Source organism: Electrophorus electricus, chromosome 25 (assembly GCF_013358815.1).
Source record: "Electrophorus electricus isolate fEleEle1 chromosome 25, fEleEle1.pri, whole genome shotgun sequence".
Lineage (NCBI taxonomy): Eukaryota > Metazoa > Chordata > Actinopteri > Gymnotiformes > Gymnotidae > Electrophorus > Electrophorus electricus.
In genome coordinates this window covers 1265001-1495000 of record NC_049559.1, presented here as the reverse complement: position 1 = coordinate 1495000, position 230000 = coordinate 1265001, and the positions used below count along the sequence as shown (strand labels likewise).

The window sequence follows — 230000 nt, the reverse complement described above, 5'->3', positions numbered from 1 at the left end:
TGTGAGTGTGTGTGTGTGGGGGGGGGGGGACATAGGTCTCATGTTCTTCCCCAGTGAAGCTTCTGGGCTCACTTCCAGGGAGGCTGTAGTGACTGCAGCTTCTGAGATGGGAAGAGAAACTGGGAGATGAGATTCTGAGATTTCAAACAGGCCTACTGACATATTCCCACACTGATCCACCCTGGACATGGATAGAAATGTTTACACAGAGAGAGAGAGGAGAGAGAGAGAGAGAGAGAGAGAGGAGAGAGAGAGAGAGAGAGAGAGAGAGAGAGAGAGAGAGAGAGAGAGAGAGAGAGAGAGAGGCCCAAATGGAGGTTTTAAAAGGTCTTTTGGGGAGAGTTTGAGTGGAAACACTGTCTAAGCCCTTTTGCAGGAACGTGGCCTACAATGTAGATTTTTACAGAGCCTCTCAAAAAGTTGCTGAAAGGTCTCGCATCCATTCCACTTTAACAGCGTTAAAACCCATCTGAGACAAATAATACCAGCCAATCTGCTCTGACTTGCTCGTTAAACGCAGGTGTATTGCAGGGCCCGGAGCTTTAGGAATCCGGCAGCCGTTAAAGGGAACCAGGGTTCTTCCTTCCTCATTGTCCATGTGCCCCTCTGCCATCAGCCGTACGGGCTAGGTATACGCTGGCACTCTACCTCTGAAATGCAGCAGCGTTTAGGTATACCTATACCAGGCATACCTATATTCATACATATGATTTAAAATCTACTCTTTTAAATGTGAACTGGTTTCAGTGGGTAGAACTTCAGAAGCACATAGCTTGCATGTGTGACCAGTGGGTGGTCACATCTCGTTTTTTCCTCACCAGAGGCCTGGGAGTTGGAGGGTGTGGCCTGTGTGGTTGGATGTGCAGCCTGAGATTTGGAGGGTATGGCCTGAGATTTGGAGAGTGTGCCCTTTGTGATTGGAGGGTGTGGCCTGAGAGTTGAAGTGTTTTCTGTGTGTGTGTGTGTGTGTGTGTGTGTAATCAGGTTTGACCTGCTGCTGCAGTTTCAGTGCATCTGTGCACTATGCAACACTGTGTGTGTGTGTGTGTGTGTGTGTGTGTGTGTGTGTGTGTGTGTGTGTCCAGAGAGGTCTTCATAAAAAGCTCTAGTCCTGGAGCAGCTGCCAACATACGGCCCTTTGTAAGAGGTAGCAACTGTATCTCTCCTTCCATTTACATGCATTTACATATATTTACATACATTTGCATGTAAGTACTCATCCCAAGACTCCTCATTCCATGGCAGTGCCTTCCTCCCAGCACAGGTGAAGGGAGTGTGTGAAGAGGCCAGCCCATCAGACAGGGGCGGAGCCATGTGTCTGTATGGATTCGATAAGGCTTCTATATTTCTTTCTCTAAACAGATGTAGGCAGAGCTTGGCTGGATTCAAAACAAGATCAATCATCATCAGATCCCAGAGGATGCCGTGGATGGGGAGGCGGGGCCGGAGGAGAGGCGGGGCTGAGGGGGTGGGGTTCTAGGGTGGAGAGGGGAGGGGTGGAGCATACATCTGTGGTGCCACCTCGGGCGACGGTGGCGGGGAGGGTGTAGGAGTGTCATCTGGGTGACACGTCTCTCCTGCTTAACTGATGGCTGGTGTGTGTCGTCGTGTCTGCGGCGAGGAGGCGCAGAGGCACGGCGTGCATGGTGGACGCAATGGCGGTGGACAGCAGCTGTGGTTCTATTTATTGAGCTGTCAGGTGGAAAAACTTATTTTACTTTCATCTCGCTGCTCTACCTGTGTGTGTGTGTGTGTGTGTGTGTGTGTGCATGTGTGTGTGTGTGTGTGTGCGTGTGTGTGTGTGCATGTGTGTGCATGTGTGTGTGTGTGTGTGTGTGTGTGCGTGTGTGTGTGTGCGTGTGTGCGCGTGTGTGCGCGTGTGTGTGCGCGCGCGCGTGTGCGCGTGCGTGTGTGTGCGTGTGCGAGTGCGCGTGCGCGTGTGTGTGTGCGTGCACGTGTGTGTGTGTGTGTGTGTGTGCGTGTGTGCGTGTGCGAGTGCGCATGCGCGCGCGTGTGTGTGTGTGCGTGCGCGCGCGTGTGTGTATGTGTGTGTGCGCGCGCGTGTGTGCGTGCGCGTGTGTGTGCGTGCACGTGTGTGTGTGTGTGTGTGTGTGTGTGCATGTGTGTGTGTGTGTGCGAGTGCGCATGCGCGTGTGTGTGTGTGTGTGTGTGTGTATGTGTGTGTGCGTGTGTGTGTGTACGCAGAGTGAATTCTAGATACTCGTCCAGGATTGATCTCTGTGTAAAACCCTTTCATAAGACCTGAGAACAGCCTTGAGAGAGAATAGTGTACCTTAAGGGACGGTCATGTACGACGGACTGATGACGTGCTGCGCTTTCACTGATGTTATCTGCCGAGCTACCTTCTCATCTAGAATGGAAAATAATTATACCTCCAAAAATACCTCTAGAAATAATATATCAGAAATCTATGTAAATAATAAATAATAATACCTAATTTCTGGTTTAACTGTCAGGGTCCCTGCCTAGAGTGTAAGGCAGAAGACTGCACTGGATTTCTCGCCAGTTCCTTCCCTCTGTGTCTTTCCTTCTGATGTAAGGGAAGTGAGGAGAAGACATGGAGGGATTAGGAGGCCCCTAATCTCTAATCTCCCCTAATCTCTAATCTCCCCTAATCTCTAATATCCCCTAATCTCTAATCTCCCCTAATCTCTAATCTCCCCTAATCTCTCTTCCATCTCATCCCTGTTAGTAAAAAGAGAGTGAAGGCTGGGTTCTGGAGTCGATATTAATTTTCATATCATTACATGCATTCCGTGTGAGATACCCAAGCCTATAGTGTGTGTGTGCTTGTGTGTGTCTGTGTCTCTGTTTGTGAATGTGTGTGTGTGTGTGTGGAGGCTACTACCAGTCCCACATCAACCCTGTCATCATCCCTCACACAGTCCATCTACCTGCCCCACAGGGTGATTCACAGAGCCATTACCCACAGTTACTGCCCCTCCGGACAGGAGACGGCTGGGCGGGGGATTTGTAAGAGCATTGGAGGCTTTGTTCCTGCCTTCTTAAAGCCCCGGGTGAACCCTGTGACCTCTGACCCCCAGCTCCATGCACTGTCAGCCCCTGCAGGACCAATGCGCGGCCCCGGAAACCACGCGGGTGTTCCTCGTGCAGTTTCACCACCTTCACCGGTGACGTTCCATAACGTCCGTGCGCTCCGAGGGCCGTCCTGGCTGGAGGAAACGACATCAGTGGGAATCGTGTTAAAGGGTTCTCATAGTGACCGTGGACGTGAATAGTGAATGGGAAACATGAATGACACTCGGGTCATGTGACAGGAACGAACGTCATCCACTCTGGAGGAATGTGCAGAGGTCACACACACACACACACACACTCACACACACACACACAAGAAAACAATGACTAGTACAGAAAAGAACGGTGTGGCTTGTTCTGTGTGGGCCGTTACGAGACATACGGGGGTGGTGCCCCCCCTCTGAGATCTCTGAGAACATAATATTCTGCTATCAGTTTATTTCCTTTATCTTTCTATCTCGCTGTGTCTTTTAACGAACATTAAAGCCCTCCAGATTCGCTGTTCCAGCCTTTAGTGCCAGATTCCTCTTGTGCTGAATGTCTGTGTGAGTGTGTGGAACAGAGCAGCAGAAGAACACATACAGTGGAAGAGTTAAGAGGTTAAAGTTCCCTGTATCCCTGCCGTGTATGTTGCGTGATGGTGAGCAGTCAGTGGCACGGAGCGTTGCACCCAACGGAGGAGACGCAACACTCCCCACCTGCTAGGAGCCACAGACCACGTCTCTTCGATGCCAGCATTCCTCCCCCGGGTTCTGACGGGGGAGAGAGAGGGAGAGAGAGAGGGAGAGAGAGGGAGAGAGAGAGAGGGAGAGAGAGAGGGAGGGAGAGAGAGAGAGAGAGAGAGAGCGGGAGAGAGAGAGGGAGAGGGAGAGAGAGAGAGAGAGAGAGAGAGAGAGAGAGAGAGAGGGAGGTGGGTTTAAACCTGTGTTTCTCTCCCATTCTCTCCCACCACCATCCATTACCAAGCACAGCTCAGTCTGACCCCACGGTGACCTTCTACATTGTCACCTAACGCACTGTCTTCCCTTGCAGATCAACCAGATCCTGTCAGCTCTCAGCATGGAAAGCCGACGCATCACTCACTTTATGGCCACGCGTTTCACCCTGTGGGGGCGTGGCTTCTCTCTCCCAGGACCGAGACGAGCGTGTGACTGACAGCTCCGGGATGAGCGGGCGACTGTAGCCACAGCTTTGCTGCAGTCAGCAGGGGCGTGGCCATACGCCCCCCACCTCGCCGTGCGCGCACTTATATTACCCCCATAAAGCGCCTGCTCCAACTCTCCCGGGATGTTGCTCACAGCTCTGTGCAGTTAATCTCTTTTCCATGTTTTAATTCCGGCTGTTTTTTCGGGCCGTTTCAGTCGGGGCTCACAGGCGTGGGGGAGGGGAAAGCGTAAGAGGCAGGTGGAAGAATCCGACCGAGTCTCTGTGTTAGAAATAACACCACGCCTCTACACTTTTGGATTCCAGTGCTATTACTGAATTGCTACTAGATTTACACGGTCATATGTTTTTGGGTTTTGTTTTGTTTTTTTTAATACGTTGTTCTGCGGAATCAGTCTGGGCGGGCCAGGAAGTCAGCACCAAAAACGGTCCGCGGGCAGAAACGGAAGAGTAAATAAAAAAAACAAGCGCATCCCGCAGAAAGATGCGGCGGCACAGTCAGAGCTCGGCGAGGTTGTTCCGGATCTGCAGCGGCTGTCTTCGGCATCAGCAGGCCAGCGGGTCCAACTGGGCCGCTTGCCGACAGGATGGAGGCGGGGCCATCGAGGTAGAAGGGGGGGCGGTGACCGAGCGAGAGTTGGCATGTCTCCGCCCCACTGACTCACACGCCCAGCGGCCCGGCGCCTCCGAGCTGGATGGCAGGTACTCTTTGTCAGCAGGAAGTGGTAATGCGCCATATCTGTCCGGCCTGTCAGGCCTGACCCTGTTGCCAACCCATGCCAGGAGCTTGGATTGCACACTCTGACTCTCATTACTCATCGCTGCCCTCATCTCTTCTGCTATTATTAATCCAGTCCCTGAGGTTCCTTTCACGGGCGACAGAGGAGGCAGACAGTAGGCGTTTCGCATTGAAACCCTCTCGGACTGATTTATGGACTGAACACGGAGGCTTCCTCTTAACCGCGCACGGGTCATGTGCGCTCGCTCCTGTGTTTGGCGCTCGCGTGGGGTCTCCTTGTCTGAGCCGAGGCGGGTCCACGTCTGTTGGCTTAAAGAGGAGTGAGAGGATCGACCTCGAGCTGACCTTGGTGCCACACAGGTCACAGTCCAAACAGACAGAAGCAAAAGACACACCTCCGAGGCAGCGCGGCCTCGACACGCCTGTGTGCGTCTGCGTAATGCGTTACTTGCCTGAAAGGACGCGCTCTCGTCAGCGGTTTCGTTTTAAGCACGCCAGTCAGTCGCCGTTCGCTGCAACACGCATAATTAGCCCAAATTAGTACCCTGATTCTGTGATTAGAGTCAAGTGTGCCTAGAGCTCTGGGATAATAAAGAAACGGAAGCAGAAATCATCCTCCGTGTTCCTTGGGTAGACGTTTACACGTCCAACAAGGTCTGTGGAGTTGACTCCTCTCAAACAAGGGTGAGGAACAGATGTGTTTCTCCTGACCGCGCAGGGGTGCAGTGTATGAAGATGTTTGCTGCTTTCTGATGGATTAATATATGATGTTGTTTTCTGACTAATGTCACACAGAGAGGATTTTACATGCTGTTGTCTTGATCTTGGAGTCTGACCTCGGAAGCCTCCTTTCCCGAGCTGTCCACACTGCAGCACTACAGCTTCACAAGCCCAAAGACCAGCACACACACACACACACACACACACACACAGACACACGCACGCACACGCGGGCACACGCGCGCACACACGCACACACACACACACAGACACACACACACACACACACACACGGACACACACACGCGCGTGCGTGCGCACACACAGACACACACACACGGACACACACACGCGCGCGAGCACACACGGACACACACACACACACACACACGAATACAAAAACACACACAATCTGACATTCATACAGACCCAACTTATAGGCACACATATCCACTTAGTAAAATACACACAAGCATATAACACAAACACACACACAAACCTCATACACTTATACGCACACATATAACAACCTCACAAAACTCATGTCCATTCTCAGTAAATAAAATGATACACAAACAAAGTCCACTCAGATAGCTAAGATGCTATATATTTTGTATTACTCCTTGGGAAACGTTTATCAACAATTTCCCATGTAAACACAAGAGTCCCCCATATGTGACATGACACACCGCAAACACGCCTATGGATATTATCTGTAAGTTATGAATAATACCACATGGCATGGACAGATGAGAAGCAGCATGCTGTTTTTGTTTGTTTTTTTGGTTTCCCCCACTCTTACTGCAGTAGTTCGCAATATGTCGACCTGTGCATCTGCTTCCCTGACCCTGTCGACCTTGAGCAGAGTCGACCTGACGTATATATTAATGAATTCACCAGCCCCATAATTAAAAACAACTGCATTGTCATAAAAGGAGCCAATTCGACGTCAGCCAATCCAGGCTGATAATCGGTGGACAGTGTCCAGGCACGTGAAACATGAACTGCCTTGGGTCAGTGTTTCTTTTACCATTAATGTCAGTCAGGGTTAGGAATCAATACGTACTGTAAGCACGACTGTTCATGCCCCCCGCTGTGCTTCCCACAGTGAACTGGACATCAGCCTTGATGTATAGCTTAACAACAGACTTTGACAGGGTCATTATTTCATCAAGGTTGTCTGTAATCTTTGGGGGGGGTTTCAATGCAAGTCTCTTTTATTCAGTATAGACTGACCATGTCTAAAAATATGCTTGCTATGCCTCATTAGAAAGTATATTGCAGGTGCACAGCACATCTAAATAGCACTCAATAGTGCTTAATGACTTTTAGGTGTAATCTTAAAACTGTAAAACATTGCCACTTGAACATTATCTCAGTTTATTTCCTCTGTGCATTTGAAACTCATCCTAATCTACCATGCAAATATACATAGAATATAACAGTTATGTCCAGCTAGCAGTTCCCGGCTGAGACTTCCAAATGTCGCGCGGAATCTCTCGGATAACAGTTCCGGCGGAGGCTCGTGCTAATCGCCTTGTTCAGGCCATCTCACGGACAGACATCACGTCTGCAGATGCACCTGCTAAAGCTCGTCCGGCCTCTGAGGTCATCCCTGTGCATGCCTGTAGCTGCTGCCGTATTGGATTTGTCTCTCTGGCTCAATTTGACCCGCGATTAGAAATAATGGCCCTTTAGCCTGCTAATAAATTGCGTGACTATACCCCTGACTCGAGCACTGGGAGGGACGTCAGAAGAGCCGGTTTCTGTGAGCCACGTGCGCTCCCTAGACCCGCCCCACCCCGTCGCACACCTGCTCTTAGAGCAAATGTATCTTTCTGCAGTGCGCCGCTCGCAAATGCGGTTCGGCCCCGCGCACTGCAATTTGCCATTCTGTTGCCATTTAGCTCGGGGTCAGAGGTCGGGCAGGGCGACAGAGATGGAGGACTAAAGAGATGTTGAGCTCAGTGTGTGCTCACGCAGTACTAAACAGAACACGAGCTCACCAGGTAGCATCGAATACAGAACACTAGATTAGCAAACATATTTCAAACCGGACGCTGGGCTACCGTGTAACTGGAAACATTTTCAATACCTCCTGCACCGCTAGAGCCCCGCTGTTAAGTTCTCACCTACATTCTTTATGTATGTCCAGCTGGGCCCAAACGAAGACTGTAAGAATTCAGCACCCCAGGTGTCAAACCAGTACTGTGGATTTGATGTGCACCTGTATTGTGTGTTTTCTGGCCCATTTTATATCTGGAAAAAGAGTGGAGGTTTGAGAAAGGGTGCAGCTGACGAGATCTGAAAGGCCAGAGTCATTATACACGTGACGGTCTGACCGACGCCTGGACTGCCACACACCCCGCAACGGCAGGTCACCGTGACAAGCTCATGCTCCTCCTCTGTGACAGAGGTACTCAAATCACAGTCTTACAGATGGTCACCGTACCTTTACAGGTGTAATGACAAACCAGTAACATCGACCACCAGAGATCTCAAAGTCCAGAACGTTATCTTCATTGATGTCATTTGCTGCGTTTGCTGTCCTGAGTCTAGAGGGCTTTTGGACTACAGATCAGGTGTCGTTCTGTGCACGGCCCAACAGACGTCCGTGTCTCTGAGACAGAACTTGTGGACATGGCGATTACTAAATGTGAAGCGTTACCACGCTGTTCCCCCGAGTGCACACGCAACCGCTGATATTAACCGGGTTAATTTAGCATGTAGCAGTATACGGAAAGAGGAAGTAGATTACAATTTCGGATAACGGCGGTTTCTGTGAAACATGAGTGGAATCAGAGGCAGTAAAGACAAACATGCAGGGCCAGTATTCAAGTCCACTAGATATGCTTCCCCACCAACAGCACAGCTTGCCAGTAGAGGTTACTACGGCTTTGTCTTTCCGTGTGTGTGTGTGTGTGTGTGTGCTTGACACATTTCAGAGCCATCGCAGGCTGTCTTTAATGAGTATTCACACAAATAAGACATTGGCATTTCTGCTTACGTTAAATTTACTGCACTATGGGGAGGAGAGAATGTGTCCAGTCAGATTAATTATCCTCAGCAGAAACATCCATAAAAGATGCTGTTGGTTTGTGTGTGTGTGTGAGAGTGAGTGAGAATATGTCCCAATAAATACTAATTAAGCCAAGATGCCATTTGAACTATCGGTTGTGTTTCTGACACGAACAGATCGAGGGTCTGTGCTGAACTCGTGCTTTCTCTCCTGTGGTTTCCCTTTAGCTGCAGATCTGTGAGACGCTGCTGTTTTATAAAGATGATGGAGGACTCGACCCAGGGAGAGTCTGCACATCCCACCAGATGTTCGAGGATGGATGTTTGACGGAGGACGGAAGTGCCGGGGCTCGTGGAGCTTCTGTTTCTGCTCCCTGTTTTAGGACCCGTGTGGACGGGAAAATGCCTGATCAAAACAACGTCTACACGATCTGATGGGAGCAGGAGTAATAAAAAGTCAGCCTTTGATGTTTTGAAGATTTCTATCAGACCTACCTAAATGAACAGAGGGTGTGTTTAACGTGAGGGTGTGCCGTGGAGACAGCAGAACAACAGTCAGGAGATGCATGCCATTACATTCCCTCTTAGGCCATCCAGAATTCTCTCCCTCTCTTTCCAGAGTTGTGTGTGTGTACGTGAAGTGGACTATTCCTCTGGGCTGTTTACTCTCACGTCTCGGTTAGAGGTCAGGGGTCAGGGGTCATCAGCGTTGTCTCCAGATACACCCGTTGACCTCTTCTCTGATCCTCCTGTGACAGGACAGCAGGCCAGTATGGGAACTTAGCTAAGGCCCATAACTCAGAGCCCAGCATGCTCCTTCTACTGCCCCCTATAGCACAGCCCTGGAGCTGCACCTTTACCTTCACTCACACACACACACACACACACACACACACACACACACACACACACACACACACACATATAACTGAAAAGACGTAAGGATAAAGAATGAGTGCATGTCTCTGTAGTGTGTGTTTGCTTTCACGGGTGCGATATTTAGCCGATTGTTTGATCTGTGTCCTGCCTTGACCCAGGGCTTGATAATTAGATGGTGGCTGAGCGATCAAGGTCAAAAAACTAACCGCCAAACAACGGAGAAGCTTTGGTACCTCAGATGGTTATTAGTGGTAAAACACGGAGTATTTACAGAATTAGGCAAGGCTCATTTAACACTACGACTTTGTGATGCTGTTGAAATCTCTGCTCTCTTGAGAAATACATTTTTTGAATTGAGAAATGAGAAGAAATGTTTATTTTTTATCCAGCACACTGTGACTGCTTCCACACAGACTTTGAACCACACAGTTCATCTGTCTCTCTGTGATTTTTCCAACATTCATTGCTCGTGTGTGTGTGTGTGTGTGTGTGTGTGTGTGTGTGTGTGTGGGTGTGTGTGTGTGTGCATGACTGCATGTATTAAGTTCTTTGTGAGAACCAAATGTGCCCAGGAAACGGAAACATCAAAAACAGATATTTTGCGGATATTTGCGTAATCCCCAAGTGCGTGTGTGTGTGTGTGGTCATTCGCTCAAAAGAGTCCTCAACCATCTGATGGTAGTAGCACAACAGGAAGTGTATAAAGCCTTTTTCATCAGGCAGCAGACACAGAGCCTCAGGACCTGCTGCTTCGAGACCGGTGGCCGCGAGCGCACACACTCCCACCACCGAGCCCCACGCAAGTGCGAGCACACAAACGAGTCACCGAGCAGAGCCGAGAAGCATGTGGCGGAAGGCTGTGCGCGATCAGCAGGAGGAGGGGGGGGCGGAGCAGGGCAGGCTGGCGGTGGGGTGGCACCGAGCTAGGCGGAACACAAAAAGCACCGCCCACCTGCTGCCCACACACTTCTTCCTTCTCCCTTCCTCCCACGCACACGCTGTTGCCGTGACGTCCACCCCCCCCACGCACCGGCGCAGTTCAGCCGAAGAACTCCTCCGTGCTCCCGCACCGTGCCTACGGCCACCGGCTCGCCACGCGACTCACTTCCTGTCCGATCGCTCGGAAACAGTGGGTGTGGGTGGGGTTGCAGCTCAGGGCAGGGCTGGGCAGAGCCGACTGTGGTCATTTTTAAGTGTGGACGGGGGGAAAGGATTCTGGGATGGAAGGTCTTTTCCCAGGTCCTTTATGTCCTAATGTTACCTCCAGTGAAAACCAGTCAGCTGATGTGCAGGGATTATTTCTATTGGCCGACATCCAGGAGTAACAGCATTTTCCGACGCTCACTCCTAATCCTATCAAAACACAAATCATGTTTTCCATGGAGACCAACATATTTTCAGGAAAACATACCTCCTGTGGCATTGATATTGATGCCAGCCTCTTTTTAACCGATTACCCAGCACTAGACTTGTAACTTGACTTGGTAATTGTAGGTACTTTCCGGAAAGTTCCCTGTAGATTCCTAATGCATGAGTACACTTTCTACCCAACACTGCTTAAGCGCCCCTAATTAGGTTAGGTTGCACCTCTGGTGTTTTGTCTGTTACTGGCAAAACCCCCCTTTTCAACACAAACACTAAGAAAAAGTGCAGGAAAAGGCACTCCATGTTTCACATGTTCATATCTGCAGGCACACGTTTGTGTAAACGTGTAAGCATAAACACACATCTAGACGACAGGCGTGTGATGTTTGACTGGCCACAACAAACGTGAAATCTTTTTTGTGTTGGTCTTAAAGAGTTTCTTCCATCTCCTTTAAGCAGGCGGAGCTGCTGTTCCTCCTGTCCTGAGGCTCGTCTCAAGGTGAAGGCGACCATAAATCGTTCTGTCACTCCACTGCTCTTACTAACATGCGTTTCTGACCTCACAGTTGGATCAAATGCGACTAAACAGATTAGCGGCGGCATCAGAGACGGATGAAGCCAAGGGCGTGACCGGGGTAGGCCTTCCATGCTGAGTCTGAGATGTTTGGCTGGAGTTCCTCATTTTTAAAGATGTAGCCGTTCACTGTTCTGACTTTATTTGCCACTCTGGTGGGTCTGGTGTAGACGTGGGTCTGTTAGGGTGGTGTAGACGTGGGTGTGGTGTAGACGTAGGTGTGGTAGGGTGGTGTACATGTGGGTCTGGTAGGGTGGTGTAGATGTAGGTCCCTGACACGGGGCTGTCATCGAGATTCTTTTTGGCTTGTGCTCATGTAGGCTGACTCACCACTGCTGGAGTACAGACTGAGTAGGCCATGCCTTTTTCTCGGTTCACCTTCTCACACAGACACACACACACACACACACACACACACACACACACACACACACACACTACCCATAGTGAAAATACGTCAGAAGTATCTGTCCTGTTTGTCCTTAGTTAACCTCACTTAACACAGTTGTTCAAAGATCACCAGGGAGTTTTTTTGTTTTTTTCTAAATCAATAAATTATTTCATTATTGAATAAATGACAGCTGTCACAAGTGATTATACATGGACTGAATGGATAATCCCCCCACCATTTGCTCCCCAGTCTCTTCTTACCACCATTCATAGGTGAGACAGTGTGTTACTGTTTTGATCTGGGTGGGTGATTATCTAACCTTCATGAGGTTCTTTATTAGGTACTGCTGAGCTATAAGGCATGTGACACTGTACACCTGGTCCAGTGTGCGTATGTGTGAGTGTGTCTGTGTGTGTGGCGAAACTATACCTTCCCTGTATTCATGTCCCACCTTGCTTCTCCATGGAGAAATAACAAACAGGAAGTTTGTTTGTATTCTCACGCTCACTCTGAGCACTAAGCCATGACATACAGGCGCAGACCTTCAGATCACACCGACGGGACTTCGTGTGCTTTCACCAGTCACCTTTACCAAAACGTGAGGAGGGTTTGAGTGTGAAATCAGCATCATAACACGTGATGTTTTTGACTCAGGGCTCAAAATAAACCCTCAGAAATGCAACCCCTAAAAGGTTAATTGACTCTGTGGCTGAGATTTCGTGACTTTGTGATTTGATCCAGCGAATAGCGGGTGAGGCTAGGTGTGTTACGTGTAAGGGCTTGATATAACCTGGTCCATGTGCTCTGGCATAGGTTCGGATACACTGTGTACTGAACCTCGTGATTTGATTCCGCTTCATTCAGTTTCATTTGCTGGACATTATTTGTGGACTAACAGAGAACTTAAAGACTGACCAGCTGAGTTTCTGATATTTCTATACGTGATGTTTACTTCTCTGAATATTGGCAAATATCGCAAACGTAGGTGCTTGTTTACAGCATGAAAAATATCCAGCCTAAGTCATCACGCAAGTCTGCATGTGTGTTTGCGTTTCTTTTTCTATCTTGTGTGTTTCTATTTGGGAATTTAAAGTGGCATAAACTGCAACTGGCCATGAGTTGTCACATGCATGCATTTACACACACACACACACACTCACACACATTTCCATGCTATTTGTTTTTTCTGACACCAGCAAACTCCCAAGTGCCAAATCAGCACCTTCTGTTCATTCATATCTGTTTGGGCCTGACTGCAGTCAATGACCCTTCCCCACTGCAGTGGTTTGTTCAGTGCTGGAGTTCTCACTCACTGTGTGGGTAGCTGAGCAACTTCTCAGAAACACTGTCCAGAGGGAAACCACACACCAAAATACATACTTTACTGATTTACTGTGGTGAAAACCCAATAACAGTCCTACTGGTTCCAGTTTTGATCATTCCTAGAAACCAGGTATGGTTATTGTCTTTGTAAGGTTTCTTTCGTCAGGATGTCAAAGATGGACCAGGCTAATGCCGTGTTTGGTTATTTCCAAATACTTGCAAATTTGGGTGTTTTTTTCTTTTGCTTTGTTTGTCTAATAATAAAAATAATGTGGTGAAATGATTTATGTATGTCAGTGCTTTCTAAACATTCTCGGCATATTTGAACAATACTACGATAACATCGAAAAGTAATTTTGGCCATGGATATCACGACAAGATTCTTCTGCTGAATACTGGGTGTGGTGCCACTTGTGTTGACACACTCTGAGTGTGGTGTATTTGAACCTGTTACCTGTGGTGTGTGTGTTTGGTGCTTGCTCATCATGTCACTGTGGAGGCTAGATGGCAGACACCCAGCCAAGTCTGGAGTGCTGGCTGTCTGCAGGGTGTGACCCAGCCTGGAACGGGACGTTCTGAATTCTGCAATGCATCCTGGGATCTTGCCATGGCACCATGTTGGGAATCAGATCAGCCCCAGCGCTAGCAAAGATGAACTCGAACGCAATCAAGGGCTCTACAGAGACCTGACTACGTTCTGTGTGCATGTGTGTGTGTGTGTGTGTGTGTGTGTATGATTCATACTGAAGACTGAAGAGAGAATTATAGCCAAACACACTGCAATTTACAACAAAATAGAGAGGGCACTTTTCAGTACATTTCAGCATACAAAACAGAGTGTACTTTCAAAGCTAGCATGTGGACATCAGGATGAAGACATCAGTATGAGGACTTCAGTATGAGGACTTCAGGATGAGGACATCAGGATGAGAACTTCCGGATGTGGACTTCAGGACATGGACCTCAGGACGTGGACCACAGGATGGGGACCACAGGATGAGGACCTCAGGATGTGGACCTCAGGACATGGATCTCAGGATGTGGACCACAGGATGGGGACCACAGGATGAGGACCTCAAGATGAGGACCTCAGGACAAGGACCTCAGGACAAGGACCTCAGGACAAGGACTTGTAGGAGATCCAGAATTCAAGCCACATAAAGCACAGTGTGAAACCCAGTGTGAAGCAACGTGAGGGACAGCTGGTCTCAAACAAACGTGAACTCTGATGTTTGGACTTAAGAAGCCTTATCTGTCAAGTCCCCGTTGTAGCTAAAATAGCAAAAAGAAGGAAAAAGAACTTTTGTATACATAACAAACACCAGGCTGCGGTTCACAAGACTCGAGAGTTGTGAGCGACTTGAATTTCAGTGCAAGGACTGTGGCCAAGCGTTAATGTTACAAACTTTAATGAGAAGCACGGTGACTAGTTGTAAGGGGTTTGTTTACTGAAGAGGCCTTGGCCTTGTGCTAGTGTGGAGGGCAGTCTCGCAGAGATGCCCATGGGATCCAGCAGGTGTGATTTCAGAGGAGTGACATTTCCCCATGTTTGGTGTTTCCCGTCGTCATAAACCCCTTGTTTCAGGGTGTGTGTGTGTGTAAAGTTGCCTTCAGTGCTCAGATATCTTCTTCTTGCCAGCAGCAGTAGGATTAGGCAGGACTCTCTGACACAAGGTGTGTGTTCCAACAGGCCTGGTGAATTGAGGTGGGGTGGGGCTCGATAGGGTTGACGGGAGGCATCTTTCAGCATTAGAGCAGTACACCTGTGGTACTGACCAGAGCCATCCACACACGCCACACATACGAGGTGCGTGTTCTGTGCTAATTCACAAAGATGTTTGGTTAATCAGCACTTCTGCACAGGCACTGCTCTGGTTCCAGAGAGGAAGGGAAGCCAGTAACATGTTTTGGGGGTTAAACTCCTTTGCTGAGGGGCAGTAGACAGGAAGGGCACTAGAAGCCCCAGCCATGTGGTTCTAAGCCTACCCAGATACCCTCCTGACACACGCAGCCTCTCCTAACAAATCAGGCGCTGCCAACATGCTCTGGAAGACCTGGAAGTGTTCTTACTTCAGAGACCAAAGACCCTTATAAGAGATTGTATTAACTGGCAGGCCAGTTTTTAACATGGATTTTGGTGTATGTATGTTTGCAATACTTAGACCTGAACAGATGCCGGAGCTCCTTTCTGAAAACTCCTGACTCGACATTTAAAGTATTTACAGAGAGGACTATGGATGTTTAAGCATTACTGAGAGGACTATGAATGTTAAAGTATTTACAGTGAGGCTTTATTGGGGTCTATCCAAAAACTGCACTACACTGGAGCTCATCAAAGTTGTTTGGTGAATCCGTACATCACCCTGGGATTGGTCCGTTATGAACGCATCACCCTGGGATTGGTCTGTTATGAACGCATCACCCTGGGATTGGTCCGTTATGAACGCATCACCCTGGGACTGGTCCGTTATGAACGCATCACCCTGGGACTGGTCCGTTATGAACGCATCACCCTGGGACTGGTCCGTTATGAACGCATCACCCTGGGACTGGTCCGTTATGAACGCATCACCCTGGGACTGGTCCGTTATGAACGCATCACCCTGGGATTGGTCCGTTATGAACGCATCACCCTGGGATTGGTCCGTTATGAACGCATCACCCTGGGATTGGTCCGTTATGAACGCATCACCTTGGGATTGGTCCGTTATGAACGCATCACCTTGGGATTGGTCCGTTATGAACGCATAACCCTGGGATTGGTCCGTTATGAACGCATCACCCTGGGCGAGACCTCAGACGATGCTCATGTGGAACCAGCAGGCCCTTTCCAGCACTTACTGAGCTATTCTGACATTCTAGGCCCAGGACACCACCGCAATAAAAAACAACAAACAACAAAAACAACACACTATTAACGGAGAGAACAGCAAGTTGATGGACTATAACCTTCAGCATATGTGCAAAGTGATGTCTGCGTCCCAGTGGAACACACATATGCAAACACACACTTGAAAACACAGACACACACACGCTCCAATTCTCCCATCTGTAATAGTGCTCAGATCACACGGTCAGAGTGTCCTGGCAGAATACATCACTCAGTGAGGGTGAATTAATATCTTCAGTGAGCTGTAGCGTCAAAGCTCAGTACTGCCGTCACCAAAGCAGAGTACCATCGTATGAGCCAAACACAACACCAACGCTACCAACCCCCATAAATAAGAGAGGAACTGGTGGGGCTGTAAATAATCAGCCCCACCTAATAATCACACACACACACACACACACACACCATGGTAAAATAAAAATCTGGGATCTGGTATATCTGTGTTTGCATTTGTGCATGTGTGTACGTGAGTGTCTGTGTTTGCGGCTTTACCAGACAGGTGCCCTAAGGCGGTGTCATCCTGGGATGAATAACGTTGTTTTTCAGTGGATGCGCGTTGGCAGGTGCACTCAGCCCCCAGGTGAAACTGGCCAATGGCCACAGGGCCGCGAGGAAGCCCAGCCCGGGGGAACAGGCGAAGGCAAGCAACGTGGGGTGTCCGGCGCTGAGCACTAGAATCGGCTCCTTTGTTCAGCCATCGCCTGGCACCGCGAGGGGTTGAAGGCCGAAGGAGACGACACGAAACACGAGAGGCAAAAGCGACCCAAGGCACTGATCTGAGACCAGTCCCTGCTGTGCTTCTGGCAACGGGACACGTGGAGCCCAATCTCGCAATGCTTCTAAATCTCCACCAAGCAGCTCAAACGGTTTGTGATGTTTGTGAGGATACGCAGCAGTAGGAGAATAACTGCTGGGTCCATTAAAACTACGCCCCCTCCTCCCTAGATGTCTGCCTCCATGCGCCAACATGTCCTGCGAGGTTGGCTGGAGTGAGTCTGATTACAGCAGCTTATAACTCTAATGCAGCTCTAACCATGTTTAATGGTCATCAGAAGAACTGTGGGGACTAGTAGGTCACTGGCAGAAACACAGCCCACAGTAGAAACAAAAAACAGTTCCTACAGGTATATTGTAAGAAAATTCAGGTATATTGCAAGAAAATTCAGGCAAGTCCAAATGTTGCTGTAGATTCTCTAATGCAGGAGACTTATGAGAAAGAAGAGATGAATGCATGGCACACAAGCAAAAACACACATGCGCAAACAGACATGCACAGACACATATACACAAACACACCAGCACCAACACACATAGAGACACACCAGCACCAACACACGTGCACAGACACACATGCACAGACACACCAGCACCAACACACGTGGCAGACACACATGCAGACACACATGCAAACACACATGCACAGACACACATGCACAGACACACCAGCACCAACACACATGCAGACACACATGCACAGACACACATGCACAGACACACCAGCACCAACACACGTGGCAGACACACATGCACAGACACACATGCAGACACACATGCAGACACACATGCACAGACACACCAGCACAAACGCAGACACACATGCACAAACACACCAGCACCAACACACATACAGACACACCAGCACCAACACACGTGCACAGACACACATGCACAGACACACCAGCACCAACACACATGCAGACACACATGCACAGACACACATGCAGACACACATGCACAGACACACCAGCACAAACGCAGACACACATGCACAGACACACATGCACAAACGCAGACACACATGCACAAACACACCAGCACCAACACACATGCAGACACACGTGCAGACACACCAGCACCAACACACTTTTGTAATGCCCTAACAGCTCGGCAGTAAAGTGCACATAGTTATGGTGTATTCCATAGAGGCATTTCCCTGAATGACCTTGAACCATGCACTCACAAATGTTTACCCATGCTATCATGCCTTGGTCATGTGACCACATTCATTCAGCTGATTGGTTGACAAAGCGTGTTTGTTCAACTTTCTTCTTTTTGGTGCGTGACAGAATGTTTCCGCAGGTGTAGATCTCCTGTTACTGTGGCTGTTGATAGTTCTCTGCATCGCTGCAGTGTTGAATGTTTTCTCTTGTATAACATTCTTCTTTTTCTTGATAAGATAAGGCACAATAAGACAGGGGAAACACTAAATTGTGCACAATTCTGGCTCTCTTAGACTCCCATTGTTAGTAATACAAAAAGGAGACAGTGAGGGTGCTGTGATGGCAATATCAGTGCACAGAAATGATAGCAAAGACACCTCACTCAGCTGAGACTCCTCCCCCTCACCCAGCTGACACTCCTCCCCCTCACCCAGCTGACACTCCTCCCCCTCACCCAGCTGAGACTCCTCCCCCGCACCCAGCTGAGACTCCTCCCTCTCACCCCGCTGAGACTCCTCCCCCTCACTCAGCTGACACTCCTCCCCCTCATGCAGCTGAGACTCCTCCCTCTCACCCAGCTGAGACTCCTCCCTCTCACCCAGCTGACACTCCTCCCCCTCACCCAGCTGAGACTCCTCCCCCTCACCCAGCTGAGACTCCTCCCTCTCACCCAGCTGAGACTCCTCCCTCTCACCCAGCTGAGACTCCTCCCCCTCACTCAGCTGACACTCCTCCCCCTCACTCAGCTGAGACTCCTCCCCCTCACCCAGCTGACACTCCTCCCCCTCACCCAGCTGACACTCCTCCCCCTCACCCAGCTGAGACTCCTCCCCCTCACCCAGCTGAGACTCCTCCCTCTCACCCAGCTGAGACTCCTCCCTCTCACCCAGCAGAGATTCCTTCCCCTCACCCAGCTGAGACTCCTCCACCTCACCCAGATCTCCAACCTGTGACCTCGTCTCCTCCTGTCTGGAGGGTCTCCATTGGCCGCCAGAGTTTCATAACCTCGTTCAGCTGCTTCGTTGACCCCCATAACGGCCCCCACTCACGGCTCAGTCCGGCTTAAACATACTGCTCCGCAAAGTCACACATTCAAAGAACAACATAACAAAGCTGCCAACAAGGTCACCGGTCTGAGGGAAACTTCAGAACGAATGTCGGCTCTGGCTTTATGGTTTTGACAAATACTCAGAATGCTTTAATACCACAGCACTTCAGGGATGCTCCTTTGTGTCCTTTTTAAAAACACCAATTTATGTATTTAAACTATAGAGTGAACCTGGATATCCATAGCACTCTTTATTTAGTGAACATTTCACAAGTCATTTTAATTTTAGGCAGACTAGAAATCCTGTTTTCACATTTGGCTCTGTGCTTTGCATTTTATGTGTGTGTGCTTGCATGTGTGTGTGTGTGAGTGAGTGTCTGTGTCTCTGTGCGTTTACCCACACACACACTTAGGGACATCCACATGATCAGAGACTGTTCATTCACAGAAAAAGAACAGAAGAAAGACATTGATGTTCCTGCATTTACCCAGAAGCTCTATTGAGTACTGAGTCAAAGTTCATTCATTCATTCATGCGGTTTTGCCAGCAGACCGTACCTCGCTGGGTGAAAGGTCATGTTTGCCCTTCAGGCAAGCAGAGTGAGAAAGCCTGGGACCTGCTCCCAGGAACGATGCAGGCATCAAAGGCCTGGGGCATCTCTTCTCTAGAGCAATCGATCTGTGTGGCTCCCACACATACACACACATACACACACACACACACACACACACACACACACGAGTTGCAAAGTGCATTCATGTAAGCATACACACACACAAAGTTACAAAGGGTATTCATGTAAGCACACACACACAAATACTGCATGCATTCACATACACAAACATACTCATGCAGGCAGTTCAAACCCCGGCATGAATTATCAGCATTTTAACCACAATAGTTTATGGCAGAAAATGAAGGAATTCTCCAGCGCTTGAAGGCTTGTGGTGGTTTGTAAACACATGCTGAAGCCATGAAACTGTGGACTTCCCATACTTACACCTGGAAATCCCAGGATCTTCTCATAGAGACACACTGTCCCTGCGTTACACAGAACCATGTTAACGTGTATGTGCGTCTCACAGGGACAGAGTGTCCTTTGATGAGCAAAGGGAGCTTTTACCACATCAAATTTCCTCACTGTTGATCTCCACTCCAACTAAAGAGCAGAAGAATGTGTGGACACCCAAAGCCTCCTTTGGTGATACGCGTTGGAGCACTGAGACCACGGGATGTCGAAACCTCTCCGGTAAAGCTCCAGGTGAAGTGGAAGCTCCTGAAAGTTGTTTGTTTGTTTTGTCTGTGAGTGAAATGTGAGAAGAGCAGAATCGATGAAAGGCAGTCTCCCGTGACTCGGTCATGTCGTGACCCTCCAACACCTCTCCCACAGGACGCACGCAGTCTCCCTGAGAGAGGACGACAGCAGCACCAATCACAGCTCTTTCAGGAGTTCCCAGAAGGCCTTGTCTAAACAGACGTGAGCGTTCTGAGCTGATTGGAACACGCGTGGCCGTATTGCAGCTCTCTGTAGGAGTAATACGCTTGGAGTAATACGATATGTGTCACTTCCTGTGCGCGTGTGCAGGGATGCAAGCGATGCTTAGTAAGGTAGAATCAGAGCGCCCTCCACAGGCCAGTGTCTGAAAATGCCATCAGCAAAACAAATTGGGGCTACATTACCTGGCAATATAATGTAATATATTTCCCTGCATTTTAACAGATCAGAATGTGTTCACAAAGTTTACCATAAAATGGTTTGATGTTTTTGGCTTAAAAACAAAGTAAACAGAGGGTGTTGTTCTTTGGTCCGGTGGTCAGGGTACATGCGCGGCCTCTGCGCACAAAGCTCATTCCCTTCCTGATACAACCAGTGCCTTCGATCAAATTACACAGCACAGACGTATACAAACAATTTTATTGTATGACTTCGGTACAGAAGAGGGGAGAGACGCAAAGCCAGCTAAATGAAACTCGGATTATTTTTTTTAAAAAAAGGACTCAAAACTGTGCTTGAAAAATCCCACTTAATCTCCACCGTCTTCTACGAATCTCACTTCTGAAGTGCTCTTAATTCTGCACATGCACATCCACTGGGAGGTCAACCAGTGGCAACTGGCCGCCGACACTCGGCTGAGTAGTGAGGTCAGTAAAGAGTACAACCGGATGATGTAGGATAATGACAGCACTGGTGGCCGGGGCAGGGCTTCTAGAGCACTTCCTCTCCAGACAGGAAGGTGCTCAGATGCTTTCATTTGTCACAGGCTCAAATTATTTCCAGGCACTCTTGGTATACATAAATATCCCTAATTATTAGACTGTACAAGACACAGTGGTGGTGGTGGAGAATTTCCTGAAAACACACACACACAAAAATCCTTTGTTTTGTGGACTTTATATACAAGGGGACTCAGAAAGGTCAAGTATGTTCAGTGTAATAAAACTGTGTGTGCACGTTCTTTGGTCTAGGGCTGGAAAAGCAAGCAGAGAGAGCATGAGCCAACCGCACGGCCGGCACCGGGAGACAGCACGGCCGTGCGGATGCTTCTGGGAAGACGCCCCAGCGTACGCTGGGAGACTTAAAAGCCTTCAGTGTGTCAGGCGTGTGAAGTCCGTTGGTCGACGGGTCAGTTCAAGTCAAGCCTCACTGAGCTTGTGGCGGAACACATGACAGGAACACTTTGTCTTAACTGCATGCTTAGGTTGAGAATATGCATAAAAAATAACTATTCAGTTAGAACCGTGTGTGTGTGTGTGTGTGTGTGTGTGTGTGTGTGTGTGTGTTTTAAGCCCTGCTGAGGTGTATCCTTGGCAAACATCCTCTTAGAATGAGCAGTGTGATAAGAGTGTTAAAGAGTGATGTAAAACACACAAACACACACATACAATGCACTCTAACACACTAAAACTGCTTGTGGATGTAAACATGGCCCACTACTCGCAGATGGCAGCACCCCCTAGCTGCAGACGTACACCTACAACAGCCGGCAGTGATGAATATTCGGTCCTAACAGGCTGTAGCAAAAAAGAGTGAACACAGCCGTGTGTGGACGGCGCCCTTGGTCTCTCTGTACTCAACTCTCATAGTTCCCAGAAATATGCAAAAAAAATTAATGTATTTAACCTGAAGAGATTATGGTGGAAATGTGTTAAGTACTAAACAAAAGCTGGATATTTACATCGGCCCTCAAATCTATGTGCCCTAGCTGAGGTGTGAACGAACGGAACTTATGGTGTAATATTACAAACAAAACAAAAAGAAAACAACAAAGTTAGTAAATGATAATGAAGAAATACAGACAGGATACTTACATTAGGTGCTGTTTCGTAGCATGAGCCACAAAAAAAATAAAATAATAAGCAACCCTATAAAAAATGAGCAATAACAGAAGTACAATAGTTGTATTCAATAGCACCTGATCCACAAAACCGTGTGTTTTCAGAACATAGACATCTGCTTACTAATAGATGTGCTCAGTGCAATTGTAAACAGGCGTCACTTCTTAAAGGGACACAATGAGGACGTTAGTGGCATTCAGACGCCGTGTGATCTGGGTCAGCTCGGACCTGCCTGCGTGTTTTCCGGAACATTCTTCAGTCTGTTCACACTGGGTCAGTCCAACGCTTCCCCCTGAAGTAGCACCATGCTGGGGGGTGGGCGGGGGGGGATCTTTGATTCTTAACATTAGAACACCTTTGCCCGTTGCAGAGGAAGGCACGTGATTGGCTAAGTCCTCTTCATGCACACCTGGCACCTGCTGATGTGAGTCCGCAGGTTCCCAGCCTTTAGTGTAGTGGGGACGGGTTTCCTGGAACGGGAATTAACAGTCAGCAATGTCAAATTGATCAGTACGCGTCTTAAGGTGTGAAATTCTCAATATGGGAAGGATATCACAGGGAACCTAATAACCTCTTGAATTAGAATATATTATACGAAATATAAGAGTGCACAAGAGGTGGCCAAGAAACTGTAAATTGCAGAGAAACGGCAAGAAATAGGACCTTAGCTCTGAATAATTCACAGTTCCAGAGGGTGATTCAAATATAGGTCATATTTGCAGTATAGAGTTATGCTGCCCCCTAGTGATTAAAATAGTGACGCTGTCCCCTAGTGACTACGTTTATTCCAAACCCGGAGACAAAATACCAGCTCATTTTGATTAAGACTCTGGTTTGCATGAGATATTGGGACCAATGACGTACATATTTTGTGTGAGTTTTGTCTCCGAATATCAGTAAAAGGTAAATATAATAAACAACGTTGCACGCATAAACAAAAGGAAAATGTACGAGACGTGTGAACGTAAAGAAGTGCAAAGAATCTCCCACGTCCACTTCTAAAACAGGCCGGTACTGCACTGCGGCTCACCCTGAGCTAACCGAGCTCAGACTCATTATCTGTCTACCACGCGCCTTCACGAGCAGAGTCAGAGTCTCAGCTGGAAACAGAGAGTGGCTACGCAGACCTGAACATGTCCTCGTCCTCGATGGTGGCCAGCCAGAAGCTATATGAGTTGGCGTAGTAGTTGCAGGTGCCTCGGCCGTGACACTCGATGAAGGGCGCGGAGCGGAACTCCTCCAGACAGGAGCCGGGGGAGGCCAGAGCCTGACCCGATCCTTCCGCTCCGGCACTGGTGTGCTGAGAGCAGTCGAGGGAGAGAGAGAGGAAGAGAGAGAGCACGCAGGAGACAGACAGAAAGAGAGAGAGAGAGAGCATGCAGGAGATAGACAGAGAGAGAGAGAAAGCGAGGGAGAGAGCACGAGAGAGAGAGAGAGAGACAGAGAGGGAGAGAGCATGAGAGAGAGAGAGAGAGGAAGAAAGGGAGAGAGCGAGAGAGAGAGCATGCAGGAGAGACAGAGAGAGAAAGAGAGGGAGAGAGCACGAGAGAGAGAGAGAGAGAGACAGAGAGGGAGAGAGCACGAGAGAGAGAGAGAGAGACAGAGAGGGAGAGAGCGAGAGAGAGAGCATGCAGGAGATAGACAGAGAGAGAGAGCGAGAGGAAGAGAGGGAGAGAGCGAGAGAGAGAGAGAGCATGCAGGAGATAGACAGAGAGAGAGAAAGAGAGGGAGAGAGCACGAGAGAGAGAGCACGCAGGAGAAAGACAGAGAGAGGGAGAGAGAGAGCATGCAGGAGACAGACAGAAAGAGAGAGAGAGAGTGCAAGAGAGAGAGAGAGAGAGTGTGCAAGAGAGAGAGAGAGAGAGCATGCAGGAGATAGACAGACAGAGAGAGGGAGAGAGAGAGAGAGAGAGAGAGAGAGAGAGAGAGAGGTGACACCAATTTCCCTTCAGTCAAAATTCTGCAGGATCCCATTAACAGACACTCTATGGTGTGTTCACAGTCTCACCATGACGAAGGAGTAACCGATCCAGAGAGAGATCCACCCGTGAGGACAGGGTGGGATCATGATGGTCTGGCTGTGCACGGCGATCACCATGGCAGGAGCCTCACACACTGCACATCTGCAGTAGGATACACACACAACAGGTTCAGCATCAACAGAAAGATATAGAGGGGAGACGGTGCGCTCCCAGACCCAGAGCCCCCGGCACACTGACCTGCTAATGAAAGGCTTGATGCTGTCGCCCGTGACAGGGGCCATACTCATGGGCATGGGCTCAGGGGACGTGAGCCAGTAGGAGTAATCGTTACGGGAGGCAAAGTTACACACATTGTTGATGTTGCAGAAGAGGAAAGGCATGGGGCTAAACTTCCGTAGACAGCTGCCAGCCGTTCCTAACGGATGAAAGACCAGCAAACATTTACACCATTCAGCAGAGAGTTTTATCCAAGGCCACTTGCAATCATGACTGAATACAGCTTGAGTAATTGAGGGTTGAAGGTCTTGCTCAGGGACCCAACAGTGGCAGCTTGGCAGCGTGTGCATTTCCCCGGCGCCTTGTAGGCGCATTCATGCAGGACTGACCCAGGTCCTGGCCATGTGACCGCTCGTTGCCCTGCACGTAGAGGAGGGAGTATCCATCGTAGATCAGAGTGGTGCCCGCAGGGCACACAGGCACCTCCACGGACTGACTGTGGCGCGTCACCAGGAAGCCATGGTCCATGGAGGAGGGTCCAGGGGGGCCAATGTGGCCTGGGATCCCATCAGGGCCTGGAGGGCCGGGGTACCCTCTGGGTCCTAAAAAGAGCAGGGTGATGCACAAAGATTGTGCGAGGGTGTTACGAGATAACAGCATACGACACGCAGTGCATGTTTTGGCAAGCGAGCGCCATGTACCAGTAGGTCCGGAGGTGCCAGGTTCTCCTTTAGTGCCAGGAACGCCATTGTAGCCAGGTGCACCATCCTCTCCCTTAATACCTTTGGGACCCATTATTCCTGAAGGAAGAAGGGAGTAGGGGGTGGTAGAGAGAAAGAGGAGAGGGAGAAGAAGAGAGACAAAGAGATGGAGAAAGAGAGAGACAGTAAATATTTTTGGTTACGCTTGCTAACTAACTGAAGTATGATGGAAAATGCTTGGGTTTCCTGAGGCCTTGGTTTCTGCCTGCCTCGAGGGTTTGCTTGTAAGACGGAGCGTTTGGAACACTACCTTGTTGTCCTTTCAGTCCAGGATGTCCCTGAGGTCCAGGAAGACCTGGAGAACCCTGTAGTCCTGGGAAGCCGATGTCCCCTTTTACAAAGGTATGTGGCCCAGGAGGTCCCGGGGGGCCTTCACTACCTACATGGACGGTGTCGGAAATGAAGTTAGTAATTTGCCACATAAAACAGGCATAAAAACAGCACCTGAATTGTCTTAATAATAATAATAATAATAATAATAATAATAATAACAACAATCTTCCAGTTACCTTTTGGTCCAGGAAATCCTCGGTCACCCAGCTCACCCTTAAAACCTTGAACCCCAGTCTCACCCTTCGTACCTGAGGAGACGGAGATGGTTTAGAGGACAAAAAAGTAAAAGAAATGCAATTACATTTGTTGGTCAGCTGAGTGATTACACATTTGGTGAATTAACAAGCAGAGTCACATTTAGTTAGTATATTTGAATATGTACCATTTCCTATCCAATTCATTCACGTCTGATTGGATACGAATGTCTCACCTGGGAAGCCTGGAACTCCTTGAATTCCCATCTCGCCCTTTGGTCCGTCAACGCCCGGTAAGCCTGGCTGACCCTGAACAGCACAAGGGGACTCATGATGAACATTCTTTTTCACGTGTATGATGCGTGATGGGTGTTGGGTGCTTCTAACTTACAGGAAACCCAGTTATGCCTTTTTCTCCTTTCCCGCCCTGAGCGCCGTGTGGGCCTGGGAAACCTCTCTCCCCCACCTCGCCTTTCTCTCCAGGAATTCCTGGAACGCCTGCAGGCCCGGGAGCGCCAGTCTGCCCTGCAAATGTAACATTGGGAAACATCTTTTTAGAATGAGTGACACCTAGAAGATCAAACTCGTTTAGGAACGGTAACAACCGCTGTGTTAGAGAACCTGAAGTCCTTAAAGGCAATAACACATCATAAAGTGTCCTTCAGGTACAGTAAAGTGTTAAAGATGGACCTGGTTCTCCTGGCTCTCCCTCAGGTCCTTGTTTGCCTTTGGGGCCCTCCATGGGTGTCCCCGGTAGTCCTCTTTCTCCAGGTCTGCCCTGGCTGCCTTGGAAGCCTGGCACGCCTCTGTCTCCTTTGGCTCCAGGAATACCTGGGCTCCCAGAAAGTCCCGGAAGACCTGGGGCGCCTCTATCACCTGAGAGTGGAAGAGCAAAGTCACCTCAGCAGACTGTTAATTTTCCTCCCAAAATGTTCCTCTCTGTACAAGCCCTGTGTATTCATCAGGGTCGAACACTGACAGACTCCTGGGATTCTCTGTTACGCTGCTAATGACTATGGTAGCGACAGCTTTGGATGCTCTGGATGGACGCTGTTTACATCTTTCCGGGTTTCAGTAACCAGACTGGTTCTGTCTAGAGGGCATATAGTATAGAAGGCTTTTTCATGCTTCTGGAAAATCGGCTCGATGCAGGAATTTGAAAATGGCACACTTTGTATATGAAGGCGAATCCCGTCACTACAAAATCCCAAACACGATCCATGAAAATAAAAGAGGTGTTGGACAGTAAGCAGTAGACACTAGTCTATATCTCGTGCTTGCATCCAAACCCATGCAGATCCATGCATGCATTCAGGAAACAGCTCATCACTGCAAACATAATCATGTCATGTTTTAAGGGATATAACCCAAAGCATTATTAATGCCTGGTCAAATGGTGCTGTTAATTAGTCGGACTGTCCCAATGAACAGAACATTGAAGGTGCCAAGAAAATAGACATGTAATTCATTGTAGAATTTGTCCATATGAAGTTAGTGCAATGACCCTGCATTGGGTGCCACTTTTCTGCCATTATTAAACCCTGTATTATCATTAGAAAGGTAAAAACTGAACAAGAATCTGCATATTATCTTTAAAACATATTATGATTTGTTTGTGTAGACGTTAGGGAAGTCTGACCTTTAATGCCGGCCTGTCCTGGGGTCCCAGGGAAGCCTGTTCCAGGTAAACCTAAAGAACATATGAAAAGATCTCACATCAAAAGATGTCACATTTCTTTCTAATGCATGTGGAACTGGAATAGCTCAAAAAGACATTAAAGTGGCCTTTCAGATATAGCTCTGGGGAATCTTTAAATATCAAGAGTCAGGTTAGCAAGGTCATATTCTACTATTCCACTATGTTTTCCTTAATTATTCAAATAATTATACCGTTATTTGATATTTCATTACATTGCTTGTAAATATGAATTTTAAAAATTTATTTATATATATAAAGAGAGAGAGAGAGAGTGTTGGATCATTATACCTGGATCCCCCCTCTCGCCCGAAGATCCAGGAATTCCATCTTTTCCGGGCTGGCCTTTATCTCCCGGTGATCCTGGAGGGCCCTGAAGACCAGGTTCACCTATATCCAGGCAAAACATCCCATCCAACAAGAGGATATGGCCAATAGTTTTTAGAAAATGCATTATTTAAATTTTTCTTAATATTTTCAGGAAGACTCTGCATTCCAATAAGTGCTAAAATTATTATCATCCTAGAAGAACATTATTTACACATGGTTATCATTGTTACCCACCCGGCCGTCCCTGATGTCCTGGCTGTCCTGGTAACCCAGGCAACCCTGATACACCCTTCTCTCCTGGTACTCCAGGACTGCCTGCTCAGAAAACAAATAGTTGTGTGAGTAAGGACCTTAAGCCGTGTGTATTCAATACATAAGGGGTTCACTGAGTGCAAATGTAAAGGGCCATACTAATGAGCCAGACAGTGGACTAAATCACAGGGCTCTTTTGTAATGTTCTTTAAGTGGTATTTAGAAATGGTTACTATTCCAGTAACTTTCTGAGATACAAACACAAATTTACAGATACAAATTTTTTTTGAAAAAAAAAAAAACTTGCCTGGGAAGCCAACGTGCCCCTCGTCTCCTTTCGGCCCATTACTTCCAGGGATTCCTGGGACACCCATGGCACCTTTCACGCCCTTTTGGCCAGACTCACCAGGGAAACCAGGCATGCCTATTTGACCCTGTGTACCACAGTCATGTGGGAAGAAAAAATTTGAATCAGTTGTCAGATTTATTTACTACATTTCTAACTTTAACTTCAATGTTCAATCCTTTTGATGCTAACAAACACACCTACACAGTCGATAATTACTGCAATAAATAAATATTGTAAATATGAAAAATAAATAAATCACCTTCTCGCCAGGGAGACCAGGGAGTCCTATTCCCGGAAGACCTGAGTCTCCTTTTTGACCTTTATGTCCTTGTTCTCCTTTAAACCCAGGATGTCCTGGTGTCCCAACCAGTCCTTTAGAGCCTTTTGATCCCACCACTCCTGTAGGCCCAAATATCAAAAAGGTCATTAACCCAAAAAGTCAAAAGGATTTTGCTAACTAAGAAGACAACAGTTACTTATTATCATATGTATTTAGCTACCTCTATTTATACCTATAACACCAATATTCATCATGTTGACTGTTAACATCTTGCTCTTTACTGGATAGCTGGTGTTGTTTCATGATTTACATTTTTTTTACATGATTTACATCCAAAGCAACTTACAATAATGACTGAAATCAACTTGAACAATTGAGGATTAAGGGTCTTGCTCAGGGGCCCAACAGTGGCAACCTGGCAGTGGTGGGACTTGAACCGGCAACCTTCAGATTACAAGTACCTTAACCACTGAGCTAATGTCACCAATAGTACTACTAACTATATCAATGCCTATATCAATATCTAAGTCTATTAAGATAATGGAACACCACTGATAAACCGCTACTGATTAAGTAAGATGAGATCATAAAGTATCATATTTGCTGTTACTTAGTTCAAGTTTATCACTGGACTAAGTAACATATAGTAATATGTGTAGTACTGGTGAACTGGTTAGATCTTTACAGTGATAGAGGTTTTTCCCATTGTACCTGGCATTCCCATTTCTCCAACACTGCCTTTAGTGCCAGGAAATCCAGGACGTCCAGGTTCTCCAGGGACTCCTGTGTCACCTTTGGCACCTAAGGTGGACAAGAGGATAGGATTAATTTTCATGCCTCTTATAGGTAATAGCGAAGGCACTGGAGGAGTTTATCAGTGCTTGTTCAATGTATTTACACCACTGGAAGCAACTTTACCCGGATGTCCCGGTGAACCGGGCATTCCATCCTTTCCAGCCATTCCAGGGTCTCCAGGCATACCTTGATACCCTTTCTCCCCTGTCGGGCCAGGGACACCTGTGAGAAGAGTTCGCGAGTTTAGGTTTGAGTCTTATCTTGCGCCGATCTGCACTATGGCCCAAGGATTTTGTCTCATACCTATGTCACCAGTGTCTCCCTTTTCTCCTTTCATATTTTCCATTCCCTGTGCCATTGTCAGATTTCCAGGTGGTCCCATTTGTCCTCTGTCTCCTTTGAGACCCTTTGGTCCGAGGTCACCTTTTGGCCCACTGAAACCAGGGTCGCCTGCCAGGTTCAGAATCATAAGTAAGCAAACAGGCATAAGAAATGTCCATAGGGAAGAAAGGTCTCAAATACATCCTAAACGCTCCACCTCTTTGTCCAGTTTCTCCTGGGATTCCCCTGATGCCTTTAAATCCAGGAGACCCTGGCATTCCCATCAATCCCATTTCTCCTTTGGAACCTGGGACCAATTTCCACACACATAAGCAAGAGTCAACTACTGACAAATATTTACCAGCACAGCATGTCACTTCACAAAGAGGCCATTTCCAAAGTGCAGAACATCATGGACACCTCACCTCTTTCCCCAGGAAATCCGTCATTTCCAGGAACCCCTGGATCTCCTGGAAGCCCTTTGGGCCCAGGTGATCCAGGAAAACCAGGGATGCCCTTCTCGCCCTGAGGACCGGGCATTGCTGGACCGGGAATACCTGGCAGACCTCGCTCTCCTTTTTCACCAATATGGCCTGCAATATCACAGAGAAATGCATCAAATGAACATTAGCCACCTAAGAGTTCATGCCCTCCCATTTGCACATATTCTAAAAGTTGCCTATCCAGTTGCTCTTCAAAGAGGAACTCACCAAAGGGACCAGGTTTTCCAGGAGGTCCCACTGTTCCAGGTGCCCCTGGCTCGCCAATTCCTGCGGGTCCAGGTGGTCCTGCAAATCCATGAGCCCCAGGAGGTCCTACCTCACCTGGAGGAGAGAAAGAGCACTGAATTACAGACATGCAGTTCCTGGTGGGAAAAGGGTGTTCTTTTTTCCTGCCTGCTAATGTGGCATGTTAATCAAAAGCAAGCCTTAACTAACCCTGTGATTCCTGATTTTTTTTCTGCTCAAATTACATTTGGATTCTATTACTGTACCTTTCACACCCTGAGAACCAGATGGGCCAGTCTGTCCCTCAATTCCAGGGATTCCTGGCATTCCTACACTACCCTTCTGGCCTGGAAATCCAGGTACTCCTGGTTGCCCTATAGAGCCCTTGGGTCCTGGAAGGCCGATGCCTGGTTCACCCTATAGGATATAACACCGCTCGCAATGAACCAGGGCTACTTACAGGATGCTGCACATAAAACATTTATCACCAATACACCATCAAAATACCATCATACTTTTTGCCCTGGTTGTCCTACATGCCCAGGAAAACCATCATAGCCTGGGGGACCAGGCTCTCCAGGGATTCCTGGAGCACCGGGTATACCAGAGAACCCTGAAGAGAATGACAGAATGATTTCAGAAAATAATACAGCTAGTTCTGTTATGTCCTATTGTCATTATACCAGACTTAATGCATTGCTTTTAAAGTTCACCATTTCATATATGATACTACACCAGACTTAGTGCATTGCTTTTAAAAGCAATGCATTAAGTCTGGTGTAATTACTTTACTGTAATAATTGTAACTTACCTTTTGGCCCTGGTGGTCCAGGAGGTCCAGTTCCTGGAAGGCCATTATCACCTTTCAGCCCAGGGAATCCTGGCAATCCTTGATCACCCGGGGGACCCATTTCACCTTGAGAGTTAAAATGAAACTTACCATTACACAGATAAATGCGATACACAATGTATACTGCACATGTGCTGGAATTCACTGTACCCATGTTTGAGCGGAAATGGTTGTTATCTAATATGCTTATCTATATTCACAGTTTAAGGCACTAGAATAAGGAATCTTTTTGTTAACAGCTGAATAGAAGTTACCTGGAATACCAGGTCTTCCAGACTCTCCACGAGGTCCTGGTGCACCCTGAGGTCCTGGTGAACTCACACCTTTTCCAGGTTCACCTTTAAGTCCTACAAGAAGGACAGTATAACTAATTAAAATATGACCAACTTTGGATTATCAACATTCTTGTTTTCAGTATATTTCCAAGTAATATTCTGCATATTTAGAGAACAAGTAAATATTAAATGTACAAATTAATTTAAAAAATGAATACTGACCTGGTATTCCTGGACTTCCTGGTACACCAGGTGACCCTGAACTTCCCTTCTCGCCGGGATCTCCTGGTAAACCAGTTCCTGGAATACCTGGGGGTCCTCTCTCTCCAGGAGACCCCGGAGGTCCTCTTTCTCCATCCAGACCACGATCACCTTTAATACCTTCTCTGGCCTTAAAAGAAAAAAAAAAGACTTGTATGTTACAATATGCATTAGATAACAGAACCTACATCCAGCTAAGATGATCTGATAAGTCATATAATGTAAATAATAAGGAACAAAACAATTGGAAATAAACATTTTGTATGTTTGGTTTTTTTTTTAGAGATAATCCCTCACCGGTTCTCCTTTGAGTCCAGGAATACCTGGATATCCATCCTTTCCAGGAATTCCATCTTTCCCTGGAAATCCCCTTGCACCAGGAAGGCCAGGGGAGCCCTTATCTCCCTTCAGCCCTGGTGCTGCATAGATATCACCAGGCTCACCTACTGCTCCTGGATTGCCCCTTAAACCTGGGGAACCTGGGGAACCCTGAATCCAGGAAAAAAAACCCACCTTTTTGTTTTTTTTGTTTTTGACTGTGCTTAAAGCATAAGATGTGCATGTACCAGAGTGATAAACAGGAGGGCATTTAACGGGCAAACACTGTTAATGTTAAACTAATTTCCATCGACAAGTTGGCAAATACTAGTGAATCTGTGATGCCAGTATGTAGCGGAACTTCAGTGGCTGTCGAGGGTGTTGTGCAACCATAGCCAAGCATGCAGACAAGCCTCCAGAAAGCGGTAAATTATTTGTAAAACCATAACTTATAATTTTACATTTAATAAATAAGTTATACACAATGCCTGGTCATTTTCATTTTGATTTTTGCTTATTAGAAGCACAGACAGCTGCTAAAGTGCTAATCCCAAAATTGTACCATTCAGACAGGCTGTTTCTACGGGCTCTGGCCCAGACCAGGCTGAAGTCCATAAGAACTCTAGAAATGGTTTCTGGACCTGTGTGGACACTGTAGCATTAAGGTGAGGGTCAGGTCGACAGTGACAGACCTATTCGCTCTGTATGAAATCTCCAGGGGACATAGCATTGGGTATGTAATAGCTTTAAAGTGTTCTAGGACCAGACCTATAGAGACTTTCGTGACATTTAGTCATTTAGTCCAGTAAACTTAATCTCTTTGAGAACTGGGATGGTGGTCGAAGACTGAAAGCTTGTGGAAATGCAGCAGAGCTCCTGTGACCTGTCGAAGATGTCTGTAAAAACCAGCGCTGCTCATTCACGGCAGTTTTTTAGGGGTGGACGGCGAGACGTTTCTGTCGTGCGCAACGTGTTGATATCCTGATGGCAGGAAGATGATGGGACACAGGTGAGAAAGACCATTTGGAGATTAAAGCAGGAGATCATTCCTGCATCCGCAGCAGCAAATCTGCAGTAAAACTCACTCGCATCGGTCATTAAGCAGAAGGAGAGATCTTCTCCTCTTGTAGGTTGCAACCTCCTAGTGGACTTTCCAAACAAAGTTGGGTTGTCAGCAGCAATGCAGCTTTTCCCACCAACCCTGTTGCTGCAATCCTTTTAGCTAGCTTGCATTTTCCCTCTTTATGAAGAATCCTGCTCGCACCCCTGAAGGCCATCTTCCTTTCTGTCCAAGTCTGGCTGGGAACGAGGTTCTCACTGCTGTGTCTCACCCAAGGTTTAGCTGGAGTGAAACTGATGAGCTAATGTAGGACATCACATTGTCCAGTTTGTGGGCTCAATGTCTCCATACATCCACTTACAGTTTTTGCCTGTGTTTTGGTATGGGGTGAATGAGACTTCTCAGATAATCAGCACATCTGCGTCTCCTTCACCTCCTCGTCAGGTTGATCAACACACCTGCCTCTCCTTCACCTTCTCGTCAGTTCGATCACGTTCAGGTTACTTGTGAGAATTTTCCTCAAAATCTGATGCTTTCTGAGCAAATTCCAGAATCATGCCGGGTGGAATGTTATCCCTCTGGGCAAGTAAGGATTTTTGTGATTAAGTGATCACCAGGAGTCATTTGGGATGTCTCTCAGGTGTGTTTCACATATGCTTTTAGCCTGAATGGAGGACCTAAACACTCCAAGAAATAAATTCAGTAGGTAAATACAAAACTGGCCGTAATGGGGATTTAGAGGGAATTTGGGGAAATGTCTGCACATACCGGGATCCCAGGATCTCCGTTAAGACCAGGCTCACCCTTGTCTCCTTTCCTGCCTGCTGGTCCAGGGTAACCTAACAAAGATATATTTATCCCAGTGAATAATGTGCATAAAACGAGATTAATCGCTGAGTTAATTGAAGAATAGTGTACAAGCACACTAAGATCATGTCAGGGTACAGGCACCAGTAAGCAGAGCTACCTCCCTCACGCCAGATGAACACAGATCTGAGGTAGTAGGTCAATATGCATGGAAATGGACAGCGACGTCGTTTTAATGGTTACTTCTATATTTGAGCACAGCGAACGTCCAAATGATCCAAATATACTGCCCATTTATTATTCTTTTTTATTTCTTATAATTATTAAAAGAAGCGGGACCATAGAATTACAAATCAGAACTTACTCGAGGTCGCTTAAAAATGCTTAACTAGTCCTAACTGATTCACAGCATGTCATGAAAATCCACAAAGGCCCTTTGTTTACTGCTGCACTTTACCTTGCTTTCCTTGGGGTCCTACAGGACCAGGTAAACCTGGAGGTCCAAATGCTGAACAGTCTGTACAAGGCTCTCCTCGGTCACCTGAAGGAGCAGACAACAAAACAAACTCAGACATTCACTGCTATTCACAATGCAAATTTAAGCAAGGGGTGTGTCCTGGTGGGTGGGACTTCGGGCCCTTGATTGGATGGTTATTGGGAGTGAAGCCGCTGGGCCATTGGGCAAGGCTCAGGTCACCGTATACGGTAAGTTCAGGTAACAGTCCAAATTTTAATTTGTTTCACTTTTTCTTTTTTTTTTTGCCTTAAGCTCAAACCTCATCTGAGAAAATTTAAGAGCTATCAAGTGTACTTTATTCTGCCAGACAGCACACAATGTAACATGTTTAATCAATTCAATTTTAAATTAAAAGTTCTCAAATTAATCCATTAGAGAAATCAATGAAATGTGTATATAGTAAAGTAATTGTACTGCATGTAAAATGCTTACTTTACTTCTGTAAGTTGGTCTTAACTCTATGTGCTGAACTACACTAGTACAAATGCACCACTAACTTAACTAATAACAATGTACTGTATTGTGGCGGAAATCCTTTCAGTGCAATGGGTATTGGCAGTATGACAAAAATGAATATATGGGAATAATTCCACGTTTTCTTATTCCCTGTGTAAGAAGCAGGAGACGGCAGGTGTGTAAATGCCCCCAGCCTCACCTTTCTGCCCCACCTCTCCCTGCAACCCAGCAGGTCCCGGGGGCCCCGCAGTTCCACGGTCACATTCCCCACCTACACGTATAATAAAACGGAAAAGCTGGATTTGGATTTGCTTCCAGTAGAGGGCTTGACTCAAAATACTACACATAGCTGAACCCACTGGATTCGCCCCGAGGTCCAGGTATTCCGGGGGGTCCGTCAGCACCAGGAAGTCCTCTGAGGGACTCTCCGTCAGGACCTCTCTCTCCTTTTTGGCCATTTTCTCCGGGGAAGCCGTCCTTTCCAGGTGGACCTTCGAAATTCCTGCCTACATCCGCCCAGGTGCGCATGGGACATGGACAACGGAGTGAGACCCAGGGATCCCGCGGGATGAGTAAACTCACGGAAGACGATTTCAGATCAATATTTCTTTTAGTTTCACTTTACGTTTTAAGTTTGAAGGACATTTTAGATTTTAGACTTTAAGTTACAGATGTCAATATCGTCCCCTTACCTGGGACTCCAGGATCTCCAACAGGCCCTGGGAATCCTGTGAAAAAAGATCGTGGGTCAGTCCAGGGGTAAATTCATACTGAATTATCAATTTCAAATCAAGTGTATATTTTCAGACAAAGAACTCAGTGATTATGTCTGAACATTACTCCAAAAACTGATCATTAATATAAGCACTCTTGCATGAAAAACCTCATATAATCCTAAAAAAACATGAAAAGGTGTAAATGTCATCATTTGTGTTTTGGTTTGTCTCGTTGGATTATCATCTGGTTGGTTAAGGGAGGCTCTGAGTTTACCTACTTTTGTCTTAGATTCTGGGAAATTCAAGGCTTGTTGTCTAAACCTAGTTGTTAGTTGACCTTCTGTATTTTGTACTTCTAGGTATCAGCATTCATTCCTGTATTCTACAGTATTCTAGTTCACTGGTATGTTTAATTCTAACCTACTGTACTGTACTTGGATATATTCTGAGTAAATGACAAAGCACTTTTGTAAGTCACTCTGGATAAGAGCGTGTGCTAAATGCCGTAAATGTAAATGTAAATGTGTTGGTTTCTCACATACCCTGCTCTCCTCTTGGTCCAGGTGGACCTCGAGGTCCGGGGTCACCTGGTGGTCCTTCACCCTTTAACAAGAAAATGTGTGGCTACTGAGAATGACCCTAACCAGTGGCAACCACTGCATCAGAGCAGGAGCACATCACAACCAACAGGGAATATCTCTCCTTCACCAGGGAATGTCTGTCTACATCCAGGGAATGTCTGCTTATAACCAGGGAATGACTGCTTATAACCAGGGAATGTCTGTCCTTCACTAGGGAATGTCTGTCCTTCACCAAGAAATGTCTGTCCATCACCAGGAAATGTCTGTCCTTCACTAGAGAATGTTTGTCCATCACCAGGAAATGTCTGTCCATCACCAGGAAATGTCTGTTCTTCACTAGGGAATGTCTGTCCTTCACTAGAGAATGTCTGTCCTTCACCAGGGAATGTCTGTCCTTCACCAGGAAATGTCTGTCCTTCACTAGGGAATGTTTGTCCATCACCAGGAAATGTCTGTCTATCACCAGGAAATGTCTGTCCTTCACTAGGGAATGTCTGTCCTTCACCAGGGAATGTCTGTCCTTCACTAGGGAATGTCTGTCCTTCACCAGGGAATGTCTGTCCTTCACCAGGGAATGTCTGTCCACTTACATAACCCGGAGGTCCTTTCTCGCCTTTTTCCCCCTATTTAGAAAAGATCCAAATAACGAGACACGTCAAAACCCCAAAAAGATGAAGAAAACATCTTAAATAATCCGTTCTTACTTTAATAATAAAAGTGCCTCACCTTCATGCCACTATATCCAGGAATACCAGGGTCACCTTTTTCACCCTGTAAGAGAGAAAAGGTACTCAAAAATATCTCTCTATCTAATTACATATTAGAAAATATTCTAGAAATACTACATTCTACTTTTCATATATTTGAAAAATTATATTATATGCGCACAATATTCACACACATTATTTATATTGTTTTTTTATAAAGAAGAATCAAACACATCCAACCTTTGCACCATCACTTCCTTCCTTTCCTGGTTTTCCCTAACAGGAAAAGAAAATTGATTACAGCTTTCCACTCACTATACTCAGCCCCTATTTATGTTGGTTAAGGCTTTGTGTCATTCAGCGCGTGAACTAGGTGTGAATGCCATGTTATACTGAGAGAACAAAAGTCAGTGTGTCTCACTCACTTTCTGTCCCGGTGGTCCATGTTCACCTTTGATACCCGCTTGATGTGGTGAGCAAATACCCTAAAAACACGATAGCAAACACCCCCATGACATCAAACCGTACTGATCTTTTTGTATGTGTTCAGTCTACATATGTGTCAGTCTTTCTAAAAACATGCTGTCGTGTTCAGCAGTCAACTAGCTTACTGGATTACAGAAAAAAAACACGCTGAATCCTCACCCTCTGAATCCTCACCCTCTCTGGGCGAAGTGTTTCACTATCGACAAACACGAGTTCCCACACATGCGTGCGTCACGGTTGGCCCCGCCTAGATGTCCATTTCCATGGTTTCCCTGCCTCGCGTCTGCGTTGTGTCATTTTCTCTGTTCCTGTTCTGCTCCCTGTTTTGGTCTTCACTGTCTCATTAGCGTCACATGCGTCTTGCACCCATCTAGTTAGTCGTCGCCACCCTCACCACACTGCGTCTCCGCAGTCTGGCCGCTGGTCACTGCTCTAGCCTCCGTGTGCTCACCCTGCCTGTGGTCTGTTTTCTCTCGTGTCTCTCGGTTTGCCTGTTTGCATTATGCTCTGTGCTTACTGTAAAAACATCCATATCTGTGCATTTAAGACTACTTACAGGTTCCCCTGGGCTTCCTTTGGCACCTTGTTCCCCCTACAAACCAGGAACGGACATTAACCACTTCATCACCATCAGACTGCTATGCCGTATACTGTAGCGCTCTTGACGATATTAAATACTGAGAGGTTTGTGTGTTTAAACACTTCCACTGCATTATGTGCATCATATACAGTGTACTCTGTAAACTGCATTATACAAGTTAAAAAAATTAACATTAACTAAGAATGAGCAGAAATACAATCTTGAGCAGTCATTCCTACCACTGGTCCGGCTACATAAATCGTAGTGGTGCCCTCCACCCCCACGGGGGCTCCTGGCGGTCCTTGGAGACCTTTGGGTCCTTGCTCACCCTGGTAGGAGGTATGAAGTTCATATTCTAAATACATAGTCGATGGACATTTCATCGCCCATTTCATCGTGGTGAAAAAGTGATCTTTTTCCACCTCTACCAACATCGGTTTAACGTGTCAGCATTAAAAAGCAGTACAGTTCCTCAGATGCAGTGTGCTGTGTGATCTACCAGGCATTATGTGCACAGAGCACTCAGAAATCTGATGAACCAGCGTGTCAGAAGGTACAGTGAGAAGAACCTCTGAGAAAAAGTCTCATGTGCAAGCATGTTGTGTCAAATAAGGAAGACATTTGTATCCATGGTAACTTTACATGAAGATCATATTTGTATCCATGGTAACATTAGATGAGGATTACATTTGTATCCATGGTAATATTACATGATGTTTACATTTGTATCTATGGTAACATTAAATGAGGATTACATTTGTATCCATGGTAACTTTAGATGAGGATTACATTTGTATCCATGGTAACTGAGTGTTGGATGAGCAGAGATCAGAACACACAGGGCTAACATGGCTGGCCAACAGAAAATTAGACGACGTAGATAGAATGACCATTTTCTGAGACCACAGAGAGACCATACGGAGAGCACAGCTCTCCGTCACAACTTAAATGACTAACTAGCTAGCTAAGATACTGAAATAGAGTTTTCTGTTGAGGACAGATTGTTGAGTTGAAATTAAGGTCATTTAAACCATAGTTACAACAATCCTCTTTTGGAATGTTGTAATGTCCCTCTACAACGGTCTGTTTCAATGTGGTTTTTCTATGATTTGATATGTTTCACAAAGGGACTTTGGCAGTGTACTATAGATTCTCCAGCATGTCACGGCCCCTTCCCACGATAGGATCGCTAGAAATACACACTTGATGAACTTTTAGAAGACCATCTTTTACAGGAAAAGGGATGAGCTCATGGACATTTCTGTCCCAGGGGGCATCTGGACTTTACCAAATCAAAACAAACAAGCAAGCCTGTCCATTTGCAACTGAGACATTTTCACATCCGTTCATGTCGTCTTCGTCAGAGAAGTTCGTCTCTGGTAGTGGACTCATACGGTCCAACTCACCTTGTCACCCTTTTGCCCAACGAAAGTGAGTCGCTCGCCCTGCAATACAAATCAGACAATCCGAGTTTACGGATTACCAACACATGGCACATTAACGGGCAAACTGGGAGAGCAATCCTAGCTGATCTGGGTACGTACAGGAGGACCAGGTTCGCCAGGTGCTCCTCGCTCTCCCTGCAAGGAAAGGTGGAAGGAAAAAAGCTCATTAACAGCCATGTGACTTAGATGGACGATTTCAAAGCATGATGGGAGCACCACCCATGTGGTGTGCCTCTACCGCGCTGCATTCTGGCAAAATGAAACGTCCAAGTGTTCATCTGTGTTCGCTGGAGATACCTGGTCCCGTCGACTGTGACCTGGTCACTCACCTGGGGTCCCGCTGGACCAGGGGGACCGACTGGTCCATGATGACCGAGGATTCCAGGCAATCCCTTAGAAAGACGAATCATATGTCAATTCTGTTCCACTGCCCTTCCTCACTCGGTGGTCACTTAACGGTGAGGGCCAGACTTACTGCTGTTCCTTTCTGTCCTGGGAACCCTCTGTCTCCTTTCTGAGGAATGAATCCTTCAATAATACCACCCGGATCACCCTGGGAGAGGGAAATATCATCCGGTTAATGGCCAACGCGTGTATTGCTCTGGAATGAATGCTTCCCTCTAACGGAGACCCCGTATTGGCACAAGTGGGTGTGTTATTTCAACTGAAAATATCTTCTGGTTTAGGTGATCATTAGAAATGTGAGGATGCGTGATACCTAGGCAGATGCAAACACTGAGCGAGAAGAGTGAGATTTATTAGGAGAAAATCCAAAATCAGGGTCAGTAGAACAGTCCAGAGTCATAGAAACAACACGTACAGGCCCAGGAGACATGTTAAACAAAAAGAAAAACACTCAATAACAGAAAAGGTTAAGGAAACACAACGCAAAAACAAACAAACAAAAAAAAACCACGCACACAAAACAACATGGAACACAGACAGAATAAACACAAAACAAGGCTAAAGTAGAACACACACACCACAGACTGCGTACACAAAAGCGCTTGTGCAAACAGAGGCTTTGTAACAGCAAACGGTGAATACACCACACGATGAGACTAGGAACGAGGAACAGGTGAAAACATTTACAGGCTAGGAAAACCAAACGAGGGGCGGAGCTAACAGAATCAGGAAATAAAGCAAAAAAGAAAAGACACGAGACAGGGTTGCTAGGGAGATCGCGATGCTAGCAGAGAGGAATCGTGCCAACAAATCATCATCAGATTGGATTAAGGCGTCACAGTTTTCCTACCTTCATTCCTGGAATACCTGGAATACCCTGTAACAATAAGAAAGACGTGCCTTAAATTAACTGCATTTAAAGGCAACCGGTTGTAACAGTATCTTAGAGGCTATTGTATGCCCCAGGAGTTGGTATTTGCAACAAGATCAGTTGATTTTCATAGCTTTTCCTTACTGGTGGTCCCATTATTCCTGGTATTCCTGGTAATCCATCTATACCTCGCTCGCCCTGCAACACACAAACACTTCCTTCAGCTACATGTGGACTGCAGGTTATTTTCTGAAGGGCTAAGGAACATGGACTAAAGCAAAGTCTGAATGAAGAAAACTCCAAAACATGCAACATGGGTCCCATAGACATTTTGCAAGGTTATGATGCAAGACTAGGACCATTTACACCGTGGCAATGCACACATACATCCATTGTCCGTACTTCACACATGGATACTGTGTGCACGTAAGACAAACTTTAAGATAATTAGAAAGCAATTACAAAATCATGTGTATATATTGGCCCACTCGAGTTCAGAGTTCTGCTTACAGGACTAGTGCCCCAGATTTTACTGAGTAACAGAGATATGATTACCTTTGTCCCATTGCACCCTGGGATACCTGGTGGTCCTGGTGGGCCATCTTGACCTGGTAACCCCTAGAGTGGGAAGGGCACACATGGAACCAGATTAAGTTACAATCTGTAGGCTAATCCACATTATTTTACGTCCTACCTTCAAGAACATGTTAAAACAATATATATTTAAAAAACAAGTTAAATTCACATTAGTAGAAATACTATCACATTACAGAGGTGATAAAACGAAGTTCAGATTTTTTAATAATAATAACTGCTGTCCATTGAAATCCATTATTAATTACTGTTTTGCTACTATTGTACTGAACATGCATGTTATACTGATGCATTTAGCGCTGCCCTCTTGAAATCAGGTATTCAAAGTAGCTAAGCAGCTAAATTGAGGTTACTTGCTAGATTTGGGAGTGTAAACTTTATTATGTGTTACAGGATAGTGAGTTTTACTTAAAATTTAAATAAAAAAAAAACCCCTGTAAACTTCAACAGTTAATTATGGACATACTTTCACAGTACTGACTGCACAGCACAATACAGCTGTGAATAATTGTTGGTGTGGATGCGCTGTTTGATACAACTGTCTGAGGAGGAAAAGATATTTCAAAGCAGATTTAAATTCTAGGACTTACCGGCAGGCCAGGGTTTCCTGGGAATCCAGGTGAGCCAGGAAGACCCTATAAGAACAAAGACTTCACGCTTTGGCATCACACGTAGACATAATAGTTGAACTTCAGAAATCAGTTTTCAGATGATGGCTTCCACCTCTTCGGGTACCTCTTAAAGGTGGACTAACAGTAATTCGATCTATGCTGTGGTCAGGTATAAAGACCAGCAAGACCAATGCATCACAAAAATGTTTTCACAATTTTATGAAAATTGATTAGAATTACAGCAACTTAAGCCACCGTCTGATAACCGTGCCCCAAACAGACAGTGTTTCTGATCTTCCGATGAATTCCTTTTGTGTCACAGTGAAAAACCAGATCTTGAGGAAAAAGTTCATTACTTACACGTGTGCCTTTCATCCCGGGGGCCCCTGGCTCTCCAGAGTCTCCCTACAGGAATGCAGATTAACAGAGTTATGGTAGAAGTGCACTCTCCTGTCCCACCAAGGACTAAAGAACAGTACAACTCTGGAGCAGGAAGTCTTACGTTCAACGAATTACATTAAACGTGCAAAAGAACTATTAGATAAGTCACCTGAACATGCAGGTGAGGTAAACAGCATGCTTCACGGTGATTGTTTGTGCAAAGGACTGTGAGATTGGCTTGTGTGGATGAGGTCTGGTTATGGAATATCGTTGGCAGTAGTATGGATGAAGTGAGGTTTGATTATGGAATACCATCGGCAGTAGTGTGGATGAAGTGAGGTTTGGTTATGGAATACTGCTGGCAGTAGTATGCATGAAGTGAGGTTTGGTTCTGGAATACCGCCGGCGGTAGTATGGCTGAAGTGAGGTTTGGTTCGGAACACCATCGGCAGTAGTATGAATGAAGTGAGGTTTGGTTCGGAATACCATCAGCAGTGGTATGGATGAAGTGAGGTTTGATTCAGAATACCGTTGGCAGTAGTATGAATGAAGTGAGGTTTGGTTTGGAATACCATCCGCAGTAGTATGAATGAAGTGAGGTTTGGTTTGGAATACCATCCGCAGTAGTATGGATGAAGAGAGGTTTGGTTCAGAATACCTTTGGGCCCATTGGGCCGGGAGGGCCCTCGTGACCTTGCATACCAGGAAATCCCATGTTGCCTTGCAAGCCTGGGAACCCCCTCTCCCCCTGCAAGCAAGGTGAAACGTGAGCATGTGCTGCACTAGAGGTCACTGGGAAGTTGTGATCTTACAATTAACAACCTCCTAAAAGTCTCAGTCCCGTTGATCTATATTTTCGTGTTTTACTGACGGCCCTGTGCTTGCAAAATATTTCTGATGCGAAATGTAATCGTGAGCCCAACACCACTAGGTGGCGCAAAAGATCTTCTAGTGCCATTTATGATCTAGTCATGTGACCGTGAACAGGCGCGTTAGCTAAGATGCTGTATGTTCACACATTTGAGCATGACTTCTTACACAGGTCTTTAAAACAGATGCCAAAAATGCCCGAACTGCGTCATTTTAAAGCCATTTGCATATAATAACGTCATATATTAAACAAGCTTCACTTAAAATGATAACCGGAAGCCTCCAAAGCTCAGCATCGAGCACTCGGGTGACGCCACAGGTCACGTGACTATCTGGCGTGCATCATACTGAAAAGGAGGCGCACAAACCTTTGACCCTTTTACACCGCTGCAGTCACACTTTCCGCATGATGTTCCCGAACACCCCTGGAAAGAAAAAAAGAAAAGAAAAGAGAAGATGTATTAATTTGCACAGATAAAGAATAAAGACTGACAGAAGAGAAGAAAAAAAGAAATCGGTGTGATACTAATGCCGGCCACTAGGGGGCAGTAGAGTCACGTCTAAACTAACAAGCACATGCCTGCTTTCAAATCACAGACTTCGAGGGCTTGTCAGTAGCGTATTTTTACTTGGTAATATACTGCTTGGGCACATGGTCAACCTGGGTGCTGTGTGCTGTGAATGTTATGGCTTCATGTATCCCTACTCCAGAAAAAAAACCAAAAAACACTTAACTAAAAACCATTAATATCAGTATGGTTAACGCTCCACCCCTGGAAAAACAACAACAACAACTCAACAAGTGATCTGCAGACAGTTTGGTCTGGAGCAAAGCTCCACAGTCTGATTTACAGAGCCGCCAGAGTCATTTGACCAAAAAAAGCAACCCACGAACAAGCCAAAGTGATCAAAATGGCAGCCAAAAAGATTTTGAAGAGGCGTCCGAGCAGAGTCCGTGTTGTAGTCGCTGTGGTTCACACGGGTTAGAGGCGGGTTTTAGTGCTGCAGTTTGGGTGTGAACACCTTGTAAATGAGTTCTCCAGTCCAACAGCACTTGGCCAGCTGCACCAAATGTTCATCACTTCACCATGTCCTACAAACCCCCACCCCACTCCCTGCCCTGCAGGGCTCGCTGGAGGCGAGGCGTATGCCTCGGCCTGCTTCCTCCCCCGTCCCGCCTCTGTGGCTCGCAGCTTCTCCACTCACTTGGGAGGCGGTCATGCCAAAGCCTGGAGCCAGAGCGTAGCACCGGAGTTTAGGCCTGGGAGCACTCCCAGTCCTGCCCTAGCCTCCCCCAGTGTTTTCTGGGTAATCGAATCACCATGAGAACAACCGGAGCGGACCGGAGCAGACCAGCAGGGCCCCAGCAAGCCACGCCCAGCCTGAGCGCCAGGGGCTCCTACGCGACCTCGGGGTAAAGGCAAAGCAGCGTGGAAGAGAAGCCAATAGCAGGCGATAAAAACCGGAAGGCAAAAAAAAAAAAACAGACTTCAGCAGTCACCAGTGAAAAATCAACCCCTCCAGACATCATAGCCTATTAACATAACCCCACCCACTGCCCAGCGCACTCCCACCTCATTGCTGTCGTTGGTAGACACATCGTTCAGACGAGATCTGTGGGACATCAGACATACCAGCATGGAAATGGTTGGGTGCGTGCCCTCCTAATCTCCACGCACGTGCACGCATCTTTCATCTCCGCCCCCAGCGCGGTCATCTCGGGCCTGGATCTCAGAGGCAGAGGGGCCCGCTTCTGAAACCCATATCTTATTTTCCCCATCCAAGCCAAGTCGTGCGTCCCCGCAATCCCAAACAAGGCGTGCGGAGAACGAAGGCAGACAAGGCCTCTCGAAGAGGAAAATCAACTAAAGGATCTACAGGTGTAGGATGTGAAACTATACGCTGCATTATCTCGTCATTCTCACCACTGCAAAGCCGACGCGGGCTGATGGGAGTCAGAGAAAACGGCACGAAGCCAAGGATACGGAAATTGTTTTGTTGTTGTTATTGTTTTGTTGTTGTTTTTGTCTGGAGCTTCAGTGTGCTGCGCTCAGGGCAAACAAACCACAACTATGTGGGGTGGTGGTTGGAGGGGTGTGAACAGGGTGAGGGGGAAGAAAGGAGTCACACCCAACCCCCACCGAGTTAAATTGCTCCACCTCTCAGGTACTTTTATGTTTCGTGAGTTGGAATTTTTGAGGCACATAAACAACGGACCAAAATATTTTCTCCTCTCCTTCCTGAGGTAGAGGGCCTTTCAGAACTTGTGCTCGCACTACAACAGTTAAGATTTCCCTTTAGGCAGAACCTGTGTATGAGAAAGAAGCAAGCATACCATGCAAAGAAAGCACTTCACACTTCAGCAGTCTGAAAATACATACCAAATATGAGAAGCGGGTGGGGGGTGATTTCTGAAGAGTCTGGATGCTACACACGCACAGAGCTAGCGTGTTTGGTGTAAAACAAACCCAGACGAGATCTTAGATAAAGCAATGCACAGCGATTGACTCAGAGACAAGATGCCATGGTGGGCCACGTGAGGGTCTCCAGTCAGAAGACTCCTCCCTCTGACTCCTCCGGCACTTTAAGGACTGTGGTACTAAACAGTGAAGACACCAGGACGGAACTGCCTTGCAGTTCCAGGTTCATTCCCATAGCTCCTGGATAGAGGTGTGGTGTTTGAAGACTTAAACACTGACCTGGGGTCAGTATTTGAACGCCTTTATTCATACTGACAGTAGTAAACGATTGGATCAAACTGACTGCTTAGTAATGGTAGAAACAGCTTCACCCAATATGGGCATTGCTTATCCCTTGAATTACAAACAGCCCCCCATAGACTGTATTTTATCCTCTAGCCTGTGTTCTTGAGTAAATGATACCTGGTAATGAAACAGATCTTCTCTTTTTTAATTTAGACACTAAGACTTATTGGGAAAATGTAAGCGATTATTTGCAAATAATAATGTATTTGCTTAATGATTAGCATTAATTCCCTTATGACATCTGAGTGGCTCTAACACATCCCACAGGCCTGATCTTGGTGAACAACATCTGTGAAAGGTATTTTTTGTACTGTTTTTTAAGCATTTAAAGATTTGCAGCTGCTTAATTAGTGTCTAAAATTGTATCTAAAATTAAATTCTGACACAATGCATGATCCAAAACTGATATCTCCATTAACAGTGGGTGATTCATATGGGATGCATCAGTGTGTTACGGCAACATTTAGGTTGGACTGCCAGCCACAGTGTCTGTTTGATGGACCGTGCAATGAAATCGCCGCTCAGGAAAGCGTGACCGGAAAGAGCTATCACGCTCAAATGTGTTGAGATTTCCGGAAATTCTCAATGCCTCAATTAGTCAAGGCAATCAGCCATTGTTATCTGGTATTCCCAGAGCCTGCCAAACTGACCTCCACAACGCGGAGCAGACAGAGGCCAGACCACCCTGACTGCAGCGGTCATTGCGATAGGAAGCGATATTAGCCTCTTATATCACTGAAGGCTTTTCCGAGCCGAACCTGTTAGGCCGTCTCGCCGAAGGCGTCGTTCGCCGCCATAGTGGGCTTGCCTGGATTATCGCGTTCAGCTCGAATCTGGGATATTGCTCTTGTTTTTCTTTGCAAAAAGTTCAAACAAAACTCTTCCTATTGGTACATATCTGGTGCACGGTCTCATTCTCGTTCTGTCTCTCTGTCACTCTTCTCCGAGACCAAATCCCTCTACTACAGTATGGTACGGAGCTACGGCTCTGCACAGATTACTGTCTGGCTATGGCTGTGTCTGTCGCTGGGGTTTGTACTCACACTCTCTGTTCCTTCTAATTCAGAGTTAATCATTAAGACACTTTCACACCAGTAATATTTAAATACTGGAAATACTGGAGGGTTCATAGACTCTCATTAAAATCCCTCAAATGCACAGATCACCAGCCATTACGCCTACTCTCCGTGCTAATACCGTTGTACTGTTCAGTAGGAACCAGAGAGGAGTTGCCTGTTATTACAGAGCATTTATATGTCCTGGTGTCTTAGTGAGTGACACTAAACCATTTCACTAAACCAGTCGCCAGCTTCAATGGAAGCGAGGCACTGGCTTAGTACTGAAAGGGAAAAAGGGTAGTACTGAAAGGGAAAAAGGGTAATACTGAAAGGGAAAAAGGGAAAAACACCCCTTAAGCAAGGCATTTTCAGCATTTTCAGGCTAAATGTAGAATTCACACTCACGTATAAAAACTGTCAACTTGAGACAACAGGACACATAAATGTGCAGCAAAAGCCACCCGTGATTTGGCTGCGTTAAAACAGGCCGTCTACAGCACGACTGAGATGGCTGTGAGCTGGAGATGGAAAATGCCCGGCAAATATTTCATGCCATGAGTATAAGAGAGCCACTTTTCCACTCAAAAACAGGCGTCCATGAAATTCCCATTTAAGTCCATCCAGTTTAAGTGTGTACAGATAGTGCCATTGTGCTGGAGAAACGTTGCACTTTCAGAGGTAACAGAGAGCTGCTCTCCACTGCTCTGTGATGGGACGTCTGACATCCCTTCCACAGGAAGTGCAAGCTTCCTGTCCTTTTCCATTCATGAGTCGTTCCTGCAGCGGGTTTTAATAATGCCATTGTCTTGGTATTTGAGAAAAAGGGGACCTGGCTCGGAGCCGGCGAGGTGAAGCCAAACTCAGCGCAGCTAAGGAAAGAGTCGGTGTGGCTGGGAGAATAGGAGGAAGCCGGAAGGAAACGCAGACCACAGACGAGCCCATCCCTGTGGATCCATTATAACCACCATTGCCATGAATGCCGTAAAAACGGCAACGATGCACAGCTGGTCTCCGCGTTAAAGCGGCAGGTCCGAAGCTGACTTTTCTCACAGTCGTCTCCAGGGAGGTATGGAATCAGGCTGTTGTGGTGTCTTTCAATGTATACATTGAGACTGCCCTTGCAGTGGTGGTTTGGGGGGCATCTGAGGTCGTTAGCCATTCGACGCCCAAATGAATGTCCGTCCAGAAACCTACTGTCTGTTCCGCATAGAAAACCCGGAGCAAACTGCGCGCACGGCCGCGGCTGTACGCTCGCTCTTCGGTGCTGGTGGTGTTGCAGCATTAATCACCCTGGTCCGGCATACCTGATGTATCCACGAGTGTCCTTACTTAACCCTTAGCAAGGACCAGACAAGATTGAAGTCAAAAGCCGCGTTTGTCAGGTCTTCATCCACAGGTGTGAGGCAGTTCGTGAGTCATGTATACTACGTTTGGGGACTAGTGGTATCCTCATCTTCAGACCTCAGTTACCACAATCTCTCAGACTTCATGCTACAACACCCATGGCATTAGCTGTTTGTGGTCTTTGAGGAGAGGTGAAAACTGATCCTAAGTCAGCTCTAAACAATTATTACCAGCCATGCAGGAGAAAAGACAGAACGCTCCAGATGCATTAGTCACTAACTGTTTCCAAGCAACAGAAACATTTTCTTCCCTTTTTCTTTTTTTACGTCTTGTCTGGTCTGAAGTCTGGTCTGCCATACATGGTAGATGAGAGAGCGCAGGTCTCTGAACAGCACAGGCAAACTTGGCAGCGCGCACGCACACACACACCGCTGCTCATTTCAATACTCAGGCACACTCTGCCATGTTTTTGAATTTTACAAATAAATACATTACAATCCATTGTTGATCTTTAGCTTATCAGGCGGTTTTGTGTCACGGTGGAAAGTTTGCACCTTGCCAGATGTAACAAAGCAATTTGGCGTGAACTGCCAACTCTTGCACACAGAGCGGCATGTCCAAGATAGACCAAAACCAGCAGGCACTTATAAATACAGAAGACTCCAGGATTCTGTTAACTACATAACTACAGAAGACTTTCGGATCAGCAGTGCTCCTCGCCATACAGATAACAGGCCTAAGCGAGTGGAACAGCTTGGTCTGCCTTACCAAACCTTCCTTATCTGCTCAGGCTCTCATTCATCTTTCGAGACGTCTCTCGCCTGTCATGCAGACTCTGCAGCTCACGCAGGCAACTAGGGTTGCGTGGATGGCGCGGTTCACGCGGCCTGTGCTCTCAGGACTCACGTGTGCTGAGGGAGAAACACGCGCCTTCTCCTGCCTACCCCATCTGCTTGCAGCCTGGACGTATGGGCGTGGCCACCGTGTGCCCCACCTCCAACAAACATATGTTGGAGCATGTTTGTGACCAAAAGACTGGTGAATGATGAAGAAATAGGTGCATGGCTACGTTCATGTCTGAGAGTGTCTGTCTACAGAGCTCTTGTGATACCCAAAATCTCTGTTTTTGTAGGAATGAACAGTATGCTAAACCTCCCCTTAATCAGGATACATGGGGCTGTCAACATCAGGTAGATTTGCGTTCAACTGTATTCCTGATGCCAAGCAAGACCGCGCTTTACTGGCCAGGGCAGACATGTTTTTAGAGTTCGCCTGGCTCCTAAGCCGGCACACCACGAGGGAGGGAGATTTTGGTCCAAAACTTGGAAACTCACTCCAGCAGCCTGAGTCGCAAAGGTTCTCAGTGAAACACTGAAAGACTCTGAGTACTGAAAGTGCACGGAAATGCACTTTGAGTGTTTTCAGCTGTTCTCATGTGTGGTGAGGCAGGGCACAGCACGCGCTGAGTTGATCGCGAGAAGCGCAACGCCTTCTGCTGCAACTCAAAATAGAGCCGGCGTCCAGAACAAGGCGAGGGAGTTTGTGCATCTGTCCTGGGTCTCCTCTGAACAAACAGGGTATTGAGAGGCACAGAGGAGGGGGAGGAGGAGAACAATCGCGTTCTGATCATTCTCACTGCAGGGCCTCCAGCTCCCAGCATGCCTCTTGCAAAGCCTCACGTGAACCTGGGTGGTGCCAGGGAGTAAAGTTGTCGGGAGTGCCAAGACCTGTTTGTTATGTTTGCGGAGGAATGCAGACACGCCCACTTTGGTACAGCCCCAGATATCGTTTGTGTTATTTACACATACGTGCATGTCCGCTTGATTAAGTGCAACCCTGCAACTTTTAGTGTAACTGTACTTTCTTACGGTGTGAACACTCACAAGAATATCTGTTCAGCTCAAGAACCATCTGCTGAAAACAAACTCCCTCACTATCTTTCTCCTCCTCTCTTCCTCTCTCCTTCCTTCTCTGTCTCTCACTCTCTCCATCTCTCTCTCTCTCTCTCATGTTTCCATTTCTCTCTCATCGCTGGTACTGATGGGGCCCTGTGGAGACGTTTCTCGGAGACAGAAACCACAAAAGTGCACAAACCGAGTTGAAACAACGCACCAATCAGCTTTGACATTTGTTTAGGACATACATCACTCCGAGTTTAGACGTATCGCAGTCACAGGTCTGGCAGACAAAAATAAACTCGCACTGAGATCACCAAGAAAAGGCAATCTCTCGATGTCATCTGCTGTAGGCTAACAATAAAAACGCAAGCAAGAGGCTGGCTCACCCACAGCCAGGATGCCACAGCATGCAACCGGCCTAACGAGACACGCTCCAAGCTAGACGGAGCCTCCGATTTTCTTTTCTTTTTGGAAGTGACGCTATTTCTGAGCACTGCATTTCAAGCTGGCTATCAGACATGCCTGAGGCAGACGGTGTGGAAGAGTGTCCCTGTCTGGTTTCAGTCTGACATGAGTCTGGCTGAGAAAGCCTCCAGACCGGCACGTGATGACGGCCCTGAGCTCCAGGGCTGAGGTTCTCCTGGCAAAGGGGTGCAAAGGTAGCTTTTAGCTCTCTGCGAAGGACACAGCACAGCAGGGCTGGTGAAACGATGCCAGGCTGAATATACACTGGTACTGCCAGCTGGATCATGGGGGCTTCATTTGGACAGGGCACGACCAATATTTTAATAATGTTAACAGTCTGCAGTATATACAAAAAAAGGTCTACAAATTTCCACAAACCTCTTGTCTGACGCAAGGCTCTTCACAGCCACAACCGCTGTCTCAGTGGGACCAGTATCTGTCCACTAAAGATACCATCTCACTATCTGATGGTACTTTTGGGAATATGTTTGTGATGCTAGAGCTAGAATCGCAATTACATGTGTTGGGCCAACAGTGGGGGCTGGAGCTGGAGCACCATGGGAATAGGGAGCTGGAGCACCATGGGAATAGGGAGTGCTTCCGAGAGGGAAAACTAATTATTCTGGCACACACACACACACAAATACAAATACTCTTATCTGATTCCCCACTGCCACATCGATGGTGAGGAGAGATGAAAAATAAGACCAGTGGTCGAAGATTTAAAACCCACAAACACCTACTTGTGTGGTTCGCTGCTCTTAGCATCTGGTTTGAGGTTGGAAGTGCTGGCAGGAATTAGTCAAATTTGAATCTTGCTGCAGTGGAAAATGCCATAACATGAATTTATTTCGATCACATCTCTTTACAGCTGCGTCAACCCTGGCATGGGTGTCGGCCCGACATACCGCAGAAGAAACAAAAGACTGGAAGAACAGGCAGATGTGAGGGATATCAGTACCACTAGTACCGCCAAGCCCCAATGACGTCACAACAGGACCAGAAGCTGCGTAATCCATGTTGCTCTTAGTGTGGGAAAATGTTGACATCTGACTGAAACGGGATACCTCAGCGTGTCGGACTGCTCTAAAGGGCTCTTAGTGATAGGGGAGTTACTGCGTAGCGTCTTCAGCTAGCTTGGAAAGTAACACGTGAAACATGTGAGCTTACCGCAAAGAGCAGAAACACAACCAAAAACACCCCGCACGTGACATAATCCATGTTTTGTTTTGTTTTTTTTTGGGGGGGGGGTTGTGACCTGGAGCAGGAAGAGGAACTGTCTGTCTTTACCGCTCATCTTGAGAACGGTTACAGCCAGCTGCACAAACATGGCCTCAGCTCTTCAGAATTCATGCTGAGGGAGCCCGCATGCCTGGAAGCCTGAAGGAAAAGCTATTAAAGCGTGAGAAACCCCTTTTGCACCAGGAAGCCCCCTGAGAAGAAGCGCTGACGTGGATTATTCCTTCACGTGGGTTGACTCAGCACTCGCGCATCACCCAGCAGCATTAACGCAGCATTTCACTTGAGAACACCACAAGATAAAGTCATGTTCTCAAACATCTGAGTCATCCAAATGTCAACAAAGGGGTGACCCATCCTCCTCTGGCACAATAATAAATAATGAAAAAATAAGCAATTAATATCTAGTCCAACTGTCTAGAGGTCCTAGTCTTGTGCCGATGGTGTGCACGTGTCCGAGCCGCAACCCGCAAGAGAACGTCCATCAAGGGTGTTAATGTTCAATGTCACAGCGTATGCTGCAAAAATGGAACCCTTAATTGGAATTCCAATTTCAATTGGAAGTCTAGCAATTGAAATTGTAACCATGACAACATTAACTACAGCAGCTGGGTTTGTTTTAACAACAGGATTTGAGAGCTACTCTTTTTTTGTATATGCAGTGCATGAAAATATATGGCTCTCTAAATATCCATGTGGATCAAATAACATTGTAACTTTCTACAACACAGTTACCCCTTTTTCCTACTATATACAATAATCAAAACAATTTACTAAGCATACTAAAGAGTGTTTACTTTTAAGGAGCAGCCAGTAATTTTACCTGACACTTTTATCCAAAGCAACTTGCAATTATGACTGAATGAAGAGGTGGCAATGTTTGAACTGGCAACCTTCTGATTACTAGTCTCGTACCTTAACCACTGAGCCACCACTGCAACCCGTTTTAATGTTTAAGATATCATGTAATTCTCTCCATTTTCTGCTGCTGTCTTCCTTGGGGGCTTTGATTGACCGGGCAGATGGAACACTCCTGCAGGAAGTGGGCTGCTGAGAGTGAGACAGAACGATCCTCCATGGATATTCCACAGGTTCCACCCATCGTTCTGAGTCACACTGCTAAGACCCGGGGCCTGCCCACGCAACCCTGTACATCCCAACAGGAGCTGTCTGACAAACCTCCTGGTTTGAGACAGACTGGAATTATTACGGCTGTGATCACGGAGTTAGGCTTTGCAAAACTTACAAAAGTTCTTCTGCTGCATTTAAACATGCTCGAGTTACTGACTATATAAGAAATACAGCCTCTAGCAATCTATGGAGACTTTTGGTTTTCTGTAGTTAAAAGGGTATGCACATCAAATGAAAAAATAACCCTTCCAGGACATGGTCTGCTTTTAGGAATTCAGCAATGAATCCCACTATTTCAAGTATTTTTCTCAGTGGTAAACACACACCAGAAACCAGATGGGAAGATTGTTTTGGTCTAGCCATAACAAAACACTGTGGAACATGAAGAGTTCCCCGCTAACGGTACGCCACTTCGTGCTTGCCACCAACTCTACAGATAATGGACCGGCAGGTCAAGCACACCCGACATGAAGCAATTGCTCCCTAAGACCGCCCGGAACGTTTCCCGCCACCAGCTTCTACTCACAACGATGTGGAACAGGAAGGACGAGCTCAGAATGTCCAAACAGCGCGGCGGCAGTTATCCCAAACTCATCCGCCGTCAAAAGCTGTCAACACCCATATCTTCTCACATCTCCACTTAAGCAACTATGCTGGTCGGCACCAGCACACTCAGTCCGTCCCAGTTTGGCGAGCTAGTGGCTCTCCAGTTAATGACTTGTGTAGGGCTTCTACTATCTTAACTGGACCGTGGGTGGAGGTAAAATCTGGCTTCATCTTTTCAAAACAGCCACCCATAAAACAACTTTCAGCGCTATAAAAATTAACATATAAAGTCCAGGGCACCTTAACGAACTAGACACATTTTTTTTGGCCTGCAACGCTATCAGACCGAAAAAGGACCGAGCCCCATGCTCAGTGCCAGAAAACCAAAAGGAGGGAGTAAGGAGATGGGGAAATGACCAGAGAAACAGGAAGAGAGACAGGAGCACCGGCTGCTTCCCGCGCTGGGATCTTCTATCGTTCCCTCCCGGGGGACCGAGCAGCGCTGCCGGCCAGGAACATCAGCGTAGGAGAGTGGCGAAATTCATCAGGCATTTGTTCCTCACCATCTGTCCTCTTCTCCTGCTCCCTTTCACACGCTCCACTTTACACAGGTTTCCTACTAATAGGAAATAGGAATGCTAATAGGAGTGGAATTTTCTCCTGTTATTTTTTTTGCAAAGCTGGAAAAATCAGACAACATGAATATAAGATGTAGGAAGCCCCCCCCCCCCCTCCCGGTAATCTTCTGCGTTAATGGTCAGCAGATCCCCCTGCTGTCTGGTCTTATGTGTGAAAAGCGCAAAGGAAAATTAGGAAAATGGGTGTGTTGTAATCATGTTATCAGCTACTGTCAGAAAGTGTGTGTTTATACCCTTGTTTTCAAAAACACCTTTGAAGGCCCTGACCTAAAACAGTATGACATTTTAGGATGACAAAGTTACATTTTCACATAAAAAGGTTTGGTAACAGCTGTATGCAGTTACCACCACCGAGGATTTTAATAGGATTTTCTCCAGACATCGATGTTGTGAGTTACTCAACTGATTTTCACTCAGCAAAGCTGTCCCATATCTCTCATATCTCCACGGTGGAAGCTCTGCTTGCAGTACCCTCCATGTGAGTGAAAAGGGCCCTCAACCCCATTAATCGCAGGAAGTGAGCGTTGAGGCAGACCCGCTAATCTGATAGGAGCTGAACTAGCGAAATGCAAGCCAGTCCGGCCTTTTAGGTACCCAGAAGGATAAAAGGCCACAGTAATAATAAGTCTTCCAGAGTTTGGCCACCTCCCAGTTATCAAAACCACAGGAAGTTCACTTTAAAGGAAATCTACAAGAAGTTGATAACTAGATGAATTAAAAGCAGAACTAAGGCGCAAGGTTATTTTAAGACCATTTCTGTTTGAAACTTATCTGATCAGGTTTTAAGGAATGAGGATCAAACTTTTTGCATGACCAGATTTCCGTACATATTATGCATGGTTTATTTTACAATTCCATCTGGAAGATCAACAAATCTTTCTCAGACAGAAGCCAAGGCTGCTCCTGATCTCATTAAACTCACCTTCTCCTCCATGAGGAACCTCCCAAGCCCTGTTCTTGGAGACCAACGTCAAGAGACAAAGTTTTCTGGCATGAATCTTATCTGATTCAGATGTGGATCAGATATGTAATCCCATTCTTTTTGGTTTTACACGTAACTAAATGAACGCTATACTTGGGCAGATAAACCCATTTGACAATCATATGACATATCATGCATTCAAGCAATTTTTATCCCAATCACAAATGTGCAAAAATCTCCCTTGCATGACACCTGACAATAGTCAGCATGTGTTATTACAGGGCAGATCTGTGAACTGGGATATTATGACGGGCTCCCTTCAGGCAAACGAAGATGAACTTTCAATTGCGCTAACACCAGACAAAGACAAGCATCCCATATGGTCTCAGAGTCAGACACCACTGAAGGAAACAGGGCAAGGGACCGGGTCTGTGCTCAACATCAGCATGCACGTTCTGGCGACAGCCTGCAATCCCCTCCACCCCGTAAACCTCATTTGTGTTGCTCTGTCAGTCTTTTGAAAACAGATGTTCATGGCCTGATTGATGTGGCTATGGCCTGCGTGAAGCAGGTAAAGGCTAAAGTAATCCATTAAACATGAGATGAGATTTCTGAAATTTCTTTGAGCACAGTCCTGGAGTTAAGATGGGCCTGGTTTTGTTTATCATTTTTCCAGAATGTACTTTGCGAACACGCATAAAGACAGTTGTCCTCCCTGGTAGCTATCGGTGACCCTCCCTGTCCCGTCTGCCTCCGCCGGCCCGGCCCACCTGAGTGGGAGGAGCAACGCAGAAAGGACAGAAACCGCCACGCCTCACTACAACAGTACGCGGCGCAGGCTCCTGCAATGATGAACTCATAATGAACAGCAGTATTGAAAAGAATCAAACTGCAAGTTAAAAAGTCATTCCAGCAGTCACACATATTCCATAAGTTAGTGTAATAATGCACTATAATAATAATAATAATAATAATAATAATAATAATAATAATAATAATAATAATAATAATAATGCATAACAATTAGTGTAATAAGTTTGGGGTATACTGATGGGTGATTATCCTGTAGCCTAGGGAGCATAAAACTATAACATTTCCCAGGAGCATGTATTGTTCCCGAGCAGAGCTAAAGCGTTCAGAAGACAAAACGCTCTTCTGCTTTGCTCTTGGAATGTCTATACATTCTACACATTTTCACTGAAAAATAAGGGTTTAACTGTTAACAACTGTTCGAGGTCTCAACAGATGTTGCTGCTGTAAACCACGTTAGTGGCCTGACTGTGATTTATGTACCGCTTTTTTCCCCCCATACGATCAGATCATAACGCACTTTGCGCACGACGTGCGCCATTGTACCGCAAATCGTGATCGGTTTCCAATGTGAACATCACGAACTATAAAAGAGAGTTTTGTTGTTGTTGTTGTTGTTATCATTGAGATTGTGGTTATTATATAATAACGTACCTCAGTTCTGCTGTGGGGCACGCTGAGCAAAGTAGCCGCCAGGAGAAAGATCGCGCCTCTGCAGAAGCGCATGGCGCCAGAGCTCGCGGAGCACCGTGCCGTTCCAACTCTTCGCAATGTCCACGCGTTCGTCCTCTCGCTGGAAGCAAACGTCTAGTGTCCTACAGGAACCTAACCGACAGGTGTGCCTGCATCTTTGCCCTTAACGTTGTGCTGTGCTGCTCAAAGTAACGGCTTGTAGACGAGCCTTCCACACCCCCTTCAACGCCCACAGGCACAACCCCAACCCCGTGTACCAAAGCAACGCTTGCACTGTCCACGGAAACTTTCTCCAAAGTGTTAGAGATATAAGAACGGCGTTTTCTTCTAAAACACGCGGGGACCGTCCTATTTCAGCGTGCCTATTATCCAGCGCGTCTCGTCCTAACAGGAGCGTGATTGGATGCTTGGTGGTTACTTAGGTAGGTGCGTATACTTACTTAACAGAACTTGCTTTAAAGTCGGAGCTGCATTCAAATAGATGTACTGTTTACTGCGTTGGGTAACATTAGAACTCGGGGGAGAAGCATGGATCCACGTGAAACTTAGTTTAGGTACATTTGTCAATCAGAAGTAACGCAGGACGACTGTGCAACATGCACCGTTTCACGATTCGCTTTTCATTTTTCATTTTTTTTCACGTGTTGTTGGGAAAACACTTAAATGGGGTTTAGCCGGGATGCGGCTAAATGTCTGCAAGACATTTTTTCCAGGATGCGCGTGGGTGCCGTGCACTAACGGGAACACTGGACGGACGGATAGGTGAGAGAGAATGAAGTTTGAAGTACGGATGGAGGGACTGGCACTCCTACAGCGCCGGAGAATCATTAAGACTGTGAGGTAAACGCTTTCAAAAAGTTAGCATTGACTGATTTATACGTAATTTCATGTGCATAGTACGCAAGATACTGAACTGCAAAACATTCACTTCCGTTTCGTTTATATTGCAGGCTTCTGTTTATTTGCCTCACCGTGCTCATCCTAACATCAGAGGTTAACGCGGTGAGTGGCTTTTATTTCAATAATGTTGCGTACAGCCTTGGTGCAGCACTCGCCAATGTCGCACACCGTGCGCTACTGACGTGGTGTGTCCAGGGTGTGTGTCGGGGGGGGGGATTATCGTGGTCTTCACGACGTCACTGAGAGATCCCGGGGGGATCCTACATCGGAAAAAGCTACGTGCTGTGTGCTGTAGACCCAACCACTATCAATAATCCTCAGATATTTTAGAATTATCGTGTTTCTTTCTAGTTATGAAGACAACCACATTAAATGTGGGCTGCATATGTTCGGAGTATTAGGAGTAGTCCATATGATCCTTACAGGCTGTTGGCTTTAATCTTTAGATGTTGCTACATTCATTTCAGTCATTTGTACAGAATATTCACACCAACTTTCCACAGACAAAATGTGCGCTGACCTCTGATCAAGTTAATGAGCAGATAATTTTATTTGCGCTGTCTCTTTCCTTAAGAAGATTCCCTGTTTTTCTCCCAAGAGGTAGCATGTCGACACCTTCCTAAAATGTCATTTTTTCAGGTTTTTCAGGAAACACAAAAAACTGAACAAAATATAGAAAATAAGATATTTATTCATTCTTTCACTGAAATTGGTATAACAATGGATGACCTTTGACATACTTATAAGAATGTCTGTCAGTTGTGCAACATAAGGGAAATAAATAACTTGGGCAAATTCCTGAACATTCCTTTGTGACTTAAGCAATTTTAAACTTTCAACTTTGTGAACAATGAAGAGTAACTAACGAACTGACTAAGCATAATGCTGAGGAAACATGAGCATCTTATCACTTCTTCTTCAAGCTTTTCATTGCTGGGTTCTTGACTGATGCCTTTTAATGTGGCAAACTGTCAAAGAAGTGATGACACTTACTGGGCATTATGTGTTTCATTGCCTGGAGGTCCTGGAACTTTCTCTCCTTGATTGTAGAGCACATGGAAACATTCTAATCCATGCTATTGGCTCATTTGGTACCTGTATCCTCTGTGGCAGGTCTTCCCACATTTCTTCAGAGAAGGACATCTTAACCTTGCCTTCACTGCTAAATTGAAGATCCCGCAAATCATGCACAGTTGAATCTCCAGGTTTTTTTTGCCTGGTGTGATGCTAATAAAGTAAGATGCATTCAGTTTCAGGAACTCGTCATGTCTGAGCATTTTCACATGGTACGGTGATGGCCTGATTCTAGCAGTCTGGAGTATGATCAGGTAATCTCTCAGGGTGAAGATATCAGTAACTAGTTTGCGTTCAATAATACTATGCATGCTGTCACACTCCATTTGTGTGTGCCCTGCAACAAGGTATTTCTGTTATTACTACCCCACATTTCCTTGCAAGCTCACAGAATGTTTTGTGCTGCAGGCTGCTGGCTTGGGTCTTTGGACACAGCAGCATAGCTTGCAGGTCCTCCTTATTCGCAGAACCTTTGTCACGGGATTTCTCTTGCCTTGCTTCATCTTTCTGGGTCACATGGGTATCATAGTCAGTCATACTGATATTTCCACGCTTGAATGAAACACAAATATCACACTGATCTTTTCGTGGAATGGATACAGAATAATTCTCTTCATGGACCACATCTGTGAAATATCGTATTCCAATGGCTCTCACTCCAGCAGTTGCAGCTGTCTGTTGATGTTCCCGATGCAGTTGGGAGATGGTTGTGCCTGGGTGAAGGAACGTCTTGTGTTTGTAGGTCTCTGTGCTTCTGCAGTAGTGTGAATCAACAGTTGGCAGGTCCCTCAACCAGTCCTTGACATCAGTTTAAAGCTCTTCATGCTTGCCTCTCTGAGGTCCAGATTTAGATGGTGCTGCTGCTTGATCTTCATGTAGGATGGAGTGTTTGTTCAGCCAGTGTGTAATGGTTCTTTCAAGGAGACCAAGAGCAGAGGAAAACAGTGCCTAACACACTCTAATACTCCTTCCATCCTGGATCTTTAGTTGGTAGGACAATGAAGAACTGCGTCTGGATCCCTCAGCAACTTTCTTTTGCTTTGTGGTAACCTTTGTGACCATTCTTGTAACATATAATCAACGTTCTTCCCAGGTGTTCATTGTCCAAAACCTCTGAAACATGTACTGCCGCTGCTCTTCTCTAATGGCTTGGCAGTCTCGAGTTGAGGCTCGCTGACAGAATTTTGAGGTGCAGGGAGCTCCCAAAGTCTCGGCACTTATTTCTTTCCCACCTTTGCTCCTGTAAGACGTTCCTTTGAGGTGTTTCTCCTTGGATTCATTTTGCTTCCATGTTCCCAGACTAAGCCAATTATTTCTTTTCCTTTTGGCTGAATTTAAATCAACATTCTCCTGTTCTAGAGAAGTTGCCACCATGGTGAGGCGCAGAGGACTCAGCACAGCATGGGGTATAATCTGGATCCTGGATGGCGTCATCGTCATCAGATACGTCCTCTTCATGTTGTGGATTTGTCTGCTTGGTATTCTAAACCATATCAATAGCAGTCTTTAAGGCATTTTCTACTCCATCTGAAACAGACTCTTGGCCTGGTCCATGCTGCCTCATCCCTTCCATGACAGTCTCATCGTCATCTTCCATGGAAGAGGCATGATCAGTGTCCAGTAGTTCTCCTAAAAAAATTAATAAATAAAAATCATTTGCTGTTAAGCTATATCAAGAATATGCAAGCTGTAAAAACAGGTGTACTGTAATACTGCTCAAATTATTTGAGTAATTATTTATTTAGAATTACTAATACTTCGTTCAAGATTTATAAAATTTAATGTGGAAAGAAATATTATTACTGTGCATGAAATGCAGAAAAGAAAGTGTTAACAGAAAGCCTATCACGTGTCACAGCCACAGATTCTGGAGACTTTCTATTCTTTGCTAAATGCTTCATGGATTTATCTAGTTTACTAACTAAAATACTGGCTAAAGAGAATGAATAAAAGATTTATAATATTTAGAGTATTATTAATCTTATAGGAAACGTCATCACTTACCAATAGGGGATGAGTCCTGAGTCCTGGAAATAACTTCATGGGCTAGGTAGAGTTTTGTCCTTTTTAGAGCAGCTGCTAATTTGAAAAGCATCTAAAATTGCTTACGTCATATTGTCTTTTGACTTGGGCAAAATAAAATTTCCCAAGTCACACTCTTGACATAGGCTATTATATTACAGGGGTAGAATCACATGATCTGTTAAACTGAGGACCTAGGTGATTTTATCAGAGGTGGCCAGCATGGTGAGGAGGTGATCTAGGCAAAAAAATCATATTGGTCAAAAAATGACTTAGGCCATTATTTTAGGAATGTGACGATGTGTAACTCTTAACAATGCTTACTAAGATCCGAGCTGTAAACAGTTTCCTGGTCATTTGTTTTGCCTTCATCTTGACAGCCAGCCTGTATCCTGATCTGTCTGTAAATACTTGATTACCCAGAAGGGTCTTTAGCGTAGAGGTATGCACTGGCATCAGACATCTGACATCAGATTTGTCACACAATCCATTTGACAGACACTTCAGATTACATTTGCAGTGGCTTTTTAGTAGCAGTTGTATGGGAGTCAACACAGTATGAAGATTCATGAGAAATGAAGACCCTGAGGAACATTGAGTCACACTTTTCATAGATGTTTTCCAGATGAGGATGTGTGTTGTTCCTAATCCCCATTCATCTCTGTGTCTAATAACCTCACACTACCAGCAGCTAGTCAGCGGAGTCGAGAGTGCAGGGAAATAATTCCTTTTGCCAATGACTTGTGGTCTGTGGTCTGACTGTGGTCATCTTAGCATCCAAAACAGAAGCTGTAGAAGGTCATCAAAGACCTTCTGTTTTGATCTTAAGATCCATGAGTGTAGTAGAAGACTGTTTCTTTTACATTTTCATGCAGCTAGAGACGCAGCGTAAGGGAAGCCAATGTCGGCTCCCTCCAGTCCATGACAAGATAGTTGTCGCTTTAGAGGAGAAGTAATTGGACAGGTTTTATCTCAGCCTGAACCGCTCTGATGTCAGCCTCATGGCTGTGCTGCCATGACAACCGTGACAATGACAACCATCATTCCACAACACTGCACATCCTCATACGAGCAGCAGCTGCTATAAACAGAGCCTCTTCAGCACACCAAATATTTACGTGAACATGGTTAAACAGAATATCAAAGTTTAGTTTGCTTAATGAATTTGGTATTTATTTATGACATTAAGACTTTGTTTTACTGCAGATTTTCTTTTGGAGTATCCGTATAATCTCTGGTAGGAGGGTGGGACATGCAGACGTTGGTTGCATTAGTATAACACTAATTGTGAGTCCCAAATTGGTGTCCTCATATGAAAGAAGGATCTGGTGTAAATGACAAATATAAAGTCCATTTGTAATCCTAGTGCACTGTGGGATTTGTGCATTTTCTTAGTCTAATGGGGATTATGATGATCAGAGTAAGAAAATTCATCCCATGTTTTCACAGAATCATTTTCTGTGATTTCCCAGGGCATCACAAAAGTCTGTAACCCGTAACCGTGTGGTGGTAACTTTCAGTTCAGACACAAATTCTACCATGCATAAATGCAATGGAAGAAACAGCAGTCAAAAAGTCTGTTTTAATTCTATGATCAGGCCATTTCTCATCCAGCATGTGAGTCACACTAAAGAATTTTGTTTTGTTTTGTCAAGCTATTGAAAATCCCACTTAACTGTTGTCATTATTTTTTCTTAATACTTGACTGTTGAATTCTCAGATATCCATAACATCTCTAGTTGTGGCTTTGATCAAATAAGTAATTTATGATGATATGTGCTGATTGATCTTTTTGTGTAATGTTTTTGGGTATTTGGGTATTCTCTTTGGGCATTTGATTAATCTCTTTGGGTATTTGCTGTTATTAGAGTCCCCAAATTCTCACCCTCACTCTACACTAGCAGACAGTTCGTAAATGTTCTGTCCACTGTTAATATAAATACTTTTGGCCATGTATTTATGTTTATTTTTTTATTATATTTGTCCATTTACAGCATAAAGTATCTAAATTGTTGTACATTAAACCTTTGTTCAGACACAAGCTTATGCATAGTGCTAATAGCAATTAAGAATAGAAGTTTCTTTTAAGGCCTACCAAGTTAGCCAGCTGTTTTAGTCCTAACTGAATCAATCAAAACAAATCAAAATGTATTTCTATAGCGCTTTTTACAACAGATGATGTCACTTTACCAATGTCCACGTCCAAGCCCCCAGTGAGCGAGCCAGGGGCGACAGTGGCGAGGAAAAACTCCCTAGAGCACGAGGAAGAAACCTCGAGAGGAACCAAGACTCAAAGGGCGGGGCGCCATCCTCCTCTGAGTGACGACAGACACCACAATAATGACAATTTTGAGAGAAAAATACATTTAAAAAATGAAAAATTAAGTAATTATGTCTAGTCCAACTGTCTAGAGGTCCTAGTCTTGTCCTGACAGTGTGCACGTGTCCCGAGACGCAACCCACAAGAGAACGTCCATGAAGGGCAACGGAGACGTAGTTGGCTGGGGAGGAGGTGTGCTGGGCTACAGGAGGGACATCAGGGGGTGGTGGGAGTAGCCATGGCAACTGAGACGGCTCAAGGCTCAGTAACATCATCCTAATTAGTTAGGAATTGACCTTCTTAACACCAGGAAATTCCTTCATGAAATTACCGACTCCTCCATGACAAATTGAAATTCCAACAGACAACTAAGCATTTGTAACCACAGACAGCAGAATGAAACATTTTGGTCCAGTCGTGTTACATTAGCATAGCAAAAAAGAGAAGTGCCAGAAACAATAACTTGAGAGTTAACATTGGTCTGGGCTGGCTAAGTCAGCTAGGAGCGTGGAACCATTAGTCCTGCCGTAAACCTGCACGGCTGTGTTGCAGTATCAAAGCGGCGGATGGGATTAAATCCTTTCAATGGCCTTATCAGTGTATATGTGCCCTTTAGCCAACGTGCTGAATTCTGTTTCCTGTGTTTTTATGTGTATAACAGCTGGGTTTGGAATATAATGTGCTTTAAGTTAAACCACTTGTTGAATTACACCACGTCTGTGGCCGTGGTGCTGTTCCCAAATGTTTGTACATTTGGCATTATGGGAGACACATCGGACAGTTTGGAACTGTGAGGGAACTCAAGAAGCAGAATTCAAGATGGCCTTTTCCCGTGCTGGGGGCGGATTGTTGACTCCTCGTGAGGTCCTCGGATTAGAAACTCGGCGGAGGGGAAACCCAGGCAGACTGAACAATGGGACAAAGGCCTGGCCGTGGAAAGGGAGCACGCTTGCATGACGGTAGCGTCACGTTCTATCCCCTGGACGTGTGTTTTTAGCAAACGACAATCTCAAGTAGATCGCTATTAAAGAGTTTTAGTATGAGACCTGCGTGTGTGTGTGTTTGTGTGTGTGTCTGTGTGTGTATGTGTGTGTCTGTGTGTCTGTGTGTGTGCGTGTGTGTGTGTGTGTCTGTGCGCGTGTGTGTGTGTGCGTGTCTGTGTGTGTATGTGTGTGTCTGTGTGTGTGCGTGTGTGTCTGTGTGTGTGCGTGTGTGTGTGTGTGTGTCTGTCTGTGCGAGTGTGTGTGTGTGTGTGTGTGTGTGTGTGTGTGTGAGTGTGCGTGTGCGTGTGTGCGTGCGTGTGTGTGTGAGTGTGTGCATCATGCGTTAGATTCTGCTATGAGTGTGCATCCTCTGTGTAAAACCCCTCCAGTCTCTGCTGGGTGTGGTCAGGTGATCCCTGTACTTTTACGTAAGAGCGGGCGTGTGCCCCCCCCCCGCCGGATTAGTATGGCCGGAAAGGCGTTGATTGAAGGACAGAGATGTCTGTGTGTGATAAAGGCAGGAAAATGGCTGCCATACCGTGTGCCAAAATAATCCCCCTAATAGCACAATAGGGGGAAGATCCATTGTGTTGCACTGGAGGAAGTGGAGGAGGAAGTGAAGTCATTCAGGTGAGACGACCATGGCAGAGAAGCTCCTCGTTGCACTTTCATGTCTGATTGCCTGATTGTCAGTTATGTTTGTTTAATTGCCACTTTTTGCTTTAATGGGTTGGAGACGTGTACATGTATGCTCTTTTACTGAGTTCTGATCTCAGAACAGCTTCGTGGTGTTCAGCAAGTGTTGGATGTCCATGTCACATGTGACCCTGCAACCTCTGCATGACCCCTTGTTTGGTACGACGTGTCTGCCTGCCGGGGCAGAACACGTACACACACACACACGCACACACATACACATATGTCCTGTCAAACACACTCTCATCCTCATTCTCTCACACCCACATCCCTTTTTGGTTTGTTTGAGTTGAAACTGAAGTGTTTATATGATCTCATGTACCTGGTGTTACTTTGTCATTTTTGATATGACTAGGTCTTTTGATAATGGCACTTTGCTAACATTGTGGTATTGATTCTATAACAAATAAATGACAGTTGTTTATTGACATTTCACTGCGACATCTATCTATGCAGTTGTGGTGTCCCTTAGCTAAAGCAAAACATATGAAGGCAAAGTAGTGTAGATAAATAACTTTTCTTCAGAGGTTCTTGTAGCAGGTACTACACACTTACAGGAGAGAAGAGAACAATGAGTTTGGCACGTTTACATTCAGATCTTCCATCCTGAAATGAGCCGGATTATTTTTCTGACAGCTGGAAATTGGAGACACAAGCTCTAAATGAATGTTTAATCAATTAATTGTTTAAACAGAAGATTAATGCTTTGCATATTACTCAGTTTTGAATATTTACAGTCTTTTGTCCTTCTATTGCTTGTACCTGTCCCTGTCTTGCTTTCTCTCTCTCTCTCTCTCCTTCTTTCTTTGATCCTAACCATCCTTCTTTTATAATAGTAAACTAACGTGTTCACCAGATCACCTCATAGAAATACACAGGATCAGGAAACGGGGACAGACCAAAAGGGCCTTATCTTTAGGATCAGTTCCTTATATAAACCCCACACGTAGTGTTTTCCCTCAAATGTTCACTGGCCTTAAGTCAACATAATAAACAAGGCCGAAATAAACAAGGTGGATAAGAAACACGGCCTGCTTCAATCTACCTCCAGGCAATGCGTCAGTTTTTGATTTTTAACCAAATATATCTCAAGATTCAGAGACGTTTTCTAAAAAAACTCTATGCCAAAATTAGCATTAGACCCTGTGCTGTCATGGCATGACGAGTGATTTGATATGTCCACATGCCTACCACACACACCCCCTCAGTGATGTTAAACACACACACATGTCCAGCTCGCGTATGTGTGCTGGGGTTTCCACTCTCATGGGTGCCTGCTGATGTAATTAATATGCACTTACTTTCACCTCATAGGTCATAGCCGTTAAAGTGGGCGGGCTCAGCCCGGGTGCTGCCATCCAGTGCTGGACGTTGGCATACGTTAACCGCTGTCACCCCCACACACTCTCGCCACTGGGGGAGACACACTCTACCCCCGCACACTCTCGGTTCTTAGGGGAGCAGAACGGTAAAAGTGGACCAGTGGTTCTGACGGTCATCCTGTAACATTGTCCACAGTGGTTCGGCTCATATGTTGATGTGACACATAGTTTTGGTGCCAGCAACAAATTACTTTTAGTTGTTAGCTGTTGTTTGTCCATCAGTTTCACTGATTGCTTCCGTATGCTCTGGCTCCGAACTTTGGAAAAAGAGGCAAGCAAGCACAGGAACCCCAGTCCCAGGACATGGGGTTCCGAGAAGAGACGTCCCTGTTGTTTTCAACAAATAGCCGCACATCTACATCTTTCTACACCTTCTTTGTTTTGATCATATATTGTCGTTATTTCTATCTGTGACTGGATTTTCTCTCTCTCTCTCTCGCTCTCTCACTCACTTCATATTAGTGGATTGTAACTGTCACATTGTGATTATAGTTACAGGCAAAACTATATCAGATGTTCATGGTAGAATTTGTTTCAGTTTGTCTCTATTCCAAGGACCTCCAGGTGTATTTTATGACCAAAGCCATTCAAAGTTGTATCCAAAAGACATCGTCCCATATTTTGAATGCACAAACTGGATAATCTGTTTAAAGCTGAAGGTTTTCAGACTTTTAGGAACTCAGTTATATTGTATTGTCCTACGGTGTGTCCTCAGTATGCTGACTGCAGAGAGAATAAATTGGGATTAGACTGAGATGGAATACTCCCAACCTTAACCACATCTCAGGAAACGTTTTTTAAATCTGCAGATGTGGCTAATGCAGTTTACAGTAACGCACAGTTGTGATGTGAAGGAGTTTGCTCTTGTAAAGGGGTGTGAAGACTCCGCCCAGTTTCCAAGGCTGTGCCAACATCTCCCCGTTTGCTTGTACAGCTTGTTTCCTCGTCAGGTTTTGCTGAGGTCAGGGGTCCAGTTCTGTCTCTCTTTCTCTCTCTCTCTCTCTCTCTATCCTTCTCTTCATCTACAGCCATCTCCCCATGTGCAGTGTTGGTCCTACAGCCTGCTTGAAGTAGGAAGGTAGATCATGTCTTTTAGATGAGAGTCCACTGCTACACATACCAAGACTCAAGGGTCGTCTCTGTCTGCTCTGTGATGTTTTCCTAGTTGTCTTGGACACCAGATGCAGGGACAGACCACCTCCAAGTCAACATTCAACATTTAACCACTACTGAGCCTCACAGAAGCAACAGACTCTCACTCCATCATATACTGGTCTCTGTATACAACACTGGCAGAGATGTGTGTGTGTGTGTGTGTGTGGGTAGCGCATGGTCAGAGATGTGTGTGTGTGTGGGTGGAGAGTGGTCAGAGAGGTGTGTGTGTGTGTGTGTGTGTGTGGGTAGCGCATGGTCAGAGATGTGTGGGTGGGTGGAGAGTGGTCAGAGGTGTGTGTATGTGGGTGGAGAGTAGTCAGAGGTGTGTGTATGTGGATGGAGAGTGGTCAGAGATGTGTGGGTGGAGCGTGGTCAGAGGTGTGTGTATGTGGGTGGAGAGTGGTCAGAGGTGTGTGTATGTGGATGGAGAGTGGTCAGAGATGTGTGGGTGGAGAGTGGTCAGAGGTGTGTGTATGTGGGTGGAGAGTGGTCAGAGATGTGTGGGTGGAGAGTGGTCAGAGATGTGTGGGTGGAGAGTGGTCAGAGGTGTGTGTATGTGGGTGGAGAGTAGTCAGAGGTGTGTGTATGTGGGTGGAAAGTGGTCAGAGATGTGTGTGTGTGGGTGGAGAGTGGTCAGAGATGTGTGTGTATGTGTGTGTGGGTGGAGAGTGGTCAGAGATGTGTGTGTGTGTCTGGGTGGAGAGTGGTCAGAGATGTGTGTGTGTGTGTGTGGGTGGAGAGTGGTCAGAGATGTGTGTGTGTGTGTGGGTGGAGAGTGGTCAGAGATGTGTGTGTGTGTGTGTGTGGGTGGAGAGTGGTCAGAGATGTGTGTGTGTGTGTGGGTGGAGAGTGGTCAGAGATGTGTGTATGTGTGTGGGTGGAGAGTGGTCAGAGATGGGTGTGTGGAGATGTGTGGGTGGAGCATGGTCGGAGATGTGTGGGTGGAGAGTGGTCAGAGATGTGTGGGTGGAGCGTGGTCAGAGGTGTGTGTATGTGGGTGGAGAGTGGTCAGAGGTGTGTGTATGTGGATGGAGAGTGGTCAGAGATGTGTGGGTGGAGAGTGGTCAGAGGTGTGTGTATGTGGGTGGAGAGTGGTCAGAGATGTGTGGGTGGAGAGTGGTCAGAGGTGTGTGTATGTGGGTGGAGAGTGGTCAGAGGTGTGTGTATGTGGGTGGAAAGTGGTCAGAGATGTGTGTGTGTGGGTGGAGAGTGGTCAGAGATGGGTGTGTGGAGATGTGTGGGTGGAGCATGGTCGGAGATGTGTGGGTGGAGAGTGGTCAGAGATGTGTGGGTGGAGCGTGGTCTGTCACTCAGAGACCACGCCCACTGTGCAGTGACACTAATGATTAGAAGGTGACTATAATGAATAACCATGTGGGGAGTGTTTATCTCCACCACACGATCCTGAAGATGGTGTCAGACAGCAAATCAATATACAGGTGTTTATTTGGACCGCAGTCTTAGCTAAGATAGGGCGATGCATCATATACCCTACTTCTGCTGGGTCTGACTCTGAGGCGGGACTACTGGAGACAGATCAGGACACCACTATGTCAGCCTGATGGTTAAATAGAGGTCACCTGCACCTAAGCTGTTCCGCCCCGACTCTCCAAGCGAGTGAGTGCTCCACCCTAACGCCACCTGAGTGAGTGCCCCACCCTGACACCACCTGAGTGCCCCACTGTAGCTTGTTAGCTGCGTTCTCTAAACCTAACTGAGACATGACATAACAAATAACCAAATTCCATCACTGTAACACGACTCTTTCTCCACCAGGGCCCATAGCATCACAGTTATACCACTGCACACACACACACACACACACACACACACACACACACACACATGTATAGTCACGAGCTCCCAAGTCGCTCCCAGATTGCTGTTACATGAATATACCCTCATCTCACCGTAGACAGCGTCATCTCCTAAAGTTCTCACACCAGTTCATCATCTCCTAGAAGGAGAGGCTTGCGTAATTCATTACCCAGGTGACCGTGTATCAAAAACAGATTGCAGGAAAGACAGATGGAGGTAGTGGTGTTTTGGAATTTTTTTATGTCTAAGGAAGCAGGTAGTTCACTAGCATAAGGTCTCTTGGTTCATTTAGCAATGTCAAGAGCAGGAAGTGCTGATTACGACTGTGGACCTCTGGTAACTGTTTCTGTTGTGAGCTGGAGTTCAGTTTTTCTTGACTGAGAAGTGATTTAGTATGGAGAGGTGCAGCTGTGCATGGCTTCTCAGGGGGTTTGGGTCTGCGTTGTTGACATGGGACCGATTCCAGAACGTTAGTCTTGAACACGGCGCTTTCCTTCTCTGAGCTGCTCTGGTTCTGACTGTTGGAATGGGCTTTTTGTATGAGATTAGCTTCTGCCTTCATAGCAGAAGAGGTCCCTGTCTTAGTAAAGAACTCATCTCGTACTCCGCTAATATCCAGAATACTTTGTGCTGTCTGTGGACGGTGCGCTTCATGTTTGTGTGTAGCACACCCGTTTCTGCACTGTTTGTTCTTTCTTCATGGCCCACGCATGCATGCATGTGGCTTGGAGTGTTGCCATGCTTCTGACATTGGAAGGGGGAAGTTTTCCAGAATCTTCCCATGGGAACTGCGAATGAAAGCGGTACTTCCTGCATACTAACCTACAGCTGCACACAGGAAGGGGCTAAAAGAATATCCCTTCCTAAACACTTCTCTCTCTCTCTCTCTCTCTCTCTCTCTTGCTCTCTCTCTCTGTCTCTCTCTCCCCCTCCCTCCCTCACTCACTCTCTGGTCTGTCTACCCAGTCCATTTTGATTTTAGCCTGTGTAAAACATAAGAACTCTTCATTTTCCAGCTTCTCAGATCATCGCTGCATATGTACAGAGCCCAGACACAGGTACTGACAGACACAGGCACAGACGCAGGTACTGACAGACACAGGTGGACACAGGTACTGACAGACACAGGCACAGACACAGGTACTGACAGACACAGGTGGACACAGGTACTGACAGACACAGGTGGACACAGGTACTGACAGACACCGGTTGACACAGGTACTGACAGACACAGGCACAGACACAGGTACTGACAGACACAGGTGGACACAGGTACTGACAGACAGGCACAGACACAGGTACTGACAGACACAGGTGGACACAGGTACTGACAGACACAGGCACAGGTACTGACAGGCACAGGTGGACACAGGCACAGACACAGGTACTGACAGACACAGGTACTGACAGACACAGGTACTGACAGACACCGGTGGACACAGGTACTGACAGACACCGGTGGACACAGGTACTGACAGACACCGGTGGACACAGGTACTGACAGACACAGGCACAGGCACAGGTACTGACAGACACAGGTGGACACAGGTACTGACAGACACAGGCACAGGCACAGGTACTGACAGGCACAGGTGGACACAGGTACTGACAGACACAGGCACAGGTACTGACAGGCACAGGTGGACACAGGCACAGACACAGGTACTGACAGACACAGGTACTGACAGACACCGGTGGACACAGGTACTGACAGACACCGGTGGACACAGGTACTGACAGACACCGGTGGACACAGGTACTGACAGACACAGACCTGTGACACAGGTACTGACAGACACAGGCACAGACACAGGTACTGACAGACACAGGTGGACACAGGTACTGACAGACACAGGTGGACACAGGTACTGACAGACACAGGCACAGACACAGGTACTGACAGACACAGGTGGACACAGGTACTGACAGACACAGGTGGACACAGGTACTGACAGACACAGGCACAGGCACAGGTACTGACAGGCACAGGTGGACACAGGCACAGGCACAGGTACTGACAGGCACAGGTGGACACAGGCACAGACACAGGTACTGACAGACACAGGTACTGACAGACACCGGTTGACACAGGTACTGACAGACACCGGTGGACACAGGTACTGACAGACACAGGCACAGACACAGGTACTGACAGGCACAGGTGGACACAGGTACTGACAGACACAGGCACAGACACAGGTACTGACAGGCACAGGTGGACACAGGTACTGACAGGCACAGGTGGACACAGGTACTGACAGACACAGCTACTGACAGACACAGGTACTGTGGCAGCCCTGAAAGGGTGGTGGCGGCGGCTCAGTGGTTAGCTTACTTGAGTTGTAATCAGAAGGTTGTTGGTTCAAGCCCCCCTGCTGCCGAGTTGCCACTGTTGGGCCCCTGAGCAAGACCCTTAACCTCAATTACTCAAGTTGTACTTGCTGATAAATGTAAATAAATGAATGATGGACCCAGGACACTGTTGAATACATGGGCTCTAATGGACACACTGCAACAGCAGTCCCTTTAGGAATTTACCTTCTGTGTTCATTGCTGCTCTGGTCCTGGCACTGCTTAAACCGGATAAGAAATCCGGAAGTGAGTGGCAGTGTCACAGAAAGTGCAGGCTACCAAACAGCAGCTACAGTGGAGACGGCTGAGAAACTTGAATGAGAAATGAGAGACTGATACAGTTTCCAGGAGATGTTGGCAGAAAATGGCCCAGAGGAATTCACCTTATCTCAATAATGAGCCTGTTTAATGGAGGATATCTGCAGTTGTTACAAGAAAGGCTGAAATTGCACAACCACAGCCAAGAAAAATATTTTCAGTTGTGTGTGCACGTGTGTGTGTGTGTCTGCGTGCGCACACATATATCTGCTTCCCTATTGCATCATAATATGAATTGTATACCATGTAAATTTATGATGCTACTAACATGACACTAAGTCATGATAAAGTTTTTAACTAGTGCTATATTATGCAGTTTGCACTGTCAGAGAAACTGTGAATATGGCTGTCTTTAGATAAGCTGAGGGGCTTTACATAAACTAATAAATAATAAGATCTATTAAATTATATATCTAAAATACACGTCTAATAAAATCCAGTTTACTGGAGTTATGATGTTCCTAATATTATACATTAACCTAATATACATGTAATATTTATTTTATTAGATTTATTGTTTATTATTTTCTAAATATTATTGCAAATGAACTATACAGCACAGAAGTTTTGGGCCCCAGGGTAATAATGGTCGTTATTTTGTGTGCTAGCTGAGTGCCATCCAGCCTACTGGACAGGGCCGCTCAAAGTAAATATTTATTTTAAGCACTGAGGATGATGCGCGTGACGTCTGGACGGCGGTCTTGCAGGCACGCGCCCGCTCTTCAGGCTCCGCCCCCGGGGACGGAGATTAGCCCTGTGCCCTGCGCCTTTGTACTCAGGTACACGTGCCCTGGGCCCCCAGACCGCTGGGCCGCCTACATCTGTTTTTGTGCTCGAAGGCCCAGCAAAACCCACGGGCGCAGAAGGGCGTGCCAGCCATAACACGCACCCGCTGCCTCTGTCTCGTCCTCCCTGATTCAGGCCTGTGGTCCCTGAGACTCATGGGGGTCATTTAGACCCCCTTCTCCCTGAACAAGGACAACCATTCGCCCTTCGCTTCTCCTTATTGTCCACGCCCGTGCTCTCCTGGGGGGGGGCCTCCGAGCTCCCATAACAGATGTTTGATCTCCAGTGTGTGTTAACATTGTGGGTCTTAAGGAGGCTTTTCTGAATACATCACTTTTAAATCAGTAAGCGCCATCGTCTCAGATGTACTATAGGCAGAAGACTTTAAACAGGTGTTGACATTATATAGGAGTTTGGTGTTAAATTTCTTACTACAGCTTATATATCTAAGAATCTTATCACTCAAGAGTTGGCACTATATTTTTATAGTGTCCTCTTACCGTTTGGAAGCCTTTGGAATTATCTGGATTTATGCATGAACGGATCTTAAACGTGATCTGATCTTCATCTAAGTCACAGTGATAAAACGTGTTTCTAGGCAACACGCAAAACATTTAGCGTTTTCTCGTATTCAATCAGTCTATAATCAAGCAGACTGTTAAATGTGGAAGAATTTCAGCACAGCTCCACTACTGAGACAAACAGGTTCTCCTGCAGACACGGGAGAACGCCCCCAAATCCTCACGTACGTGACAAGGAACTCCAGACAGAGAACTTTCTGGTGAATGTAGACAGAGCATCATGCTTGAGGAAAACCTCGCTGCAGATGTGTAGCACACGGAGGGGGTTTAGCGGCAGGGGTCCGCTCAGACGCCCCAGTCCGAGGTCAGTTATTAGATCAGGAGACCCGAAGAGTGTCAGAGAATCTGCAGATCTGTGGGCTAAAACTAAAACAAGATTAGATCTCGCAACACAACACCGAGCGTATCAGCAGAAAGTCCTGAGCTCAGTTCCGTTGCAGTGCTGTGATCGGAAGCAGGTCGTTCTCGAAACAGCTGTGTCCAGAGGAACAGGCCAGAATAACAGCACTGCAGGAATGGGTGACCGCGAGACTTATACATAGACCAGACCTCATTTTAGGAGCCATTCGTGCAGACAACTGGATATTTCCTGTTTGATATCCGTTTAATCCTGCTGTTCAGATCTTTGTAAGATGTACCAGTGGAACTCTTTATTCCAGTTATTTCTGGCTCTGTGTGTAAAACAATGAAAGATTTGTAGTGTGTCTGGAATCCTCCATCACTCGGATCCAGAGTGTCTCACTGCTTTCACATGTTGAAGATTTTGATTTGGTGACAGTACAGTATGTAAATATATAATTATTTCTCTCCAGTGATTGATAATGGGGAAATTGATTACTTGCTAAGCACCCTCACAGGTGTGTGTGTGTGTGTGTGTGTGTGGGTGGGTGTAAAATGTGCTTGTGCTTAATTTAATTAGGCAACTGTTTACGCTCCTGCAATGAAGCTGCAGTAGAGTGTGTCACTGTTAGAGTGTGTCCAACACACACACACACACACACACTCACTCACTCACTCACACACATACACACACACACACACACACACACACATATACACACATATACACACACAGACACACACAGACACACACACACAGACACACACACACACACAGAAAGGTCACATTGCTCCCACATCCCTCCCATTAAAAGCTCAGTTAATAAGCAGGTGGTATGCCTCCATCCTCCCTGCAGGCGGGGTCCCCGTGCACCCCTGGCCTGGGCCAGCACCAGCACCAGCACCAGCACCGGGCAACAGAACAGGGGGCGCAGGCAGAGGAGAGAACAGGGCGGATGAAAGTCTCCATGAGGAGAGGAAGTTGGCACCAGCGGCAGGAAACGGGCGCTTGGTGTAGCTTTACCGTGGATAGCGTTTGCTGGTGCGCAGCCTTTATTTGCAGGGAGGAAATTATTTGTTTTGTTTGCGAGTTAAACGGCCGCCTCCTTCATGGTACTGAGCGGTCAGATTCTCGCCCGTGAGCTTTAAATACATATCGCGGAACATATGGACACTGTCGAACACAAACGCCTTTGCCTGCAGTATACCTACAATACACCGTCTAACAAGGTATAACAGCGGTTTATGTTTTAGAACAAAAAATTATTGCGTCCTATCAACTTCAGCTGTAGTTTATCAATATGAGTGATTTCCATTTGTACCTTTGATGTCAGATTTTGTCATTTACATTTGAACTAAAAAGCCAACAGTCACTCGGTAATGAAAGTCTCTTTGAAGTCGCGCATTTGGTAGAATCTCTGGGTCTTTGCAGTTTTGTACACGACGACAACTCTTGCCCTGCTGATCCTCTATCAGCGTTTACCCTTTGACCCTCGGCAGGGGTCAGCCCCTGGCCCAGATGGAATCACAGCCGAGGTCAGAGGGCAGACAGTCAAAGATCAAAAGGCTTAGAATGATCCAGGTCCTTTGACACCACAGCAACTTTATCATGATATAAAAGAATAAGACCCAGTTGTATGATTCATAAAAACACATCAAAGTAATCTTATCTCAAATTTTTATTTTTTGTGTATAACACTCAGAGGCAGATAAGTGTCAGTAAGGTAGTCCTGTCTTTCACCTCTCTGGGTTTATGTGCGTAAAGTTTAGGGTATTATAGCATTCTGTTGTTTGTTAGTTTTGTGGGCAGATTTACCTGAAACGGCTCAAATCTCAGAGAACAGAACCAGATGTCTTGATTGTTGTCGTGAGGGGACAAAATTCACGTCTGCACTTCGTGTCTGAAACTTAAAATTGCTTACAGTGTCTTGGATCTCAGAGGTTAGGGGTGACTACATGGTCTTCTGCTTTTGTCTGCCACGATTTCATGTTGTTTTTAGCGGACGGAGACACAAAGCAGCAGAGTACTCAAAATGTCAGAGTACAAGGAGAAAATCTTTGGTATGTGTGTCAAAATGTCAGAAACCAGTGGTGTGTCCGTGTTTGGTAGCCGTTAGTGACGTTCCGAATTCCTCAGGATGTCCCAATCTCCACCACGAAGTCATGAGCCAGCCAGCCAGCATTCTCAGTGCACAGCGCTCATGGTGAATAGGTAGACTGTCTGTAAAAAATCATTTTCTTCCCCCAGTGCTTTTTAAATCAACCTCCATTGTTTTAGCCTTTTGTTCGTCATTGGTGTTGGTGTTATGTCCTCCAGTTTTCTGAATCTTGTTTTAAATCGTGCTCCTCAGCCCACTGTGGTTTACGTTGTCTATAACCAGCTCATTCAGTTACACGGCCTACGGCTCAGGGCTTATCTGCTGGAATATCTTTCTGTTTTATCCCACGCCCTCGGATTAATCAAATATGTCAGTGCACACAGGGGCGGTGGTTTGTTTTTTTTTTTTTGCCAATATCTCACGCAGCATCCAGACTCCAGCGGTGGAAGGGGCCCGGCGTCGGGAAATCGGCCTGTGCCAGACACCTGTCATCTTGGCTTTGCTCTGGGAGCTGGGAAAACGGAATACAAGTGCTTGGATTCGTGAGTTGGTGGTTAGCCACATATAGTTATGACTAAAGCAGTATGCTGGGAAAGGCATATGATTCAAGTGTTTGGCCACAGGGACTCTCGCAGCGACACGTGCACATGCGCGTAGTGTCCTCTATCTGGAAGTTCCGATCTTTAACAGAACAGAGAACGTAAGATGTAGTGTCTCGCGGTGTGTGTGCCCCCCGAGCTATGTAAACATGCAGGCTTTGGAATCAGTCCTCTGAGTCTTTGCTGTGTCATAAAGCCACGTCAAGTAAACACAGTCCAAAGTCTCCAGCACTAAAGATACACCAGTCCATTAGTACGGAAAATAAGCACAATCCCAGGCCGTAAGATTTCCCTGTAGAGATCTCTGCACTCCGAGCACCCAGTGAGTCTGTAAGTTGTAATGCGTAGGTTATTAATTACCGCTCACTTGACACCGTATACCACCTGGTACATGTTTGCATTACGCTACCTGGCAACGTACTTTGATAACGCAGCTGAAATTGTTGGAGAATGGGACTGTGCCACGAAGTGCCAACCCACTCGGCCAGATCTGCCACATTTGCAGAGAGAACCGGCAGCTTCTCAGAAACACAGGCCGTCTGGGTGTGGAACCCACACTGGGAGGGCAGACAGCTGTGAAAGGGGATGTTTCCTACCATTGAGAGAGCCTGTGAATCACCTCTGTAAGCAGCGTTCTTCTCCAAGAGCACCACCGGGAGCTCAGCGCCTCTGACGGTGGTTTGGGTCACGTTTGGTCTGGGAGGATAGGGAAGAGGTGTGTGCCCCTCGCGGTCTCTCAGAACAGGCGGATGTGTCTCACTTGTCTTTCTGCCACTCTCCACTCGCCAAATAAGAGCGAGGCTTTCAGCTGCTCTTTAGTGTTCACTCACATCGCTGTGGGACTGAAGAAGCCTGAAGAAGACTCATCACGTCAATGTTAAAGGAGCTTTTTCATTTCTGATGTGGGCGAGTTATGTTACGGGAAACTTCAGTGCACTTTTCATGCGCCCGAATGCCAGCAGTTTCAGGATATCCATATGTGAGTTGTATAATGAAGCAAGGAATTCCCTCCCTCTAGTTCCCTCTAATTCTGTTGAAAGCCTCTACTGTTTGCTTAAAAAGAAACCAGTCCTGCCTCAGAGATACCAGTGTAAACCCTGCAAGGTCTTAGATCTCCAGAACCAGAGTTGGGCAGACATGGTGTACACCACGCATCAAAATGATTCGGTTCACATGATTATCTACTTAATGGCCTTCGGATTATGCCGTATGTAGTTCATTATGTTTTTGGTTTTTTCTGCCTAACAAATGCTGTTGATATTTCTGAAGGTTCAGGATGTCTTCCACAGACATTATATGCTCCACTCAGGTCTAAATCTTGTCAGCTTTCTTTATTTAGCAGGCCGAGTGACCGATGAAATTGGTTACTCCTCGTAACACTTGCCTGGCTGAATTATGTCCGATGCCACCTCGGAGCGAGAGCTCGGTTTACCAAAGACCTAAAAATGGCTGAAGCTAAAGACTTCGTCATTTATGAAGCGTCCTTGGACCATGAGCTGGGTCCCTTTTTTTTTAAATCGTTGAGGTTTTAAAGCCGCAACATTATTTACAGACCTGATCCTTTATCTCGCCATTATGCTCTTGTCTGATTTTTGTGGAATATCGGAGTCTAATAAACTGCAATGGCATTGTTGTTATTTTGTCTCCTCTTTTCCATTTGTCTGGTGGCGAATTCTGACCCGTGAGCTCCTGAGCGTCCTCACGGCAGGCCAGTCCATCTAAAGAGCCCTAAAGGTTTCAGGCCGGCCTTTCGGAGCGAGTCTCTGCTAGCTCACTCCGTCACGTGCTCGGAGAGCTACCCTGCGAGCTTTGCGTGCCGAAGAGCTTTGTCATTTTGTCCCGCTGCTCTTGGGATTTTCACACCTGACAATTGATCAGATATGAGAGTGCCTCTAAAGAGACGGTCCAAAATAGCGCCTCTGTTTGGTGAGGCAGGAAGATAACGACCAGTGGCCCATGAAAGGCAGCATTCTTGCGCTTACCTTAATGGTCACGCATGCCCTTGTTTTCCACAGCGGTCAGTAATGATTCATACTGAGCAGATGCTCATTGCTCAAGGCATGTGGAAAAGGTGATTCGGTGAGGTGGGTGGACTGCGACAGGATAGAACACAATACCGCCCGCATCATCTGCAGGAATCATCAACTGTTTGGCGATTGGACAAACCAGGCCCCTCCCTCTCTCATTGTTTTAGTGTGAGCCATCTCCCCCCCTTTATATCCCTCTGGAGTCCCCCACTCATATTTTTGCACATGCGCACTGACAGAATCCACACTATTCCGATGAGTGTGGATAACTCATCCCACAGAATGGGCTTGGCATGGGTTTTTGCATGTACTGCAAGTACAGCTGCCCTTCAGCAGGGAAAATACATCCGGGTCTGTCGAATTCTGTTTGAATTTCACAGTTCAGGGAGCACAAATGTTTGAAAGGAAGACATTGAGTTCTCCGCATTCCTTCGACATTTAAATATCTGTTTTGTGCTCCAGAGATAAAGAAGCATGAAAGGGTGTTTAAATGGAGCACTTTGTGGTGCAGGCCAGACGGCTCAATGTGGTCTTTGTGCATTTTATATCCAGAATCGAAGTGAAAAGACAGAATTCTCTCTGTTCGCATACGTCCATGGATACGGCCTGCCAGGATAAAGGCACCAGTTTTCTGCTTGTTCTCCACACCCAGAGACTTCATCAGACCAGCGTGTAGATCAGTGTGTAGGCGGAGTCGGTGGCATGTCATAGAATGTAGCTCACAAGAAACAGTACCTCTTACAAGGATGTAATTTCAGTCATATTAATTCAGTTCTGTTATAATTCATCTCTTATAATTATTCATTTTGCTCATTAATATTCATTGAGAAGCATTTAAGTGACCGAATCGGTTGGTGATTTAAGTCAGTGCGGATCTGGGTTTATGGTGGTGCTCACATAGTTTAGTGGAGACCAGTTGAAGTCAGCGTGTTCCACAGTGACTTGTGTCTAATGAAAAGTGTCCCCTCTAAAAGTGGCTTTGTTACAGAGTTTGTACCAAATAAAATATACAAGTTGTTTTACGCAGTAGATAGGAAAATCATCGTAAAGAAAATGTACTGAACCAACATTAGAGCAACCCCCTCCCACACACCCTCCACCTTCCAATTATGGGAATTGCTATGTTGCAAATGGAGTTGGGGTTCCCTCCTGGTTTGCCAGAGACATCATTTAAGTACGAACAGCTGCAAAGTAAACAGTGCTTATTAAGTGTTTAGCAAGAATTTAAATGCCGCAACAGCCTGACCTGTCCTGTCACAACTGTTACAGAGATGCTCTCAAATGCGCTCAGGGCAGGGGCTCGGGCAGGTTGGGGTGGGGTTCCGCCTCAGCGTCTCCATGGTGCAACACACCGTTCCGGACAACACACTTGGTTCGGTCGTATAAGCAATCCGTTAAGCTGAGAATGGAGAGAGCCAGTTTACTGTGCTGCTTACATCACGCACCAGATACGATCTGAAATGACGTTAAAAGAGTGGAACAGCCAGCTAATGACTGTGTGTTTGTCTTCTTTTCTTCCCCCAGGGCGGCAAGAAGTCCAGCGGGCCATGCGGGGGTCGAGACTGCAGCGGCGGGTGTCAGTGTTACCCTGAGAAGGGGGCCAGGGTAAGCGTCTCCGTCCTGGCGTCCCTCCGTCTCCGTGTCTGTCCTTCGTCCCTACGCGGACCTCCGCGCGTCCTCTGCCACAGCTTGTTGTTTCCCAGTATGAACGCTGGGAATGAAGACTGAGCCAAAGGAGAGGATGAGCACCCGTAAAGTCACAGTTACAGCACCACAAAACAAAAGAACGTGCCAAAAGCATATCGCCAAGAGTCAAACACCGGGTGGTTAAACTGTAACACGTGCTTGCCGGAATTTCTTGGCAAGCCTTTAACCTTAGAACCAGTTACAGCTTAGAACCATTTAAAGATCTCTGTCAGATCCCCCACGCGGACGTTGTAGCCATACAGGTCACAGATCAGTCATACGCAGTCGGTCTAGATCTCCATCTCGCACACCTGTTTTGGCTTGTTTCCATTTTCCAGCTGGTTCTGGCATGCCCCAGGTTCATTAGTTCAAATGAGAAGAAGATGGAGAGGAGTTTCAGAGGAGCTGGCGACGCGTTGCGAGAGCAAGCATATGAAAGCAGACTAAACACTGTGCCTTAATGAAATAATGGGGAAGGGCCCCCACTAACGAGCCCCCACTAATAGCCGCTAAGAGCTAGGAATCTGTCAGCGGAGGGTGTGCTGCCATGGTGAATTCGCTTTCAGCAGAGAGCAGCTGCACAGCCTCATAATGTCAATGGTATTTTCAACTTTGCACTCCAGAGCCATGCTGTGAAACACGTTCTGCCTTAAAGATATCGGGGCTTGATTCAAATTCTCGGTCTGGTCTCATTGATGAAGCCCAGCTAGGTTCAGCAGTGTCTTCATCCGGGGTGTGATTACGTGCTTCAGAGCCACAGTCGAATTAGTGAATGTCTATAACAAACTGCTCGAGATATAAGCACACAGTTTGCCGGATATATCTGGGACCTTTCGCCTGACGCGATGACAAGAAATTTCTTGTGTGCAGGCGGAAAGGGAGGAAACGCATTCCACAGTAAACATCAGGATACAGAGAGTCTCGTGAGCACGGGCCAAGTCTTCAGTGCTATCTGTCTTCTTGAACTGTATTGAAAAGGACAGGAAGGTCTGATTGATCGGTACCAAGGCCCAGAGGAATTTATTACAGCTACCATGAAATTTTGGGCATTGTCTATCTCAATACAGAATGTCCAGAGGACATGTTTCATCTAATGTCATTAAATGGGAAAATGTCGTGTATTTCCTCATGCTCTCTGGCTTACCGAGCGTCTCGCCTTAAAGAGGCGCTACGTGTGTAATCAGGTACGAAGCGATTGAAAGTATCTGCCCTTGATTCATTCACTGTTGCCTCCACATACGTCCAAAGTAGCAACAAAAGAATCCTGGGCATTTTTCTCTTCATGCTCCTGCTACGAGAAGGCCTTTCCCACGCAGACATGTGACTCACATGCTCAGTTTTCATTCCTTTTTTTTTTTAACTGAATACGTTTGAATAGTTTCCCTCTTGTGTGCAGTGTTTGTGTAAACCGTGCCTTGTGCATCTACCACTCTTGCGTAGTGTCTCTCGTCCTCCCGCCAAGGTCTACATCCTGTCCCTGGTGTTATGTGCCCGTCCATAAATATTGTCGTCAAGGAGAAACAGAGCCTCACAGATGTCTGCATGCATTTCATGTTCCCCCACCCCATTGGACCTCAGCTGTCTGGGCCTAACATGCACGAGAATGAGCAACTTTCAGTCATTACAGTGTCAGACTGGACAATCAAAGGGTGTGAGCTTTGTTTGCTGCCATATTGATCTCATATATAACAAATAGGTTTTAAAACACATTTACACATTTATGGCATGAAACAGGACAGCATGGTAAACTACAATAAATTCGATCAACGTGCAAGACTTGGGTGCGGGAGCACAACCACCCTTACCACAAGTTATGATTCATATTATTGGGGTGTTACAGGATATGTTTAATGCTGCCCTGCATTAAAAACTCTGTGGTTGTCCTGGCTGTGATACTGATTTAGTACATACCAATGATATCATTACAAGACAGGTAAATCCATGTGCTATAGGCATCAGATTCGATGTAGTGGCTCACGTGAATCACGTGGGGTTTCCTCTGCTCTGCAGCACGTCCCATAGCGCCAACAGCTGTTTGACATGCCTGATCAAATCTTGCATTTAAACGACTGTCATTCAACCGCAGAGGCTATTTACACATTCATCAGCTTTGCACTCACTAAAACCTCATCCAGTATTAAATGCAAAATCCAAAAGGCCTTGTTAACATGGCGATTGTGAAATGTTTACTGCAGACAAAGACAGAGGCAATATCGAAGAGTTTGGACCAAGCACGCCTGACTGTTTAGAAGAACTGTTAGTCCTGTGAGCTTGAGGTTATTCCCGGTGGGCAGCCAGTCATCTTGGGCTGGCCCGGGTTCACGCACCACCTCCTTTGGCTGTGATCCGTGCCGCGCGGACTGTGAAACGTGAGCATGGCTGGCAACGTCCACGCCATCCTGTGCAAATGAACAGCTGATCACCCAACCAAATAAACCTTAATGCCTTACAGTTAAAACAAATAGGCGGACATTTTCCAACATGTTTTGTTCGGCGTGCTGTTTAGTAAGGCTGAACGCGTAAAGCAACAATTTTTTTTTTCCTAGAGAAATGTTGTTTTTTCTCATGAGAAACTATTGGTGCGAGTAACTTCACTGTCCACCGAAGAGATGGGAGTCTGAGTTTGTGTTGCCAGGGAGATACAGCTCTCCAGAAGGCCACTAAGACACCGTAATGGCACATCAGTGCACATCCTCTCCACTCCAAATGTCTAAATGCAGATCAATAGTGGGCTTTGTGTTCTCTCAGACCCTTCCTGCTGTTCCTGAGAAAATGGGTGGGGCTCTCAGAACGGCGCTAAGGATAGAAGTTCTTTATTGGGCATTTTGGCCACCAGACAGTTCACAACATACTACGACATTTTAACACGAAACGCTTAGCGGATGAGAGGAAGACAGAGACCTGTTCTAACAGAGCAGACAGAACACGGTCGAGAAGAGGACAGATGTAGCAATTGAGTGCGTTTGTGTTTTGAAAAGGATAAATGTATGGCCTTATCTACCGTGGGAAAACTCTATAGTCCAGCTGGAACAGGAAATGACACACGAATGCACAGCACAATGAGCATTATCAGATCCCCGTTTGGCAAAATCACATACATGCCCTTCTTTCCATGCCCACAGACATGGCAAGAGATACTTGTATCCAAAGCTATTTCTGTGTTACAGGTCAATATGTTGAGTGTTCATTCCAAATCCCGACGCTATGGAATTCCACAAACATCTATGACTCTCAAGCAGAGGATGCAATGATTGACTGGAATGTTACTGTCTGGAGTCTCAAAGGAAAGATAAAGTGTACTTGCAGGCCTAACCCTGTCACCTTGTGGCTATGTTTACGTCAGCCTGGGTTCCTCTGTTTGGAAGCTGCTTTGCACTGTAACCGCTGGTCTGAGTGGAATATCCTCCAATTGTACCTGACATTTTCCAGACAGTTCTTTATGTTTACTGCCGCAGGGTTTTGACGTTAGATGTACTTTCAGATGTCAGACCTCAGTTAGTGGTTGAAAAGTCTGGCAAGTCTGTGTATCTCACACAGGAATTCTGTTCACAGTCCGCATGCCATGGTCTGCAGCTAGGGACCAGACCGGAACGGACAGCCCTGGGTATCAGTTAGCAGAGACAGGTTATGGAAAAGGCTGTCCAAACTTGTTATAGTCACTCAAATAGTAGATTGTGATTATAGGTTTCTGCAGACATTCCTTCCCTGGTGCTTAATTCTGTGTTGGGTTGGTGCGGGACGGAGATGTTTATGGAGAGTTTTGATCTTACCATTTTGTATGTTTTCACTTACACTGCATAAAGCTCAGATCTCTCAGTTCATCTAAATAGATGGAGGCTACATGGAGCTCAGACAGATCTGACACAAGAAGAGCATGCTTCTATGTGAGGTGCTTTTTTTTTTTTTTCCAAAACCAAAACCTCGTTAAACCTCATCAGAGGTCTTGCAAAGCAAGCTCATTAAACCTCCTCAAAGGACATACGAAATTCCTCATGTTGAATGCCTACATAGCTCCTTGCGAACCCTACAACATTCCTCATTCCCTTTCTCACTAGAGGAGACTAGCCTTTCTCAAACCATTACTGGATTTATCTAAGTAGGAAATTTCCCATCTGTGATCAGACTACATCACAGGTAAAGGACTGGGACATCCTTTATGGTCTTCTCTCAAACCATCTCCACACCGATCAGCTCAATTATAGGGATCGTAGGATGACATTTTCCAAATTAAACTTGGTGTCCGTTCTTTGGATGAGAGCAGCTCTCTATTCCTCGGCTGCACCACACCCCCCGGGTCTGCAGCTGGTTATAACCAGCTGTAGCATCTTTGAAGGTCCCTGCCAGACCCTTCAGAGCCTCTTTGGAGAACCGGCTGTGACGGGACAAGAGAGTCATTGTGTGCAGAAGATTACCGCGAGGCTACAACAAGCCGCAACTGGACATAAATAAGACCTCGAGAATCCCCCTCCACTCCCCCTCCAGAGACGGTTGTTTGTTTTTCAGTCTTGGGCAAATGACAGTTGACCTCAGATAGGAAGGACTTTTATCTTGTACGCTTAATGACTAGTTCAGGATGCAACATGTAAGCAGAAGAATTAAGTGTCAAAGGCCAGGGTTACTTCAGCGAGTTACTTCTAGCACACGTAACAACTCAGTTCCCTGGGTTGCTGAGTTACCGGTTATCTTATTATATATCAAAAAATAAAATGGTAACTTCATTTGAACGTGCTAATTTGAGACATTATTATCCCAACTTTTTCCAAGTAGCTTTTAAAATTCAGAGCGCTATTAAATATGTTGCTGCAATATGTACGTTTAGTCAGAGGTTTCCTCAAGTGCTAGAAGGTTGTGTGAGGTAACACACGGACACCTGGGGGCCTTCACAATGCTTCTTCACTCTGAGCTCACACTTCAGTTATGTGGTTTAAACAAACAAACAAAAAAAATACTACAATAGAATCTAAGAGGACATGAAGATTTGAGTCTTTTAGAGATGTTTTAAGGGAATTCATACTGTGATTCAGAGCATTTTGTGCCTGTAAAATCTGATTTTTATTATGAGAAAGGGTAATCAGATGAAGAAAGCTATCAGCTGAAACAACTAGAGCTCTCTCTGGATCACATTAATTCACAGAGGAGGGTACCTGCTGAGTGAGGAAGAGGTAGCCTCCTACTTAGCTCCTATGTCTTTCCCACATTGCCTGTTTTGATATGTTCCCCTTAGCCAGACCCCCAAAGCCCTTCTGGAGTCTCCAAACACATTTCTCCAACACGCCCATCTTCCGCACATGCTCTTACTCCTCATCTAAGGCAAATCTCATGCATACTTTGATGTCACTGGCAGTCTTATATGATGATTGGCTGCTCTTTAGTGGGCTTGGAACACTGGGATGGCTGTTCCTTAGCGTTTCCTAGAATAAGAGTCACAGTAATGATGCTTATAGTAATAACAGAGGTTCCATTTTCTGTTAATTCCACTTTGCTGTACCCGTGTTTTCACATTTGGCTTCACGCACTCTTTCACGTATCGGTGGACTGTATTTTATCACGATTCCTTCATCTACACTGACACTTTTGCTCGGTGGTGTTTCGCATATGTTGCGTCTTCCCACGGTGCCGACGTGTACTGCTGCAGGTCTCGGTTGCTGTGTTTCTTTGTATTTAACATAATTAGTGTTGTGTCTGTATAATGGGCACTCCAAGTGTTTCCTGCAGGTCTGTCAAATGGCCTTTCACATGTCCAGAGGCTCAGAGTGTTTGTGGGGAGCATGACCGCTACACCTGGTTCACCCACGTTATCCGTATGTTCCACGTCAAATTCTCTCAGGGGTCAAACCTAAACCTGTTACTCTCAAAATCACATTTATTCAGGCGCTGAATAACGGTGTGACAGGCACAGATCTTCACCAGGAAGAATTGATGAAACTAGCTAATCTGTTGCTGGTTCTGTGCGCTGCGCTCCTTAATCTGTAATTTGGTCAGAATAATGTTGGACAGAACCATCACTGATCTCCAGAGCTCCAGTGGCCAGCGTGGCCAGATCGGTCATTAATCCGCCCACGTTTGGACCTCTGCCCCGATTGGCTGGCTGACCTGCTAATGCGCAAAGACTTTGGCATGCCGGTCCCAGCTGGGCTAGGGTTAGGGTTTAGGTTAGTGTCATGGAAAGACACTTTTTCCATGAGAAAGAGGGGCCTTTCGCCTCGCTGACTGGACTGGACACAAGTATATTACTGGTATCATAGCGTGAGGTAATATTACTGCTTCCAGTATTAAATTATACTTTACCCACAGGTGCAGTTTGTATCGCATTACATGTGATTACTTGTTTCCATTAAGGAAATTAGATTTTTGACTATGACAGACGGTGTTAATCCTTGCGAGTTAGGATATAATGGTACAGTAAACGTCTTAATTAGTTGTTGAGTTCTCATGCTCATGTTATAGAGCTATCATCTTCATTGCCTAGACAGCTGTGCCATATCTGTTCTCAGCGCTGGACCTCAGACACTTCATTCCTGAATTCTGAGGCAACCACGCAGGTGTCTGGCTCCAAAGACCTCTGGGATACGGCAGGCACGCAGCCAGGCCTCCGCCACACACATGTTGATACGCGCACACACAAACACACACACACACACACATACAAAGCACACATGCATACACAGGTCAAGGGGATTTGTACACATAAATACAGACACATACCCAAACTCATGCACTCACACTCACACGTTCACACAGTTTCCTGGTACATCGGTGTGGGGTCAATATTCTTTTATGGGACATCTGTGATCCGTGTTTCTCCTTCCAACAGTTACACTTTGACTTGCTTCAACTTTATTTTCATGTCCTGCAGTCCTTCCCAGGCCCAAGCACCTTTGTCTGTGCCTGAGGCGTGTGTGTGCGCACGCGCACGCGCCTGTGTGCCGGGTGATAACACGCGAGTCTGGGCTAATACAGCCAAGCATAAATATATACAAACACAGCAGCATGAACACGGGCCTCGCAGTGGAACCAATGTGTCCCGAACAGAAAGACCCGCGCTGTGCTGCCAGACACAGGCATCTGTGCCTTCCACCTCCACAGTGCAGGTCCGAGACGTTCCCCCTGGCACAACCGTGCCCGGCCGCTCGGAGAAAGGCCAGTGTGACTCTGATGGCTTTTGTCCCAGATTTGCACGCTTGGGTTTTTTTTCGCCGTCCACACGAGTCCTGCTAAAGACACTGCGGGGTAGCCTGCATGCTGTCCGTCTGTCCCCTGGCAGTGGGATAGAGCCATTTCACTCTCTTCAGCTCTTCGGCGCTGATGCTCTTTGTCACTTGTCAGAAAAGAATCCGATAAATGTATTTTGCGTTGATCATATTTTTAACAACACCACCAACAAATCTAATTTGCATTGCCTTAGACATATATAAACAAACACAGATTCAAAGCGAACTGCAATAATAATGTGTTTTGTCTTTTTTGCAATTATGATTGTGCAGTAAGCAATAATGACTGTGTTTTGATGAGAAAATTTGAGAGATTTGAGAGATAATCCTAAAAAAAAAGAGAAACCCAAAGGCTGGGTCACGTTTTTGGAAAATACCAACAGTCCCATGAAATACCAACAGTCCCATGAGAATCAAATGCAGACTTTTCCAGAGCAGGCCAGTGTGATGCAGGAGGCATGTGCGTACCCAGCCTCCAGATGTTGGCGGTGTTGTTTTATTGTTGGGGATGTTGATCTGGCGCATATGTCCAGCTAGGTCCGCTGTGGGTCAAAGTCACGTCTGCCAGTCGCTCGGCCCCCTGGGCACGCTGCTCTCTGCAGATGTTGACCTAACAAAATTAGACATACGAAACCCGAGACACCGCTGTGCCACTTTACTGGCGTGTTTGAAGTTGAAATGGAGACGCAGACAGTGGTTTTTAGGTCAAAACAAGTACTACAGATGCTGTAAAATACACTGAATGAATGAATGAATTTAAAAAAAATATATATATATATATATAAAGTCTCCTTTCCGCAGAGACACTTCACTGATCTCCATAGTCTGCCATCCCTCACCCGTGCTGGTGGAATACATCACTGCTCACGTGATGTCATGTGCATACCTCACATATGAATATAGACACATCTCGCTCCTGTAACTGCTACAGTAATTCTATTCGCTCTTGAAATTTCATTTTGAGATGTCCTTCTATAACCACTGCCCCCAGACTGGGTTATTTTTCCCTGTCTCCCTGTGCAGTATGTGTGCCACTATGTCACAGCATCTTCGGGATCTTATCTAGCGCGTTGCAAAGCCAAGGATGCTTTATAGTCAATACAGAGATTTGGCATTCAGTCACACACCGGTGATCTCCTTTACAGGTTTAGATGTTTACCTGTCAGAAGGAACTTTTTTAAAAATGGAATATCTGCTGAGATTCCCTCAGCGGGAACAATTGCCAGAAGGAAGACACCCATGCAGCACCCCGTCATCCTTCCCTCGCTCATTGTTTTTTCCTTCATAGATTCCAGCCTTCCCAAATGAGAGATATCCATTGCTGAGTCAACATTCCCTTCCCTGTTCCTTCCGACTGCGCTGCTGCAGCATAAATACTATGTGGGAAGGAATCCCGAGCGTGGAAATCGCAGGACCGAGGGCCAGGGACATGTGCGGTGCCTCGGTGTGGGAAATCCCCCCCAGAGCTGCCCATGAGTTTGGACTGTCACATTTCACAAGGACCGGAAATATGCGACGACCAAACTGCACCGGCCAAACTGGAGCTCAGATTGGAAGCGAGTGTTAAATAGCCTTCCTCCTCCCAGCTGGGGTCCATGCTATAAACATGGCCCACATGGACGGAAGGGCCCTTCCACGTGATCCCACTTTACAAGGCTTGCGACAGGTGCGTCAGGCAGCTGTGCAACACCTTGACGGATGTTAAAGAATCTTAAAAAAATAAATAGACCCAAATAGATGATGTGGAAATTGAGGCGGGGGGTTCGCAGCCTCGAGTCAGCAAGGACGCGGTCTCACGGGGCTTGACGTCCGACCCCAACTGTCCGTCAAGAGTCCATTTGAATCAGAACCAGCAGATCTTTCCCATCGCCTGTATCAACACAGCCACGGGTTCAATGCCCAAGAATGTTAATCTGTTTGTTTATCTGCAGAGGTCATGTCTTTGCCATATTTCCCATAATTCCATAAAGTTATGGAACTTCTCTTTTAAACCTGCCCATGGGAGAAGCTTCGCCTATACTAGATTCGAGATTAATGCTGTGTTTTACATGGCAGACATGCTGTTTGTGCAAAGCCTTCTGTTTCAAAACACAGCCTACTGCAGTTCCAAAATAATTCTGTGGCCCTTTCAGTCTTAAGGGAAAAAAACATGCCACAAGAGCTGCTGTGTTGGTGTATGAGATGCGTTTGTAAGCTCCTGTCAGAGTGTGTTGCAGGGGTCTGCTGATAACTGTGAGAGCTGTCTGCTGTTTCGAGCTGCTTTTGAAAACTGCGTGGACTTGACCAGCGATGAATATGGCTGCATATATGTGACTGTATACAGGTCATGTATACAGAGGGTGTTGCCGTGTGGGTGGTGGTGTATATACAGGATCGAATATGGCTGTATTTGGGGTGTGTGTGTGTGTGTGTGTGTTTGACTGCCTGCCCATTTGTTAGCCTGGGCACGAACTGTCTCTTCACACACTCTCACACGTGCATCTCTGGACTTTGTCACACTCTATTTCTCCAACGCGCTCTCTTTTGCTCTCCATTTCTGGCGCATTTCTGTTTCTTGGCACCCGGCTCATCGCCTTAGCAGCCGTAGCTGGAGTTCTCCTTTTAAAGACAAAGCCGCGGAGCTGGACACAGCTCTCGCCATCATCTCAGCATCGACTCATCGCCGCGGCAGCTCTCGTTAAGGGCATGCGGAGGGCGGATGGCCGCATCCCTTCACACACGGTCACTTGTCTCACCAGGTCACACGCTCACCCAGCGTGACCCTGACGATGGGCTCTTTGAAGCTGTGAGCCGTTTCCTGGGAGTAAATTGTTGAATCGGTTGAAGTATTGAGCATTGGTTCTTACGCCTGAAGCAATCGAGATGTTTCTCCCTCTCTCTCTGTAGACACGTCCAATGGTTAAATAATGAAAATTGGCAAATTATAGAAATGGGCTGAAAGTTATAGCTTAGTTTACACATCCCCCATCTCACTGTGTGAATCAGGTGCGTCTGATATATACAGAGCCCATATAAAGAGAACATTATCACATACTGTTGGAATCACATTAAGGAGAAGTCTCGAAACATGATCTCTCTCTGTCTCCCTCTGTCTCCAAACATGCTCTCTCTCTGTCTCCCTCTGTTTGGAAGCATGCCCTCTCTCTGTCTCCCTCTGTTTGGAAGCATGCTCTCTCTCTGTCTCCAAACATGCTCTCTCTCTGTCTCCCTCTGTTTGGAAGCATGCGCTCTCTCTGTCTCCCTCTGTCTCGAAACATGCTCTCTCTCTGTCTCCCTCTGTCTCGAAACATGCTCTCTCTCTGTCTCCCTCTGTTTGGAAGCATGCCCTCTCTCTGTCTCCCTCTGTTTGGAAGCATGCTCTCTCTCTGTCTCAAACATGCTCTCTCTCTGTCTCCCTCTGTCTCGAACATGCTCTCTCTCTGTCTCCCTCTGTTGGAAGCATGCCCTCTCTCTGTCTCAATCTGTTTGGAAGCATGCCCTTACTCTCGGTCCCCTTCTGGTTCCCATTTTTGTCTTGCGACAGTGGTCTTTGTGCTCAGGACTGGAATGGGGGCGTGGTGACAAGCACGTAGATCTGCTCCGGTCTCAGCTCCACTGTTATGACTCCCAGCACCGCGGTTCGGAACTCCGCCCTGGAACAGAGCACTATACTGGAATGTTCACGGACTCTCGGCATGTAATTCAGCATGATTTGTCACATCTGTTGTAATCCGTTACAGGGTGATGTAGAAATATTCGAGGAGGATTAATCCTGCCTGAAGTCGATTGAACCAGATTTATCCAGCTTGTTCCAGTATAATGTAAAATAATTCTGCGCTCAGTGTTTTTTATATTTCCTCATATTTTATTCTTAAAATTCTAATCCTGTAAGTCCACCAGACGACTTAATGATATCATCAGGTGATGCGCTACTTGCCGGATCTGAAGCTCGAGGTCATCGCTGTGGCCGTTTTGTGTGTGTGTGTGTGTGTGTGTGCCCAGGTGCGGTTCGGTACCTCGATACAGTGGTGTAACTGGTGTGAAACATTATATCTGAGCCCCGTGTGCATCCTCCAGAGCTGATCCATAGAGGTTCCTGGTTGCAGCTGCACCAGCTGGTCGGGAATAAGAGAGAGCCACTGAAGCGCGTTCTTAATCTTTTTCCTTTTTTCCTCTTTGCCATAAATTCCTGGAGAGTGATGTAATGGAAGAAGAGCAGGAAGCTGCTGTCTGGCAACCCAGGGTGAGTGGGGTCGGGTTTAACCCCTCTGCCCGACAGGACGGCGGCCATGAGAGGAGCTCGGAAAAGTCGGCCCAGAAAGGACGGGCGCTGGACGTGAACAGGGAATGAGGGCGCGAGGCAAAAAAAAAAGAAAACAGGGGTGGATGAGGCGACAGGAGAGAGATCAGGAATGTGAGAGGAAACAGGAAATGGCCCGGCACTGCGGGCACCCCCGGGCTAAAGCACAGTGCCCTGTGAGGCCTCCTCCTCACGGTATTACACTCCCTCCTGCTTAGAGTGTTTCTCCAGCTGGGATTTGACTAATAACCTGTTTCCTCATCAGGATTCCGTTTGTACTTTTTCGAGGCGCTAAGTGCTCGAGCGAGCAGCCTTGGCTCCTTGGCTCCTTTGCTCTGGCGCGCAGAGTTGCCTGGTTCTCTGCCCTCCTGCTGACACCGGGGGTCATAGGGCACGCCTGTGTCCGCATCGCGCTTGCTGTGCATTCCTCCTCCATGTCCTCCCTTTCTCTCTCTCTCCGGCTTATCCTTCTCTTCGGCTGAGACTGGGGGAAGGCCTTGGTGTGCCTGCCAATCAGGAGCTGAGGTGTGACTCCAAGAGCGTAAACATGCTTCGTCTGTATCCCTTAAAAACAGCTCGCTGTTACGACCAGACGATACCCGATATCTTTCACATCAGCATTTGTATGAGGTCACGAGCGTCTGTGAAGTGGGGTCACACGCTAACAGATCAGCTCTGATCTCTAAACGGTGACTAGCGCCAGAAATATTTTCTCTCATGCACGTGCCTGTGTGTGTATGCGTGCATGCCTGTGTGTGCGCGTGCGTCTCACCCCGCGTAGATCTTATTAACCAACGTTCCTCAGAACTGTGCCGGCCCTGAAACGCAAACACCACGGTACGGTATACCAGCCCTGCCTGCATAAACACATCAGTGACCAGGCCTAAGCTTGCTGTGGCCGTGCGGGGACGCCGTTCTGCTGTGTGCAGGGGTGCCCCACCCACACGAGAACACACCGTCACTCCTCCGGTGAAACTACAGACTTCACACGAGAACACACACCATCACTCCATTGGCAGAACAGTACCGACTTGCGGAGTGTGGGCCCACTCAGCCGCGTTTGCCGACATCGACAGCCATGTGCCATCTGTTGTAAGGTATTCTGTGTTCGAGTTGGGCCTGATGGTGAATTGTTCTTCTCCCTCCCTCCGCTCTGTCGTTCTCTCCACCCTTTCACCCTCTTTTCTTGAGGTGTGCCAAAGGCCGAGGCAGGAGGTGTGTGAGGAAGCACCGAGTCATGACCCAGGGCACACCATCAATGGGCCGCTGGTCACTGACCTCCCAGCCAATGTCAATTCTCTGTCCCATGGTTAGCCTTTTGAGTTCTGAAAGACTTTAACGACACGCACACATTTATATATTTAGTTCACTCCATGCTAGGCTCACCCTGTGTCTGACTGTGTGGAACTGGCAAACACAAATTTAGCAGCTGTTTTGTATGGTAGCAAAAGGGGCCAGTGGTTGGACAACACACCTGCCTCGCCCCGCGTTGTGCTCAGCGGTATTACTCAAATATTACTCAAATACTTGTCAAACGTACAAGGTTGCGTCGCCATGGCTTTTAGGTTAAAGGTCACAGCACACATAATGAAAGTTTCCAAGAGAGGCAGATGTGTGTAAATGTGTGTTTGCAAACTCATTTCCCCAACCCTATTATAAACTCTAACTGTAGATGCCTTGAGGACCTTCTGGTGCCGTGCACAGATTGTTCCCCATCGTTCAGTCCTTCATCAGTGGTCATCTTCAGAACATGAGGTCGGGAGTGTTTGGCTGGCCGACTGTGCTCGATACAGCAGTGATACTGGCACGCAAAACCACAACAGTCCCACGTCAGCGTTAACGACACTATAATGCAGTCGTAATCCCTGAGATATGTGATGCCGCTGCCAAAAACTGTCCAGCGATGAATGGGTCAATGGTCACTGACAAACTGCGCGTGCTGACCAATCTGCTACAGTCCGTAACTGTTAACACACATTATATCACACGTTTAATATCACGTTAAAACAGCAAACAGTTGGAGAGAAGGTTTGCATTCTACGTGCCCAGTCTGCGACAGACCACCCAGGGTTGGCTCTGAGTTTTAAACCATGTTTGCATGCTTCCTCTGCGCATAAATATGTGATTCAGATTTAATATTAACTGGTTTCTACTAAAGCACCCTCTACATCTTGTAACCAAAGGCCACCAACTGTATGAGTAGTTTTGATGACATAAACATCTCCCTGGGAGTTATTGTAATTCATTTCCCTTTTTCTTGGGAAAAGCCTCACATATTTAGATCTGCATCTGGGTGTGACTGTAGTATCCGTAGGCTGTGCTGGCTGTAAGCCCACAGTGAACAGATGCAGGGTTTTTGCGCAAGACCCAGACCTGATCAGAACCAGAGCAGAGTCCTTTATCAGAGAAGAGGGTTCCATCACAAGTCCCAACACACATACCCCACCCCCATCTGTCTATACCCCACAGATATACCCCACGCCAGCCCTGAGGACAGCATGCTTGTTTACCAAGGATCTTTTCATTGGATGTCTGTTCTACTTAAGCTTCAGCACTGTGACTTTTGTGCCAGTCCTCGTCATTGGTTACTTCTCATCTGGCCATGACCTCCCAAACCGCTACGATCGCGTCTGCACCTTTACATCCAGAGTTCTCCCTGTCTCTCACCAGAGCCTTCAGTATCAACCCCTCATCCTCATTCCCATGATGCTCCTGCCCTGAGGCGAGTGACCCTCTCTGTCTAGCTGCAGAGGTACGCTCTCAGGCTGTGGGAGAGACGTGATTAGAAGCCTTTCAGAGCAGAGCTCACAGACGCGTGAACATCCCCCTGCTTTACTCTCGGGAGTCTTATTCTTATTTTATTATAATTATAAAGAGGCTGTCACGTCCTCCTGCGTCATTTAACACTCTCTTACGCTCTTGTACAAGCAGGGAGAGGCGCCTGCATTCTGATATACACTGTGCTCTAACCTGAGGAAGGAACGAGACAGAGAACGATGCAGGGGTGATGTGGAGCTGTTGAGGAGAGGAGAACACCTGTTTTGGTTTGAACAGGTCACCGTAGCAACCGTACGTTTTAAGGAAGTAAAGCCTGAGCAGGATTTCTTATCTTTTTTTAAATTTGAACTGAAAGCGTCCCACATTTCAGAAGAAACCAACAGCTCAGCAACAGCAGCTCTGAACATTGTGTGTGTGTGTGGGAGTATGGGTGTGTGTGTGTGTGGGGGGGGGGGGGGAGTATGGGTGTATCTGTGTGTGTGTGTGTGTGTGTGTGTGGTGTGTGGGGAGTATGGGTGTATCTGTGTGTGTGGGCAATGTGAGTGAGTGTTTGTGTGTGTGTGGGGGGGGGGAAGGTATGAGTGTGTGTGTGTGTGTGTGTGTGTGTGTGTGGGAGTATGGGTGTATCTGTGTGTGTGTGGGCAATGTGAGTGAGTGTTTGTGTGTGTGTGTGTGGGGGGGGAGGGTATGAGTGTGTGTGTGTGTGTGTGTGTGTGTGTGCGTGTGTGTGTGTGTGGGGGGGAGGGTGTGTGTGTGTGTGTGTGTGTGTGTGGTGTGTGTGTGTGCGTGTGTGTGTATGTGTGTGTGTGTAGGGGGGGGAGGGTATGAGTGTGTGTGTGGGGGGGGAGGGTATGAGTGTGTGTGTGTGTGTGTGTGTGTGTGTGTGTGTGTGTGTGTGAGTGTGAGTGTGTGTGTGTGTGTGTGTGGGGGAGGGTATGAGTGTGTGTGTGTGTGTGTGTGTGTGAGTGTGAGTGTGAGTGTGTGTGTGTGTGAGGGGTGTGTGTGAGTGTGTGTGTGTGTGTGTGTGTGTGTGTGTGTGTGTGTGTGTGTGGTGTGTGTGTGTGTGTGTGTGTAGAAGCAGATAGGAGACTGTTTGAAATGTGTATTTGTGATATCATAGTCCCAGGCTATCACAGCCCTTTATCAGAGAAGTGAGCTACTTCAGTTCCATCACACGGCCAAGTGCAATTCCCAACACACTTGGTCTTAAATCCACCAGATGGAAGCGTAGAGCATGAATAATGCATGTGGAGATGTTGCCATCTAGTGATCACATGTAGTCAATTTCATCCAGAGGGGAACCTTAGCTTAATGAAAATTGAATAGTCAGCATGTGATAAATGACACAATATAGAATGTGCTTCTTTTTTGTTGTGATGTATTTTCTACGAGGTCTGGATAAAGTCTTATAGGCCGTTTTAAACCCCTTTCTGCCCATAAGGTGAGTCCATATTCGCTGCATGTCACAGACGAAAATAATTCAGGTTCAGTAGGTAAAAATCCACCTCCAGATTTTGTTCAGGATCTGGTCACTTGCTCAAGCTGACACGGAACCATAGCAGGACTTTTATTTTATGAACCTGAGTTTTTACACTCCTGTCACCTACCACGCCATGCCGTGCTACGCCCTCTTAAAGCTCACGTTCAGCACACATACATGGTGTAATGTAGACATCGACCTCGGTGCCACATGCTTCTTTATCTCCATTACAGGGTCAGCCAGGTCCTCTTGGGCCCCAGGGCCACAGAGGGCCCCCAGGACGCCCAGGCGAACACGGCCTGCAAGGCCACATAGGACAGAAGGGAGACGCAGGCACGCCAGGGAACACAGGGCCTAAAGGATCTGTGGTAAGGAACCTCAACCTGTTTTGCCCTTTGATTGGGAATTCATGCTAAATCGTTCTAATTCACCAGTAACCAACACTAATGTAAAGCCTTGCTGGTTTTTTTTCCGACATCAATTTAAAAAATATGTATGCTGACTGTAACTGAGTGAAATGTAATGAATTGTAATGTTTAAAACATCAAATGTTTGGGGTTTTTTTCTGTTTTTTGAGCAATGATCTGAATGTCTCTGACTTTTCTATAGGGAATGACAGGAGTTCCAGGGTTTTCAGGAACAGACGGCATTCCAGTAAGTGGGAATTGGTTTGGTAATGGAAGTTTTAACCCACAAATGCATTCTCACATGCTCAAACTCTAGCCATTGAACAGGTGGCGCACTCCAAAGGTAAAAAGCTCCCCCTCTCTCTGTGGGTTAAGCTGTTCTCTGCAGCTTCTCTGAGCTAAACTCTCACACACAGGGACACCCGGGACAGCCAGGCTCTCGGGGAAAACCAGGTGCTGACGGCTGTAACGGAACCCATGGAGATCCTGGAACGCCGGGCCGCTACGGACACGACGGCAGACACGGAGTGGAGGTGTGCCGAGTACACACTGTAACCTTTCTCACAGGAAAACAACTGAGAACGAACTTCCCAAGTCATGAAGCTGCAACCCCAAACTCTCCTTTATATCACATTCACAGTGATGCTTCATGTTCTCTCTGTCTCTTTGGGACGGTTTCTGTATCTCTCTCTCTCTCTCTCTCTCTCTCTCTCTCTCTGTATGTCTCTACAGGGTGAACCAGGCAGGAAGGGTGAGAAGGGAGACAACCTGGACATTTCTGTCTACATGGAGAGATTTCGGGTGAGAAAGATTCGAATCAGACAGTCATGTGAGGCTGTATGCATGAACAGCCCAAAGTTGCCTCTTACGTTGGCCACGGTCCATAATAACAGAACAATACCGAAAGTTGCAAACTGCCATTGTTTTATGAGCTGTGCCCACTGCGAGAAGCTCAGTTCGGCCCCTTATGTAATGCGTTCTTCTGCTTCACCCTGCTGTCTGCATACAGGGAGATCCAGGACATCCAGGATTTCCAGGAGACCCTGTGAGTTCAGCAGTATCCTAATCCCCTCGGGCGTATTAAGGTTATGCTCAAAAGTGTCTGTTAAATATTGTGGGCTTTTTTTGTCCAACAAGGGCCCTCCTGGACAGCCAGGTTATCCAGGAAGGATTGGACTTCATGGTCCTAAAGTGAGTACTGTATGCTTACTCACCCTCTCATACACTCCACACGTCACACATCATCCTCAACTTATATTTTCCACTACAGGGATCAAAGGGACTTCCTGGACCCCAAGGACCAAAGGTAGAATCAGTACCATTAAACTAAACTATAGTTTCTTCAAAACTCCTTTTCTTTTCAATCTCATCGCTGTCTCCTCTTCGCAGGGCAGTCCCCCTCTGGTCTTGAAAGGAGAAAAAGGACAAACTGTAAGACAAATATCCCCCCCCCCCCCCCTTTATGTCTGTCAGCAAATTCTAGATCCGAATTTTACATGAAATGTCTTTCTTTCTGAACTCACCTCTGCTGCAATATTTGTTTTAACCACCAGGGGGAGAGTGGAGAACCAGGGCCACCAGGAAACTCTACTGAGCAATACCAAGGACCGCCTAAACCGGTCAGGTCACAGTTGGACACGTTTCTCTGTAGAGTTGAAATAAAATGAATATGTTTCGTGCATTTTGTATTTATTGCCTTAATGGATTGGCAAAAAAAATAAATAAATGAAGATTGCACAATTTTCCCCCTTATCCTGAATGTCGGATTAGGCTTAATAATGTAATGGCACTCTGTGCTTCCCGCCACAGGGTCAGAAGGGTCAGAAGGGCGTGAAGGGTGAAGCAGGAGTACAGGTATGTCGCCCCTGCCTGCTGTTGGTCACCTGCTCCTGTCTCGGCCCTCCGACTGCCGCGAAATTGTCATCATTGCTGTTATTGTATGCACCTTTCATACACAAAATGCAGCCGAGAGCGCTTGACATTAAATATAAATGTAAAGATATCTACGCTGAAATGATATTTCTGTATCACAATTAAGAGTTATATAAGAACTAAAAGAATCGGAACATTAGTGTAGGAGCAAAAGACGTTTTCCACGTTCTGCCAGGCAGTCAGAGATTCTTGGTCATATTTTATTTTAAAATAAGTCAAAGAGTTATAAAATATCAACCTTAATTTTCCCCAGTTCATTAAAGTAATGGTTTTTCCACCGTTGTCATGTTTCTCCCTTTACATCATTCATGTGTATATTTTTTTTGCAGGGGTATCTGTCCACCAAAGCAGAGGCAGGACTTCCAGGCTTTACAGGGGAACGGGTAAACATTAATAATTCCCTTTTAATTCTTTGGGGAAAATGTAAGTAATTCATAATAATTCTTTAAAGATTCACTTCAATAATCTCATTTTACTAATAGGGAAGCCCTGGACGAGACGGGAGAACAGGACCTAAGGTACGACGTTTATGTGGGGGGTAGGGGGATCTGATCCAGTACAAAGCTGGTGAGGTACCTAACCACTCTCTCTCTCCCTCCACCGCACCCCTGGCAGGGAGATGCGGGTTTGCCGGGTGTCCCAGCACCGCCGAGCCGTAAGGTACATGTCATCGTTGGGCACTCGCTCCACCGTGATGCCGTTATATGCGAGAACGTTTCAGAGAATCGGCGCTCGGCGAAACACTGACACGTGCTGATGTGTGAATAATTCCTTAGGGGGAGCCGGGAGAGCCGGGAGATCTGATCGATACGCCGCCGGGCTGGACTGGAGGTATTGGAATTAAATGGAATATTACCGTGTCTCTGCTGTCTTAGACTAGAAAGCAGTCTATCTGCATATGAAGGTTTTCTCGCGATAGTTTAACTTTCTGTTGTTTTCGTCACTCTTTGATTTCTGAAGCAGGTCCTCCAGGCCCTATAGGGGAACGTGGACTACCAGGGAGTTCTGGCCCCCTGGGGCCTAAAGGACCCCCAGGTCCCCCGGGGCCCAGTGCTAAGGAACAGCAATCAGGTGTGTGGAGGTTTTGCTGGCCTGACCTAACTCCCACCTAACCTCTCAACTGCCATACAAAACTATCCCATGTGTCTCAATGCACAGATTGGTTCGGACCTAAAGGATCTGATGGACTGAAGGGTCATAAGGGAGAAGTTGGGGAGCCTGGAATTCCAGCCATACATCCTGGGCCTCCTGGCTTCGATGGGCAACAAGGAATAATTGGACCTCCTGGACCCAAGGGAACATGTGAGAGCGCCTCTCCCTGGGCGGATGACAGCCTGGAGCAGCACTGATGCCACCGTGTGCTGTGGTGTGCGTGTACCTACCTGTGTCTCGTTATAACTGTGGCACTTTGTGCCCAATGTGGGTGTGTCTGGCCGCAGGTGATGAGCTCTGTGAAGGCCCTAAAGGAACACGCGGTCGACCGGGAAGCGCAGGTGCAAAAGGTCAGAAAGGTAAGGCCGACAGCACCGGCAAGCGTCATCCCCTTCTCCGATTCGCCACGGCCGATCGGCCGCCGAAGGCCTGACGCGTCCACGGCACCGGTCCCTGCAGAATCTGTCTTGATCCAACCACGTCTCTTCATCACGTTAAATGGACGCTGCTCCTTAGCCAAAAGCCATACTGCGTCCTCTTGCGGATTTAGCGGCCTTTCGTCACATGTCGTGCAGCTAACATCGAACGGTGGCGTGTTTCTCTCTGGCTAGGCGAGCACGGTCTGTGTGAATGCAGAGAGGTCCACTCCCCACCGGGACCCCCTGGTGAAGCAGGGCTTCCCGGGCAGCCCGGCATGGCGGGCGAGTGGGGTCAGCAAGGTGACCAGGGCGACCCAGGACACTCGGGCGTCACCGGGCTGCCGGTTAGTAACTAGCCGTATATTTCGGATAAAACATGGATCCCACAGATAAGTCAATACAGAAACGTATTTCCAACCATTTGACATGGGTGGTAAATCTAACCAAAACCTGTTTACGTAGGGTTTTCCAGGACCTGTGGGGAAGCCTGGAGATAAGGGTGCCAAAGGAGAAGGAAAGGAAGTTACAGAGAAAGGTGCCCTTTTTTCATGAAACGTTACGATTTTACTTACCGGAAAGGAAAGGAAAGTTATCTTATTCTCACCATGGGTTTTTGTGTGTGTGTGTGTGTGTGTGTGTGTGTGTGTGTTCAACAGGTACATCAGGGGTTCCAGGAGATCCAGGTTTTCGTGGGGGACAGGGCGACCAAGGCGGACCTGGGCTAAGCGGGGAAAACGGGATTCCTGGAGTTTCTGGGCTACCCGTAAGATCTTTATTTCCAGTTCCCGGGGTGAACGTGCACCAATAATAATGATGAACTTCATGATATCAGTGAAATTTGATTCATAATGAATTTAGATTTTTTAATATTTTTATTTAAACATGACAGTGTTTGTGTGAAAACAACAACACCAAAAAAGGAGCTTTCATCCTCAAAATGATACCATTTTGCACGCTCACTGTGTCGAGTGCTCAGTGAGTAGGTGAGGCATGGCATGGGCCGGCTGCTGTGCTCTGTTCTGTCACGCTGACGGGGTTTGTGCAGGGTGTGGGACCAGTTGGTGAGCCTGGGCAGAGGGGCTTCCCAGGCAGACGCGGCTTGCCAGGGTTGGTCGGACAGCGTGGAGAACCTGGCCGTGTGATCGCAGCGCTCAAAGGTGTAAAGGGCCTTCCTGGCGATCCAGGCATAAGCGGTTATGACGGAAATCCAGGCCTGCCGGGAATCCCAGGTACTGAGCTCCCTTTATTTAGTCCAACTGTTGGTGTCGTATTTAAGCTTTAAACTTTAAGGCAGGCTAAAGATACAGGTTTTCGTATTAATCGTGATCTTTGTTTGGTCAATCCAAAGTTAATTTTTAAAATCTCAAGATCGATCACTTCGAATATAAGCATTTTCTTAATTAATATGGGTACATTTTTGTAGTTAATATGGAGAAGTCTGTAGTTAATATCGGTATATTTGCATAGTTAATATGGGTACATTTGCATAGTTAATATGGGTACATTTGCATAGTTAATATGGGTACATTTAGGCTACATGCACCCCCACCCCACCTACCCCAATATGAACCATTTAAACATCAAACAATAATGTTCCATAAATTAGGTTCTAAATGAAGCGCTTTTAGAAAACCTAATCCTAAACAGAATCGATATCGAATCAAATCAGGACCTTGTAAATCAGATCAGGACCTTGTAAATCAGATCTGAGATGGTTGCCTATGCTCAGTTCTGTTTAATTACATTTGATCTTTACTTCTCTTGCTCATTTCTTCCTTTATTTCTTCATGTTTCTGTCTTGTCACTCTACATTAAAATGTTCTCATTACTTTAAAGAATCATGGCTTCTGCAAGCACTTCAGTTCTGTGACACTGTAAAGACAATTGGACTAAGCGCAGCCCTTAACCTTCAGAGCTGCGTTTTGCTTCAGGTTATGCACTAAATGAGCACTCCGTGAGAGGATAAGGAAGGCTTTCCCTAGTGCTTCCGTCTCCTTGGATACTCAGGACAGAACAGGCTAGTCATAAATACCACAAAACAGGGTGGTTTATACACAAATATTTAAAGTATAATTTTTAAATGCAAAATAGTTTACTAAGGGCCAGCTTGGCCCCTTTCCCATAGCTGAGTCTTTTGCCGTGTAACGGGTCCTTACCAGAGTCATGAGAGGATTACCACTCAGTTTTTGAGGAACGTGAACCAGGAGTTGATGACCAAATGATGGTTTTGCTTGAAACGGTCCTTTAATAAAAAGGCCTGAGCTGCTATTGCTTCTGTCTGTCTGTATCTGCTATATTATTATCTGTTTCTATCTGTCATCATATCTCGCTTGCCATTCCAAGGGGACTGTAACCCAAGAGAGGACGGAGACGATTGGCGTGGAGAAGGTAGCTGGATGGGTGACAAGCCAGACCTGCTTTTCCTTTCTAGTGCTTCATTGCATTGCCACCATTCTTTTGTTCACGGTCACGGTTAAAGAAGCTTTTGGCATTATTAACCTCTTTCCTTTGATTTGGTTATTTTTTTAACTATTCACAGACACAGTTTTGAGATGCGTTATGACTTTGTGTGTTTTGCTCCGCCACTGGGCAATGGGCCCGGTCTGATTTGAGCATGACGGAATGTGCTGATTGCTTTTTGCTTTGGTTGCTTTGTTCTGAATGCGAGTGTGTTTATGGTATTTGCAAAGCAGGCAATCCACAGGTCCACTGTGGCGTCTGTGTCCTTTGTCACACTGTTGGTTTCCTTAGCACTTTCCTTAGCTCTCGGCTCTGCTATTTCTCTAGGGGACTGTGAGGTAGTCCCTGGACCACCAGGAGAGAGGGGCCACCCTGGATCTGCTGGACTGGAAGGACTCCCAGGTAACTTCATATAACGTAATTACGTAATAGGAATGTCCTGAATCTGTTTTCTTTCTAGGGATATACATGTTGACAGTTTTCTTTGTTGATAAGCATTTGCTAATATTTATGGCCCCATTTAAATCAACATGAGAATGCCTGTGTATTTTAGGAGTTCCTGGTCCTAAGGGGGTCACAGGATCACACGGAGGGTTGGGGCTTAAAGGAGAGCAAGGAGACGTGGGTAGAGCAGGGTCACCAGGAGTAACAGGTGAGCTGCCACTATGGAGGTTTACCTATTCACAGCTGTATTGTATGCAAGCTTTTGTCAGTGGAGGAGGGTATCGGAGGGTTCTTCCTGTCTTACATTCATGTGGACCACCACCCAGGTTTTCCTGGACCTCGTGGCGACCTGGGCAGTCCTGGCATTAAAGGCTCCACGGGGGCTCATGGAGATCCAGGCTTGCCAGGGGTGCACGGGGAGCCGGGTCTTAAGGGTGCCAATGGCGATGCCCTTGGAGCGTCTCCTGGACCTCAAGGAGACCCAGGTTTGCCAGGTGCCCAAGGGTTAAAAGGTCTGTCTGGAGAGCCTGGACCGTTCGGCTACCCAGGTAGAGTCTCTCTGCAAGGCCTGCTTTCTGGGTCTAATTTTGTCACTTCAGATGATGACCTCACTTTTCCACGCTGAAGCAGCAGCTTTGCAGAATGGTGTCCAGGAAGCCACGCGGCGCGTAACCGTAGTCGGTGTACTCGGCAGGTGTGAGGGGGATGCCTGGGCTGATCGGGAGCAAAGGTGAAGTAGGACCTCCGGGCTTACAAGGAGAAACAGGAAGACCCGGACCTCCAGGAACATTGGGCTACCCTGGGGTGCCTGGTCATGAAGGACCCCTTGGACCCCCAGGAGAACCTGGGCTTCCAGGTAATACCGTTAATAAATAATACCCGTGAACACCTAATAAATGGCTGGTTAAGCGGCTGTCTTTTCTCACGATGGAGAAGGAAAGTGTGGGTGTACTTCAGTTCTGGGGGTGTCAAGATTTGACATCTTGCATGACTATCGCAGGTTATTCGCCAGATTATTTCTGCAGGCCTGCTCTCAGATGCCGAAGGCAAGGAGACACAGTTGAGCGGCGGTATCCTTGTACAAGAAAGTTTACGCTACGCTTATGATACGATTTTCCCTTTGGTACTTTGTACCTCTCACAAAGGGAAGGGGGGAGCTAGCATTGCGCTGTCCCCAAGCATTACAGGCTTGATTTTCCACGGTGAATAGTGTGCGAACATGAGCCATAGGTCTTTTATGCCCACAAAAATTACGTTTAAGAGTCATTCTAGTTGTGGATCTTCAGGTTGGCTGAAAGAGGAATACAAACAGTTGGAGGAGAAGGAAAAAGTGTTTCTACACATGTATGATTTCTTTTTGTACTGTGTGTCTGTCCGCTAGGCACCGTCAATTCTTATCAGATTTGGTGAATTTTCCGGGTTGCAATTAAACGTGAACAAAAAAATGAGCTTTTTCCTGTTACGGAGCAGCCAGTAACTGGCCATCGTCTGTGTCGCCATTTCAGATTGCTCAGGAGGTTTCATATAATTAGGAGTTAAGATTACTGACACTTTTATCAAAGTTATTACGTCTAATTTTCTTACCCTCTGTTGCCATGTTAGCACCGATTTTAAATGTTGAGCTCTTTTACCACTATCCCTAGCTGACCTTTGTTGTTAACCCTGAGTTCCATTTTTTTGTTCCAATGTCTTCCAGTTTTTATTCCTAAATCTTTCTTTAACAAGCTTAATACAGCCATCTCAGATTTTTTTTTTGTAATCTAGGCTAAGAGAGGTATAAGGTGTATATTGGATTTATTTAAGGATGGACATTTTGCCTCATTTCAACATCTTTCTGAGATGTTTAATCTCCCTAATTCTCATTTTTCAGATAACTTAAAGCACTTGATTTATGTAGAAAACTTTATACTGATTGTCCATATGCTCCGACCCAGTCTCCTACAGATGCTCCGTCATTCCAGATTTAAATGGACGGCTTCTTTTCTTAGCCTTGAAAAGATCAATGGTAGTATTCACAATTCTATCAGTAAACATTACAAAATATGACAACCTTTCTCATGTTATTTGGACACAGTAAGTCTAGACTAGGGTGAACGGTCTTTTCTCATACCACAGTAGTGTAGTGGCTTCTGAAGGTTGAGCTCTGTTACCAACACACACTCCCTTCTTTCCTTGGTTGGTAAGAAGGTTTGGGATTTTCTTGTTGTTTTGTTTTTCTGCTGCCTTTTTCCATTTTGGTTTTATGTCTTTCATGTCTCGTTTTATGTCACTATGTTTTTATATCCTCTATATAACAAGGCCTGGGAGTTCCATACATTTGGTGAAATGTCAGTAATAAATAAAACGAGGATAATTTTAGTTGTGGACCTGTCACTAATCTCAGGCTTAATCTCTTAATCTTAATATTAAAATGGAAAGTGGTATCTTGTTCTTTACCGTTTCCAGATCACAAATTCAAAACATGCCAAACAGCGCATCACCCATCATTACCTTCTGAGGAAATAACACTGTTCCTATGGGGTCCTTTACTGTTTCTCAACAGGTCCTAAGGGAAGAACAGGTGATCCGGGGAATCTTGGTCTCCCAGGGCCCATGGGCCTGAAGGGTGAGAGGGGAGGTCCTGGAAGCGATGCTGGCCCAGGAGACCTTGGACCCCGGGGAGATCCAGGAAAACCTGGACATATCGGGAGAACTGGTCTTACTGGACTTAAAGGTCAATCACTTTAACAATGTTACTTGGCAAAGAGCCAAAATTTATTAAATCTAATGTGTTATACAACAGAATGTTCTATGAGAACATTATGAATGCTTGTCATTCTTGTAGATTGCTCCTGGGTTTCAAATAGTAGCATTAAACAAGTGACAAAATGACAACATTCAAATATGTACAACATTTTACAAAATTAAGCCCAGTTGATTCTCCCTTCACTGTGTGTAGTTGCCCAGCTGCAGTTATAATTGGACAGCACTACCAATGGCTGTCTTCTAGGAGCATGTAGTTGTAGTGAGTGATGATGTTATGCTTAAAGTCTTAGCAATGCCATGTATGAACCATTAGAAATCATTCTCTATTATCATAATTATCATCAATTGGCTAGTAAGTATACTGACACCATTTATACATTATTTACCTGCTTGAATTAAGGCAATGAATTGACTTGCGTCATATTAGTGAATATTGCCAGATTTGAACAAACCATTGTTGTGCATTATTGCTGGGTGCTGTTACCAGCACAGAGACATGAGAGCCTTCAGTGTGCTACCGTACAACAGCACTGATAACCATGCTGCCGTGTATTCTAATATTCTTCTGTAGGACTCCGAGGCTCTCAGGGCATGACTGGCTTCCCAGGAATGTTAGGACACCGCGGTGTAGAGGGCCTTCCAGGGCAGAAAGGGCAGCAAGGTGTAGGAGGCCCAAAAGGAGAGAAAGGAGACCTGGGCACCCAAGGCCCAAAAGGTTAGACCACGCCCCCTCAACATTTGGCATTGTCCTGTAATGATCAACGTGAGGGCTTTCAGTGGTTTGACAAGTAACCTTAAGAATTCATGTTAAGATCGTTGGGGATTGGAGTTTTCACTTGTGGCCGACCTGTTTCTCAAGGTGACCGGGGGCTCATGGGCCCTGCAGGTGTGATTCCCATGGATGAAGTGAAATATATGATGACGGTCATGAAAGGAGCAAAGGGTAACCATGGAAACGAAGGACATCCAGGATTCCCTGGGGAACGAGGCAAGTGACCTTCCACTCATTCCCTGTGAGGTCACTCCTTGTGAGGTCACTTGCTAGCGATTCACTCCATCACAGTAGATTCAGGACTAACTCGGTGTACTGGAAATTGGCCTACAATTTCATTCTTTATAAATAATTAAATGTCTGCAGAACTGCAAGCTTTAGATAACTTAACAATTAATTTGATCATATGGAGTTGAAGTTTATTAAATCGAAGCAGAATATTTCTTCAGAACAAGTTCAGTACTGCTTAACACAGCAGTATTTGAAAGTATTTGATACATGTATTTGAAATATTTTTTGGATATTGTAACTAAAAGCTAAGATGTTTGTTCTCACAAAATGTTCAGATCTCTTCCATTGTTCCAAATTCAAGGAAAGTGAAGAATGTGCAGAAACTACAATGTTGTCATTTGTGGGGAAAAATAAGAAAAATCTTTATTACGTTTATTAGCTCTTCATTCTGCTCTCCAGGTTTGAAAGGTTACCCAGGGACTCCAGGACAAGAAGGGTTCCATGGTCTACCAGGAGCTCCAAGCTATGAAAAGGGTCAAAGAGGACTTCCTGGCGCTGAGGGATCTCTTGGGCACAAGGGAATGCCAGGCCCTACAGGACCTCCAGGAATTTCTGGCTTTCCGGGAATGGCTGGAACCACGGTGAGCGAGGCCAGGTCTCCACCATTATCACTGTCATAATATTATAGGCAAATACAGCACTGCATTAGCCCCTGTGGGTTCGTGATGTGTTTTTATTTTGTGAAATGCTTCCTATAAACTTCTGCTGCGAACATCGATATTATTTTGAATATTACAGGGAGAAAAGGGATCACCTGGTTCTTATGGAGCAACAGGAGGTACCGGATTTAAGGGAATCAAAGGTAATGTTGAGATTTAATATATGCCACAACAGTATATATGACCTTAGGTAGAAAGTGGCTGATACACAGTCAAAGTAGTTACCTCCCACAGCTGATGCTAACCAATCTACTTCAGGTGACTATGGGGACATTATAGACCTGCCTGGAGCCACAGGGCATAGAGGATCTCCTGGACTGCTTGGTCCTGCAGGTAAGGCACCTGTCTGTAGGTAAGACTTGTCTGGCAAAGAGCTGACCAAAGGCCTGAACGCTTCAGCAGTGGCTTGGGCTCATCCTGAGGCACTCATATACCGGCTTTCTGAACCTTCCTTTACAGGTACTAAAGGTTTACAAGGTGAGCCTGGAGACAGAGGGCCTGAGGGTTTTGATGGCATCGATGGAATGAAAGGGTCTCAAGGTGAACCTGGACAAAAGGGGGCAGTAGGTAAGTCTATTCAGTCAGACTCTCAGTGCACGCTGGTGAAAATCACGTCTCCTGGTTAATCTTATGGTCTGTTACCTACTTTCACACACAGAGCAATTGCAAACTGCTGGATCTCCTTCAATCTTTTGGCAGGTCCAGATGGACTACAGGGTCCCACAGGAGACCGGGGTCTTAAAGGTTGGTCTGGAGTGTCTGGAGAAGCCGGGTCCCATGGTAAACAAGGATATCTCGGACAAAAAGGTATGTAATACAGGAACACATTAAAATTCACCTCCAGGAATGGTGCTTTTTAAAAACGGATTTTTCAATCAAATTTGACTAAAGTTACAGAAATATACAAGTGTCACTTGTTTCCGTGTATGATAAATGTTCAGCGTATGAAGATTGGTGGCATATTTTTAGAAAACGTATTCTGGATTTAAACATGCAGTTTAAAAGATAATTGGAAGAATCACGATTTATTTCCAATTGGTGGTTTATCAAATAACTATAAAGTTCTAATTAGAAAAATTGCAGAATAACCCTTGGAAAAGGGAAAAGTATAAAGGGACTTCTAATATGTCTACTTACTTCCAGTACTTATTGTTATCATTTCTATTTAAAATGATTATTAAAATATTTAAAAGTCAAGTCAGTCATTTCAAACACATCATTACAGCGCTGGCATGACTAGCTGTGAGTGCACTGAATAAAATATACTATATATATATATATATATATATATATATATATATATATATATATATATGCAAGTTTATATTCAGTCAACTGTTAAACATAAAAGTTAAATAAAATATGGTGCTTGATTGGTTCACATAATTAATGTTTATTAAATAATATTAATTTTTCCTGTATAAAAAGCATTATTAAATTCCACACGTTTCTCTTAAAACTCTTTGCTCTACTACTCATTCTCCTTTTCAGGATTTGTTGGGCTCCCAGGGATTTTTGGACTGGATGGTCTTAAAGGCCAAAAAGGCCTCCCGGGTGTTCCAGGTACCCGATCATCATTGCTACTTATCCACAAGTAACTTCTAGAGAAACGTTTCGCAATTATTGCCTCATCATCAGTCTTGATGCGATCTAGCTGCAAGGTTTATTTTAGTTGCCAGTCTAATAAATTTCAGCTATATGGTCAATGATTTGGCGTGTCACGAGGATGTAAAAGTAGCTTATGCTTATAACTTGCATTTTTAGGTGCCGACACCTGGGGGTCACCAGGTGAACCCGGAGGAAAAGGTGAAAAAGGTGAGGATGGTATTCCCAGCACGGAAATTGGTGTCCCAGGATTTCATGGTCATAAGGGGTCAGCAGGAGATATAGGTGAGTAATCGAGTGTACAATTTCCAAATCTTTAACCTTTAGTAGTGGCTTTAAGAGCATCATAAAAACCAGACTTAAGAGCAAGGCTTTATAAGCTTACACCTTTATGGAAGCTTGGAGTGACAGAAGTGGCATACTCTCATTTACACAGGACAGGAGGGTGAACCAGGACCTCCAGGGCCTCCAGGGCCTCCAGGGGAAGAAGGGTTCCCAGGACTTCAGGGAGTACCTGGTGACCCAGGCCCACATGGCCAGAAAGGTCTCCCAGGTAATGCAGCAAAAAGGGACAAGCAGTCAAGCCAGGTTTCCCTCAGTAACAAAGCTCATAACATCCTCAAACATAATTTACCACAATTAAATGGTAAAAAAGACAGTGGAGTGGTCAAACATGGATTGCAACCAGGTTGAGCCATGTAATGAAGCAGGTAGAGCAAGGTCTCCAAGGAGCAAACACTGTGTGATGTATACTGATAAATATATGCAAGTCTCTCTGGATTAGCGTGTCTTCCAAATGCTATAACAAATACTAAATTAGTCTAATGTGATTGCCAGCCTTTCTAACGGGGTGTCCTGTGTTCCTTCAGGTTATCCTGGAGCCACTGGCCTTCCAGGTTTTCCATCTCAATCTGGAGCCAAAGGAGATCGAGGTATTCCAGGGGAAACTGGTATCAGAGGACCAAATGGGTTGCAGGGAGACATAGGAGAGAACGGTCCGGCTGGGCCTTCTGGGGTGTCGGCAAGAAAAGGTATAAAATTGTGCTGGGTGAAGAGCAACGTGCACACGCCTTCATCTGCTATTGACATGTACACAGATAAGCACGTGCTACTTTTAATGCACTTATAAAACCTGCTACTGTAATTACAGAATGTAGCAACATCAATGTTAGCCTAGTATACTTTCTGGCATAATGTGTAACCCCCTGAGCAGTGGCAAAGAAAATAAATGATTCCTCAAACACTCTAGCCATTTCGTCCAAGGCTAGGTTTCTGTCGTACGAGGGAACCAGTCCTCACAGGTTTAGCATACCCACTGCTTGAAGCTGATCTTTGCACAAATATGCTCTGCAGGTGCAAAAGGAGAGCAAGGAATGATGGGATATCCAGGAAGGGCTGGTTTCAAAGGTGAAATAGGCAATGTTGGATCTAAAGGAGACACTGGACCACCAGGTACTAAAATGTTTTTGTAACTTAACTGAGCTTTATTGTTGCCCTTCTGCTCCTGTCCATAGACCACAGAATTAATCCAGCAGTTTTTCTTATTTTACAGTACAGAATCACATTTCATCTTAAATGGGTTTACCCACTTGCTATTATGTCATAAGTAACGTGGTGTCCGTGTCTCATCTCCACCAGGTTTCCCTGGTGCCCCTGGCGCTAAGGGACTCCCACCAGTTCCTCTGCATATGGAAGGGGAAAAAGGCCCCCCTGGTCCTTATGGTATTCATGGACCACAAGGAGAGAAAGGGGTGGTGGGTCCAGTGGGTCACACTGGAGATCCAGGTATCTATTTTAAAAAGTTCTCAGAAAATACTTTCTTCACCATTTGGACATGAACCGCTATAATGTTATGATGACCTTTCTTCTTTTAGGGTACGTGGGACCCCAAGGAGACAAGGGTATGCCAGGGCTTCCTGGAACACCAGGTACCCCAGGTTTCCATGGAGATGTTGGGCCAATGGGTCACCCAGGAATCCAAGGATTAGAAGGTATGTTGGACTGAAATGAGGTAAGTGGTTAGAGCATGTTTGGGTGAACATGGTGAGATTAAGATTACAGGAATCAAGTAAAATAGATAAATCAAAGATGAGTCATTTCTTCCTGGGAGTAGATGGACTCCCAACAAGCACAGCTAGATATGAGCATTGCCCTTTCCTAGATTTTCAACGCAAAAGAGCTTGTACTTGGTTTTCCAGGTAGTCGTGGGCATCCTGGCACTCCCGGTCACCCTGGTATGCCTGGTCGTAGTGTCAGCGTTGGGTACCTGCTGGTGAAACACAGCCAGTCTGACCAGACCCCCATGTGTCCTGTGGGAATGTCAAAGCTGTGGGATGGCTACAGTCTGCTGTACTTTGAAGGGCAAGAAAAGGCTCATAACCAGGACCTGGGTGAGTAAAAAAAAAGCTTTGGCAGAATTACAGAGAATTAAACATCAACATTCGACCAAAACAAAAAGGGTTGCCATATTGTTTACGCTAAAGATGCACTAATGTCTACAAAATATATTATAAATATTTATTTATTCATTTTTAACACACGTCTTGTCTGTTATCCAGGTCTTGCAGGGTCCTGTCTTCCTCGATTCAACACCATGCCATTCCTATACTGCAATCCAGGTGACATATGCTACTATGCTAGCCGCAATGACAAATCCTATTGGCTCTCCACAACTGCCCCTATTCCCATGATGCCTGTGGAGGAGGCAGAAATCAAGCCATACATCAGCCGCTGTTCCGTGTGCGAGGCTCCGTCAGTGGCTATAGCTGTGCACAGTCAGGATATAACAATCCCACAGTGCCCTGCAGGTTGGAGAAGTCTTTGGATTGGCTACTCATTTCTCATGGTGAGCCTGTGGTTTTTTCTCTTCATTCATTTTTGTTCATCAAAATTTCTTTAACCTTCTTAACTGCAGAGTTAGTAGCAGGTGTGACATAAATGTTAACGTTAACAAAAGTAATGGGCACGAATATAAATTATGTAATATCTCAGACTTTCTAGATACCTGATTCGTAATCCTTATCCCATGAAGGACAGTTCCTGTAGATTTTTCCACACAGCCTTCCATTAGCCACGTGTGAAGACAGAGTGGCTAGTCATTTATTAACCTGAATGTTCAGAGACTCCAAAATCTTGGACTTGGATTTGAATTCATGGACCAGGATTCAATATCAGGGTTCTAGATGGACCATAACACCCCAGATTTATGGACATTACAAGTCTATTCAGCTCTCGCTCTCTTTCAAAAACTTAAACTTTGCGCTTCTACCACGCAGCATACGGCAGCTGGAGACGAGGGAGGCGGCCAGTCGCTGGTGTCTCCAGGCTCGTGTCTGGAGGATTTCCGCACAACTCCCTTCGTTGAGTGTAATGGGGCCAAGGGCACCTGTCACTACTTTGCCAATAAGCACAGTTTCTGGCTGACGTCCATTGACCAGTCCTTCCACACTCACCCTGAGGCGGAGACTCTCAAAGCTGGGCAACTCCTGTCACGCATCAGCCGCTGCCAAGTTTGCATGAAGAACCTGTGACCTGTCAACTATAACCTTTGACATGAGGGTGTGACCATTTTGACAATGTTATTGTGCAGTTTGGTTAATGAAATGTCAGGTTTTAGCAGTAGAAATTCAAAGACTTACAATCGTGGTATCTAGGAAGAAGGCAAGTCAGTCAAAGTTGTGAATGAACTACTGCAAACTACATAAAATATACACAGCATATATTTACACTGCCCAGAATGGTCAGTAGTGTCAGTCTTTCTTCCTATAACCCCATAACCACTATGTGCCTATGGACTGAAGACATGTAAATGTGTTGAAAAGACAGATGTCACAGGGCAACGAAGGCACAGATATGGCTGGTGTTTCTATTTACATATGTTACATTTGAAATGGTGCTTATTTTCCTCCCCCTCTAACTTATTACCTCAATGATCAACTCACTTCTGTGTAATTGATATTACCGAGAACATACAGCAGAACCAAAGATGTGCGCGTTAATGCACTGTTTCCCTTAGGTGTTGATACGGGACACTTCATGTGATACTGCCCCACAGCACACAGCGTCTCAGTACGGCTTTACAACAGCATGTTGATCTACGGGATTACCGTCACCCGTGTCCAGTATGCTATGCCTTGGCATCACCCTTATAACGATGCAATCATTTAAGCAGCACGCCACATAAAGTGTCACCTTACTCACCTTTCTTTCCTATTTTACTATCAGAACAATATCATTTTCCCAGTTCCACTAACACTGTTTTCACTGTATATTTTGTTTCTTTTGTGGTATTGTAAAGAACTTGAACTATCTGCACCTAAACCACAGTATGCTGCTCCAGTATTATGCCATAATTGTTCTGTGCATTCTCTGAGCGCTATGGACCGCTATGAACATGGTAAAACATTTGTTTTTCTGAGTTTTGCCTTTCTAAACAGAAAAACAATCATTGATCTTTTTTTTTTTATATTCACTCAGTTATAGAGATTGCACTGATTCCAGTGGTGTAATTTACAGCATTAAATCATAGACAGTTCCACCGCTTAGCTTACTTAGTAACTGGGTAGGTGTGAATGTTTTTCTTGTTCTGCAGATAAAGGCCTGCAGCGTTGGCTCAAGTAATCCAGGCATTCCTTCAGAGACTGAAGGGAAAGAAGTCTGAAGAATAGCTTTAAAAATCATCAACAGTGTATGTGAATTAGTGTGCTTGACCAGACCCGACTGGTCCTCAGTCATTCGTACCATGTACCGTGCCAACATGCATGTGCCTTACAACTTAAAACAAGAGAAATGACATTAAACAAAAAGGTCAGTTACGACCAGCTGTGACCATAAAAATACCTTTTTGAAATTTTGCCATTACCAAATAATACACCATTACCCATAACATTTTAATAATGTAATTATGTGGAAAATAATCTTTTGAACCGTGGAATGATTGTTATTGCTTTAATTGACAAACAACAAATTAAAGTGCTTCCGTTTCTTAAGTTTTCTGATGTGTGTCATTTCTTGGCATGTCATTATAGGAGTTAGTTGGTATTTTCGTCCATATGTGGAAGAAATTTGTTAAAGGTTACGCAAGAGAAACATACAGCAAACGTCTTTAGAGTCCTCTTGACACTGACAAAAATAATACAACAATGAAAGTACAATTTTGCAAGCAGCTTGGTCAGGATTTTGGTATTTTAAGGTTAAAATGTGAATTAACAGGATAATTTGAATGTCAACAATGCTGACACAACATTTATTTTTCCTAGTGTGTAAACTGAGTTTATAAAGATAATTTTGATTTGTACACAGAGATTGACAAAGGGCTTTACCTAAAAATGCCATTAATGGTAACACCTGAGCTCATAATGTATCTTATTATTAAATACCATTTGCTTCATCACAAAGCATCCGAAAATATGACCAGTTTGATTACAGACGGAAGGGGGAACTAATTATTCAAAATACTGTGGAACATGCGTCTAAATTTTCTTCATTTTATAGCTACACATTCCTGAGCCAATTCCTATTCTCATCTTAATCAAATTATGCCGTAATCATGCCGTAATCATTAAAGACGTTATGTTTACAGGTCTGCGCTCCCTCTTTCTCAGTGGTTCATGACGGGGCTTACCAACGCCTCCCAACGTTGACTGCACAGTATCCTTATCTCCTGTCTCTGCTTCTAGTCGCAGCAACCAGCTTTAGTCCTCCTATGTGTCCTGAGTGTGTTGAGGTCCACGGTGGAGTCCCTGCTATTGTTTCTCCTCTTCAGGATGGCAGGAAGCACCATGTCAAACAGTGACTCAAACAAGGCATCCACGTTATAGCCCGTCTTGGCACTGGTCTCGAAGCACATCCTGCCGGCGGGCAGACAAGCCTTCTCCTCTAGGTCTTTGTAACGCAGGACCCGTGCGTACAGCGCCATGGCGTCCTCCCTGTTCACCTGTTTGGGCACCTGCAGGGCGGCAGGAGGAGCAGGCCCTGTGGGTGGAGCCAGGGCCTTAGACCCGTCCCCCTGCCCGCCCTCGGGATCTGCGACGTGAGCATCCGAGTCGGTCAGGTCAGCTTTATTTCCTACGATGGCAAAGATGCAGTCGGGATTGGCCGTGTCGGTCAGCGACAGGAAGCGGTCCTCTAGCTCCGCGTAGCTTTGCCAGTTTGTGACATCATAGGTGAGGATGACTGCAGCAGCTCCGCGGCAGTACATGGAGCCGAGGCCATGGAACTGCTCTCGACCTACACACACACACATACACGCGCACGCACACATATACACACGCACACACACACGCACACGCACTGTAGTGAGTCTGAAGATCATTGTAGTGGGTCTGAAGATCAGTGCCTGTTCAGAGATGTAAGTGTGTGCTTTGTTCTTTATTCAGCAAATATGTACAGTATGTCGTATCGCTAAACTCTCTCAGCCAACACACTGCTCAGTATGACTCATTGTTTAAATGATTAACTCCAGTATAGGCATACATGTCATACCTTGGCTCTTATGGGTGACGGGATGCTCTCTGAATGCTATTAGTAAAATTACGAAGTAAATGACTGTACTAGACGAGTAAATACGGATCAGACTAGTAAGGGTTATCTTGCTGTTTAAACGTGGTTTCAAAACTGGCCGATAACAACTATAACTTTGAAGTCAAATGGTATTCCATGTCCGTCTTCCCCAACCCAACGCTTGCAATAGTTCTCTCCAGCCATTCAGTGAAAAGCCATGGGAATCTGTGACCTTCTAACAAGCATGTGATCTGTTTGCTGACAAGCTCACAAGCCCCTGACATTTGGCCCAATAAATGGACTAAAAACAGTAGCACATGTGTGTCACCAGCGAGGCTCACACACTTTGTCATCAGCCTCAGAAACAAAGCCCACAAGAGATAAAGCAGAAGAAAAGGAGCTTGACAAGTTAAGAGAGGAAGGGCGACATGTGGCTAGAACCCAGAAATGAACTGCTCCAGAACGGAAAAGAAAAACAACGACAAAAATCTATAAATGCTGAGCACATTCAGCATAAGCCATGCTGACAAATCTTTCAGCATTTCTGTACATTGCCATGGGGGAACCAAGAGGTCATGTGACGTCTCACTGGACATCCCATAAGGAGCGCACAATGACTCACGGGCTTTGCTCAACTGTGGACATGTGCATTCTTACCACACTGTAGTCTTGTCTACTAAAGACATTTTGTAGCCTGCGTCACACGACTTTGGGACCTTGAGCGCACGGGTCTGCTTTATTGCGTGGTAGATAAACAGGGAGCCTGTTCAATCATTTGCTGAAGCGTCGTGCTCAGGAGCGAATGACGCCCTCACCGCGACACACATGCCAGAGCCTTAGGCAAAGATCAACACCCACAGACCCACAGATTATCGGTGTTACATTGGGGTAGCACAAAAACAAATCAAAACAAAAAAAACACGTATATACATTTTTTCTTTATCCTTTTATCACTAAAAGAAATGACATTAGGTCTTTGGGGTTTGCATACTGAATCAAGACTTCACCAAAAAGGGACTGAGAAATTCAAAACACTGCTCTGATGACATAACGCTGAGCCTCACGTAGGTGAAGGAAAACTATTTAGTTGCAATGGGATCCTCAGTGTGTAAATCTCAAGATATTAAACTTTATTTACTTTAACTATTTTTTTTTAACTATCTGCACCATTATCAGGATATTTAGACACAGAATTTAGTTTTAGATGACAGTGAGTTGTGGTACTAATGAACGTAAGTGAGTCTAAGTGAAGACATCATTAGTGTAGAGGAACACACCAATAGCAGGTGTAGTCTGGCTGTTTTCTGTCCTGTGTCAAGTGGTTGCTTTGCTTGTAGAACACGACTCCATGACTCCACCTTCAGTGCAAGTCAGTGTGTTGTCTGTCTATTCTACACTCTGCCCCCACTGCAACTGTGTAGTCGTGAAGGAATTACCACTGTACAATGGGCTGGGGCAGGAACTAAACTATATTCCTCCTACTCTTTACAAGGTTTCCATTATACCATTAGTTTCAATAAAATAAGTTAGAGAATTTGTTTAAATACATGTCTAAAGTATATTTTTGAAGCATATGAATCTATACAATTTCGTACAACTGTACGAGCAGAAATGTATCTGTACAAAGACTAAGGCTTTGATGAACAGAACACAATACTGTCTTTAAGGGCAATCTGGTAGTAGACTGGGCTTAGACACTTTATTTCGAAGTACTTGACTTTTAAACTCTTTATTTCTAAAACTCCTACCTGCAGTGTCCCAAATGGATATATTGTACGGTCCCCACTGCTTCAAGAAGAACGCCCCTCCCACGGTGCTGATAGTGTCCTTGAATTTCCTCTCGGTATACCTGTGGAGCAAAGATGTTTTACCGACATTCATGTCACCCAGGATCACAATCTTCACGTCGGGTTTATTCATCTTCGTAGACTCGGGCATTTTAATGAATCACACTCCTCTTGGTCACCGTCAAGGGGAAAACAATAATGTTCATTGACAGTTAGCTTTCGGTTCAGCGAATTCTACAAATGCATAAAACGTAGAAATAGTCTGGCTTCTCTTCAGTCTTGCGAGGTACGACATGGTTCGTTTTCATTCTCTCCATGAAAAAAAAAAAAGGGGCGCTATCTTGGAGTCATCTGAGCGTCACGTTAGCTCAACGTAAAACGGCAAAAACAAACTTCCAGGTTTAGGAGCTCATTCGTGCGGAGTCAGGGAAGCTCAGCTCCACAGCTGACGACACTCGGGAACTTCTCAAGTGCAGGCGGAGCTACATGCATGACCTGCCGTGCAATAACCCTCGACCCTAAATGTCCGCTTTGCCTCGTCATTTATTCCGCGGGGTAGACGAGCGTGGCTGCTTTATGTGACACCGCCACCCGCCAAGGAAAGGCGAGTTTATTCGTATAGTGCCGAATCAACGCGGTAATCTGTGAACTTCTTCCTGTCTTTGGACTGGACATCCCAGCACCCATGCAGCCAGGGGCAGACCAGCGGACGTCTCCCTGCTGAACTCACGCTGAACTCCATGCTGCGGCTGAAACGTGCAGGCGTCGCGTTTGCAGGATCCCTGCACACTCGGTCGCTCGGTAAGATCGGACCTCCGTGTTACTTGACCTGAAGGAGGCTGCAGGAACTGGAGTGCATGGAGGAGAAGTGGCTCCTGTGTGTCATAGCCGTAGCCGTCTCTGTTGTGGTAGCCCTTCTGTACGATAAAGGTAATTTTTAAAAAGAGGCGATTCCCAAACTACTGCATGGGCTGTGTGAAGTTTTACAATTTTGGCAATGTGGCCTTTTTACTGTCTTACTGCTCGAAGTAAACCCGGAGACGAAGTCATGTTGTGAAGCGGCGCGTCAAACCTTTCAGTCATGTTGTTTTTATTTGTAAGGGCTGCAGATGAGCCATCAGAAGCATTTTAGAAAGTGTCGTCCATCAGTCACTATTAAAAATGGCTATACGTTGGGAATGTGATGTCACTGAGTTTGTGTTTTTTGGGCTTATTAGCTTTATTTTCGTCTTAAAACGATGAGTCCCTCTACATGACGCGGCGCGCAAGTTGTTGATGACGCGGCACGCACGTTGTTGATGACGCGCGTGTTGTTGTGCTACAGACGGAGATTTTGGGGAAGTTTTAAGCAGCTTCGCAAAAAACAGTTTCGAAATTCCCACAGTAACGTAACCAGGTCTTTTAATCACGATCGTTAAATGCGTGTGTACACATGACTGCCGTCCGACCACAAATGAAGATTGTGTTTCCTCAAAAAAAGGGCTTTCCCCCCCCCCGCCCCCCAACGGTCGACAGAAAGCTGGCTAGCTGGCTAGGCTAACGTTAGCTAATGTGCTATTCTAGCTAGCGCGGGCTGGATGTTTGGATGTTAAATATATTCGCTTCGCACGACTCGGTTCTGACACTGATTTAAACAAAAGTCGTCTGTTGCTATATCGGCACACGACCATGTTGGTAAACCCGACGCGGGGGTTTCACTGGTCAGACGCGGAGACGAGAGCGCTGCTGAACATCTGGGGCGAGCACGACGTCCAGACAGCACTGGACGGAAACTTTCGGAACAGCCACGTCTACCGCGACGTGGCGGCCCGTCTGGGAGACATGGGCTACGACCGCACCCCGGACCAGTGCCGAGTTCGGGTCAAGAGCCTGAAAAGACAGTATTACCAGGCGAAGAAGGCCTCCAAGAGAAACGGCCAGTATCACAAGACCTTCAAGTTCTACGAGGAGATGGAGAAGATACTGAGCAGCAGGTCGGCGGCGACGCTGGAGTCGCAGGACGCGGACGGGGTCGCTGTGGAAGGAGACGAGACGATGGACGGCACGGAGGAGGACGGGGACAGCATTGACCAGCCGCAGGACTCGGACATGGACGGGGCCGGGGAGTGCTCCAACGCGGACTACCCCGTGAAAGTCGAGTACCCGTCCTATCCCATCCCTGTGACGGTCGGCAGCAGCAGTAAGTGCTCATCTTGTAGGGAGCATTAGTATGCATTTTGTTCCATACATTTACAGTTTTGGCATTTGGCTGTCGCTTTTATGCAAAGTGACTTACAATTCTGACTGAACACAACTTGAGCAATTGAGGTTTGAGTTCATTTACAATTTTTCAAATTTTTTTTCCCCTTTTGTTTCTGCTTTCTTCTACGTTTCTGCACACATCGGTTCAGATGTTCCCGTGAAACAGAGCGGCATTCAGAACACCAGCATGGCGTCACCCTCGGCAGGCAAAACACGGCGGTACAAAAAGCGGTTTACAAACCTGTCGCTGGAAAAACTCATGGAGAAGTTTCTGGAGCAGAGCTTGGAAGCGGAAGAGGGCTTCTACAGGCTGGAGGAGCAGCGACTGCGAGCCGAGGACGTCCGCAGGGAGACGGAGCACACCAGAGAGCTCCACATGCTGCAGATGCTGGGGCAGATGTTGGCTGGCCTCGCCACGCCTGCGCCCTCGCCCACTCCGCAACCCGCGTGTAACTCGCAAATGACTCCCTCCGCAGGATCTTTTTTTGGCACCCATAGCCGTCAAGCTTCTCAGGCCGAGTATGCCAACCACGGCCAGCAGCGAGCCGCCCCAGGTCTGCCCAGGACTGAAAATGGCCTTCAGTGCTGATCTAGAATAATGTTCCTTTAACTGCATCCATGGTGGTTTCATTTAGCGCCTAGTTACCGATTGGTCTGTGATTGGCCAGTTCGCACCAGTGCCGCACAGCAGGTTCCTGTGCGGTGGCCTCCTTTCACACCCTCACTTTGACTGGCCTTAGAGTTGAAGAAGGAGCCACTCGGTTCACTTTTAACTAAAAAGGGCACATTCTGATTCGGCTAAAGTGCGAATCCTAAACGTTGCGTGGTTATCGGTTGAATCCACCACGTTTAGTCAGAGGAAGGGAGGGAGAAAACAGTTTTGATGTTGTATCACATTGAAGCTGTACGCTTACACACTTTTTCTACTGTGGTCCTCTCTGTAGTCATAGAGCGGTCGTTCACCCTTGGGCGGGCAGCCAGTGGCAACATGGACAACGTCCTCCCTCTGGTTAAAAACACCATCCCCCCGCTGACGTCCAAAAAGCACAAGGGTCAGGATGGCCGCATAGGCGTCATCGGGGGATGCCAGGAGTAGGTGACTGTTCCCGTGAACTATGACTGTGTGCCGGTCACTTTTTTGTGTTCACCCAACAGTTCTTTATTTCGGCAGGTACACTGGAGCACCGTACTTTGCAGCCATTTCTGCATTAAAAGTAGTAAGTTCTCTGAAAGCAGACATGCAAAATAAGTGTGTGCATCTATCCCGCACGTGGTCTCGTTTCCGTGTGGCTTTGAAAATCCCTCCAGCACGATTTTGGTTTTTTCCTTGGGTTTTTTTTTTTATCTAATCAGGGCGCCGACTTGTCCCACGTGTTCTGCACCAAAGACGCTGCCAGTGTGATCAAGTCCTACAGTCCTGAGCTCATCGTCCATCCTGTGTTGTGAGTGCCTTTGCCATGTCTTTAGGTTGACCACTTCCTGGATTAGGATTAGGAGTGCGGATGGGTTCTGCGCCCATGTGACGTCCCTGTCCCCATTTAACCCCGTTTAGGGACAGTCCCAATGCTGTAGAGGAGATGGAGAAATGGCTTCCCAGACTACACAGTCTGGTTGTGGGTCCTGGCTTGGGAAGGGAAGATGTGCTCCTGAAGAATGCAAAGGTAAGGTGCAGTCTTTTCCGTATCTAAATACGTTTGGTCTGTTGCATGCGATACGCACGTGTGTGTGTGTGTGTGTGTGTGTGTGTGTGTGCCGCCTACTGTGTCTAATATTGTTGCATCTTTGTAGGCGATTATCGAAAAGTCAAAATCCAGAGGAATTCCAGTCGTCATTGATGCAGTAAGTAACGATTTCATCTAAATTTATTTAAACTGGAAAGTAGGCGTTGCACAAAGCTGAAGGTTCATGGTGTTTGTGCTCGTGTTTCCCTGCAGGATGGGCTTTGGCTGGTGGCTAAAGAGCCATCTGTCATTCAGGGTTATCAGAAAGGAATTTTAACGCCCAACGTCATGGAGTTCAGGCGTCTGTATGAGGCTATGGTGAGCAATGTGTCCAGAATTCCTGTTAGAGCAGTGAGTGTAAATTCCCCTCCACCCCAAAAAGAAACAGAAAACACTGTTATTAGCATGTTATAACAACATATAATCCCTCCCCATAAGGAGGGTTGCAGATCCTTAATCTAGGGCAGTACTGCTGATGATTTTAAGTTATTAATATACTCTCAAATACCGAAATTAAAATCCAAAGACCCTAAACAAACAAACAAATGCAGGATGGATCGCATTGTTCTTTTTTATCTCAGCACCATGAGTCCTTGGACAGCAATGACCCCAGAGGGTGTGCTCAGCAACTGAGCATCGCCATGGGGAACGTGACACTCCTTTTAAAAGGAGAGGAGGACATCATCACTGATGGCAACATGGGTAAGTGAGTTCAAACGTTTTGGGGAAGCGTAAACGTTTATCCCTACTGCAAGCACGCACTTTTAAGAAGGTCCCTTGACCTCTCCTTTGTTCCAGTACTGACCTGTAATCAGGAGGGCAGTGGGCGTCGCTGTGGGGGGCAGGGAGACCTTCTCTCTGGTGCTCTGGGAATCTTCTCCCACTGGGCTTTCAGCTCGTCTGCAGAGGCGACCAAAGGGTAAGTTGCAAGCGCGGTTAAGTCCCCTTTTGGGGAAGCGCATACCGTCGTGTTTATCTGGACCTGAACGTTGAAACGGTTGTACGCGTTTGTTTTTTTTTCTTTCCAGCATGAATCCCGCGTTGTTGGCAGCGTTCGGCGCAGCCTCGCTGACCAGGCAGTGCAACAGACAGGCCTTCCACAAACATGGCCGCTCCACCATCACGTCTGATATGATCCAGGAGATCTGCATCGCCTTCAAGAAGCTATTCGAAAGCTAAACTGGGCAAGCTGGACACTCACCCACGATGCAGCCCACTACAACGGCCTCCTATCTCACTAATGGGCTCACACGTTCAGAACCGAAGAGGGGAGGGGAGGGGAGGGGACGGGACGGGGGGGGAAGATGTTGAGCTATACAGTTGAAGCCAATACTCATCAACACGGAACCCTAGGTGCATTCTGGCCAGGCTCTTCACACACACACTCCTACACTGTGGTCACCTGAACAGACTCTATCCTGCTTTTTATGCATGTTTCACATTTTCTATCTCATTCATACACTGGACACGTTCATGTGGTAACATAGCAACGTCATGACCCCCGAACTGTGGCTGTCTAACCGACGCAGGGACGCTTTTCTGATCTAGTGCGCAGTGATGGGTCCTGACCAAGGACGTGAGAGTATCAGATCAGATACTATACGATAGCAATTACTGTACTGACAACACACTAATGGTTCTGTGTGGAGTAGGGAGGATGTGCCACCCGTTTTCAATTGCTTAGTCTATAAAGTTTCTAATAGAGGAGAGAATATGGGAGATGGCACAGTGCCAGTAGTGCCAGTGCTGCACTTCATAATAAAGGCCCAGAGAAAAGTAATATGTATATTAAACAATCGTTAGTGCTCAAATCGCAACCTCTTCATCACTGGAATTGTGTTTGTGTGTGTGTTTTTTTTAACAAGTTTACAATCAGGATTTATTTCAAAGTGCCTCTTGTAGAGTTTTTAATCCCACGTCAGCCATGTCCTTTCTTTCTAAAGTGTTATACGGTAACATACGGGACAGCTGTTTTGTACGAAAAAAAAAAGGTAACGCCCCATTTTCAGCATGTTTAGGGAGCTTTATCGCCAAAAGATTTTATTAAATATGTAATTTATAAAGGAACAACTTGAAGTTTTAGCTCTTCATGGAATATTGTTAAGAAAAGTTTATCATTATTAGAGGTGTCGGTGTAGACGGAGACATGCAACATTGAAACGTCTCATTCCCTTGTTGCCGTTCTACAAATATATCACTATGCCTGCTATATTAAAAACATGGCATGAGACACACTGTGGGGTTTAGAGCATCCCGTTGTCCTGACAGCTGCTGTACTGCTTGTGTACGAAATCCTAAAATGCTTTTACGTTTTAGATGATCTTTGCTCCAAATTTGTTCCAAATTTCTTTCGTTTTCTTCATGAGTGGTTCGTTGTTCTGACAGTTTGTGTGTCATCCCATTAGGTTTAGTTTACCCTGTATATATTCTGTGTATTATCCACAAATATGAACTACTTGATATATTTTAATATCCTGAAACCTATTAGAGGAAACTATAATAAAGCTGGATTACATTTGTGTGTATGTCAGTCTCGTATTCCTGTGGAGGAATGTGAACAGCAGTGCAAAACCAATGACCAAAATGAGCACTTGGATGTCAACTGAATTCTGTTCTGGTCTGGTGACCATACTTGTGATATGATCATAGAGAGGAAAGATTTCACATGCACAATGGTCTGAAAATCTACAAGTGGACTTAGAACTGTACAATCTGCTTCAAATTCATTTTGAACTCCTTGGGGACAGCCACCATTTTCTGAAAACAAAAAACATTAATAAAAGGACTTAAAATACACAACAACCTAATCCAGTAACAAATATGTAGTTTAACATCAAAAGTCAAATATAAAGCTTAAGGTTTTTAGATATACAGATTCCTGTAATTTAGTCATTAATATGCTTCATCTTAACATTGCAAAGAAGCGGGTGATGGACTGGTAATGCTATATTCTGTGCTTCTGTCGATTGTATAACAATTACGTGTTTAATCAGCGTTAAATTGTTATATTTATATGTCTGTGTTTTACTGCATAAGGCAATGTACGGAAATGTTGGCTGAGGACTTGTATTTTGACAAATCCCACTTCCGGTAGGTGCCTTCCGAGTTGCTGGCTTCACGCGTACTGGCAGCTAGATGGTATCGAAAGACGTGGAAAGTTAGAAATTGATAGTTAACATATGACACAAAATTCTTAGTAGAATGAATGGAACAGCATACTCAAACTTTGACAATCAAGAACATGTTCTCAAATTAGGGGAAACTTTTGAGAAACAACCAAAAAGTGCCTTCCATACGGTACGATGTAAGTGACATCTTCTTATATTGACGTTTTATTATAGTCTAGTGAGCAAATGAGTTGTCGGTTACCATCCACAATACTCAAGATAGCAAACGTGTCTGTCTTTGCTGTCAATTCCAAAAAGTTGTCGGTTAATGGTATTTATCTAGCTGCTTAGCTAAAATAGATAATCTAGATAGTTTTCCCGAAACAAACAAACAAAAATATATCTAGTCTATGCGTCAGCTGCTCCTGGTGGCCTGTCTGTTGGCTATTGATGAGCTCCGTTTGAAATGCTGTCGAGTCCCTCGCTAAAGTGAACAGAAAGGAGAAGAAACGCCAGCTAAAGATCTACCCTAGCTGCTTCCTTCACGCTTCTGCTCAGCGGAAGCGCGTATTGTCGGGACATGCGCCCCCTGCCGGTGGAGTGTTGAATAGCTCCCAGTACGTTTGTTACGTCCACACGCTACCGCGGGATTAAATTTTTTTTTTTGTTTTTTTATCGAATATGGGTTCACAGATGACTTCAAACCGGCCTCTATAGACACTACATGCGAAGGGGAGCTAGAAGTGGGCAAAGGAGAGCAAGTGACTATAACACTGCCTAACTTGGAGGTAATCCATCTGTGGTCAATGTAGTTTATACGGCATCGTAACTGAAAGCTGATACGTTAACATGCAGTTTCCTTCCTTCCTTCAAATCCTACAGGGGTCCACTACACCAGTTACAGTGTTTAAAGGGTCCAAGAGACCTTACATGAAAGAGTGCGTTCTTATCGTTAACCATGACACGGGAGAGTATCGTCTGGAGAAGCTGAACAGCAACATTGCAGTCAAAAAGACCAGGTGGGGATTTCTTAGCCCAGCACCTGTTCTTTCAGTACAGAAAACGTCACCCGTGTCAGAAATGGCCCTAGAGCGTAAGCGCGCGCTTGGTCCGCGTGTGTCTCCTCGTCCGCAGGGCGGAGGGTAGCAGTAAGATCCAGTCCCGCCTGGAGCAACAGACCAGCAGGCTCAGTCAGCAAATGAAGGGCAGTAGCGGATGGAGGGCACCAGCGGCCTCCAGGAGCTCCCCGCCTAAAGAGAAGCTGTCGCCCGCGTCCCCCATGGATGACATCGAAAGAGGTATTCTTATTTTAAATGCAAAAAAACCACAAACAACTGGACGTTTGCACAGGAACTTTGATTTAGTTGAGCCAAAACAAAAAAAGGCTAACTATTCCAGGAAAAAAAGACATGACCCTCTTGTGTATGGAATGTTTTTGCACACTTTATCTATCTGTCTATCTGTCTATCTGTCTATCTATCTATCTATCTATCTATCTATCTAAAGAGCTCATGGCTGAGGCGCAAGTAATGGATCAGATGAGCAGTGGGGACAGCTCGTCAGACTCCCGGACCTCCTCCAGCAGCGAGGACAGTTCCAGCAGCAGTGACTCGGAGGACGATGCCCGGCCTTCCGCAGGCGGCCCCCGAGCGGTGCCGGCCCCTGGCCACAGCATGCCCGTCCTGCCCCCTCACCATCGCATGGAGGAGGGGGGCGGACACCTCATGAGCACGCTCAGTAAGTGGTTTTGTTTTGGGGTTTTTTTCCCGTCCCGTTGACCAGTCGTGTTCCGCAATCACGACAGCCGCGCCGGTTGTCGAGACTTGACATGCAATTTGTATGATTTCAAACAGAAAGTGACCTTCAGTTGAGCGAGTCCGGAAGCGAAAGCGATGATGACTGAATGGAGGTATGTTCAGCCACACTCCGGAAGCCGAGGAATGGAATAGGATCGGGGTAATCGGGAATTACCCTGGCTCTAACTCTCTGAAATCGGAATTTTAATTACCCATCACTTTTCATTTGTTAAACGTTTCCTTTCTTCTTGTCTTTCAAACAGCAATCTTTTGTCAACATCCGAAGTGCCATCTGGTTGACGAGTTGTGAGAAGTCTATATGTTAGTAAATTGAATTATTTATTTTCTTAAATGTTAACGTGTAGGTCCTAGTTGTATTGGTCTCGTCTGTGTCCTGTTTCAGGTACTGTGGTCGGTTGTTTTAGCCCTGAATGATTGAGTAGCTGTCATACATGGCCTTAAGTCACGCCAGTGCATTGCTTGAAACTGGACACACTAGTGAGCTGTTACATTAGTCTTAATTTCAAGTTCAGTAATGAAACGTATCCGCGATTCAAGCCAATTTTCAGCCTGTGATACTTGAATATTTCTGTCTTATTCCTAGTTGCGACAAACGTGCTTGAAGCGCGTGTGTTGCTTTGACGCGTCCATAGGAGATGCTTTTGATCAGTGATAATCCCACACAAAGTAGCCGATGTTTATACATTTATAAAGAATGCCTTTTGCTTTCCGGTATGGTTTATCTGACTTGCCGGAGAGCACAGGAGCAGTGTTCGGAATTTAAGCCGGTCTCTAATCAGTTCTACAGCCACACAGTTAAGAGTCTGTCATTTGTTAGAGCCTTGAAGATACATGTACGTGTGCTGCTATGGAAAGGGTTTGAACATTAAATGTGTGTGTAGAACAATAAAGGTTTGAAATGTTTGCTTTGTTCTCCCCGTTGAGCCTAGTGCTTTTAAAATAAATTGTACCTAAACTGCCACAATATACTGTGGGAGAAAAATCAATAGGACTCGAACCGGATGTGCAGATGAGCGAGCTTTATTGGTTCTGTCCCTTTTGCATGGAGGGAGAGAAGCCTCAAACTTCTCTCCCACATGAGTTCCTATACCCCTACCATTCCCTGCTGTTCTCTCATGAGCTAATCTCGTGACTCCAGGTGGCAGGCTTCTCAACCATCCATGAACATTCTTTCCTGCTAAAAACAAGTTGTTACTCTCTGCTGCTGCGCCCCTGCCCAGCAACAGTTAAGCGATAACTGTCATACTCCATCACTTCTCTATTCGCCTTTCCTGCAGACTGATGAACAAGGGCAAAGGTCAGATATTTCTTACTTCCTCTTTTAAGCTAGCATTAAGCATTTTCCCTCACATTTCCCCCTTTGATAATATCACTCATTCAACTCATGTGAAGCTAGTCCTCAAACGGGTAACAAGCGTAATAATAAAGTTCATGAATGCATTTCTAAACATCGGGATCCATGCTGAAGTTGGGATAACCGTTCCTCATGGCCGTAATTAAATCGGTTAAGCTGTGGTGAGCATCTGGAATGTAAAAACAGCAGTCAGTGCCAAACATCTTGCACACTCCCCCTTCCTTCGCTAAACCTGTGTTGAAGGACAGCGGTGTGAATGGCGAACAACTCCCTGTCTATTGTTCCTAAAGCCACTTCAGTTTCGTTTGCTAAAAGTTGGGTATACCATGCCAGCCCGTTTATTTTTTGCAAGGTAGTAGGGTCCAACCCACTGTTGCCCCCAGGCTTGTCCAGGGGTCCCACAGAGGATACCCACGCCACGCGTGAGGCATGGTCACTTCTCGTTTTATCCTACTTGAATTTTTGTCCTGAACTGTCTCTGGTGGAATAAAGACTCTGACAGGGGGAGCCACTAGTCTCTGGGCCCATCAGGGCCAATAACAGAAGGATCAGAGAGGGTGGCATGTAGCCTTTTCCTCCCTGCTCCTCCCTTAGGTCAGTCACCTTATCACCTCTCTGGATCAGGAGCTCTCTTACAATGTGACATGTGCATCCAAGTTTTCCTTCCTTGGACCTTAACAGCGGTGTGAGTGGTCAGGAGAACCTGTGCTGGTCCCAGCCACCGTGGTTTGTTCCACCGGCTTCTTCTAAGGTCCTTAATCACCACCCAGTCCCCGGGCTTCAGGTCATGGACTGGTCCGTATACATCTGCGGGAAGATTCGCCTTCGACTGGAGCCGGACCTGAGAAACATTCATGCAGTCTAGCACAATAAGAAAGCATGACATCAGCTATGGCTCCTTCCAGCTGGTTCGTTGCTCCCATTCCTCCGAATCCTGCATTTGGTGGGCGTCCGAGCAGAATCTCATACAGGCTAAGACTGTGCCTTTGGTACCATCCTCAAGCTCATGAGCACCAGTGGGAGGGCCTTAGTCCATGCCAGGCCCGTCTCCTGACATGTTTTTGCCAATTTGGATTTGAGTGTGCCATTTTCCCTTTCCACTAGCTATGCCTTAGTATTTGCATGTCTAATGCCTGATTCACGAATGGAGTACCGTTATCGCTGGAGATTCTGTTGGGAATTTCTCACCTGGGAATAATTTCGGTCAACAAAGCTTTTGCCACCATCTCGGCATCCTGCTTCCCTGTAGGAAACACTTCCACCCATTTAGAAAACATACACACGATAACAAGACAGCATTTTTTTTCCTTCACTCGGTGTTAATTCTACGAAGTCCGTTTGCAGGTGTTGGAATGGTTCTCGCATTGGAGGGTGTGCCGCCTGAGGCACTGATTGTCCTCGTCCTACATTGTTCTGTGCACATATAATACAGAGGCTACAAAAATATTTAGACACATTGTAACTTCGACATTGTAGCTTCGACCTACTGGCCAGCCTCGGCCAAGTGCGTGAGTAAGCGCAAGGAATCACACTGTTCTTGAGTGGTTGCGGCCAGAAGCCCGTGCAACTATTCACCTCCTCTCCCTGCTCATTAATTTCCCATGTACCTTCCTGTTCTGCTCTCGCCCAAGGCCCCAAATTTTCCCGTTCGAGGCCTCTCAATTTTGTGATTGACACATGAGGATGTGAGAATGCCACAGCAAAACGCTCCTTTTGGTGAGTAGGCGGGCCTTCAGCTAATATCACTGAGGCTGCACACTTCCCCTCTTCCTAATGCACATAATCAAGGCAAATTACCTCTCCTGGGAGCTCCTTGCCAAACCACTCCTTTTCATTCTCATGATCGGGCCCTACGAACACATATGCGGTACAGTGCCGGTTTTCCAGTTCATTACTTCCACCCCTGTTTGTTCATTTCGTTTGAGGATATCTGACATCTGCACATAGTCAGTTCTGGTGGGTTCCTGCACAATCAGCCACTGTTATGAGTACAGTGGCTCAATTTGATCATAATACGTCTGTTGCGCTGTTGGCTCGATTACCTTTAGGCCCAAGGGTCTGGACTCAATTACCATGCATATCTTGCGGATCAAATCTCGTCCTAACAGATTTACTGGACACACTGTGGACATTAAGAATGCATGGGTGAAATTTTGCCCCCCTTCAGTTTGGCAAGGGAGAGGGAGTAATGCTCCTGGGTAGTGTGTCCAGTGGCCCCTACCGTCCTCTGTGTTTTCCCAGATAACGGGACGTCGAATTCCCTAGCCTGAATTACAGATTTTGCAGTGCCTGAATCCACCAGGAATGACATTCGTATACCCTGCACTGTTAGGGACAGTTGTGGCAAGCAAGATTAAGGAGGTGCGGTATACTTCAGATATGAGGGAGAGAGTGTGTGGTGCGTGTGTGCTGGGAGTGTGTGGTGTGCATGTGTGTGTGCTCTTATCTGTAGCTGCGGCTGACCCGTCCCCGACTCTGCCCGTCAGTCTGCTTCCCCATCATAGCCCCTCTGCTTCCGTGTTTTCCAGTCTCTTGCAAAGTGTCTGACACGTGTAGCATCGGTCATCACTTGCTGTCGTCCTGCTCATAGCCCCCTCTTCCTCTTCCTCTTCCTCTTCCACGGCCTCGTCCTCGACCACGGCCTCTGCCTCTCTGTCCTGCGACAGCTTGATACGTTGTGAGGGCTGCTGGATGTGCCTCATTCTCTTTCCTCGTTCATTTTTTTGCCTGATACGGTTCTCAGCTGCTTTTCAGAGTGGGTGGCGTACTGCTCGATGGTGCTCATGGCGGCCGTTTCCCACCCGACGCGTAGCTTGCATACCTCTTTTCTGATCTCGTCTCGTCGACCCTTCTCGAAGCTATTGCTCCTCGTCTGCAGCCAGCTATGACAGCAGCGTTAACTCGTGGTGGGAATGCCGTGGCTGCACGCTGAACAAGAGTGGCAATGATTTTCGAGGCTGACACCCTGATGGTGCAGCTGTTTCAGCTTTTTGTTTCTTACTTTTGTTGTTACCCATCACTGCATCAATAATAAAATCAAAATCAAGACATCAATAAAATGCGTTATTAACCCCTTGGTGTTACAGAATAATAATATTATTCTCTCCCCCTTTTTTTCTAGACAATCAGAGGCATCAAACAATCAATTTCATACCAATATTGGATTAGTGACCTTGAATGTTAATTGTTTTATCTTGTGAAGCACTGGAAATATGAATGCTATTCAGACCGACTTCCATTCTGTTAAGTTAGGCTACATCGGCCTCCTTCGAGTAAGCCCATCTCTTCACAGAAGCTTGAACATTGTTGCGTGCAGCCGTGGCCGTTTTCTTAGAAAACTAAACACGCCTGGAGGAAGAAAGAGGTAGAGGACCGAGAGACACTTGATTCACGATGCCGTTAGCAGACGACTCTGCCTGGTGATGGAGTCGTCTGGGGAACGGTCGCTCCGTACGGATCAGCGGTGATGCGGCGTTAGTGATGCTCCGTGGCTAGCCTGGCATGCGTCTGGCTGCCTCATGTCTACACGTCTGTTGTGATCGCTCTTCGATTTGGTATTTTGCTGACAGTTCAGCAGTTGTATAAAACGCGAACTTAAGTAAGCATGTGATGATGCCGTCTTATCCGTCCCTCCACATAACCATGCCTCATTTGTTTCTCTCGACAAAATAGCTCTAGCGAAAATGAATCTTCGTTGTGATTGGTCATATTTTAATCAGAATTTTACTAAGTGTACAGCTTGCCTGTGCTTGCCTGTGCTCGTACCACCTGAACACATCACAGGGCAGCCGGCAGGTTTTGCATCTTGGAAAGGTGAGGAACGGAAAACCTGACCCCAATACCTAAAAAGATAAAGGAAAACCTGGCCCCTAGTCCTAAGAAAAACCTAGACTGACACAGGAAATATACCTTAAGTGTTTATTAATTCATGAATCCACTTAAACATTAAACAATACTGCAACCCCTCAATGTACAAATAAAATTACGTCAACATAACTGTTATTATGAAACACAACACAGCCCGAGCCAAACGGTCTGCGCATTTCTGCCAATCGTCATTCATCCGGTCGACTCGCACCGGTGACAAACGCATGTGCGCAGATCCACAGCGGATCTCGGAAGGCTCGTGTACCGAACCGAGTTCAAACTATCAGTCAATAATTCAAAACGCTGACAGCTCGAACTTTCGCGAAAGTCCAGCAGTGCCGTTTCCTCCAAACCGAGCCCGTGGTGCGTGGATAGAAGCGCGCGGCCTCTGCGCGTCCGACCCTCCGTCCAGCCCCGGTTCTGCACGCACACTCCCGTTACTGCTTCCATCTTCCATCGATACTTGCCAATGGTCATGTGATCTCCCTGTTCTGCGCGCCACCTCCGCACGGAACAGGTTTAGCAGGGTCTTCCTGGTAAAGTTCACTCGCGTTCAGGCCGAGCGCACTGCTGCAGTACAGCAGGAGACGTTACAGCGTGACGTTAGTTGGGAAACGGGACGAGCTCGTGGAGTTCGGGAAGGCTTGGACATGTTCTGCAAGTCACTGTTAAAAAGTGGATTACTTGCATGCAAACAAGAAAGTCCAAGCGGCCTAAAATGTACAGCCTCTGCATTTTCGCCTGTCTGCGAAGGGCGATACCGAACCGCGTCCACGGCAGTGAGAGACAAGCTCAAAACCATAGACGACCTGGACGGCCCGAGCTTTTTAACGTCCCTCTACTGGTTTTTTGGTAAAGGCTACTTTAAAGTGGCTCACCAAATGCAGGTAATTAGATTTTATTTAATAGTTATTTATTTATATTTTGCATAGAAATGCTTTAAACGATTGTTAAATACATATAGCAGTTCTAAGTAGGCTAAATGTGGTTGTTCCATAACAACAAAGGCTATTTCATTTATTTAGAAATATACAGGAGATGTTTGGAGAACATTTCTGCTCTACTCAGTAACCTTATCATTGGCCGCTCTATGCGTTTTCCGTTACTTTTAAATGACCCAAGTATCCTAAACATTGTTATACTTAAGATACGCGTCACGTTGTGCGTTTATCCAGCCTGTTTTAGTCCGGCTGTAATCCTCTATTTTGTTTAAATCACGTGAAGATTGAGCACAGCAAGCTGTACGGTCCTCTGTGGAAGTCCACGTACGGGCCGCTGGTGGTGATCAACGTGGCCAGCGCGGACATGATCGAACAGGTACTACGCCAGGAGGGACGGTACCCTGTGCGCACCGACATGCCCCACTGGAGACGCTACCGGGACCTGCGCCAGCAGGCCTACGGGCCTCTCACCGAGTGAGTCTGTACGCGCACTTTACCGGCCATCCGCGCTCGGTGCAGACTGTCCTTGCGTCTGCTACGTCGGGGCCGTGCTTTCCTACACGGAAAGGAATAGTTCGTATTTCTGTTATATTAGGAAAAACCTTAAATCACACCTCATGTCTTGGTGCCTGCATCATAGACAATAGCAGTAGGCAAGAGAAGGTCTAAATGGCTTTACAGTTGAGTTATGAAAAAATAAATTAATTATTTGTAAATTCTAGCTTTGCCATCAAAACCAAAACCAAAGCTACAGTGAGTAAATCAGTTCAGTACAAATGTCAGTATCATTTGGTTTTAACTTTCTGTTGATCCTAACTTGCCTGTCTGTTCCAGCAAGTCAAAAACAAAACATGCTGTCAGAATCCCAGATTCATCTCACATTCAGCAGCCCCCACACATGGAGATCTGCTAATTTGCTAGGTTATGGGCCACCTCCTTTTCTACAGGCCAAGGTTAGGGTTAGGGTTAGGTTAGTGTTAGGGTTAGGGTTAGAGTTAAGTAGGTTTTCTAAGGTTTTATGAACTAGACTCGGTCTGCTTAACACAGGACAGCAGAGTAGATAAAGCTCCTTTCTGCTCTTTGTTGGTCTGCAGGATGGGTGCGGAATGGCTGCGCATCCGAAGTATCCTGAACCCCCGCATGCTCAAACCCAAACATGTGTCCTCCTACACGAACGCCATCAACGAGGTGGTGACTGATTTTGTTAAGAAGCTGGCTTTGCTTCGGGCAACCAAAGGCAATGGAGTCCTGGTGCACGACGTAGCAGGGGAGCTCTACAAATTTGCCTTTGAAGGTAAAATGCATTAAACGATGTGACTAGACCAGCATTCCTGCCCGATCGCCAGGACTCCTCAGACACTCCACAGGTTTGCTATATTGCTGCTCACGGTATCCCTGCACAAGCCTTTAGGAACACTGAACACTTTGTACACTTTGTGTTGGAGTACTGGAGTTTTAAAAGTGAACTGTGATGGGTCCAAAGGTCTGGGTTCAGAGACCCTGGACTAAACAGAGCATGACAGTATTTCACAGTATTTCCCAGTACTCAAGTTTCAACCAATTACCTTAATCTTCTTAATCTCTCACTTAATTTGACGTCTGTAAACATTTAGAAGACAGAGTTTGTATTTTTATACAACAGGTATTAAACATTTGGCATATGTTGTTTTCAAGACATTCCATACTGCATTAGTATTCTGGACTTAATTTAATTTTAGTTCACATAAGCAAATGAAATGTACTGTTCTCTTACGGTGCACATCAGTCGACATATCTACATTATAGTTATATTATTATGGCAGTGGAATGTAATCGTCAGCATACATTCTGAATATGACATAAGATAGCAGACCTCATCAACACGGAGGCCTTGAACTTCATTCTTAAAGCTGGCCTTGAATTTCCTCACATGATGGTGATAATTGGTGGGTTGATTAGATAAAAGGTTGTTGCCTTCACTTCTGACCTAGTGTCCACATGTCAGACTAAAGGAAGCAGGCCGCTGACACGCGGAGATAAAGAGCATCTCAGTCATTGGTGTTCTGCTGCAGAACAAAAGACCAGTAACAGTCCAGATTCCAGTCCGACCGGCTGGCTTGAGGTGTCTTATATGGGATTCCAGTGTTACAAACTGTAAATGACAATGTCACTACTGAAACTTCGAACCGCTGAACAGAGACCGGCCACATATTTCCTTTGCTCGCGTGCAAAATATGCGCGTGCGAGCGCTCATATTTACTCCGCTCTCGCGCTGATTCACGCCAGGCACCAACAGTCAGCAGCTCCAAGTGTGATTAAAGGAGCCCTTACAGCGAAAATGACACATCACCATTTACTCGTTTTCTCCATTCTGCAAATAAAAGCAATAATATAAAGCATTATTGCAACTTTTTATTATTAAATGTCTACATGAATGAAGTAAGGTAAATATAAATAAAGCATTTTAGCATTTTAATATAAAAGTTGTATAAAATAAACTAAAATAACTGATTACACGGAAAGGCGAAATGGCTGATATATGTTATTTGTTGCAAGGGTTTTGTTTTCATTGCTCGATTACTAAAATATATAGTTATTATTTTTGTTTTATATATATATATATATATATATATATATATATATATATATATATATATATATGTGTGTGTGATTACTTTGATATCACACTTTTGACCTGGAAGAAATGCTAAAGTTGCCTATTTTCTGTCAGCTATGAAGAATAACCTGTGCATTGGCAAAATTGTGGTATTTCTAATTAGGGAGTCAAACCCCTCTTTTTTGCCATCAGTAAAACACAGACTGACACATTCAGTTATGTACATTTTTATAGCTGAGCACAGCCCACTCATCTGAACTACAGCTGATAAAATGGTGAAAAGCATAAGATTAAAATGCCGCCTGCTGCATTTTACCCAGACAGCCAAGTAGACTACTGAAGGCAAACATGGGGATGATTGATGAGATCTATTTGACTGGGATTTCCCCTTTTATGGGTTATTTGAAATACACCCTTGTGCTTTGGGGGGGGGGGGGGGGGGGGGGGGGGGGGGGGGGGGGGGGGGGGGGGGGCGTGGGCGTTTCCAGGTATTTGGGGTGGAAATGGGGAATTAATTAACACTGATCATTAAACACATAACGATGGCGACCCATCTGAGTGCATTTAATATTCACCACTGTCACATCATTTTAAATAAAAAACCATCTGAAAATCAATTTGCGGTCCTATTCTTTGAGAAACACTAGTTTGTTCAATATTTTGGCCTATTTTACTCAAGTTCAGGTTTTGTGACATACAACAGATGTCACACAGTACATTCTGTGTTATGTGGGCTGTGCATAAAGACCGAGAGGCTGATAAACTCCACAATTAGGACACGTTGCTACAGGCAATGCCGATACTAGAGTCTGTTGCAGCCCTCGGAAAAAAATCACAGGGCGCCCTTAGGGAATTCTGTTCTCATTCTTCCATTGCAAACGTTACGCATGGCCACTGCTGTAGTTAAAAGTTTATCAGCCCTAGGGGACCCTCACACTGGCCTGGGGCCTCAAGCAGTTGACTGCCTTGCTGGTGACAAGCAGTGGCTCTGGTTTCAGGTAGAAATACCTACGAGGGAACAAGACCCTCCAAAATCTTCCATTGAGCTCGTTTACTTTGTGAACTGTTGTCACTGTTGGGCTCTCTGGACAGAGTAGGTTAAGCATTGTGTTCATACTGCTTCAGTTTTAAGACTTTTATTGTGAAATATAGAGTGATGTAAAGTGACTCTGTTTCATAGCTGTTTTGTTTCCACGGAGCTTGGTAGATGAAATGCCACAAGGTAAACGAGGTCCTTCAAAAACAGAATGATTGTCTGTTACAAGTTCCGAGGAGTTGCGTCTTTCTCAAATTGTTCTGTTACGTTTGTGTGTGGGCAGGGATATCCTCAGTCCTGTTTGAGACGCGGCTGGGCTGTCTGAACGAGGTAGTCCCCGAGGAGACCCAGAAGTTCATCTTCTCTGTGGGAGAAATGTTCCGCCTTTCGCCCATCGTTGTTCTCTTTCCCAAGTCTGTTTGGCCCTACATGCCCTTCTGGAAGCACTTTGTGTCTGTGTGGGATCATCTTTTCAAAGTCGGTGAGTGAATCCCAAATATCTGCGCTGTTGTGAAATAAACGCACTACTGGGTTTTCTTTGATCGGTTTTCACATGCACCTGAAGCATAAGTAGACAAAATGATTCTGAAGATCACTGCTCGCACATCTACACACTACTGTGTGTGCGGTGGGTGAAAGCCGCCAGGTTTGGTTTACACTGTTTTGCCATTGGTTCATTTCTTCATTTGGTCATGATGTCTATATTCACTTAAGAGATCAACCTGTTAATTAGGTTCAACTTGTTAAGTAGATTCAACTCTTATACTATACGGCCAAAAGTATGTGAACGCCTGACCATCACACCTGTATGAGGCTGCTTGATATCCCATTACAAAACACTATGGAGTTGGCAGCTGCTTTGTGGCTAAAACAGCCTCTCTCTAGAACATTCCACAAGATTCTGGAGGGGCTGTATGGGAATGTTTGCCCATTCATTCATTTGAAAATTGAAAACATAAAATAGTCCTGGACCCTTATCCCTCCTTCATCAAACCTAACTCTTTGTTAAGGCTTGTATTGGCTGATGTTCCAAAACTCAACAGAGGGTAGGTGATTTTTAAGTGATTTCGGACTTGCTCTGAATTTACATGGGTGTGTGGTGAAATACCTGATCTCAATAATTAGGAGTGTCCACATATATTTGGCCACATAGTGCATTTATTACTGTCCAGAAATCTAAGGACCCCAGACTGCTATTAGTTGCATTAGATGACATCCCAGTGAACATAACCTTTAGCAATCTAGGAATACCTTGATGGTGTACGGTTTGAATCTGTAGCCTGTCTGGTGCCATGTTGCCGTGTGTTGCCAGTTTCTCATCATTGATGAGCTGATGGCTGCAGTACTGCATTTCTTTGGATGGGGTTACTTTAGAGCAGTTTGTTTGAAATGTGTTGCTCAGCGGACGACCTGGTTCGGAAGAAGATGGCACAGATTGATGAGGATGTGAAGCGAGGAGAGCCGGTAGATGGCGAGTACCTCACTCACCTGCTGATCAGCAAGCAGATGTCTCTTACTGAGGTGCTGGGGAGCATCACCGAACTGCTTCTGGCTGGAGTCGACACTGTAAGAAGCCTCTTAGCAAGAGCCAAATGCTTTCCAAGCTGGGCTGGACGTGAGTTGCGAGCGTTGGCCACAGGCATTGGAGTGATGGCGCTATCCTGGCATCTATTCTGCAGACATCCAACACCATCTCCTGGGCTCTGTACCACTTGGCCCGGGAGCCAGAGATTCAGGAGAGGCTACACAAGGAAGTTGTCAGCGTTTGCCCGGGTGAGAAGGTGCCCTCTAGCGAAGACCTCAGCAAAATGCCTTGGCTGAAGGCCATCATCAAGGAAACCCTTCGGTGAGGCACCGAATCAAATTTTTTAAAAATCAAAATTTATTTATATGGTGTTTTTTACAACAGATGTCACAAAACAGCTTTATAAATGTCCAAGTCCAGGCCCCTAGACTATTTAGACCTTAGACTCCGGTTGCGATTCCCCTAGCAGAAGAGGTGACGGGATTTATCAGAGGATATCAGTTTTTCCGAGGTATAGGAAAGAGTTATATTTTAGACAATTTATTTATGTTTCCAGCCTATACCCTGTGGTGCCAGGGAATGCACGTGTCACTGCTGAAAGTGAAATAGTAGTGGGTGGCTATGTGTTCCCAAAAAATGTAAGCATTACCACTTATTGTTTATTACTTACATAAAAATACACTAATGAACCGGCCTTTGTGCAAAAGAAGTACTTAATAAATTCATTAATAAATTAACAGTATTGATAATGCTCCTTTTCCAGACTCTCTTCCACTTGTGCCACTACGCGGTGTCGTACGACGAGACGATATTCCCAGAGCCGCACACCTTCCTGCCGCAGCGTTGGCTGAGGGAGCACAAGCACCCGGACCACCACCCTTTCGGCTCCGTGCCCTTCGGCTTCGGGATCCGAGCCTGCCTGGGCCGCCGAGTGGCGGAGCTGGAGATGTACCTGATCCTGTCCCAGGTAGCGTGGCACAAGCAAACAGACACACCAAAGATTGCGGCTGTGGCTGTTCCATAGCTTACAGCGCTTAGCACTTATTTTGAAACATTTTTATTTGTCACTTTTATTACCGTAGCAAATTTTAAAGACGAGTGCAAACCAAATAGCTGTAAAATATCATCAACTATTCAAAACAAGCTACTTTGAATAAATGAAAGGAAATAGACTTCACCACCGATAACTGAACAATAAATACAACTATTCAAGTAACAAGTCATCACAGGAGGACAGAACACACAGGGACAGAATAACCCTGGACAGTAATGCATAAACTTTGTGATCTGTTCAGTATTAGCCAAATCAGAATAAAAGTCCGTGAGTTGTAGACATTTCCCAACCAAACGCTTAGAATGACAATGGATGTTAAAATCTCCAAGAATTAAGAATTGATTTTGATCACGGCGCCACTTTACCTAGTAGCACTTTACACAGCCGCTCTTAAAAACTCAAATGCTCTCTGTCAGCATTTCAGACAATCCCTAAAAATGATCGCTAGGACACCACTGCCCCCATTCCTGCTTCAGGCTGGAGATCTTGGGTGGGTTAAGGCAGTTAGTCTTCCAGAGACCAAAGGTTAGCCAAGAGTCCGTCACAGAGAGGAAGTCTGAACCACAAGAGACGACGAAGCCATTCGGTAATAAAATGTAAACATGTGTAGAGGTGTTTCTCTCTAAGTACATTACGTCACTGGCTGCTGACAGCGTTCACTGTGTATCACCATGAGCTGTGGCCAAATGCTGAGGTCAGTGCCAAATTTACAGACCTCAGCATTTAGACTTTTTCAGCCTTTTTACACCGTTTAGTTTAATTCGATCTAACCCATACCCTCTCATATGTAACACATGTAGCTATTAATGGGGGAGTTTTGTTGCAAAGGTCTGTGTTAAAAAGAAAAAAGCCAGAACAAACAAGCCCCGCACATATCTCAGTACAAGGAAGCAGAGTTCTTGGTAGGGAAACACGTTCCGTGTCTACCACGTATCTGAGGGTTATGCAGGTTTAATGCCTTCAGATAATCCGGTCTGACTTTCCTAGCTGCGTGACTAGACACAAAGGGTATTCCGATTCCAGTACTACAGCTCTGAATTCCACAACTGCGTAGTACCCATTCACTAAATTCACAGGTTGTTTGTGCAGTGGAGTTTTTCCAGTTAATTAACCCCCACACAGTACATCCAGATCCTACAGGAGTGAACATATGGCCAATCACAATAACACCGCTGGTCCCTGCAGTTCACATACTGTTTTGTTTTGTTTTGTTTTGTTTATTTCAGTTAATGAAACACTACAAGGTGATGCCAGATCCTACAGGAAAGAGTGTAAAGCCCATCACAAGAACGCTGCTGGTCCCAGCCAAGCCAATTGACCTTCAGTTTATAGACAGGCAGTTGGAGAAACCAGTCAAAGTACAGGCTATTGCCTGATGACCCCAGGAAATACCAAACACTTACTATATGATCTGAGTATGTACCAAACACTTACTATATGATCTGAGTATGTACACTTGCTTTCATTGTCTTTTATATTGGCTTCATATTTAGAATGTTGGGAGAAGTCTTATTAGATCTTATCTAATCTAGATCCTATTAGATCTTATCTAATCTAGATCCTATTAGCTGCCATAGAGTACCGGTGTAATTTTAGCATAGTGTAAATGACCTTATTTATGTAATAAGCTTGTGTGTGTGTGTGTGTGTGTGTGTGTGTGTGTGTGTGTGTGTGTGTGTGTGTGTGTGTGTGTGTGTGTGAGAGAGAGAGAGAGAGTGTGAGTATGTTTAGTGGTTACCACAGTGGTTGCCTTGACTTGTAATTGGAAGGTTGCCAGTTCAAGTCCCATCACTTGCCAGTGTTGGGCCCCTGCGCAAGCCCCTTAACCCTCAGTTACTCAAGCTGTGTTCAGTCATAATTGTAAGTTGCTTTGGATAAGTGGATAAGTGTCAGCTAAATGCTGTAAATGTGTGTATTAGTTTCGTTGTCATTGTATTTCTCACTATGTCCACTAGACAGAAAATATCTCCACAATTACTAGATACAGATGTAATGTGCCACCTAGTGGTGTTTGGTGTTACTTCATTTTTAGCACATAAACACAATGAGTAAATACTATCATTTAAAATAGTCTGTCAACATAATACACTTTCTCTTGCCAGATTACACAGTTTAATCCCACAAAGACATGGTATGTGAAGTCTAATGAAATCTAGCATCGATTTCATATCCCCCTGTGTTATTAACTCAGAATGTAAACAAGGATGTCAATTAACAGCCATTTTCTGATGTTTTTGCTTTTGTGCACGTCTGAGCTCAGTTTGTATTTCCAGGTTAGGTTGAATACCATTATTTCACACTTCAAAGGAAAGGTCAAACGTTTCATATATTGAGCCACAATTAACCTAGTGTTGCTTTACTGCCACCAATTCAGTAAATGTGTGATCTATAATACACACAGAATTAAGCATGTGTAATTTTCAGTGGTGTTTTATAACTAATGGACTTTGTGTTAATGAGGTTAACCCTGGTGGTCCTTCAGCAAGGTTTCTCTTCGTTTCTCCAGTATGAAGATGATTGCATCACTTGTAAGAAATACAGTAGACAACTCCTGTAGTAAAACACGAAGAGGAACAGGCGATAACCACTCAGCCTTTCAGAGCTCTGACACTGCAGTCAGAACACACGCACGCACACCCACCCACACGCACGCACACCCACCCACACACACACGCACACACACACACACACACACACGCACGCACGCACATACACATACACACGGACACACACGCACGCCTACACCCACACACACACACGCACGCCTACACCCACACACACACACGCACACACACACACACACACACGCATGCCTACACCCACACACACACACGCACACACACACACCTACACACACACACACACACCAACACCCACGCACACACACCCACCCACACACACGCACGCACGCACACCTACACCCACACACACACACACACACACACACACACACACCTACACACACACGCACGCACACCCACACACACACACACACACCTACACACACACGCACACACACCCACCCACACACACGCACGCACGCACACCTACACCCACACACACACACACACACACACACACACACCTACACACACACGCACGCACACCCACACACACACACACACACACACACCTACACACACACGCACGCACACCCACCCACACACACACACACACACACGCACATACACACGGACACACCCACACACACACACGCACGCACATACACACGGACACACACGCACATACACACACACGCACATACACACGCACGCACATACACACGGACACACCCACACACACACACCCACACGCACACACATACACACGGACACACACACACACGCACGCACATACACACGGACACACCCACACGCACACACACACGCACGCACATACACACGGACACACCCACACACGCACACCCACACGCACACACACACACACACACACACACGGGCTTCTCTGACCATAAATCGATTTAGCTTATGCCTACATATCGATCAGTTATTAGGAGGTTAGAGAAACCTGGTCTGATAAGTCATCAGCAGAGTCACTAAGATGTCATTTGGGTTCCAAGTCTCTGAACCAGGAGGTTTCTTCATATATCACATTATTTGCAAGTAATATCATACCTAATAAAACAATCACTATTTATCCAAATAATAAACCATGAATGACAATGAAAAGCCATCTTAAATAAGAAAAAATATTTTTTTATGCCTGCTCTGAGTCAGAAGAGCCAACAGACTAACAGGTTAAGTGCACTATGAAGAGAAGGCTAAATTATTATTTGAAAGCAAAGTAGAGTAGAAATTCAAGCAGGGTTAATGTCATTTAGCATAGCAAGGAATTAAAAGTATGGATGCAATTAATATAGTGATTGACCTTAAATATATATACAGTAACACATAAAAGACATAAAAGTCATTATTATGCCAGGTTTGAAAAACGGGCATCAGAGCTGCTAACACGTCAGAAACACTGTCATTGGGAAGCACCTTTGTTATTGATCCCATGTAGAACAAAAAAGGTCTTAAAGTCACTAAGCCAGCAGAGCATGTGTGGTATGTGATGTCTTACGGGAAGTTGCCGCGCAGGTGAGTTCATTGCAGTGTTCCTGGAATAGCTGAAGGGTTCCCTTTCAAGCCCCATGTTATGGAAAACGTCTACTATAATTCCAGTCCTTTTGGAGATCTAGGACCAGTTGCTTTCTTTGGTCATGGGAGTCATTTGGCCTGCCTCTGTAAGGCAGTTTCTGGAAAACTATCCTTTACATTTTGCTTACCAACCAGGCAGACCTGTGGTTGATGCCAAATTATTTTGATGGCACAAAAATGCATAAGCATCTGGAAGCATCAAAAGCACTGGTGAATGGTTTTAACAGGGAATACCAAACGTGCACATGTTTTTAACAGGGAATACCAAATGTGTGCATGTTTTTAACAGGGAATACCAAATGTGTGCATGTTTTTAACAGGGAATAACAAACGTACGCATGTTTTTAACAGGGAATACCAAACGTGTGCATGTTTTTAACATAAATTGTTTTTATGGATTACAGGTTTTTGACCTGGTAGACCGTAATGAGTAAGGTTTAATGGGAAATCCTCAGATGTGATTTCTAGCTATAATAGGTTTTATCAGAGCTGTCCTGTTCTTTGTCTTGTTTTACGCCATGCCTGTGTTGCGCTCGATTTCGCTACCTGGATACAACTGTTGTCTCGTGACTGGTTCCTCCCTACCGATCAAGATGACCTCCATACGGACCAAGTCGGAGGACTGAAGATGGCGTCTTATGGCTCAATCTTGTTAGCGCCGACTCTGTTTAGTACTTGTTCTTGCTCAGCTTGTTTGGACTTGTCTGCTATGCTCTACCACCCCTTAGGTTGTTATGGCTGTCATCCATATTGTTAGAATGAGTGTTTGCATTCTGCCAGTTTCCCGGTGTGTCTCGTCTCACTGACTGTTTGTGTGAGCCCTGTAAACAGTCACTGGTCGTAGGGACTAGTGCCTGTTTGGGATTGCGGTTTGTGTCTGTTTTTCTGGTTAGGGAGTTAGTGTAGGATTGTGTATTTTTTGTTCGAGGGTAGATAGGGATTTATGTAGTGTGGGTTTCGTTTGTTTGGCATTGTGACCACTCCGGATGATTCAGCAGTATGTGTGTTCTTCTGATGTACGCTACATCGCTTTGTGCCATATGCCTGTTTGTTTCGGTTCTTTTATTCATGCTCCACCTGGCTCAGTTGTGCAGATTACTGAGCATTGCTGTTGCGTCCACGCTGCCTAGACTGGGGTCGTAACAAAATCGGGGGCTTGCTCTCCATCTCGCTTGGTCTGTGTTGGTTTGGCTGGTGGCTTTTCTTTTTCCGACCTACCTGGGATTGATTTGATAAGTGCTGAAAGGTTCATCTGCTTTTGATAGCTGATTTTTGTTTTAGCATGAATGTGTCTCGGTTGGCCCCTGAAATGGAGATTAGGTATGTGTTGGAGGCTCAACTGGTGAAGGACGGAATCTTTCCGTGTCGAGATGGTAACCGAGAGCTCAGAAACGGAGACACTTTGCCTGGCCCTGCGCACGCGTTGGGCATAGATCCTGGTGGCTTTCGGCCTCCAGAAACAGATCCCGTCCTAGCCATGAAACCGAAGGAACCTGACCTGGAGATGCAGAGACGAACGAGAACATGACATGGAGCCATCAAGGTGACGTGGGCGGCAAACTGAGGAAGACGAAGGGATTGCGATAACGAGGATCAGCATGGGTTTGGAGAAGCTGTCCGGAAGCAATCTCCAGTTCCGATTACCGCTACCCCTACCAGAGCGCCTATCCTGAAGCCACATCGCTCCAGTCTATCCCAAGTTCAAGTTCAAGTTTGGTTTATTTGTCACGTACATAGTCATACACAATATAAGTTGCAGTGAAATGGTTTTGTGAGTGTCTGTCCGAACTGAGGAAAAAACAGGGGTGCATAAGGAAATATATATATATATATATAATATGTATATATACACAATGTACAATGTATATGTGGATATATGTGTATGTACACAGTGTACAATTCCAGCTTACAAATGTACAGATTTACAGTCACATGGTGGTGGTGGTCCCCACGGTTTATCAGTTTCCCTGATTCAGGGCCTGAATGGCCTGTGGGAAGAAGCTCCTCTTCAGTCTCTCTGTCTTGGTCTTCAGGGAGCGAAAGCGCCTCCCTGACCTCAACAGAGAGAAGAGCCTATTGTTGGGATGGGTGGGGTCCTTCACAATCCTCCTGGCCTTGGTCTGGCACCGCTTGTAGTAGATGGTCTGCAGGTCAGGAAGTTCCGTATGAGTGATTTCCAACATGTTAAACAGGCCACCCAGTGTCTGGTCCCTGCGTCTGCAGTTTGAGCTCACAGGGAAAGCTCAGGAGGTTCCTCCTTCTCCTTACAACACAGTTCAGATTATGACTTTTTGTAAATGCTGATATTTTTAAAGTGTATGGGTTCGTGCCTGAAGCCTATCATCAAACATTTCGAAACCCGAAGAAAAACCTCAGCCAGACATATGTAAAATTTGCAAGGGTTAGCTTAGGTTATTTTTTGAGAAATGGTGACTATGTTTGACCAACTCAAAAAGAGTTTAAACATTTTATTCCTACTCTTTATCTTTTATACCAACAACTGCAGGAGTTCTTATCCAGATCCTGTGCAGATGACACAGTACTTTTTGTTGCCTTGCGCTGAGAGCCATTTTGGACTGACTCTTTCTGTATTTGTTGAGTGTTGTAACAGTGCTAGGCTGGAATGAAACGTCACTAAATCAAAGAAAAGGTAGTGACTCTGCTTTTCAGCCTGTGGGGAAACTTGCATCTATTACCAGTGGCATCATTTAAGACGTTCACCAGTATAAGAACTGATTGCCAGACAATTCCATCAAAATTAGTTCTGTTTATGAAAGTTAAATTCTTTTGCAGCAAAGTACTTTTCATTCTGTTTTTAAGAGAAATGTCCTTTATTCACTTGGTCTTAATGATAGAAAGCATTTGCCTCAGATTGTCAATACTTGTTCAAAAACTGCTGGGGAACATTGCCGCACCTTTTCTACCATCATCAACAGACACTTAAGAATGCTAAGGACATTTTGTGTGATCCCTCCCATTGCTCATAGTGCCTTGGAGCGGTTTCACTACGAATGACATCTTTGCAGCTGCCACTATAGGATGGTCCGCAGAACATCTACATCTGTCCCAGTCACAGTTGCTTTTTTCAACAAAAATGATGTTGGTATACTGCCAGCCACCTCAGGAAATTAGTTGCAGCAGACGTTATACAGTGTCTTGTCTCACAACGCTTGGGTATGGTGTCTTATGGGTTTTTAACATTAAATATGTTGTGTACTGTGCCTTTTTCCCTTCGGGGATAATTAAAGTATTACTGAAGTGAATTTAATTTGTCCCAGTGGTGACAGGGTGACCACTAAATTGTGGGAGTAGCTCCAACAGATCCCAGAAATGACAACATCGATCTCACTTCAGAAAAACCTCGGAATCCTATGAGAGGCTGTCTGGGATTCCTAGGAAAATACTCTAGCACACCCTCAAACTCCACGCTCTCTGGGAGAAGGTCCGAGTGTGAGCAGATTACAGATACGACCACCCACCAGATGACATGGACACCTAGTGGACGCATTTGGTATACCTACTTCAACTTTTATGCATACACCAGATAGCACATATCCACCAGATTTCCTACAAGCAAAATACGACTTTTCTTCGCAGCTTATGTCATTAAACCATTAAAACATTAAAACAAGGATTCACCTCATTATTAAGTTTTTGTTATTGCCTCAGCATGTGCTATTTACTTTGTCACATAAACAAATAAAATGTGGATTGTAGAATGTCTCACAAAGCCTACCTGTTTGTTTGGTTTTATCTCATTGCTCTTCCGACTTTGTGGGTATCAGATACACACTGACTCCTATAAAAGTACTCAGACGCAATCAGAAAGAATGCGTCGATTTGATTGGTTGTGGTACATATGCTAAATACCATGCAGATATGTCCAATCTGCATATATGCATATTCTGTGCATAAATCTAAATAAATCATGCCTCTATGGCCTGTGTCCAGTCCGTTCCCTCGATGAGCTCAGGGAGCAGCAACTCAAGAGAGCAGAGTCAGTGTAGTCAGAGAAGCTGTAGTTTATTTACAGCAAAGGGAAAGTTTGTGTGGGGTTGAGGTGTGTGTGTGTGTGTGTGTGTGTGTGTGTGAGTATGAGTGTGTGTGTGTGCGTGTGTGTGCGTGTGTGTGTGTGTGTGTGTGTATATGTAAATGTGTGAGTGTGCGTGTGTGTGTGCGTGAGTTTATGTGTAAATGTGTGTGTATGTGAGTATGAGTGTGTGCGTGTGTGTGTGTGTATATGTAAATGTGTGTGAGTGTATGCGTGTGTGTGTGCGTGAGTGTGTATGTGTAAATGTGTGTGTGCATGTATGTGTGAGTGTGTGCATGAGTGTATGTGTAAATGTGTGTGTGTGCGTGAGTGTGCGCATGAGTGTGCGCGTGTGTGCGCGCGTGTGTGTGTGTGAATGAGTGTGTGTGCGTGTGTGAGTGTATGTAAATGTGTGTGTGTGAATATGAGTGTGTGCGTGTGTGTATATGTAAATGTGTGTGTGAGTGTGTGCGTGTGTGTGCGTGAGTGTATGTGTAAGTGTGTGTGTGTGTGTGTGTGTGTGTGTGTGTGTGTGTGTTGACTAAGGAGCACTTCTCGAGGACAGAAGAGGAACAGAGAGTGCTGGATAATCACATCAGAGGAGATGTGGGAAGTTTATACGTAAAGAACACAATCTCCATCTTCCTATGACAACGGAGTGGTTTCATTCTTATTACCGTTTCCTCAACTCTACACATCTCAACTCTACAAATGCCTTCAAATACCTTCGCTATCGATTTCAATATCAATTTCACACTCCATTATCTGTTATTAACTTAGTGCTCAGGATGTCAGCAAGGACACTGGATGTGAGTTCTTATCCAGATCTTTTCCTAGTGAAATGTACGGATGACACAGTACTTTTTACCTCGTTGCCTCTTGCTGAGAGCCGTCTCGGATCAGCCTTTTCTGTATTTGTTGCTGCGTGTTGTAACAGTGTAAGGCAGGAATTCAGCATCACTAAATCAAAGAAAAGAGTGTGACTCACTTTGATTTTGAGCCTACGGCCAAACTTGCATGTATTACTGGTGGTGTCATACTGGTGGGGCAGTGTTTCCAGTGTACTTTCACATGAAGCACTTTGCTTGCACAGCTGATGGAGTACCTCTGTCTGAAAATGTTCTGTGTCTCTGGAAACTCTGTGTACTTTACTACAATTTTGAATATCTGTGCATCTCTTACTACAGTACACTGCAGTTACTCACCTGGAATCTTCTTCTAATTTATATATATATATATATATATAGTCTGAGGTCATTTAGTATTTTCAGTTTGATTGATACTCCCTTACACTTTAATATTACTATGAGGTTTTTTCTTTTAAATTTTAAAGACCAGTATTGCTTTACTGCCATTTCCAGTAAATGATTTCTAAACTTGCATTATATTCTCCTACATTGTATTTTTAAATGGTCAGTTATGATAATAAAGAGAAATACAGTGTGTGTGTGGGGGGGGGGGGGGGGGGGGGGTCATTGTAAAGTTGGCTTTGACTTTATTTACTTATTAAATGCATATGTGTCTATCCATAATATCCGGATCCATAATATATAAATGCCTATGTGTCCCTCCTTACATGAGGTCAGTGGTCAAAGCCTGATCCGTACTTTGAGTACTTCGAACCTCAAGCATAGCTCGGCTTGAAACGCCATGCTTCAAGTCTCATGGAAGATGAGCATGGAGACCTTTCTGTGTCCTGGCGCCCAAATGGTGGAACCCAACTTCCACTGGCTGTCCGGACAGCAGAGTCAAACACAGACTCATCTGTCTGGAGTTTTAAATGATCAGTTATCCTGGAACTGTGGAAATGCTGAACTGTTGTTTGATATAGTACATAAATTAATTTTGCATCTACTAGGCGTCAACAGTGATCCCTGTATTTCTACAGTATTGTAGTTCATTGGTATGTGGGACACTTCTAGGCCCCAGCAGTGATCCCTGTATTTCTACAGTATTGTAGTTCATTGGTATGTGGGACACTTCTAGGCCCCAGCAGTGATCCCTGTATTTCTACAGTATTGTAGTTCATTGGTATGTGGGACACTTCTAGGCCCCAGCAGTGATCCCTGTATTTCTACAGTATTGTAGTTCATTGGTATGTGGGACACTTCTAGGCCCCAGCAGTGATCCCTGTATTTCTACACTATTGTAGTTCATTGGTATGTGGGACTCTAACCTACTGTACTGTACTAGGATGTGTTCTATGAGTAGATGGCAAAGTACTTTCGTGAGTCGTTCTGGATAAGAGCGTCTTCAAAACGCCGAAAATGTAAATGTGTCTCATCACCACTTATCCTGTGCGATGCAAATGTTTATGGAAATGATTGTCTCATTGTTATTTTTAATTTACTTTAGTTGCACACGGTCTGTTTGATTTTACGTTGAAGTAACAAAGTTTTAAAGCAACAACTGTTCATGGGAATGTTTAGCATTTACGGGTCCACAGAAAGAGCGCGCGCGCACGCGCGCGCCCGAGAGGGCTGTTTTCGTCCGCGCATCTGATTTCACGTGAGCTTCTGGGTTCGCCTCGGCGCGTGTCACCCGTTCGGTTACTGGTTCCCGACAAGATAGTGGACGAGTCAGTTCGAGGTAATCGTTGTGTCGTCCAAGAGTGGAACATTAACCACAGAAAGCGGAAGAAAAAAAAACAAACCACACACACATACCAAACCCCAGGACCACAAGAAGCGCGCTCGAGCTCGGAGCCGCACACTCTGGAGCGGGACTTGGCGCGTGTCGGAGGAGTGCGCAGCGCGTGAAGGCATGGGGGACGCCACGGGTAAGGGACTGCGCCGCGCGCGAGGAACACGGGCGTCCAGCGTTTGGAGGGAGCACGCGCGTGCTAATCTCTCCGCCGTGTCGTGTCGTGCCGTTCCGACGAAGACTGCGCGTCGGTCGTGCTTCTGCGTTCGCAGTTGTAGAAGTAGCAGCGACGCTTCCCACTTTGTTTGGAGAAGGCCGTCTGCTTGAAAATGCCTTTTTCCTCCTCGGGCTTTAGCGACGTTTACACTCCGCGTCGTTCACTTTGCAGTGGCCCGAGCTCCTAAACGGCATCCTCCAGCGTGCGACACCCTGGGCCGGGCCGTGTCTCGCGGACTCAAACAGTCTTTTATCGTGGTTTTTGTAGATTTGGTGAGTGAGAAATGCTAAAAAATCGAACATCAAACCTTCCTCTGACTCTGCAGGAGGTCATCTAATAAACCAACAAGCAAGCCTTTCATGTAGCACATAGATGGTCCTAAATGGTCCCCTCCATACCTGTTTTAATATGACATAACAGACCAGAGGAGAGATACGAGCGTTGGGTTGTTGTCTGTTAACTACACCGTTAACTTAATGCCTTTAAAAAAGACCTAATGTGGTGTTTTTGGTTGTTATTCCTTAGAAAACAAAGAGAGGACCCACCTCACCAGAGCGAAGCGCTCACCGGTAAGATGCTCTTCTCACACAGCACGATCACTGCAGTGTGCAGAAACTCCACATCACTCAGACTGGTTCTTATGGGTTCATTCACCATGACCCTGTGTCACGAAGTCGGGGAACTGGATACCCTCGCCTTGCATATGGGTTTTATTAAGTGTTGGAAAAGCCCCCTAATAACATAAAGGTAAACACTTGCTGTATGTTGACGCCGAAGGAGACTCTGTCAGTTGACTTTTTAAAAACATTTTTCTTACAGAAAATATGTGGGACCAACTACCCAGTTAGCATCGGCTTCATTGTGGTCAATGAATTCTGTGAGAGGTTCTCCTATTATGGAATGAAAGGTAATAAAACAGTATAAACCTTACTAATATGCTGAAATGAACTTTACTAATACCTCCAGAGTGTCAGTCATGCTAGTGAACTTTACTAATACCTGCAGAGTCAGTAATGCTAGTGAACTTTACTAATACCTCCAGTGTCAGTAATACTAGTGAACTTTACTAATACCTCCAGAGTGTCAGTAATGGTAGTAAACCTTACTAACGCCTCCAGTGTCAGTCATGCTAGTGAACTTTACTAACACCTCCAGAGTGTCAGTAATGGTAGTAAACCTTACTAACGCCTCCAGTGTCAGTCATGCTAGTGAACTTTACTAACACCTCCAGAGTGTCAGTAATGCTAGTGAACTTTACTAATACCTCCAGAGTGTCAGTAATGCTAGTGAACTTTACTAATACCTCCAGAGTGTCAGTAATGCTAGTGAGCAGTGACTATAGTTTTGTCTAGTGGTCTTTCAAAAAGAGAGGATTCTGGCATTGTGCCCACTGCCACTTGCTCTGGTCAATTGGCGTGATCACATTCAGTATTATTAAATATAAGTTTTATAATCTTTGGCTTGTATTATGTCTGCCTAGCCCCTTAATGCCATAATAATATTTGCCATATTTTAAAAAATATAAATTTCCAGTGCAAACAGGACAATAACCAGGATAAAGAAGTTTAGTAGACATCATAAATGTGACTTACCTCACCTAGAATAATTAACCTGGCTGAATGTATATAACATTAATCAAACCCTTCCTTCTCCTTTTGACAATACACATTCCATAGGAGAGTATTCCATGCAAAAGCATGAGGAAGGATCTGGAATGGGGATATGGTTGTAATCTCATGAGCGCTGTGGTATTGTTTGTTTGTTTGTTTGTTTGTTTGGGGTGTTTTCCTCCATAAAGCGGTGCTCACTCTCTACTTCATTAACTACCTGCAATGGAACAATAACCTGTCCACTGCTGTGTACCACGCCTTCTCCAGCCTGTGTTACTTCACCCCTCTACTGGGGGCCCTGATAGCGGACTCGTGGCTGGGGAAATTCAGGTAAGCTCCAGCGCAGTAGCAGGACGCAGGACGCAGCCGTCAGCCAGCTCACCCCACAGGGGATGTATGGGCTCCGAAAGGGTTGTCAGAATGTCGGTCTTTCTGTTGTGTTCACAGAACCATCATCTATCTTTCCGTTGTGTATGTCATCGGTCATGTGGTAAAGTCTGTCGGAGCTATTCCGGATGTAGGCGACAACACGTTACACATGTAAGCATTCAGTGTGTGTGAGTGAACTGAGCTTGTGCGTCATGTGGCGTCACGTGTGCTGGGTTGACGATGCGTTTGGTGCTTTGGTGCAGAACTCTCTCCATGCTTGGCCTGGGCCTCATCGCGTTCGGGACCGGGGGCATTAAACCCTGCGTGGCAGCCTTCGGGGGAGACCAGTTCGAGGAGGAGCATGTGAGATTGTCACAACGCAGCTAGTCGTCAGCATGGACACTTCCTGAAATGCTCTCCTGGTTGTAATCAGTCACGTTCGTGGCCTTTTTGTCTTCTTCAGACTGAGGAGAGGACAAAATTCTTCTCAATCTTCTACATGTCGATCAATGCAGGAAGCGTTTTGTCGACCATCATCACACCCATTCTGAGAAGTAAGCCCCACCGCGATAAACTTTTAGTTCCTCTTCAAAACGATGATGATGGTGATGATGGCTTTTCTTGCTAATGCACAGTTCCAGTGTAAATGACCTGTGGTTAGCTGAACCGTGAGCGTCCCGTTAACAGGTGACGTTCAGTGTTTCGGGGGAGACTGCTACGCTCTGGCGTTCGGGGTTCCCGCTGCCCTCATGCTCGTTGCTCTTGGTAAGTACGTCAGCAGTGCCATGCGCTGCTCAACGTACCCCCCCCCCCCCCCAACTCGGAGAAGGAGACATACCTGGACAGTCCGCACTGCTGAGCTGTAATTACACACCTGCAGGGCTGAAGTGCCTTTAGTCAGCACTCTGCATGGGTCATTGTCCTCTTTTTGAACTCCATATAAACTCTGGAACCACAGTAAACTCATAAAGCACAGGCATATTGCTTCTCCAGGATCTCAAGGTTGGGCAGTTTTACCTCATTTGAAACATTAAGATCTAAGGTGTGGTCCCTTCCAGTTTAGTTGCTCTTCCAGAGACCAGGTATGGTCTCTTCCAGTTTGTTTTTCACTGAAACCAGGTTTGTTCTCCTCGCATACACCCTGGGCGTCTCGGCTATCGGCCACTTTTTCCTGTAGATGCGATGATGCTGATGTACTCAAGTGCAGTGACTGGATTGATTATACTGGCATCTCACATGAGCAGATTGGTTTTGATCAAAGTCAGAAGTGCTAGATATTGTCAGTGTTCAAAGCTTTTGCTTTGTACATATGTTTGTGAGCATAATATGCAGGGAGTAACTGCACGTGAATATGAAACGTGAACGTTGGGGGGGGGGGGGGGGACATTTACCCTGTTGTGCACAAAGATATTTAGGCTAAAAAGCTAGTTCAGCTATTCCTTGCAGACTAAATACAAAATATAATTTCCATTCCAATATTGTAGCTGAATTTTTGTGACCAAAAAATTGTACCGAGGATAATATTCTTGTTAAACTACAGTGATGACCAAGCTACGTGTAGAAACGTATCTGTATGTGCGTATGCAAAACCTGCACCCCATGCACTGTGGAGTAGTAGCAGGCCATTCCTGGCCGAGGGCTAAGGGTCACTGCCTAACAGGTGCTTGACCCTGAGTTGTAAGCCATTCTCAAGACCGTTCTTGTTTGTCCAGTGGTTTTCATTGCTGGCAGCGGAATGTATAAAAAGAATCCACGTGAGGGGAACGTCCTGGTGAACGTCTGCAGGTGTATCGGGGTAAGAAACCTCCTCGCACACGTTTGGCTCACGCGAAGCGAAGCAAGTTGCGTTGATCACTGTTCTGTTTCTTGGCTTTGACCAGTTTGCTATACACAATCGATGGTGGAGCCCCAGGAACAGCCCCAGGCGTGAGCACTGGCTAGACTGGGCCCAGGAGAAGTACCCGGTACCAGCGCACGCACTTTTAGATTGTTGCGACCTGCAGGTGGTCGAGGCGGTGTGTTCTAAACGCGCGGTGCTTTGTGTTTTTGTGTCGTCCTCGTTCCTTCCAGAAACAGCTCATTCAGGAGATCAAGATGGTTCTGAGGGTTCTGGCCCTGTACATCCCGCTGCCCATGTTCTGGGCTCTCTTCGACCAACAGGTAGACGTCTCGATCTCCCACCTCATAAAAACCACGCCCCCTTGTAGCAGCCGTTTAATTCGGTTTCGGGGTTAACCTGTCAGCAGCGGTGATGCAGCACAGACCAAGTCTTCTGTAAACCTCCATCTTTAGCGGTATTCCAGTGTTCCAAGACACAGTGGTGATGATGGTCAGGACAAAATGGCGGGATTGCGTGGACCTGTCTGATAATGGCAGAGCGGTGCGTTTTTTTTTCTGTAGTGCCATGACCAGTTCCTTCTCATTGTGTTTGGTGTCAGGGCTCCCGATGGACTCTTCAGGCCACTCGGATGAACATGGATTTTGTAAGTCCTCTGACGTTTTTTGGGAGCGCACGTTTTCACAGCAAGGGTGGTGATGTGATGTGTATAGTAAATACGTCACGCACGCGTAATTGTGAACTTGCATGGCGGTGGGAGATTCCATATCACTTCTTGTTTTAGTATTTGCATTTCAGTTTAAACTCCTAAGTAAAATTTTGTTCAAATCCATGAGTTAATGTTTTGTTTTAACAGGGCGGCTCATTTGTAATCAAGCCAGACCAAATGCAGGTACGAGCTACACATGCTCACAAACCTCAGCAGTTTTGTTACACAACTATAGCTCAGTGACATCTACCTTTTTATGACTGACGTTACTAAGAAATTATCAGGAAACTTGAGCAACAAAATTTCAGTCATTGCTTTTATAAGCAATATGTTTTTATGGTTTTCACATTGTGACAATCATTTGGGCCATTTGTGTGTCTTGGTTTCCTTTCCCTGTTAAGATGCTGAATGCTTTGATGATTCTGTTGTTCATCCCTGTCTTTGACATGGGCGTCTACCCCCTCGTCAGCCTCTGTCGGGTCAAGCTCACGTAAGCGAAGTCACTTAATCGAGTTTAAAATCTATTTGCAGTACAGGGATTCCAGCTTTTTATTGTCCGACTGCACAAAAGATTGTGCTGGTTATTTCCAGGTGTGTGTATTATCTGAAAATCTCTGGTGTATTAGCCAGGGGAGTCAACATTCTACCAACACTTTGTTTAAATGATTAGGAAAGTTATTGACCTTTTAATTTTGCACAGAAATACTAAAGATGCTACATTGATGACCACACTTCTGGACCTCATGAACTGCTTAAAATACTCATTTCTATATATAAAAGTGAATTATTGCAGTGACCCAGTTTGTGTAGCGATTCAGCGCACAGTGCGAATCTGACAGAGCTCAGGTATGTTGAGTTTTGAGTAACTGCTGTTCAACAAACAGTTATTCAAAACTATAAGTACGGCTCGGTGGCTAAACAGTATCCACTGTATTTATGACCCCTAGAAAATGTATTGTCGGCTGTCGACCGACTTTGCAAGTGCGCGTGGATGTGTTTTGCGTTATGTATTATTGCATACAAGCTCTGCATATAAATGCTTTTTGCTATTTTTATGTGCATGTGCAAAGCTAAAGGAAGAGTGCATAAAAAGGTCACGTGTTGCGCCAGGACCCGGTTCCTGGCGCGAGGTGATGGGCCTGTGTCTTGTCTTTGTGCAGACCTCTGAGGAAGATGACTGCAGGGATGGTCTTGGCTGCACTTGCGTTCGCCGCTGCTACCGTCGTGGAACTCAATGTCATCGTATGCCAAACATCTAAACTCTTCCAACACAGCGCGGCATTATTCACGAGACGTAATGGTTGCTGTAGCAATTCTCGGTACTAAGTGTCCTCCTTTTATTTTTTTGACCCAGAAAACTGTTGTGCAACCTCCTCAAGCCCAAGAGTGCCTCATGCAAGTACTTAACCTTGCCGACGGAGACGTCTCCGTACGAATTCCAGGACACAGCATTTTTGCCGAGCCAATAAAATCATACGAGGTGCTACAAATGGCTCTAAATGCTATTATTTCTTATTTATTCATCTATTTTAATAGATTTTTGCTCTTTTAATGTTTTCTCGGTTTCCTCATTCCTGTAATGTTTAACAAAACACTACTAAGTAAACAACCCAACAAGCAAGTTCCTGTATTTATGTACCGTTTTTAGTCTGTGTTAGTTTTATTTGGTCATTCAGAAAAGAACTGAAGAGGTTGCATAAGAGCTGCTTCTTTCGTTAACAAGTCTCCAAATGTCTTTGTGCCTCCAGGACCCTTTGGGCTATACAAGTCTTCCACTTAACGACAGTCACCGGCTCTTCCAAATCGCTGTCACTCACCACGGAATGGATTACAGCTGTGACCTGAACTTGACTGAGCACACGGCCTATAGCCTGGTTATACACAGCGACAGTCCCGGGATTACATGCAAACTGGTGAGCTGAAAGATTCCTCGTGCCCCTTTAAAATCTGCATAACCCACACGACTACATCTGAACATTTTAACAGGCTTCCAAGTGCATTAAATCTATGGGCCCTTTCTGAAGCGTGTATAGCCTGTCGCTGTCTGGAGCGCTAGACCTGATGGCGTTTCCACACTACACACATCCATGTGAACGTGGCACCACACGCCAAACTCTGCTGAGTTTTTTGACCAAATATTGGACAACCATGTCTGTTTCTGGTGCAGCGTCTAAAGACCGACACACACACGTCATGAGCTACATGATACTAAAGTGTGCATGTTATGACAGAAAATAAATATAAGCATTTATTAAACAGAAGTTGTCTTCTAGTCGAACTCGATCGCCTGTTTAATTGGAGGCTTGTATGTACATAGACCCAGGCCAGTGCACTCCTTGCTGTGTGTGTGTGTGTAAGGAGAGGATGAGAGAATTGTTAACCTCAAACCTGATGCTTCATTGCATCACGCAAATGCAGAAGACACACATGCACTTGTATTTTTATTTTCTCACGTTACACACTTCTGCGAGTAATTCGGCGAGGAAATCAGTTCGGCCGTGACCGATTGTATCCAGCGTGCTCGTTAGCCCCAGCTCGATGTCCCTACTCGCACTGTAGTGTTCTCACAGAAGGAAATAAATACACACCAAAGTGCATCTACCCCTAAATCTGGAGGGTAATTCGGGCCATGCCGTAGTACCACGTAGCCAAAAGGTGCTCAGACTGCTCAAGACACCCGAGTTGGACTAAGACTCTCTGATAACTACTGTCTCCACCTGACTGGTTGTGGCGTGACTGAGTACGAGAATGTGTCGCGCCAAAGCAGTAGTCATCAGAGAGTCTTAGTCCAACTCGGGTGTCTTGAGCAGTCGGAGCACTGACGACGTTTGTTATCACTGGATCACTTTGTCCACTCCCTGCCCAACCTGCTATCTAGTTTTTGTTGAGTATTGTCACTGCAGCAAGTTGATAACGCGTGTCGCTAAAATCCAGGTGGAAGATCAGATAACCAAGTCGGAGCACGGAGAGGCATTCCTGAGGTAAGGACCTTATCTTGGGGATGAGGGACCTTTTTATCGTCCCTAAAATCTAAATGCGGAATAATTGCCACACTAACCAGAAAAGATTGATGTGTGTTTTTTTCCACCACACTGTCTGTAGTCACACTTTAACAGTGTGGTTAAACTTTCACTTTTTTTTATCAGTGAGATAATCTCAGATAGCTTGCACTTGCATGCACCACATTATGAAAACGAATTAAGGTGTGCGAATTAAGGTGTCCCTCCCCACCTTTCATTTTCCAGGTTTATTAATACCCGCTCAGAAAATTTCACCATAACTGTAGGTGGTGCAGCTTTCTATGTACCAAGCGCTTATGGGATTTCTTCAACCAAAGCTGTCGAAAGAGGCCAGTGAGTGTTTTATACACACACCTACAGTTCCGATGACAGTCATGAGACACTTTTATGTTCTAACACCTTTCATAGACCCACAGCTGCCTTACGTGAGTAGCATAAAGGCACAGATATCAACTTGTGTATGTGTGTCTATACAGACAACCTTTACTGACACACAGACAATCAAATTCAGTCAGGAGCCACAAAAGGAAACCATGCCAGCTAACCCAGAGCGAACATGACCATCATGGGCCTCGTATAACAGGCAGTCTGGATATTTTCTCCTTTCATTCTGTGCAGAAGAGGGAGTGATTCTTTCTGAATGCTCTCCAGATACTCAGACTAAATGTTGCTTTGCCTCCTTTCGCCTTGCACGGATACTTTTCTTTGCAGATATACAAGTGTAGACAGCATTTCAGACTCCAAACAGTATAATATTGATCTGGGACTTCTAGACTTCGGGGCTTCGTACACAGTCATTCTCCAGCAGGTAAATTCTATTGTCCTTCATGGTTAAGGTGTTACTGCACACTCAATGTTACATTAAGGTCGCTGTGCGTTAGGTTTAAATTTAAGAAACATTTGCTGTTCAAAGAATGTCACAGGCCAGTTATGGTAACCGTGTCTTTGGCAGTTGCAGTTATAACACAGACAGCATTAAAGGACACAGCTCATAAGCTCGATAGTCCTGGAAACGGTACTGAATTCCCCACCTGTTCTAAATTCAGCATTTTCAAGCGCTTATTGGTCATAATATTCACTGGCACCGTGTCCCAGTCACGTACGAAGGCTCAGGCCCAGTGTGTCCGCTGCCATGCTGGGTAGGGGAGACAGGCTCGGGTTCACTGCCAGCCTCTTGCTGTCGTACAGGACCCAGATAACCTCGCACTCAAGAAGATGGAGGACGTCCAAGCCAACGACGTCCACATCGCCTGGCAGATTCCCCAGTACGTTCTCCTTACGGCAGGAGAGGTCATGTTCTCCATTACTGGCCTGGAGTTCTCCTACTCGCAGGTGGGCAGACAGACTCGCTTTGGGTTGTGTCCAGCTAGCTTCCCGCGCTGACCCGACTGCGCTTCCCCTAGGCTCCGGTCAGCATGAAGTCAGTGCTGCAGGCGGGATGGCTGATGACCGTGGCCTTCGGCAACGTCATCGTCCTGATCGTGGCAGAGGGAGCCGGCCTGGAGCAGGTAAGCAGCGTCGTTTAGACGTGCGACGCTCCGGCGCTCGCGCCGTGCTCAGAGTCACGCTGCGTTTGTCGTCTGCAGTGGATGGAGTTCCTGCTGTTCGCGGCACTGCTGATCGCCGTGAGCGGCATCTTCTCCATCATGGCCTACTTCTACACCTACGTGGACCCCGGGCGCCTCGGCAACGAGGACGCGGGCAACGTGGATGTCCTCAAGAAGGAAAAAGAGAGCATTTGCAAGAGCGATACGCCAAAGAGTACCAGGATATAGCAAAACCATTTCCGACGCTTTTGATGGCATCCCCTCTGGATAACTCAGATGCATATACACAAATTCATAGCAAAGTTAATTCTGTCAGTCAGACGCCATTCAAACAGTCCGGGTCGGTCGGATGACTGTGGATAACTGTTCAGTCATTCCGAGACTCTTGTGAGATCCTTAGTTGATCTCTGCTACCCAGGGATTTTATCATAGCGTCTGCTTCAGACAGAAGCTGATAGGATAATAACTGTACATTAACTATGAAAAACTTTATTACATTTTATGGATGTATATTTTGAATAACTTTAGAAATCTAAATATATACACATACATCATTTGATACTGCTATTTTTACAATGATTATATTACATCATTGTAAATAATGTCGCTTGCCCTCTGATGTAAATGACTGCAGTCAGTCTATCCTGACAGCAGTTGCGTTTCAATTAATATTACTGTTCCTTTCTGTAATGCACAATAAAATTCATATATAAAATGTAACTTTCTCCAGCCTGGTTAGTTTGACGTTTTTACGCCTCATGTTGTCATGGTTCCCAGCAGGTGTGGCATTGTAGGTTGGCGGCACTCCATCCGCGGCGCTGGGTACAATTCTGCACCTCTTAGCATCGCTACACATGCAGAATGGCGCAGGACGTCTCGTTATGGCCGAGCAGAGCGCTGAGCTCAGCACGGATAGAGGAGGGAATCTACGCACCAACTCCAGTCTCCCACCCCATCCTGAACTGCTCAGAAGCAACCCGGACCGTTCAGATTCCAATCGGCCTGTTCCATGCGCAAGACGCCTATCAGCAACGAAACGGACAAAGTGAGACGAGCGTGGTTTCTTTTTCTGAGAGCTGGTAGGCTTTATTAGTCAAGACACTTTAATCGACAGTTCATGTGGTGCAAAAAGGCAAGATATCTGCGCCAAGCTCCCTTTGCCTGTCCAACATAAGCTGCGTAACCAGGGCAACGACGTCAGGATGCAGCAGACAGTCCAGCACGTCGTCGGTGGAGACGCAGCCCTGCTCCTCGCCGCCCCTGCCGTGTTCCGCTGCAGGCTTCGTTCCACTGTGAGGGAAACGGGAACGTTTGTCTTTGGACACAGGAGCCTCTATGGGGTCCGAGGCCGTGACTTTCCAAGGCGGGTCGGCGTCGCGCGTGACCGGAATGAGGTGAGGCCCAAAGGGAGGCGGGTCGGAAGGCTCCAGCTGAGCACCCAGGCCCTTCGCATGGCCGCCGGAGTCCCGCTTGCGGGCGGCTGGGTCAGCCCGTGCTTCCGCAGACGTGCCCTGATGCTCCGCACAGGCCCTCACGGCCAGGTTCAGGTACCGCATGTTCTGGTCGTGCGACGTGACCTCTTCCTTCAACACAAACCAGACACAATCGTCAGATTTCCTCTGGGTAATTATAGCCACTTACTACAACTCTAAAGGGATCATTTTCTTAAAAAAAAAAAAAAACGCAGATCTTAGGTCAGCGCGCTGTGCTGTGCAGCGTGACGGTCTCCAACATCGCTCGTACTCTGCGGTCCCAGCCTTAAGGCTATTGTCCATGCACAGAGCTGAACCTTCAGGTTCCTTGTCGTGAACAGGTTATGCCCTTTGCCGTCACCACGGAAACCAAACAAAAATAACCAAAGGCCATCTGCAGGATGTCAGGTGATGAGCTCAACAACAAAAAAAAAGCTATTCCTAAAAAAATTTAAATGAAGAGGTCCAAAAAAGCGCAGAAAGGACACTCACTGACGTCTTTTCCTGCGCAGACCGTCGTGATCTAATGTTGGTGTAAATACCTCGGTAGGGTTGAGCCAGTTGTCCTCGTTGTCGATGCTAGGAGTGGTCTTCAGTGCACTGATGATGACCTTGGACAGAGCCTCTCCTACCCTAGCCTCATCATCCGCTGCCTGCATGGGAACATGGCAGAGTGACCACCAGGGAATTCTGGGAGGATAAGCATGGCCGTTATTGACCCCTCTAAAAGGTCTGCGAGTTGCACAGGATTGACCAGCCGTTTGACCCTGGTGGAGCGCAGCAGACTGCGCTGGACATGATGGCCTGTATGCGTTATTCAACGGTAGTTTCAGAGGGGAACTGCAGTGTCCATCCTGAAACTCCTAAGTATCTGAAGACAGTGTCTCCATTTGTCACAGAGAGACACAGGCACTGTGGACAGAGCAGTCATGTGCCTCAAACCGGGACGGAAGGCCTAATCGAGGTGTTCATAGTGATGGGCAGGCACCTTTATCCAGAGTAACTCTCATATCCATCAATGTAAAGTGTGCGCTCTCTGGAAATCAAACCGTGACCTTAAATGTTGCAAACACCTTGATACAGCTGTCTATCAGGTGATGTAAACGATGCCAGCATATGAATTTCAAAGCATGTGTAACTTACCACCTCAATCCAAGAGTTCACGCTGACGGTTACCGGGTCAATGGACTCCACGTAGTGCCACCAGTGTCTAGGGACAAACAGCACCTAAACAGAGTGAAACAGATCCACACCAGAAAGGGGAAGCTCATGTCCAGAATTTGGAGACAGCAAATACAGCATCGCACAGGGTGCGCGCCACGTCCGCCAGAAGTGGGACATGACCAGAGGCAGGCTGGGATGAGTCCTTGCAGCATCTGCTGCGGGATGTCAACGGGTGTGGATTCAGTCACCCGTAGTTATTTGACAGAGCAGGTTAGAGCACTCCATCAGCTCTGCAGCTTTCTGGACTCGAGTGTGTTCGGGCAGGCAGAGAATACAAATGCAGAGTGCTTGCCACTCCTCTGCTCGCCACTAGGGGGCAGCGGTGTCCTGTCACGCCAATTCATGTATAACGTTTATTTTCACTGAATTGGACAGTGTCTAATCGATGTTTGGATGGCTCTGTAATGCTCATCCCTGCACTCTGTCAATTTTCCACGAACTGGGTTTTTAAACTATGGACATTACATTCTAAATCAGAAAACATACTTTGTTACTAGGAATAAGAAACCTCACCCTGCAACAGAGCAGATTAAATTAATTCTGCAATCATTCTGTGAAGCTATTCTGACAACAATGGAAAAAAAAAAAACGTTTGTCGTAGCCCACTCAACTCGCTGGGGAGAGCCTGACTGAACTTTCGAACTTTTCATACTAAGCCGGGTATGTGGGCACAGCCGTGGCGTACAAAAAACCCCTTCCGCCCTGCGAGCTTTGGCTGTGCGTCTGTGGAGCAGCCTTCAGCGGGGTGAGAATGGAAGCGTGTGTCTGCCGGCTTCATTAGTATGCTGGGGAAAGTGCGAGCGCTCCCGGAGAGCTCGGTCGCTGTGTTGGCCTACCACTAATTACCTCACCACCGTCTCGCCTCACAAAGAGTGCGAGCTCCACAGATGCTTACACACACACACACACACACACACGACTGTTTCATATCCAGTGAAGAAAAGGCAGCTGATCTTGTACATATTCCATCTTGTGTGTGCCAAGTTGGAATGCAAAACCCCCCCCCCAAAAAAACAAACCCTGCTTTGGTTTGTGGCGAGAAGGTCTCCTCGCTGACGTCGCACGGAGACGTGAAATCTTTGCTGCATTTGAACACATCTTGATAAACAACCTTGTTCCCGCACTTGTCTTGGCAAAGGAACACGGGTTAAAGGGGTACAAAAACAGAGGAGGAAAGGAACGTGTGCGAAACAAAGCCAAAAAAAAGACTGACATTTTATTTCTTTATTTTTTGCTCATGGCTGGGGGCCTGAGGGGGGGGGGGGGGGGGGGGGTTGTAGAGCAGAAACCTATCATCTCCAAACACGCCTAAACACAGTAGCGCATTTTTAACGCAACTAGTCACTCCACCAGGACATTCAGCTTACGCACGACCCCACAACTGTACGCAAGACACTCGGTGTGGGTTTCTACAGCGACTAGGACGCGAGGCACTACTTCAGACGGGCCGGACCTCCAGGAGCAGGCCTTCAGGGTTTAGAGGCAGCCCTGTGAATCGCTGTATGCTGATGTGAAGACGGTATGGAATCCAACTTCACTACACCCTGACGTCTCAGCAGGTGCGACAGGCGTGCACAAAAACCCAATTTGATTTGACAGTGCTGTATACAACGGCAGAAGACGAAGGGATCGCTGTTCGTCTGCTGTGTTTCCAGTTACTGTGTAAAACTCAAGGTCAGTTTTTCATTCACTGCAGCAAAACCATCTCACATTACACACACACCCACACCCACCACTAACTACATTATTAGCTAAAAAGGTGGGGCATCAGGTGATTACTACTGCAAACAGTCTTAGTTTGCCTGAACAACACTGTGACAAGCACTGTGTGATTTTACAGTAGAGCAGATGTTCTTTACCTGGCCTGGGTGCAGAGTGACACAGTGGGCCCTGGCTCGTCGAAAAGCCGGGAACCGGCCCAGATCAGGCTGGACCACGCTGACCCGACTGAACACGCTGGACTCCTCGTACGGTATACGCGTTGGGTAGAGGTGTTTAGCATCGTCAGGGGGGAAAAGATGCCACCGCTTCCTGAAAAAAGAAAGATAATTGTTGTTATTTATTAGTATGGAGCCAACCAATGGCAGCTTCCCTAGTGTAAGACTGAAGAGGTCTTACTGAACACAGCTCAGTCAGCAGCAGCGTTATGTCGTTCATAAACACCCAGCAGTGCATCTTCTCTGATGCACTATCCCTCTCATCTCAGACAGATGCGGTGTGTTTGGAAATGTAAAATGGTGGTGTTATAATGGAAGGATCGAGAAACCTCACTGGCAGTGCACACCAATCTCGCCTTAACCTGTGCCCTGAAGGCTTCTTCACAGCCCTGAAGGCTTTTCTGTGGGCTTTCTGAGGTGGGGTGTGGAGGAACAACCCGGTGCCATTACCTGCCTTGGACTTGGAAAACAAGATTGCAACCGTAGGAGTCCATGTGACATGGGGTGTTGGCACCGCCCGTGCCGATCCAGAGGGTGCTCTCCCGGCCATCCCGGCCTGGACAGCCGAAGTCCGACCACACCACATCCTGAAACAAGGGTCGACGTTCGTTTGGCTCATCGATTAGGCATTCAATCGACAAGAAGCATGTTTGTCATTATGTCATGAAATGGACAAATTCCACCCTTAAAAGAAAAGGCCCACGGTGCACGGCCACCTGTGTGTGTTGGCATTCATCATTTCGTCTGTAGCCCCATAACAGGGTGGATGTGACAAAAAGCAAGATGAAAAATGCCCATATTTACTCCCCTTCTGCATGTTTGAACTATCTGGGTTGCCAATCGGTCTTCTTTTGAATTAACGAAAAACAAAAAGGTGAGAAACTGCTCGGCAATGGTGCCCAGCAACCTGGACAAAGAAACGATATTCAGGAGAACGTATACCACAGACGGCTTTCAGCAACCTTTAAATGGCTCTATTCATCATCGGAGAAAGGCCCATGCCTGCCAGTCTCCCAGGGCTTGGCTTGGGCAGGCCTGCTGTCCAAGGACAGAGCACTGGCACGTCATGAGCATTTATTACCATTTATAAGTGAGAGAGAACACCAGAGCCACAAATTCAGGTCAAAGCAATCTTGGGTGAACCGTAGAGCAACTTTTTAAATGGTACCGTTCACAGCCTGAATGTGTCAGAGTCAGACGCCATCCACAGCTGGGAAAACGGACCGTGTGATTTATTGCTCCGTTTCTCTGTGTTTCCAGAAATCACAGAAATGGAGCTATAGTTGGTTTAAGGACATGTGATTTCAGGGAACGTCATACGGTAATCATTAAAGATGAGGACACAAAAAGTCAATGTTGATCACCACGTGAAAAATCATTCCAATCACAGACCACAGTGGGCATGAGCCAGAGAGACATAGTCTGGGGGAAAACCCTGCTTGTTCCTGCTGCTGATAAAAATATCCTCCAAACTTCACTCATACACGTCTTCTGGACCAGTGATCAGGACAAGAAATATGCATTTGGAAAATCAGGTATGGACTAGAATACTGTGCAGTCTGTTTTTGCACACATGGGCACCGATATTGGAATTTAAAAAATTGATCACCATCTGCCAGCACTTTAATTTTTAGAACAATCTCATTTTTCCTGCCTAAATGTGATCCAAGTCTTTATTTTCTAAGCTTAGAAATAGAACATTTGGAAACTAAACCTCACTATTAATATAACTAGAGAGAAAGAACTGGTTGTTGTTACTGGTAAGCCTGGTTTCCCATTAGATGATGATCCTCAGTGGACAACAGACTGCAAGAGATCACAGTAGATTTCTCCATGAGGAACTTTTACATCTGATTAAATACTGATAGCAAGTCGTATAATTTGGACACGGAGCATGAAAGCCAAAGTGAAGTGGCGTATGGCATCTGACTCCAGACTGTAAGACACGGCACAAGACCGCACCACAGACCCAGAGCTTCGGTTTTTCCAACTTACATTTGTGAGGTAGAAATGAAAGGATTTGATGGTGTTAATTTCTTTTAGAATGCCTTTCAAAAACATTTTTTCATACGAACACAGAATGAGTGCAATTTGGCATTCAGTGAATACTCACATAAGGTGCTTAAGTGAGAATGATGAAGACAGGCAAATAATTTAGTCTGGCAGTACAAAGAATGACTATTGATTTCAGGAGAAACGTGCACACATCCCACTCTTCTAATACTGGGCTTGCAAATGTAACTGCTTGGCCAATATCGATCTCTATGAATGCAGCATAATTGTATTTTTGTTATTAAAACGGTGGCGTCCGCCAACTATAAATCTCTGCAGTTGCGCAGGACAGTGCGATGCAAATAAAAAATGGGTAGTAAGAAACTTTCTGGCAGCTCATAAGATGTGGCTGATTGGCACAGAACACAGAAACAGAGGGCAACGTTGAATGTAGTTATAGCAAGTGGTTACCTTAAACATGGTGGGCATTTCCTGAAAGAACACGGCGACATACTTGTAGTCCGCGTAAGCCCAGTGCTCTGAAAGGGGGAAGTTGGCAAACAGGCCTACAGAGGAGTCCCTGCATCCGCCGGTCCAGCGAAGAAACTCGGCAAGGGTTGCGTCAATATACGAGCACTCTGTCTCAAAGAGAGGACCTGGCAAAGAAAGACAAAGACGTGGAACCAAGAGCTAAAAGCTGAGGGAGAGACCGCAAACTGCCATCGATGGGGCCTCAGAGGCCATTTCAAGGGAGTGACTGCTCATTCTGGACTAAATGTAATACTTATCGATTCAGAAGCACGTTTGAAGAACGCCCTCATCTCTACAACCTGAAAAATCAAACGTAGCTTGTAATAACGAGGTTTTTTTCCCCCCTCCCCATCTTCTGCTTCATTCCCTTTGTAAGCGTTTTTTTTCCTTCTTCTATTTTTCAGTCAAATCGAGAAAACGGTTTGGTCCGCTCTCCTTCATGTTCCAGCAATACATCAGTTCTCGTGCTGGATCGGCAGTGATGAAGTGTGTTAAATCACACTTTCTGACATACGGGGTGTCTGTTGTCAGGAACAGTGGAGAAACAGGCTTGGCAGTCCTATTAAACCAAGCTCTCGGAATCTCGAATCTCAGTTTCTGCCTTTATGCTTACAACAAAAGTCATTTTAAAAGGTTTTCTCTACTAAGGTGAGCACTGTGATAAGTTTTTAATTACTCTCGTAATAGGACATGTAGAGCAAAGTTGTTTTGTTCATACTAATGTTACACTAAACAACATGGATTATATAAGCACTGTGCCATTTTGTGCTAAGCAGTGAAAACTGTACAAATAGTACCCAAACACCAACAATGTTTAGCCACTTTTGCAAACCCAAGAGAAAATTGGCATTTTCAGTTTTAATCTTATCTCACTGAGAATGCCATTTTCAGAGTTTGTATGCACCACACAAAAGACATTCATTTGCGGAGAGGTCTCCCTCCAGAGGACGAGCGGTGACTACACTCACCCTTCTCCCTGCGCCGTGGTCCGAGGCGAAAACACGTGGACTTCTCTCCCACACAGCGTGCCAGCCGGTCCAGAGTCCAGCCGCTGGCTGGCCAGTCGTCGGTCATGCCCAGAAACACTGCTGGAGTGCGCAGAGAGCGCAGGATCCGCTGCGACTGCTCCGGGCTAAAGGGCTTAGTGGCCATATCTGCACAGGTCACACGGAGGAGATACATTCACACAAACGTTTCCAGAGCCGGTCGCATTTTCACTCTGCTTTCTTGGCGGTACCTCTTACAGATATTAGCATACGTTTCCTCATGGATCGACAGCTGGATTCAGTATTATTTTAACGGTTGATTAGTAAAGTATAAAACACAAAGTCTTTGTCAAACGTTGAGTGGTTTCTCTTCCGTGCTGCTCTGTATGCAGCTGGCCCTAGTTTCACATCTTCAGGTAGCTGTAGCCTTATAATTAGAAAACTTTACACATGTCACTAGATAATAGCCAACTCTATATGCGTTATTGATACATTATCTGAGATTAAGCTAGCTTTAAGCAATGGAATTGAAAAATCTGCAGATTAAAGACGGTTAAACAATCGTTTTGAGATGAATAACTAACTAGCTAGTTAGCTATCGCTAACTTTTAGTGAGACGTACATTTCAAAAGGATTTCGTTAATGTCAACTGTTGTTATTTTCCATTTGTAGGTGGTCTGTCTTTATAAAAGCATTTAAATTGCATGGCGTGCAAAAGCCAACTAAAACAAAACAAAACACCACAAACCCTCACAGTTGGTTTTAGACTCCCACAAAAGAAACCTGAGTGTCGTTAAGCCTCGTAAACAAACGGATGAAGCACAAACACGGCCATTCCGGCTCTAGCAACCTCGACATCGACGCTCTGATAAAGGACGCTCGAATCCAACATGGCGGACAGCGTGTTTCAGTTTCAAACATGACATCATTTCCCTTCATAACCAACGCATGCGCAGTAAAGTTTTGTGACAAATTGACGGCGGTTGTTTTTGTTTGGGGAATCGACCGACGAAGAGGTGTTTGTATGGTTGTTTTTTTTAATTATTGTTTAACGTACGAGACTTTCAGAAATACACCCAACCAACGTAACACCGAGTCGGTTCAATGGGTGCCGTGGAAAGCACCGAGGGGGAGAGAGAACCGCTGCTTGCTCCAAGCCAACCGGAGGCAAGGGAGCAGCCCGGGAGCAGCAGGGAGCAGCCCGGGAGCAGCAGGGAGCAGCCCGGGAGCAGCAGGGAGCAGCCCGGGAGCAGCAGGGTGTTTGGGAGGAGATGGGTCGTCCTCGCCTTGTTCTCTACGCTCGGATTCCTGCAAGGCATGGTGTGGAACACCTGGGGCCCGATACAGAACTCCGCCAAACACGCGTTCGGGTTCACGTCAAAAGACGTCGCAGTTTTGGTTATCTGGGGACCCGTGGGGTACATCCCGTGGCTTCTTTTTGTGTGGCTGATGGATAAGAAGGGTGAGTTGGTTTTGGTCTAGATATCATTGTTCTCGTGATTCAGTTGGTGGTTTAATGAACCGTTTAATTCAACGACTAAATGTAATTCAAAGAATAAATGAACAGCATTCGTTTTTGAACACTGAGTAGTACCTTTGGGACAACCTGATTTGGTTAGCTGTCAAAATCAAAACTGGATACAGTAGTCACATCTTAGGTTATTCTAATATTTAAATAGTCAGATCTTTCAGGACATTTACATTGCATTTACATTTTCAGTATTTGGCAGACGTTTTTATCCACATAGTTTATTTATATATATATATATATATATATATATATATATATATATATATATATATATATATATATATATATAAATTATATATTAGTGGTACCATAAGTAAACATTGTTTTGCCCTGCTCAGAATGAACCGAAAGCACGTGACTCTTCAGCATCTTAGCCTCTCGTTGCTTTCAACAACTACTTACTCGAATAAACACGCTCCTTTAATTAAAATACAGACTGCGCCTATTACCTTCAGTCACGCTGTACTGCATCATTAGCGATATCAGGGAAACACAATGCTAAATGTAGGTTGGTGGAGTAGTGGTGAAATGGATGGTGCTAAGTCGGCACGTTGACTGAGCTACGCTAATTTTGGAGGGCCGCCTTCTTCCAAAAAATGAGGCTGTCATGGGTACTCAGTGGGGCATATGTCTCCAGGTTTTTCTAATCTTTATACAGAAGTTCAAATAGTGGAAATGCATTCTTTGTTAAAACACGTGATAACCGTAATGTAACCGTGGCACCTGACATTGGATTGTTGCCAAACCTATGCTTGCAGTCACATGGTAGTTTACCAACAGTCATCAGGTGATCCTTCTGAGATGACAGACACTAGCATAAAAATGACTGAGTGTTATAAAGAACCTCAAACGAGAATCTTTAAGAAATTTGAATGGCATGTTGTGGTAGAATTATGCAATCAAAAGGGTTTAATTCCTCTTTGGGCTTCCCATTTGCACATACAGATTTGTGACGTAATTTGTATGTCAAAATGGCCTTGAAAAGACACAGATACTGCAGTTCAGAGCTGTCAGGTCTCCTCACTCCCATTAAAACAAGTAAGTAAGTGACTGAATAAATAAAATGAATGAACCTCTGTGATGTACTGTGGTGCATCCAGGGGGAGTAGCAGGGATTTGGGGCCCCATGAAAAGATGTAACTTTGGGCCCAGTGGAAAAAAAAAAAAAAAATTCAAAAATTTTTTTAGGGGCCCTGCCATTTACAGACCCTTAGACTGGAGACACACTGACCCAACGGTCAGCTGTTGGAGGGCGTCAGGCTGTTGGAAGGCATCGGTGACCAGCAGTCACTCATATGCAGTGTTGTGCGTTGTGCACTGTTGGCCCTAGGAGGTTCTCGTTAGTGCCATCGTGGGTGATTGCCCAAGTTTAATTGACATCAGATATTGGCTCTGAAGGAGTTTTCTGATTGGCTGTTCAGTCCAAATTTTATTTAAATGGGGACCATATAGACATAAACTGCTAAGTTTTTTTTGTTTTGTGACTAGATCTGCTAAGGCAGTGTGCTAGACTAACATTATATTTGGCTGCACAGAAAGTGGCAGCTAACCCTCTAGAGAACAGGTGCAACAGTTCAAGCTTGCCCTTCATTACTTTCTTTCAGAGTACATTTACATTTATAGCATTTAGCTGACACTTTTATCCAAAGCGAGTTACAATTATGGAAGGAAGGAGTTCAAGAAGAGGGGAGAGTCAGAACTCAGTATGCTCATTATAAGAACTCAGTATGCTCATTATAAGAACTCAGTATACTCATAAGTACTCAGTATATTCATAAGAATGGGGTATACTCATTATAAGAACTCAGTATTTTCATAAGAAATCAGTATACTCATTATAACTCAGTATATTCATTATAAACTCAGTATTTTCATAAGAAATTGGTATACTCATTAGAACTCAGTATACTCGTTATAAGAACTCAGTATATGCATAAGAACTCAATATGCTCATGATAAGAACTCAGTATATTCATAAGAACTCAGCATACTCATTATAAGAACTCAGTATGTTCATGATAAGAACTCAGCATACTCATTATAAGAACTTAGTATATGCATAAGAACTCAGTATGTTCATTATAATAATTCAGTATACTCATTATAAGATGCCTGCATCTTTGCGAAGAAGTTTTCTTTTGAGTTATTGTCTTTCGCACAGGCGCAGAACACGTGTGCGTGGCAGTCATCAGCTATACGGCGGGCAACAGTGAGCTGATGGAATGCGGTCATCAGTCGCTCCCAGTTGGTGTTGGTTCTTCAGTGTCAGTTTAGCGTGTCCCCAGCCTTAGAATAACCCTACTCCCCATTAAGCACCCCTGGATGTGTCTGTGGGGTATGTGCATATTTAATCTGGCTCAGGTCAGATTAAAACCCATCACAGAAGGAAAAGGTACCGGCTGTTCCGAGTTTCACCCTCGTAGACCAAATTTCTGGAATCGCTCTTGCGTAACAAAACGAGTAGATCCCATGTCTGCTGAAGAGGCAGACCAGGATTGAGAGGATTGCTTTTACCATTGTTCTCAAATGCTCAAAGAAATCTCACCATATAGGCTGCTTGTTGCTGAACGCAGGGATTATAGAAGGGTGTTCAGTGCTCTGTTAATGGTTACGTGCATGTTTTGGTGTGCTTGCAAGAGAAAGCGGGAGAGAGGACCACTACAAATGGTTATGAAGGGCTGAGATGAGAGATTCCACGTTTGGGGGCGGCTGTAGAGCCTGGGGTCTGCTTTTCTATCCTTTCGTTTCCTTGTCTTGTTTTCTGCCCACTTTTTCTCCCCTCCTCTGTTATTTTACCCACCGCCTTTCGAACGCACGCTTTCTTCGGTTCACGTACTTGCGGTCAAGACTTTTATAATCAGCCTAGAGCTCACTGTGGCAAAGATAACCACGGGAAGCCGATTCTGTAGCTGTAGACTGGCTGTGCAATGTGGCTCACAATAAACTGGACAGAGCTGCAGGAATATGGCAGAAGTCATCGCTGGGTTTAATGCCTTGAGCAACATTCTCATTGCGTGTTAATTACAGTTCACTGTGCATTTCCCCTAAACCACTCCAAACAAACTCCCGTGACCTACATTTTGACTTAACTACTGACTAGTCAGAGCATCTGACATGCACTCGGTGCTCTTATACTGCGAGCGCTGAAAATTCTTGCCCCTGACAATATATGTTTTGGGAATGTGCCGTTTATTACTGCATATACTCTGTACAGTTACAACATACGCTAGAGTGACAAAGGTTTGTGTACACTGGAGCAGTGGAAACGTTCTCTGAAGTGATGAATCATGTTTCGTGTTCTGTCAGACTGACAGATGAATCTGGGTTTGACAGATAGCAGGAAAATGCTACCTACTGGAATGCATATCGCCGGCAGGAAGTTATAATGGAGAAAGGATCATGGCTATTTTTCAGGGTTTGGGTCCGGCCTCTTACTTCTAGCGAAAGGTAATGTTATTGCTATGACATTGGGCAAAATTAATTTATTCTCCAGCATGCTTGTGCCCCTGCGCAAAAAGTGAGGCCCATAAAGACGTAGTTTGACGAGTGTGATCTAGAGGAATTCAACTTGCCCAGAACCAAGAACTGCACACCCCATTAAATGCCCCTTACCTTCAACCCCATTTGAGATGGGGTTTCAAACACCTTTGAGATTAATTAGAACATCGACTGTAAGCCAGGCCTTCTTGTACAAAATCTTGCAATCTTGCAAAAGACTCTTACTGAGTCTTTTGACTGAAATGGCACATGCTCCCACAATCATCCTCCAAAATCTCATGGAACTCATGCCAGGAGAGCGGAGACTGTTACAGCCACAAAGGGGAGAGGGGTGAATCAAAAGGATTGTGGTTTTGGAATGGATGCTCAAGAAGCCTTGGTTGTCAGGCGTCCATATACATTTGCCACATACGCACCGTCCCACTTCTACGAAGCATGCGTTCCTCATGGCCTTCCAGAACCGGCTGTCGTCCTCCCGCAATGATGACATTTTTAATTAAAATTCAATTAATAATGAGAGTTCGATGAAACATTGACCTGGAGGCGTTCATGACCTCAGAGCTTAAGGACATTGTCCGTTATAGAGGATGAGTACTGATTAGGATTCCGTGTGCAGATCACCTTCCTCTGTCAGTGCCTGCAAATCGAGTTCCTCAGTTCTCACACAGCTGTAAATTGGGTGTGACTCGACTACAGATTTTGTCTCGGAGAGCGTTGAGCACCTAAAGTGTCGGCCGCGTGCGTCAGGCGGCCTCCACGGTTTTCCTGAGGCTGGCTTTCGTTAGCGTTGCGGCGTACGGGATTTCACCACTTCTGACAGAAGTAAAACAGCCAGAAAGGGAAGATTAATCTTCAGGCTTTGCCGAAATGACGGTCATGTGAATTTCAATGGGAAGTGACCTGACATGCGGAGGTGGAACTGACAGACAGTTCAGTCTGCTCAAGATTTAAACATTCCACTACAGTAGGTTCCCGTCACCGAGGCCTGCGCTCATTCACAGCGGTGGTTAGGCTATCTCAAGGACACGCGGGGACACTCACAGATTGAATCCGGCGCCTTATTGATTGCGATCTACATACAGAAGCACGTCGCCACCCAAAGATCAGAGTTTACTGTGCCGTCCTGTCCCTGCCTGTAGCAAAATCATTCAGACACATTTTTCCAAATTCATCTCAAACTGCATCTTATGACCCCCAAGGAAATTTCTGATGCCACAGAAAGCCACCTCAGGCTACAGTAGCCAGTATTGCAGGAAGAAATCAGTTCTGGTTTCAGTATCCATCATGACCGAGGGTTGCAGACATCAGATACCCTCCCCAATACACAAATCCAGTGACGAGGCCTAATATCCAACACAGAAAACTGTGACACATCACTTTGATATCAGCTGCCTCGTTCTTATTGTCCATTTATAAGCAAATGCACGTCTATATGTAGCAGAATTATTAAAACGATTGCTCTTTCTCCTACAATCTATTCTACAATCGCGTTGTGTGTACTGAGGCTTTTTTTAATGATAGGTATGTGTTTATGAGAACGAATGAGTTTAACTGGTCTCCCCTCTGGTCTCCCTGCCGGTCTCTCCCGTGGGGTGCTCCAGGACTGCGCACCTCTCTGCTGCTTGCCGCCTTACTCATGGTGCTGGGCTCTACCCTGCGGAGCGTCCCGATCCCGGACCTGCAGCTGAGACGCTGGTAAGACTCCACTCCGATCCGCGCGGCACGCTCGTGCTGCGTTGCGCTCATAACGAAAACAGTTTGAGGAAAAAGGTCAGAGAGAGTTATAAATAAATAAATAAATAAATAAATAAATACATACAAATATATATATATATATATATATATATATATATATATATATATAAAATACACACACACACACACACACACACACACACACGATGTGTGTGTGTGTGTGTGTGTGTGTGTGTGTGTGTGTGTGATGAGATTTGTAGATCTTTGTCACATCGTGGGTCAGTGAAACGTCCAAGAGCCATACACATCCTGCAAGCGTAGGTCGATACAGTGCAACGCGATATCCTTGTAAGAGTGCGGGCACAGTCCATGTGAAGCCAGCGAAACACGATTTTCATAGATATTGCTTTTCTAAATCTTTGATAGGTGTGGGGTTAGGGGGGCGGGTGTAGGTGTGGAGCTTGTGGTGACTGGAATATTTATCCTTGCGATGACTCGGTTGCAGCCGCGTGCCTCTGTAAAACTGCATAATTGCATATGTAACTAGTTTGTGGCATTAACATCTAGATACACTCGCTACTTCTGCCCCTTCAGCATGTGTGAGGTTGTGACCGCAGGTATGTGGCAAAGCAGATCCTCGGGTTGGGGACGAATCTCACTACAGCAGGTCCCAGTGAACTGGACACCGTAAAACACCTCACGAGAGTGAGGTTCTGGTGCATCAATTCTGGACCCACCACCGCCTGAATAGCCTTTTCCACCCGGAAAGGAAGATGCCGTTTCTCATGTTTTTAGAACGCGATGGTTGAACGGGCTTACAAGGACTGTCAACCTTCTGGAGTTTGCACCTACTGTCACGAAACTGAGCCAGAACCATGTACCGGCACGTTCCTTGTTCCTCGTATCACAGGTTGGATGCCTAGCGCGGATGTGCTGCTTAACATCACTGTTTTCCTTGAAAGAAATATTTTCTACTTTGTCTTTAGTCATCTGTCTTCTGTCCTGCCCCATCGTCCTTTAACTACAGTTTAAATCAGCACAAAAGGAGAAGCAACCTTTAAAATGCCTTGCTTAGCAAACATAACAGCTGAAAAATAAATTATTAAAAAAAAAACATTCTTCATGAGCATTACAGTCCAAGGGGGGGGGGGGAACTCCTTTTTTTCCTCAGAGAAGTTGCTCGTCTGGTCCTGGCAAGGTTATCTGAACGACTTTATGAAGTAATTTCATTAGACTTGCAATTGTTAATCTGCCATATACTTTTTTTTTTTTTTTTATTACCTTTCATAATGAGCTCATTTCAGACGGCATAAAGCTACATTTTAGGATATCAGTTGAGGCACAACCGTGTTTTCTTAATTAGATATATGGGAATGTTGATTGAATTATTCAGCATGTGATTTCAAACTGACACAGCGGCAGACCAGAAGAATGACTGAATTTCCTGTGTGTGAGGTTGATCACGCTCTCTGTGACAGGGTCGCTGTTACATGAAGGCAATGACTAGAGACAGCAGGTGCTCACCATGAAGGCCCTTAGGAGTTATGTTTGCTGGCCTTAAAACTTTGGCAGTTTGACTTTGCGTTTTTTGTAAGGCAGTCTAAATTGTAAACCATCAACAACTCAGAGCAACAATGTGACAGGAAGGGGCCTACTAGTCCTGGTTTGCTTCCCGTGCCAAACAGGAAGGTCTCCCATACCTTGTTTGGAGTGGAATGGAAATGCAATCAATAAGGATACCGGAATATTACATTTTACAGTTTGCAAGTTTCCGTATGTGGCTTTAACCAGTGCGAAATAGGAAACCGGTTTTGGAGCTAAAACTGATATGTGGTTGGAGCGAGTGGAGACTCTCAACCAGCCAAAGGAGTTGGTGTGTACCAAGATCCGCAGGCTGAGTCGTTATAACGGGACGTTATAACACTAAACCAACAAACACAGACTAAAGTCTGACGTTAGCGTTCACCCTCAGAGATTCGTCCGAATCATGTTATGTCGCACCATATTTGTCAGAATTATACGCTGATCGCATGGCTGGAGCAGAGAGAGTTTGCTCAGACGCCTGCCATTCACGCAGGGGGACATTTGTTTTTGTGAAGGTGCGATTTGAGAAGCAACTCTGCATTTATGTACCGTGTTTCTGGGTTGTTGAGACCCGCCCGCATATCTTTGCAGAGGTGATGCAGTGGTTCACTGTGCTCGGCCCGTCGTGTCGCCCTCAAAACCTTTGTTTCTCTAATCTGCAATCAAACGAACACAAAGGGATCGCAAGCCTTTAAATACGAGACAAACCCCCAACCCGAAGCCCCTTTACTTCCCCGCCAGTAGGTGTCAGCACTGGCATAGCAAGAGATCAGCGCAGTCCACGGCCTGGACAGCAGACGAGCGCCTGCGTCGTGAAACGCCCCGGTGGAAGGGATGGCCGTCGCCGCCGAGGCGCGCTCTCGTCTCACTCGCTGGTGGGACGGTTTTTGAGAGAGAGAAAAATTATACATAACGAGCAGGCATACAGCAGCTAGTTTGATGTTTACAAAACCAGTAAATTCTTAATTATTCATTACTGGCTACATGACTTTACTGAGAGAAGTGAAGTTTGACTGAAAGAATTACATTACAGAGAACCCATACAGTTCCTTAAGACACTGAAAATCACTAGCAAGATGTTGAAGATAAAATTGTGCCTTTTATTTGTGCACCAAATAAATCAGTAGTACAGTAATTATTGTTATTGTTATTATTATTATTATTATTATTATAGTCAAATAATTTGTTTGTTTGTAGTGGAAGGGTTTGTATGTGAGCACGGTTGTATCCTGAAGCTACCCTATCCTCCTCATGGAGGTGCTTTCTCTGGTCTGCAGAAGAACTGCAGGAGGCCAGAGAGACAACATTATCGTGGCGGTCTCAGATTGAGGAAAGCCGGCGATCGCTCTCCAATCAGAGCAGACCGCCATCCTCCCACCAAACGTATGCAAATAGCCAGCGGAGTGTCTGATTAACACGTGCGGCTGGATGCCGTGGCCGAATTCCTGATTGTTCCAGGCCTGAGCGTAAAGCCCCGCCACCGTGACTTCATCAGAACATAGAAAATTACCCATCATCACAGCCTTTGTGCACCTGGCAGCCGAAATGAAGTGGCCTTTATGTCCACCTGTCTTTCTGTCCAGCGTGGTTCTTCCCCCCCCCCCCCCCCCCTTAAAAAAAAATGTTTTAAACATTGCTTGATGTTTATCAGAGCTTTTGTTTTTCCAGGCCAGCAGCAGGAATGAGAAGCTTGCATCCCCTCCACATCAAAAATCCGACTGCCGAAACCCGGCTTTGTCTTGGCTGCAGCGCTTGATGGCACACACACGGAGGGGCCTTGCGCGTTTGCGCGTGTGTTGTGCGCTGCCAGCGTACAATGGAGGGGGTTGACATGGGAACGAAAGTCAGGTGGGAGGGCGCGCCTCGACCCCGTGGAGGAAATGAGAAGTCCTCGTTGTCTGGCGTGGCGCCAGATTTAGCATAATTTTCCTATTCATTCACAAGATGGCTGGTGAGTCTTAAAGTTGTAGTGATTGGCTTTGGCTCTGAGATTTGGAACCGTGTGCCGTCAAATTATGAGCTACCAGAGCGATGTGGTAACGATCCCAACCATGAGTGACAAAGAACCTCGCATATTCTCCGGACACTCCGTCTCCATCCGGCTCCCGCCCTGAGCTTGTGTCTTCGGTGGAGTGGATGTGACCGTCCACGTCACACTGGCAGGATCCCGACGAGTTAGCTGCTAAGGCAGGATTTAAAACAGAACAAGTTGAAGATGAAAGGGTCAGGGCTGTTTCCGATACGTCCTGCAAGGCGGGACATCTGCTTGTCTTCTGCCGAAGGTGGTGTTTTTGGCGGCGAAGCAGGCATGCCGCGACCTCGCGAGCGCTGGAGGGTGCTGTCGTAGACCTGGGAAGGTGTGCGAGACCTCACGATGGAGTTCCAGATCTGGGAACGCATGGGGACTGGTCTTTTGCTGTTGCCTCTGTCCAGTTCCTTCCGTCTTGTTTTTACTGTAGCGTCGATGTTTTGTGAGATGGGCAGCACTGTTTACGTTCCGTAGTACAGCTGGAAAGCAGCCTGGACCTATGACGTGTTGATTCATTTAATGTTCCCATTCGTAACTGGACGCGCGTGTTGGCTGCAGCAGATGTAAACGGACGCGGCAGGGCGGCACTGTCTGCTCTGGAGCCCGAGAGCGTGGACAAGTGAAAGCGACGCTCACTCCGACAGAACGCAGCCGTCCAGAGGCTCGGATGGAGGGAGAGGGAGAGCCAGCAACTTTTCTTCTCTTCAGTCACCCACATGTCTGAGTCATACAGCAAAATCTGTTTAGATTGGCTTTTCAAAATTGTTTATTTTGGCATTAAATTGCTGCAGGAGAAATGTGTTTTGGACTGTACCACTAAGAATATATATTTTTTTCTTTTCTCTGCAGGTTAATTCACGGGGGTCAGCTTCTTAATGGTTTAGCCGGCCCAACCCTTATGAGCGCTGGGCCCCTCCTATCCACTACTTGGTTTGCTCCAGACGAAAGGGCCACAGCCACCGCAGTTGCGTCATTGTTTGGCTATCTGGGGGCCGCCTGCTCATTTCTGATTGGCCCTCTGGCTGTGCCAGCACCCAATGATACACAAGTAGTGAACACTGTCACCCACTGGGATCCAGGCCAGATCAGGACCCACATACAGAACGTTCTCTACACAGGTACAGTACTGTCTACCGGGTCTCCGCACACGCAATGTTACATCACTGCCTTTCACTGGGGCGTTGGTTTTTTTATTTTGTTCTTGTCACATATACATATAAACAACGAAATTAAAAATCTTAAGAAAGCGATTCTTGATGCCACTCCAAACCTCGAAATCAAACGTCTTGGTGAGATTTGACTTTAGCTCTCCTAAGAATGACTAACACAGTTCTGCTTAACTGATTCAGAAAATTAAAGTATTTAAAGGGACGGAGAGAAATCTCACCGTCTAACAGAAGGAGGCGCAGCAATGTAAAAGCCTTTTCTGTTTGCAAGTTTGAAAAAAAAACTGTTGGCTTTAAAGGTCTTGAGGGGGGAAAAAACGCACCAGTCAGCGGAATGAAATAATATTTTGACATGTCCCCTCAAGAGAAAAACCGTTCATCTGACACTTCAGGAAAACCAATAATCAGTCTTCCTTAAAATAAACGCTAGAAGTGTTGCAATAAACTGTACAGAATGGCAGAAAAGGGCAGTTTTACAGAAATGAAATTATTTGAAAATTGACTAACAGAAGCATAGCCAAGAATTTTTTTGGGGGCGTGGATGGATCCCAAAAGAGTAGGGAGGACCACTCTGAAAGTGAGGTGTCTCAGCAGTCTTGAGCCTTTTCTCTCTAAAAACAAAACAAAACAAGTATCTATATTAAACAATGCTTGTACAACAATGCTTTTAAACTAGACATGAATAGATAATAATAATAATAATAATAATAATATCTGCAACAGTAGGCCGGACTGACTAAAACCTCGGGCAAGGCGGCATCAGATGTCCCAGTGCTGTTTGGCAGGGGTTAAAGGTTAAGGATATGATCACTTGTTCTGTGGGGGGGTTTCTGTTCTCTTGAGATGGTTGCGAGGCAGCTCGTTGCCACTCTGACGTCCGTCCGCTAACTTAAACCCTCATGGCCGGGAGTTTGTTGGGTTAGCCGGCCTTGGCCGGCATGTTGACGGTGGCGTCTCCTGACTGTGTTGTCCAGAGCTGGGGGTCATCACCGTCTTCTTCGCCTTCGCTCTGCTCTACTTCCCGTCGCGGCCGCCCAGACCCCCAAGTGTGGCGGCGGCCAGCCAGCGCCTCGGCTACCGGAGCAGCATCTGCCGTTTGCTAAGGTATGTCTCTCCCCGCAGGCTCGCACCAAGCACCTGCACCCCGGGACTGCCACCCCACCCCCAGAGCACTTCATGATGACACAGTGACATGCCTGGCACTCCAGGGTCTTAACTGGATGGACAAGTAATTTCACATTCCACCCAGGCGCAAGAGCAGGCTTCGACTACCAAGCTGTATTTGGAGTATTTGGAGTGCTGAACTCATTTATGGGCATGGCACTTCTTTCCCGGAACTAACCACATTGCACAAGAAAGTAGCAGTCGTGTATTTAGAAACAAATACTACATTTAACCGTTTCGCAGTGTTTGTCAGTAGTCCCAATAGGAGAAATTGCACATGCACTGAACACAGGCAGCACAGTCCTTTGCAAGTGAAAGCAATACATTGAACAAGAACAGGAGCATTTAGAGTGGGTGTGTGTTGTTGTATTCTAGTGTGAATGGTGGTGTCTGAGGCACATGTGCATATCTCAGACTGCTTCTGTTTGCAAAACCTCTCTACTTGTTTACTGAACTTGTAAGTTCTCTTCCTGCACGTGCAGGACCGCACGCTAGCCGCAGAGATGGAGAGCCTTAATAAACCAGGCCTTTTTTTTTTTGCGTCTCACCCCCTGCTCCTGCAAGTTAACGCATGTGCCGCCCTGGCACGGTGGACGCTGATTAGGTCGGATAATCGTCACACCCGCTCTGGACAGCCGCGGCGATGATTGCGGTCCGGTCGCTCTCGCTGTGACGAGCGCAGACCGGCCTACCTGCTCACCCCCCGGCACCGCCGGTATCTCGCCCACGCCCGCCTGCCCTCTGCCAGCACATTCTGCTGGCACTCGCCAGCAAACAAACTGGGTTTTGCGAGTTTGTGCACCTTCTGGACGCCAGCGTTAGCTGGACAGGAGCTCAGCTGATGGGGAGCCTTCCAATTCTGTATCAGTGCAGTACAACAGAGACTCTGGAGTTCACTCAGCAAGGCCGCAATGAAAATATTGCATTGTTATTATACAGCTACGTGTTGCGATCAGGACGTGCCTTGAGACGTGTGGAACCACAGCGCGAATCCCCGTCTGAAGATCGACCTGTGTTATTTTGATTAAGATTATTTTCATTTGTTGTGCCACGTGAATCGGTGGGTATTTCTCTCCGATCGCTCATCTGGCAAGTCTGAGCTCAGTCGGGATGCTCTCAAAGCTCAATCAAATAGCGTTTGAGAGGGTTCATTTGAGAGAGCTCATTTGAAGCCTCTGCAGTTCCCAGCGTGCCGAGCCACCCACGCACCTCCCAGCTCCGGCTTGGCTGTCTCATCCGGTCGAGCTTTTAATTTGAGCCGTCTGCGCGGAAGTCGTCCTCCGATCGCTCCGATCGCCACTGCTTCCTAGCAGCGTTCCGCAAGGCGTTATCCCAGGCTTGATTCTTGCGGTGCCTGATTATGGAATGCTATTTAGAATAGAAGGAAACAAGCAATAAAAAATGACCTGCTTGCGCAAACACCCCCCACCTCTCATGGACAGACGGCACTTAGCGGAAGATGCCACAGGCGGCTTAGCTCCCTTGGAAATAGTTCACAGGCATAAAAAATAGCCAAACCTGCTTACATACTGCAGTCTAAATAAGCGGGTGGGGTGGTTGCTATTGATTTTTTTGCTGCTGCAGGAAGTTTAATGAAACCGGAGTGGCTCAGAGAGAGGGTGTTCCATCACGGCACTTTTACGATGCCTCTTTGTCAGGGCATCGCCAGGGGTGACCCCTGTGGGCTGACCTCTGCACCCGCACGCCTCGGTCACACGGCTGCACAGTGACACGGGTAGAAAATTGCTCAAAGTTTCATCTTATAACTTCAAAACTTTATGAATGTCTTTAGTTTGTTTATTTGTTAGGATGTTTGTTTATTTTTTTTTTTGGTGCTTTGAAGAATGCCTCATAGGTCAGTATGAGAAAATGAGCTGTTAAAGGGAGACAAGACGGTCCCAAAAAGATAAACAAAATGTCATTTTGTCCCTTTGATGGCGGTCAGATGGACTTAATAGAAGTTCATCGACTCAAGGAAATGAGAGAGAGAGAGAGAGAGAGAGAGAGAGAGAGAGAGAGAGATGATTGTAATTGGGGCAGGAGTGATTGGAGCGTTGACGGAGACCCACGGGGGTGAGCGGGGCTGAATCTGTAAGGGCAGTCTCTAGACACTTCTGGCTGTCGGTCTAATGCAGTGATTGAAGAGAATCTCATAAAAATGCTAATAAATCAAACAGGACTGGAGGCAGAGACCTTGCAGACGAGACTTATGGGCAAATCATGTTTGGAGCTCATCTGAATGGGTGAACAGTGAGGGCTGCGCTGTGCTCAGTAATGAGAGCTGAAGGATGGGGTTTGTGGACTGAGATCTGACACTCGAAATGCAGCCGTGCACACGGAGGCGTAACCGGAGTAAAACAAACAGGGCGATAAGCCTCTCTGTTCTGTCTGTGTGCAGGCAGGCTCGTTTGTTCAGGTTAGTGCTGCTTGTCTCTTGTACGTTCAACTCTAACGTTCTTCCCAATAAGGCGATGCCTGTCAGATCAATGGATATAATTGTGTTTTGCAGTGTTATATTTCGCATTTGTGTGTTTTTATTTAATTGCATTTTGTCTTTATAACTGCGCAGGAAAGGCGTTTGAAAAAAAACCCAAAACGTACAAGTTTGATCTATTGTCAGGGTCCACTTTGTGTATTTATAGTCACAGTTGATTGGCTTACAGTTAGGGACCACCTCTAACTGGGCCTTATTTGGGTGCTGGACCGCTCCTGACACAGCAACGGTACTGACCTGGTAGTGGTACCAGGTGTGGTACTGGCACAAGGCCCCACAGTGGTGCCCGCCTAGGCAAGCGTGGCCTTAATTACCCTTGTAGCCCCTGTAAGCCAGAATAGCAAATGGTGAGACACTTGAATAGACACAAGGTCCGGGTATTCCCGGGCCGTGTTCGGAACGCTGGTGACAGAAGCAAACACCGTTAATGATAGAAATAATGGCCTGGTCAACGTAGACAGGCGAAGAAGGCGCGAGCGCGGCGCTTCTCCGCTTGGAATAGTAATCGGAATTTGAAAGTTGCCGTGGCAACGCCAGCGGCTGCGATGCTTTTTTGCGTTCAGCTCCACGAAGCCCGTCGCGCTCGGTTCCATTTCTCTGCTTTGTTTGTTTGCTCGCAGCAACGTGCGGTTCCTGATGATGGCGCTGGCCTACTCGGTACCCACGGGAGTGGTGGCAGGTTGGTCCGGCGTGCTGGACATGGTCTTGACTCCAGCCAGCGTCAGTCAGGTAAGGAACCCGAACCCAGCGGACGCGTCCCGAGGGCACGAGGCTGGTTTTAAATAGTCCGTGTCCATTATGTCCTGTGTGTTTGATGAGATGAAGTGTAATCACAATTTCAAGCGTCACTAGGCAAATTGGACCCAATAGTAAAATGATCAAAGTTATCGCAAGACTGGTGATTTATAAATTGAAGGCTGCTCATATTCAGTGAGAGAATTCTGCTACTGAAGCCAAACGCCGTCTGGCGTAGTGTATAGGATCGAGAGGGGAGTGTGAGTGAAGGGTTTTCTGGGGGTTTTAAGCGGCTGAGGATCGACAACAGTCTAACCCTTCTTTCTTCTCAGCTGCGTCAGCGATCAGTTTAATTATGATCAAGGCGAATACACAAAATGCAATTTTCTTGTCCAAAATGGATGTTGACTCATAATTAACCCCAGGGCCTACGCACACACACAAACACACACATGCAAGCAAACCCGCGCTATTGACTGAGAGCCCACAGCAAAATCTTCAAAAACTGTTTTCCTTCCTGGACCCACTCATTAAAAACCGGCGAGCCCATGTGAATAGACTTTGAACTGTTGTTGAAAAGATCTAATTACAGTCTTGGAAAAGGAATGCCAGGCTGTTCACGCCGTCATGTAGTCAAACATGCATGCTAGAAACGTCTTTGTTTGCATGACAACCCCCCCCCCCCCCAAAAAAAAACCTTCTTCACATTCAACAGCGCAATGAGCAGAGCCGCCCGCCTCGGCATGGGGGTTGAACCGTTAACCATGAGGCCATGTGGGAGTCGGGCCCGCACACATCACACAGGTGCCGCAGCCAGAGAAATCGGACGTGCAACAGGTGCTACGGGTTCTCACCTTCAGGCTTCGGCTCTCCTGGCTGGCTGGAACTCTCCAAGCGTCCTCCGCTTTTAGCGTGCGGCGGCACCGTGTCCGAGCAATGCCCTCCACATCATTCGGCTTCGTTAACTTTTGACAGGAAGAATTTTTCCGCAGACGAGGAGACAGTGAAGATTGCGCAAACCGGAGGTGTCCTTGCGGCGCGACCTAGCTGATCCCGGCTGCTTTCTCGGCTGGCGCTGTCTTTCTCTCTCTCTCTCTTTTCTGTCGTCTTTGAAGTGTTCATGGGGGCTGCACTGTTTCCTTTAACCCTTCGCTTGCCTGGCCGCACAGCTTGCACGGGAAGCTTCCTCGGGCCCTGATCCACAGCCGTAATCCGATTGGCCCACACAGCCTCCCTTATCTGTCGACCGATTGGCTGTGGGGGTCGGCTCCTCCTCCAGTGCCCCTGTGGCGGCGCATGGTTCTCGGGTCTTGTTCGCGCTCCACCGGCTGCTGCGCCGCTCATGCTTCCTGCTCTCGCTCTGCGGCAGTCCAGTGGCTCGCGGGCCCCTGATCCGATTGGCTGGGCCTCCAGACGCCGAGGTGTGCACGACGATCGGAACCCTCTACTCTGCTAAGCATCATGTGGGGCTGTCCGGAGAACTCCGTTCCGGACAGCGTCGGGCCATTCCCGCCTCAGAAACAAAGATGTTCGCTTTGTCCAGAGTCGGTCCAGACATGAAACGCTGGGACCCGACCTGACCCGGAATGTCCCTTGGCCGTGTGCTTTTGCTAGAGTTCCGCAGGGCGGGGCAAGTCCAGACGTGACTGGAGTCGTTGCTCGGGTAATGATTAACTGGCCATTAGACTACACAGCATGATGCAATCAGGAATAAAATTGTTTAAAAAAAACCAAAAAAGAAACCCTGCCTAAAAAATGGCTGCGTCTTGCAAGTTGTTTTTGCTGATGAAACCTGAAGGCAAGTGGTGTGGGTGAGGTAGAGCTCATTTCAAGGACTGATGTCACTTTAGCTTCCTGCAGGCATCAAACAAGAGAACACAAAGGGCTGTAAACACACTAACGCGGCGGGTGCCGTAAGCCTCGGCTGCGGCAGATATTGCCTTTTCTGGTTCCGGTTAGCATATAGCTGTTAATTAATTTCTTTCCTCCGCCGAAATGTTTGCGTGTGCTTGCTGGCAGCCAAACAACGTTGAAACAGTTTTGTGTTTGCTTGACTAATTAGGGTAAACGCTAAGCTGGCTTGAAGTGGCGTTTTGTAACTGAGAGAGGCCCCACAGAGTGGAGATGACTTATGATGCGTCTGAACCCAAGGGACCGACTGCAGTATCAAACATCGCTGTAACACTGTACCAAAAACCGGCACTTCTGGAGAGTTCTCTCGCACCTCCGTCAGACGTCAAACCAAGCCTAAGGATCCCAGCGGGAGGTGGTTGGATATCGGCCTGGGAACGCCTCTTCAGATCAGCGCATCACCGCTGCCGTGCTCAACTTTCTCCCCAAACCCACCCGTCTCAGAACTGAAGCAGCGCCTTCCCCCTCCCGAGTTTTGCTCCGCGGTTCATTTCATTTATTTATTTATTTGTTTTTCTCTTTATATATATATATATATATATATATATTTGCCACGAGCAGAGTGTGTGAGTGTGTGTGTGCTTCAAGTTTCAAGTTTGGTTTATTCGTCACATACACAGTCATGCACAGTATAACTCGCAGTGAAATGGTGGAGAGTGCTCTGTCCAAACTGAGGAAACAGAAAACAGGGGTGCATAGAGGAATATATCTTCTATATATGTAGATGTATGTATAATATATGTATATTATGTTTATATACACAATGTACAATGTATATGGTTGTGTATGTATATGTACACAATGTACAGAATGTACAGATCCATTTTGTAAAATGACATTTACAGTTTTTGTGTGTGTGTGTGTGTGTGTGTGTTTCGTCTCCTTCCTTCTCTCTGCATTTAACAGGTAGATGCGGGCTGGATTGGGTTCTGGTCCATTGTCGGGGGCTGCGTGTTCGGAGTGGCTATGGCCCGGTAAGCTTCACGATAAAGAGCAAAGCACCATCACGGTATGATTTTAATATTCAAGGCTTGCGTGTAGCAACCCTGTACGTTTGTGTCTTATGGCACGTTTAAATGCGGCACATCTTTTAAGGCTCCTGCGATCCGTGTTGTATGAGGATAAACAGCTCCCATCTCTGGATCTTACTGACCTTGAAAGACATAATTATTTTCTCACTGTCAGCAGTGTCAGCTTTCTAAAGCCCAGGATGGGTGGTGGGGTTTGTTTTGTTTTGTTTTTCCTGGAGGGTTCATATTCTCCCAGCCTCCCAGACAAATTTTTCCTCACCCACCTAATTTATTGAAAGCAGCTTTGTGATGTACGGCAGTGGGAAATGCTAATGGAACGACCGGGCAGTGGAGCCTGATGGATGGTCGTGTGTCCGGAGAGGTAAGGGGTTGGTTTGCAGTCGATGAGAAAACGCCTCTTGTTGGACCCAATCAGCAGTTCTGGGGAATGGCTAACATTTTGAAAAAGCTGTAATTAGGAGAATTAGGGCATAACTCTTGCTGTTCCTATTGGCCGTTGTCAGTCGATGTGATGTGGGGTTAGGGTAGGGGCAGCATTGGAGCCAGCACGGTTAGCGTAGCCGCGACGCGCCACGCTTCTGCTCGTTACTGGAGAACGGCCTGGACGGAGACCAGCAGATGTGCGGGGACCAGCGACTGCACGCCCTGTTAATTGGATCCCATCTGTTATGTGTACGCGAGTGTGTCCATGTGTGTACACGAGCGTATGTGGAGTGCACGCAAGTGAGCGGGAACGCACGGGTGCGTGTGTGTGTGACAGATGCGACATGGTCCTGGCAGCCTGCCCCACCGAGGCATGAGTAGCACAGGGCCGATATGCCGTTAAACGGATCTACGTCGCGGAGCTGCGAATGCCCTGGCCCGAATCCGTGTCGCCACTCATGATGCAGATGTGTCCAGGAGTAGTGGTTCCCACGCACCCCCTGCCCGGCCCACAGGGCCGCGTTACGGCGAGCTCCTAGCGTTGCAGAGGGTCTCCCAGGATCCTTAAGGAAATGGCAGGTTTCGTGCCATTCCTGAGGAACGTTTACTCGACAGAGCTTTACTGTGCTGAGCTCCTGAGCTCCTGAGCTCGCTAAAGGTGCAGCTCGGTGTGGAACTGTCTTGGCCTGCGCTTCTTGGTGTCAGTCACGTAATGTGCTCGTTATTTCTGCCACTGTACCGTTTATTCTGGAGCCAAGCCTCTCCCGAGCCTCTCCGGTGGAGCAGACAGCAACAGACAGCCTGTTTATATTTACATCATATCACACAACCCTTAGCCCATGTGCTGCGGGTTAGAATATTTCACAGCATGCATGCATGCATGCGCAAACGCAAAACTACCGATCAAGCAAAATCAATACAGCATAATCAATACATATGATGCTTATGGACCAAGTCTACCAGAACACACAGTATCGTAATGGTGGGTTTACTGGGGGCAGGTCAGATTACACCTGTAAGAGTGTTTGTAATGGCACAGGGGGGCAAGGTTGAGTCCTCGTGAAGTCACCCCAGCCAGACGGATCTTTTCTGTTCCTCTCGCAGTCCAGTAGGACCTTCTGGGTGCAGGGAACGACGCCTCAGTCGTTCTACATCCCACCGCATGGAGATAGTTGGCGTTCCCGTTATTCATCGCCATGGTCTCGGGTCACGCTTTCTATTAAAGCTCTCTTCTTAATAGCTCACTGCTCAATGGCTTAAAGGGTATTTGAGTTCTTCATTGTGTAATTAAAGTCATTTTTCCCTGCTGGTTATTGAGTAGTATAGCGTGATCCGCCATGCTCCTACGGGGCTTGTGTAGGGAGTGTATGGCTCAAACCGGTCTGTAATAAGAAACGCGAGTAAAGCAGAAGCTGTTGGGGTCATGCCAGTGCTTTTCTCTCACCTGAGTGCTCTGCTGGACAGAAATGGTTTGGAGACACTTTGGTATCTAAATATTACACCAGGTGCTGATTGTAATTTGACTGACGGAGTCGAACAAACTTTTTTTAATTACTATTGGAAGTTGTCAGTCACCTTCAGTGCTTAATAGTTTTCCCCTCCAATATGACGAGACACCCACCAAACGTTCGTTAAGGGCCGGGTGGGGAGGTGTGGTGACGTTGGCTAACGTGTCCGCCCCTCCCTGTTGTATGGCTCCACCTACCTCCGCCTGGGCCGTGCTGCAGTTTTGCCGACTCCGTCCGGGGAATCCTGAAGGTGATCCTGGTGCTGATGTTGGCGGGAGCGTCCCTGGCGGCCACCTGGTTCACCCTCACCTGCCTGACGAGACTCACCCACCTGCTCTCCACCAAAGGTAGGCCGGGGGCGAATCGGATCGGTGCCGTGAGATGCCGGTCCGATAGTCATCCGCCGTTGTCCTCTGCCTGGCGGGGCCAGGCGCCCAGTGGGGCTTTCAACCTGGCGAGTGCAGGGGCCACACGTGGGGCCCTCCTAGACTGTCCAGGGGCCCACGCACATCTTTTTGTAATGCAAATCACCTTCCAGACAACACAAGCAACCGGTGTAGCAACAAATATCTCAATAATACAGGCTGGAATATTTCATTTTTCCTAAATTTAATTTCTAAAGTGTGTGTGTGTGTGTGTGTGTGTATACATACAGCCACGCTGTATACCTCCTGCATCCTGGTGGGAATCTTCGTCAACAGCAGTATTCCGATCTTCTTCGAGCTCTTCATGGAGACGGTGTACCCCGTGCCCGAGGGCATCACCTGCGGAGTGGTCACCTTCCTTAGCAACCTCTTCACAGGCCTGCTCCTCTTCTTCCTCACCTTCCTCTCCACAGGTAGGTCCGTCTTGCGTTGCTCAGAGTTAACGGCATTATCTACTGGCACTGGTGTTGTGTGGGATTAACTCCAGGGATCAGTGTCCAGGAGTTGTTGCCTATGGAGTGCTTGGAGCGCCACACATTATCTTCTGATCTGATCGCTTGCTCGAATTTGTGATGTAGTTTTCCGGCAGCTTTGTTGATGGCAAGCTTGTGCGTGTTTTATGGACATGGCGGCGCAGGAGGTCCAGCAGACCACATGTTTATTCTGGGCTTCACCGTTACTCGCTAGACTGGCAATGTGTTTGGTGACAGACTGAAGAGTGACTTGACACTCTGTGTGAGATCACTGGTACGTCTCAAGTAAGGTGCTGGGAAGGCGTACAGAACAGAGGGGATGATGTAAACACCCCCCCCCCCCCAGAAGGTTCTGCACAGGCAGACGCCAGTCGAGCAGAATGGTGAATAATGTGCACTTTCCTTCATCTCCTATCGCATAAATAGCAGTTTCTTGTTGAATATTCATGAGGCACTTGTTGATGGACACCTCCTGGTAAGCAGGTGGTGAGTGAGCGCGGGCTGGCGGTTCTGTCTGAGCGCGGCTTCCCCATCGCCCCACGTGTCGCCTGTCCACCACCGCTGTGACCTGATGGCGCACTGTGCACGGCGCTGGCCTTTCCCAAGGTCTTCTGACAGGGGGCGGGTGCTCATGCATATACATCAATGGTGGGAGTCCTCCAATCTCAGCCGATCCGCGCCAGGGTCCCGTCGTCACGCGGATCGCGGCGGCCGACCTGTCCGGAGGAGCCGCTCCGCCTGCCAAGCGCGTGCGTGGCTTTCGATTGCCAGCCTGTGGGATTTACTCCGGGAAACTGGGATGCCGGACAGTGGCGAGGGATGAAGAGGGACTTCATCCGATTCTCTATCGCCCGGAATGATCCCCAGGAGGAGATTAGCGTGCGAGATTAGTGATCTTAGTGCAGTTCGGCCATCGGTATCCGATTCCGCTATCAGTCCGGCATAGAGACAAACCCGTCTCTGGAGCTCGGGAAGAACAGGCGGGAGCTGGGGACACAGCGGGACCCTATATCGTCTCCACACCCTCAAATCTCGGTTTGGTTGTTTACATGTAACCTGGATGTCCGTGTGTTTCATCAGAATCGTCCCGCTGGTGCCTAGTTTCGCCCGCTGTCAAATTAGTCCCCTCATACTTATTAAAAAACGGCATTCTGCCAGCCAAATATTTCAGTTCGCATGCTTGAAGGATGCAGCAGTGTTCCTGTGATAAACAGTTCCAGACGACGGTCCGGCGCGTGGAGAGAGAGCCAATCACGGACAGGTTCCCTGTGCAGGACCACGATGGGCAGATACTCTGTTTTCTCTGAGGTTTAACACTTGCTTGTGTTTTTTTGAACAGAGGGGTGTGGTAGAGGAATTTCCAGTAAGTTATGGTTAACATCTGTTCTTAATTACTGGACAAATATTCATGCTAACGCCAGCAACCATTAAATCTCACAAGCCAAATCCCCCTTCTGGAATTTTGGGCATGGCCGTTGACAGCTTCCACATTAAACTGGCAAGATGCTGCCAGATGGATTTTTCCCAAGGTTCCCGGGTCAGTCCATGCGTGCTGCTGCCACGATGACGGATCCCCAAATGTTCGCCTTCCCGGCGCTAAACCCCTTCGCGGAGCGTAGCTTTGATTGATCAGCACGCCCCGATGACTCACTCCTCTATCCCACTTTCTGTCCTTCTGTGATTCATCACTTCTTTCCAGCTTATGGGTGGAGCAGGTGAGCGTCACTGCCGGTCTCGTGCCGCTCAACCCCCGAGAGCCGTTTTCAATATTCCTCAGCTGCCAGAGCTGAAATAACGGCGCCCGAGTTCCGGTTTGCTTAAAGCAGGATGCCGGACGTGTCGTATGCGGACTTTGCCGTTAGGGTGGAGGGTTCGAGCGCGAAAGCGTGCACGGAGGTGAAGAGGCAGAGATGTTGAGGCTTTCGATTGCGCTTGTTTTCTCGGCCGTGAGCTTTAGGCGGAATGCGAAGCGGGAAGAAGGAAGCCACCTGGTCTTCTCACAGACCACCCGACTTTGCGTTGGTGACGGCTCGACGTGCCGCGCCGGGATAATCCCGTTTGCTTTGGAAATTGCCGGCGCGTCTTCCGACGTGTTTGGGTGCTTCGCGTGATTCTTGCACACTGTGAATTGAAGGCGCTGTTGCCGTTTTGCTGAAGTGTTGGGGGTTTCGGAGCACGTCACGGTCTTGGCAGGGAAGCGCCAGGTTGCGATAAAGCACATGCGCACACAGCGACGTGGGAAAAGCTCTCCCTTATGTTTAGAAATATAGAGCTGTTTTCTTTCTCCAAGAGATGATGGACTGTAGCAGCATGTGCAAACGTATAAAAAATGTGGATTTTAGTGCTGTGATAATTTCCTCGCAGGAAGGGAAAATTGAGGCCACTAACCATTTAGGCCAGCGATTACTCTGCTGCAGTGCCACGGGAGCTACCGGCGGGGCCGATTGAAGCTGTCAGTCCGAATGGTCCGCAATTAAGGACGGTGGTGAGGGAGCCTCGGAGCGTAGCGCGGCTCCCGGCGAGGACTCGCTTCCCCGGGGTCCGCTCCCGCGCCCGTATGCTGTCACTCTCTGCCCCGTCCCCGTTCCCAAAGGCGCTGTCGGCGAGGGAAGCAGTCAGGCCTAAACCAGACACTTAAATCACATTGCCACCGCCTCCTGACACCAGCTATGAACCGCAGGGAGGAAGGAGTTAAAGAATAACCACAGCAGTCTGACTGGCAGGCAGGTAGCAGGCGCCCCTGTCACGGCTGAGCGAGACGAGGACTGTCGTGTTCTCGGCGGAGGCCACCGAGTTCGGGCCAGTAACCTGTTTTCTTTCTTTATATTCTTAAACGCCTTCCTCTTCTTTAACACCGGAGGACCAGGCACCGACCGCGGACCGCCTGGTCATCCGGTCATCCGGTCATCCTTCACCTTTCGGGGGTGCTGATTGGATTAGCAGCAAGGGCTGGGCGGCGCGGTCGCTTCCTTCGCGAACATTCACCGTGACCGCTGGTGTCCCTCCGTTCTGAATTGATGAGGCCGGGTGTGCGCGTGGCGCAGACGCGCAGGCAGGTAAACGCAATTCCATTAACCCGCCGCCCCCGGGCCCGGCTCGTGAGGCCTGATTAATGAGTGGCCGTATGGTGAGGCACCCCCTCCACTCAACACGCACTCTTACTGCGCCGAACTGTGCCGCTTGGCCAAGTCCTACCATTTGCTCCAAATGGGTCCAGACGGCTGACCCGCCGTGATCTGGCCCTTCCCCCGTCGATCGGGCTGCACTCTCTTCAGGGGCGATTGATCAGCCCCTTATCTGGGTTCAGAATGCCCGTCAAACTGAAATGTGCTCTTACTATTGAATTACGAGGCGCGCCCAGCTGCTCCACGGGCCTGGGAGCTCGGACCTGTGTGTGTGTGTGTGTGTGTGTGTGTGTGTGTGTGTGTGTGTGTGTGTGTGTGTGTGTGTGTGTGTGTGTGTGTGTGCTTTCCTCTCTGGTCTGAGTGTCCACTGCTGTCCTTTCCTAAAAAAATCTCACTGGGGGGGAAAAATTAAAACTCCTAAAATCGTAATGCCCTTACCAGTGTATCCACAATCTAGTCCCCTTCTCTTTGAATATTCCTACAACACTGCTGAAATGCAGACAACCTAAGCCAGCAAATGAGTTTGCCAGTGTGTGTTTGTTTCTCTCAGCTTTTTTCCCATTTATGTAAATCTGTGAGAAATTGCTTGGGAGCACAAGTGTTTATCACTCATCAGAATCAGCATCAGAATCCTTCACAAAAATCAGAGTTGCACTGTATGTCTTTACTGTTTTGTGCATTGCAGTGTGGTCTCAGTGGGAAAACAAACCCCCATCTCTCTCTCTCTCTCTCTCTCTCTCTCTCTCTCGTTAAGATGTCTTTATTTATTGGCAATACTGTACAAAATACAATATTGCCAAAGCATTGAAAATGTTTACATTCATGTTTACATTCACAAAATAAGCAATAGTAATAATAATAATAATAATAACAACAACAACAAACGCACCAACAACAACACTAATGAGTAATGGTAGTAATAACATAACAGATAACACTCTGAATGATGTCTAGCAAGTATTAAGTCTTTAATGATGTCTAGCAAGTATTAATAAGTCTTTAATGATGTCTAGCAAGTAATAATAAGTCTTTAATGATGTCTAGCAAGTAATAATAAGTCTTTATTGATGTCTAGCAAGTATTAATAAGTCTTTATTGATGTCTAGCAAGTATTAATAAGTCTTTATTGATGTCTAGCAGTGGCATAAACAAGAACTATATATAGGAGGTAGGACTGTATGTGTGAGGTGGGGGAAGGTGTGTGTGTGAGGTAGGGGAAGGGGTGTGTGTGTGAGGTAGGGGAAGGGGTGTGTGTGTGAGGTGGGGGAAGGTGTGTGTGTGAGGTAGGGGAAGGGGTGTGTGTGAGGTGGGGGAAGGTGTGTGTGTGAGGTAGGGGAAGGGGTGTGTGTGTGAGGTAGGGGAAGGGGTGTGTGTGTGAGGTAGGGGAAGGGGTGTGTGTGTGAGGTAGGGGAAGGGGTGTGTGTGTGTGTGAGGTAGGGGAAGGGGTGTGTGTGTGTGTGAGGTAGGGGAAGGGGTGTGTGTGTGTGAGGTAGGGGAAGGGGTGTGTGTGTGTGAGGTAGGGGAAGGGGTGTGTGTGTGAGTGAGGTAGGGGAAGGGGTGTGTGTGTGTGAGGTAGGGGAAGGGGTGTGTGTGTGTGAGGTAGGGGAAGGGGTGTGTGTGTGTGTGAGGTAGGGGAAGGGGTGTGTGTGTGTGTGAGGTAGGGGAAGGGGTGTGTGTGTGTGTGAGGTAGGGGAAGGGGTGTGTGTGTGTGAGGTAGGGGAAGGGGTGTGTGTGTGTGTGTGTGAGGTAGGGGAAGGGGTGTGTGTGTGTGAGGTAGGGGAAGGGGTGTGTGTGTGTGAGGTAGGGGAAGGGGTGTGTGTGTGTGTGAGGTAGGGGAAGGGGTGTGTGTGTGTGTGTGAGGTAGGGGAAGGGGTGTGTGTGTGAGGTAGGGGAAGGGGTGTGTGTGTGTGAGGTAGGGGAAGGGGTGTGTGTGTGTGTGAGGTAGGGGAAGGGGTGTGTGTGTGAGGTAGGGGAAGGTGTGTGTGTGTGTGTGTGAGGTAGGGGAAGGGGTGTGTGTGTGAGGTAGGGGAAGGGGTGTGTGTGTGAGGTAGGGGAAGGGGTGTGTGTGTGTGAGGTAGGGGAAGGGGTGTGTGTGTGTGAGGTAGGGGAAGGGGTGTGTGTGTGTGTGAGGTAGGGGAAGGGGTGTGTGTGTGTGTGAGGTAGGGGAAGGGGTGTGTGTGTGTGAGGTAGGGGAAGGGGTGTGTGTGTGTGAGGTAGGGGAAGGGGTGTGTGTGTGTGAGGTAGGGGAAGGGGTGTGTGTGTGTGAGGTAGGGGAAGGGGTGTGTGTGTGAGGTAGGGGAAGGGGTGTGTGTGAGGTAGGGGAAGGTGGTGTGTGTGAGGTAGGGGAAGGTGTGGGTGTGTGAGGTAGGGGAAGGTGTGTGGGTGTGTGTGAGGTAGGGGAAGGTGTGTGGGTGTGTGTGAGGTAGGGGAAGGTGTGTGGGTGTGTGTGAGGTAGGGGAAGGTGTGTGGGTGTGTGTGAGGTAGGGGAAGGTGTGTGGGTGTGTGTGAGGTAGGGGAAGGTGTGTGGGTGTGTGTGAGGTAGGGGAAGGTGTGTGTGTGTGTGTGAGGTAGGGGAAGGTGTGTGTGTGTGTGTGAGGTAGGGGAAGGGGTGTGTGTGTGTGTGTGAGGTAGGGGAAGGGGTGTGTGTGTGTGTGTGGGTAGGGGAAGGGGTGTGTGTGTGTGTGTGGGTAGGGGAAGGGGTGTGTGTGTGTGTGGGTAGGGGAAGGGGTGTGTGTGTGTGTGTGGGTAGGGGAAGGGGTGTGTGTGTGTGTGTGGGTAGGGGAAGGGGTGTGTGTGTGTGTGTGGGTAGGGGAAGGGGTGTGTGTGTGTGTGTGTGTGGGTAGGGGAAGGGGTGTGTGTGTGTGTGTGTGTGTGGGTAGGGGAAGGGGTGTGTGTGAGGTAGGGGAAGGTGTGTGTGTGTGTGTGTGTGGGTAGGGGAAGGGGTGTGTGTGGGTAGGGGAAGGGGTGTGTGTGTGTGTGTGAGGTAGGGGAAGGGGTGTGTGTGTGTGTGTGGGTAGGGGAAGGGGTGTGTGTGTGTGTGTGGGTAGGGGAAGGGGTGTGTGTGTGTGTGGGTAGGGGAGGGGTGTGTGTGTGTGTGTGGGTAGGGGAAGGGGTGTGTGTGTGTGTGTGGGTAGGGGAAGGGGTGTGTGTGTGTGTGTGGGTAGGGGAAGGGGTGTGTGTGTGTGTGTGTGTGGGTAGGGGAAGGGGTGTGTGTGTGTGTGTGTGTGTGGGTAGGGGAAGGGGTGTGTGTGAGGTAGGGGAAGGTGTGTGTGTGTGTGTGTGTGGGTAGGGGAAGGGGTGTGTGTGGGTAGGGGAAGGGGTGTGTGTGTGTGTGTGTGGGTAGGGGAAGGGGTGTGTGTGTGTGTGTGTGTGGGTAGGGGAAGGGGTGTGTGTGTGTGTGTGTGTGGGTAGGGGAAGGGGTGTGTGTGAGGTAGGGGAAGGTGTGTGTGTGTGTGTGTGTGGGTAGGGGAAGGGGTGTGTGTGGGTAGGGGAAGGGGTGTGTGTGTGTGTGTGTGGGTAGGGGAAGGGGTGTGTGTGTGTGTGTGGGTAGGGGAAGGGGTGTGTGTGTGTGTGGGTAGGGGAAGGGGTGTGTGTGAGGTAGGGGAAGGTGTGTGTGTGTGTGTGTGAGGTAGGGGAAGGTGTGTGTGTGAGGTGGGGGAAGGTGTGTGTGTGTGTGTGTGAGGTAGGGGAAGGTGTGTGTGTGTGTGTGTGAGGTAGGGGAAGGGGTGCGTGTGTGTGAGGTAGGGGAAGGGGTGTGTGTGTGTGTGTGTGAGGTAGGGGAAGGGGTGCGTGTGTGTGAGGTAGGGGAAGGGGTGCGTGTGTGTGTGAGGTAGGGGAAGGGGTGCGTGTGTGTGAGGTAGGGGAAGGGGTGCGTGTGTGTGAGGTAGGGGAAGGGGTGCGTGTGTGTGGGTAGGGGAAGGTGTGTGTGTGTGTGTGTGTGGGTAGGGGAAGGTGTGTGTGTGTGTGTGTGTGGGGGGGGGAAGGTGTGTGTGTGTGTGTGTGTGTGTAGGGGAAGGTGTGTGTGTGTGTGTGTGTGGGGGGGGGAAGGTGTGTGTGTGTGTGTGTGTGTGTGTGTGTGTGTGTGTGTGTGTGTGTGTGTGTAAGGTAGGGGAGGTTTAGATGTGAGAAATGAGGAGATGGGAGGTTGGCACTGACCGTCTCAGGCAGTGACAAGTTGCTAAATATTTTGTAGCAAGGGCTGATGTTCCCTGCTCCAGGCAAGATGTGTATTTTTCATGTTGTTCTCTCTCGTTCTCTCTCTCTCTCTCTCTCTCTCTCTCTCTCTCTCTCTCTCTCTCTCTCTCTCTCCCTCTCTCAGAGCTGTCCTGGCTAAACTGGTGTGTGGCAGGTTCTTGCCTCTTCAGTCTGCTCCTGGTGATTCTCTTCAGGGAATCCTATGACCGCCTCTACCTGGATGTCTTCGTGTCTGTCTGATTGAGCCCGAGTCTCTCCCTCTGAATCGGAAGAGAAGGACTAACGTCTGCTGACGCCAGTGCACACAAATTAGACAGGCCCTTAGACGGGAAGTGCAATGTTCCTTTCCTCTCCGTGTCTCCAATCTTTCTAAATTAGTCTGCATCCTTTCTGAACGTTGTAGTTGTAAAAGGTACACGTGGGCGCATCGTGAAAGAACCGCAACCGCGAGGACCCCTGCTAGGACGCTGGTGCTGTAGACCTGTACCTGGCACGGTGGATCTTTGGCTGTGGCTCCTGTTGTGTTTTTAAATCGTCTTTGACATGAACTAATTTACTGGTGTTCTTGGTCTATAGCAGTGTAGAGAGCTCCAGCTGACTGTTGTAATGTGCATTTAATAGGAATGTTGAAGATGGTTGTTGTCTTACCTCCATGCTAAAAAGGGACAGGACCCGGGACAGAGGCCGTCCTTAAGTGGCATACGGTCTCCCCTCTGCATTTCTCATTTGAGCACCGATTGTTATGCACAATCCTCCCTTTTCCCTGGTGGGGTTTGAGAATTGTCCTCGGGTTCGATACCTGTTCAGAGCGTGTGCTCAGCGGGTGGGCTCGAGTCACCCTCTCGCCTTCAGGCTGTTTGTTCAGGACGTGCAGCTTCTGTCCTTGAACGTGTCCATGAACAGGAGGGATTTGAGATAGTACCACTGTCCGCACGGTCATACAGGTTTTTCTTTGTTTTTTTAACACCTGCTCCACACAAGAAGGTGTCGACTGTACAGGCATTTCATAAGCCATCAGTAGAGTATATATTTATATTTTGTGCCATTGTAGTTTGCAAAATGAAGTTGGTTTTGGGAAATTTTAAATGTAATTTATACACAATGATTTTTTATTTATTTGAGAGAATAAACACTAATAAACAAATGAAGAAACTTGACAAATTATACATCTGATTACAAACGGTTGTGCTACGTTTGAGGCTGTTTCAAACTTGGCATTCATAACTGCTGTAAATGTAGCGTTTCCTGTATACCAGCCAAGGTTTCGTGGAATACTTTGTCTATACAACCTCAGTGGCCAATCAGGAATAATAAAGTTTGACCATAATGTGCACAACGCTAACTTCTGTCACCTTCTGTTCGTTATTAATGACTTGAAGAACTTTTGCTTTCATCAGATGTTCTGATTAAGCCCTTTCAGTGGTCAGTTTAGAAGAGAACTGTTCATAGCAGAGCGGGGCGTTAGGCAGGGCTGTATAGCTGGTCCTCTGAAGTTTGCACAGACTTGGTTCATTTGCTGCTTATCCTTGTCTGGCAGGATTCCTGCCCAGGGCTCCTGAGAATTTCCCCGCTAGATTGCGTACATATGTCTGTCGGAGTGAATGAATGTTTAATTCAGCAAATTAGGTCTCAAAGATGCGGATTAAAAAATCCCCGGAGATGACGAGGACAAGTCTGTCTGTCTGACGGGATACTGCGGGTAATTCCGAGTGGGACTAAGCCTGCTGCAGGTTTGCATTTTTCATATCGGGCCTCAAGGACTAATTTACAGCTAACAGTGATGGAAAAAGAATTTTACTAAATCACTCTGGAGGCCATGAGGGGTGAATGTTCTGCCATTCTTCATTTATCTGGTCCACATCTCCTGCGCGGTGCTGCCCAGGGTTGTCAGAAGGCCCGGCCCGTGTACCTCTCGGGGGCAGGCCTGCGTCTAACCTGCTGTCCTTTCCATACTGCTAAAGGCTTCTGTCCTGTGCATTGTAAACGCTGCCTTAATTAACAGTGACCTGTGCTGTTTCACACCTCTCTCCTCCACTGTGATGGTTTGTGGTCTCTGCGCAGCGCTGCGTTTCCGAGCTTCGCCCCGCATCCGTTCTCCCATTACGATGTTAATCGGGGGGATTTCTGAGGATCATGGCGTTCTTGGCCATGTCTTTATTCCAGATCCTGTATATTATGTAAGCGATTTTCAGCACCTTATTTAGAAACTTGTTTATGAAGGAGTGAGTGGTGTTTTTGCCTCCACGCTGAAGGTGCCAATGCATTTGGAGTCCGCCTTGTCTGAGCGGCGGGCCGGCGTTCGGAGTCTGCCTCCTGCTGATGCGTGAAGAAGTAACCTCACCGTGACGCGTGTCCTATTGTTAAAAGTTCAGAGCTTGCTGGCGTTCTCCTCTCAGGTGCCCTACATGGAATATTCTGGTGAATGTTCCGTGTTGGAGCACATAAAGATGATATGAAACATCTCCACCCGTGTGACCGTGACCTCAGAACTGTAAGGGAAGCTATTAAGAAGTGCCATATATGTCCTTATTGTCACTGTGCGACTTGGCGTGCTTTCATCTGATAACTCAATTTCAATACCAAACCAAGAAGGTATTGATGTCTGTCTGTCCAAAATAACACTGATAAGGATCATTCAGTAATCAGTAAAAAAAACCCACTTGACTGACCCTCATATAATTATATTTTGCAATTAAGAATGAATGTATTGAAAGCATTGGTATATCACAGATCCGTTTTCTCGCAAAAATAAAGGTAAACGTATTTAGACGGAACGTGTTTAGACGGAAGGTTTCACAGCGCAAATGCGCAGTCCTGCCTTTAGATCTAGTATCCGGTTCCCCAACGGTACTTTTGTTTCGCTGCGTTTGTACACCAGCAGTAGCTACAAGATTTCTGGAAGATTATTCCTTTCAGTTGGTATTTTCATTCAGTGACTAGCAGTTTGCTAAAAGCCCTTGGTTTTGTTCTCTCTCTCGGCCAGCAGAGGTTTTTATTCTTCTTCATTTCCTCGCAGTTGTGCTCTTCACTCCCTGTTGCGCTCTGTGTTTGGTTTCCCCCTCCGACTGCAGCCTCTGGTCTTGCCGTGCGTCTCAGAATATCGTATTAGGATTAGGAGTTTCAACGGTTCAGTCTTCATTTCAGTTTATTATACGGTCCCGATTTGTTTTGAATTTGATCTTTCAACAAGCTGCGTGCTGCCAATGGTTACAGTTTGTAAAGTGCATTTGCTGTTTGCGGGTTCTGACCGGTTTACATTGTTTGTAGTTTGTCGGTTGTACCTTTTGTGTGTTGCAGTGCATTAGCGTTCTGGCTGCAGACTCGTTAGACAGCCCCTTTCAGACATAAAAGCCTGAACGTTGCTGGGGGGTTTCTGGCCGTGCTGGTAGATTGCCCCCCATGCAACACATTACAGTAACGTGTGTACATAAACCGAGATGAGAATCCCACAGTGTCGATATGCGACATCTGGCTTAGGTGGCGGGTGCCATTCTGTTTTTTCTTTTGTTCTAAATGAATTACGTTGTAAGAAAATTGGCTGGAGGTGATCCAAGTTTCTTTTATTTAAAGAAGAATGTACAGCGCAGTCGGGAGACAACTGTCACCTACCATACTGTGTCCACGTGCACGTGACTGTGTTAGAAAAGCTTTGACGTGCCGGTGTAGGGCAGCTGGGCTAATAGCACGGAGGCGAAATCTTCGCTAGGGTAAATCCATAATCCAAACATTTGCCGCACGTCTGGCGATATTCGTACCAGAACGTTTCATGGGAGTTTTAGCAGGTGTAGTCTCAACACCAGTGGATCACCTTCCCTGGCATTTTAACCACGTTCACACGCAAGCCTGGTCCCTCCAAGTTGTCTGAATGCTTTCAGATAAAACTTCGTGTGTGAAAGGGGTTACAGAAGCGAGGTGGAGATGAATATGATGGTGATGACCTAGTCCCGCCGGCGCGCGTGTGAGTGTGAGTGTGAGCAGGTTGGACGCGCGGCTGTGTGACGAGGGAGCAGGGCTTGCGCTCGCGGGTGGGTGGTGGCGTTCTCGTGCGCCTCTAAGCTGGCGTGGCTGATGTAACCACAGGAGCATCCCAGAGGCTCGGGCATTAGCAGGAAGCAGGCGTGCAGAGATGCTCGCGGTCGGCCAGCGCACCGCGGTCTTTGATCGTCCAGGTGTTTCGTTTAGATCACAGCACGCCTTCTTCCGCCGGCCACCACGCGCTGAAGGAGGCAGGTGGGTAGAATGAGCCTCGCACACTGAGCGCGCCTCACCTGCGTGCTGCGCCTCGCGGAGTCTTGGCTCAGCCTCTGGCTCATCAAAGACTCGCTCGCGTTTCTGTGGGACACCAAAGAGGGCCGGTGCCTTTGATCAGTGCATTGAGCTTTTTCTCTGCCCTCGCTGTGTGCGTATATGTGCGTGTGTGTGCGCGTGTGCCTGATCCTGAACACACACACGGCAGATGTGACACAGAGGCTCGCGCGGAGAGCGATGCGGATGCGGATGTCCCCGGCCCTTGTCTGTGGCGTGACGGGTTGGGAAGCGGCACTTTCATCTCCGCGTGTAAAAGGCTGGAGACGGCAGGTGTGTCGGCCTGCCTGCGTGGCCGTCGGGAGTGTCTCTAGTCCCCTGCCTCCATCAAGCCTGCGGACCAGAAATGCAATTCACCTCGGCGCCTCCGGCGTCGTCCGCCTCTCGCAACTCTCGGAGCGCGAGCGCAAAGGCGAGCGTGGATCGAGCGTCTGCCGGTGTCGATCCGGCCGAGGGGCGGCTCGAGCAGAGTCGGGTTGATGCGGGGTGAGCCGGCGGCGTAGCCGAGCCGTTCGCCTCCGAGGCCGAGCTGCTGTTTCCCGCTGCCCGGAATCGAGATACGTTTAGGGCAGACTCATCAATTATTTCGCGGATCTTTTTTTTTTTTTTCCACCGGCGCCGGCTCCCTCCGGAGACCAACACCTCCACTGATGTCAGAGAGCCCTGCTCCAGATTGGGCCCGACCGTTGGACCCTCCTCCGGTCCTGTGTTCCCCGTGGGACATGGCTTAAAGTTCCCATCACAGCAGGGACACGTCGGCACGGTGACGAGTCCGTCACTGAAGGCCCTCTCTGTGTTCCTCTTCTTAACCAGGTGCCTTTGGCTCAAATCAGCCTCCTGTGGCGAGGTGTCTCATCAACCCTGGACAGCAGCCAGCTGCCTCTCCAGAGCTCACACTCTCTCCTGCCATACTGGCGAGACTGTCTGAGGCCGGCGTGCCTTTACTTCCAAATTGTCTGACGCTAAAGTCCGAAAATGGAAAAACCTGCCGTCTTCCTCGCGCTAGTCCAAGATGTTCAGTAAATGTGTCCAAGTTGTTCAATAAACAATACACAGCGCGTAGATCGTTTCCTCCAGTTAGGTTTTAAACTACCTTTGTCACCTGTTTTTAAACCATCTTTGTCACCTGTCGTTAATAAATCCACAGTAGCGTGAAACACTTCAGAAACGTCCAGAATTCATTTGTCGGTTCATGCGTTAAGCTTCTCACCAGACCAGCGCTTCAGGTAACTAACTGCATCACTTTGGTTTCCCCCAACATCTGGTTTGTGAGCTACGATCAACAAATCCTTTTTTTACCACCGAAACTGTCAACACATCACATTTTGCTCAGATGTCGAGGGTTACATTTTAGTCAAAGGGGGAGGATGTGGGAAACTGCTCAAAAGCCTGCTTGAATTGTGCTTTGTGGAGCAGCTTGGTTCTGTGCTGCGTACCACTCTCGCGTCCCGCTTTTTGTGACTTTAATGCGCCAAGTGCTTTCTCCTTTGTTAAAATGCAAGATGCTTTCAAAGTTCATTTCTGTTTATATGAGGTGGCCAAAAAAAAGCTTGCGCTGCATTTTCTAACTGGGTTTTTCTAACTGGGTTTTTCTAACTGGGTGACAAACGATTTAAAGTTACCACGCGCCCCTTCTGTGACCCACACGGTGCCACGAGGCACCACGACTGCCAACGGCTCAGTTCGGTCCCGTCCCAGTATTGGCGCGTGGGACCGGGAGACCTGTTCCTAATCCTTTTAACCACATCCTTTCTGCACAACAGCAGTAGTTTGTAGCGTGCGTGATAACACGACCCAAAGAGGTCCCTTCTGAAGGTGCAAAAGACTGCACTTCCAGTCTGTAAGAGCGGAAGGTGGGAATTAAAGCAAACATGGCCACCCATCTATTTCTCTTAACCAGTCCATCCAGTTCAGGTTTTAACCAACTTCCAGTTACGGCGTATGTTTGTGTGGTATTGGGTAACTGATCCTAAAATACTAGTGTAAGATCACCTCACGTGTCAGGGGTTTTGGAGACGTTAGAGGTGTAAGAAGCTCGTTATTTTAGGCGTTCCTGTTTCTGTGTCTTCTGTCTGTCACTTGTAGGCTCCACTGATAAAATAAGGACGAAAAGCTCGTTTGTATCAAAGTAAAATGCTTAAACATTAAAACTGCTTTCTGACTAGGCTGGTTGGTACGTGAGCTTGATCCAAATCACAATTAAACTAATCCGTCACTGCCTGTCCAAACAGCGTTAGATGGAAACATTTGTATGCAGCATTTATGAGAAGAAGCGATGCCAAATTATTTGGACGTTAACATTTTCAAATTAAAATCCTCCCTACACTGCAGAGAGCATTTTAACTTTCCTTGTCAATACACTTTGTTTTTCCGCACGTTTAAAAATGGTGAGAGCACCGTTTACCTGCCTTTACCATAATGGATGCTGCAAGTCTTGGTGAGCCAGAGAAATGGACCTTAATTAAAGGTTGTTTGTTTCTCTGAGTACCGGCGATGTCGCTCTTTAGTGTTTTTCTGTGTCAGCAAAGCTCGAACCATCACTGCTATTGCCAGTCAGAACATACCTCAGCGTTTATGACCGCGGCCGGGTAGTTAAGTGGATTGAATCAAAGATAAAATGCTTGTTAAATCAATACCTCTTGAACAAATATTATCTGACGCCATCCAAATGAGTTCCTGGGACGTGCTGATTTCTGTCCTGTTTATTTTTCTACGCTCGCCGCATATAAACGGGGGCGCTCGGTGTAGTCGTTTAACATCGTTTGGCCTGCTTTTGCTTCCGTTAACGGGAAGTCTCCCGGGAAAGGCATCCTCCACCATCGGGGCCAGCCGCTTCCTGCCGGTTCTCTCCCGTCATACACCCTTAACCAATATGTGGATTAGCGCTCCCCAGGCATGCTGATGAGGAGGGATTACCCAGACACCTCTGCTGTAAGACCTCTCTCCCACTTCTCTGTCCAGGAGTGGAGATGTGGCGTCTGAGCAAAACCTCCAGCCATTAGAAAAGACAGTGTGTGTGTGTGTGTATGTGTATGTGTGTCTATATATATATATATATAGACACACACACACACACACACACTGGTAGTGCTTTCTTTGTTCCTTCATCTCCGTTCTCAAATTTTGCAAATCCACTTGGATGTGCTAATTAAACTCATTTGCATCGGCACTACCCTGTATGGCGCTCCCTTGGGTAAAAAAGCATCAAATTGCACACACAAAACATAGTGTGTTACATTAGGACTATGTACCTTTATGGAGAGTAGAAGCAACAGCATATGAATGAATAAATGAATCGCTAGTCAACTGTGCAACCGCATTAGTTTCACGTCTGTGACCACGACAGTGTTGACGGTGCCCGCTGCAGCTGCAGAGTGGGGTTTGGGAGATCCTAACGGGAAGACCTCTCACAAGATCTTGTATTTAAAATAAAATGTTTGGAAGAGTATGAAGGTTTTTGTACGCGCTACTCTGCTGCGACGTCCACGATTTCATGGTCGTGGTGGGTCGTGTCGTTTACCAGAACATGAGCTCAGCAGTGCTCAGGAAGGTTCAGCCACTCTTGAATTCCAAGTGCGTGGTTCGCTGGTTTTGCAATAAACGCAGAGAGGCAAAACATTTCCTTAGTCATTCTACACGCTGCCGCGAGCCGATCAGCAAAGTCCGGCGTAAATTCCCGGGACGGCTTACTTCCCGAACCCATTCTGTCCACCTTTGAAGAGGAGACATCTGTTTCATATTCTCAGATGCCTCCAGTTGAACAAAGACATCTGCAAAGGCATGTCCTGTTTATAATTCGCACCATCACACCATTCCACACATTCTTCACTCTTCCACTTGAATGTTTTCTTTTTCCTCACAACAGTGAAACCCAATTACTTGTCTGCACAAAAGTTGGGTTCAAACATTGTGCCACCCGACAGATATTTTTCTTTCCTTTTCGGAGCTGTGCAATCGAGATTTTACTGTGATCGAAAGCCATTTATGCCTCAGAGACATGCACCAGTGTGATCTGCTGCTGTTCTTGTATACGTGCAGCCATGTTTCCCGCCAGATCCCTCTGGAGGCTCAACACCAAAACAGAATCTGCCTTGTTCTCCCTCATCACAGGCTAACCAATAGTCCCGCGCTGCTCAGATGCGTCGTTACCCGGGTCAAGGGAGAGTCCACGGAGGAGCACGGATACGTGGAGGCGCATGGAGACTCGTGCCGTGAGTTTCATTTCCCATATCAGACCCTGGCTGCGAGAGTCGTGACTATCGGTGAAGGGGACAGACCGGACGCCCCGTAACGGCGCCTCGTGGTCGTGTGTCGTATGCTGCGTGATGCTCTCCGAGCCGAGCTTCCGATTTCGGCACGTGCCATCCGTTTGAGGGCTTCCGGGCACTAATATGTGGGGGATGTGCTGGAGAGCTGTGATTAATCTTGGACGAGCAGGGTGACGCTAAACGCCCCCAGTTGTGCCGTGCGCGGGAGAACCGGGTGGGAAAATCGTGGTCGACTCCAGCCCCGCTTGCTCGGAACCCCGGCCTACGCTGGAGATTCCGAGCGTTTCCCTGTTCGGTACATAGCGGCTGACTGCTACGGCCCCTCACCTTTCGGTAAAACCCGCTTTGAGCTCCTCTGAGCCGGCCCGGCCCCGGCCCCAGCCCGGCCCCCAGCCGAGCTGCTCCACGGATGGGGGCGCGTTTCCTATCTACTGCCTTCAGCCTTTGCTGTGCCTACCGAGTTAAGGTGGTGTCAGGATTTAGGATGTCGTCTTCTGATGTAATACACCAGCGGCAAATATTCTGGGTATGTCAGCTAGCTAGGTAACACGCTGTTGTGACTCATTCTAGCCTGGAACCTAATAGGTACATGAGACTGAATTCTTGTGCTTGAAAAGCTATCGACCTTTGCCGGTTAGTCTTGGGCCCGTGCACACTGGATCAAAAGCAGGTGCTCTCATCGCACTCTGAGCCAGGACGTCTGGGCACCGGCGGCGCATTCGGCTTCCGCTGTGGCGGTGCCGAGGAAGAGCAGTTAGACACGTTTTCAGGATGCATCACGTCTGCGCGCCAACCGCAGCTGCGGCCGTGCTTGATAGCCGTCCTCATCCCCACTGTACACACAGATGCAGGACTCAAATGCAAAAGAATGAGGTCAGTGTCAGGCTCTGCAAACAAAGACCGGGTTCATTAAGAGACTTATTTGCTGTACAGCCAATTGGATTTCATTTTAGCAATTGATAAGGTCATTTCATGTTTAAAGCCTCTACTGAAATAGCAAAAAGGTTTATTAATCTGTTGTCACTGCATGTGCTTTCCAAGACACAAAAGGGATGAGGAAAATGTGCAGTGATGGTTTTAACTTGTTTGGAGTGGCTTTGAACATGAAACCGTGACTCCGACTTGTGTTTGAATACCTGCCTGTCTGGACCGCTAGCTGCTAAGATCCTTCACATCCAGGCGTTCCAGACACCTTTACTGAAGTTCCCCTGCCGCATTTCAGCGAGTCAGATCACACGCAATCCCGGCTGCTCGCGTGATCGCCGGTGTAAATAAACCTCATGCCGTGACGCTCGCTCCATCATCTGTGGATGCGCTCAAGCCAGGCAGGCGGCGGGTTTAAGAACGAATGCCTACCGACTGAAGCCGGAACAGGATGCGCCCACAGGCGCAAAATCCGCCTGCCACCCGGAGAGCTGTCCTTTGTTGCGGCAGGAACGTGGCTGATCCGGGTGCCCCGACAGCGCAGGAGCCCGACATCCCACAGCCGGCGGCGGCCGCGAGCCGAGCCGATCCCCACGCAAACAGAAGCGGGCGGGTCGAAGCCCGTCTGGTGGCTGATGCAGAAACGCACCACCCGTGACGTGACCTACAGCAGAGCAGCTGCAACCGATAACGTTGATCGCACGCGATGCACTGGAAAATACGAGCCAGCCAAACTGTGAGTTGGCATCAGGGTTTAATATATTTTACAATGTACAATATACAAAAATATAGAGTACCAAAAAATTCACAGTGTCTAAAAGGCAGTGATTACAGTCTACATCACATATCTAACAGTACCAACAGGTCAGTTGCATAGAAGGACGCCGAGCCTCGTGGGGATGTGGCCTCGTGGGCATGTCCGCTGACTCCTTGCCTGGCCAATAGGGGACGTGCTCTGGAGAAATCACAGAGGATTCCAGGCCTGGTTGTGTAGCTGCAAAAATACCACTGCTGTTTGTTTATGTTTTGTTTTTTAATATTTTGTTTTGTATTACATGGCTTTACAGTAGTTTGGCTGTTGTTTTAACACATGCAGGCACTTCGTAACGTGATGCCCTCCAAATAGCTGAATAATTGTGTTTGAAACGCCTCTGGGACAGAAACACGGCGTGTTAAAGGGTACATATGCACCACCGTTGATGCAAACGTTGGGGGGGGGAAAAAAAGTATCGGTACGATATATCGAATTAAGCAACCCAACGAATCCGGCATGTTGCCGTGAGAGGAGCAAAAGAGGCTATAGATCGGGGCATTTAAGAGAGCTGGTTTCTGTTTTGCAGCCCAGTGCTGGAGAGGCTCCACACTGGGGCGGCGCTGAACCCACTGCTGATCCCCATCCTTACACCGGCCCTGGAGTTGGTACGCACACGGCTTCTGAACAACGTATTTTACAACTATAAGGCTTTCGAAAAAACAGTGTTAGCTTTCCCATACACATGGACATTACACTAACCTCTACGTATGGTAGTGGGGCATTAGCTATGTACAAGTACTCATGCTTAGTTGAACTAAAACGAACCACTGCCAGCATACGCTTTGACAAGCGTAATAAAAATAGCTGAGCTCTCCCAGTGCTCCTTACAAACCAAGTTCACTATAAATAATATCTCAGCCCAGTGACGATATCCATGTCCTTTTCACTTTTTAATGACGTTTGTGCATGGAATACGGAGGTCTGTGCAGTGCGTCGGGTATCGGATCCGAGGCTGATGAGGTTACATTAAAAACAGCAAAAAAAAAAAAAAAAAAAAAAAAAAAGTTCATTCCCTTTTTATGACTTATTTTTATCACATTGTAAAAAACACAACCCTATTCCTTCTTATTTTATAAAACAGACACACACAGATTCGGGTGGGAACAGGTTTGCTGTAAAAGCCTGAAGGACAAAATATGAATACTTGATAGTACAATTAATGATGTATAATGTGCCTCGTATTTTGAAAGTGATGGTTAATAACAAACGTGTCTAAATGTGAGGAAAATCACCACGACGCGTGAATACCTTAAATAAAGCCTAGTACCCGTCAACCCTACGTCATTTCAAAACAAATCGTTCTCTTTAAAATAACTTTTGAAAAACAAGGGCTGAGCTATCAGCATTTTCTACAATGTTTCTTATTAAAATATAGTCCAACCTTGTTGTATCTGATACAACCACCAAGGCAATCAGTATTCAGTAGAACGTTTTGAGGTGAGATCTGTATGTGTTCCACGGGAGAGCTGAAATCGAAGGGGGTTTGGGGAGGAGGGGTGTTGTAGCTCCAAAGCGTCCAGGCACCGGTGGCATTCCTATTCGTCCGAGCGCTGCCAGACAGGGTTTGCATTTGTTCAGCATGCTCTGCACTGGGCAAGCACTGTCTGATCAGCGTCTCACCAAGCAGGCCCGGCGTTTGCCAGTATCGTTCCATCCCAGATCTGCGCATTTCAGTGACTGGGAACCGCGGCTCGTCTCCCAAAGGCCGCGCCGCCCGACCGCGACCTGCGAGAGGAGGTTCGTTACGTCGCGCACGCGTAGAGCAGGCTCATCTTAATCTGGGCTTCACTACGCTTCCCTTTCTGGGCGCTATGACAAGGAACCGTTTGCCAGTGTCGTTTCTTTTATGCGTGTTTCTACTGGATTGGCGTGTGTGGTGTCAGATAGAAGAGAGAGGCCTACAGGTTCATTTGAACAGCACTGGCATGAAAAGCTCCTTGGTTAAGAGTCCCACGGCGATAGATGGTGAATAGCATCGTCGATATCAGTGTAGCTCCATGAGCTTATGCATTCCATGGCAGAGAGTACCATTTCAAACACTGTACTTGGTCTCTTTTTCTGTCAGACCCTGCTAGCAATGAATCAGCTGACACGCTCATATCCTCCGAGGGGTGTGGGATAGGGAGATTGCAAGGAGTCAACGGAACGTTCCAGAAGAGCACTCCCAATCGTTTAGCCCCTAGAGCTCGGCAGGTGCACGTGGCGAGAGTTTGAGAAAAGAGGCGCGGAGTGTCATCACTCCCCTGTCACCATGGAGATAGAGCTGAGGGGCGGGGCTAACGTCTCAGCTGTGGTTGTAGGTCCTACAGGGGGAGGGGGAGGAGTCTGGGCAGTAGTCGTATTTGCCCAGCGCCGTGGGGTAGTATGTGGTGGTGTAGACGTTCGTCTGCTGGAGCGGCGATGGGAAGAAGTTGGTCCTCTCATCAGGAAGAAGGTTGTTCTTGTTCAGCGTCTGTGGCGGACAGGAAAAGAGGAAAAAGAAAGGGTCAGTAAGGAGAGAGAGAGAGCGAGCGAGAGAGAGAGGGAGCGAGAGAGAGAGAGCGAGTGTGCGAGAGAGAGGGAGCGAGAGAGAGAGAGGGAGCGAGAGAGAGAGAGAGGGAGAGAGGGAGCGAGAGAGAGAGAGCGAGTGTGCGAGAGAGAGAGGGAGCGAGAGAGAGAGAGAGGGAGAGAGAGAGTGAGTGAGCGAGAGAGAGCGAGTGTGCGAGGGAGCGAGAGAGAGAGAGAGGGAGCGAGAGAGAGAGGGAGAGAGGGAGCGAGGGAGCGAGAGAGGGAGAGAGGGAGCAAGAGAGTGAGTGAGCGAGAGAGAGCGAGTGTGCGAGAGAGCGAGAGAGAGGGAGCGAGAGAGAGAGAGAGGGAGCGAGAGAGAGAGAGAGAGAGAGAGGGAGAGAGAGAGGGAGAGAGAGTGCGCGAGAGATCCAGCAGCGGAAACAGATGGTGAGCTCTCGCAGCGGTGGGGCTCGGAGATCCCGCGTGCTGTGTGCAAGGGATGGTTGAGGGTCAGAGTGCAGAGCTCCGTGCGCCACATCCAGCGAGCTCTATAAATATCACCCGGCTGACACTCGGAAGAGCAGCTGAATAATTCAGAAGCAATAGACTTTGCGGGTCATGGATGAACGTAGCGTGCGATCGCGCCGCGGCGCTCTCAAGAAATGTCATTTATCTCAGAGCTGGAAAGTGGTGGCGGGCATGTAATTGCTGTGGTGGGGAGGCTGGGACACGCTCCTGACAACAATCACCAAGAACGTGCGACATCACGAACGGCGGCTTTTGTCTGAGGCCTCACTGTGGGGCGTCTCGTGACAGCTTTCAATCAGAGCCAATCGCAGAAGCAAACGCACGCTTGTCCCGGCGCCGCAGGAGATGGCACGGGGGATGTTGGATCAGCGGCGACGTGACAGGAGTCGCGTCTAGCCGGACCTCCCGGGATAAACATCTGGGCCTTCTCGCCGCTGCTCTGCGACGCAGGCGTCGCTGGTCTAATTAAAACGCGTCTCTCCGCAGATGCCGCTCGTCATGGCTGCCGTCGAGAGCCGCCGAGCGCGGCTGGCCTGCGGTCCCCTCCCAGCCCGCTGCCGCGTGCCTTTTCAAATGCTCGCGTCACGTGTAACACGCTCGGAGGTGGCGGATTGGCGCGAGGTGCGGGGCTCAGGGCATGGGTCACCGTGGATGCAGACGGGCTGCAGAGGGGCCAGACGGGCGCTGCTAATTAGACGGCCTCCGCGATCAGTCACAATTGGCCGCGGGGCGACCGGGCCGCGCCGGCCGGCTGCTGCTTACAGAGCCTAATGGAGGCCATTAATAACGAGCTGGCGATAGCGGGCGCAACGGGCGCGGCACGCCGCTGCTAAGTGAGGCGTCACGAGGAAGACGGATAAGTGTCTCTCATCTCCCCGCCTTCGCACGCCACACAAAACAAACAACGGTCCCGGAACACCGGAAAAGCCATTATTAATGGATGTTTGATGTCTTTCCGTCTCCGCCTTCTAAGCAAGTCTCTGTCTGCCTGTGGGGGTCTTTGTTCCAAATCATGGGGGAGACACAGGGGATAAAACAGAAGGATGCACTGCTGAAAGATCTGGATCTAAGGCATTAAGCCTGTTAGGATACAGTAATGAAGTGTACAAGGCAACACTGAGTTGAGCAGTAAGAGGAAAATGAGGAAAAACTGTGGAACGGGAATAATGTATTGGAAGCAGTGTCCCGAAATGGGAACATGTGTGTACCAGCACACAGCTACCTGAGGATGGTGTGTGGGGGCGACTGATAGGGACGGACCTTTGGCTCCGTATTTCCTAGGAAACACAAACCAAACCCTTAAAAGAACCACGTGACACTGTTTCAATTTTCCAGTATGCAAGATATTTCCAGTATGCAAGGTAGGCATTTTGTAAGGAAAACCAGTACTACCCCTGCCCCAGACAGTCAACACAGACCTAACGCCGTCTAGTTAGACTGGCTCCGTGCCATTACACACACTCTGAAGGAAGGAGATTATGTCATGTATTAAACATTTCACGCTGTGTCTTCCTTTAGCATATATCCTATATCCTTAGCATATGTTTGTGTTGGTGAACCAACCCTGCCTTGAATGTAAAGTAAAAATAGAATTAGAACAAAAATAGAACAAACACAATAGCTGTTTCTAGTCGTTGTGGGATGACTATCGGGTTATTTCCCTATAACGTGTCTATAATGTGTCCTGAGCACTGGCCGCTTACACTAGCTAGTTCTGTAATGAGATCGGGATTAGGCACGGCTGTAATCTGAGCGCTAGCGGAGGCGGCGGGCAGCCTGCGCACGTGGCCAGACGCTAACGGCGGGCTAATTTAGTCCGGTGAACAGCCCAACGCGAATGAAGGATTTTTCGGTGTGGACTAAAACTGCTGTGGAGGCAGAGTTCAAATTTGATCCGCCCCTCTGCCAAAGGTGGGTAAAGAATTTGACGTGCTTCATTCGCAAGCACAGTCCGACGTCTTCTCGACGTTCAGGCCGGAGCTCACCTTGAACTCCATGGGAGTGTACTTCTCGTTCTTGGGCGTAGCATTGCCCTTGTAGTTGAGGTGGTTGGGTGTGGTTGGGTGGATGACGTCCGATTCCTGCGAGGCCTTGTGGAAGCGCTGGCAGTACACGTACACCAGGAACGACAACAGCCCCGCGCCCAGGAAACACGACACGCCGGTGGCTATCAGGTGGAGCAGAGTGAACCCTGGGAGGATGAAAACCACTGGCGTTAAATACGCTTAATGGGATGAAGGAAACATCTAGAAAACAACTTTTTTTTCTCGGTCTTTTTTCACAGACTGTTCCCTTTCAGCCTGAGCTGAAACAGTCGATCTATCAGAACTGCAGCAACAACAAAAAACCCCACTGGGGCATGTTTACTTCATCATTATCAGCTCAGTATGTCCATTAGAGTCATGATAGTGTCTGATGCAGCACTAGGAAGGTGCTGGAGTGTCAGAGTGTCTGTGCCGATGTGCAGCGCTCTGATTGGAGCAGGGGAGGAGAGCGCTTCGTGTCGCACAGCTCTGATTGGCCGGAATGCCTGTGTGGGAGTGCTGCTTTTCGGGGACGCCGGGAAACAAGGCTACCCGCGGGAGCCAGCGTGGCATGACGGGCCTCTCGGGCCTAAACAGCACCGCTGGGGCGGAGTTTCTGGGCAGGTGGAGTTGCCAGCAGGGCAAGAAGGCAGGGTGGATGCTCAGGGAAGGGACAGTGAGGGCAGTTTGCACGGAAGGAGGGGGTGTATACACACACACACACACACATGCTGGTACGCTGACACACACACATGCACATATGCAGGCACATGAACGCATGCACAACTCCATATCAGCAAACATCTACCAGCATGCATGCACACACACACAGGCCTGAAAACAGTCCTGCTGTTTTTTAAACAGGAAAAAAAAAAGTGTTTACTTACCCCCACACTGCTGGTCCCTGTCATATCCAGACGCTGGCAGGATCACTAGGAGGAGAGAGAGTCACAGTTACATGCCACCACACACACACACACACACACACACACACACACACTTCTCTCTTGGGTTGCAGCCAGAATGCCAATCACTGCTGTGCTCTGCTCACTCCACTGCAAAGCAACGTTCCTGGAACTGGGACAAGGCAAGCAGAGCAGCAACAGTAAGTGAGCAGCACCTCAGTGAGACAGAGAGAGAGACAGACCCCTGCGCTGTGAGACAGACCCCTGCGCTGTGAGACAGGCCCCTGTGTGGTGAGACAGGCCCCTGTGTGGTGAGACAGGCCCCTGTGCTATGATAGACCCCTGCGCGGTGAGACAGGCCCCTGCGCGGTGAGACAGGCCCCTGCGTGGTGAGACAGGCCCCTGTGCTATGATAGACCCCTGTGCTATGATAGACAGGCCCCTGCGCGGTGAGACAGACCCCTGCGCGGTGAGACAGACCCCTGCGCGGTGAGACAGACCCCTGCGCGGTGAGACAGACCCCTGTGCTATGATAGACCCCTGTGCGGTGAGACAGGCCCCTGTGCTATGATAGACCCCTGCGCGGTGAGACAGGCCCCTGCGCGGTGAGACAGGCGTCTGTGCTATGATAGACCCCTGTGCGGTGAGACAGGCCCCTGTGCTGAGGGTCCAACTCATGTACTTTGTCCAAGAGGAGATAATCAAGCCAAAGCATGCATGTCCAGGATTTATCAGATTATTAGGCGTTCTTCCACGTTTACAGCCCAGCAGTATTCAGATTAACATGTCCTCTGTTCTTTTTAGTTTCTTTAATTTATTTTTAAAAACAGATTTTCAATTTCATGCCTACAAAACTAATTATCGCAAAGAGCACAGGCTAGTGTACATATCCTTTACAGAGATGTGTGGTAAGGCAGATAAGGTTCAGTGATCAGATCTCACGTTCACCCAGCTGCTACTGAGTCAAGAAGACTCCATTATAATCCCAGACCTCTCGGATACGTACAAGACATGGAACGCTTCGCCCTAGCAGATGGAGACTGTTTTAACTGAGACGCCAAAATCTCCTTGATTAATTTGTGACAAAAACTGCCCTCTATCCTCTCGGTGCAGGAGACCTTGTGATTTCAAAAGCGTCTCCCAAAATTGGAGTGAAATTGGATGTGAGCCAACGCTGTGACATCACATTAATATTAATTAGGGCGTCGGATTCGCTTGGTATTCTGCACAGCTGACTCGCGTTCTCGCACGCTGGAAGCGATCGGTTCTCCACCTGGACAACTGTCTTCCCCTCGCACGGCCGCAGAGCTGAAACGGGGCACGTAAACACACGTTACAGCTCATCTATCTCGCAGCCAGCGTGATGATGTTTGGAAGGGGCTTAAAAAAACCATGTATGAACATTTAATAGACACAGTAGCAAATTAAAAAGCAACACGTTCATTTGCCGTCAAGGTAATGACCTCTGAGAACATGCAGGGATGAGTGAGATTTGGAAAATCCTTATCGGAGAAGCACACAAGGCCGTGTGTGTGTGTGTGTGTGTGTGTGTGTGTGTGTGTGTGTGTGTGTGTGTGGGCGTGCATGCGTGTTGATGCTGAACTCTCACCTGGAATCTCGTTGCAGTCTCTGTACTCCGTGCTGTTACCCGTGCACAGCGTTCCGTGCGACCCACACGCTCGCGTGCGCACCTGAAGCCCCGTGTCGTCGCACGCTGACCACACGCTCCACGCCATCCAGCCTCCTGCGCGGACACAAGCCGTCACAAACGAGCTCTACGGGAGCTTGCGCGCCGTTTCCCACTGGCCCCGACGCAAATGATCACCAAGGAGACTCTCGCAGCAGACGTGGCCCAAGATGTTTGCCTGGGAGGTACTCGGAAGGAAACGTATGTGCGCGTCTGTTTGTTGGGCAAATTGAATAAACAGATAAATGTGTTGTTTGTCGTCTCTACACTGTTGGCACGTTTGGGACTCGCAGGGAACCCACATTCCAGAGCCTGCGGAGAGATCCGATTAAATGAAATTAAATGAAATTAACTGATGTGAGGAATCCAGGGCCTCCTCGTTTAAGACTGATGCTAAGCAGTGTGGGTAATAATTGTTTAGTCCATCTCTGTTGAATCGCCTCGATCGAGTGTTGGTGGAGGGAGGGTTGGGGGGTTAAGAGCCAAGGTCCGTGGCCCTGGAGGGCTGAGGCGGCCTAATCTACACGCTGCACGCCACCCTGCCTTCGGGATACGTTCTCCTGGCAGGCCATCTCTAACTGAGCCTTTCATCTGCAGAGCTGGAGGAGGGGGTCAGACTTGCCTCTGATTGAACAGGATGTGCAGGTGTGTGTGTGCAGGTGTGTGTGTGCTTTTTTTTTTTTGCAGACTTTCGATACTGTAGCGAAGAAAAACTACTTTTCTCTGTCATCAAGGGTTTCCTGTTGATTGACAGTAAAAACAAACAAGCAAAAAAAGTTGCAGAATTGGGTTCTTACACGGCGTTCCGGCCACGAGGAGCGAAGAAGAGGATGAAATGAACAGACTACAAACGGGAGAGGCGCGGTGCTCGTTAACGCCGAGAGAGCTGCTCTTGTTTATGTTTTGGGGAGCGTGTGCCATTCACACATGATTCAGGACAGGTTTGCCTCATTAATATTCAAGCTTCTTAAGAGAGAGGTTGTGCTGCTTTTGCATGGTGAAGGCCTGGTTCTGGCTGCACCTGCGTCACACCTCCGAGTAGGGCCGTGTTTCTGACGTGTTAACATGGTTTCTCACAGGTCTCTGCTCCCAGTTCCATCATGATCGTCTGCTTAGCCGGTCAAGCTTCGCCACTCGGACAGACGGCGCATTTCTTAGCTACGATGAGACAGGCAGGGATGGACAGAAAGAAGACAGCAGGGTGGGCAGGTACCAAACGGGGATCTGATCTTGTGCATACAGACAGAGAGCTCTACGTGGATAGACTAGTCCAGACAGTTGGCTAGCAGCAGTTGGTCCGAGCCAGCAGCCCTGGGGGCGGATCTTACCCTGGCAGGTGTGCGTGTTGCACAGCGCCTCCTCTGTATGCAGGCCGATGCAGATGTCGCCTCCGTGGGCCGGCGCCGGGCTGCTGCACGTACGCGTCCGCTGGTAGTGCCCGCCGCCACAGGGCGCCGAACACTGCGACCATGGCGACCAGCAAGACCAGGCGCCCTTCACTGTGCAGACCAAACGCACGCACAGACCGACACGACACGCACGCGCACAGACACACACATACGCAGACACACAGGCACAGGACGATCAGGCAGGCGGGAAGGCACGGGACAACGGGATGCGACGCAGAACACACGCAGCGCGACCACAGGACGCACACCGGACGACACACACGACAGAGGCATGGGTCAGAAACAGCCACAGAGCAAAACACGGCAAGCAAACGCGTGCTGTGGGGACATCAGAGGGTTCGGGGTTGCTGGGGGGTGGAGCCGGAGAAGCAGCACACGTAGGGCGGGTGGCGGGTGGATAGGATCTGCACAGACACCCGCTTGCCTGAGTGAAAAAGTCTCGCTTTCTTGCTACTTCCTTTCCGCTTAGAGGCTGTTGCCACCCACTGCTGATGTTTCATCAGCTCCGTGCGAGGGGGCAGCGGAAAACTCTATTTCCCCTGGAGGATTACAGCGGTAAACTGGGCCGTGACGGCCTGCAGGGCTGTGAGGAGCTGCCCCTCACCGTGAGCCCCGCCGCACGACACACACAGAGGGAGGGGCCAAAGCACACACCCCAAGCCGTAAACATGAGGAAGGGTCGACATAGTCACAAACATGGCGTGCAACTCTTAACGCAACGCTGACTAACACGCAGTTTCCTCTACTTATTCTCACCTCGGATCCTTCATCTCGCTCCTCTCAATCGTTACAAATAAATATTTAGATTTAGATTTATTTGGCAGGTGGTTGTTGATATGACCTGGCCTCCAGCTTAAACGTTGCTCTCATCTGCCTAATCCACGTACTGTGCCGTCTCAACACGTGCTCAGGGCCAGTCATTGAAACTCAGGCCGAGAAAGCGGTGATCAGGGGAAGAGGAGAATTACTGAGGCGTTTCATACCGATCTGTCTGAATTAGTCATCCGATCTGTAAGTTGTATGATGCCTGAAACGCTCCGCGATGGCACTAGCAGGGCAGGAAGGGCTCTCCACACCAGCTCTGGGTCCCACCGGAAAGCCTCAGCTATCCATTAGCTAATGAAATCGGTAATCCACTTGACACTTCCTAATGGACTTACCAGCTGTTTTCCCATTTGGGAAAATGTTCGCTGTTCTGCCAACCTGACTTTGAGAGTGTGTGTGTGTGTGTGTCTAGGGTCATGTACTTAGATCATGTATTTAATGCTAACAGAGCGGGAAAACAGACTTTGTTTTTGACAAAAAAAATATTGTCTAAATTTGGACAATGGAAACACCCTACAAAGGTAGTGTGTGTGTGTTACCTGGGCAGGACTGGGGATTGCAGTCCTGGTACTCAACAGCTGATCCTCTGCAGACAGGTGTGGAGGTCTTGCCATCACTGCAGGTGCGTTTGCGCACGCGGTAACCTTTGGCACACTCCTGACTGCACGCAGACCACGTCTCCCACGACGACCAGCCGGAACCCGTGAGCCGGACACCGGGGATGCGGAGGAGTTCGTCTACCAGAGCTGTGGAGCACAGATCCCCGCGTGCGTCAACGGCTGAACACAGCGAGGGGCTAGACGGGAACGATGAACCTGCTCTCTGCACCAATCAGCAGACCAGAATAAAGACCCGACAGGCTAACGTCAGCGTTGGCGTTACACCCGACCTCTGCTGGCAAGGTTAAGCTCCGTTTTAAAGGGCTAAATTACAAACCTCACCCTGTAACCCTTCCATTCCAGTGCGTCACACACGCGGGGCTTCCGAGCGGGTCCTCTCGCTCCCCGAGCGACAATGACCGCGCAAGCACTTTTTGACACAGGAAATGGAATCCGTGTTTACTGTCGGCCCTGGACTCTGCGTTCTGCTGAAGTCAGGTGCGCGAGCACGTGAGAGCGCATGAGCTCTGCTCACTCACCGTGCGTGTCTCTCCCCGGGGGACCCGTGTGCTACCTAAAAAACGATGATATCAGCGTGGTGCGTCGCGCGCCACTTTGAGAAGGCTGGCTTTGCTGACGCGTGTGTGAGTGTGTGTCTTGTGTGAGTGTGTGTGTGTGGTACCTGTGTGTGTGTGTGCGTGCGTGTGTGCGTGCGTGTGTGCGTGCGTGTGTGTGTGCGTGTGTGTGTGCGCGTGAGTGCGTGTGTGTGTGTGTGTAAGTGTGTGTGTGGGTGTGTGTGTGTGTGTGTGTGTGTGCGCGCGTGTGTGAGTGCGTGTGTGAGTGTGTGTGTGTGCGTGCGTGTGTGCGTGTGTGTGTGTGCGCGTGTGTGTGTGTGTGTGTGTGTGTGTGTGTGTGTGTGTGTGCGCGCGTGTGTGAGTGCGTGTGTGTGTAAGTGTGTGTGTGTGTGTGTGTATGTGTGTGCGTGTGTGCGTGCGTGCGTGCGCGTGCGTGTGTGGTAGCAGAGCCAGGTGCGCTCACAGTCAGTCTCGCAAGCCACGGTGCCGTCGCTGGGGCACACGCGCGTCTCCACCTTGCGCTTGCCGATCTGCAGGTCATGGGGGTCGGCCAGCTGCGCCCGGCACACGTAGCGCACACGCTGCTCCTGCCTGGCGCCGCCCTCGCTCACGTTCACCGGCACCCATGGTGTCCACGGCGTGCTCCGCCTCACCTCAGGACACGCCTCCAGGTTGCAGGTCTGGTATTCCTGCGTGGGAAGAGAGACACGCGGGAGGGGGTTATGACCCGTCTGAGACTCACTCAAGGTAAGTGATGGTGGTGTAACTGGACAGCTTAATCCCACGCATTCTTTCTCCCACACGCTCTTTTAGGAGGCGTCTTCATCACCTTGTGAGGAAATCTGATTTGAGTTTTAATAAAATCCCATTATGTGTGAGTTAACTGCCACTCGAGAGGCCGAGAGCTCGTGCGGTGCTGGACTGCTGTGTGTCTGGCCCCAGCGGCATGGACGCCCCACGTTCAGCGTAATTAATCTGGGTGGTTGTGCGCGGTGACATGCGTTTGCCACAGTGCCGATGGCCTTTGTGTGCAGGTGGAGATGTTGCCGGGGGAACAGGGGCGATGCCATGTCCACGGGAAGTGTCCAGCCAGCAAGTGAGGTGCAGTGCCAGGAGAGAAGAGAAAGGTTATCGCAGACAGACAGATTCCGAGTGTGCTAAGCCCCAGGGAACTGTGTGTGTGTGTGTGTGTGTGTTTGTGTATTTGCATGGAAATAAGTGTGTTTGAGTGTGATGATCTGTGTTTGTGTGTGTGTGTGCGTGCGTAGGATCACACACCAGTGTGCAGCCTGGGCAGTTGTTTCCATTCTCACAGTTCCTGGAGCGAGAGTGCACCCCCCCACCACACTGAGTGCTGCACTTGGACCAGGGTGACCATGACGACCAGAACACAGGCTGTGGACACGACACCTTCTCATTACAGAACCTGGGGGAAGGGGGAGGAGTCTCAAGTTACTCGCATCCAGCGGTGCGAATCGTGCCACCAATCAGGACACAGAAGAGCAGAGGGGGGCCATCACACAGAACATCAAAGGCAACCCCTCACCTCTGCTCCCGGGCCTGACCCACGCACACGCGCCCGCCGTGTCGGGGCGAGGGGTTGTTGCAGGACCGCTGGCGCACCTCGAAGCCCATCTCGCAGCTGGTGCTACAGTGTCCCCACGACGACCACGGGGTCCAGCCGCCGTTCCTGCAGGGGGACAGTTCAAACCAGTGAGGCTAGTGCGTTGCCATGGCATAGGAAGACGGACACCGTGATGCCGCACTTCCTCCGACGGGGAAGCGTTCCCGCAGTGTGACTAAGCGCCCTGTTCCTGGTAAGACTACCTGGGCATTTCTTTCCCACTTCCTGTGAAAAACAACATTCAGCTTTGCCACCTTGCAATATGGCAATATCGCGTAACCCACGCCTGTAAAATGAACCTCTCTCAGGGCACGGAGCTCAGACACAGACTACCACCTGTCTAGGTAACGAGACAATTGTGTAGATTATTAGATCATTAATAAATGCATATTATTTTGGGCTTTTTGCTTTGGTATTTTCTGCCTCTCTGTTAGTAATGGAATCCCCTGGTTAACGAAGGACTAATTTATCTTGCGTGCCTAGAACTACGAAATATGCCCAGTGTACGCTGCGTCAAATGGGCGTAGTACCTCGAGCAGTTGGCCACCTCCATGGTGGGACCCTCGCAGGTTTTGCCCCCGCAGCGGGGCGCGGGGCTGTCACACACCCTTGATCGGCACAGGCAGGCACTGGTGCCATCGCCGTCGTCATGGCTGCATGGTTGCCACGGCGTCCAGGGCCCGTAGACGCCATTCGTGGTTTGGTTCCGTAGCTAGGGTGGGAAACGGAGCGTCATGGAGGCGGCACACCCTCCAACCCCCCCAGCCAGATGACCATGAAAAGGCCGGCTAATTAACAGCCGAACAGCTGGCTCAGGTGACGTCATAAACCATGTGACCCACCAGCAGCTGCTAAACGGCATGGCAGGCCGTCTGGGAAGAAGCGGGGCAAGCCGTGGGTGAGGACAGAGTAATTGAGTGTGTGTGTGTGCGTGTGCGTGTGTGTGTGTGTGCGTTGAAGGCGAGGACCGCCCCTTACTGGGCAGGCTGTGATGTTCTGGAACCACTGGCTCATGTTGGAACTGTCCTCGATCGTGGTGCAGCGACGTTGTTTCCGGTCCCAGCCACAGTACGGGTCCCTGGCATCCAAACACTTCCTGCACACACACACACGGAGACAGACAGAGTTCCAGACGGAAAGTGGAACGCATACGGACAGTTAAATGAGCCAAACTACACTGCACGCTGCCTCACTGTCAGTCACCAGTGACACCCACGTTCACCAATCCTGAGAGTGACTCTCCATCTAACCCGACATACCCCTGCAACGTTTGGAAATGGAGATTAAATATTTGTAAGATGGTGAGGAAAAAAAATTATGTGTAGTTAGTTAGGTGTAATTAAACCTGAGACGGCTTAATGGAGCCATGAGAGGTGGGGAGGGGAGGAACGTCTGTGGAAAACCCACTAAACCCAGTGTGGAAAACCCACTGTACTAAACCCAGTGTGGAAAACCCACTGTACTAAACCCAGTGTGGAAAACCCACTGTACTAAATCCAGTGTGGAAAACCCACTGTACTAAATCCAGTGTGGAAAACCCACTGTAGTAAACCCCGTGTGGAAAACCCACTAAACCCAGTGTGGAAAACCCACTGTACTAAATCCAGTGTGGAAAACCCACTTTAGTAAACCCCTGGTGGTAAACCCACTGTAGTAAACCCCTGGTGGTAAACCCACTGTAGTAAACCCCTGGTGGTAAACCCCCTGTAGTAAACCCACTGTAGTAAACCCCTGGTGGTAAACCCACTGTAGTAAACCCACTGTAGTAAACCCCTGGTGGTAAACCCACTGTAGTAAACTCCTGGTGGTAAACCCACTGTAGTAAACCCCTGGTGGTAAACCCACTGTAGTAAACCCACTGTAGTAAACCCCCAGTGGTAAACCCACTGTAGTAAACCCACTGTAGTAAACCCCTGGTGGTAAACCCACTGTTCTAAACTCACTGTGGTAAACCCACTGTAGTAAACCCCCGATGGTAAACCCACTGTAGTAAACTCACTGTGGTAAACTCACTGTTCTAAACCCACTGTAGTAAACCCACTGTACTAATCTCATTGTAGTAAACTCACTGTACTAAACCCACTGTAGTAAACCCCCGGTGGTAAACCCACTGTAGTAATCCCACTGTACTAAACTCACTGTGGTAAACCCACTGTAGTAAACCCACTGTAGTAAACCCCTGGTGGTAAACCCACTGTAGTAAACCCACTGTAGTAAACCCACTGTTCTAAACCCACTGTAGTAAACCCACTGTAGTAAACCCCTGGTGGTAAACTCACTGTGGTAAACCCACTGTAGTAAACCCCTGGTGGTAAACTCACTGTAGTAAACCCCTGGTGGTAAACCCACTGTGGTAAACCCACTGTAGTAAACCCCTGGTGGTAAACTCACTGTGGTAAACCCACTGTGGTAAACCCACTGTAGTAAACCCCCGGTGGTAAACCCACTGTAGTAAACTCACTGTGGTAAACTCACTGTGGTAAACCCACTGTTCTAAACCCACTGTAGTAAACCCACTGTACTAAACTCACTGTAGTAAACTCACTGTACTAAACCCACTGTAGTAAACCCACTGTAGTAAACCCCCGGTGGTAAACCCACTGTAGTAATCCCACTGTACTAAACTCACTGTGGTAAACCCACTGTAGTAAACCCACTGTAGTAAACCCCTGGTGGTAAACTCACTGTAGTAAACCCACTGTAGTAAACCCCTGGTGGTAAACTCACTGTAGTAAACCCACTGTAGTAAACCCCCGGTGGTAAACCCACTGTAGTAAACTCACTGTGGTAAACTCACTGTTCTAAACCCACTGTAGTAAACCCACTGTACTAATCTCACTGTAGTAAACTCACTGTACTAAACCCACTGTAGTAAACCCCCGGTGGTAAACCCACTGTAGTAATCCCACTGTACTAAACTCACTGTGGTAAACCCACTGTAGTAAACCCACTGTAGTAAACCCCTGGTGGTAAACCCACTGTAGTAAACCCACTGTAGTAAACCCACTGTTCTAAACCCACTGTAGTAAACCCACTGTAGTAAACCCCTGGTGGTAAACTCACTGTGGTAAACCCACTGTAGTAAACCCCTGGTGGTAAACTCACTGTAGTAAACCCCTGGTGGTAAACCCACTGTGGTAAACCCACTGTAGTAAACCCCTGGTGGTAAACTCACTGTGGTAAACCCACTGTGGTAAACCCACTGTAGTAAACCCCCGGTGGTAAACCCACTGTAGTAAACTCACTGTGGTAAACTCACTGTGGTAAACCCACTGTTCTAAACCCACTGTAGTAAACCCACTGTACTAAACTCACTGTAGTAAACTCACTGTACTAAACCCACTGTAGTAAACCCACTGTAGTAAACCCCCGGTGGTAAACCCACTGTAGTAATCCCACTGTACTAAACTCACTGTGGTAAACCCACTGTAGTAAACCCACTGTAGTAAACCCCTGGTGGTAAACCCACTGTAGTAAACCCACTGTATTAAACCCACTGTTCTAAACCCACTGTAGTAAACCCACTGTAGTAAACCCCTGGTGGTAAACTCACTGTGGTAAACCCACTGTAGTAAACCCCTGGTGGTAAACTCACTGTAGTAAACCCCTGGTGGTAAACCCACTGTGGTAAACCCACTGTAGTAAACCCCTGGTGGTAAACTCACTGTGGTAAACCCACTGTGGTAAACCCACTGTAGTAAACCCCCGGTGGTAAACCCACTGTAGTAAACTCACTGTGGTAAACTCACTGTGGTAAACCCACTGTTCTAAACCCACTGTAGTAAACCCACTGTACTAATCTCACTGTAGTAAACTCACTGTACTAAACCACTAACCCACTGTAGTAAACCCCCGGTGGTAAACCCACTGTAGTAATCCCACTGTACTAAACTCACTGTGGTAAACCCACTGTAGTAAACCCACTGTAGTAAACCCCTGGTGGTAAACCCACTGTAGTAAACCCACTGTAGTAAACCCACTGTTCTAAACCCACTGTAGTAAACCCACTGTAGTAAACCCCTGGTGGTAAACTCACTGTGGTAAACCCACTGTAGTAAACCCCTGGTGGTAAACTCACTGTAGTAAACCCCTGGTGGTAAACCCACTGTGGTAAACCCACTGTAGTAAACCCCTGGTGGTAAACTCACTGTGGTAAACCCACTGTGGTAAACCCACTGTAGTAAACCCCCGGTGGTAAACCCACTGTAGTAAACTCACTGTGGTAAACTCACTGTGGTAAACCCACTGTTCTAAACCCACTGTAGTAAACCCACTGTACTAAACTCACTGTAGTAAACTCACTGTACTAAACCCACTGTAGTAAACCCCCGGTGGTAAACCCACTGTAGTAATCCCACTGTACTAAACTCACTGTGGTAAACCCACTGTAGTAAACCCACTGTAGTAAACCCCTGGTGGTAAACCCACTGTAGTAAACCCACTGTAGTAAACCCACTGTTCTAAACCCACTGTAGTAAACCCCTGGTGGTAAACTCACTGTGGTAAACCCACTGTAGTAAACCCCTGGTGGTAAACTCACTGTAGTAAACCCCTGGTGGTAAACCCACTGTGGTAAACCCACTGTAGTAAACCCCTGGTGGTAAACTCACTGTGGTAAACCCACTGTGGTAAACCCACTGTAGTAAACCCCCGGTGGTAAACCCACTGTAGTAAACTCACTGTGGTAAACTCACTGTGGTAAACCCACTGTTCTAAACCCACTGTAGTAAACCCACTGTACTAAACTCACTGTAGTAAACTCACTGTACTAAACCCACTGTAGTAAACCCACTGTAGTAAACCCCCGGTGGTAAACCCACTGTAGTAATCCCACTGTACTAAACTCACTGTGGTAAACCCACTGTTCTAAACCCACTGTAGTAAACCCACTGTAGTAAACCCCTGGTGGTAAACTCACTGTGGTAAACCCACTGTAGTAAACCCCTGGTGGTAAACTCACTGTAGTAAACCCCTGGTGGTAAACCCACTGTGGTAAACCCACTGTAGTAAACCCCTGGTGGTAAACTCACTGTGGTAAACCCACTGTGGTAAACCCACTGTAGTAAACCCCCGGTGGTAAACCCACTGTAGTAAACTCACTGTGGTAAACTCACTGTGGTAAACCCACTGTTCTAAACCCACTGTAGTAAACCCACTGTACTAAACTCACTGTAGTAAACTCACTGTACTAAACCCACTGTAGTAAACCCCCGGTGGTAAACCCACTGTAGTAATCCCACTGTACTAAACTCACTGTGGTAAACCCACTGTAGTAAACCCACTGTAGTAAACCCCTGGTGGTAAACCCACTGTAGTAAACCCACTGTAGTAAACCCACTGTTCTAAACCCACTGTAGTAAACCCCTGGTGGTAAACTCACTGTGGTAAACCCACTGTAGTAAACCCCTGGTGGTAAACTCACTGTAGTAAACCCCTGGTGGTAAACCCACTGTGGTAAACCCACTGTAGTAAACCCCTGGTGGTAAACTCACTGTGGTAAACCCACTGTGGTAAACCCACTGTAGTAAACCCCCGGTGGTAAACCCACTGTAGTAAACTCACTGTGGTAAACTCACTGTGGTAAACCCACTGTTCTAAACCCACTGTAGTAAACCCACTGTACTAAACTCACTGTAGTAAACTCACTGTACTAAACCCACTGTAGTAAACCCACTGTAGTAAACCCCCGGTGGTAAACCCACTGTAGTAATCCCACTGTACTAAACTCACTGTGGTAAACCCACTGTTCTAAACCCACTGTAGTAAACCCACTGTAGTAAACCCCTGGTGGTAAACTCACTGTGGTAAACCCACTGTAGTAAACCCCTGGTGGTAAACTCACTGTAGTAAACCCCTGGTGGTAAACCCACTGTGGTAAACCCACTGTAGTAAACCCCTGGTGGTAAACTCACTGTGGTAAACCCACTGTGGTAAACCCACTGTAGTAAACCCCCGGTGGTAAACCCACTGTAGTAAACTCACTGTGGTAAACTCACTGTGGTAAACCCACTGTTCTAAACCCACTGTAGTAAACCCACTGTACTAAACTCACTGTAGTAAACTCACTGTACTAAACCCACTGTAGTAAACCCATCGTGGTAAACCCACTGTAGTAAACCCATCATGTGTACCACCACCCAGTCCACACGATTGTCCCTCTGTACTGAAAGGGCATGTTTGGGCTAGTCGGCCAGTGAGGAAAACGCGTACGGTGCTAATATGGCTCCCGCTGGCAAGCATGAGCCCCTCTGAAGGGTGCGGGGGTATAATCGCTGTGGGTGGAGGAGGTGGTGCAGACAGAAGCGGTCCTCCTGCACTCACACCCACGACTCCTCTCTTTTGAACTTCTCATCAGTTCTTGCCTGGATCATTTGTTTCTCCACGCACAGAGAGAATGCCAACAGTTCCGTCATGCTAGCAGTCAAGGGATTTTCTGCCAGCGAATATCCCACACGACAGGTGGGACAATCATATAAAGTCTCACCGTCCCTGCTGGATTTGTGAGCGCTGGCTGGGTAAAGCATGCTAAATTCCACGGGGATCCAATCGCCGCTTTGGACGACCAGGTCCGACGACGTGAGCTGGAAGCTTGGCTCCGAGTGCGGGTCCGCCAACCGAGGTGATTCCTGCATTCCGGGTGTCCCCCTTCCAGGTCACGCGTGGTTCGGATTCAACGGCCATTGCCCCCCGCTTGTTTACACGGACTCCCTGTGCCGTGCTGGCAGTTAGCATGGGTAGGGCATAATTTAAAGATGGAAGAACTGGGCGGTTACTGCCAATTAAGGGCATCTTGGGAAAGACATAAAATAATGATGTCCGTGTCGTGTGAAAGGCCCAATTACCGTCAGTTACCGAACACGGAGAGAAAGCCCTCGGGGCACTGACCTGCAAGCAGAACCCGTTTGAGCCAGAAGTCGGCACGGGTCTTAATTACAGTGGAGAAACCCGCTCTCCAGCACTGGTCCAGGGGTGCGGAGACCGGCACGGCGTGGGGACCTGCCCACCTGCCAGCGGTCGTCGTCCGGCTCCCAGACTCGCTGTGCGTGTTCCCACAACCTTGCTCCTGTTTCCGCTTGGCCAGGGGCAGGAGCTGAAAGGTGAGGACAACTGGACATGCAGGACACGGCAATAACCTGCCCCGAGAGCCTGGCTGGGAAGAACATGAGCTCGTGCTACGTCATCACAAGAGAAGCTTTAGGGAACGTCAGGACGCCATGAGCCAGACCTCCGAGTAGCACGAGTCCCACTGCTGTGTAACTCACCGCCGCGTCCAGATCACCCGCCACATCGCAGTCAGACCCACAAAACATGGCCTGTTAAATTTTAAACAGCACACGGGGCAGGAATAAACCAACACGTAAAGCGGTCCGCCACGGTGACTGACAAAACGCGATAAATCTCGTCCGCTCGCCGCGGCCTATAAAAACACCGTCCCTTCAACAGCAAAGCACGCCCTCATCGCTGTAAACACGACAGTTGCTCCTGATCGGCAGTCCCATAATCCTGTCCTCTGGACGTCTCAGGACGGGGTAGTCGAGCTGGAGTCCAGCAACACTCTCCTTTGTAACACTGGCGCACCACTGTTACATACAGCAATATTATTTCTCTCTCAGAGAGTCATTACCGTAAGTATCATTCGGGTCCTCAGGAGGTGTCCGGAAGGTGGTTGGTTCCTGGCTGGTCCTACAAACCCAAGCTGGAGGACAGGACAGAGGTTCTGCTGGCCCTGAAGCAGCCCATACTGAAAGGGAAAGGCAGGAGACCGGCGCAATGGCTCGTTCCCTTTAATGACCTCATCCCAGGAGGAGAGGAATAGTTCTCAGAGCTGGTGGGCAGCTGGGTCAAGACATATTGCCTGTCTGAGCGGAGGCCGACAGGCAGCGCAAAAAGAGAGATGGCTGCGATGTTGGAATCCTGCCAGTGGGAACTCGGTGAAAAGCCAAACATTCCGTGGTGGTAATAAACGCCGCGGCTTTCTGATTACTCCCTTTCCTCTCCATGTCTTGCTCTCCTGCTCCCGCACTCCCTCCGGAGCGCGGCCGCTGCTGTCGGCTCCTGGCCGCCGGGTTCTTTAGCACGCCGCTGACAAGCTGGCGGCAGCCGTAAATCCCGCCAGCGGTGAAGCTCCGCTCTCGCAGGTCTGGCGCGCTGACCTGCCCCGGCCATCGCAGGCGGGAGCCAATCACAGGAGAGTATTTCCACACACTGCAGTGGGTCACGTGTTCCTTGCCACAGATTAGGGTGAATCTTACACCAAATGAGTCAGTGAAAACCGCTCTCGTCCTGGGCCGTGATCAGGCCAGAGTCTGCAGGGTGGATTTTTGTTCTCTGGAGACGGACACCAATGTTAGTGAATGCATGCGACATTCCAAATCAATCCAGTGTACCCAACGCGCTAAGAGTTTCTGCGGCCAGGGGACCGTGGCGTTTTCCTCAAATTCAGCAAACTGAAAACAAGCCGGCCACATCTGAGGTGACGCGTAACCCGAGAGAAGGCTGTAAGAAACCATTTGTGGTTTTCTAAACAAAACAGAACATTCCTACTGTTTATCTCTGCCCTCAAGTGAAACTACGAGTAGATGTAAACACAAACCCCTCATCTCTTCCTCATCCGTACACGTTAAATGCCATCATCAGCCAAATACATTAAACATCATCTAGACCGTTTCCAGGGGTGGAGCGTTTACAGCGAACGTCCTTTTAAACGTTCCATTAGCACCGGTGGAATGAACGTGTCCCTCACAGGAGCCAGACCCAACCGGCCAATCCGTCGCTCTCGTTCGACCAGAGCCTTTGCAGCCCGCTTTGTTCTGCCGCGCCGGCTGGGGAACATGGGCTCATCGCTAAGATGGCACACACACACACACACACACACACACACACACACACCCGCGCACCCCCCTCGGTGAGCGAGATCGATGCGGCTGCTCGCAGGAAGTGCATCACCGAGAGGTCAAAGGTAATTCCGCAGACTCCAGCCAGCGATGGCACTTTGCATTGAGCCACTAATACAGTTAATAGTAAACTGAAGGCAGTGGTGTCTCAGTGGTTAATGTACTTGACTTGTAATCAGAAGGTTGTCGGTTCAAGTCCCACCACTGCCAAGCTGCCACTGTTGGGCTCCTAAGCAAGACCCTGAACCCTCAATTGCTCATGTTTTAATCAGTCATAAATATAAGTTGCTTTGGATAAAAGTGTCAGCAAAATGCCCTAAATGTAATGCCCCCTCCTGCAAAGAACGAGGGAGAAAATTCCCTTTCAAAACGAGAAGAGGCCGTATGCGGGAATATCAGAAGAGCCGGTGTTAATTAGAGCTGCACGCACCCTTGAAAAGGTTGACGTTCTGTTTCTGCCATTTAGATTCAGAATAACTGGTCTTTGTTATCATCAGGATAAAGTGATAATAGACTTTCTGCCCCTGTTATGTAGTGCAAGTTCTTCTTTTAAAAACTCTCATGTAGCTCAACCCTTTTAAAGTGGCCTTTCACTTATAGCAAGAACACTGCCATGGAAACACTGAGAAAGGGTACGTCAGAAACCAACGAGAAAGACATAATCCATTCTCTTCTGAGCAGGTAGAGCCCAAGGGTTAAATCAAGAACACCAACAGCAATGACTGATAATCTGTAATAATCTGTAAAAAAAAAAAAAGTGTTCATGTGCAGGTCTAAATGTTTCTTGTATAAAAGTTATAAAAAACAACTTTTCCATACTGGAACGGCTCATGAATAAACTCGTATGAAACCCGAAGTACTTCTGCAAACTTTACGAAGCCTAGTCGCTGACTGACACTAACCAACTTTAAATAGACAGGAAAGGTCCGGAGGAAGACTCCCGGAGGAAGGCTCCCGGAGATCTTATACGAGCTGATTATTCCCGATCCTGACACGAGGAAGTCCCGCCACGGATCGCTCCAAGACGTGCGGGAAACCGCGGCTACGGACGCCACAGGAGTGACATGTAATGAGGAAAGAAAAACCAGAACGCAGGTTCCTTATAAGACACGGCGTCTAATGCGTTACAGAGTATCATGTGGGAGGTGTATGCTGCACGACAGACAGACAGACAGACAGACAGACAGTCCAGATGCGTCAAGATCCCCGCTAGCTTGGGTTGTTCTAAAGGAGAGAAGCTCTGTTAACCCGTGACCGCCCGTGTTCGCCTGCGTTCGGCTGCGTGCTGCCCCTGACAGAGATCAACGGGAGAGGGTTAGGACTCGCTTACCCTGCTCTGTCCTTCAAGGCCTCTGTGGGTGTCCGCTCATACGGGGTTTTAAATAGACCTGGCACCCATCAGGCGTGATGTCACCGTCAGCCCCTCTGTGCGTGCGTGTGTGTGTGTGTGTACTCCGTGTTGAAAGGCAGGGAGATCAAATGCGCTGACAGGACTCGGAGTCCGGTGCGTTTCCAGCCACTAACAGGCGTCTCCTCAGTGGGAGGGCTCAGCGTGCTCCTCTATCTGCGATGATCTCATTCATCCCAGAACACACACACAGCCGCGGTGTCCCTCACACTCCACTGAGGATTCATGCTCTGCACTTTTGTGAAATGAGAATGGTTTTTGTCTCCAGCTTGGTCAGCCGGTGGGTCTGTGTGACCCAAACTCATGATAAAATTTGTATAGTCTGAAAATTTGTAGAGTCTGTCAGTTTGTTTGTTTGTGTGTGTGTGTGTGTGTGTGTGTGTGTGTGTGTGTGTGCTCCTTTCTCTGCTTCAGTCACCCATAAATACACCCAGATTGCATTTTCAGTTACAAAACAGTCACAGGATTGGATCCAGATCCACACTGGGGCCCTGCAGTGTGACGCTAGCTCTTCAAACGGTCCTAGCTGGGCCACCGTCACCCAAACCCCTCAGCCCGAGCGCAGGCGAGCCTCGTGCGTCATGTCCCGGAGCACTTTAACTACCGCGCGACCCTGTGGGGGCACAGCGGCCCCGTACAGGTTGTTCTGGCTTCTCCTGGTTGCCGTGAGAGTGTTTGGGCTGCCAGTCGTACTTACTGTTCCGTTTCGTAGCTCGAGCATCTCGCCAAAGGAATTTTTAGCACTCGGTTGTTCAGTCCCACAAAAAGGGTCCTGTCGCCATGGAGAATCTGAAGGCTCAGGATTGGCTCACGCACCCCAGGGGGGTGGAGCTGCATCTCCTCCAAATAGCAGCCTTGCAAACTCTTATAGGTGGTTGCCAAAGCTTTCAGAATGCTCCCATATTCTGGTGAGAGAGTAAAAAAGAATCAACTGTGCGGCTGATGGATTACATCACTGTCTGAATGCATTAACAGGGTACGCAAACGTCTAAACACAGACTTGCCGAGTACATTTAAAAGACTGTATATGTCTGACCGAGCTGTCCTGGACGCACTCACCTGTACCGATGTACATGACATGATGCAAAGTGTCCAGACCCTGGACAATGTCCACCACCAGCTTAGAAAAGCGCACGCTGTCCTGCCACACC

General features: G+C 47.2%; 10 protein-coding genes across 30 annotated transcripts in view; 6 read left to right on the top strand and 4 right to left on the bottom strand.

Annotated features, from left to right (window-relative positions):
- Positions 1–21009: 21009 nt before the first annotated feature.
- On the bottom strand, positions 21010–57162 carry col4a1 (collagen, type IV, alpha 1). Its single transcript, XM_027024414.2, has 52 exons — positions 56947–57162; positions 43845–43901; positions 43265–43354; positions 42586–42630; positions 42205–42249; positions 41576–41638; positions 41165–41218; positions 41000–41026; positions 40220–40297; positions 40074–40136; positions 39844–39879; positions 39706–39744; positions 38539–38628; positions 38276–38311; positions 37659–37718; positions 37474–37509; positions 37253–37297; positions 37117–37149; positions 36488–36548; positions 35922–35957; positions 35589–35735; positions 35429–35500; positions 34714–34797; positions 34218–34288; positions 32369–32560; positions 32033–32201; positions 31790–31882; positions 31497–31601; positions 31201–31298; positions 30952–31102; positions 30668–30781; positions 30383–30550; positions 30175–30264; positions 29940–30086; positions 29760–29858; positions 29553–29642; positions 28821–28960; positions 28520–28646; positions 28195–28275; positions 27922–28020; positions 27574–27624; positions 26625–26810; positions 26326–26459; positions 26171–26243; positions 25917–25988; positions 25658–25786; positions 25348–25446; positions 25036–25248; positions 24668–24845; positions 24457–24571; positions 23576–23748; positions 21010–22918 (listed from the first exon to the last, which is right to left on the bottom strand). The coding sequence occupies exons 1-52, from the start codon at positions 57016–57018 to the stop codon at positions 22837–22839; spliced, it is 4908 nt and encodes a 1635-aa protein (XP_026880215.2). The 5' UTR covers positions 57019–57162; the 3' UTR covers positions 21010–22836.
- A 102-nt stretch (positions 57163–57264) lies between these two features.
- On the top strand, positions 57265–113744 carry col4a2 (collagen, type IV, alpha 2). Of its 4 annotated transcripts, none has more exons than XM_027024411.2 (48): positions 57265–57407; positions 57699–57825; positions 57936–57987; positions 79961–80041; positions 96104–96238; positions 96480–96524; positions 96694–96810; positions 97010–97078; positions 97287–97322; positions 97415–97468; positions 97548–97583; positions 97667–97708; positions 97831–97896; positions 98087–98131; positions 98539–98592; positions 98692–98727; positions 98825–98869; positions 98986–99040; positions 99173–99280; positions 99368–99511; positions 99649–99720; positions 99973–100124; positions 100243–100315; positions 100437–100543; positions 100826–101009; positions 102124–102168; positions 102568–102642; positions 102794–102892; positions 103011–103232; positions 103379–103540; positions 105227–105397; positions 106001–106144; positions 106289–106417; positions 106892–107073; positions 107231–107294; positions 107410–107484; positions 107611–107718; positions 107851–107958; positions 108643–108714; positions 108916–109041; positions 109193–109309; positions 109626–109787; positions 110110–110208; positions 110395–110541; positions 110631–110747; positions 110955–111146; positions 111315–111601; positions 112032–113744. In XM_027024411.2, the coding sequence occupies exons 2-48, from the start codon at positions 57758–57760 to the stop codon at positions 112284–112286; spliced, it is 5034 nt and encodes a 1677-aa protein (XP_026880212.2). In that variant the 5' UTR covers positions 57265–57407; positions 57699–57757; the 3' UTR covers positions 112287–113744. The 4 variants fall into 4 exon arrangements, with proteins under 4 accessions (XP_026880212.2, XP_026880210.2, XP_026880211.2 ...); XM_027024409.2 differs by having other exon boundaries at positions 99170–99280; XM_027024410.2 differs by having other exon boundaries at positions 57265–57411; positions 99170–99280.
- Positions 113220–117354, bottom strand: rab20 (RAB20, member RAS oncogene family). The gene is made up of 2 exons (XM_027024418.2): positions 117006–117354; positions 113220–114984 (listed from the first exon to the last, which is right to left on the bottom strand). The coding sequence occupies exons 1-2, from the start codon at positions 117193–117195 to the stop codon at positions 114431–114433; spliced, it is 744 nt and encodes a 247-aa protein (XP_026880219.2). The 5' UTR covers positions 117196–117354; the 3' UTR covers positions 113220–114430.
- A 177-nt stretch (positions 117355–117531) lies between these two features.
- naxd (NAD(P)HX dehydratase) lies at positions 117532–123531 on the top strand. 3 transcript variants are annotated; one of them, XM_027024415.2, is made up of 11 exons: positions 117981–119223; positions 119435–119839; positions 120230–120377; positions 120457–120502; positions 120639–120727; positions 120838–120946; positions 121074–121124; positions 121220–121324; positions 121588–121708; positions 121805–121925; positions 122035–123531. In XM_027024415.2, exons 1-11 carry the CDS (start codon positions 118713–118715, stop codon positions 122183–122185), a joined length of 1857 nt encoding a protein of 618 aa, XP_026880216.2. In that variant the 5' UTR covers positions 117981–118712; the 3' UTR covers positions 122186–123531. The 3 variants fall into 3 exon arrangements, with proteins under 3 accessions (XP_026880217.2, XP_026880218.2, XP_026880216.2); XM_027024416.2 differs by lacking the exons at positions 117981–119223; positions 119435–119839 and adding an exon at positions 117532–117974; XM_027024417.2 differs by lacking the exons at positions 117981–119223; positions 119435–119839 and adding an exon at positions 117534–117845.
- Positions 123532–124084: 553 nt separating this feature from the next.
- Positions 124085–126833, top strand: eaf2 (ELL associated factor 2). Of its 2 annotated transcripts, XM_035522916.1 has the most exons (7): positions 124085–124310; positions 124807–124901; positions 124996–125132; positions 125248–125411; positions 125620–125850; positions 125967–126022; positions 126173–126833. In XM_035522916.1, the coding sequence occupies exons 1-6, from the start codon at positions 124208–124210 to the stop codon at positions 126014–126016; spliced, it is 780 nt and encodes a 259-aa protein (XP_035378809.1). In that variant the 5' UTR covers positions 124085–124207; the 3' UTR covers positions 126017–126022; positions 126173–126833. The 2 variants fall into 2 exon arrangements, with proteins under 2 accessions (XP_035378809.1, XP_026880209.1); XM_027024408.2 differs by having other exon boundaries at positions 125967–126833.
- Positions 126834–131213: 4380 nt separating this feature from the next.
- Positions 131214–140131, top strand: si:dkey-91i10.3 (cytochrome P450). Its single transcript, XM_027024420.2, has 9 exons — positions 131214–132038; positions 132376–132566; positions 133187–133386; positions 136008–136205; positions 137127–137290; positions 137404–137570; positions 137806–137887; positions 138013–138216; positions 139530–140131. The coding sequence occupies exons 1-9, from the start codon at positions 131289–131291 to the stop codon at positions 139677–139679; spliced, it is 2106 nt and encodes a 701-aa protein (XP_026880221.2). The 5' UTR covers positions 131214–131288; the 3' UTR covers positions 139680–140131.
- An 8864-nt stretch (positions 140132–148995) lies between these two features.
- Positions 148996–159165, top strand: slc15a2 (solute carrier family 15 member 2). Its single transcript, XM_027024387.2, has 23 exons — positions 148996–149272; positions 149879–149922; positions 150173–150260; positions 151152–151293; positions 151411–151503; positions 151596–151695; positions 151796–151886; positions 152020–152097; positions 153045–153127; positions 153213–153296; positions 153403–153492; positions 153771–153815; positions 154026–154061; positions 154280–154368; positions 155039–155120; positions 155233–155358; positions 155627–155791; positions 156813–156859; positions 157124–157231; positions 157610–157706; positions 158087–158230; positions 158302–158406; positions 158485–159165. The coding sequence occupies exons 1-23, from the start codon at positions 149257–149259 to the stop codon at positions 158671–158673; spliced, it is 2142 nt and encodes a 713-aa protein (XP_026880188.2). The 5' UTR covers positions 148996–149256; the 3' UTR covers positions 158674–159165.
- An 88-nt stretch (positions 159166–159253) lies between these two features.
- On the bottom strand, positions 159254–167465 carry hspbap1 (hspb associated protein 1). Of its 5 annotated transcripts, none has more exons than XM_027024392.2 (8): positions 167210–167465; positions 166570–166755; positions 165542–165726; positions 163533–163665; positions 163001–163172; positions 161061–161127; positions 160460–160570; positions 159254–160028 (listed from the first exon to the last, which is right to left on the bottom strand). In XM_027024392.2, exons 2-8 carry the CDS (start codon positions 166751–166753, stop codon positions 159561–159563), a joined length of 1320 nt encoding a protein of 439 aa, XP_026880193.2. In that variant the 5' UTR covers positions 166754–166755; positions 167210–167465; the 3' UTR covers positions 159254–159560. The 5 variants fall into 5 exon arrangements, with proteins under 5 accessions (XP_026880193.2, XP_026880189.2, XP_026880191.2 ...); XM_027024388.2 differs by having other exon boundaries at positions 161061–161144; positions 163529–163665; positions 167210–167462; XM_027024390.2 differs by having other exon boundaries at positions 161061–161144; positions 163529–163665; positions 167336–167462.
- Positions 167466–167553: 88 nt separating this feature from the next.
- Positions 167554–196915, top strand: slc49a4 (solute carrier family 49 member 4). 2 transcript variants are annotated; one of them, XM_035523021.1, is made up of 10 exons: positions 167554–167759; positions 167802–168049; positions 173218–173311; positions 177774–178042; positions 179065–179194; positions 182369–182477; positions 185301–185368; positions 187576–187703; positions 188012–188194; positions 195698–196915. In XM_035523021.1, exons 1-10 carry the CDS (start codon positions 167692–167694, stop codon positions 195811–195813), a joined length of 1413 nt encoding a protein of 470 aa, XP_035378914.1. In that variant the 5' UTR covers positions 167554–167691; the 3' UTR covers positions 195814–196915. The 2 variants fall into 2 exon arrangements, with proteins under 2 accessions (XP_035378914.1, XP_035378913.1); XM_035523020.1 differs by having other exon boundaries at positions 167554–168049.
- Positions 196916–205807: 8892 nt separating this feature from the next.
- Positions 205808–230000, bottom strand: part of sema5ba (sema domain, seven thrombospondin repeats (type 1 and type 1-like), transmembrane domain (TM) and short cytoplasmic domain, (semaphorin) 5Ba) — a 91859-nt gene continuing 67666 nt past the window's right edge. For 7 of the 10 annotated variants that reach the window (XM_027024396.2, XM_027024394.2, XM_027024401.2 and 4 more), the window contains 13 exons: positions 229909–230000; positions 229547–229754; positions 219526–219643; positions 219078–219259; positions 218470–218613; positions 218202–218349; positions 217387–217612; positions 216289–216495; positions 214844–215014; positions 213438–213572; positions 211811–211855; positions 210885–211090; positions 205808–208336 (listed from right to left, as the gene is read on the bottom strand). The exon at positions 229909–230000 is cut by the window's right edge and continues 116 nt beyond it. In XM_027024396.2, coding sequence (XP_026880197.2) covers positions 208169–208336; positions 210885–211090; positions 211811–211855; positions 213438–213572; positions 214844–215014; positions 216289–216495; positions 217387–217612; positions 218202–218349; positions 218470–218613; positions 219078–219259; positions 219526–219643; positions 229547–229754; positions 229909–230000 — 2050 coding nt within the window. In that variant the 3' untranslated portion in view covers positions 205808–208168. Of the gene's footprint in view, positions 208337–210121; positions 210177–210884; positions 211091–211810; positions 211856–213437; positions 213573–214843; positions 215015–216288; positions 216496–217386; positions 217613–218201; positions 218350–218469; positions 218614–219077; positions 219260–219525; positions 219644–229546; positions 229755–229908 lie in introns of all 10 variants that reach the window. The other 3 variants (XM_027024402.2, XM_027024403.2, XM_027024405.2) reach the window with 3 other exon arrangements.

Excerpts from the sequence above, each read along its gene's own strand:
- slc15a2 (XM_027024387.2), top strand. Across the intron at positions 151,887-152,019 it reads CATCACACCCATTCTGAGAA|GTGACGTTCAGTGTTTCGGG; the intron begins GTAAGCCCCACC and ends TCCCGTTAACAG. Across the intron at positions 155,359-155,626 it reads AGCCAATAAAATCATACGAG|GACCCTTTGGGCTATACAAG; the intron begins GTGCTACAAATG and ends TTGTGCCTCCAG.
- eaf2 (XM_035522916.1), top strand. The coding sequence starts at position 124,208 with ATGAATGGAACAGCATACTCAAACTTTGACAATCAAGAACATGTTCTC. Across the intron at positions 124,311-124,806 it reads TGCCTTCCATACGGTACGAT|ATGACTTCAAACCGGCCTCT; the intron begins GTAAGTGACATC and ends ATGGGTTCACAG. Across the intron at positions 124,902-124,995 it reads TAACACTGCCTAACTTGGAG|GGGTCCACTACACCAGTTAC; the intron begins GTAATCCATCTG and ends CAAATCCTACAG.
- naxd (XM_027024415.2), top strand. The coding sequence starts at position 118,713 with ATGTTGGTAAACCCGACGCGGGGGTTTCACTGGTCAGACGCGGAGACG. Across the intron at positions 121,325-121,587 it reads GGCGTCTGTATGAGGCTATG|CACCATGAGTCCTTGGACAG; the intron begins GTGAGCAATGTG and ends TTTTTATCTCAG. Across the intron at positions 121,926-122,034 it reads TCTGCAGAGGCGACCAAAGG|CATGAATCCCGCGTTGTTGG; the intron begins GTAAGTTGCAAG and ends TTTTCTTTCCAG.
- col4a2 (XM_027024409.2), top strand. The coding sequence starts at position 57,758 with ATGAAGTTTGAAGTACGGATGGAGGGACTGGCACTCCTACAGCGCCGG. Across the intron at positions 97,897-98,086 it reads ACCAAGGACCGCCTAAACCG|GGTCAGAAGGGTCAGAAGGG; the intron begins GTCAGGTCACAG and ends TTCCCGCCACAG. Across the intron at positions 100,316-100,436 it reads AAAGGAAGTTACAGAGAAAG|GTACATCAGGGGTTCCAGGA; the intron begins GTGCCCTTTTTT and ends TGTGTTCAACAG.
- slc49a4 (XM_035523020.1), top strand. The coding sequence starts at position 167,692 with ATGGGTGCCGTGGAAAGCACCGAGGGGGAGAGAGAACCGCTGCTTGCT. Across the intron at positions 173,312-177,773 it reads GACCTGCAGCTGAGACGCTG|GTTAATTCACGGGGGTCAGC; the intron begins GTAAGACTCCAC and ends TTTTCTCTGCAG. Across the intron at positions 187,704-188,011 it reads CCACCTGCTCTCCACCAAAG|CCACGCTGTATACCTCCTGC; the intron begins GTAGGCCGGGGG and ends GTATACATACAG.
- si:dkey-91i10.3 (XM_027024420.2), top strand. The coding sequence starts at position 131,289 with ATGAAACACAACACAGCCCGAGCCAAACGGTCTGCGCATTTCTGCCAA. Across the intron at positions 132,039-132,375 it reads AAGTGGCTCACCAAATGCAG|ATTGAGCACAGCAAGCTGTA; the intron begins GTAATTAGATTT and ends AATCACGTGAAG. Across the intron at positions 136,206-137,126 it reads GGATCATCTTTTCAAAGTCG|CGGACGACCTGGTTCGGAAG; the intron begins GTGAGTGAATCC and ends TGTGTTGCTCAG.
- hspbap1 (XM_027024388.2), bottom strand. The coding sequence starts at position 166,753 with ATGGCCACTAAGCCCTTTAGCCCGGAGCAGTCGCAGCGGATCCTGCGC. Across the intron at positions 161,145-163,000 it reads TCACTCTGCACCCAGGCCAG|GTGCTGTTTGTCCCTAGACA; the intron begins GTAAAGAACATC and ends CACTCTGTTTAG. Across the intron at positions 160,029-160,459 it reads ACTGGCTCAACCCTACCGAG|GAAGAGGTCACGTCGCACGA; the intron begins GTATTTACACCA and ends TTTGTGTTGAAG.
- rab20 (XM_027024418.2), bottom strand. The coding sequence starts at position 117,195 with ATGCCCGAGTCTACGAAGATGAATAAACCCGACGTGAAGATTGTGATC. Across the intron at positions 114,985-117,005 it reads ATCCATTTGGGACACTGCAG|GTCGAGAGCAGTTCCATGGC; the intron begins GTAGGAGTTTTA and ends GTGTGTGTGTAG.
- col4a1 (XM_027024414.2), bottom strand. The coding sequence starts at position 57,018 with ATGCGCTTCTGCAGAGGCGCGATCTTTCTCCTGGCGGCTACTTTGCTC. Across the intron at positions 35,958-36,487 it reads TGGACCAAGAGGAGAGCAGG|GATTCCCAGGGCCTGTTGGA; the intron begins GTATGTGAGAAA and ends CTTTTTTCACAG. Across the intron at positions 31,883-32,032 it reads AGGAAGTCCAGGAATACCAG|GACTTAAAGGTGAACCTGGA; the intron begins GTCAGTATTCAT and ends TCCTTCTTGTAG.